Raw genomic sequence first — 288,358 nt, forward strand, 5'->3', positions numbered from 1 at the left:
AGGAGGAAGAGGCAAGAAGTTGGGTCACAGTTAGAAAACGAGGTAGAGGGAAGAGTGTGAGGGAGGCCAGTCCTGATCTGGCACACCCCAACAAGTTTGCCAAATTGGCGGATGAGGGGGATGTTGATTCAGGGGTGGCATTGCTGCAGCAGGACACTGCCTCTGAAAGCCAGGGGGGTGTCTGCTCCAGTAAGGTGGGAAACAGGAGTTCAGGGCAGGCCAGGCAGGTACTGGTAGTGGGGGACTCAATTATTAGGGGGACAGACAGCGCAATCTGTCACAAAGACCGGGATCGTCGAACGGTGTGTTGCCTTCCTGGCGATCGAGTTCGTCACATCGCGGATCAGGCTGACAGATTACTGGGAGGGGCTGGCAATGACCCAGCAGTCATGGTGCACATTGGCACCAATGATAAAGTTAGAGGTAGGTGGCGGGTCCTTAAAAACGATTTCAGGGACTTAGGCAGGAAGCTTAAAACTAGGACCTCCAAGGTGATATTCTCCGAAATATTACCTGTACCACGAGCCACACCTGAGAGACAGCGGGAGATTAGGGAGGTAAATAAGTGGCTCAAGAGCTGGTGTAGGATAGAGGGGTTTGAGTTCATGGAGAACTGGGCCGACTTCTCGGTCGGTTACAGGCTCTACGGTAGGAACGGGCTGCATCTCAATAGGAAGGGTGCAGCCGTGCTGGGGGAGAAGATGGCTAAGAGGTTGGAGGAGTGTTTAAACTAGGGACCGGGGGGGAGGGCAACTACAATATAGTAAGTGAAGACAGAGTAGATGGAGAGCTGGGCCTAGATTATGGAACTGGGGGTGGAGCGGCGGGAGGGGTTAGAACAGTTACTAGTGACAAGAGGAAAGGGAATATGGACAAACATATTACATGTATGTATACTAATGCTCGAAGCCTCACTAATAAAGCTGAGGAATTAGAACTCATAATGGTTGAAGAGAAATATGATATAGTGGGGATAAGCGAGACATGGCTGGATGAGAGTTATGACTGGGCTGTTAATATCCAGGGTTATAGTCTATTCAGAAATGACCGTAAAAATAAGAAAGGGGGAGGGGTCTGTCTATATGTTAAATCCTGCCTTAAGCCCATTCTGCGGGAGGATATAAGTGATGATAATGTAGAATCTCTTTGGGTAGAAATAAGAGGAGGGACGAAAAATAATAAAATTCTTTTAGGAGTGAGTTATAAACCTCCAAGTATAGTGGAAGAGTCAGAAAATCTTCTTATAAGACAAATAGATGCGGCAGCGAAGCAGGGGGAAGTCATTATTATGGGGGACTTTAACTACCCAAATATAAACTGGAAAGCAGAAACCTGCAGCTCCAGGAAGGGAAGCGTGTTTTTGGAAATAGTAAAAGATAATTAACTTTCCCAACTAGTACAGGAACCAACAAGAGGGGGGGGGGCCCTTCTGGACCTGATCTTAACCAATAGGCCAGGCAGAATATCAAAAATAGAGGTGGGGGGGGTCACCTAGGTAATAGTGACCATAATATAGTAAGTTTTCAATTATCCTTCAATAAAATAATTAGCAGAGGGGCTACAAAAACATTAAATTTCAGGAAGGCTAATTTCCAAAAACTAAGAGAGGACCTTGGGAACATAGACTGGGACAATGCCTTCAGAAATAAAAGTACACAAGAGAAATGGGACATATTTAAGAGCATCCTGGGTAAATCATGTGAACGGCACATACCATATGGGAATAAAAGTAGTAGAAATAAGAGAAATCCAATGTGGTTAACTTCAGCTGTAAGGGGTGCAATAAATGATAAGAAATAAGCATTCAGACTACTAAAACAAGAAGGTAGTGGGGAAGCATCGAGCAACTATAGACTATCTATAGTTGACTAACTATAGAAGAATAGAATGTGTAAAAAGCAAATAAAAGAAGCAAAAATAGCAACAGAAAGAAGGATAGCCACAGAAAGTAAAACAAATCCCAAAATGTTCTTCACTTATATAAACAACAAAAGACTTAAAACTGAAAATGTTGGTCCCCTCAAAAATAAACTGGGTGTAATGGTGGAGGGGGAAGAGGAAAAGGCCAATCTACTAAATACATTCTTCTCTACTGTATTCATAGAGGAGAATACCATAACAGACGACATGACTAGGGATAATATAAATCCTCCCATAAATCTCACCTGTCTAACACAACAAGAAGTGGGGAGACGCCTTAAAAACATTAAAATCCATAAGTCACCGGGCCCAGAAGGTATCCATCCTAGAGTTTTGCAAGAATTAAATACTGTGTTAGACAGACCGTTATTCCTAATATTTAAAGATTCTATTATGACAGGGATTGTTCCACAGGACTGGCGCATAGCTAATGTGGTACCAGTATTCAAGAAGGGGTCAAAGAGCGATCCTGGAAACTACAGGCCCGTAAGTCTAACATCTATAGTAGGTAAAGTATTTGAGGGGTTTGTAAGAGATTCTATACTGGAGTATCTTAATGAAAACAATCTTGTGACGCAGCATCAGCATGGATTTATGAGGGATCGATCCTGTCAGACTAATCTGATCGGCTTCTATGAAGAGGTAAGTTATAGACTGGACCTGGGGGAGGCTGTGGATGTTGTGTATCTGGACTTTTCAAAGGCATTTGATACTGTGCCGCATGAAAGGTTGGTCTACAAAATGAGGATGCTGGGACTTGGGGAAAACGTATGCAAATGGGTAAGTAACTGGTTGTGTGATAGAAAACAGAGGGTGGTCATTGATGGAACATATTCAGATTGGGTTTTAGTTACTAGTGGGGTACCACAGGGGTCAGTGTTGGGTCCACTTCTTTTTAATATTTTTATTATTTTTATTAATGATCTTGTTGTGGGGCTACAGAGCAGAATCTCCATTTTTGCAGATGATACTAAACTGGGTAAAGTAATCAGTACAGAGGAGGATAATATCATATTACAGAGGGATTTGGAGAAGCTAGAGGCTTGGGCGGTGAAATGGCAAATGAAGTTTAATGTGGATAAATGTAAGGTTATGCACTTGGGCCATAGAAATAATAAATACAGTTATGTGCTAAATAATAATACACTGGGTAAAACTACTTCCGAAAAGGACCTGGGGGTATTGGTGGACAGTAAACTCAACTTTAGTGATCAGTGCCAGGCAGCAGCTGCCAAGGCTAATAAAATAATGGGATGCATCAAAAGAGGTTTAGATGCTAAAGATGAGAACATAGTTTTGCCTATTTATAAATGACTGGTCACAGACCACATATGGAATACTGTGTACAGTTTTGGGCACCGGTATATAAGAAGGACACAGCTGAACTAGAGCGGGTGCAGAGGAGGGCAACAAAGGTCATTAAGGGAATGGGTGGGTTACAGTACCAGGACAGGTTATCAAGCTTGGGGTTATTTACGCTAGAAAAAAGACGTCTTAGGGGCGATCTGATCACAATGTACAAATATATAAATGGACAGTACAGAGATTTTTGTAGTGATCTTTTTACTCCTAGGTCTGTAACCATAACAAGGGGGCATCCTCTACGCTTAGAGGGAAGAAGATTTCATCATCAGCATCGACGCGGGTTCTTTACTGTACGAGCGGTAAGACTGTGGAACTCTCTGCCACATGATGTTGTCATGGCCGATTCATTAAATAAGTTCAAGGGAGGCCTGGATGCTTTTCTTGAACAATATAATATTACAAGTTATGGGCATTAGATTTCCGGTGATACATTGATCCAGGGATTGTTCTGGTTGCCATTGGAGTCGGGGGGGGGGGGGGGTTGGGGGGAGTTTTCTCCCTGTGGTGGGGTGGTTGTCGTCTGCCTCGTGGGGCGTTTTGCCTTCCCTGGATCAACACAGTAGGGTTTCCCTAGGTTGAACCTGATGGACTCTTGTCTTCTTTCAACCTTATTTACTATGTTACTATGTTACTATGTATACAGTGTATGTATATTTAATTTTTTTACATTGTAATATTTATTGAATTTTTCAAAAGGGTAAGACAAGAAGCAAAATTGTGCATTAACAATACAAGCCAATGTCATAGAGCAATAATGGCATAAGAAGGTGTTGAGTAGCCAGAGTATATCTTAAGTACAAGTACAACAACATAACTGTGCAATTTATACTATATGGATATAATCGCTCCATGAAGAGTGACAATGAACAGTGGAAAAACTCAACCTCAACTTAAGAAGCACATATATTTTAAACACAAGATGAAGACAAAGAAACAAATACAAGTGTAAAGTAGGGGTTAGGGAGGGGGAGAGTGCTGGAGCCATAGGTGTGATTTAATCAGCACGTGTAGCTAGATCTAGTGTAGTACGCATCCCAAGATGCCCATACTGAGCCAAATAGGGGGAGTTTGTTGTTGAGCTACGCAGGTAGGTGGTTAGGTTTTCTAGTGATCTCATCTCCTTATTCTGGACATAAGATCCTATTGGGAAGGTGGCAAGGTCTTTTTCCAGTAGCGAACAATCAAGGTTTTGGCTTCTGTGAGGATCTGGAGCATCACAGACCTTCTCCACAGTCAAAGTATTATTTCATATTGAATTTTAAAGTTTCAAAATGCACTTGCCTATGGGAAATGACTATAATCTCATAGTGCGGTGCGCGGCCAGCCTTCTGGTAGCACCAACTGCGTCCCTGGCAACCTGCCCTGGCCCAGCCAGTTGTTATGGGCACGCTGTTGTTGCGGCTGGTGCTTCACCACCCGCAGCCAAACAGCTAAGGTGTTTTCTATTAGCATAATACTGACTGGCAAGTGTAGCTGCCAGTCAGCTTTAGTTTCTGCAGGAGGTTGAAGTTCCAGGCCCCAATCAGGCCTGGGGCTTGGACTTCAGCTCCCATACTGTATAGTCTGTCCATTCCCCTCCATTCTTGCCTGCGATAGAGCCTCATACCCCCAGTTTCCTCTTGACCTAGCGTTTGTTCCTGTATTGTATTACTGGTATCTTGACTTCCTGTCTTTTGGCTCTTGACTACTCTTTTGGATTATGTGTTTGTGCCCGCTAGTTACTGACCCAGGCCCCTGACCCTGATTTTTTCTGTTTTGTATTGTCTTGTCTTCGTTCTGTGTCACACCTGCATAGGCTAGGGATGGTCGACCGGTTGTCCGCTGCCACCTAGGGCAGTAAAGGCAATTAGACATAGACAGCGCAGAGGGTGTCAGTGCCAGGGCATCACCTGTCGAGGTGTCCCCCAGTTCCCTAGTCCTAACACAAAGTTTCTGTTTACTACTGTTTTCTTCTGTCTACTTTTGTTATCTACAATACTGTGCATAGGCAAAGATTTAGGACTTTTGCTTTTCTCTTGCAATTTACAGTCTTGTTTCTGAGCTGCACAGAACCTGAGTATATAGCACTCCTAACTCTTGTGTATACATGCAAAGAAAGTGTTGTTTTTCACTTTTTCAATTCTTCTACCTCTTCAGGGCATTATGCAATGTACTGTTCTCTGAAAGTAAAGTGTGACATCCATAGAATTGTGTGCTATATAATGCATATGCATTCAGAATAACACAAATGCCTCTTTGAGAGCTGAGATTACTTATGACACTTGTCCTGTCTGTGTCATATATCACTGTGCTATAGCAAATAGCCTGAAAATTGTCCTTGACTATAAAACGACCTTCATGCTCTCTTCCAGCAGGTGTTTATTCAGTAGCTAGAGTGGGGTAAAAAAACAACAGCTTTTTCACCTGATATTTTTGCCTTCATTTTAATATTCCAATGTTGCAATGTTTTTTTTTTTTGTTTTTTTTTAGTTTTAGCATATGTATAGCTGGCTGATTTCACAATACATAAGGGGGAATTTAGCAACATTTTACGTATGGTTCTTGACATAGAAAAATTTATTTTTGTTGCACTTTATTCACATCTGCTCTCAGATTAGTTCTATTAATATGTACATTTTCAGTAACTTAATAAATGTAACTTTTTAAAATGGTGCAAAAACAGCACAAAATGGCACAAAATTATTCCAGTCCAGACCACACTTACACTCCCATGTCAGATCATGCTGAATTCGAAAGGCAGTCGTCAGAAAGACATTGTGGGAACATAACCCCAAGATACATTCATGCTGATGTTACATTAACTGCATTCCACCAAATTCCACCAAAAATAGTTTTCATTTCATTTTTTTTCCTTACATTTTTGCTATGGGTGTGACACATTCCCAGCTGTCAAGTGATCAGATGTGGCATCTTCTTCATAATCTAAAATGTCGCTATTTCTGTCTGGGACATTGGGTATGTCCTCATTTTTAGATGTACTTGGTATGGCAGAAGTTATTTCATGCAATGTGCTGCTTAAAAGTCTTCTGCCAAGTTTTTATTGAATAAAATTGTAAAACTGTTGAACATTTTGTTTATATAATCTGGAGAAACAGACAAAGGTGGAGATTTATTAAGGATGCGCCCCTGGCATACACCAGGGAGAAGGCGTAGATTCTTGCCTTCTCCCTGTCGTATGCCAGCCTTAACCCCTGTTTGCTTGAAGGGCAGGCAAGGAGGCATGGCAAGGTGGGGGAGAAGGTTCGGCCTCCTTCCTAGCCTAATTTATCAAAGTTTACGTCTGGAAACAGGCAAAAACCAAGCAAAAATCTAAACCTGCTCCAGAGTTATGTCTGGTTATGCTGGTTTGTAATGACAACTACTGTACAGTATATAATAAATGTTTATTTTTTTTCTTTTTCTTTTTTGTTCAACAATTAGTCTGAGTTCTTCATGGAAAAATAAGACATCCCCTGAAAATAAGACATAGCATCTTTGGGAGCAAAAATTTACGTAAGAAAAAGTCTTATTTTCAAAGAAACACGGTATATATATATATATATATATATATATATATATATATATATATTAGGGATTGGCCGAACTGCCTGGAAAGCTGGGATATAGCCATAGGCTGTATCCCAGTTTTCCAGGCGGACCTCCCGCTGTATCCACCCTCTCCACGGACCGGCCAGCCAGCGGGAATCTGATGCCGAGCGTTCGGGTTCATATGAACCCGAACCTCGGCAGATTCGGACCATCCTTAATATATATATATATATATATATATATATATATATATATATATATATATATTATTGACCAAAGAGAGAGAGCCTGATCAACTTCACTATACACGGTATTATTTACACTGAGGGGTAATTCCTTGACACACCCTTAATACTTCTGGGATCTGAAACTTGGTGCTTGTGTAGCTAAATAATATCTGACATTGATGACACTTATGATGTAATAATTGAACTGATGACACTGTCGACAACATCACTGATGACATCATAAATCTATTTACATCATTTGTGGCATCACTGCTGACGTCATCTGGTTGAGGACATCATTGATGACACTGACAATGTCATCATTGATCTGAAGGCATTATTGACATCACTGATGACATCATCGATCTGATGACATCGTCAATAATATTACTAATGAAATAATCAATTTGATTACATTAGTGACATCACTGATTTCATCAGCATTTTTATGACATTAAAGGGGTAGTGCGGCGGTAAAAAATTATTCACAGAACAACACACATTACAAAGTTATACAACTTTGTAATGTATGTTATGTCTGTGAATGGCCCCCTTCCCCGTGTCCCACCACCCCCACCCGTGTACCCGGAAGTGTGGTGCGCTATACTCACCTGTCACGTGCCGACACCCGTCTCCGATCTTCAGCGAGTGACGTCTTCTTCGGGCGGACGGCGAACAGCTCCGCCTGTTCCGAATGCCGGCCGCCCTCTGCCGCGTAATCAGCCGCGATTGGCTGAGCATAACTGTGCTCAGCCAATCGCGGCTGAGCACAGTTGTGACACGGCGGAGGGGGGGCGGGCAGCAGCGACTCGTCCATCCGTCCGAAGATGACGTTTGGCACAAGATGGAGGACGGCCCTCGACACGGATCAGGTAATGTATAATGCACCACACTTCCGGGTACACGGGTGGGGGTGGTGGAACACGGGGAACGGGGCGATTCACAGACATAACATACATTACAAAGTTGTATAACTTTGTAATGTATGTTATTCTGTGAATAATTTCTGAGCGCCGCACTACCCCTTTAATGAGATTGATAATGTCATCATTGACCTGAAAACATCATCATCAACAACATCACCACCAATGACATTATTGATCTGATCACACTATCGATGACATTATCTATGACATCACTGATCAGATCATTGAGCTAATGACATCAATAAAATCACTGAAAACATTATCAATCTCATAACATCATAAATAACTTCACTGATGACATAATCAATTTGATATGGAAAAATACTGCGGAGACACCTTCATGTGTTTCTTAACATCAGTGAGCTAGCCAGACTTTCCTCTGGGACGGAACAACTAAGCCAAGGAAGGTCTCCAGTCAAGGAAACAACCCAAGCAAGGTATCCATGCACAGATAGCTGTTTCAGAGCATCAAGACTTCACTTCCTGGATAAAATGATGATGTCACGACTCGACTCCCAGAGCTGTGCGGGCTGTGGTTGCTGGAGAGGATGATGGCAGAGGGATGCTCACTGTCCCTCCAGTGCCCTGTGTCCCGCAGTGTCCTCCTGCCATCATCCTCTCCAGCAGCCACAGCCCGCACAGCTCTGGGAGTCGGGTCGTGACATCACCATGTTATCCAGAAAGTGAAGCCTTGATGCAGTAGTAAGTGCAGGGAAAAAAGAACTTTAAAAGCATTTCCCGTAATAGATGTATATTGGGGATTTTTATAACTTTTGGGGGGCAATACAATACTTTTCGATGGACTTCTTTAAAGGCATCACCAATTCTAATGATTAGATTAGATTACATAATCGACAACACTAATATTCATCGATCTGATGACATGATTGATCTAAAATATTTTCAATTACATCATCAATTTAATAACATTACTGCTGATGTCATCTATTTGACATCATCTATGGCATTAATTGATTAATTGATCTGATGACATCACTGATCACATCACATCACTGATGAATCCCTGCTGATATAATTTATTTGATGACCTCGTCAATGACAATGATGATTTGTCATCAGTCTGATGACACCATGAATGGCATCACTGATTACATTATCGGTTGAATGATATTATGAGTGACATAGATAATGACATTATCCATCTGATGACATCATCAATTACATTACTGATGACAACAATAGTTTTGCAACACTGATGACATTATAGTTGACATCACTGAATACATCATTGATCTGATACCATCATTGATGACATCACTGATCGGTCACATTATCAATCTGATGACCCTGCCCATGACATCACTGGTGACATCATTGGTTTAATGAGATCATCTATGACATAAATAATAAACATCACTGTTAGCATCAGTGATAACAAAAAATATAGTTATTATTGATCTGATGACAGTATTGACGACATCGCTGATAACATCAGCCATCTGATGGCATCATTAATTACATCATTAATATGATGATCTCATTGATGACTTCATCAATCTGACAACATTTTTGAGGACATCTCTGCGGACACCATTGGTTTGACAACATCGATGACAAAACTGCAGATACGAGTGGGTGACCTCCATCATACTCAGTACAAGATGCTGGAAAAGCTGAGTGACCTCCATGATACTGAGTGCAAGATGCTGGGAAAGCTGGGTGACCTCCATCATACTGAGTACAAGATGCTGGGAAAGCTAGGTGACCTCAGTCATACTAAGGACAACATGTAGGAAAGCTGGGTGATCCCCATCATACTCAGTACAAGATGCTGGGAAAGCTGGGTGACCTCCACCATACTATGTATAAGATGCTGGGAAAGTTGTGTGACCACCATCAAACTAAGTACAATACAAAATGCTTGGAAAGCTGGGTTACCTCCATCATACTGAGTACAAGATGATGAAAAGCTGTGTAACCATATCATACTGGCTACAGGATACTGGGAAAGCTGGGTTGAGGGGAGGAGGTGGAGTCTCGGCTGTACCACTCAGCCTCCAGGACCATCCAGGACCATAGCTCTATCTCTGACATCTGTGACCCTGCGTCACGATCACCCGTGACCCTGCCCCCAGGTCACATGTGACTCTGCCGATAGTCCCCACACAGTGCCCCCAGCTGAGAGGAAATCACCTGCCACTGCATAGAGAATACTTCATGTGGCAATCGTGAATTCCGTGGGCCTTCCTGTAGTGGCCAGGCTGTGTTATATGGAAGACCCCACACAAATCCTCAGAAAAAAAGGGACAGACTAAACAGACTCCCAGCTCCTTAGGTGCTTAGTGTACAGCTGGTGCTAGGCGGAGGGATATTTATACAGCACATACAGTGGGGAGAATGAAGTATGGATGCTCGGTCAGAAAGTCTCTAACATGGATAGACAGAGGATCCTTTACTAGAACAGCAGGGGGGGGGCATCCTTGCTATCAAAGGTTCCTATCTTTCCAAGGGGAGATAATTATAATGGAGTGTACACTGTATTTGTAAATACCTGTTCTCCAGTAATGTATATTTAGATGAGGTGGCAGAACCCCTTTAAGTACCCTATTTCTCCATATAGTAATAATATCCCCTTGTGCCATTATATATCAATAATGTCCTTAGTGTCTCCATATAGTAATATTACCATCTGTGCCTCTTTATAAAAGTTAGGTCCCCTCTGTGTCTCCATATGGTAGTTAGGTCCCCTCTATGTCTCCATATAGTAGTTAGGTCCCCTATGTGCCTTTATATAGTAGTTAGGTCCCTTCTGTGCATCCATATAGTATTTTGGACCACATTGTGTATCCATATAATAGTTAGGCCTCTCTGTGTATCTATATTGTAGTTAGATAGTATCCCCCATGTAGGCATAAGCCTTGTAGACAGTCTCCTCTTAGTTAACCCCCTGAGTACTTTTTATCTCCCATGTACAGTAGGTAATTCCCTATTTAGTAAGCCTCCCCCAGTTATTCCCCTTGTAGGTAATCTGCCTGCAGTAAGCCACCCCATTTAGCATCCCCTTGTAGGTAATCCTCTCTTGCAATAAACCTCCCAATGTAGGCAATGCCCCAGTAGGTAACCCCCTCCCTCAGTAATATTAATAATTCTAGAAGACACAGATGCAGAAAGGGATGCAGGGAGATGGAGGGCACTATGTTAAAGACCATGTAGAAAATAGTGATGAGTGAACATCCTGATGTTTGGTTCTGATCCCAAACACAAACATAAAAAAAATGATTGTGATCGGTTTGTGTTCGCCGCACATTCACAAGCAAATAACAAGTGTACAGTAGAAGCGTATGTTTCAGTCTAAACACATGCGTACAGATTATCAGGTGCAAAGCATAAACTATGCATATGCAGTTGCGTACAGATTGCGTACGTTTTGGTCTAGAGTTGGTGCCGCACGCTGGCACCCCTCACCACTCCTTCCTCCTGCATCTTCTTCATGAATAATCAATTCTGCCCGGCCTCCTGCTCACTCAGCTGTCAGCCAGTATCTGCCAACAGAGGACTGATCTGCAATCAGATATAGTTGAATCATTTAACCTGTGTTGGAGCTGTGGATTGGTTTGGTGCTTTGGTTCGAGTCTCCTGATGGAAATTAAATATAGTTATTTATTTTTTTTCATTATTGTATAATTTTTTAAAATGCAAAGAATTCCCAATTGGGTCCAAATTAGTTTTAAATTTTTTAAAAAAATACAATGAGAAAAAAACCCCAAAAACTATATTTAATTTCCATCAGGGAAATCGAACCAAAGAAAACCTGCTGCAGGTCTCTGGACAAGTGACAAGTGACTCCTAGACCACAGCTTCATTACAGTAGGAGACCTGAGATTGCGCATGATCCACTCCAAAAGATAACATGCTCACTAGGGGACTGCCACCTACAACACACTGTCAGCACCTTAGGTAAGGCCAGATTCCCTGTCAGTCTGGGATAAACATATATCTATGCTAAGATAATAAAAAAGGAGTTACTAAAAGGGCAGACTAGATGTTCCAGGTGGCCTTTTTCTGCCAACAGTCTTTTATGTTTCTATGTTATAAGGGATAGTCAATGCTATGCCAGGATCCTCCATGTATTTCTTTTGGATTGGGGTCATTGGTTAGTGTAGCCTTATAACCCAGCTGTAGTGGCAGTGTAGAAGGACCTGTTCCAATTATAGCTAGAAAGATTTATATTTACCTGATGTTACTTACTGACACATGCCAATCACAGCTGTGTTTGTAGGCCAGGCAAGATGAATTTTTGATCTTTTTATTAAATTTGGGTCAGACAAGTTCTCCATACTAATAGTATAGCTGTGGCAGACTCCACCTTTACCTGCACATTTGTTTCTGTTTGTTTATTGCATTACGCTATTTAGTTTGATTAGAGGTGCAGTCTGGAGTAACAAACTCTTGTCTTCAGTTTGGTGTGGTATGCAGGCAGGTCAGTATTAGTTCTATTAGTTCGGAATTGTAATACAACACACAACCTGAGGATAGTAGTGATACTGTTATCTTTTTAGAAAGAAAGTAGCTTTTGTGTTTTTTCTTACCCTGGCTAACCCCTGTAATGGTGGTTTTACACAGAACGATTTATTGTTCGAATTTGCACGATAACGATCGAATTCGAACGATAATCGTATGATCAACAAGTTCTTAAATCGTCGTTGATCGTTCGCAAAAAATTTGCAGATCGTTCCGTGTAAACATTCTTTCAACGATTTCACCTATGTGTGAGATAGGCTTAAGTGATCGCAAAACGATCGCATAATAATTTTTCCGTACGATGTATCGTTACGTCTGAACGCTGATCGTTGACCGCTGATCGATGATAAAAAAAAAAACATTGTTCATTCAAAATCGTTAATCATGCGATTGGGCGAATTATCGCTCCATGTAAAACCACTATAAGGGTCCTATTACACTGAGCGATTTTTACGATTAACAACTAACGATAAACGTTCACAAACTAAATTGTTTATCGTTAACCTGAAATCGCTCACCATATTACACAGAACGATAATCGTTAGTTACGACCGGTACTATGATCGTTATTGCGATCGTTTCTATGATCGTTTATTCCTTCTGATCCCAGAAAAACAATGAACAATGTGCAATTACACTGAACGATTAGTGAAAAAATGCCGAACTTAAGCGAACAAATGTGGAATTACAGCGAACGATTAGCAAACGATTAACAATAATTTTAGATTCAGATCTATATCAATGATCAACAACATACAACCAATTTACGATCGTTGCCTGCAATTACACAGAACGATTATCGTTTGAGCGATATAACAATTTTTCGCACGATAATCGTCCCGTGTAATAGGGCCCTAAGTCTTGTAATGTGAAAATACAGTACATTGCAATCACACCCCTTCCTTCTAGATGATAGCGCACCATCCAAAGCTCTAGATCTAATCCAGGTCTAGATGCAGATTCATAAGAAGGGTCTGCTTTTCTGACAACAGTTGCCTGATTTCTAGCCGCAAGTAGTTAATGTTCAGTTCCACGATAATAAAATCACTGTTATTAATGCTCATTAAAAGCTATTCACCTAAATGACTGGTATTGTGACATAACAGATCCCCCAATGAGCCAGTGAACAGTGTTGCAGCATCTCAGCGTGGCACAGAAACAAATAACAGAACATCTAGCATTTACCACTGTGTGACTTGAACTTAAGCAGTACACTATTGCAAACTAGAGTAATTAACACACATTGCTTCCCAAACACCTTGTGTAGTGGTTAAACAAGAACTGAAATGTATAGTGCATATTGCCTCAAAAAATGAAATACCTACAGGTCCAACTCTTTACATCTGGGCTTAATCTGGCTTGGCACTACTTAAACATTTTCAAAAATCACCAACAAAAACGCCAGCAGTGAGATGTTAGCTGGAGGTCAATAGAGGTTTATGATCTAACATCAAAAAATCTTCTGCCACTTCTGTAGCATAGTAAAAATCGTATTCTTTTATTTCATCTTTTTAAAAACACAGCAGGTATAGACGCCAGTGGGACATTGCCGGTAATAGCTGTTTCGCGTTAACCAAACTCTTCTGCAGACACATTTAGGGAGCTGGGCCTAGAGGGTTAGGTGCTTTATTGGGGGGGGAGGGGTTACACTTACCCTCCCAGTATCTGGCCGTTGTTTACAGAATCTGAAACTGCTGATTGGCTGAGCAGAGACTCGTGCAGTTTCAGCTCTGCCAATCAAGAGCTGCAGTGGGGTTCCGCCTCAGCCTCTGATTGGCAAGTTCACATTTGAAGAGCCAGAGCCCGGTACACTTTAAGCTCAGTGTGCTGCATATGGTGAAGAAAGAGGATGTCACCTAACCCCCTTCCTTGCTGACAGGGGTGCAGTGCCAGATCAGTCTGGATGCAATGCATCCTCACTTAACCCCTTGGGTGCCAGACTGTTCAGTATGGCATCCAAAGGGTTAAGTGGGGATGCAATGCATATTGTAAGTGGCTATCTGTACAGATGCTGCATACTGTAAGGAGCAGAACACCTGTTAAAATGATGCGCTGGACACTGGGAGGGTAAGTTTAACTCCCCTCCACTAACAGAGCACAGTATGGCCCACAGGGGGTAACCTAACCCCCCCGGGGAAAAGACTTTCACTTATGCCCCCTTCCTTCCCTGCCAAGGTGCGTTCGGGTCGACAATCGGATGTGAACACAGACTTCTGCAATGACCACATTACACACATAAACACAAAAAACCCCAGAAAAAATGGCAAATTACATTGGCACTTTTTTTTTCATGTGTTTGTGTTTTTATTGGCATTTTCACATTGGTGTTTTTTCAGGGGTTTTTGTGGTGGCAATAAAAACACCACAAAAAGCTGTGTCTGTGGATTTAATTATAGTATGAGGTGACAAGTAGTAATGAGCGAATACTGTTCGATCGAATAGATATTTTTACCTCCAAGTGGTCGAATAGAAGTTTTTTAATAATCGAGTACTTGTTCCCATAGACTTTAATGGGATTGAATATTTGTACGAATATCGAGATATTCGTACGAATATCGAATATTCTAATATTTCACTATACGCTCATCACTAGTGACAAGGGATCTTGTCACCTTAAATTGCAGACATTATCCCCACAGATGTTTGCATATTTTAGTTGGTATATAGTTGCCTCCTTATAAATAAGAAAGTACTATATAATTTATTGTTCTGCATTATTTCTTAAGGTATATGGTAAGGCATACTTCATGTATTTGACAAAGGTGACTTCCCAACCTGACAGAACATGACAGCATCATCCACATAGACAGTTTCATAGACATGACAGCCTGCAGCATTTCAGAGGCTTGGGAAAAAATAAAACTGGAGAATAAAAGCACTTTTCTAAGTTATGAAAATGCAGAATGTATCAAAGTTACCATGTATCTTCTTGACCTAACAGCTAATGGGGAGCTCTCTATCAGAGACCCGGCCTTTGTTTTCCGAGCCGCGGGTCTATGGATCTGCCAGAAAGAGCCGAGTACATACTTGCCCCCTATCCTGCCTGTAGATACTGGACAAGTATTTTTAAATCGGAAACCCCTTTTATTTATTGCCAGATCCTTAAATTTGACCTCCCGTTTTCATACATGAAATAATGCATGGCTTACTGAGGTGTAAAAATCCCCCCAGAGAGTTGCTTCTCCCTCCTATTATAATCAGTAGAAGCAGTGATAATCTATTTTGCCCTGCTGGAGTCTTGGGTTTAAATCTGACCAAGGACAAATTTGCATGATTTTTTATGTTTCCCTGTGTTTGCGTGGGCTCCCTCTGGGTACTCATGTGTCCTCCCACGCACAACAAAAAACATATTGGAAGGTTAATTTCAAAATTAGATTCTGAAGCCCCATTGGGGGCTGAATATAAATTAAATAAAAGAGTCAGTAGGAGTTACTTTGCAACCTCTGCAATTCTTCACAGTGTGATCCAATTGCCAACACGTACCTATGTGATCCTAGCCATGTAAAAGTAATTAATTTAAACAGTCTGTTCTCATTCTCTTAGTAAAATGACATAAATATCCATGACAACAGCCTCAGCTTGTAATATGTCCATGCTTTTCTTTTGAGTGAAATGCTAAGGAGTATATCAGTAATAGATTATTGCCAATGGTTCATTACAAGGTACAAGTATCAGTACAAAATGAGAAATAATGAATAAGCAGTTGGGCTGTGCAAGACTATTATTTAGTTTTTTATCAAAATCCAACCCATTAGCAGTGAAGATGTTTGGATAAAACAGCTGGACGACCATAGGAATTCAAGTTATAGCGGCCGCAGCACCACACACTACAGGCGCCTGTAAATTTGTTATATACCTATGCCTTTATAATAAACTATAGGAACTTTAAACAAACGCATTGTACTTATTTAAATAGATTTGTTTAGTAACAGTGGTAAATTTAAAGTTTAGATTTTACCAATTGTAATATCCTCATTCAAGCAAGATTCAGTACCACTAGTGAATTGTAGAGTGGCTCATATTCAGAAAGCAGTATGGTCTCCACAACTTAAATCTACTATAGAAAAGACCGGTTATTTGGTACTTCACTACTAGATATTGAGTGCACAAAATGTGGATTAGGCTCTGTATTAACTGGACTCAAGCAAGCAAGCAGGAGCGCAAACTGATAAATTATTTGCAGGGCTGCGGCGGGTTAAAGGGGGGGGCGGCGTTTACATACTCGCTGTAGGATGAGAATTCTACTGCGAGTATGTAAACCTATTGACACTAACAGTACGGGAATCGCAGCGGATTTCGATGTGAACTCGCAGTGTGAAATCTGCGATTCCGCCATGTGTGAACCCACCCTTAATAGAGCCAGTGACCTGCTTCTTTAGCCTATTCAGCTAGTTTTCTTCTGCAGCCTCTGACCTACAGCATATTGCAGGGGTTACAGCAAGCGTGACACCAAATAGTCCATTCTATTCTTCACTACAACTCCACCCCCTCCCAGGTTTGCTTACCTATGCCAGGCACAGGTGGTCCGTCTTCCATCTTTAGTGCAAAGCTGGCAGTCCGGCAGGAGGAGGGGATGGGCCGTCTCCTCAATCACAGCTACCCGCTTTATTGGTGGAGCACCTTCAGCACCGATAACCTTGTTGCCAGTTTACTAGTTGTCCTTCTGAGAACCACTTTTGGTAGGTGCTAACCACTGTATACCGCAACACCCCACAAGACCTGCTTTTGTGAAAAAGCTTTGACCCAGTCATCTAGGTCAAAATATGGACCTTGTAAAAGTTTCTCAGATCCCATTGCCCATTTTGCCTGTTGAACTTCAAGAACACATATGAGAATTTATTAGTGTTTTACATATGTCTTTTAACGTAGAAAAGTAGTACATTTTTGCCCCATTGCTTCATTGCTTAAAAATTTGTGACTTTTCTAAAGTTTACACCACTGACGTCTGTTCTCAGAATAGTTCTATTTGTACAAATTTTAATGGGAGAAATGAAGTGCTTCAAACTGAAGGTGCGTGCGCCATGTTGATAAATGTGATGCTGGAAAAAAACAGTCTAAAGGCAAAAGGCATAATACAGACCACTTTCCATTTAGAAGAATGTTAATAAATTCCCCCCAACTGTTCATTTGCTGCCTAATATATCCCAGCGCGTGACCGTTTCCACTGAGACAACATATCTATGTTATTTACTTCACCTGTCTGTGGTTTTATTGTTACAGTAGATCTGTACATTATCAAACTATGTCTCTATTTAGAAACGGAAACAGTTTTAACCAAATCTTCAGCAACCTCTGCTGGTGTTTTGTAGAATTACATCCCATTCTACAACTGGTCTGCTGTCACCTATATAGTAAGAAAAAGGGAGATCATTATCCGATCATTTTACAAGTTCAGTATGGCAGTATATTTGAACAGTACATGGCACTATTATTAACACCCTTAGAAAAGCTAAGGAAAAGCTATGTAATAGCCACTGTACATCTTGGTTATTTGCATATTGCATACAAATTGATGCAGTACCTAAACTACAAAACCTTTAGGGTACATTGACATAATGGTACATAATCTGCTGCCGATTTCCCACTGTGGAAAATTGGTGTGGACCCAGTGAAGTCAGTGGATAGCCATTCTGCATTGGATTATTTATGTATGAATGTACCACCAGAATTCTTTGTATTGGAGTGGGGAAAGGTACTAAATAGCTGTATAATGGTTCCCAAGGCTTGTTTAAACATTTAGTGGTGAAATGAGGTACAAAATATTTAAAAGAAACCTACAAAATGTCTAAATACACTATGGATGATAGAAAGAGGAATAACTAGTGGGTCTGCGGTGAATTATCTGAAGGAGTTGTACATATGTCTAGATACTTTACAAGAGTAGACCAGAAGTATAATAATACAGCGAAATATAATGAAAGAAGTTAGGAGGATGCATGTGGCTAGCTAGGGTGGACCGATCAAATTTTCCCATAAAGCATCATTTTGTTCGTACTGTATATGATAGCACTGACATGGAGGAACAATAGTCCCTAGATTTTCATCTAGCAAAAAGATTCAATGGTTAAAAGGTATGATCAGTGGTGCTAAAGAGTAACGCCACCAATACCATGCACCTCCAATAGCTCATGGGCGAACAACTATCTCTCCCACTCCTTCCATTCCCAAGAAGGTTTGTTCCAGCCAAACATTCATGTGCTGTGAATGATGAGAGGGGAAGCTGCTGCCACACAGCTCTGAGGACAGCTTAGCTTCCAACTCCATTGTGTGAACTGACAGGGTTTTCTGTGGCCGCAATTCAATGAATAGTGGCCGCAGAAAACTAACATGTCAGTTTCTTGCGGCGCCGCTAGGGATCCTGGCCGGAGTGTATACTATGGGGGACATTTATCAAAGGGTGTAAAATTTAGACTGGTGTAAACTGCCCACAGCAACCAATCACAGCTCAGCTTCCAGCTCTGGTGAAAGGAAAGAGGAGCTGTAATTGGTTGCTGTGGCCAGTTTGCACCAGTCTAAATTTTACACCCCTTTGATAAATCTCCCCTTTGTGTATACGCTCTGTCCAGGATTCCATCAGCAGCAGCACTACGTAAGTACCGTAGTAATCACGGCTGTGATCAACAACGGCTGTGATCACTACTGTACTTATGTAGTGTGAACATAGCCTATGGCTGCATCCAATTTCTTCAGCCACCGGTAGTCAAATGCAGAACATTTGGACGAACACGAACTTAAAGGGCAACTCCAGCAATTTTTTTCTTTCAAATCAACTGTTGTCAGAAAGTGTCAAAGATTAGTAATTTCATTCTGTTAAAAAATCTCAAGTCTTCCAGTACTTATCAGATGCTGTATGCACTGCATATCTATGCTTATGTCTAGGGCATACTACCAAAATATGCTGGAGTTGCCCTTTAAGGTTCGCATTATGATGTCCCTTTCCAGCCACTTTAACTTACCTACAGTGCAGTATGTCCTTATGTTGATGATAACTTTATAACCTATCATGTTGTATTAATACAGGAAACATTTCTTTCAGTCACCTTAGCCTTAGCTGTGATACAGAAAGTTTGTAGCGATGACATTAATAACTAATATATAACAGTACAGTCAATCAAAATATTATTGTCATTTCCAAATTAAGACAAGAACATGTAACTATTGAGTGCTTTACTAGAGTCATTGTATCATTCATCTTGCTGACATATTTGTAAGGTGCTTATTATTATTTGTAAGGTGCTTATTATTATTATTATAATTAGCCGTATCTGTAATTACTGGGACTGCTTTCAAGTCTGCAAAAAATACCAATCACCAAATTCAATGTTGTTATCCACAGTCCTGTCACTGAAATCAGTCCCATGGTAACAGATGTTTGGGGTCTTGATATTAAAGGGGGTGTCCTGTCTATTCATTTACTAATTAAAACTATTCCCACACACCTCATGAATGCATGCAGCTTTAAACACAACTCAATGGGGGACATTTATCATTTGCACCTTTTTTGGGGAATATTTTTATCACTGTGCACTGGCTTATATGTTTGCAGCCTAGTAAGGTATTTATGAACATTCACATGTTGGTTCATAAATCACCTGCCAAAGCTTCCCTGGCGCTGTTTAGAAAAGTTCCGCTATCCTGGGACTGGAGTACAGATGCGAACGAAAATGCGAAAATTTCAAAATTCTCACATGATAAATCGCGGCTGAGAATATTCTTACGAGTAACCACACCCACAAGAGTCAAGAAGGCAAAAAACAGGCACAAGCTGTCATATTCACACATACACTGAGCTACACTGTTTAGTAAATCTGACGAAGGGCTGTGCACATCACATATACGCCAAAAAATGCTAAGGAGCACAAGGTACACTGCTTGATACATGTCCCCCAATGTGTTCGCTAGTAGTTGTACAATGTTGCCAGGATTGATTGTCAACATTTCTTTGCCATTGGTGACGATGGACCCCTTGTCTATGTGGGAAGATGTGCTGCCAGCAAGTAATGATTGCTCAGTTGATACAATCAGACAGTGAATGTGTGTTTGCTCATTAATCGGCTGATCACTGGGCATCACAAGCCTCACAACATGGAACTGAACTACAACTTAAGAACCCTTCCTCCATGTTTTTTTTTTTTTTCAATTGAGCATGCAGACCGTAGAGATGTAAATATGGCCCTGCCCAGCAGTAGGTAGAGCAATGACAAAGTGAAAAAACTTGACAGGACGTAGGAGCTCTAAGAAATACTTTTGTTCTTAAAGGGAATCTGTCAGTTGTAATTCATACATGTATCCCACCTGTGCAGCCACATACAGTACATGTCTCTTACCTGTGCAGCCACATAGAGCACATGTATCCCACCTGTGCAGCCACATACAGTACATATATCCCACCTGTGCAGCCACATACAGTACATGTCTCCTACCTGTGCAGCCACATACAGTACATGTCTCCTACCTGTGCAGCCACATACAGTACATGTCTCCTACCTGTGCAGCCAAATACAGTACATGTCTCCTACCTGTGAAGCCACATACAGTACATGTATCCCACCTGTGCAGCCACATACAGTACATGTATCCCACCTGTGCAGCCACATACAGTACATGTATCCCACCTGTGCAGCCACATACAGTACATGTATCCCACCTGTGCTGCCACATACAGTACATGTTTCCTACCTGTGAAGCCACATACAGTACATTTATCCCACCTGTACAGCCAAATACAGTAAATGTATCCCACCTGTGCAGCCACACACAGTACATGTATCCCACATGTGCAGCCACACACAGTACATGTCTCTCCCCTGTGCAGCCACATACAGTACATGTACTCCACCTGTGCAGCCACATACAGTACATGTATCCCACCTGTGCAGCCACATACAGTACATGTCTCCTACCTGTGCAGCCACATACAGTACATGTCTCCTACCTTTGCAGCCACATACAGTAAATGTATCCCACTTGTCTATGTGGGAAGATTTGCTGCCAGCAAGTAATGATTGCTCAGTTGATACAATCAGACATGAAAGGGTATTCCAGCAAACTTTTTATACAATGCAGTCTTTCTATAAAACATCTTATCCTTGCTTCTCCATGCTCATCCTGTGATGCCTCTGGGTCCCCTGCTAAACACGACTGCCACTTCCCGAACGTACTCATCTCAGCAGTGAGAGCCTGCTCATCCAATCACTGGCTGTGGTGCCATCCTGTCTCAGTCAGTGAGTGGCTGAGCGAGCTGTAACAGTTCAGACCAGCTTGTCCAGGAAGTGGAGGTGAGGATAAGATGTTTATTTTGTTTTATATGAGAGCAGCACTATATCAAACAAGATCCGGACTGCAAGTGGGACTCTGTTCCCTCCAATACCAGGGCTGAATTTCAGTCCTAATCCGGTCCTGAATAAATGTATCGAAATACATTAAAGGGGTAGTACGTTGTTTAATATTTATTCACTAAATAACACACATTAAAAAGTTACACAACTTTGCAATGTGTGTTATTTAAGTGAATGGCCTCCTTCACCGTGTTCCCCCACCCCAGAAGTGTAGTGCGGTATACTTACCCTCCTGGACCATACTTATGTATTCACTGTCGACCCCGGCTGCCATCTTGGGTCAACAACGTCATCTTCAGGAGGCCAGTCAGACCGCTCAAGCCATCCCTCATGCCAGCCCCCCCTCTGCTGCGTCGCCAAGATGGCGGCCGGGGTCGACAGCGAATACGTAAGTATACCGCACCACACTTCCAGGGTTGGGGGAACACGAGGAAGGGGGCCATTCACTTAAATAACACACATTACAAAGTTGTATAACTTTGTAATGTGTGTTATTTAGTGAATGTTAAATACCGCACTACCCCTTTAATTTGTTTTGGTGCAGTAACACTACACATTTTCTGCAATGTATAACTATACTTTTAGGCCCAGTTCACACTGAGCAAAAATGGGGGAGTCCCGCCATGCTTAGTGTCCTGCAATGACCACCCATTCACTCACTGCAGGACACTGAGCACAGCGGAATTCCACCTTTTCTGCTCAGTGTGAACTTGGCCTCATGCTTACGGTATATGCTGCAGATTGTATGCTGTGTAAATAAATATAGGTAAAAAGATTGGACTGGTCAGAGGTGGTGACATCAGGGGGTAGAGCTTAAAGGGGTTATCCAGCGAAAATCTTTTTCTTTCAAATCAACTGAAATCAGAAAGTTATATAGATTTGTAATTTGCGTATATTAAAAAATCTCATCTTCCCATAATTATCAGCTGCTATCTGTTATCCAGGAAATGTTTTATTTTCAGTCTGACACAGTGCTCTCTGCTGATATCTCTGACCCAGACAGGAACTCTGTCTCGGTTTTCTATGAATCCCCATAAAAATCTCTCCTGCTCTGGACAGTTCCTGTCTCGGCCAGAGATGTCAGCAGAGAGCACTGTGTCAGACTTAAAGCGCAACTATAAAATATTTTGACCATTCAGTTTTAGTTAGCTTAGGTCATGATAAGACTTTTTGCAATATACATTAATAACCTAAAATTAACAGTTTTTTAAATACATAAGGCTGACTATGCCCCTACAGCCCTCTCTGGCTGTGACTTACTTCTGCATTCCTGCTGGACACGCCCCCTCCCTGCAGATCCATCCTGAGTGTACAGACTCTGACAGGAGGATCAGATAACAGTCCTGACACAGACATAAACAAAACCTCCTCCCCCACCTCCTAGCAGCACGTTCTCCCCCTCCCCTCACAGAGGTGACTAAGCAGAGTTGAGGGTGTTGTGTGTGAGGAGCAGCGCAGGGCAGGAGATGGATGGAGGCACAAGTGTATCCAGTGCCCCCATGACTCCAATGTACTGCATGAGGGAGAGTGGGTGAGTCACTGAGGGGAGGACTACAAGTCCCAGCACAACACAGCTGTAGTCCTTCCATAGTACATATAACATTCACTATCAGATGTCTGCAGCAGGTGCCCCCACCTCCATGGCTGACATTATCCTACAGTGTAATGAGAGCAGATGACTGTATCTAATCCCAATGTGTGTGATACCATCTGCTAAAGCTCTGTATCTAATCTTACATTGTGATACAACTGGTGATATCTCAGCGAGTGTACACACTATCAACACAGTTTAGGGCTCTTTTTAAAGGGTAACACGAGGGCTTTTCATTTGAGGAATTTAATTTTTTGGCTACTGAAATTATAGTTGCGCTTTAAAATAAAACAACATTTCCTGCATGACATATAGCAGCTGATTTTTTTAATAGAAGTGAATTACAAATATATATAACTTTCTGATATCAGTTAATTTGAAAGAAAAAAAAATCGCTGGACAACCCCTTTAGGCTGAGAGACAGGGCCAGCCAAGCCTCCTGAGACAGCAGAGGATGATATTTTATCTTGGGAAGGTAGGGGCAATTTGGGGAGGCTGGTGACACAACTGCTGAGTCCCTAGCAGCTGGCCTGGTTCCTGGGGGTGCAGTGGCATTCATTCCCTCTGCCACAGCCGTGGCTGCCTGCCCTTGGCTGAGCGGCATAGTTGATCTGCTTGAATAATTGGCGGCCGGCACCCTCAGTGGATCTGCAGCATATGTCCTGGGGCTGGAGTCTCGGCCCCAATCATACCTGGGGCCGGGACTCCAAGCCCTGTAAGTATCCTTCCCATTATGTGTTCCTTGCCTGCAATAGGGCCTAGTTTACTAGTGTATCTTGACCTAGCATTATCTGACTTCTGTCTTTCAACTTTTTGACTCATTTCTAATTGACCCGGACCTCTGACTTTGCCTTATTGTGTGTGTTTGTCTTGTTTTGTTCTGTGTTGCACTTAGATAAGATCAGAGTTTTACCGACCAGTTGTCTCTTGCCGCCAAGGGTTCCCGAGGCAAGTAGGCAGGGACAGCGGGGCGGGTGCCAGCTGCTAACCTGTCCTTGTGTTATCCTGTCCCTGATTCCTAACAGGTATCTCTGTAAGCTATACCTGCTACTGTGTATTCTTCAAACTCTTGGCCATAAAACTGATTTAGCCATTTTTTTTATATTGCAGCAAATATATAAATCACAGACATGATGAAAACAATGTTTAACAACTGAAAGGGGTTATCCAGAATTAGAAAAAGCACATGTGTCCCACCACTAGTGCAGTCCTATGCATCTAAGTAGGTCATTTTTTCAGGTTAACAAAGTGGGAGATGTAGTACCTTATTTTCCCCACAGGTTTTTTGTCTTTTATGCACAGCTGAAGTCAAGGGTTAACTGTTTTGTATTACCTGCTTTATGCTGACCAGTCACAGGTGCTCTTTCTTTTCTAACCTATCCTATCCTTTTTCTCTCTCACCCACACTCACCTCTAACAGTCACAGGTGGGTTTAGATTTACCTCTGTAGGAGGAGTTAACCTGGTGGAGAAAGTGAGTCAGATCTTAGTGAGTTTCTAGAGTGAGAGGACCCAAACAAACTTAGTTCCTGCAGAAGTTAAGCCAGGACACCTAACAGGGACCAGAGATCACCAACAACAGACTTTCTTTAATGCAAACAACTACTTTCACTATGCAGTGCTAAGTTCACCTTAGGGGAAAGAAGCCACCTAGGATAACGCTTGCCCACACCAGGAATCCTGTTAAAATCTGCAGAGCAGTCTCCTGATACTAGAGGAATGGACCCCAGTAGGACAAAACTACCAGAGTAAAGGTCTGCGTACCCTACTGCACAGCTCAGGATGACTAGGAAGTCTCAGGAACCTGCTACACCCAGATAACCGATGACTGGGGCTTATGCTACCCGCCTAGGACGGGTTCTATGCAACTAGCGGCCAGAAGGCGGTCAGATAATTGTCTATACGTGAGTACAAGTATCACTTATCTCTTCTTCTCTACACTCCTGTTCCATGCAGAGCACATATACTACATTGGGCAGGGCTCCTCTGGCAACTCCTCTTCCTTCTCTTTACAAAGCACCTACCTTTACAAAGCACCTACTCCTACAAAGTACTGGTTCTACCTTACTGTCAGCATCTACGTTTCAGTATCAAGATTTGCACTAACTGTATTAAGTGTACTGTTCACCTCAAGCCTTGTTCAGTAAAGCACAGGACTCTGTCTTATCTAACTGCACCTGCACCAACACACACCACTGTTTACGTTGGGTTATTTTTTCCCTTTCTGTGGCTGGTGGTACCGACATCTCAGGTGGGTCTACTACCACTTTAGGTTACTGTGACAAGTGCCCAAGGGACCCTCAACACTCACACACACACACAATAGGAAATTGGCCACAGAACTGGCTTCACCAGTTATCAGAGAAGCGGCACACAGCGGAGTCACCACACACAGCTACTTTCTTACAAAAAAAAAAAACCCAGCACCATCCCAGTCCCCAGTTTATGTGTAATATTGATATTCAGATCCATTCACTTCAGCACCCCACTTAACCCCCTGGGGGCCAGACAATAAGTAGCATAGATCGCCATTTACTGTCCCTCCTAGGCGAGGAGTTCTGTTCCTAACAGTGATAACCCCTCATCCCTCAGTAACATGCAGGATTACTTCTGTGAAGGCTATATCTTATTAGTAGTCTGTCAATTATGTTTCATTGTTAGAATCTTGCTTGTACCTTTATGGTATACCACGTTTTAATCATTGCCTTTTTCCCTTTTAAATAGAATTCTATTGAATCATTCCTGAAACATGCATTATGTAAGCTTTTTTTAATGAGTTCATTGAAACTGAGTATACACATATTATTTGGAAATCACATCTCATAAATATAAGATAATTGCCTTTAATAGGTTGATTTAGGCTCCCAATGAATACTGTGCATGATTTGAATATTTAGAGGTAATTGTGTTTTCTTTGCAATTACAACACGCTATTATGGCCAAGTTGAAAGAAAAAGGTTTCTCTCCCTTTCAGATACACAGTTTATATCTTTTTTTTTTTTAACATTTTGTGCAGGCATTTAGCATTTACAGGTAGACATGAGGCAACTGTGATTTTTTTTTTTTACGATTCATACGAAGCAGCTATGGCTGTACCCATGTTTTCCAGGCGATCCTCTGTTGTTTCCACCTTCTCTATGGAGCACCTATATATTGGGATTCAAAAACCGAGCATGCTGCTAAATACTAATCTTAACAAAGCACAGTTTTTTTTTTTTTTTCTAGTTTTCCTATGTTTTACATATTGTTTCCTTTTTACAATATGATGTTATTGTTATAGGAATTTACTATTATGTATAGTTCCTACCCCACACTGAGCAACTGTCTTCTCTAGCAGTTATCTGCACAAAATTTGTTAAAAAATATATATGACCCATAGAGCTTGTTATTATGCCTTTTTCACTTGCAAGGTCCTGCGAGACCTTTATGTTTCAACTCGCTCTTTGTTGTTCTATGTTTCATCTTCTTCAATAAAAATTTGATTGGAAAAAAAAACAAAAAAAAAAAAAAAAAAACAAAGCACACCACTCATATTTATTTACAGGTATAACAACCAGCCATAAGACTGGGCCATATCAATGAGAACCCATATACAGAAGGACCTTGACTTCATTGTAGCCTCTGCATCCCCCAGTGTGTGCTACTCTGGTGTCAGGAGATGATGGTAGTTGCTGTCTCAAAACAAAACCATAAGTTGTAGTCTCACTACAACAGACACCCAGTCATCTGTACTTCAACATTGTAACATTAAAGCGTAACTGTAATTTTTTTAATTGCAAAAATCGGTAGTATAAGCGATTTTAAGAAACTCTGTAATAGGTTTCATCAGCCAAAAAAGCCTCCTTCTGTACTTTGCAATTTCCCAGCCTCCCCCCCCGACTTCTTATCTGTGCATTATCAGGCAAACACGTCTTCATTACAGAGAAGTCAGTGAAGATGGGCTCTGCTCTCTCCATTGTAAGCCTATGAACGGGGGAGGGGCTGAGGGAGATGAGGGAGCAGGAAGAGGTGACATGAAGGTCAGCTGTTTGTAGACTCTCTGGGCAGAAAGGTCAGAAAGGTCAGTGCTTATCTATGAACTTACTGAGAGAACATTGCAGGGTGTTGTGCTGTGCAGGACTGCTCCGTGCTCAGTCACTCCTAACAGCCCCTCCCCTCTCCATAGCCACATAATGGAGACAGAAATCCTGCTGCTTCTGCAGTGAGGGGGGAGGCTGGGAGATTGCTTTTTCAGTAAAGAAGGAAACTCTTTTGGTTTATAAAACCTATTACAAAGTTTCTTAAAATCGCTTGAACTGTTGATATTTAATGTTTTTTAAAAAATGACCCTGAAATGACAGTTACGCTTTAAATACATGGTACTTTGTTTACACAGTAGGCACCATTTTGCCTGCATAGCTAATAATCACTGACTGAGATGGCTCACTGCTGTGCTCAGTGATTGGCTACCTCATGTGTCAGGATGGACACAGAAAAAAAAGCAGATTAGGAACCCCCTATCTAATTCAACTGCATGAAACACAGCAGAGTGGTTAAGTAATATAAACATGACAAACAGGTAAAGAGATATTTTACCTGTTTTACATTGTGGTAAAAAGCCCTGCCAGATAAATCACAGGTTTCAGCCCAGGTACAGATGAAATACAGAATGCAAGTAGGAACCCCAGCCATACCGATGTATGTTTTGCAAGTAATGGTTTTTAGGGTCACATAATGGCTTCTTACGGGGTTCATTTGGAGCATACTTTGTTACTTGGTTTATTGTGCATTTTGGCATTAAATGGGTATTCCCCCCTTCTGGAGGCTAACAATTATTATATGTTATAACTTTTCAGTCTCCTTCCCCAGTTCTGAGCCTGCTGCTTTCTGCTGAAGACACAGAAAACTGTGTCTGAGCTGTTCACTCCAACTCCCCCTCCCTTCTGAGATGGCTCATGTAAACAGTATCCCTGGTTGGCTGTTTTTGCACTATTTGATGTTGGGAGGGTTAATCTGAGGTCAAGTTGCTCAGGACTTCACTGTGAATTATTCTTTCTGCATTACACATTGCAGATACAGCCGGCCAGGGAGCTGTTTACATGTGCCGTCTCAGAAGGGAGTGGGGAGGAGGGGGAGACTGAATAAACAGTTCACATACAGTTTTATGTGTGCACCAAGCAGCAGACTTGAAACTGGGGGAAGGAGACTGAAAAAAACTATATGAAATCTGAAACGAATTGCTAGTCTCCAGAAGGAGGGATGATTCAGCATGTATTTTACCTGTGGGGAATACCTCTTTAACCCCTTCAAGACAGAGCCCTTTGATGCACAAAAGTCCGGGTCAAATTAATGCAATGTTCCTCCTCGCCTTCTAAGAGCCATAGCGCTTTTATTTTTCCACCTACAGGGCTGGTTGGGGTGTCATTTTTGCGCCATGATCTCTAGGTTTTATCAATATCATATTGGTGTAACAGAAGCATTTTGATCGCTTTTTATAAAAAAAATTCAGATACATAATTTTTAAAAATCAGCAATTCTGGTGTGTTTTCTTTTTTTTTTGTTTACGCCGTTCACTGTGCGGGAACAATAATGTAATATCTTAATAGATCGGACAATTCTGCACATTACAATATAAAATATGTTTATTTAATGTTTTTAATTATTTTTATTTTTATAATGGGCAAGGGGGTATATTAAACTTTTTTTGAGGGGGTATAAGGGGTTTTTAAATACTTTTAAAAACTTTTTTTACTACACTTTTTTGTTAACCTTTTTTTCACAGTCACACATGCAATCATTAGATTGCATGTACTGATCTATGCTATGTTATAGCATAACACAGATCAGTGTTATTGGCCTGAGAGCAGACTCTATGCATAAATCGCCAAACAGACAGGAGACAGGACAAAGGTAAGAGGCTTACCCCTGCCCATCGGCACATGCCGATCACTCAGTGACAGATGCTTGTTCTGTCACTGAGTACCTTAAACTCTGTGATCGCTATAGATTGCGGTGTTTAAGGGGTTAATACGACGCAGCTGCCTCTCATTACTCTCAGCTCCCCGGACACTGATGTGTGTGGGACCGCTCTCACCGCAGCGGTCCCGCAAACATCAAACCCCTTCAGTGTCAGGAACATGCATATACGTTACTGCTGCACTTGATATGTGCAGCAGGAACGTATATCTACGTATTCTGGGGTTAATATATTTTGCGCAGTGTGCATATATACTATAGGTATCTCTTTACCTGTTTGTCCACCAACTTTGGACTCCATTACTCATCCACTCTGCAGTGCTTTTCTATAGATAGGGGGTTCCCCACCTGTTTTTTTTCTGTTCTCACTAGGCTCTATACTATTTCTGTCTGGTTGTCATTTTTATCAGTGTGTAAGCTATGATAAAACATACGATTTCTATACATCCTTTTTTTCTTTGGTTCTATGCTTGTTAGGATGTAGACATTTCCTTTTTGTAACGGTTTCAGTGGCGTCCTATGCTCCGCCACACGCGCATCTGGGGGTTCCCCGACCCCTATGAGTGCCTCACCAAACCGCCTCCTAGTGCTCGCATGTGCTGGCTCTCTGTGATTTAAAGGGACAGTACATCCCTAATTAGTTAATGTGCACAAACACTTTCCTATAAATTTTTGCCCTGCCCTGACCCTAGTGTTGGCGTCTCTGTATGCTCCCATTATTCCTGCCTGTGATTTCTGCCAAGGGTTACTGCTGCCTGTCTGTGGTTCCAGCCCATGACTGCTGTTCTGGTACCTTGTCATGATCGCAATACTCGCACCTTGAGTTAGACCTTAACAAAAAGGGGCCACCCTGTTGTTTCCCTACTTATGTTCCAGTACTCGTAACCGAGTGGGACTTAAGGGGCTACCTATCAAGGTGGTGTGGTGCTCTCCCCATCATGGAGGCACCCTATGGCAAGAGGCTAGAGATATCTGGCTATCCTGTGTTTTGAGACTTACAACTGAGGCTCTACGGACTCTGGTTTTGCATATTTAAATTTTGGGGGGCATCAGTGGAGACTCTTGATTGAGTACTTCATTGGAATTTTTTTACTGATCTCCTTGAGCTCAGTGATTACTGTGTTTTGTTGGTTGATTTGTCATTGCCCCAACTAGCCAGAATCCTGCTCCATACTGACGAGGGGCAAATACCCCAAAACGGCTGTCTGTGGATGGAAGCCTGCCTTGGCAAGCCCTTGTCATGATTGCAATACTCGCACCTTGAGTTAGACATTGACAAAAAGGGGCCACTCTGTTGTTTCCCTATTTATGTTGCAATACTCGCAACCGAGTGGGACTTAAGGGACTACCTATCAGGGTGGTGTGGTGCTCTCCCCATCATGGAGGCACCCGTTGCAACAGGCTAGAGATATCTGGCTATCCTGTGTTTTGAGACTCGCAACTGAGGCTCCATGGACTCTTGTTTTGCATGTTCTGGTACCAGCCCTGAGTCCTGCTACATCCCAGCCTGCCTGCCTACGTGTCTCCAGCTGCACCTTGGCTGCCACTGCTAGCAAACCAAGCCAGGGGTAGCAACCTGGGGGTCGCCTCCTGCAGAAATTCTATTCCGCCTTGCGGTGGGGGCTGGTGATGTCCAAAAGCCCCTTAGACTCCGCTCCCTGCGGCTTATGGCATTGCTAGCAATGGTACAGCGGATCCACAACGCTAAACGAATACAAACAAAAAACTGCCACACTAATTGGAAAATGACAAAAAATGTCAATCATTCAATTTCTGCCATGGACAGCAGTGGACCTTGGTGAATCAGCGGCATTAAAATCAGAAAGCTTTCTAATAAAACTTTTAATTGAATTTTTTTTTTATTTAATCCGCTGTTTCTCTCCCCCATCCCCATGTTTCTTTTCCCCCTGCTTCTCTCCCCTGTTTCTCCTCCATCCCCAGGTTTCTCTCCCCCATTGTTTTCTCCTGTTTCAAAGTGGCATCATAGTTTGGGGAACTTTCCCTGCGGCACACCCGACCATGTGTCGCGGCACACTGGTTGAAAATCACTGTGCTAGAGCACTTGCTGACTTCTCTGCTGATCACACAAGGAGATATCTGCATCCTTGACACCACTGGCAATAGCACCTACTGCTGTATGCTCTGGGTTGTACAATAGAATTGCCAAAAAAAGACACTTCTGTCACTTACGGCAGCTATTGGCTAAAACTGCTCCACCATACCTTCTCCTGCTTTCTGATTAAGTCTCACATTACTAATACAATACTTTCCGCCTGCTACAAGCCACGGGCTGCTCAGAAGCTGCATATAGCAGTTTAGGTAACCATATCAGACCGATTGGGCTGATTGGTTCCCTTTAAGGAAAATTGGTACCCCTTTGATCCACCTGGATAGACCTCTCACTAGCAAGCCAATACCTGCTCTGCACTGAAGAGGGGCAACAATCCTCAATCCTGAAACAGCTGTCTGCAGCTTCTCGGCCTTTTGGCTCAAGATCAAGTTTAGTATCTTCTTATGGAGCAGAAAACCCCACGGAGGGAATAAGGGTTGAGCAGGGGCTGGCGCATTAAGAGGGGGTTGAGAGTCAAGGTGCAGAAGTGCCCTGGGAGTGGTGCCTAAACTCACTGGGGATGGAATCCCGATGAGAGACAGCACTGAGCAACCACTTCATATTCACACCCTTTGAGCACACACCTCTAGTTTTCTGGCTTCTGGCTATGTGAGAACATTGAGGAATTTTTATAGATCTGGACAGATTTCCGGGCTGTATTTACGGCGCACATCTGATTTCTTTCTTTCTTTTTGTCACTGTGTGTTCTCTTTTCCATTTTTTTTGTCACAAGGATTCTTCGGGTTACGGTCGCCCTTTTAGGGACTCCCCGAAGGTCTAGGGGAGGCATGTGTGGCCATCTGTGTTCCTTGCCTCCCTGCACCCCTGGTTCTCCTTCAGGAGTTACCACCTTTTTTTATTGGAATGGCGAATGCTGAGCGCCTGGACTGATGCCTGGGTGTGATTCGTAGACGTTTCTTGTCTTTTCTTGGCTTCGGCTGAGAGAGGACATCTGTCCTGTAACTTTTCAGTTGCTTTCTGGCTCAGAAGGGAATGGAAAATTGGTGTGTTGGGGGCCCATCTATTTTCAGAGTGGGCTTGCGATAGACTGCATCCTTGTGCACTTTTATTGTGTGGTACGCTACACTTTTTTAGCGCACTCGGGTGAGAGAGCACGCACTTTGACTCTCAAAGAAAAAGCTGTCTGCAGATGGGAAGTCTTTCCTTTTGGCAAGATTGTTTGGCTTGGCTTACATTCCCCAGCCAATGTTTAAAGACACCTAGATTGAGTGAGACTTGACTTGAAGGGACATCTCTTTGCTCAAGAGGTGTGAGAACTATTTTGCATATCCTTTTTCCTGTATATGCATTACTGGGGCCAATAGAAGTAGTTTTGTGGCTGTCTGCACTTAATACATCTATTGTGTCTGTCACACTATTTCATTTAGATAAACTTGTTAATGACACAAAATTATATAATCTGCATATCACATTTGTTAAGAAGCAAGTGTCCGCTTTACTGCTTCATAGTAATACCTACAACCAATATTATAACAAATAATAATATGATAGTTGCTGTTGAGGATATTACTGCAATTGCATTTTTTTTTTATAATCTCCACACCATCACATCAGAACTAGCTCATTTCTATTAGCTTGATGTTCTCTTGCTCTATTTGCATTATGGTAGTCATTATGGGGCCCTACTCTGTTTTTCTAAATAATTGAAATTGTATCTGTTTTTGCAGATATGAGGCAATCATGTTATAGGAGATGTTTGTTTTAGTTAGCATTTTTCTAATCTCCAATTAAAAGGGGAACTCCAGGTAGAGGTAAAAAAATAAACCTGCTGCAGAAGCATATAGCATTGCTGACCTGTATAACCCAGTTAGGAAACCACCAAATATTCATTTGTTTTGGGAGTTTTGTTCTGTATTTTGTGATTGTACTTCCTGGTTGAGCAGTTGTACACAGTACTACAGGTTCCAGAATGCATTGCTTTCCCTCAGCTGTTCATTACAGTCCCCCACCCTGCCCATTCCCCACCCAAATCTGTTGCAGAACATCTAGGCTGTGTTCACACATTGCAGTTTTTTATTGTGTTATTAAATTAATTGCAGTACTTTTATTGTGGTCCCACCCACACAGCACACTGTTACTACCTGTAAGGCCCAGTTCCCACTGAGCAAAGCTAGCGGAATTCCGCGACGGAATTGTCCGCCGCGGAATGCCGTTAGCCTCCCGCTCATAATGGGAGTCTATGGGAGGCGCGCGCTGCTGCTCTGTCCGCGCTGAAGAATGAACATGTTCATTCTTCAGCGCGGACAGGGCAGGAGCGCGCGCCTCCCATAGAGTCCCATTATGAGCGGGAGGCTAACGGCATTCCGCGGCGGACAATTCCGTCGCGGAATTTCGCTACCTTTGCTCAGTGGGAACGGAGCCTAACACAGATATTGGAATAAAGTAAAGAACTTCTTGAATTTCAGTTAATCTTTTTTTCTTCTCATAATCTCCACGTACGTATTGTGATCGAGCATCTTTTATCTTTGAAGTTGAGCCCCACAATAAGGGCTTTATCTGATATTAACTTACAAGTTGCAGAAACTGCTTCTGTGACTTCTTGTCTGCTGAGCTACTGTATATGCCAAAAGGGGGTGGTCAGAGATGGTGAATCACTCGGGGGTGGGAGACAAGATCCAGCTAAGCCTCCTGTGACATCACAGAGCAGAGGGAGCAGGAGACAAAGTGGATTGGCACAGGGGCCATTTTTCTTCACTTCCTGGATGTCAATCAACTACTAGTGTGGCAGAACCGCACAGATATGGTAATACATTGTATATAACTGTACATAATTGTATATAATTGTACATCTATATAACTTTCAATAGAATTTTTTTCAATCTAGATTGCCCTGATTTTCTTCATCACCTGCCAGACTCTCTGCATCTGAGCAGATGCACTGACAAAGATGAAAGTATTGGGATCCCTGTGCCATGTCATTCTCCTCACTGGCCCCACATAGAATTCATACATCATCAGTGATGTTACAGAGGCCTGAAGGTAACAACTACTACATTATCTGTTCAGAGTTTTCACTGTGTGTTATCTGTGGTGTTAAATAGCTAGAGCTAACACCTATGAAATTTTGTCTACTTAGAGTTAATAATCTGTGTCGAGGTTTTACATAGTACCACATGTAACACCTTTTACATTGCCTGTACTCAAAAAATTTGTGTGTTAACTATTGTATTAAATAGTAGACAGTAGGTAAGATTGGCCTTGTACCCGATAGATGCAACAATTTAGTAGATCATTCAAAGGGGTACTCTGCCAAAAATGTTTTCTTTTAAATCAACTGGTGTCAGAAAGTTATATAGATTTGTAATTTACTTCTATTTATAAATCTCCAGTCTTCCAGTACTTATGTTTTGCAGGAAGGGGTGTATTCTTTCTCGTGGTGTTGATCCCAAGATGTGCTGGGGTTTCGTCTCTCAGTGTACTTTGTACATCGAGCTCATGTCCTACCAATTTACCACAGAGCGTTCCAAAGAGGCATTTGTCAACACCACTGTGGGATCGGGATACTAAACGTTCACTGCTAACCTCCAAGTCCTCCTATCAGTGTGTATTCGAGGAGCCAGCTTGAGCATCTGCCGCAGAGACCACCCTCCACACCTTGCGACAGGGGAACTCTTCTGTTGGTGACTACGCAATACAGTTCCACACACTGGCTACCGAACTGGAATGGAATAATGCTGCCCTAGTCGCCATCTTCAAGAAGGGGCTTTCCAGTCGACTAAAGGATGTACTTTCCAGCCAGGACCTCCTATCTACCTTGAATGACTTGATCCTTATAGCCACTCTGATGGACGTTCGTTTCTCCAAAAGGGAGAAAGCCTGTCAATGATGTGAGTTGGTTCCTCCTCACCACACGATCTGCCTGGTGTCAGCATTCCAGAAGCCCTCCTTCCTTCATTGCCGCCAGCATCTAAGGCGCACATGCAGGTGGAGAGAGTTTGGCTCCAGAGAAAAGAAATCACCATCTGGAGCAGAACTTGTATTTCTACTGTGCCATCCCCACACCCACTTCTGCCTAAATTGCCCTCAGCATTCACAGTGGTTTGGAAACTCCCACACCTAGGCCGTGTAGGAGAGGGCCCATAGGTTTGTACACATCTTCTCCGCATCTGTCTCTATCTATAGTGATCTCTACACCCTCAGGACAGTAACATCATTCCACTGCCTTCCTTAACTCTGGACTCACAGGCAGCTAAATCAATACCTCCTGGCTCAGAAGTGGCAAAAACATTGACCATCTCCTTCATTATGGGTCAATCCTTGGGGCGCGCTACACAAAATCACAAGATCACATATTGCTTCACACCTCTTCAGCAATCCTATTGGGTCTCCCTTGCCTGAAACTCCTTGCTTTTAACCTGGACTGGAAGACCGGGGAGATCTTGTGCTGGGGTCTAGATTGCTTCGACCACTGTCTGCAGACCTCTTACAGCCAGTCTCCTTCACCACTGTTGGACTCTTCCAAGCCATTGCCTGGTCTCCCAGCCCAGTACCAGGATTTTCCAGATGTGTTCTCTGACAAGCAGGCTGACACACTACCACCACATTGGCAATAGAATTGCCCCATTGTTCAGACACCATATTCCCTCAAGGAAGAGTGTATCCTCTCTTGGTTCCAATGATGGAGGCCAGGTCTGCTAACATCAAGGAGAATCCTGTCTAGCCAGCGCCGGGTTCTTTGTCCAGAAAAAGGATGGGTTCCTTCTTCCATGTATCCACTACCGGGGTCTCAACAAGGTGATGATGAAGAAACTGTATCCCCTGCCCTTGATCTCGGAGTTATTTGATCGTCTTAATGGAGCCCAGATCTTCACAAAACTGGACCTCAGGGGGCATGTACAACCTGATCCGAAAAGGCAACAAATGGAAGACCACCTTCAACACCAGAGATGGGCACTTCAACTACCTGGTCATGCCCCTTTGGTAAGGCCAAGCCCTGGTAGTCTTCCAGGAGCTCATTAATGACATCTTCCAAGACCTTCTTTACTCGTGTGTCATCATATATCTGGATAGCATCCTGATTTATTCACAAGATCTGCAAACCCATGTGGGACACGTCCGTCAAGTACTGAGGCGCCTAAGAGCCAATCACCTCTACACCAAGCTGGAGAAATGAATGTTCCACCAATACAGCCTTCCCTTTCTTGGGTACATTGTTTCCAAATGTAGTCTGTAGATGGTTCCAGCAAAGATTACGGCGGTTCTTCAGTGGCCACGCCCCGATGGACACAACAGTTCCTGGGGTTTGCCAATGATTGTCTGTTTATTCCACATTTTTCTACCCTGGTCACGCTGATTGTGGCCCTTACAAAGAAAAACACTAAGCTCAAGCAGTGGCCAGTCAAAGCTGATTGAGGTCCACCTTTGCTTTAGCTCCAGTTCTGTCTCATCCTGACCCCCCAGTAAATTCTCATTGGAGATGGATGCCTCCACTAAGGGAGCTGGAGCCGTTCTCACCTAGAGGGATTCTTCACGGAGAACTAAGATATGTGGCTTCTTCTCCAAGATCTTTTCATTGGCCAAGAGGAAATACACCATAACAGATTGTAAGCTACTGGCTATTAAGTTAGCTCTGGATAAGTGGCTTCATCTCCTGGAAGTGGTGAGCATCCAATTAAATGGATCATGAAAATCTAGTTTATCTTCAAGCGGCTCAACATCCCCCTGTGCTGCTTGGTTTATACCTAGCTGGTTATGGAATAGAGTTTTACAAAAAGGAATGTAGAGTCCCCCTTTAATCTGGCATAACCTACTGCATGTGTACAGCTGCCAGCTTTAAGATGGCTCCTCCAATGAGCTGTTATCATGATAGTTTCCTTACAATATGACAGAATTTACATTTAATTTTCATGTTTAGTTATATGTACTTACTCCCTACGGTAAAATGTCAGGTACCTGCCACTGACTGATTGTCCTAATTGTTTTCCCTGACTGTGGAGGTATACTTAAACAGTATATGCAGTCTGTTGATTGCTTATAATAGTCTCCTAGAGGTGCCGTATTTTCCAGCGTATAAGACCCCCAACTTTTCCAGTTAAAATATAGAGTTTGGGATATACTCGCCGTATGAGACCACTCCTCTTCCAATGCACACCAAATAAAAATTAATTTTAAAAAATCAGACAGCAGCAGGATCTGGTACAGTAGGTACAGTAAAACTGGTAGGATACAAGGTCATGCCAGACAGGTGAAAGAGGTGTGTTTTTCTGGGGACTGCGCCACTCTACCGTATCTCTTTTTTCCATACCCTGGACGCCTGCAGCTTGTTCTGCCCTGCCCTTTATACGATCGCTGCAGCAACCGTAGATTATCCAGTCCAGTTCCAAAGTTTTTCGGCACCTGCCCTATAAGAAGACACCTGGCTTATAAGACGACCCCTGACTTTTGAGAAGATTTTTCTAGGTTAAAAATTAGTCTTAGCCTGGGTTCACACTTTGTTTTTGCAACCAGTTTTTTTCATCCGTTTTTGCAATCCGTTTTTTTAATGAACAAAATGAGGTCAGCTACGTTTTTGTGTATGTTAAAAAAACTGAACCGTTGTGATCCGTTTTTTTAAATAATGGAATTCCATGGAAAAACGGATGAACACATGCATCCGTTTATTCCATCCATTTTTCTTCCGTTTTTTGCAAAAAAATGAATGGAAAAAAATGGATTTCTAAAACGTAGTGTGAACGCAGGAAAATACAGTACTTAAAAAGTGAAAAAAGCTAAAGTGTTTTTTTTTTAAAAAAAAAATATATATACTAGGTATATATTAGATTTACAGATACTCCAGCGGATGATAAAGAGCATTACCAAGTGATAATGTCACACAATTCACCACCATCCAACTTGGTAACTACGGAGATCCCTTACAATATACAGTGGTTTGCAATAAATTAGAATATCAACAAAAAGTTTTTTTTTTTCAGTAATTCAATTCAAAAAGTGACCTCATATATTCTATAGAGTCATTACAAACAGAGTGAACATTTTCAAGCATTTATTTCTGTTAATTATGGATTACAGCCAAGAAAAACACAAAAGTCAGTATTTCAGAAAATTAGAATAATTAACCCAAAACATCTGCAGTGACTTTCTAAGTGTTATAAAAGGTCCCTTAGTCTGGTTCAGTATGCAACACAATCACGGGGAAGACTGCTGACTGCCACAAAAGTTCATTGCTAAAGAAGCCGGCTTGTCTCAGAGTGCTGTATCAAAGCATACTAATGGAAAGTTGAGTGGAAGGAAAAAGTGTGGTAGAAAAAGGTGCACAAGCAACCGGGAGAACCTCAGTCTTAACAGGATTGTAATGAAAAAGCCAATCAAAAATTTGGGAGAGATTCACAAAGAGTGGACTGCCGCTGGAGTCATTACTTCAAATGCCACCACATACAGACGTCTGTAGGACGTGGGCTACAAGTGTTGCATTCCATGTGTCAAGCCACTCCTGACCAATAAACAACGCCAGAAGCGTCTAATCTGGGCCAAGGAAAAGAAGAACTGGACTGTTGATCAGTGGTCCAAGGTGCTGTTTTCAAATTAAAGTAAATTTTGCATTTCATTTGGAAATCAAGGCTCCAGAGTCTGGAGGAAGAGTGGAGAGGCTGCACACAATCCAAGCTGCTTGAGGTCTAGTGTGAAGTTTCCACTGTTGATGGTTTGGGGAGCCATGTCATCTGCTGGTGTAGGTTCACTGTGTTTCATCAACACCAAAGTCAACGCTGCAGTCTACCAGCAATTTTAGAGCACTTCATGCTTCCCTGTGCTGAAAATATTTTTGGAGATGGAATTTTCATCTTCCAGCAGGATTTGGCACTTGTCCACACTGCCAAAAGTACCAATACCTGGTTTACTAACCACAGCATCACTGTGCTTGAGTGGCCAGCAAACTCGCCAGACCTTAACCCCATAAAGAATTTATGGGGTATTGTCAAGAGGAAGATGGAAGACACCAGACCAACAATGCAGACGAGCTGAAGGCCGCTATCAAAGCAACCTGGGCTTCAATAAAACCTTTGCAGTGCCATCAGCTGATTGCCTCCATGCCACGCCACGCCACAATGATGCCATCATTTCTGTGATAAAAATACGCTGTGATAGCGTGCAGTGGGGAGTTCTGATGCGGGCGCGCATCAGAACTCTGCGGGCCGAAAGATCATCAGGCTGGTACTGCAGTACTGGCCCGGATGATCTTACGGAACGGCCAGACTCTTACGCCATGTGAACATGGCCTTATATTGTATGTTTAGTGTTATTAATAAAGATATTAATTTCTATACGGGTGATCCAATTTCTGTGGATATATAGGTATATATTAGGTATTGCTGTGTGCCTAATCCATTCAAATATATTACTTATCCTGCACGGTGAACAAAAAAAGTGAAACATTGATAAAAATGACAGAATTGCAGATTTTTTGGTTACATTATACATGAGAAAAATATTGTAAAAATTATTAAAAAGTCCCATCTACACCAATAAGGTACCATTTAAAATTGTGGGTCATGCAAATACAGATCCCTTAAATAGGCCAATTTTAGGGTTATCATTAAGGGAAATTAAGGGTGTCATTAGAAAGTACAAGGCAAGGGAGGAAAAAACAAAATGCAAAAATGAAAATTGGCCATGTCCACAAGGCCAAAATAGGCTGTGCCATTAAGGGGTTAAGATGGCATTTGCCGTTTCCAAGCTTTAACTATTTACTTTAGTATGCTTAAGATTTGCAAGTTACTATGGAATCTTCCAGAAACTCTAGAGTCTCAAAATAACAGGTTATGATTTGTATGTTATTTGTGGATTCTGCCTGCTGACCATAAAAAAAGTGTTATAAGAAAAGAAAAAGATATGGAAGTATATCTTCAATAGGAAAACAGTTGAATCTGCTTTTGTTTTATGGAAAAGCAAGAAACAAAAGGCAAATAATTCAGTGATAGAAATGCTAAAAAAAAACTAATTGAGGAAAGAAAACAGTATGGCATCATAATAGCAATAATAATAATCATACACATACATGTTTTAAACTAGAAAAAAACAACAACGTGTGTAGGTGTGAAGAGTTTAGCATCAAGACAGTGTTAGAATATTACCATGGAAAGAATGTTCATACTCACGGTATGCAGGAATGTATATATATTTGGAGTTCACACCGCCCTAAACACTTTGGGACACATTTATCAATGTGCACCTGGCATATGCCACAACAAAGGTGCAGTTTTTTGCAGGGGTGGGGGGTTTGGTCACAGCAAATGCCTAATTTATCATTTATCATTTTAAGATCTCTTAAAGGGGTTGTCCGGCGCTAAAAAATTATTCACAGAATAACACACATTACAAAGTTATACAACTTTGTAATGTATGTTATGTCTGTGAATGGCCCCCTTCCCCGTGTCCCACCACCCCCACCCGTGTACCCGGAAGTGTGGTGCGCTATACATACCTGTCACGTGCCGACCACGGTCTCCGATCTTCAGTCAGTGACGTCTTCTTCGGGAGGCCGGCGGATCTTCCCGAGTGCCGGCCGCCCTCTGCAGCGTCATCCGAAGCTCAGCCGCGATTGACTGAGCATAACTGTGTTCAGCCAATCGCGGCTGAGCGGCTGATGACGCGGCCACAGCTGGTCGGCACGTGACAGGTATGTATAGCGCACCACACTTCCGGGTACACGGGTGGGTGGTGGGACACGGGGAAGGGGGCCATTCACAGACATAACATACATTACAAAGTTGTATAACTTTGTAATGTGTGTTATTCTGTGAATAATTTTTTAGCGCCGGACAACCCCTTTAAGCCTATCTCACACATAGGGTGAATCGCTGAAAGATTGTTTACACAAAGCGATCTGCAAATTTTTAGCGAATGACCATCGATGATTTAAGAACATGTTGAAAGATCAAAATGAACGATTTCTCGCTCGTTGCTTGATCGTTCGCTGTGTTTACACGAGCCAATTATCGCTCAAATGCGAATAATAATAATTGGAAATACGAACGATAATTGTTCCGTGTAAATGCACCATAAGTACTAACAATAACATACTAGTGAGCAGCCGAGCAGTGGACATTTAAATGTAATTATCTCTTCCTATACATATATCAGTAGAATAGCAGCGGCCGAATCTAGGTTTTCTGCTGCCTGAGGAACCATCAACCCCCCCCCATCCTATTGACAAATCATAAGTAAGTAAGGCATGTGTCCAGAAAACCCTTTGCATATAGAAAAAAGAAGTTGCACTCACCCGAGAAGTCTTCATAAACTCTTGTCTTTATTTATAGCAAGCGGACATAGTGCGGACAAAAATAAAGAGCAGACGCCCTGTGAATGGAGTGGTCCAGAAAAACATGTGTCCAGAAAACGTTAGCTTATAATAATAGGTGCACACACAATCCAGCTCCACCATAAATCACCCTGTTCCAGCACTATATACGCATCCTTAGTGGCATCAAGACAGAAAAAGTTCCTATGTTGCCAATTCCACAAGTATGTACAATGCTTCAATCTTTATTGTTTCTCCCAAAAATGAAAGTACCTGACATATCTGACATATACAAGAGTCAGTGCATTGGGACTATTCCTGATGACCTTATTCATGGTCATACTACCATCACACCTTGTGCTCCATTTAAAAGGGCAGTGATCACTTGTAGTGTAGTGATGTCTGAAGCATATAACAATACCTGCAAAGTGTTTGCAGTCCTGACTTCCTTCTTTTCTACTTCGGTGTCCAGCTATCATCTGCAGGTCATCCGGTCAATGAAGTCAGTGGTGTGTAGCAGATAGTATAATTTATTGCCACTCTATAAAATCTGCTGCCATTCAGAGGCTCTACAAAGCTAAACAATAAACTAATTTTGCCTCATGGCATTAGCGGCCCTGCGGCCAATTTATGGGAACACTCTACAGGGGTGTAGCTTGGTTCAGGGAGGCATGCAATCCTGCAGCTGCCTGCACCCCACACACAGTACACTTCTGTCAGGTAAATAGAACCGCACCCTGTGTGTCAGGACCCAGCTACTGCAGCAAGTGGAGGGGATAGCTCACTGTGTAGAAGGGATCTGCTCCTGGGGAGTGGAGGGGGTGATGTCACAGAAAAGGGTGGGCCTCCCAGGCTATAGTACACTGCTGAAACAATTAGGAAGTAGGAGCAGAATAGGCAAGCCAGAGGCATAAGCAGTTTGCTGGTGTTCCAGTATATGCTAGGGAGCAGAGCAGGGGCGTTGCTATGGTCATAAAAACCCCGGGCCCTCTGAGTGCCGCCATAAGCGGTTAGTGAAGGAGCCCAGTGCAGAGGCTAGTAACCCCAATGACCGCTCTATTAGCCCAGCTCTATTGGCGCCACTCATAATAACTGCGGCTGAGCAGAAACAGGCAGCCATCCACCCTCGGTAGTGGTGCACACCCCTGCCCAGGCAGCTCCTTCACAGCTCCACCTGTACACACAGCCTCTGGTCTGCCCTAACTCCTATCCTCTAGGCCAGTGTATCCCAACCTTTTCTACCTCGGGAAACTCCTACCAGATAAAGTTCTACAAAATGCAAAAACCTCATTCAGTGACTCACAGGTAACGTCTTCTTTGCCCAGCACAGGCCACCATGATGATTTCTTCTAGCTGCAATTCATCTCTTTAGAACCTGCCAGACAAACATATTAGGTTCTGCACCTTTCCTTCAACTTCCTACCCTTTTCCCACCTATAGGCTCCCAAACTGTAGTAATTCTACTGCTTGGTGTCAGTGAGTAGGTAGATAAGTGTGTTGCCCCCTGTATGTAGGATTTTCTGCTGTGCCCCCATAAAGTAATAATGTCCAGTGTTGTGCCCCAAAGTAATAATGCCTCCTGCTGTGTTACCCCACATTGTAAAATGTCCCCCTGATGTGTACCCTCATATAGTAATAATGTCTCCTGCTGTGTACCCTCATATAGTAATAATGCTCCTGCTGTGCCCCATATAGTAATAATGCCCCTGCTGTGCACCTATATAGTAATAATGCCTCCTACTGTCCCCTCCATATAGTAATAATGCCCCCAGTGTGCCCTCCATATAGTAATAATGTCTCCTGCTGTGCCCTCCATATAGTAATAATGTCCCCTGCTGTGCCTCCATATAATAATGCCCCTGCTTTGCCCTCCGTATAGTAATAATCCCCTCTGCTGTGCCCCCATAGAGTAAATAATCCCCCTGCTGTGCACCCCCATAGTAATAATGTCCCCTTCTGTGCCCCCATGTAGTAATAATGTCCCTGCTGTGCCCCATATAGTAATAATGCCCCCTGTGTGTCCACATATAGTAAAAATGCCCCCTGATGTGCGCCCATACAGTAATACCCCCTCCTGTGCCCCTTTATAGTAATAATGCCTGCTGCTGTGCCCTAATATAGTAATAATGCATCCTGCTGTGCCCCTATATAGTAATAATGCCTCCTGCTGTTCCCTCCATATAGTAATAATGCCCCTGCTGTGCCTCCTATATAGTAATAATGCCCCCTGCTGTACCTCCTATATAGTAATAATGCCCCTGCTGCACCCACCATAGTAATTAAGTTCCCCTCCTGCCTGCAATTAACCTGACCGCTATCCCCACACACACTACCCCATATGCCCCCCCCGACACACACACACACACACACTACCCCACCTGATCCTCATCTCCCCACACACTACTCCACAAACACACCCACCTGGACCCCATCTTAACCCCGCCAACACATGCACAACCTCACCTGACCCCCTTCACATACATCCTACACCACTTGACCCCTCCCACCTCCACACATATACATATTACCCCACCTGGGCCTTATCTTAGCCCCCCTCACCTGACCCCCTCCATACACACATACTACACAACCTGACAGCGCCCCCCCCCGACATACACTCCACCACACCTGACCCCCCCCTCCACTCACACATACTACACCACCTGACACCCCCTCTCCGGTTACAATACTCACCAACTTGCACCAACAGCCAGGTAATCCAGGTCGCCGTGAAGAAGCGTGGCAGGGCAGGAGCTTGCCGGGTGACTTCCTGGAACGTCTGTCAGTGGCAGGAGAGAGGCTGGGCAGGAGCGTGGCGCCACTGCGGCCAGCCGCGGAGCACGCATCTTCTGCATAAGTGATGTGTGACGTCACTGAACATTTGTCTGAGCGGTCTGAATCTGAGGCGTCTGAGTGCAGCCAAACAGAGGTTTGGGTACTGCCAGGGGTCAGCGGCTGGCAGCAGCAAATAACTTTCGGGGCTAGGCTCAATTCATTCGGGGCCTAGCGACGCCACTGGAGCAGAAAGACCAAAGGCACAGCAGCACTTACATGGGACTGCAAGTTAGAAGGGGCTAAATGGAGAGGAAAGTGATGTATTTTACATGGGACTTGAAGGGGCTGAGGAGAGGGAAGTGATGCATTTTTTTATATTGTATTGTAGGTTAAAAGAAGGTTGAGGAGATGGGAAGTGGTGTTATTTACACAGAATTGTAGATTGGGGGGCTGAGGATATGGGAGTGATGCTATTTATAGGGGGACTATATGTTTGAGGACGCAGATAAGAAAGGCAGGATGTTATGTACATGAGGCTGTGTGTTGAAGAAGGCTAAGGAGAGATATGTTAGGCTAATATCACATGCAGTATGGCACGAGTATGCCTACAATGCAGTATGGCACGAAGGTTTCTGTACTAGCACCTTGTATTAGAATAATAGTGCTGCTATGGCCATGTTTTCATTATAAGCAACCTAAGAAGATTTCTTTAAATTCCTTGAACAATTGAAGAAATGATCTATCGGTGACATCCCTGATCCAGCAGTGAATGCACCAAATTCCACAATCTTCCCATTTATTCCCAGAAAAGGATTTGGTTTTAGTTTTACTCTCTTCATAGATTTTAACTCTCTCTCAAATGGCTTATACAAACTTGACTGTAAAATAAATAGTCCATAATAAGCCTAATTTTACATACACAATCCCAACAAGTAATTCCTGGGTGGACACTAAAAACGGACACTGTAGGAATCTAAGGGTTACCTCAAAACATTTCGTGGATATGGATCTGTAGAACAATTGAATATGATGTAGTGCACAAATCCAAGATGGAAGTAGCAACACCCCCCCCACACACACACAAACAAACAGACAAACATACACAGGTAACACAGACAAACAAAAACCCATCCTACCCCATGGGTAATTTAAGCAGAGATTAGCTGGATACTGCATGCCCACTGTATATTAGTATTAGCCCATGATGCTAGTGTACAGTGAAGGGTCTGTTCTTCTGAGGTCACCTTGACGTGGTGCGATGGTATATATACTATTTGAATAAATGGTATGCTAAGAACCTCATTTCCTCATTTCATTTTTTATAGCAGTTTTGCCATTCTAAATATCTATATTAACCACATATCTCAGCATTTGCACTCTCCTGTTTGTGTGTATGGCAGTGTGCACCTGCATAGTTAAATATTTGTAATGGGTGTGCTGGGCAATTTTTTAATTTATTATAAAATGTATCTATCTCTGCTGCATCTATCACACCTATGGGGTTTAGCACAAATAGAGGTGGGGTTTGCAGCATTTGATCAGGGGTACCACAGAATCAATGAAATCATCAGAAAAAAAGAACTTTCTTTTGCATGACATATTGTACTTTAGGTTAGTGGAAATTTTTGAATGAACCTGTTCATTCTTCAGCGCGTACAGAGCAGGAGCGTGCACCTCCCATAGACTCCCATTATGAGCGGGAGGCTAACGGCATTCCGCGGCGGACAATTCCGTCGCGGAATTCCGCTACCTTTGCTCAGTGGGAACGGGGCCTTACATTAGAAGACCATTTTTACCGGATTTCCTAGGTAAGTTGCAACAAGATATCCTAATCAAAATCCCCTTACATGACTCACAAAATATGGTACAGTGACTCTCCATACTAAACCACTGTAGATAATGTGAGCACAATCATGGAAATAAGGTCCCATTATGCAGCTACGCTATGTGACATCATTCATGACATTCAAATTTATTAAAGTTATCTTCACACTACAAATCCCTAAGTATCCACTGTATAAAAGCTCACTTCACAAGATATACAAGCAAATTAAGATAAGACTAGGGATAAGCAAACTTATAGTAAGTTTAGGTTTGCATGAACCCCAACTGACTGTAGGTTTGCTCATCTTCAGATAAAATATAAATATATACATATACACTACCGTTCAAAAGTTTGGGGTCACATTGAAATGTCCTTATTTTCGAAAAGCACTGTACTTTTCAATGAAGATAACTTTAAACTAGTCCTAACTTTAAACAAACACACTCTATACATTGCTAATGTGGTAAATGACTATTCTAGCTGCAAATGTCTGTTTTTGGTGCAATATCTACATAGGTGTATAGAGGCCCATTTCCAGCAACTATCACTCCAGTGTTCTAATGGTACAATGTGTTTGCTCATTGGCTCAGAAGGCTAATTGATGATTAGAAAACCCTTGTGCAATCATGTTAACACATCTGAAAACAGTCTAGCTCGTTACAGAAGCTACAAAACTGACCTTCCTTTGAGCAGATTGAGTTTCTGGAGCATCACATTTGTGGGGTCAATTAAACACTCAAAATGGCCAGAAAAAAAAAAAACTTTGATCTGAAACTCAACAGTCTATTCTTGGTTCTTAGAAATGAAGGCTATTCCATGCGAGACATTGCTAAGAAATTGAAGATTTCCTACAACGGTGTGTACTACTCCCTTCAGAGGACAGCACAAACAGGCTCTAACCAGAGTAGAAAAAGAAGTGGGAGGCCGCGTTGCACAACTAAGCAAGAAGATAAGCACATTAGAGTCTCTAGTTTGAGAAACAGACCTCACAGGTCCCCAACTGGCATCTTCATTAAATAGTACCTGCAAAACACTAGTGTCAACATTTACATTGAAGAGGCGGCTGCTAGATTTTGGCCTTCAGGGCAGAGTGGCAAAGAAAAAGCCATATCTGAGACTGGCCAATAAAAGAAAAAGATTAAGATGGGCAAAAGAACACAGACATTGGACAGAGGAAGACTGGAAAAAAGTATTGTGGATGGATGAATCCAAGTTTGAGGTGTTTGGATCACAAAGAAGAACGTTTATGAGACGCAGAACAAATGAAAAGATGCTGGAAGAATGCCTGACGCCATCTGTTAAGCATGGTGGAGGTAATGTGATGGTCTGGGGTTGCTTTGGTGCTGGTAAGGTGGAAGATTTGTACAAGGTAAAAGGGATTCTATATAAGGAAGGCTATCACTCAATTTTGCAACGCCATGCCATACCCAGTGGACAGCGCTTGATTGGAGCCAATTTCATCCTACAACAGGACAATGACCCTAAACACACCTCCAAATTGTGCAAGAACTATTTACAGCAGTCACCAGATCCGAACCCCATTGAGCTGTTGTGGGAGCAGCTTGACCGTATGGTACGCCAGAAGTGCCCATCCAACCAATCCAACTTGTGGGAGCTGCTTCTAGAAGCGTGGGGTGCAATTTCTCCAGCTTACCTCAACAGATTAATAGCTAGAATGCCAAAGGTGTGCAATGCTGTAATTGCTGCAAAAGGAGGATTCTTTGACGAAAGCAAAGTTTGATGTAAAAACAATGTTATTTCAAATACAAATCATTATTTTTAACCTTGTAAATGTCTTGACTCTATTTTCTATTCATTTCACAACGTATGGTGGTGAATAAGTGTGACTTTTCATGGAAAACACAAAATTGTTTGGGTGACCCCAAACTTTTGAACGGTAGTGTATATATTTATATATATACAGGGACATAACTACCACTGTAGCAGTCATAGCGGCTTCCATGGGTCTCACCGTATCAGGGGGCTTCTGTTGCCCACACCTGCAATACACTGGGCCCTCTGAGCTGGCATCATTTGCAGTACCAGGTGGCCAAGCACACCTGCAAGAACTCCAGAAATGTGCTTGCAAATATTAGACTGGACGTTTAAGTGGTCAGTCTGGAAGGTGGGGGGGGACCCAATCAAACAAAGTTTTGCTATGGGGCCCACTCACTTCTAGTTACGCTGATTGATATATATATATATATCAATGTATCCATGGAGACTCTTGAGTACTTCATTGAATTTTTTTCACTGATCTCCCTGAGCTCAGTGATTGCTGTGTTTTGTTCACCTCTAGATGGGTAGTTTGTGAATGATTAGTTCAAAATGAACTAATCTTCAAAGTGAACTAAGTTATTTAGTTCAATTTCCTTGCAAAGATTAGTTCAAAATGAACCAAAGCCAGGCGGTAACAGAGTCCAGAACAGCAGCTTCAGCTCTATAACTGTCACACAGCCATTTGCTTTTTACCCATACTGGAAAAATGAAAGTAATAAAACAGCATACTCTAGAAATTACGAATTAAGAAAATAAAAACTATGAAACTACACTGCCTAGACACAGCCCATGTGTGAGAGAGGCTGTGTGTGTGTGTATGTGTATGTGTGACAGAGTATATATGTGAAAGAGAATGGTCATCCAGCTCACCTGTAGTGTAGCCATAATGCTAGCCCAGAGCTCCAGTCTTGTTTCCAGCACTTGCTCCTGTATCCTCTCTCTGTGCTGTACATGGCACTTGCAGCTTTACTGCTTTTCTGCTCCCTTCCACATTTACTAAAGTCAGTACCTCTAACCACCAGATGTCACTGCTGAGCACAGTCATATGCATGTGAATGAACTAGACTGTCCTGATTGGTTTTCCTGGCATATAGTTTAGTAGGTCACAGATCAGCTGCCTCATACATTCACCATGAGTCAGTACCTCTAACCACCATAGGTGTCCCTGCTGAGCTTAGTCATATGCATGTGAGGGAACTATATTCTCCTTATTCCTTCTTCTGCCATTTAGTTTAGTAGCTTACTGATCAGCTCCCACATACATTCACTTTGGGGGAGATTTATCAAAGGGTGTTAAATTTAGACTGGTGCAAACTACCCACAGCAACCAATCACAGCTCAGCTCTAGGCAGTGCTGAAAGGAAAGCTGAGCTGTGATTGGTTGCTATGGGCAGTTTGCACCAGTCTAAATTTTACACCCTTTGATAAATCTCCCCCTATGGGTTGGTACCTGTAACTACCACATGTGTCACTGCTGGGCTCAGTTGTATACATCTAATTGAACTAGACTCTCCTGATTTGTTCTTCTGGCTCATATAGTTCTGGAGGTCACTAAGTAAACTACATTCTCCTGATTTGTTCTCCTGTAGCTCAGTAGTTCACAGGTCATATGATGATCCATCACCTTTTAGACTCCTCAGTACACAGAGCAGTAAGCTGCAGCGAGGATGGAGCCTGTACAGTACACCTGTTTACTCCACCATCATTGAGCTAAAAGATACCAAAAATAAAAATACTGTCGGTATGAATGTGGGTATGACATCTCATATTACTCTATTGACTCCCAGCTGATTTATAGCTGCAGTGTTTTGGGGAAAATATAATAACAATAAAGTTTTAAAGCAAAAAAACATTTGTATATTACATAAATGATAATTTTGCAGAATTCGGTATGGCACTATGAGCTTGTTGTATAAGGGGTCGCATTTACAAAAGTAACAACTAATGAAATGTGATTTTACCAAAATAATATCTCATCCAAGCAGGCTGCACTAAATGCCCTGTGTGTAACAGAGAAGATCGGCTTCTAGTGATTTCTTTTCAGTATCCCAGAGTCATTGATATAATGAACTATAAATTAACTAGATTTCCCATCACTTGTAGACTCATTCGTCTGCTACTTCTGAAGGTAGTTCAACAGGAGTAGCAAGTAAATGAACAGCTCCATCATGTAGAGTTTTTAAACACATGACATTACCAACATAACCAAGATCCATGTTTACCACTTTCTATTTTTATATTATTCAATTATTTACTGCTCAGTCATTCTGTAGATTATCTATTGGAATATCTTGAAGTAATGTACAGATGGACAGAGGTCAGGTTTTAGACTTACCTGATTCTTGCTTTTTACCCTTTTCAAATAATGGCACCACACCTAATGACAATTTAGCAGAAATTAGTTAAATGGGAATCTTTTAAGAGAATACAGGGTATAATAATAACTCTACTACACATGGATAGTAGAGTACACACAACCAGGGGCATAGCTAGGATTCATGGGTCCCCATAGCAAAAAACTGTATGGGGCACCCCTCCCCTATATATATATATATATATATATATATATATATATATATATATATATATATACACATACACTCACCGGCCACTTTATTAGGTACACCTGTCCAACTGCACGTTACCACTTAATTTCTAATCAGCCAATCACATGGCGGCAGCTCAGTGCATTTAGGCATGTAGACATGGTCAAGACAATCTCCTGCAGTTCAAACCGAGCATCAGTATGGGGAAGAAAGATGATTTGAGTGCCTTTGAACGTGGCATGGTTGTTGGTGCCCGAAGGGCTGGTCTGAGTATTTCAGAAATTGCTGATCTACTGGGATTTTCACGTACAACCATCTCTAGGGTTTACAGAGAATGGTCCGAAAAAGAAAAAACATCCAGTGAGCGGCAGTTCTGTGGGCGGAAATGCCTTGTTGATGGCAGAGGTCAGAGGAGAATGGGCAGACTGGTTCGAGCTGATAGAAAGGCAACAGTGATTCAAATAGCCAACCGTTACAACCAAGGTAGGCAGAAGAGCATCTCTGAATGCACAGTACCTCCAACTTTGAGGCAGATGGGCTACAGCAGCAGAAGACCACACCGGGTGCCACTCCTTTCAGCTAAGAACAGGAAACTGAGGCTACAACTTGCACAAGCTCATCGAAATTGGACAGTAGAAGATTGGAAAAACGTTGCCTGGTCTGATGAGTCTCGATTTCTGCTGCAACATTCGGATGGTAGGGTCAGAATTTGGCGTCAACAACATGAAAGCATGGATCCATCCTGCCTTGTATCAACGGTTCAGGCTGGTGGTGGTGGTGGTGTCATGGTGTGGGGAATATTTTCTTGGCACTCTTTGGGCCCCTTGGTACCAATTGAGCATCGTTGCAACGCCACAGCCTACCTGAGTATTGTTGCTGACCATGTCCATCCCTTTATGACCACAATGTACCCAACATCTGATGGCTACTTTCAGCAGGATAATGCGCCATGTCATAAAGCTAGAATCATCTCAGACTGGTTTCTTGAACATGACAATGAGTTCACTGTACTCAAATGGCCTCCACAGTCACCAGATCTCAATCCAATAGAGCATCTTTGGGATGTGGTGGAACGGGAGATTCGCATCATGGATGTGCAGCCGACAAATCTGCGGCAACTGTGTAATGCCGTCATGTCAATATGGACCAAAATCTCTGAGGAATGCTTCCAGCACCTTGTTGAATCTATGCCACGAAGAATTGAGGCAGTTCTGAAGGCAAAAGGGGGTCCAACCAGTTACTAGCATGGTGTACCTAATAAAGTGGCCGATGAGTGTATATATATATATATATATATATATATATATATATATATATATATATATACGGTGAAGTGGGCAAAAAAAAAATCTTTTGTGGTTATATACATAGGTGCAGGAGCAGACTACCTTTTGCTTAACCCTTTATTTGCTGCAGTGTGTAAGTGACCCAGTGTTCTTTTACATGCTGCAACACAAAAAAGGGTTAATACAGAAGATAATTAGCTCTGTCCTTCTACTCCTGCACTGATAACCCCTGACCTCTGCAGGAACTCAGAGAACAGAGGTCAGAGGTTTTCAGAGTAGTCAGGCAGAGAGCTAATTGTCTTCTGCATTAACCCTTTCTTTGTTTTGCAGTGTGTTAAAGAACACTGGGTCACTTACTGCAGTAAATAAGGGGTTAAGCAAAAGGACACAGGAGGCTCTTATCTTCCCTGGGCCCCCTCCCTCCACAGGCCCCATAGCAACCGCCTTCCCTGCCACTGCACACAACCTTGCCTTTATTATAGCAAAGGTGATTAAAAGAGACGCTGTCACAAATTTATTTATTTATTTTTTACTAAATCAACAGGGATCGTGATCTCACTCAGTTTTGCAATATACTGTCTTTTTTCATGTTTCCTCTGTTTAAATCAACATTATACATATGGCCACTAAGTGTATCCATTCTCTGCACATGTGTGCAGCTGCTGCGCGTCCACATTCAGTAGCGGACAATCCTGAGGTTGCCCGCACTGTATGGTCAGCTGTCACACAGCACCAAAACTTCTGTTACCTCACAGTGACATTATACTGACTGAATTGTTGCCTAACCAAGAGCACTATCTCCTGGTGAGCATGCTTAGATGATAATATAATTAAGAAAATTTAATAATATAGTTAGCCTGAATTCATTTCCCTCTTCATTTTCATTTCTTTTTTTGAACAGAGAAGTTTAGCCATACTGTATGTATAGTGTTGATTTAAAAACATAAAAGAAAATAAAGTATATTCCAAAACTGCTTGTGATTACAACCCCTGTTGATTTCCCTGAAAAATTGCGACCGGTGTGATTTAAGTAGACATTTCCCATACTAATCAGATTATTCACAAATACATATTTGAGTATACGTATAAATATATTGTTTCAATAAAAGCTTAAAACATTCCCAAAAACAATGGCATTCAAAAGGATGTATCAGGATCAAACATTACAGGGGTTTCACCTTACTGTTACTGCAATAGGCAATTTCTGCAGCTGGTCTGTCGCAAATCCAAAACAAGATCCACATGTAAAACAAGAGGATTTGATTTTGCCGCAAGCTTTACTGTGGCATAAAATTATGCCACAAGTGAATTCACACATCTCCAGTCCGAGACAATGACTTTAGGGCCAACGACTCTCTTGAATTTCATTTTCATGAATAAGCAGTCAGGAGGAATGAAATCATGACTCACACTTGTAACAAGAAAACAAATTTATTAATTTTTAAAAGACAAGACACAATTTTGTTTTGAAAAACATCACAAGAAAGCTAGCCTGAGTTCAAGTCTGAAATATTCAGAAAAATCCTACTAATATCTTTAGTATGTTCCAGTCATTTTTAAACAACACACTAAAAGTTAATATATATATTTTATAGTTATAAAAGTTCCCCAGTTATTGTACAGTACACAATACAAATTGCCCACAAACTATCATTTAGCTCCTGCCAATCTGGAGAGGACATGATATACTAAAAGATTTAGCATTTCTCACAAAAATCACATCAGGAAATACGTATTTACAAAATCCAATACATTATACAAAAAATGCATCACGTGGTATTTTCCAAATAGGTTTTAAATAAAAAGTATATTCAACTGTAATCCAAAAACTGGAAAAGAACATTACATTATCACACACATACAATCTCTATTAAGGAAATAAAAAGCTGCCTACCTTACTTTTATGCAACATATTCATTTTATATAAAAACTGAAATGAAAGGGAAAAAAAGCCTATAATTCTTACTACTATTAAGCCTCTGTGCTTGTGGACTGAATTCACATCCTCTGCCACTTACCAAGTGAAACAGAATACAATGGCACTTAAATAAAAAAAAATAATAATAAAAAAATAAAACCACACAACACAGTTTAAAAGAAAGAAATGGTGTGTTTAAGCTTGGTGGGGTAAGAAAGCCCTGAGTAGTTTCTTATTAATGGCGTAGGTAGGTCTGTCCTGGACCCATTTACTAATATGTTTAGCTATGGAAGGTACCAACCTTCTGCAATTTTAGAATTTATTATCTTGGTTCAATTTTATCATAAAGGCACTCTGTTTCAATCCCCAGCTCCAAAGCTTTATCTTATCGATTCGCTGTCTGCTGCACTCAATAATCCTTTAGTCATTGGGAGCAAATTTTGAAACAGATGTGTTCTAATTTAAGGCATACAAGTTGTTGAAGACACATTTCGTATGTTTTTAGTTGCTTTCCAGCTTTGAATTGCATTTGCAAACCCACATGCACCATTTCAAATAATAACAATATCCTAAAAAAGGCTTGAGATTAAAAAAGAAAAAAGAAAAAAAAAATCCCATGGTCATGATTTTGTTGACATGTTGTGGATTTATCAGTAAAAACTAGAAACTCAGGGCTTTCATTCCCCGAAGTTTAGAAGCCAGTGTAAAAACATAAGGCATGTAAATAAATCATTAACAACCCAAACAGAACACAAATAAATCAGGCAGTCACTTTGTAAGTGGCTTTCGTTAAACAAAATAGGTAAACTCTATTTATTTCTACTGGCACGTACAACCACTAGCAGCAATGATCAAGGCATGCAAACTGAGAAGCATATACAGGAAATAATTATAAAGATCAACAAAATAATTGTCAAACTACAACCCTTTGAGTATTGTACAGCTGTATGTATAGAAGAAGTGAGTAGCCATGTAGATCTAACAATGTAGTGTCCCATCCAGGGTTTAATGTTACTTGGAGATCAATACTGAAGTATGGGTAACATAAGCTACCATTTTATCACAGATACCAAGTTGTAGCTCACTGTAACCAAACTGTGACATTACAACTTTGATATAACCGTACGAGTAGACTGACTGTATAATTATTATCTATGAGATACCGTTCTTGCCTATCCTTTCTTTTTCTCATTGATCCGGTGTTTTTGAACACAGATTTAACACATTCACAGAGAAGATTTACAATTCAATGCAGTAAGCATCCAGAGAACTAGGACAACTTATCCTCAACTAGAAGTTGAAGAATAATAATTAAAAAAAATTGTAGCAATGTTATAGGAGAATTCACACTTTTTGACAACAGGGACAAAAGAAAGCACATATCAGTACCATACTGGCTAGAGTAGTGATGCGATCCTTAGGGCGCAAGTCTTCCTAACAATGCAGATTACAGAAGAGATACACCATATGTAAAAAAGGGTGTTACTGATAAAATAACAGCACAACTGGTCAAAAAGGATAATATAAAAACTCTCACATTTTAGAATTTCAGAACCCCTATTTTGTGTGAATTCATCAAAAAATTTTAGATTACTTTATGTGTTTCAGTATATAATCACAATTATACCTTGTGATATATACATTTACTTGGGGGTTTAAACACGAAAACAGTAAATCTCTTACAGTGAAATGCTGAGGAAAAGCACTGGACATACATAATTACAAACTAATAAGAAGCATATAAAGAAAACAATAAGATGTCTTAATTAGTACCTCGATTAACAACCGTCAAGTTAATATATGACCATAGTACCTGATACGGTGGTTAATAACTAACACAATATGTTCTGTGGTGATAGCACTAGTATACAGTAAAACCATAAAACCATAGAGGTTACATCTTCGCGATAAGGGAAAACCATGAATCTGCCTCAATTTATAGTATAGTGTACATTTTATGAACAAATTACATTAGCCTGAAAAATATTAAAAAATCTATGTCGATTTTCCACTACAAACTATATATTTTACATCTCTGGTCAAAAAAATATTGTGGCTAAGGCAGCGTTTCTTTTTATTTTTCAACCCTGATACAATATAGAAGTGGAACGCCTACTAATCAACCTAGGGGTAATTTATGAAAAATGAGAGCAAATTGGAAATGGATGTTTTCCCTATAGCAACCAATGACATCACTGCTGGCTGCAGTCATAAAAGCAGTACTGACTGGCTACTCTTTCAGTATTACACTGGTTTTCATAAACGTGCTCCTTTGTATAGAGCTAAGTATCCTGCATTTTATTACAATGCTCAAAGGGTTAAGCACAGATTTACAGTAAACATTTTAATAATATAAAGTATTATGTTTCTATTCCAGTTTTTTTTGTATTTTTTTTTAGTATTTTTCTTCCAAATAAGTAGTGCATATCATTTTGTTTTTGTTTTAAATAACTTGCCACAGGTTGTAGACAAGACTATTGGTTATACAGACAGAATAGGTTTTTTTCAACCCTTACGACACTGAAAGGCCAATTCATGAAAAGTGATGCATAACTAGCACTGAAAGGGTTGATGCTACTTTCTGTATAATATGCCTGAAGCTACAATATGGCGGAAACAGGCAGGTATAAGGATCTGATGTGGATAAATAAAACGTAAGTGTTGTTTAGGGGAGCACTATGTCACAAGTGTGTCAGAATCCATGTGCATAACTTCAAAAATGTAGATTATGTCAATATGGGTTTATTTCACTGTACTGTATTCAACTTAGTCCTCTCGTTTTCTATACATATTTGGTTAAATGTACTCTGTCCACCAAAAGCCACAGAAAAATAACACTACCACATCCTATTCTAACATGTGAGTCCTTCAGTAATAATGCATAAAGAGAGTCGTAAGACCAATAAACAGGTTGGGAGTGACAATGGTACCCAAAGAGAAATAAAGACCTACTGCAAAATTAACTTAAAATAAAAGATCAGTCAAGCTCAAACTAGCTGGATGCAGGGGTGTAGCAAGGGCGGTGAGAGCTGAAAGACCTTGTCCAGACCGTGTCCTGAATACCTGGAAGGCGTCTGTGCCAGCAGTTTAGATACAAGGCAAGGTGAAAGAGCTTATCAGTGAGGGAAAGCCTAGCTACAACTCTCTCTGGATAAATAAATCACACTGGCCTCTGCTATTTTATTTATGTGCGACAACCAATTTTTTTTATTGGCTTAATGCATCTGAAATGTAAAATGTAGCAGGTTCAATCTCTAGGTGTCAGTTTGCCCTGAGCTCCGATCCAGACAGGATGAACACTAGCTTGTATAATGGCTCCCATGCACTACATACACACAGCAAATAGAGGATCCTGATCGTCTACCTCTCTGTAGCAGCAGCGTGGAGGACACCATAAAGCAGTACTGTGCAGTGTAAACTGTACATCCAGCACGGGGTTGAAACAGCAAGATGTAAAAAAAGTGGCAAAATTCCGTAGTGGAGAATGCCGCCAGCCGCCCTGTCATAATGACAGTGTATGGGAGGCTCGCGCGGCTCCTCTCTCCGCGCTAAAGAATGAACATGTTCATTCTTCAGCGCTGAGAGAGGAGGCGTGCGAGTCTTTCATAGACTCTCACTATGACAGGGAGGCTGGAATTCCGCCACTTTTGCTACGTGCAGCTGGCTAAGGGTACTATTACACGAAACGATTTTTCAACAATCAACGATAAACGATCTCAAACGACCGCTATTGTGAACGACCTGAAATCGTTCACCCAATTAGATGAAACGATCATCATTACTTATGATCGTTCTTGCGGTCGTCTTGTCGTAGCTATTGCGTTCATAGTTACTACAAACGACCGAACGTCTTATTCCATGCGAACGATCAACAATAAAAATAGGTCAAAATTCTATGAAATGACCAACTATTTCTCGTTGGTCGTTTAATCGTCTGCTATTACACTAAACGATTATCGTTCATATCCAAACGGTTTAATGGTTTTTCGAACGATAATCGTCCTGTGTAATAAGGCCCTAAGCCTACAGAATCTCAGTCTATCTTTTTCCCTGCACATTCTTTTTGACAACACTGCTGAAAGTATACAGTAAAACAGTAAAAGTAAAAACTGTTGTTGTATTACAAAATTTCCTATATTCACTTGTAGTATTGATTTTATGCAAAGTTGTTTGTAATGACACTAAGGGAGTAGTCATTATGAAGGGCGATGGGGCCACATTACTTTTTTATATAGTAGAATAGTAATGTATATACTTAAGACCTATTGCAATATTGCTTTATTTGCACATTTTAGATACACTGAGAAAAAATGGCAGCAACGGTGGAAATAGACCTTAAGACAATGTTCACACATGGTCAAAATAAAGGCCGTTTTATTGGACGGCCATTATTTTATCCTATAATATAGTGTGTGGTGTGTGAGCATAGCCTAAAGGGAATGTGTCATCAAAATGACTTGGTGTTTTAATTCTTTTTATGTTAAACATTTTTTATTTTTACTTTTGGTGCTATTTTTCTATTTCCTAATTGAGTATAGAAAGGTTTTTTTAGCAGTCTCCTTATTATCACAAACAGGATTACAGTTACAGATGACACCAGTCCATAAGATGGGAGAAGGCCAATTTACCATAAGTAATGGTCATAGCTTTCTTTCTGCCCCTCCCTGCACAATGACCTCTGTACAGGTCCCAGAGTATGCCAAGAAAACAAGGAAATTTGTCCCTTCCAATGTTTTGTTTTCTAGGTCCACGTGGCTGCTGAAAAGCATCTCTCCAAATGTTGTTAATAGTTGGACCCATAATAATATAAAACAAATTACATAAAAATAAAATGAGAAAATAGAAACAGATAAGAAAAAGAACATCTATATCTAATCTGTAAAGAAAAATAGGTGACATATTCCATTTAAAAAAAAATAATTACCAAGAGCAATGGGGCCACTTACTCATATAACACGGGATGCTGGCATCATTGTTTCTTGCACTGAAACAGCATGGACTGTAATAACAATAATATGCATTCTGCCAAAAACATGATAATCTTAATAATGCAGATAAGTCTTACTAGAATTTTCAAGGGTGTCTGCAAATGCAAGGAAACATTTCATCCTTTAGTGTTTTCAATTGGTTTGTTAAAGCAGTTTCTCTAATCAAGTCAGCCATTCATTATTAATAAACTAAATGTCAGCAGCACCAAAGCCACTCGAATCATCCCATGTACTCCTGAGAGCAAACAAGTGGATTGTTTAGAAGTATTAAAAAGGGGCGGCTGCTGCTACATGAAATCTTTTATATATTGAGGCTGAAAATGGAACAAATTTCAAGAAGTAGAACCCGTTATCACTAGTCATTATTGTTTGTATGTAGCACCAACAAGTTCCACTATACTGTAAACGTGGCATTATATGGACAGATCTGCCTGTCTTGGAAGCCATATGGTTTGCCAGGTATAGCTGATAGATCTTGCATAGGTGGCATTGCACAATGGTCTTTCAACATGCCATTTCCCTTACACACAGCCTGATTTTTGCCCTTTGGTTTGTTAGGCTCTAAATGAATGGTGTAAACTTCTAGGTTACCTATCGACAATAGTGTAAGAACTGAGCTGTGTGTAATGTCAGGAATTTAAAATGGGACACAATGGTGGCGATATACAAAAACTGTTTAGTTCTTAGACAGTTTTACCTTACACCAGACAGTCTAAGAATGCACCAGATAACAGTGACTTAGGCTGCTAGAAAATCTGGCACATGTTTACTCTGGCACTCCAGTCCATGCTGTGCGCGGATCCACACTCAGTGCAAACGCAGGTCAAAAGCTATAAACGAAGCCAATGACCCAGTAGAAATGATGATTTATTGAAAATAATAAAACAGAAATGTGAAAAAATCCATGGGTAGTCCCCTAGAAAAAATACCAATTCACCCTTACTCATGGCTGTTTTGTCATTTTCAATACATCGTTTCCACCAGGTCGCTGGAATTGACCTGGTTTTAGACTACGTTTAAATTGGCTCACCTTTTGGGCTTGTTTAAACTATACCCCTTTTTAAGAACATCCACACCAACTTATCACTACGCCCTGCCCCCTTGTCAACCATACAAAACTTAATTTTGTGGGCTTGTTTGTTACAAAAATCCACATACCACGTGACAGTTTTTTTTGGTGCACTTTTGTTTACGTCGCCATGTCTTTTGATTTTATCCTAGAAAAGGGAAGAACAGCATAGACTGCTTATTGTGTTGGTGGCACAAATGGTTCCCAGGATGGGCAGATGTCATACAAATTGTTGGCAAAGATTATAAAATGAAACTGTTAATATCTCTTAAAGCTAATATAACTTTGGTGTGACCCAAAAAATGACATCCTTGCATTATCGTATTGTAAGACAGCTAATCCTTAACCTCGCTGAGCGCAATCTTAAGAAAGGTAACAAAATCGTATCCTCTTATATGCTTACTTGGCATAGTAAAAAAATAGTAAAAGGAATTTCTAATGGAAAGAAAAAGATAATGGATAAGTGGTCTTTAGTAGTGAAAGCTCTGTACTGTACATTAATGGCTGGTGGATGGAAATTACCACCGTCAGAAGTAGCTCAAAAGAAATGTGTGAGCTTGTGCCCATTTCCCACATAATTGCCCTTTTTTATCAGTTGTGTCATTGCCATAGAAGTTTTACTGATAGCACAATTAAATGATATATTTGCCTGACTGTGAAATAAAAAGTAATAGTCATTGTGAGAGTCATTTGTGAGAGTTTCTTTGTCTACAATGTGACATAAAGCGAATGTGTTAAGAATTTTACCTCGAATAGACTGGTCCTTTTTTTTTAACCGCAGCCCAGTTCCTGCACACGGTGCCTATCTATTCTTGGGCACCAGCCCAGCCTGAAGCACTGGAGGCGGGTCCAACCGCCCACAGTTTGAGGAAATCCCCTCCCCACTGTGACACGGCTCCATTGGTTTTAATGAAGCCTTGTCACAGAGGGAAGGAGATTTCTAAGAAAAATCTTAAGGCAACGTACCTGATCGTAAATTCGCTTTAATTTGAAGGAAATGCTACATTGAAGTCCGGATATATCATTCTACGAATATCCCTAGATGTAGATGTTAGAATTTCCCTTGGGTTTTATCAATAAAATAATGGAATTGTGCTTCTAATACACGGTGAGGACAACCAGATTAATCCTTATCAATTTCCAATAAGCACAGGTTATATATACATATTTATACATAAATAAAAAAATTACATGTCCCCCATACTAGTCTGGTAAGGTATTCTTGGGATTTTTTCCATCTAAAGTATAATAGTCTATTTTCTAACCATATATTTATCCCTGGCCTTTTCACATTTATAGGAATTAATTAATTTTTATTTTCTAGTTAATTTTTTTTGCATTGTTCAGAACATGGGTAAACCATGCATCAAATTGACTTCAGTGCATAAAGGACATTATATGCGGGGGTTTTCACTGGATTGCACACCCTGCTGTCCCGGAAGGGCTAACCATAATTGCAGCCATGCTGACCCTTCTGGCAAGGAAGATGTTCCTCTAATTAGCATGCCTGCTGACGTGTCTTGCTCCTATTAGCAATAAGTCCTTACAGCCTGAGGAGCCTCAGATATTTTAGCTGACTATAGAGACAATTCCCACAATCCCAATACGATGCTACTTGCACTAAAGCAAAATATATTTAGTTACAAAATGGGGGAACAGAAGACACATGACCTATCTGTAAAGTCTTATCCTAGAAGAGCCAAAAGCATTTACTAATTTATTACAAAATTAGGACTTTCCCCACGTAACTATGTGGGCTTTAAAAGCAACAGGCACACCTTGCTGAAAAATGATTAACAAGAAATAAAGAAAAAAAACTACTACTACTACACCTTAGCTTCAGTTCTGTTTAAGGCACCATGAAATAGGCGAGGTACTGTGATCCCTGATGTACATTCTTAAATGGCAATGGTGTGTCTAGCCACCTGTTCAAACCTTACACGGATGGGGAGAAGTTCCAATGAGGTGTGCCAGGTACACTGCCTAAAATGTATTATACAAGCATTATTTTTTTTTTTCCTTACATTTTACTCTACTCACATTAATACAGCAGCCTCTGATGCCGGAGTTAAAATATATACAAGCTCCTTCAGAAGAAGCTTCCTTTAAAGGCACCTTGACCATTTTGGGGTTTTTGTTGACTTTATCTGCCTATCGAGTCTGTTGCTGGAATAATATTTCTGTGTGGGGCAGATACATTAAATAAGATATGGTTAGGTGATAGGAGTGACTACGTTTGGATGATGAATAGTGAAACCAGTTCACTTGGACCTAAAGTTTCGCAGGATTCTCGAAACGGCCCGGAACTGAGCTGTAGAAACAGGTGCAAAAATGATAGTTGGTCTAATGTCCTTTTGAAAATTTGCTATAACTTCATTTATAGATTTACAACTTCACAAGACAGGAAGCTAACCTGGGGTGGTTATTATACCTATTTCTTGTACATTAAGATAAATAGCATTTCTGAGATAAGGATCACTTTAAAGTGGATGTATTACTGACCTGTTTCATAGTAAACATTTGCATTATTAATTTTCAGTCTTTGGTGTCCTTACCAAATGCAGTTGGAGAAAACTTTCGGTACAGTGTTATCTATAGAAGAAAAGCTTGTAGACATCTGAGCCAAAATGTGGGTTTCTGCCACTTGTCTACTAAACATAAAATTAATTTACTGCATTACACTATCTACTGGGATAAGATAAAGTGGATGAAATCTTGGGATACATTTACAAAGTGCCATGTAAGTACTAGCCTCTTCCACCAAAACAACCCAAGGAACAGTATATTTTAACACCGGTATCAAAAACAGCTAAGAACCTGGTTATCAGTTTCCACTCTTAAATACTATGCAGATTGCTACATTCCTTGCATTCTATAAATTATATTCTTCACATATATATGTGTATATATATGAATCTATATATATACAGCGTAATAGCAGCAGAATGAACTACTGTTATGAAATAGAGAGTTTCTGGGACAGAAGGAACACAAACCTCTGACATTGGTCCTCATCACCTTAGCACAACTGTTTCTTTAACCCCGTCTTCCCTGAGTTTTTTTTTTTTTTAATCCAGTTTTTAAATTGTGAAGATCAGCTACAAACAGACAATATTTCATACTTTACATCCTCTTTAAGTCTCTCTATCTTGATTATCTTAATTCTTTGCACAAATGATTTCAGGGGTGAAGAGGTTAAAGAATTATGTCACTGTTTGTCCTTTCTGTTATTTTTCATACCGAATATTATCAGATATGATCAAAGGCATATTGCATTTGTGCGGTGGAACCCAATGCAAAAATCAGTAGTATCCCAACAGAGGAGTTGAGTGTGCACTTCAAAATCCTCCAAAATGTTGATGTTTCAAAGCATCTAAGAATGCACTTCTGCTAAGTGACACTCCGAGTTTACAAACATCATTATAAACAAGATGGATACGATTAACGGAACTTGTTTGCGTTGTTTACTGTTAGACAAAAGCCTACTTTTCACTCATATTGCAACTTTAGCGTACCACACTGGCTCATGCAGGTCATGATACTGACTTGTAGGACGCAAAAGATGAAGCTTGAATTCTCCTTTGTACAACAGAACAACAGCCAAAACATTTACCTTCATACATATAAATATCTTATCTTACAAATATACAGGGTCTTCCCCATATATATGTCTTGTGTATACTGCTGCATCTTCTTTCTCCAGTGTAAGTGATCAACATTTTTTAAAGAAGTGCAACTATTAAGTACAATAAACCCAGCAATATATATAAAAACAAGAAGAAGAAAAAAAGAAACAATTCCAGTGACATAAGGGTCATGGCATAATGACCTTAAAAACAAACAGAAGAAAAAGATCATGAAATGCAAGATTAAAAACAAACAATAAAAAAATCATAATGCACACTGTGAGGGAAATGAAGCTGTGCTTGGGTTAAAGGTGACAAAACAGTTAAGGTCACAACGAAAATTTGACAACAGTCGACCTTTAGGCATATTCTGTTCTACTTCCGTAATTTCAACCCAACATCCATATATTTATACAATTCTGTTTTGAAAGCTTTTATTTTATATTCACTAGACTGCAGTGTAGGTATTCCCGGTGGCACTGCACTGCCTGATGGTTTGAGTGCTTGTGACAATGTGCTCGCTGTGTATTTGGTTCAAAACCAGGCTTTGCTGAACGCTACCCTCCAGCGATGGCTGCATGCAGCCCACCTGGAACGCTTGACCCAACTCTGTCTTCTCCCTTTTGGCTGGGGGCTCTCCAGAATCGTCAAGTTCCTCATCCATTTCACTCTCCACATCGCTGCCCTCATCTGCACAAACAAACAACCATGAAACTAGCACAAAGAGAAAGGAGGAAAGTGTAAGGAAGAGAGAAGACTAATTGTCTGCACAGGTAATAAATGCAATCTTCAAATAAATAACCATACAATTACATTCACTTCACATGCACAAAGTCAAGAAGAAACTTCATGAAATTAAGATGAAATTTGTAGAGAAAGGAAAGAACATACACTATTTGGTCATAACATGTACTCACCTGTCCTGATCCCCTGTCGCTGCTTCAATGACACAAGGAAGTGCCTGATTACCAATCAGTGGCCACAGCAGTGACCTGTCCTAGTCAGCGACTGGCTGAGGAGGAACTTCCTTGTGTTAAGAGTGAGACAGGGCACCATTAGAGTAGGACAGGTGAGTGCAGGGTTTTTACACAAATTCGGTCATATTTAACTCAAGAAAGAATTCCCTAAACAGGTGAGATGAATAATGTTGTTTATCTCCTGACAAAGGCACCTGTCAATGTGTGATATATAAATCAGCAAGTAAGCAGTGCGTTCTGGAAGTTCTTGCACCCCAAGTACCCCTCTTCATGGCAACGGTATTGCCTATTGTTTGTTGAACATGATAAATAGTTCATGGTTGCAACCTGGAAAGTGAAGTGCACAGCCAGGCACTTCTCCCAGCTATCCAACTAATCAAAACATTTGACTTTTTCTGTGTGACATATCAATAGTTTTTTAAGTGAAGATAATGCTGTAACCCCTTAATGCACCATGATGTATCTGTGTGGCATGTGCCATTAAAAGTGTATGGAGCAGGCTAAAGAGCAGCAAACAGCCACTGCCAATAACCAAATATGTAGCAATCTCTATTGTTGGTTATTAGCTATTTAAATGCTACCATCAAAGCTGACAGCAGCTCTTAAACAATGTAAATGCCCATTGTTGGTGGTATATGAATCAGCAACTTGAGAAGCTACTGAGGGGAGCCAATTTGTCATCACGGCAGCCTGGGCCCTCTACTAGGCGTCTAAGGGCCTTATTCCACCAGACGATTATCGTTCAGATTATCGTTAAATAGTTCGAATCTAAACGATAATCGTTCGGTTGAAATGCAGTTAACGATTAACGACCGAATGAGAAATCGTTGATCGCTTTATAAGACCTGGACCTATTTTTATCGTTGCTCGTTCGCAAATCGTTCGCATTGAATAAGACATCGTTCGGTCGTTTGCAATAGATACGAACGCAATAGCGAATAAATAGCGAAGAAAAAACAATCGCAATTACGATCATAAGTAACGATTATCGTTCCATGGAAATGAGTGAACTTTTTCAGGTCTTTCGCAATAGCGGTCGTTTGAGATCGTTAATAGTTAATGATTATGCAAACGATAATCGTCCGGTGGAATAGGGCCCTTAGGATGACTTCTCTGATCTGCTTTTGCACTGTACTGGCAGATCACAGATTGTGCTGATCAGTTTTATAATACTACAGTATTACATTGATCAGTATGACCAATGAACCTAAATCTGATCAATAAACATATCTGGTACTACCATGTGAAGAACTGTCCAAGTTGGTTAGGCAGTATAGTGATCCGAATGCCAGAATTGCAAATTTTTTGGGTGACATGAAAAGTGGTTGAAAAGTTTGTTGGTAACAATTGTTAACAATAAAAATAACAGATCACAGGATCCAAAGGATGAAGCCTCACACAGCTCCTTAGGCAGAACATCTAAAAACTGGTGATGTACAGTATGGTGATTGAGGATTTTCTTAAGTTTTTATTTACTGAAAACTAGTAGAACATGAACAGTTATTTTATTATAATATTTTATGAAAAAAACTGATACAATCATTCTGCAAAAATAGAATTGGTCCTGCAAACAATAAGCTCTTGGTGTGTTGTCCTATGTATTGTTTGCCAAAGGATTTTTAGTATAATGGCTGATCAGTGTATATAAGTAATGTAATGGATTAATGGAAGGAAGGCCAGGGTTTATAGAGAAGCAATAAGAGCAGATAACAAATACAGCAAGCATCATATTTATTAAGCATCTTAAACATAGTTGCTATCACTGCAGAGTTACGTCTCATCAAGAAGGTAAAATCTGTCCCCACCTCAATCATGGATAAATGTGGAGTGATATGAATCATTAATAATAATGATAATGAAACATAGGAAAAAATAGTAACCGTACAAATTTAATAGAGATCAGTTTATCCCCATTTTTTAATCAAACATTGTAATATACTGACTAGAGATGAGCGAATTTAGGGTACAAACACATATACCAGATCTGCAGCGGATTTTTCTATGTGAATTTGTAGCAAAATTCACTGCGGATCCCTTGCCTGTCAGTTTCTATGAGAATACATACTCACAGCAGGATTGATATCCCGCTGCAAGTATGTACTGTAAGTGACAGCTCTGTAAACCCCCCCGCCAGCCGGAGCATACTGTACCTGTTCCAGCTCCAGCTTGCTTCGGGGCTCCCGGCATCTGGATGTCCCGCTCAGCCAAGCAGGGCACTGCGGTGGGGCAGCGGAATGACTGGCTGACTGGGGCATCCAGCCAGGAATTCGCTGCGGATCCGGTACGTGTGTTTGTACTCAGTAAGAGTATACACGGTTTCCTTTTAACGCACTGCCTCTCCTCCCCAGGTGCTGGGAAAAGCTGGATCCAGTCCTGGGAAACTTCTCGCAGTCTCCCAACCTTTTCCAACACCTGGGAAGGAGCGTCAGTAAGTTAAAAGGCAGCCGGGTGATAAGCAGATTGCAGAGATAACAAAGTGCTTTGCTATTACTGTAAATTCGCACATCTCTAATACTGACCATACAACTCAAGCACAATCACGCAAGCAAAGTTAGTGAATGGTAAATCATGGAGGTCACTGATGCATTAGACATTGCAATGAGGAATGGGTAATTTTATCCTACAAGTGCTTAGCAGGGCTCCTGTCTGGGTTTTCTCTGTTGATATAGCGACAGCTTAATAAGTCAAGTGTTGTGGTCTCAAAGGACATTAGTATTTCTTTCTTCATTATGAAGGTAATTTTATTACAAAAAAAATGAATGATAGCTCAGTATATTTTATGTCAGAAACATGCAGCTGACAAGCGCTACACATGCAGTGTGTTACAGAGCAGCAGCAAGAGCTCAGCATAAAGAAGAGAAGGCTGCTAAGAGACAGACAGAAGACATGTTACAAGTGTGAAAGCCGATTACCTTTCTCCATATTTCCAGGGGATGTGTCATTTATGTCACCAAACTGTAAGAATTGAAGACAAACAGTTTTGTAAGATGAATCACAATCAATCATCTTGAGAATGAACTGATATTCAAATTCAAGCTTTTCATAGTATTCTCTGGACTGGAGAGCAGAGACATCACACAATGAAGGCAAAACTGTTCCTGCAATATGTCAGTGGGGATGACTGGTGCTTTGAATTCCCTTAATCATGCACTACCCCTTCAGGTTTTTGTACTAAGAGGTATACTGTCTATAGGGCTTTTAACATGGGCCGATTATTGGCCAAACATTTGTAGGTTCCTGATAACTGATTGACTGGTCAGCTGATGGACAAGAAAACTCTCTTACATTAACTAATCGTATAATTTTTTTAGCATGCCAAAAATAATCATCAGTTGGCCACACATCACCTTATTTAAATTAAAAGGCTGCACAAACGATCAATGGATCATTTGTGTAGCCATAATAACCCCTACAAAAGCCTCAAGAAATGATTGCTCCAATGGGCCATTGGGTGTGATATGTAAGTGTTCTGGGGTGTGCAATATTGGTGATGGTCTCATGTGGCCAGTATAAAGGAGAGCACAGGGCATAGTGCAATGGATATAGGGAAGTGCAATATCTGTATAGGCAGTAGGTATTGGGTATGAGGCATATACACTACCGTTCAAATGTTTGGGGTCACCCAAACAATTTTGTGTTTTCCATAAAAAGTCACACTTATTCACCACCATACGTTGTGAAATGAATAGAAAATAGAGTCAAGACATTGACAAGGTTAAAAATAATGATTTGTATTTGAAATAACATTGTTTTTACATTAAACTTTGCTTTCGTCAAAGAATCCTCCTTTTGCAGCAATTACAGCATTGCACACCTTTAGCATTCTAGCTATTAATCTGTTGAGGTAAGCTGGAGAAATTGCACCCCATGCTTCTAGAAGCAGCTCCCACAAGTTGGATTGGTTGGATGGGCACTTCTGGCCTACCATACGGTCAAGCTGCTCCCACAACAGCTCAATGGGGTTCAGATCTGGTGACTGCGCTGGCCACTCCATTACCGATAGAAGGTAATGTTTAGGGTCATTGTCCTGTTGTAGGATGAAATTGGCTCCAATCAAGCGCTGTCCACTGGGTATGGCATGGCGTTGCAAAATTGAGTGATAGACTTTCTTATTCAGAATCCCTTTTACCCTGTACAAATCTCCCACCTTACCAGCACCAAAGCAACCCCAGACCATCACATTACCTCCACCATGCTTAACAGATGGCGTCAGGCATTCTTCCAGCATCTTTTCATTTGTTCTGCGTCTCACAAACGTTCTTCTTTGTGATCCAAACACCTCAAACTTGCATTTATCCGTCCACAACACTTTTTTCCAGTCTTCCTCTGTCCAATGTCTGTGTTCTTTTGCCCATCTTAATCTTTTTCTTTTATTGGCCAGTCTCAGATATGGCTTTTTCTTTGCCACTCTGCCCTGAAGCCCAAAATCCCGCAGCCGCCTCTTTACTGTAGATGTTGATGGTGTTTTGCGGGTACTATTTAAGGCTGGGTTCAGACTACGTATATTTCAGTCAGTATTGTGGTCCTCATATTGCAACCAAAACCAGGAGTGGATTAAAAACACAGAAGGGAAATGTTGACACAATGTTGAAATTGAGTGGATGGCCGCCATTTAATGGCAAATATTTGCTGTTCTTTTAAAACAACGGCTGTTGTATTGAAATAATGGCAGTTATTTACTGTTATATGGCGGCCATCCACTCAATTTCAACATTGTGTCAACAGATCCTTTCTGTGTTTTTAATCCACTCCTGGTTTTGGTTGCAATATGAGGACCACAATACTGACTGAAATATACGTAGTGTGAACCCAGCCTAATGAAGATGCCAGTTGGGGACCTGTGAGGCGTCTCTTTCTCAAACTAGAGACTCTAATGTGCTTATCTTCTTGCTTAGTTGTGCAACGCGGCCTCCCACTTCTTTTTCTACTCTGGTTAAAGCCTGTTTGTGCTGTCCTCTGAAGGGAGTAGTACACACCGTTCTAGGAAATCTTCAATTTCTTAGCAATTTCTCGCATGGAATAGCCTTAATTTCTAAGAACAAGAATAGACTGTCGAGTTTCAGATGAAAGTTCTCCTTTTCTGGCCATTTTGAGCGTTTAATTGACCCCACAAATGTGATGCTCCAGAAACACAATCTGCTCAAAGGAAGGTCAGTTTTGTAGCTTCTGTAACGAGCTAGACTGTTTTCAGATGTGTGAACATGATTGCACCAGGGTTTTCTAATCATCAATTAGCCTTCTGAGCCAATGAGCAAACACATTGTACCATTAGAACACTGGAGTGATAGTTGCTGGAAATGGGCCTCTATACACCTATGTAGATATTGCACCAAAAACCAGACATTTGCAGCTAGAATAGTCATTAACCACATTAGCAATGTATAGAGTGTATTTCTTTAAAGTTAGGACTAGTTTAAAGTTATCTTCATTGAAAGGTACAGTGTTTTTCCTTCACAAATAAGGACATTTCAATGTGACCCCTAACTTTTGAACGGTAGTGTACATTTATACATCTGTTGCAATAGCACTTTCATTGTTTGGCAGCCCAACAATTTTTGTTACAGCCTTTTTTTTGGAGGATTCTGTGACTGTACCAGTCACACAGATCAATACTTTTGGTACCATTATGCACACAATATGTAGCCCATGATTTTAATATTGAAGTGTATTAATTCCTTGCACATTCTGGCCATGTGATCACACATTTTTTATTTAATACCTGGTCCCTATGGTGTTTTTTTTAATTGTCTGATGTGATGTATTGTGTATATGTGTTTTATGGGAAATTAATTTGTGTCTAAAATAAACTTTGTGATTTTTTAAATTATTTTGGAGCAATCATTTGTTGAGGTTTTTGTAGGGGTTATTGTGTTGGAGTGGCCTCAGTGATCAATATAATTGATGCACATGTGATGTTCTTATGTAGGAAATATTTGTGTAGCCATGCCTACACAATAATTGAGTCATGTGGGGCACCAATCTAGTAGATCAGCTTCCGTATTATGAATAGAGCTGCGGGTACGGCATGTGATCTGCATCTCCATTCATTGCTATGAAGTGACAAAAAGCCAAGTACACCGAAAAAGTGCTGTACTTGGCTCTTTCCGTTGGCTCCATTGAAATGAATAGAGCCATGGGTCACGTGCTTTACAAGCGGCTCTATTCAGAAGCCGGGGACCTGATACTGAAATCAGCAGAGGGTCCAGAAGTCAGACCCCCGCAAAAAGTTGATTTTCTTGAAATACCTCTTTAAGGTTATATTCCCACTATGAGAATAGGCCGCCATTTAACAACAAAAGGCAGCCATCTATTAATATCAATAGATGGGTGCAAATAAAGATCATGATCAATATTTACGTCCATCATTAACACTAGGTGGCCAACTTTTCCTGAAATCCTGTAATGGGAACATAGCCTTAGGCTATGTGCACACAACGTAAAAACAACAGCCCTTATTTGGCACTCAAAACAAAGGCCGTTGTGAGCATCAAACAACGGCCAGTGTTTTTAATAAAAATCGAAATGAAGTCTTTGGACAATGGCTGGAAATAATTGACATTGGCTGGAAATAATTGACATTGGCTGGAAATAATTGACATAATTGACAATGACGTCATTATTTCGACAGCTGCTGTTCAATACATTGTATGAAAAAAAAGGCTGTTGTTTGCATAGACTTCAATGCAAATCATTGCAATATGAAAAGAACGGCTGTTGTTTTAATTGAAAACAAATTCAGTTTTTTCATAATAAGTACGTTGTGTGAATATAGCCTTAAGTTGTATTCCAGCCCTATGAAAGGGTATAGACTAACAATGTGATGCTCAATTTAGAAAAAGCTTTTCTTCACTGCTTTAGACAATACTGGAAAATTATTTTCGGTGTATATAGAATGTCATTTGATAAAATACAAATTCCTTTTTTTTTCACCTCGACTACCCTGACGCTCTATTCTAATGATTTCATTTTCTAGCACTAATAAAACTAAAGTAAGAGAGAAATGTTGAGACTGCAATTACACATTTATAATAGATCCTGTATACAAAGGATAGGACTTTAAACATGTTACATTCTATTCAGCAATATTAATAAAGGAAGCAGAGCTATGCAAAACTTCCATCAATGTATTCATGGTGCAGGCTAAGTGTTCAGTCTGAACAATGCTCTATTGAGATGTATTGTGGGTAGGCTTAAAGCAAAAATAGGTGTACATTTATAAAAAAAAAAAAAATTGTAGTTAAGTATAGTCTAGTGCTGATTGCATTTCCTTCGTACAGCATAGCTAAGTGAGAGAAGGACATGAAAGCAAAGGTGTGCAGAACATGGAACAAACCCCTTTAACCTTCCATGGGTCATTTGTAGACACTGCTTTTTGTGCGGCAGAGTAGCCTTTGGGCCCCATAAGTTATGATGCCCAGATGGCACTGCTACCCATGCACCCCTTATAGCAACTGTATTTAACAAGAGATCACTACCAGCAGCACAACAAATGTAATGAATGTATTGTTTATAAGCAAAATATCAACTATGTGACGCTTGATGACCTGAAATTCTATAGGTGTCCTAAAAATTAACATGAAAAATCTATCTCTCTATATAACTATAACTCATAAATTTATCATGATTTATAGAAGGTTGGGGTAACCCCATGATTTCATAAACTTTCTCTTTTTAAGTTTCCCTTTTCCCTCATATAGATTACTGTTATTTTTGCCTGGGGCCACCAGTAAAGTGCTGAAAGCTGGTTACCATGTGTGGTATGTTTTATACTGCATAATGAGTAATCCATTATAAAACATATGTTGACAAACTCACCTCTCCCATGACGGCTATCGGGGATTCACCAGTTGCCTGGGCAACCCTGTGTTCAACTAAATAAAACATGTATTCATCGTAGAGAAGGCGAATCAGATGGAAAGAGCCAAAGCTAGCAGCACTGCGCAGGGTTAAGTCACGAATAACCATGGAACTGTTTGAGAAAGAAATGCCCATTAGGTGACTGGGAAATGTACAAAATAATAAAATATGTACACTGATCAACCATAGTATTAACCCTTATACTGTGTAGATCCTCTTTGTGCTGCCATAACAGCTTTAACCAAGGTGGTATATACTCCACAAGAACTTTTGTGCCTTAGGCAGACAGGAACAGTAGATTAGAGAACCAACAGTGGTCTGCAGTTTATTATTTTCTCTTACCCCCTCCCTGCCTGCCGATTTTAGTGTTCATGGGACTTCCTCTTTAAAAGTACAACTTGTCCCCCCAAAAATAATTCCTTATGGCTGGGTTCACACATAACGTATCCACAGCGGATTTCATGCTGCGAGTTTGCAGCGAAGTCTGCTGCAGATACCATCCCATTCACTTTAGTGGGATGACATACTTGCACCAGGCAGCGCACTGATTGGCTGAGCCCAGGAGCCCACAAACAATGTATGTACCCGGGCTGCATGGGGTTAAGGGCACTGACTTTGACATTGTCGTCCCTCTGCGAGTATGTCCCCGAATTGAAGTGAATGGGAAGGTATCCGCAGTGGATTTCGCTACAGACTTGCAGCATGAAATCCGCTGTGGATACGGTACGTGTGAACCCGGCCTATATGGCTCTTTCGATAAAAATATAAATGTTATGAATCTTAGATGCTGAAGGGAAAATATAACTGGAAAAAAATTGCAAAAAGGAGTTAAACAGATAGCCCACTAATTTGATTTGCCATTATGTAATGCATCAGTTTTTTGCTGTGAAGCAGCAGAGAATTTGAACTCTTCATGTCAGCTGACTGTTGGGGTCAATTAAGGGGAACATTGTAATTATGTGACAAAAAAGTGGCCATTTTTATAAAAGCATTACTGTCACTTTGAAAAACTTTGACACAGATATCTCAAAAGTATTGATCAGTGAGGTTCTAATTGACAGAGCTGGGAGAAGTGCGTGGCTGAGTGCTCCTTGTAAGAGTCAGGCCCAATAGACTTAACACAGAATCTGTCATCTGCAGGAAAAGAGAGGAGGAGTAAGCTAGGAAGTGACGTCTGAAAACCTAGACCCAGATCAAAGCTTCTGACATGTCTATGTGACATTTCAAAAAAGTTTTTAAAGTTACAGTGATATTTTAATTTAATAAGGAATATGCAATACAAACATATACAAGAATTCTTTCTAAAAATGATAAATCTTATAATGGGACTCATAACTCATTTTTATTGTGTTATAACATATAACAAAGGGGAAACATTAATTTCAAGAGGAGAGGCATTTTAGCCTTAGTCTCTATGTGGTACCCATTCCAAATTTCTAATGGAATGTTAGTAAGCCGAAAAGTCACATCTGTGGTGTGAATAAAGGTCATGGTCTCGTCCTTATGGCATGATTTTATGCAGAATTGGGGTCTAATCCACTGAGGTGTGCACTTGACCATTTTGTATATGACCATTGGGTATATCCCTGTGATTCTCTTACAATTCATTCCAAATAGGTTGTCACAAGGGTAAACTTCTGCTAAAAATTGTACATTTGAATAAGCACTAAAATGTACCTGTAAAATGACCATTTAAGCAGAAATTGTCGAGCTGCCTTAGGAAAGCTGGGCCTCCCTTCATAAGGTTTCAGTGCTTGCGTCACCACATTATCGAGCCAGGCAGCCCACTGCTCCAAAGTGCTTTGCTGCTGAAGAGTCATTTTGAAGTCTGTTTCTAGTCTCTGCACCATGTTGTCATCACACTGGCACACCCAGGAAGCCTGCTCCTATCACAAACCAAGACACAGTTACATTTCACGTCATGATCGCAGTGCTTTAGCCAAAAGCAGAGGATTTTGTTACACAAAATACTTTCTAATAGAGTAGTTTGTTTGTTTTTTTTACATTTATTTGGTAAAAATTTCTCTTTCTAGTGATTTCAATAAATGTACTAAAGCAAAGACAGACCTAAAAGAAAAGATTTTTTTTTCAGTCAGGAAAAACATTTGCTATGTAGAGATGGCTTTGAGGTCTTTCTAAATTTCTAACGCTCACTGCTTAAAAGTCTATCCAGCGTTAGGAAATTTTTATATAAAGCTGCCCTGCCGGAGACTTCCCGGTGTCCTGCTATGGTGTCTCCAGAGCCCCCCGTTGATTGCAGTCCCTACCCCTTCTGAGACAAACTTGTCTCTGGAGTGACACCCCGCTCAGCTAATCAGTGACTGAGACGGGACAGCGCAGAGGCCAGTGATTGGCTCAGCGGGCTGTCACTCCCGAGACAAGTTCATCTCAGACATGGCAGTCCCTCCAATTAACAAGGGGCAGCAGAGACGCCATAACGGGACACCAGAGGAGCGTGGAAAGGTAAGCATAACATGTTTATTATGTTTTCTAGCAGTGCAGCATTATATAAAAAAAATTCCTTACGCTTTTATCCCATAACCCTTTTAAAAACAATGATATGTAGCAGTAACTTCTGGCCAGTTTGTAATACCTGGACATTGGCAAAGTCCACACGGTTGAGGTCATTAAGCATCTGGTTAATCTGAGATGTGTTCTGGAGCACAGCACGCGCTGCCTGAGCCAAGTGATTGAGAGATGTGTATCTTCGCAGAGTTTGAGCAAAGGCACTTACAGCAGCAACCTGTTAAAACCAAAAAGCCATTAAGACCAAAGCTTGAGTAGTAACTTGCATTCTTACAATTTTTTGGTGCAAAAAATCTCACTCACCTTGGTTTGTACCATTCTTTGTGGAATATTACTCATGGCACTAGAGAGCCAACCTTCAAGGCTTTTTGCAAAGTTTCGAACGGCTTGGGTCAAGGCACCTGAAGTATAGTGAAATTCAGGACAGGTAAGTTAATAGAAAACATTTAGATTTATGAGCAAATTGTTGTCTCCATTTTCGTAATGACAAAATGAGCCCATATAGGATTCATTCATTTGATATTTAACTTACATACAATGCAACATCTGGGCAGAGAACGGTACTGCTGATGTATAATGGGGGGAAGAGGGGGGATTTATTCAACCAAATATACCAGTTTTGGGGTAGAAAAGTTAAAAAAAAATTTGCTCCATTCATACTTTGACTGAGTTGGAAGTTCCTGCTGAGATAACACACACAAATAATTGTCATGATCATTATTTTGATGTCCGTGCAGACAACGTCCGTGCTTTAATTCCTTGTACGCATTGGACGTCCATCATTTCATTGACTTCACTGCATTGCATTGAAGTCAATTAAATTGCGACTAAAACTGACACCTTTTTAAATAGAAAAGGGTGATGCCTTTTCTGTTTTTTTAAAGCGTCATGTGAACACAGCCATTCTGTGATTGTAATGTAACTATGGCATGTTACATTTAGTTTGCAGGTCATTTTTATTATGCTAATAACCGATTTATCTGTTTTCCAATTTCGCAAAATAAAATCAATTGAAAAAGTAAAAGATAACTTTTATTGCATCGCTATATTCTGAAAGCCATAAAGTTTTTGGCAAACGGAATTGTGTGTTTTTTGAGGTACGGGCTGTAGTTGCCATTTGTGTGGTAGATGCAATCTTTTGTTTATTTCTGTTCCACCTTTTTGGAGGCAAGATGACCCAAAGCAGCAATTGTGATATTTTTTTTTTTTTTTTTTTTAACAGTGTACACCATTCGGGACTAATAACATAGTACTCTAATAGTACAGGTTGTTACCAATGCGGCAATATCAATTATATTTCTTTTAAAAAACGGCTTTTTTTACTTTTTTGGAAATAATGAAGGGATTAGTTAGAAATAGAGATGAGCAAACCTCGAGCATGCTCGAGTCCATTTGATTAGCTGGGGCTGCTGAAGTTGGATAAAGCTCTAAGGTTGTCTGGAAAACATGGATACAGTCAATGACTATATCCATGTTTTCCACATAGCCTTAGGGCTTTATCCAACTTCAGCAGCCCCCGCTAATCAAATGCTGAACAATCGGGTTCGGATGGACTCGAGCATGCTCCAGGTTGACTCATCTCTAGTTACAAAAGATAATTTTTTTTATAAAAAAAATGTCGTCGTCCCCCATCCCCTTTTCAAGCTGCGGTCTCTAATCACTGTAAGGGCCCTATTCCACCGGACGATTATCGTTCAGATTATCGTTAAATCGTTTGAATCTAAACGATAATCGTTCGGTTGAAATGCAGTTAACGATTAACGACAGAACAAGAAATCGTTGATCGCTTTATAAGACGTGGACCTATTTTTATCGTTGCTCGTTCGCAAAACGTTCGCAAATCGTTCGCATTGAATAAGACATCGTTTGGTTGTTCGCAATAGATACGAACGCAATAGCGAATAAATAGCGAAGAAAAACTATCGCAATTACGATCATAAGTAACGATTATCGTTCCATGGAAATGAGTGAACGTTTTCAGGTCTTTCACAATAGCGGTCGTTTGAGAGCGTTAATCGTTAACGATTATGTAAACGATAATCGTCCGGTGGAATAGGGCCCTAAGGGCCCTATTCCACCGGACGATTATCGTTCAGATTATCGTTAAATCGTTCGAATCTGAACGATAATCGTTCGGTTGAAATGCAGTTAACGATTAACGACCGAACGAGAAATCGTTGATCGCTTTATAAGACCTGGACCTATTTTTATCGTTGCTCGTTCGCAAATCGTTCGCATTGAATAAGACATCGTTCGGTCGTTCGCAATAGATACGAACGCAATAGCGAATAAATAGCGAATAAATAAAGAGAAACGATCGCAATTACGATCATAAGTAACGATTATCGTTCCATGGAAATGACCGAACGTTTTCAGGTCTTTCGCAATAGCGGTCGTTTGAGATCGTTAATCGTTAACGATTATGCAAACGATAATCGTCCGGTGGAATAGGGCCCTTAGGGTAGGTTCACATGTACCATAACGCTGCGTATTTATCGCTCCGTTTTTATCTCTGCGTGTTTGGTGCGATTTTTACATGCGAGTTTTGATTTTCACATGAAAATCATGTGAAAATCAAAACTCGCATGTAAAAATTGCACCAAACATGCAGCGATAAAAACACAGCGATAAATACTCAGTGTTAAATACGCAGCGATACGGTACGTGTGAAGGCACCCTTATGCTGCATTACAGTACTTCTGTACTGCAGTGTAGTATAACTGTCAGTAGTACAGTCATAGTTTTTGCCTGTGAGACAAAGTTTATGGCTGGAAAAAAGCTCACTGCCTGGGGAATATACTAAAACTTAACGTTTATTTTGGTTTTAAAAACTGATCACCCAAAAGTAAATATGACAAAAAGCCAACCTAACACCAAATCAGGAAAAACAACACAAGAAAAACACAGTTTGGTAAAAACTATCCACCTGTGGTGTTGCCAAAGGCTTCTTCTATATGCCGATATTATGACCGGACTTATGTTCCTTCAAGTGCTGGTATGGTAACCGGACTTACACCTCTGAAAGACAGTGACAACACCAGACTATAGATGTAAAAAAATAATGTACCCCTATAAGGATGAAAAGACAGATGATGCGGAGAGGATAGGAAATCAGAGATGTACAGTAAAAATTAGTAACAATATACTTATTGGAGGGTGATCTTTGCGCATCAGCTTGACTTGTTGTAGCAATATGTGTACATCTGTATGGTTTATACATCTTTAAACACAGTACGTTGGAATGGGAGGGACCAGATTACCATAACTTGGACCACACTATGAATGACATGATCACCCACTAATAGGTATATTGTAGCTAATTTTTACTGTACATCTCTGATTTCCTATCCCCTCCGCCTCATCTGTCTTTTCATCTTTATAGGGGTACATTTTATTTTTACATCTATAGTCTGGTGTTGTCACTAGTAACACTAGCTAGTTCAGGGCTCCCCAGTAAGACAGTTAGTAAACACTAGTATTGGGGTAAAATCAGGAGAGTAAGGGATAGGATCCAGTGCGGGGACGTCAACTCTACCTAGGGCAGGTTACACCAGGGCCCTAAGGCGAGGATTGGATAGACACACCCACATTAGACGCCCCACACGTCCATCAATTGTTTACCCTGAGTCACCGGGTATAGCGTCACCTGTAGGGATAGGGACCTCCATCCATAGTTTCCCTTTTCCTTCCCAATATACAGGTTTCAGAGGTGTAAGTCCGGTTACCATACCGGCACTTGTGGGAACATAAGTCCAGTCATAATATCGGCATATAGAAGAAGCCTGTGGCAACACCACAAGTGGATGGTTTTTACCAAACTGTGTTTTTCTTGTGTTGTTTTTTTCTGATTTGGTGTTAGGTTGGCTTTTTGTCATATTTACTTTTGGGTGATCAGTTTTTTAAACCAAAATAAATGTTAAGTTTTAGTATATTCCCCAGGTAGTGAGCTTTTTTCCAGTGATTGGGAACATACGATTACAAGTGGCAGTGATAAAGTTTGTGGCTGGGCTTCACAGGAATCCAATCATGGAAGACCGGGAGACCAGGATCTGAATTCCAGCTGCCATGGCAACCATTGGTAATCATGCAATCACATTCCAGGGTTGCCGGTGCACTACAGGGGAGTCCCCTTTCCACTGTCCACCCTCTGAGTGCCGTGATCACTACTGACCATGGCATTTACAGGGTTAAAATCCAGAGATTGGCACCTGTCAAGTCTCTGCAGTTGCAGTGGTAGTCCAGTTGTGTTTGACAGCCAGCTCTTGCCATTATTGGGGTTGGCTCCGCTTTTGAGCATACCCAATTGCCAGAATGTAAATGTACACCACAGAGCCCCAACAGCATTGCTCCCAGGATGTAGATGTCACATCAATGCCCGATGAAATAGCAATGCTGAAGCACCCTGTTATTCCTTCTGAAAATGTATGAATATGTTGACAACTGGACGTTACAATTCCCATTGTCAAAGGGGCTTTTACCTACACACTCATAAGACCTGCATAGAATTTCAGCCTTAGGGTATGTTCCCACTACGAAATATGCGGTGGAATTCCAAGCTGTGGAAGACGACAGATTTGAGTCTATGGGACAGGCGGAATTTCAAGTGGAGTCAGCCGTTTGGCCTCAACATTAAAATTCCACTGCATAGTCTGTAGTGGGAAAATAACCTTACAGTGGCAGATTGTGTAGGGACCTGCCCCCTTGATAAGAGGTATGGTAAGACCTAGTTATTCGTGAACTTAACAGAGCGATAAGAGCAATGGCAGAGTTCTAGATGCTCCAGAATTGTTATATTATGGTAAATCAAGCAGCTACTAAAACAGAGGAGCTATAAGTCCTCTTTAATTCTTCCGCTCTTGTCATTTACAGCACCAGTACAAACACTACTTTCTGCATTATCATAAAGTGCATCATACCATACTGACATAAAATGTAAAGGGTGTAAAAAAGAAAAGGTGAGCATTAAACCAATACCACTTCTCTTTTTGAGGTAGCAGGCGAAGGTCATAAGTCTGTTCATGTAGTGGAAAGCTGTAGGCGTTAAATTGTTCTGTGCTATATAGCATGTAATAAGTCCTGCGCTACACAGACATGCACATCAATTGAAAGCTTGCTTTGTTTGCCACAAGGTTCTTTGGGATTACTGCTCTTCAGAAAATCACATTGACTTTCAAATTCCTGCTGCTTGGCTCATGGGCAGAATACAGACACACAGGCTGCAGCAAAATAATGACTGGAAGGACAGAATATTGTAACCAGTAAGCGCAAATACTACATTCATGGAAAGAAAAAGCAGATTATCTGTAATCCCCATTAGTATGATTACCTGCATTTGACATGGATGGTGTACATGGTTTTAGAGCAAAAAGTGTTTTAGCAACACAAAGTGCGTAATTAGAGCACGCTGACCAAGTATTATGTAGGAGTATTGGCTAGTGCAGCCGTGTGAGCCACAGTGCCAGCTCTGCCAGACACTGAATATGGGATTTTATACCTGCACGTCAGATATAAGAAGTACACATATTATAAAACGTTCAAGGTCCAGAGTGTCATGATGTACTGTAATAAATCAATACACAAATCATTCTGACTACAAATGCACAAACCGATTGTACATTAACATGCTAGTCTCATGGAAGGCAGTGGTTATAGTACAGAATATGTGCATGAATGTTGTTGTTAGTTCATTTTGATGTTAGACTTAAAGGGGTAGTCCAAAGAAATATTTGTACTTTCATATTGCTCATGTTTCAGATAATTATAAATACATTTTACATACCTTTCGCCAATCCCCCACGAGTGACATAGGTTGTGGTGTCTCTGTTCTCCATCCCAACACATAGGAATTGCCCACTCAGCTAATCACTGGCCACAGCCATTGATTTGAAGAGTGGTCATTCCTATGCGTCAGTAAGGAGAACAGAATGCAGACAGCAAGGGCCGGTAACATTAGATTAGACAAACTAAACCAAATTTAGTTAAAATATTTCTCCAGAAATTCGTGTTAACATAATTGCAGGATACTTACAGAATAATCACAAAAAGAATCACCTGCTACTGACCAGGCATAGGCCTGCAGCTGTTTGTGCTTTTTTTTTTAATTGCGCAAATGATAAATTACCTGCAAATCTTGGATTATGCAAATTTTTGAGTGACTATTCAAAACAGGTAGATTTAAAAAATATTGGCCCGTCGAATACTGGTTCATACATGGAACTCAGTCTAAAAAAGGAACATATATTCACCAAAAAAGGTAAATGTCCCTCAATAGTCTAAAAAGGCTAATCATATGAATGATGTTTTTGTCCAAAATACTGTCATAGAGATGTACATGATGTCTACCAATGATCTATAGGAAGAGCATTCTTGGCTTGATCCTATATATAATACAACTAATACATTACAGGTCAAAGTCAACTACACACAATCCATAAAACTTACTAGGAATTGGTCTTAGGACATCAGGAATTAGGATCTCCACCAAAGCTTGATACATCACGTGGTCACAGTTGCACATCCACTTCAGAATGGATTCATTTTTGCAGAGCAAAATCAACTTTGACTTTGGCAGTCTGCTTTCCATTTCACTCAGGTTGCTGCCATAAAAAGAGATAACATAAGAACGAAATCTATTACAGCAAGTACACTATGAGATACAGAGAAACATAATGGACAGCAGCATGTAGCGTCACTTCAAACCAATATAAGCACAATATGGAGGAAGATACTTATGGGATAATTCAATGAAAAGTAAGCTACTCCCTTTACCCGTGGAGGGCTTTTTGCTTCCTTTCATCTTCCCATCATCCTACGCTTATTTAATATATAGACAGTACTTGACTTGTAAAAATAATTTTACATTTTCTATTAATATGGATATATGCTTATTTGAGTCTGTGGGATCTGCTTTTACCCTATACAGTTTGCCTTACTAAGACAAAACATTACTGAACATTATTGAATTGGGGGAAGTCTTTTTTGGAGTCAACAGTTCTTTACTTACCCAGTTTCTGTAATGGTAGTCCCATCAGCTGTCGTGGTTGGAGAGTAACGCCAAAAGGTTTGCCACAGTTTCTCAATCAGACTAAACTGCAGATTCACCACAACATCCAATATTGCCTAAGTCATTAAGAACAACCACATTAGCTTAATGTATATTAGATATTGCTGTAAAATACATTTTTTGTGGCAGTTGTTTGATATTTAAAACAACAGCCATTGTTTTGAGTATCAAATAACGTCCATGGTTCAGCATGTTTCAGTAGCCGGCAGTGCAGTGAGGGCCAATGAAACAATATTCTAGTACAGGTGGATTAATTGGCCTATTTATTAAAAAGTCCATTGAATTTAATAGTAAAGATGGTGAAAGGACGGTGAAAAAGAAAAAGTGTGTGTAAACAACTGAAAAATAACCTCCGTTTGCAAAAGATGTCCGCAAATAACTGTCATGATCATTATTTTGACGCGCAAACAAGATGGACGCTTTCTCTCTTTTTATTTTTTTTTACTTAATGTAAACATAACCATAGGGTACTGTTTATTAAGTCTTAGGGGGAGATTTATGAAACTGGTGTAAAGCAGAATTGTCTTAGTTGCCCCTAGCAACCAATCAGATTCCACCTTTCATTTTTCAAAGAATCTGTGAGGAATGAAAGGTGGAATCTGATTGGTTGCTAGGGGCAACTAAGACAATTCTACTTTACACCAGTTTGATAAATCTCCCCCTTAGTGCCTTGGGTAGCATAAGGTCCTTGTGGTCATAAATATGTTGAAGCCATGGAAAATTTGGTAAAAAAGAACATATCCACCAGATGCAATGTGGAGATCAATTTTTACACTCCTAAAAATGATATATTTTGAGAAGCAAAATAGAATAGAATGTAATAGAAGAATCTTGGTAAAAAAATAACTGGTGTCAAAGTAAGGAGGTTACCAATGGCAAAGTGTCAAACACTGAAGCTACAACTGTCCCTTGTGGAAAAATAGAAATAAACCATATAAATCACCCATGAATTAGCAAGCAAGGGGAGATGTCCTAAAGGTCACCTCAGAACAGATGGCTACAATAACTTGGGCACATGGGATTTAAAGCAGCATCTACAATTTAGAAGGTGTTCTGAGCATTCTAAAGAGAAGTATAGCTCACTTAAATATTTGACTTTACTTAACCCTTTAGTGAAGGTCAACATGTCCACCAGTAGTAAAACATCGAGAACAATTTAGAAAACACAGAGTAATGAGGGAGTAGTAATTCTCACAAAGACATAGCGGCCTTACCTCACAGTGCTCCCGATAAAGAGTCTGCAATGACTTGATGTCTTCAAAGGTTGTACCATCTGGCAGAGAAGATATTTCAACTTCTGCAAACTCTGGAAGTGCTCTAGACGCATCTGTTGCCATAACAACATAATGGAAGAAAGATATTGTGGATGGTGCCAATTACAGCTTCATTAGGAAAATATTTAAGAAGCATAGCAAGACAGACATTGTAAAAGGTCACATTACTTAATGAGCAGAGGCTGGCAAGATTTTATTTTTATTCTTTTATTAATGTTGTTATAAAAAAAACAGATAATATTTTTAAACAAATGCTGGTAAGAGATATGTGTACCGCATTAAAACGGCTTCAAATACATCTATCTTCTGTATAGAGCTAATTGTACAAAGTACAAGGCTACAATATCTGGAATATACAAGACTAATCTATATAAATAACTGATGCTGGTTAAGTGGATGACGAAATTCATTCAAAATAATACAACCAGCGACATACAAGAGAATTAGCACTCTCTATTGAGTCTGCCATCTGCATCAATGAATGTACTGTAGCACCAAAGGCCATGGATAAGATAATAAGGTGCAGCAATACAACTTTTACTAGACTTATCTATATATACGTGAAAGAAAGGTTTTTTCCTCGAGAATAAAAATTCCAAATTTATCTATAGAAGCAAATCCATATGGTGGTAAATACTTCCGGTCAAAGTATTTTAGGACTAATACTTTTTTTTTCTATAGTAGTAAATGAATGCAAAGCTTGTACTAAAACATTAATATTAAGTTCACCTGTGCTCTAATGCAGTGGGAGACCCAGACTGATCAGAATTGTTCACAGGTCCTTGTGACATGTCAAAGTTTTTTTGTAATTGACAGGGACATTCTAACCACAGTAAGGTCTGCACGATATTGAGCCTCAAGGAGTGCCAAGGTACCACTGTAACTCAGGTTCAGCCTAAACGGGTTCTCCAGGATTAAAAAAAAAGAACAGCTTCCTTTTTTTGCAAAAACAGCACCACCCCTGTCCCCAGGTGTTGTGTGGCACCCCTTTTTCATGTCTTGCATTGTCTTTTGTATAAACAAACACATGCACTGATGCCTTCTGCGTTATGCTGAAAAGTCCTTTAAACATGTTTGCAATTTACATTCATTATTTGTTTAGTTATCATGCTTTAAAATACAGCTATACTTACTTGTTTACAGGTCCAGTCTCCTGGAGGCAGCTTTTTAGTCTTCTGCTGGTTGAAAAAAAGAGAATAAATGCAGGAAGTCCCGGGCATCTGAGCGCTCACTGAGACGGCAGTCATGTGATTGATGGACACATTGAGCGGTGACTCTGTACTGGCCGGGACTTTACGTATTTAGTTTTATTTTTTCACCCAGCACAGGACTAAAAAGCTGCCAACAGGAGACTGGACCTGGACTGTTGGTAAGTATAGCTTTCTTTTACAGCATAGTAACAAAAAAAAAGTAAACGGCAATCTTGCTTTATTTCACATATCCTGTTGATTTGGATTTTCAAATTTATAACACCAGTGGCACTTTAATCTGAATGAGAACTCTGTAATTCACAATTTTCCTTTTGGTGGCATTTTATGAAACTGAAGACTTGCTGTCGAGTTCACCAACAGCTGTGATTAGTTTATAAGGTCGTTCTTTAAGGCTTATTCCCACATAATAATACATCATGCCGCGCGATGAAAGACTCCACAACAGGGCTTTCCCGTCTGTGCTGTCCATGTTTCATAAAACGTGGGAATAAGCCCTAAGAATTAGTCAAGCAGGATGCAGACAACTCCCTTAAAGGGGTAGTCCACCAAAAAAAAATTTCTTTCAAATCAACTGGTGCCATAAAGTGCCAGAGATTTGTAAGTCACTTCTATTAAAAAATCTTAAGTCTTCCAGTACTTATCAGCTGCTGTGTGTCCAGCAGGAAGTGGTGTTTTCTTTCCAGTCTGACACAGTGCTCTCTGCTGCCACCTCTGTCCATGTCAGGAAATGTCCAGAGCAGTAGCAAATCCCCATAGAAAACCTCTCCTGCTCTCTAGACTGGAAATAATACAACTTCCTGTTGGGCATACAGCAGCTGATAAGTACTGGAAGGCTTGAGATTTTTTAATAAAAGTAAATTACAAATCTCTGGCACTTCATGGCAGCAGTTGATTTGAAAGAAATTTTTTTTTGGTGGACTACCCCTTTAAAGGACCCTAAGTGTCCTTCGTGTCTGTTTCAATGCTCCTCGATCCAATCTGTGTGGTGCTTCTAGCTTTTATATTGAAATACAAGAAGCTCCTGCTCAGCCAATTACTGGCTGGGGTAAGTTAGCCGTACAGCCAGTAACTGGCTGAGAGGGTGCTTCCTCTGCGTCAATAGAAAAGTTAAAAGTGGCGCTTAGATGAGATCTACATACACACATAATCAAGGCTAGGGGCAGGTGAGTATAAAAATGTTTATAGTTTTTTCTCAGACGGAGTTCATATATAACAATTTAGTAGTTTTGGACAAACACTTTAATCCCACATTTATTAATGTTGTACCCCTTGTGTGCGCTACAGGAAAGGTCAGATTTATACTTTTTCCACGGCATACGCCAGTCATAACTCTTGGCCGAGCAGGGGCTGGTGGGCATAAAGGTGGGGAGGAGGCGTGGCCTCCTCCCGTCCTTAGTTAATATGGTTTACAGGCATAAACAATGCAGAAATCTACATCTGCACCAGAGCAGATGACGTATGATAAAAAATAAGGTATAAAACTGTATAATTTAACCTTCACACCTGTGTAGAGAAGTCATAATACAAAAAAGGAGGGGGGGGGGCAGTTTCACTTTAACCGGGTAAATGGGAAGGGAGGGGTTATTTAAGACTGGTGTACAAGTACGCCAGTATTGATAAATGCCCCCCTTAATGTCTAATATATTGGAGTTTGGTTGTTTAACCCCTTAAGGTCAAAGACAATTTTCGTTTTTGCACTTTTGCTTTTTCTACTTTATGTTTAAAAGTCCATAGTGCGTTAGCATTTTTTCACCGAGAGACCCATATGAGCCCCTATTTTTGCGAAACCAATTGTACTTTGTAATGACAGGCATTATTTTTCCATAAAGTATGTTGCAAAATCGGAAAAAAAATCATTTGCGCTGTCAAATTGAAAAAAACCCCCTGGAATTTGTTTGGATTTCGGGGAGTTTTGCATTTACGCCGTTCGCCCTGGGGTAAAACTGACTCATTATGCATGTTTCTCAAGTCGTTACGACTACAACGATATGTAACATGTATAACTTTATTTTATCTGATGGCTTTTAAAAAATTCAAACCATTGTTAACAAATATATGTTCCTTAAAATCGCTCTATTCCCAGGCTTATAGCGCTTTTATGCTTTAGTCCAGGGGTCCTCAACTGGCGGACCGCGGTCCGAACCCGGACCGCGGAGGCCAGCTGTCCGGACCCCTGGTCAGACCTCCTAACCGCCCCGGATCCGGTCCGTCCCGGGGCGGTTAGGAGGTCCCGCTCCCCACCGCACTGCCTCCCGCCCCATAGGCGTACTGTCCTTAGATGTCAGTACGCCTGTGGGGCTGGGGGCAGTGTCGGTCCGGCCCCCGGCTGATTCGCGCTCTCTGGGGATGTCCCGGGGATTCCCCAGCAGAGCGCGCACCACAGACCTCAGTGTACGCTGCCGGCCTGTCCTTCCCGGAAGTGCAGGCCGGCGGCGTACGCTGAGGTCACTGATGCGCGCTCTGCTGGGGAATCCCCGGGACATCCCTACAGAGCGCGTATCAGCCGGGGGCCGGACCGACGGGAAGAGAAGACGACAGCCGCAGCGGGGAACGAGGTGCTAGGTGAGTTGTTTTTGTTATTTTTTTTTTTCTGTCTGGGGGGCATCTACAATGGGAGAGCGCACAGGTGGACTATATACTACAGGGGGGACCTCACAGGGGGCTATATACTACTGAGGGGGCTATATACTACTGGGGGGAGCGCACAGGGGGCTATATACTACAGGGGGGACCTCACAGGGGGCTATATACTACTGAGGGGGCTATATACTAAAGGGGGGAGCGCACAGGGGGCTATATACTACAGGGGGGACCTCACAGGGGGCTATATACTACTGAGGGGGCTATATACTACTGGGGGGAGCGCACAGGGGGTTATATACTACAGGGGGGACCTTACAGGGGCTATATACTACAGGGGGAAAGCACAAGGGGGGCTATATACTACTGGGGGGAGAGCACAGGGGTGCTATATACTACTGGGGGGAGCTCACAGGGGGCTATATACTACAGGGGGACAGCGCACGGGGGGGCTATATACTACAGGGGGAGCTCACAGGGGGCTATATACTACAGGGGGGAGCTCACAGGGGGGCTATATACTACTTGGGGGGAGCTCACGGTGGCTATATACTACTGGGGGGAGCTCACAGGGGGCTATATACTACTGGGGGGAGCTCACAGGGGGCTATATACTACTGGGGGACAGCGCACAGGGGGCTATATACTACAGGGGGAGAGCGCACAGGGGGGCTATATACTACTGGGGGGAGCTCACAGGGGGCTATATTCTACAGGGGGAGAGCGCACGGGGAGGCTATATACTACTGGGGGGAGCTCACAGGGGGCTATATACTACAGGGGGAGAGCGCACAGGGGGGCTATATACTACTGGGGGAGCAACAGGGGGCTATATACTACTGAGGGAGAGCGCACAGGGGGGGCTATACACTACTGGGGGAGCAACAGGGGGGCTATATACTACCAGGGCAGTCACCCCCTTTGTACCTAATATCAAAGGCCTGGTGAGAGAGAAAAAAATGCCAATTTTCCCGCTAATAAGCAGCAATTCTGTATATAAATAGTTGAACGTTTGTGACAAAGTAACAAAACACGTTTCCTACTGATGTTCAGCTCGGACCTTCACCTGACAATAGACCCCGGTAAGTGGACCTTCACTAAAAGTTGTTGAGTACCCCTGCTTTAGTCTATGGGGCTGTGTGAGGTGTCATTTTTTGTGCCATGATCTTTACTTTCAATCGGTACCTTGTTTGCGCATATGCAACTTTTTGATCCGTTTTTATAAAATTTTTCTGGATTTGATGCGACCAAAAATGCGCAATTTTGCACTTATTGCATTTATTTGTTTATTTTTTTATATTTATAAAATGGGAAAAGGGGGTGATTTGGACTTTTATTAGGGGGAAGGGATTTTTTATTAATAAAAACAGTTTTGTACTTTTTTTTTTTACATTAACTAGAAGTCCCCCTGGGGGACTTGTAGATACACAGCACTGATCTCTCATAGAGATCAATGCTGTGTATATACACAGCAAAGATCGATTAGATCGGTGATACATTGCACTGGCGTGCTGCAGGCCAATGCAATGTATTGCCGAGGCGGGATCAGCGTCATTGCGACGCTGAGGCCCGGCACTGGCAGAAGAACGGATCTCCCCCCCGCAATCACATCGCGATCACAGCCAGGAGCGGCGCCGTACAAAGCGGGGTCCCGGCAGGACTCCTCTCTGAACTCCCCCCGCGGCACCATGACGTACCAGGTAGGTCATGGGTTGCTAAGGGGTTAAATCAACTCACTTTTTTTTTAAAGAGAAGAGGGAACTGGGTAGTTGGTTGATTCCAAGACTGTATCTATTAAACATGCAATAAGGACACTGATTATAACCAATGGTCCGGATAATCTCATGCTGTATAGCATATCCATAGTTCTGATCTCCCTTATACATTATTCTTCTCTGTAAAATAGTTCCCAAACTTTGACAGGTAAAGCCAAATGTTGCATTATTAAGAAAACATACTTCTGCTGACTTTTAGACTAGAAATGATAAAAAAAATCCTGCCTGTTAGAGAACTGTAATAGAATGTTTCAACAGCGTCTCAGTTGTCACATTTACAGCTGGGGATAAACACTAGGATTCCCTCTCTCATTGTTCTAGCTCCCTGCAGGCCTACACAAATGTAAGACTCAGGGTTCAGCAAGGATGGAGAACTAAACAAGGTAAGAAGAGAACCAAAGAAAGACACAGTAGGTGGTAAGTGAAGACAGCCACAAGAAAGTCAATGGCTATAGGAAGATAAAAGTGCAAAAGGAGACTTTCATGGACTAGACTGTGCTTCTATAAAGAGAAAGACGCAGAAAAATGCACATAATATAAAAGGACAACAGAGGGTGCTTGGATATAGATAGAAGAAAGCTTAGAATAGGAAACCTAGTGACATATGATTCCAGATGCCAAGCTCCTTAGTAACTACAAGGTTACTTGCAACCTCCTCTTCAATCATATTGATAAGAGCATACACTACCCTGACGCATTGTCATATACTTTGTTAAATGTAACTATATGGCTGCTGTGATCCAGCAGCATACACTTGCACACCACAGATGAATTAGAAAGGACACATACTTTTCCCCTCCTTACTCGGCCTTCTATCTTTGTTCTATTAGCATATATATGGACATTATATTGCATTTGGGAGGGGGTAGGTCCATCCCAATGAGGCAGACCTGAAAGCTCCTGTAATACACTTTAATCAGACAAGCAGCAGTGTCTATGTATACAGTAAACAGGCGAGACTGCCTAAGGATAGGCCATAATTAAACCTATATACCAATTAGCCTTATGTTTAAACACTAAAAAAAAAATAGCTATTCATAGTAAGCAAACTGAAACCATAAAAAATAAATTCTGACATAAAGCAAGCTCCTGGGTTATATTCAAATGAGTGTAAATTTAGTAATGTATGTATAGAGTAAGCTAAAATCTTTTATATTACCATGTGGTTCTGCAGCCCAGGTTCTTACCTAAGAACTGTTGGTGGTGTTGACTTTGAGCAATGACTGTTTGCTCTACTGATGCACCAGTCTGAGCTCCACTCCCAGCAAATCCATCCCCCACTCCATCCACCTTCTGCATAGGCTTGTACCTGTAAAAGAGAAGGGAAAAATGTTCTGATCAACAGCCGCTTTAAGATATACAGGGGGACATTTATCAAGACTGATATGCCTTAAATAGAGATGAGCGAACCGGGTTCGTGTTCGAGTCGATCCGAACTCGAACGTTCGGTATTTGATTAGCGGGGGCTGCTGAACTTGGATAAAGCTCTAAGGTTGTCTGGAAAACATGGATACAGCCAATGACTATATCCATGATTTCCACATAGCCTTAGGGCTTTATCCAAGTTCAGCAGCCACCGCTAATCAAATGCCGAAAGTTCGGGTTCGGATCGACTCGAGCATGCTCGAGGTTCGCTCATCTCTAGCCTTAAATAAAGCCCTGGCCCCATTTACCTGGCAGGATTTACTAAGATGCACACACCTCTTATTAAAGCCAGCGGGACATCCTGTCGCCTATCCTGCTCAGGGGCAGGTGTAGATTTCTGCATGGTCTCTGCAGGTGTAAACCATGATAACTTGGGTGTGGCAGGAGGCTACGCCTCCTTCCTGCCTTGCTGCAACCCCCCCCCCCCTACCCGACCATCAGGTAAACAGTGCTTACCCCTGGCATACGCCACTGAAAAGACCAAAATCTGCGCCTTTTCCGTGGCATACACCAGAGGTCTATGTTTAATAAATGTACTCCACAGAGAAGATGGATTTAAATTTATGTAGATGTTGTTGGCTTTTTTCATATTTTTCATAATTTTTCATAATTTAGTCTCTGTACATCACCACAATGAAACAAACCCATCAAAATGTGAATGGAATGTAGACATTTAGCATTATTTCAAGGGGTTTAAAAAAAAGATTGCAGCAATCCTTTAAAAAATACAGCCACGGTTTACACAGATCCTCAAAATTATTAGATAAATGACTGATAAATAGTTTTATGGCCTGGTGTGACCCATTACATTATAACATATATCTGACATTGGTTCTAAGTGGTGAATCTGCATTTGGTAGCTGTTCACAGAAACTCTCAATATGTGGTGTCATAACATGCGGCCTGCCAGCTGTTTCAAAAACTACAATTCTCATCATGCCTAGTGAAAAGGTGTCCAGGCAAGATGGGAATTGTAGTTGTGCAACAGCTGGAGGGCCCCAAGTTATACCCCCTGCTTTATATGGACCAATTATCCCCCGTTCCCAATAACTAGCTTTTGTAAAAGGTCCAGTAATAAGCCAATGAACTCAAGAAAACTCTTATTCATTGACTGTTCAAATCTTTTGTGGAGTCATTTAACTCAAAATTATCTTCTGCACATTTCCCTGTAAAAATTAGTAATGTTGACTGACAATGATGAAATGAAAGGGCTGCATGAATAACCCAGCGATTGTACATGCAGCCTGCAACAGACTGACCAAGCAAATGCTTCCTAAACCAGTGCTGACTATTGAGCAGGAATCACATAAATACCTTAGTATACAATCCTATAAAGGTCTGTGATGCAAACAGACTAGTTCCTTAACAGAAAAAAAAAACTTTCTATATATTTCTTTGGAAAAAAAGGAAATTGAAACAGTATACACAAGATTTCCTTCAGACATCGTCCTCTGCTCTGGCAACAGCACAGAACCACTCACCATGTTGGGTAAACCCCCCACAAAGTTAGTAAAGGGAATGGAATGTATATATATATTATACATAGAGCACTGCCACCACTCACCTCTGTTTCTGCTGCATGGGTTGCTGTCGCATAGCCATATATTGCATGTCCTCTTGTAACCTATTAAGAGGGGAATCTGGCTTGACACGAATTCCATAGTAGTGGTATTTTGAGTTACCCCTTTGGGAAAAAAAAATATAGAAAACAATTGTATAAACTAATACCAGAGGTATAGTAAGAGAACACTACTCATTTCTCTATTCTATATTGTTTTAGCACTTTAAAAATGGAATGGTCAGTAGGAAGTATTGTGCATTTACTGTTTATGTGCCACAAGGAAATGGAAATGTTCCATAATGTTTGTAAGCTGATGCACACTGATTTTGCAGTACATGGCTATGTCCACATAATGTTTTTTTCCTCTCTGTTTATTATGTTTTAAAAATACATCCGTCATTTTGCGGTTTGGACCCCCGTCATTACAATGAGGGCTGCTGGTACATTATTCTAGTTCAGCTGGACTGATTATCCTTTGGGTGTGTCTTTAATTATAAAGTCCAATGAATTCCAATGAGTTCCATCATTTCATACACTGTGTACATTGCGTGGCTGCCATTCCATTGACTTCAGTGCATTCCATTGACATCAATTTAAAGCCACTCTGTACCCACAATCTGTTCCCCTCTCGCCCAAACCACTTGTACCTTTCGATAGCTGCTTTTAATCCAAGATCTGTCCTGGGGGCCGTTCGGCAGGTGATGCAGTTATTGTCCTAAAAAACAACTTTTAAACTTGCAGCCCTGTGTCATATTGGTGTGGCCTAGAGTGTCTATGCCCTAGGCTTGCACCGCCCTCCGTCCCTCCTCTCCCCTGCCCCTGGGCAGCATTTCTCCTATTCCTCACCTGTCTGAGCACTGCACAGATGCCTTAACAATCCAACACATGTGCAGTGTTAACACAGGTGATAAATATGAGAAATCCTGTCAGGGGCATTCCTTATGGTGAAAAGGGCGGGGAGGAGGGAGGGAGAGGCGGTGCAAGCTTAGGGCATAGTCACTCTAGGACACACCAATTTGACACAGGGCTGCAAGTTTAAAAGTTGTTTTTCAGGACAATAACTACATCACCTGCCGAACGGACCCCAGGACAGATCTTGGATTAAAAGCAGGTATCCAAAGGTACAAGTGGTTTTGGGGGGGGCAGACTGTGGGTACAGGGTCGCTTTAAATGCGGCAATAACGGATGTTATTTTAAAAAGAAAAAGCTGATGCATTTTCTCTCTTTTTTTTTTACTTAGTATGAACAAAGCCCACTGCAGCAGCTCAAACTTAATGTATCATCTACTAGAGGCAACAACCTATATTTCCTCTTTGAGAAGATTTTCTATTTGTGCATCTACCTCTGAAGGAATTGTCCAATTAGATGTCCTGACAAAACAAACTCTAACAACAACTACTTTCCTCATAGTGAATACTTAAAAAGTACAAGTGGATGTAAGAAGCTTTATAATGTATCTTATGAGAGAAAAGTTCTTCTTCCTCCTCTTATGAGGCTACTTTGAACCCATTCCTCCACTAAATTTTCAGTCTTTTTTTAAAAAAAAAAAACAACTCCCCCCCCCCCCCCCAGCTCGATTCTGTCCTTTGTGTACAAGATGGTCTAGCAGATTGGTTTCCATGATGCTTATACAGGTGTATGGAAGGGCATCTGGGAGTTTGATAAGTAAACAAATGCTGCAGGCACTATAAAATATCACACATACAAAGTTGAGTACTAAATGTTATGAAAATTTTTGAAGCATTTTATGAAAAAAAAGCCATATAAAATTACATAATGGCCACAAACAGCACTATTCTTCATGTACACATTTAATATCCTGAAAGTTACCTAAAATAGCAGATACACTTCAATGCCCCTGTACGTAGAGTTCCCTCCAACATGAACATTTTATTTCAAATACTACAATAATCAACTCCTGATGTTGCTATGTGGACCTCACTAGTTATGTTAGCAAAAAACAGCATACTACCTATATAGATTTATATATACATGAAGAAAGAAGTGTGACATAAACTGCGAGATAATGTTTCACACATAATTCTAATTATACAGAGCATGGGAAGGAACAGCTCTCACAATCTTCTGACAAATACTGACATAAAAGCCTACTAAATAGTCAACTTAATTATAATTACCTGACCTTCGCATTATACTTGCGTAATAAGAATACATATAGAATATCACTATGAAATATGCCATCGCTGATTGATTTTATACAAGGAATTTGTAGGCGTTTTATTGTAGTTTAGAGAAGTGTTTAATTCTTTTTTATGATGCTAGTATTCTGTCATTTATATAAATTAAATTATACCTTTTAGACATCTTAGCCACTTTACTCCTCAGCCAATTTTCTTTATAAAATTTTTATTTTTTTCCTCCTCACATTATAAAAGACATCATTTTTTTTGTTTGTTTTTCTATCTACAGAGCCATAAGAGTTTTTTTTTTTTTGTGGGACCAATTGTATTTTCTATTTACTTTTTTCATTTTAACCCTAAAGGGAAACTGTAATACGGCCGTTGTATTACAGTGCTGCATCGGCTGTTGTTCACAGACAAGTCAATTATTTCCATGGCTGTAGAGAAACAGCGGCTGTTGTGCAATACGTTGTGTGCATAGTGGTCGCTGTTCCCCATAGGTTTCTACAGAGTGTGTTCTTTTTTCACAAGAATGGTCGTTTTTACAAGAATTGGCAACAATGGCCATTCTTGTCAAAAAAGAATACTCACTGTGAACATAGCCTAAAAGTGTCCTCTCTGGATTATAATTCAAACTGTAAATTTTTGCATATATTATACACAAGCTACTTTTATTAGAGCTCAACAAAAGTGAAACAGTCACACATTTCCCCATTTCAAAATGAGAATGCTATGCCAGCCATGTTGGGTGTCCGTGTTCCCTTTATAAATACAGTGGTACCTTGATTTAAGAGTAACTTGGATTGATAGCGTTTTGCAAGAAGAGCTCACAGTTTTTAAAATTGTAACTTGGTTTAAGAGCATTGCTTTGGTTTTGGAGTGAGAGGGGGAGTGTAATATCTCTGTAGCTGTTACCCCTCTCTCTCCGGACAGAGAGTGCTGCTATACTGTGCCCACATTTGCCCTGCTCATTCCTTCATGCTCCCTGCAGTCTCTGTCAGCTGTTGTGTTTCCCATTCTCACCATTCCTACTATAATGTACCTGCACTCACACTCAGTTATACACACGGCTGCTATAATGTGCCTGCACTTACACTCAGCTATACACACTGCTGTTATAATGTGCCTGCACTTACACTCAGCCATTCACACTGCTTTGTAGAAAAATTTCTGTCACTGTCCTCCTGCACAGCTCAGTGCTTCTCACTTCCTGATTGGTCCATGCTGAACACACCCCTTCCCCGTTACTGTCATGTTACCATAAAAGCCTCTGACAGCAGCCCTGCTTCTCTATTCTAGCCTGTTGTACTACACTACTGCATTATGGGGATCTGTAGTTCCACCCTGTATCTACAAACTGCTGCTGTTTTTTCATTCTTATGCACTTTCTATACATTATACATTACATGCTGCTTGGCTATACTCTACAGTAACTTATACTATGACATATCAAGCTTTTAAATGTTTGTTTTAACTGTTACACTCAGCCATTCACACTGCTTTGTAGAAAAATTTCTGTCACTGTCCTCCTGCACAGCTCAGTGATTCTCACTTCCTGATTGGTCCATGCTGAACACACCCCTTCCCCATTACTGTCATGTAACCATAAAAGCCTCTGACAGCAGCCCTGCTTCTCTATTCTAGCCTGTTGTACTACACTACTGCATTATGGGGATCTGTAGTTCCATCCTGTATCTACAAACTGCTGCTGTTTTTTCATTCTTATGCACTTCCTATACATTATACAATACACGCTGCTTGGCTATACTCTACAGTAACTTATACTATGCCATATCAAGCTTTTAAATGTTTGTTTTAACTCTTATTTAGAATAAAAAAAATCATTATTTGGGGTGTGTGGAACCAATTGTCTTCATTTCAGTGATTTCTTATGGGAAAATTTGCTTTGGATTACAAGACGGTCCCAGAACGAATTATGCTCGTAACCCAAGGCACCACTGTATGATGTACCACTGCCTAAGATACAGCTTATTTTGTCTCACTGAAAATGTAGTCCAGTGTGCACGCAACATGCTTATATATACATACTTGTGGGAAAAGTTCCAGGATAACTTGTTATTTATAGAGATGATCGAACACCGGAAAAAAGTTAGGTTCTATCATACTCGAACTTTGTCGAACCTCCCACATTTGATTCCCGATGCCTTCGCGGTCCGTGGGGAAGGAGGAGACAAGGTTCGAGTTCGATAGAACCTAAGATTTTCCGATGTTTGATCATCTCTAGTTATTTATCTATGCAAACCTCTGTTCAAGTAGTCAGGTGGGCGGTGCATCACTCGTCTTTACATTTTGTACATTTCTGTAACCCATCTGTAATATGCAGTGCTTATCAATTTAGAATAATAATAATTTTCTTTAATCGTACAAACCTGGTCCCCAGTCTTCTTGTTCGGAGTCCCATAAATATGGAGCGGATAAGTTTTCCAAAGGATGCAGCATTGACTGGATCTAGTTTGTGCTCCTGACAGTGTCTAAGGTAATGATTGTATAGGGTACTTCTGGGGAGACTTACTCCTTCTGCAGTCTCATAGTTATCCAACAGCCATTGGAGCTAGAAGAGAACAAAGGCATCCTTATCCTTAATTCACAGTTTTACCTGAGAGTAGGTATTAATGCATCAAACACATTATACGGAAATCGTGTCTACTCAATTATAAAGTTACTTATATTTCAAGATATATATAAACAATGCAAACCAATCTCCTAAAAAGGTACAATGAAGCTACTCAATAAAACTACCACAGTAATAATATGAGTAATAAAATGGATAATAGTAACATTTGATCTTTTTCCCTATTATACAAGTCCAGCCTTCGAATTAAAATGACACTAGAAAGTACAATTGCATTCATTGAAAAACAGCTGGAGATTGGCAATTTAATCTTTTTGCTCCAGTTATCAGGCAGTGCTTCCAATTTCCCCTAGTAGGCATTAGTTTTATAATTATACCCACTAGAGATCTTTTGTATTGGTAACATTTTAATGATTTTTTTAGTGTCCCTATAATGCCTTAAGAATTGGTGAAAAAATCCAAAGAAACTGAATTTATTCTATAAAATACTGTTACCAAAAAAATGTGTATTGCCATCTCATACAAAAGTTGTTTTCTATTGGTTAAAGAAAACCTGTTAGCTTGCCTGAAATGTATATTTTTTATAAAAAAAAATTGCTGTGATTTTATTGACTTAAACTCAAAGCATTAAAGTCAATGAAATGCCGCAAGTCCAGTGCACACAGTGTATAAAATGACGGACGATGTCTGTGCAGACTTCAAAATAATGATCATGACAATTATTTTCGGATGTCTTTTGCAAACAGCGGACATTATTTTTTAGTTGTTTACACACAGTTTTTCTTTTTTCACCGTTCCTTCTCTACTATTAAATTCAATGGACTTTTCAATTAAAGACACACCCAAAGGCCAATTAGTAACCCCAAACTACAATAATGTAATAGCAGCTGCTATTGCACTGACGGGCGGCCAAACAGTAAAATAACGGACCCCATTTTGGACTCAAAATGACGGACGTCATTTAAAAAAATATAAAAAGACAAGAAAAAACGTTGTAAGAACATAGCTGTAGACTAATTGCTGGGACTTTTACATGGGGCGATTATAGGCTAATTGAATGTTCCTAGGAACACTTGTTGCTGATAAAAGGCCTCTGTAAAGAGAATCAACAAACATTGTATCTCCCAAGTAAACAAATGAATGGATAGGTTAAACTGCAACTTACTATTTCTGGCAGCAGTTTACCTCCAACCTCTGGGACCCCCAAAAATTGTGAGAACTGGGAAAGGACTCTCCCACTGCACTCGGCTATCTCTCACAGCTCCATAGAGAATGAATAGAACATGTGCTGACCGCTGCTCTATTTAGCAGGAGCAGTCAGATCCCCATTCTTATGAATGCGGAGAGTGTAAAAGGTTGGACTCTCAGCGATCAGATACTTATCAGTCATCTTGTGAACAGAGTATATGTTTGTATTGTCAAAATACCCTGTTAAGGACAAAAGAATTGAAATCTTAAAAACCAACATACCCAATCCTGTTTTCCACAATATGTAGTCTCTGGGGGTAGTTGACCGATCCCACTAACAATGACCTGATGTGTGGCAGATATCTTATTATATAGTACAGAATAATACAAAATGATGATATTTTTGTAGATTCTTGAATAGAACAGTGCTTCTCGTTACTACTGAAGATGTGAAGAGTCGGATCTGAAATCAATCTGTCTACTGTATTATAGTCATAAAAATAAACATCAATACTGCTTTAAGAAGTGTAGCCTACTAACTAAGAAAGTAACAAATATATATTAATGTTTTCCAACGACTTTCAACTAGACGCCTACACACAACGTAAAAAACTCCTACTCTACTAAATATACACTTTTCTTATACATTTGCCATCATTTTTATTTACACTGACCCAATGTTCCAAGGAGAGGGCGCTTCATAAGAAGCTGTGGGTGGATGATATCAAGTGATAAGCAACTGATAATTTGCACATTTGATTTTTAAAGATATTTTTGGATATTTGGTAAATAAAATTTTAATCAAAGGAAAATGAAAAATTCAATTTAGGTTTAGAGTAAAAACAGTAACAATAAATACGCAATGGTTTGTGGCATTGGTTGAATTAGAACTGAATATTGAAAGGGCTTTATACACGCTGTGTATGTTTTCTTACATTTAGTGTACATATGTACCGTATATAAAGATACATCATACATTACATATTACACTCTATTGCGGTGAAATAAATATCTTTTCTCCAGAGGAGATAGTTGTGCTTCCTAGATACATGTTAGGGTGTATGTTTTAGGACATAACAGCTAAACTTGCACTAACCTGTTCACCCACTACATATACATAATGGTGAATTTGAAAGAGATTTGGCCTCTCAAACTATTTGGTTTCCTAACGATCGTGCAAACAAACTGAGTATAATTACTGGACAGAGAGATCATTTTAAAGTGAAAGCACACACTTAACCCCATTCTTAACCCCATTTTCTACTTATAATAAATATAAAATTCTATTCTGTCTACTTGTATATACATCTTTATAGGGATTAAAGATTTGCATTGACATACTTTATTGTAAAAAAATAAATAAAGCTCTTAATAAAGTATTTGCAGCAGCATAAATCTAAGCTTTAGATAGCATATAGGAATAGGTCCACGCCTCACCACGCTATGGCTATTTTCACACTATGTAAAAGTACTTTGTGCGCCTGTGAACACTGCCCTATCTGCTATGGGATCCCAGCCGGAGCGTATACACATCGTATACGCTCCAGCCGGGATCCCATGTGGACCCGCAAATAACTGACATGTCAATTCAGTGAATTGCGGCCTGCAGTACCGGCTGAGATGATCTGTGCAGAGACCGGCTGGGGTCTCGGAACGGCCAGTCTCTTACAGAGTGTGAACATAGCCTACAGTTGTCCCAATATAAAGATCTGTGTTTTATTCTAGCGGATGCAATGTTCTACAGTCTGTGAATGCAGAGCTATGGAACAGAAAAAACACTGACCACTATTAAGAAATATTTTGAAATGAATCCATTCACAATTATGTTAAAATGTTGACCCATAAAATTTACTTTACGGATAATTACAAAATAAGTTAATGTTTCCTATAGGCTATGTTCACCAAAGGTTCAAAAAAGAGAAAAGGTGGTCGTTCTTACTATTTAAAAAGACGTCCGTTATTGCCGCAATTTGACTGAAATGCAATTAAGTCAATGGGATGATGGACGTCCAATGCACACAGTGTATAAAATGACGGACGTTGTCTGCGTGGCCATCAAAATATTGATCATGACAATTATTTTTGGACATCTTTTGCAAACAGCAGACGTTATTTTTTTAGTTATTCACACACAGTTTTTCTTTTTTCACCGTCCTTTAACCGTTTTTACTATTACATTCAATGGACTTTTTAATTAAAGACACATCCAAAGGCCAATTAGTCCACCTGAACTAGAATAAGGAACCAACAGCCATAATTGCAGTGACAGGTGGCCAAACTGCGACATGGCAGATGTAAATTTTTCTTTTTTTTTTTTCAAAGACGGAGAGCAAAAAACATTGTGTAAACATAGCCAAAGGGTTACGTCCATTTGCATAGTGATGGCAAATTGCTAGGCTACGCCATCACTTTATGATGGGGTCTGTTCCCAGTGTAAGTTTACCCTGCACAGCAGCACTTCTGTCTACCTTGCTGTGGGTAGAACTGCAGCACCTTTACATATAAGCAGCAGTAAGACTAGGTTTACACCACGTTTTGGCATCCCATTGAAAGGTTCTGTTTTTGTTGGGCCAATTAACCATTAAAACAGGATGTAATAGTACACCCAAATGATGCGGGTTCCTTTTTTCTGTCGATCTAGATAAGGGGTGTCAAACCCAGACCCTTCAGCTGTTGCAAAACTACAATTCCCATATACAGTAAGTCAATTGCAAAATAGCCATCCTGCAGCATACTGTTTTAAAAATAAAAAAAATGTTAAAAAAATACCTTTAAACAGGATGCTAATGCCTGACGTGGTGAATAGGGTCTTAGTGCTGCATCCCCCTTATTCTCAGAATTGAGGAGGTCCTAAAGTTTGGACCTTAAAGCGACTCTATACCTACAATCTGACCTCCCCATACCGCTTGTACCATCAGATAGCTGCTTTTAATCCAAGATCTGTCCTGGGGTCCGTTCGGCAGGTGATGCAGATATTGTGCTAAAGAACAACTTTTAAACTTGCAGCCCTGTGTCAAATTGTCGTGGCCTAGAGTGTGTGTCCGCCCTAGGCTTGCAACACCTCCCCGCTCTCCTCATCACTAGGAATGCCCCTGGGCAGGATTTTTCCTATTCCCCAAGAAATTGTTCTTGGGGCACTCCTAATGATGAGGAGGGCGGGGAGGAGGGACGGAGAGGTGTTGCAAGCCTAGGGCATAGACACTCCAGGTCATGCCAATTTGGCACAGGGCTGCAAGTTTCAAAGTTGTTTTTTTAAGACAATAACTTCATCACCTGCCGAATAAATCTCAGGACAGAGCTTGGATTAAAAGCAGCTATCCAATGGTACAAGCGGTTTGGGGGGGTCAGATTGTGGGTACAGAGTCACTTTAAGCAATTATAAAATGATGGCTTTCCCTGTTATATACAATCACTTATGAGATGAGAATGGCCTTTCATTTTCTATTGAATTAAAAAAAAGAGATTCAATGAAAGCAATTGCAAAGACAAATACAGTAGTGATAGGAATGCACATATACTAGTAAGGGGGCATTAACATATTCTGTGATTATGGTCGCTGCATGGAAAACAAGATAAAGGCTATGTTCACACAATGTCAAAAATGTATTAAACTGACTGCAATGCAATGTATTGAAGTCAACGGAAAGAAGGATGTTCAATGCACACAGTGTACTGAATAACGGACATTATCACCACGGATGTCAAAATAATGATCGAGATAATTATTTTCGGACGTCTTTTGCAAACAGCGGACATTTTTTATTAGTTGTTCACACACAGTTTATCACTGTTCTTTCTCCATGTTTACTATTAAATTTAATGAACTTTTCAATTAAGACACACCTAAAGGCCAGTTAGTAACCCGAACTAGAATAATGCACCAACAGCCATCATTGCAAGGGGAGGCCAGACAGCTAAATGACGTCCGTTATTTTAGGCTATGTTCACACTATGTATATTTCAGTCAGTATATTTCAGTCAGTATTGCAACCAAAACCAGGAGTGGATTAAAAACACAGAAAGGATCTGGTCACACAATGTTGAAATTGAGTGGATGGCCGTCATATAACGGTAAATAACGGCCATTATTTCAATATAACAGCCGTTGTTCTAAAATAACAGCAAATATTTGCCATTAAATGGCAGCCATCCACTCAATTTCAACATTGTATAAACAGATCCTTTCTGTGTTTTTAATCCACTCCTCGTTTTGGTTGCAATACTGACTGAAATATACTGACTGAAATATACATATACTGACTGAAATATACGTAGTGTGAACATAGCCTTAGACTGTAAATTACGGATGTCATTTTAAACGGAGCTGAAAAAACATTGTGTGAACATAACGTTAAACTGGAATCATGGAACTCCGGCATCAAATATCATTATGATGCCAGGAGCTCCATACCATACTGATATAACCATGCGTATCACTCTCTCACTTCATATGTATGTTACATTATATAACTATGGTGTTAATGATTTCTATAATTATACTAGGCTAATTTTAGAATGTATTCTTTTATTTCTTCAGTCTGAATTTTAATTTAATTGTTCTGGTAAATCTTAAAAGCCCTTAAAAGACTCTCGAAAGGCATATGAAATCCAATTGCATATGATAGACGTATAAGGAAAAAGAGGGCCTCTCAAGAAAGGTAGTTCAGTCACAAAATCCTGTGTGAATGCTGATGGCAAATCAATTATAAATATACAAGAAATAATACAGTCACTCGGAGTTCTTCAGCTACTGAACAGCCCTGGTCCCAGGTGTACTGAACTGGAGCACAAAAGAATAGAACATCAAGATCAAAGAGTCTTGGCTCCTGCATTTAGACTTTCTGTTGTTTTCCACAAAAAACACAATGCAGGTTAGGCTTGATATGAATATGCCAAAGAGCTTCACTAGAGTGAAGGACAGAAAATAGCGTGTTTTTCACAGGAACATGGGGGATGAATTTTTCTAAAAGGTTGACAACATGGCTTTTTTTTTAGAATAGAAAATGAAAATGACTAAATATAACAGGCATTTAGGAACCTGTACAACAGTATTGTTACATTATTTTAATTGGTAATAGATGGAAACAGCTGGTAATTGTATTTGGCAGTATACAGGGAAATTAATTTAAAGGGAAAATTAAACTTAAAGGGAAAGTAACATGTTAAACACACAGTATGACTGAAGTTATATATGTTATTGAACAGGAGATGCTGAGCAGACCAATAAAAAGTTTGGCGGGATGTCAAATGTATAATTTATTTATTTTTTATAACTCTGTTCATTCTGGGCTTAGGACCCCAGGGGGCAGACCTACTCAGTGATTAACTCCGCAAGCACACTCATACAAGGAAGCCTGTCAAGCCTGCCCCTGGAGTCCTGAGCCCACAGTAGGGAGAGCTTTTTTCACCAAACTATCTATCTATCTATCTATCTATCTATCTATCTATCTATCTATCTATCTATCTATCTATCTATAGTTTCATTCTCCTTCTCTAGAACATGTTAGCCACATTTATGACAGCATGTTCAATGTGATGATTGCATAAAAACGTATGAATAAAGTCACACAAAATGATTGGTGATGCCTTCGTTGCCTTTAAGACACATTTCACATTTCTAGGGCTCTAAAATGGAAAGGCTTTCCAGATAAAGCCAAATGGTTGCACTGCAGTAATGACCTGGTAAGTAGCAACACACACAAACATCTGCCTAAGGCTATGTTCACACGCCATCATTTTGAGTCCAAATAAACGTCCGTTATTTTGAGGATAGGCCGGCCGTCAGTGCAGGGACGGCTAGTGGTACATGATTCTAGTTCAGGTGGAATAATTGGCCTTTGGGTGTGTCTTTAATTGAAAAGTCCATATAATTTAATAGTAAAAACAGAGAAAGGACGGTGAAAAAAGAAAAACTGGGCATGAACAACAAAGAATAACGTTCGCTGTTTACAAAAGACGTCTGAAAATAATTGACATGATCGTTATTTTGACGTCCACTTAGATAACATCTGTCATTTTATACACTGTGTGCATAGGACGTCCATCATTCCATTGACTTCAATTCATTCCATTGCAGTTAAATCTCAGCAATAATGGACATCTTTTTAAATAGAAAAAGCGGACGCCTTTTCTCTTCTTTTGACAATTTGGGAACATAGCCTAAAGGGGCAAACAAAGCAGCAGGATCCTAACAATTTTGGAAACAACTCTTGGTGTGCCTGGTAACCCCTACAGGTCTTCAGAAGTCGCCGTGGCCTTTACAAACATACCACCAAATGGTTGTACCAATTTATTACCATGAATCACTGACATGAAAAGATACTATACATGAACCCAGCTAAGGACTAGAAGAAACCCCTATAAGAATCCTAACAAGAAATACTTACATGAGAATAACACATCCTATAATTATATTCGTATGTGCATTTATTCGTATAGCTTCTTAAGGGTCAATCATGGTTTTTGTGCATTCCATTGATCTTGTCTAATAGTTCTATAGACCCTTTAAACCCCAGGCACAATCCTAAGCTTAAAAATTGCTTTGAGAATGAGAATGCTTCACACAGAGAAAAAGATGATGTAAATTGTAATTAAAATAATAAAGTAATATAAATTATAATCCTAATGGCAAAATATTTTTCATGCATGAGAATGAATGATTACAAAAACAGAAATGTTTCTGTCACCTCCGAGTGCTTTAGAAATGACACATAATAACATTTCTCAAGGCTTGTTGGAAATATATGAGCATTTCAATTCATTTTTCAGCAAATGTATTGTTCTTCCGGCATACAATGAAAACAAAATATCAACCATTTGAACTATTAACCTGTGTCTAAGGTTTACAGACTATTATCTATCATGTACCGTGAAAGCAGATGTATGATGGTGAGATTAAAGACAATTATATTCTCTGACCTTTGTATATTGTCCATTTTAATTAGATATCCATTTAAAGTGCAGGATGCCTTGACTACCCTCAAATGCAGGTCTGAAAGGCAACGATTCCCTATACAAAGAATGGATTTACTGCATGGATTTGTACTATTCCTTATTAGCCACTATTAGGAGAGTATAGTATGCCCGTGACATGTTCTACTCTTGTTGACATTCTTGATATGAAGGATAACATATTATATAGAACAAATAAGTCTAATGAAAATCTGGAATATTAAGTATTACAATATATACAACCAGTTTTTCAAATGTCAAGTAGCTTGTATAGCAACAAAATGTCATTTATATATTTTAAGATACCACTGACAAAAAGTTGCCCATGGGAACCAATCAAATTCTATCTTTCAAAAAGAATACCACTTTTTTTTTTTGGGGGGGGAGGGGGGGGGCTCGACTCTAGGCTCACCCAATGTAATTCCGGTGCTTCGATGACATTCAAATAATCCCACTGACCTCTTCTCTGGCAGTCCGGACTCTAAAGTGGCCAGAAGTCTTTGTCTTCTATGCATCTCTCTGAGAGTGCTCTCAATTTAAATTAATTTCAGTCACTTCCTATGAACAAACTTTTTTCAGTTGTTTTTTCCATATTTTTAATCAACTAATGCTTTTACTAATTACCATCATAAAAATCATTTCGAGTGTTGTCAACTAGATTGCTTTGAACTTGTTTCTTGCACATATATTCTGACATCTAGACCATCTAAATATAGCATAACACCAGAAAAATATTCAGATGCTTAAGAAAAACAAAAAGAAATAAGCTTTATATGATTTGATGTTAACAATAATAATACTAATAAGAATAATAATATAAACTGACATTACGCTGAAATTTATCAGTAGCTATAATAAAGTAACCTAAAAATAAACCTATAAGGTTACACAAAGGACAGTAATAGTGAATTAGAAAACCACAACTCCACTGTATAAAACGTGTATTTATACAAATTGTTGCAATTGCGCAGCAACTGTAGGGATCTTGTGTTATTTATTTATGTTATTTATTTGGATCAACAAATATTATACAGAGGGCACTTTCCAAAAAAACACAGTAGACGGTTCTGAAGTTATCACTTGTTGTGATACAATCCAATAAACAGGCTTGAGTGTTACATTCGGAATGGAGCTGGTGTTCTTCTGTCTGAGTAAGTGGGTCCTGTGAGTCTACTCTGTTTTTTTGCTAAGTGCTCTGTGTATAATATTTAATGCTCTGGATGAACTATATAGACATGATGTTATAATACAGTTGATGGAACCCATTTATTGTCCGTGGATAGAGTCAGACATTGAGTGGAGACTATTTTCCGCACACTACGTAATTGTTATATAGTGATGAACTGCAGGGATCCTCCTGATTGTATGTCTGCATCTTGATATTAAGAAATAGAAGCCTAAAACAATCTGATGAGTGACGTTACTTCTTCATATTGTCAAAGTTCTTTCTGTAAACTGAGCACCATCATTGGCTAAGAACATAGGGAGATCAAAAAAGATAGTTGTCGGCCAAACTAATGTTCAGCTAACAGCTATTGAAAGCCATCAAAACAGTCCCGGGTAGCTTCTATCTGCCCCACTGGCCTTAATTGATAGCTTTCTTCCTATACCCAAACCAAAGGAAATCTATCAAACAAAGCTGGTGGGGCAGGAGGAAGCTGGCAGGGTCCACCTCAATGACTCATGAAAGTGAGGACATTTACACTGTCTGACTATCAGTAAACCCCCCTCACAATTCTAGAAAACGATAGATGATAATACAGATATGGTACAGAGCATTAGAAATTAGTGAATATAGTTAAACCATTTCCAGCCCTTCTATCCCATGGTGTTAATGTAAAAGACGACATTTGAAAACAATCAGTAGGTTTGTATTAATGAATAAATGATATTGCTCAAGAAAGTGTCAATCTATACTAAGTACTACCCCCTCCAACTTGTATTTCGCCTCATGTTTTCTTGCTTTTTGTTGATACTACATGTATAATCAGCTCATTTTGGTAAGGTATAAATAAAAAAATGAAGGATATGGACCTGAATCTTTCTTACAAAAAGTGTATATGACCCTGCGTGACCACAACAGATAGGTAGGTATGTTCAGGCAGTCATCTCCAGATGGCTGACTGCCATGGAGTTCTATGTGTAAAGAAATCACAGGCTCTGAAAACAGAACCAGTGGAAAGCTGATCATTCCTTCTGTTATTTTACTGTGAAATGATCAGTTTGCATACAGCAATGTACAGAAAACACATACTTTGTTTGAAAGTCATGGAATATGAAATCTGTACTGCATAGTAAGTGGCCAAAATCGACAAGTTTGTGTAGGTTGCAAGCCACTTTAAAATATGACAAATGGTGGAGAGCCATACTAAATGCTAACAGGAAAAGCCTATTAAAGCATTACTATAATTTGCAGGAACTTTTGACACATAACCTAAGTCAAGTCAAAAGATACTGATCGTACCAAGTCTTACCGGCAGAACATCTGACTCACTTTCTCCAAAGACTATAGTAAACTAAATGCATTTGATTGAAAGTAAAGGCCCTATTACACAAAGCGATAATCAGCCGTATTCGGACGATTATCGGCCATTACGGACAATAATTGCTTTGTGTAATAAAAGGCAATGATCAGCCGACATAAACGATGTTGGCTGATCGTTGTCTTTCATTATCATTCAACATGTTGAAAGACAAACAACGTGGAAAGCAATGATCTACTGCCGATCTAAAGGTTTTCCCCCGCAGCTCCCTGTTGCCCCCCAGCACTAACCCAATCGCTGTTTGCGCGCGTAATAGCGCCGGCAGCGAACTGGGAATGGAGATCGCCCTGTGCACAAGGGGCTTAAGGGAGAGTCACTGACTGCAGCCCCACTCCCTCATGGCTGTATCTTGGGATCACATTGGGTCTAAGAAGTGAGACCCGATGCGATCAGTTATTTTTGACTGAGGCCATGTAAATAATTACAGCAAATAACAGTAACACTTTAGGCTTATGCAATAAGGTTTTTAGCATTAACAGCAAGTTTTCATAATCCAAATCTCACACTATCATTGCTAAGACTTTGCTCATGCTTCCCCAGCTCTCTAGAATGTATTACCCCAGAGAATAAGGTTGAGTCTTAAACTGACAGTACATATTAGTCGTGTACTAAAAACACAGGATTTTTTTTATGTAGATAGGCCTTTCACATTACTCCTGCTCTTTTCTGCTTTATGTGTACTTACGTGTTTTTCTTTAATAAAACATGGCTGGACCATTGTATAAACAAACACATTTTTCAGGGGGGGATTTAGAAATGTCACACAACAGCTCACCAATAATAATATATACAATAATATAACACAATAATAATGTATACTGCAAGAAATCAAATGAAGTGAGGACTTTCAGCCAAAAGAATGACTTGCTTTCTGCTAATGATGGATATAATCACTGCATCTTATTAAATTCTGTATCACTGTAGTGTGACATCATATGGAGTCTCAGAAGTTACATTGCCTTAGCCCATTATATCAAACAGTGCTCATTTATCCAGTGTATAATGACAGGCGCCCAAGATTTACATCAGTGGACCTGTGATAATTGGAAAGCCCAGATAGTGGCATGACATCGGCAAATGTGTCATCACAGAATTTATCAGACTGCATATTTGTTGTATGGGAAAACCTGAAACATTAACTTCAATAACTCTGTGTTTTCTGGTCTTCTCTTAGCAATGAATTTGTGCCAATGCAGAGCAATGGTGTACAGTTTGTGGTTAGTATCAAATGTGCAGTGTAAATTTTACCAAGTAAAGCCAGCATGAACTGTAACCTGATATACACAAAATAATAATAGAAAATAAGTGGTACTTAGTGATGATTTTAGAAGAGGTCGTGAATGCACAGGTCCCATGAAAAACTGCTGAGTCCCAGAGATGGATATCAAGTGGCTGCAGATGGCCATGGTCATTTTTAGTCGAAACATCAATTAGAAAGGAACCTGTGCTTTCACAACAAAGAGGACATGAAGGACTGGAAAAAAAGCGAGCAAAAGACATGCAGAAAAGAAAGGATATTAAAAGAAGGGACTTACATGGCTGTTGAGAAGAGAGCTTCTGTGACTTGAAAGGCCGTCAGACTTTTGCAGTGTCTCAATCGCCATTTCAATCTGATAATAGATGTCATTGAAAAGAGGCTCAAGACAAAATAGCATTGAAAAGCAAAAGCATCATTGACCGACATTTACATTTTATGTAAAACATTAATGAATTGCAAATACAAAGAAACAAAAGGAAGATAACATGCATTTCATTATCCCAGCACCCACCACCAAATCAAAGAAAGGAGAAGCCTCCAATAACAGAAATAAAACCATAACCAGGTTACATAAACAGGAAAGGGAATCAACAAGGCACCTCTAGTGAAGTTCACTTTAACATAAGGTTCACTTAGTGATTTACCAGCGTAAAAGTGTATGAACAGATTACCCACAATGCCGCTACTACAGGTAAACATGACATGCCTGGGAAATTGGCTCCTATTTATTTCTATTTACTCTTTCTTTTTCTTTTTTTTTTTTTTTTTTCTTAAAGGAACATTATACCATGAAATAAATGATAAAAGTAAACCGTAGATAACCATGGGCACACAATTTCAGTCAGCTGGATTGTCTGCATGTTCCTGCCCACTCACAGCAGTGTCCCATCTTAGTCACTGGCTTTGCAGGCAGGTCCTGCTGAGATGACTGGTCTCAGAATCGGGGACAAACAGTGACAAGCATGGAACCAGAAGGCCCAGAAATGGGAAGGTGAGTATTACTTATTTTTTTTATCTGTACTATGCTCCCATAACAGCATAAACAATAATGATACCAGAATACCCCTTTTAGTGATCCTGTTGATCTGTTCCAGCCATTGAATAGCTGAGGGCTGGGACTTTGTGAAGGGGCAGGGTTTAACAATCTTTAAAGGGGTTGGCCACTTTGTAGTAAAATTGTTGTGTGTGTAGTATAAGTAAGTGTACTCACATTACTTACTGACAGCAGCTCCCTGTGTATCTCATAGAGATAAAATCAGACTCCCCTCCTCCAGGCTGTGCTGTCCTGCTCTATAGTGAGTCTGCCCATAAGACGTCTGACACGAAGGAGCATGTGACCATGTCCCGCCCCCAGTGGGCATATACAGGCTCAGTGGTGGACACAGGGGGTGAGGCATGGTCACATGCTCCTCCATGTCAGCCATTTTATGGGCAGACTCACCACAGAGCAGGACAGCACAGCCTGCAGGAGGGGAGTCTGATTTTAGCTCTATGAGGTACACAGGGAGCTGCTGTCAGTATATACAGTGAGTACACTTACTAATACTGTATACTGAGCAATTATACTATAAAGTGGCCAACCCCTTTAACTCCTACTGCAGACGGAAAAGAGAAGGGAGGAATCTGCTCTGGGGAGTTGTTTTGGAGGGAGAAACAAGATGTAGATGGGCAGAAAAAGGAATACATGACAAATCTCTTTATATTTCTTTATGTAAGTCTCAGTGTAACTACAATATAAAAATAAATAGGATTAGAGAAAATGAAACAGAGATAGGCATATTCTTAAGGAATTGATATGTTATAATGTTCCCTTTAAAAGGGAAAGGAAAATCATTATCTTCCCATTACTGCCAGTATTAATACAGCTGAAGTTGAGCTATCATAAAATGTGAGGTAGATTCATCAGCAAAAGTTATATAACAAAAATCTAGCAAAGAATACAGCTGACTCTATTATTTCATAGCTCCAATTCAATTGAATCAGACTGAGCCCCATACTGGACACAGCAGATGGACAGGAGTGGTGTTGGGTCTGAAACAAATAAGCACTTCCACTAGAGGATGCATCTGTTTCCTATATATATAATCTTGAACATCTTTTTAAATGCCTAAAACAATATTTAAATGTTCAATGTAAATGTTCAATGTAACTGAAAAGGTGCAGTTTAAAAAGTTATAAAAATCAAAGAAAGCCAGTACAATCATTGGAGAAAATATAATACTGTGGGAAGTATGCAGAGCAGCTGTCTGACACAAACGTTTGGAGGTAGCTTTCCAGTCCAGTCAATGTTTGGCTCCTTTAAGAACTTGACTGAATATTTAATCGGCCAGGCCAAAAGCTCCCCCAGAAGGGGAAGTTACCCATATGACGATAACTATTTCAGGATTGCTGTCTCTTGTCAGTATAGAGCAGCTACCAAGAGGCCTATTGTTGTGGGGCTAAAAGAGTAATGTTTCTACTTGAGGAGAGAACCATAAAGGTGTGGAGACTTACCATGAATTCTGGTAAGATGGATATGCAAAGCAGCTCTCTGACACCCCCTTTTAGAGGTAATATGTACACTGAGTGTTGGTTCTGACCCAATCTAATATATCCACATGGACACCTCACACTACCACATTTTTAGGGTATGTTCACACACTGTATATTTTTTAAAGAACGGCTGATGCTTCCTGAATGGACTGCAATGGCTAATTGGATTGCAGGCACACCCAAATGTGCACGCAATCCAAATAAAATAAAATGATGTTCCTGCGGCCGATATGGTAATATTGGCAAACAATGTCTGTGCCAAACAACGGCCGTTGTTTTTACATTGTGTGAACATAGCCTTAAAATGGAATAGCTAAACATATCTATAGCCTACCACATTTTGTTCCCGGAGTAGCTGGTGCACATGCTTTCACACTACTGAGCTCCATTTAGAAATAATTGCTGAATTAGAAAGACTATATATAATAAACCCAGCTAAGCCATAATTCTGTAAGGTTAATTTGACAAAAGGTGACCTGTACATGGTAACTCCTTAGTTCTATTACAAAATCCAACAATAACTTTACCAAGGTAATGCTTGAGGCTAGACTATTAAGGGGGAATATGACAATGAGGTACTTTGTTCTATGAAACGTAAGTACAGCAATTTTTCGCTCCTTTGTGCCCAACACATCCAATATTTATCTGAATTATATCAACACAATTGACATAAAAAGCAGTTATAATGTTGAGCTGACTTTAAGCAAGTGGGAAGTGATGAAAGGGCTGAGCGGTGTCTGTGAAGCATTACTAGAAGATGCTCGATGTCACCTCACCTCAGCTTACACTACTTGTGTTTTGACAGAAAAGACATGGAAGAGAAGAGGAGAGTGGGCTCGAGTAATAGGTTTTCAGACAGGTAACTCACTGAGAGTGAAAGGAAAGGGAAATAGGACAGTGTTACTGAGCATTTTTTGCAAGCTTGACAAGGCTTTGCAATGCTTACCAGCTTGACACTAAAATGCTGCCAGTGAGGCCTTGCTCTCAACACTTTCTACTATTTTTAGCCTGGCAGAAATAATCACTTCTACACTAGACAGTGATCATGAAACATGCAGAAATTAGAAAGGTGCTGTCAATCTGGGCTTTTTAGGTCTTGCATAAATGTATATGTATTAGAAATCATCATTCTTATAGTAAGGTCTGACAGAATGATGTGTAGTTGCTTCATGGAGCCATATTTAGGATACATTTTATTTGTGCTATAGGGAAAAGGACACAACACACATACGGATGTGGAAACTTCCTTTGGCCAATGCTTATGGAGGAATAACATAAATTTAAACAAGTTGCAGTAATTCTTTTGAGCACCTGTAATGCTGGCACCTCATAACAAATCATCTCTCAAATATGGCTCCCGAGCATGACTCTCACTACTGACAATATTCTGTAGGGGAGGGGATGAAGTTCTAGCATGTAAATCTGGTCACTTAAAAAAATATATATTTTTTTTACAAGGTGCAAGGCTGGTGTTACAAAGAGTTTTTTGGGTATATACTCTTCATGTCTCATTCTTTTGGGAGTCACAGTCTACATGAATTTCCATATGTAAAATAATACAATCCTCAATCTGAGTATTGTATTCATAGTTTTGTGTTAGTAAAGACTTCATAAGAGAAGGATTTAGGGTTAGTTATTTCTGACAGCCTTTTAAGTCACCAGTGCAACCAGGCAGTAGTGAAAGCTAATTGTATGATGGGTTGTATGTCTAGGGCTATGTTCACTTTACGTGAACACCCGGCCATTCTGTGACCCCGGGCGGGTGATCCGCCGCCGGATGATCTTTCCGGCCGCGGAGCTCTGATGTGGGCGCATCAGCGTGCACCCGCATCAGAGCTTTTCACAGCCCCCAGTGAAGCAAGCGACCGGAGCCGCTTGCTTCACTGTGTGAACTGACAGGTCTTTCTGCGGCCGGAATTCACTGAATTCCGGCCGCAGAAAACTGCGGAGCGCATACGATGTGTGTACGCTCCGGCAGGGATCCCATTGAAAATAAGGCTATGTTCCATCCCTCAAAACTACGGCCGTAGTTCTGTGGCGAGAACAACGGCTGTAGTTTTACGTAGTGTGAACATAGCCTTAAGGTATAACCAGTAGGAAGATGGAGATTGTGATCCTGCTGTATAGAGCTCTAATGAGACCACATCTGGAATACTGTGTCCAGCTCTGGAGACCTCACAAAAGATATTGATAAAATAGAACAGGTGCAACGTTGGGCTTTAACCTCTTAAGGACATATGACGTACCCGTACGTCATATGTCCCAAGGAGGTGTTCAGAGCGGGGCTGCATTAGAAAAACTGCATGGCCTTGATAGAAGGCATATTGCTGATGGGTGTCACCCTGATCCAAAAATGCACCAGAATTCTGGTTTAGCTTAAAGGGGAAATCCCCACTCACTTAATTATCCTTCACTTAAATATGGAGATAACAAGCTGATCAGTGGGGGACATAATTGTCCCCAGAATGCATATAGTGGATGTGGCCACTTTTCTGTTCATTCTCTATGGGGCTGCCATGGGGTTAGGTTAACTAATATTTGGTCTAGTTAGACCAAAGAATCTAGAGATGTACCAGATTTATCAAGCAGCCTGAGCCACTGTCTGGTACATTCTTAGATGGCATTGCCTAAAGGTCTCCATACACCTTAGACTTTGATCAGCCTTCAATCTAAGGTGTATGGGGCTCTCCTGGCCATCCACTGACAGAGAATCACGTATCAGTCCAACAGCACGGTAACAGCATCTCACATAGGCGGTAGTATGGAAAAAGGAAAACTTTATTCCAGAATGGCACACATAGCGACGTTTCAACCTTAATGGTCTTTTTCAAGCATGACCTTGGTCTTTTTCAGACCATTAAAGGGGTAGTGCGGCGCTAAGAAATTATAAAAAAATTAGATACATAACATACATTACAAAGTTGTATAACTTTGTAATGTGCGTTATTTTGTGAATAATTTCTTAGCGCCGCACTACACCTTTAAGGTTGAAACGTTGCTATGTGTGCCATGCTGGAATAAAGTTTTCCTTTTTCCATACTACCGCCTATGTGAGATGCTGTTACTGTACTGTTGGACTGATATTATTTTGTCCCATTCGGACACTGGGACGGGTAACTATTGCATCTAATTTTTTCTTTTTTTTTTTTGTATATCATCCTTAGACCGGAGGGTCTTTGTGGGGAAGTGCTATAGTGTTCTCTTTTTTACACACAGACTCACGTATGACTGCTTTGTTTTGGGAAAGATAAGTGACAGTAGGAGCTCACTGGCTGCAGCTTACCCCTCCCGATAGAGAACACCCTCATTTACACTTGCAAGCAGCCTCACATTCACCTGAGTTATTGAGAGGTGTAGTGGGACTGTCGTGGGGCATAGTAGAAGGGTTTTTAGTTAAATACCTCTCTGAATATCCAACCACTGCTGTATATCCAACCACTGTGATGGTTGGAAACCTAGATAACCTGCTGTCATCTATGAGAGGGAAAGAGTGAGCAGAAGAAGGGGGGAAATTAGCTAAATTAATGTATTTGAGGACATATTTAACTTAATAAGTCCTACAAGTGAAAATCTTTTTTTTTTTCAAATCAACTGGTTTTAGAAAGTTATATAGATTTGTACTTTAAAAAAAAAAACTCAAGTCATCCCATACTAATCAGCTGCTGTATGTCCTGCAGGAAATGTTATTTTCTTTTCAGTCTGACACAGTGCTCTCTGCTGCCACCTCTGTCCGAGACCGGAACTGTCCACAGAGGGAGAGATTTTCTATGGGAATTTGCTACTGCTCTGTACAGTTCCTGTCTCGAACAGATGTGGCAGCAGAGAGCACTGTGTCAGACTGAAAAGAAAACAACATTTCCTGCAAGACATAGAAGTAAATTACAATAACTTTCTGAAAACAGTCGATTGGAAAGAATTTTTTTTTTGCTAGATAACCCCTTTAATTATATTAGCTAAGATGGGAATACCCCTTTAACTTTTATGTAAATGTTAACTATATATTAATTGTAAAATGGTGTTTGATGAGCACATCTCTTTCAGATCTTGCTAGGTGAAAATCTCTTGCTTTTTGTAAGATAATACTGTGGCAACTAACAGGTGGCAAATGTTCCTGCCTGAGTGAATGTAAGCTTCATAATAACTTTGAAGAGCAGTCATCCTAACCTTAGATGCTAAAATAATAACAGGTAAAAAAAGATGCAAGAACATTTTGAGCTAAACCTTGGCATAATTAGGTTCCAGGGTAATAAGTCTGAATATTTATTCAGTGATACATTCGTCTATAAAGATTCTTTTTCATTATCCCAACAACATGATTCATTTCATTTCACTATCAATTGGGAATGTGACCTTTTACATTCAATAATCCTTTATTTAACCTTCTTCTGTATAGGGAAAAAAATGAAATGCAGTATCACAGCGTGCTGGGTTGCAAGTTATCTAGATCATTTGGAGATTTCTATATAATTTAATAGTATGTAGAAAATGTTCCTCAGTCTTAAGAAGCTTAAATAAAAAGTGATGTAAAAGAAAGTGATTAAGAAAGCGGAGAAGACAGAGCTGTAATTGTACAATTCATGGTCAGAGGAATCATTTTATTGCTCATTTAATACAATTAGGGCTAAACAGGTAAGAACAAAAGATCTATAGTTAACCCATATATATATAAGTGGTTGTTAATGGAACATTACACAAAGGATCAGTATAAAATATGCAAGTACAGAACTATATGTAGCAGAGGGTGTCTAGAATATGAAGTCGGAGCCACATGGGTCATCAGGCCTTTATTGTGTGACTTCTGACCACCTAGGCCCAGCCACCATTTACGTGTGTGATTCTTTCTAAAAGACTTTGCCTTTCCAGTGCAAACATCGGCACAAGAAGAGAACCTGCCGAATGGCTACACCATGTATCCTGTTACAGCATAGTAGAGGGCAGTCAAAGCCAATATAGCTGACACTCTGTATGTCAAGCGGAACGGTGTGTGGTACATGGATAGTACATGGATAGTATAGGACATGTGTCTGGGCAACTCTCTGACTGGCACATTGGTATGAAAACTGCTATGTGTCCTCAATCAAGTGACTATGATATGTGGTTGGCACAAGTTTATGGGTAATTTTTGTTGTCTGCTAAATTCAAACAGTGCTTCTATATGACCAGCTACAAGCTGATGTGAGCAATATAGAGGCATTATTTGCATCCCTAGTTGTAGGCACAATCTGTGAATAAAGGACGGTTTCTGTTTAGTTTTTTATTGCAGACGACCTGCGCCATATTTAATACACAGACATATTTTAATCAGCTAACAGTGGTGCACATGTGGAAGACTAGCATCACTGAGTGTCATTTGTTTTTTTTAAATTTTTATACCACTCCCAGCTAAATATAAAAAAAATACACCAAAATCACTTTAATAAAATAACGATCAGCAAACCACTCTTTAAAGAGAACCTGCCATCACTTTCTTGCTACCTGAACCACGAGTTACTGGGGTGGTCTTGTGGCTTTTGCCTGCCCCTCCACCCTTGATAGATAGATTGTTTACTAGACCCAAACAAGAAGAGATCAAGACTGGTGGGGTGGGATGGGGAGATACTGCTGGGGACCACCCTGGTGACTTCATGGCAGCATGAAAATGATGACCGGTTCCCTTTAAGAGAAACCTTCCGTTCTCTAATACCCACTCTCTCATGTTTTAACTTTTCCATCTCCCCATTTTCTGCCGTAAACTTTCACACTAATGATCACACATCTATCTATTTGCACTATAATCAGTAGTGGGCCTCTGACTCTTCAGTTACTTCTACACGTGCTTCCATATGCTCCTAATTTATCAAAGTCATGAAGAATATGAAAGTCTCATTAAAAATGAGCACAATAGGAACAGTAAATTGGAAGAGAGAAAGCGGCATCTCATCTATTTGTACCATCTCTATCAGTGTTTATTTCTATACGTAGTGAAACGTGGTTCAATCAGTGACAAGCAGCTCCGCGGTGACAGGCATCTGATAACAATTACCGAGGAAAAGTGATGTGTGCTCATTAGCTATCAGAAGGAAATGCAGTAAGAACCAGTTACTGCCTACACTGACACTTGCCGTTGCTAAGGAGAAGGTCAATGGTCTGTTCACATCTGTATCTTTTGTAAAAAGAAGTTGTAGACAGAACTTACTGTTGCTGGAGAGGCACGGGTTGTGTGACTCACAGAGTGGCCTGAGTTTTCCATGGAGTTGCCAATCAGATAGGTTCCGCCAGTGCTGCTTATGATTTGGCCTCCAGAGACCCCCATCTGAATTGCTCCAGTGCCGACCATGTTGTGAGATGAGACTACTGTTGTCACCTGTGCAGATCCGCCTTGGGTGTCAAAGTAACTACCCCCGGTGTTTTGGCTGTACATCTGAGTTTCTGTGTAAGGGTATGTTGTTGTCCGGCTTTAGGAAAGAATTGGAGAGGTAATAAATTATTTGGGGCATTTTATGTATTTCTGTATACACAAATACAAAGGAAGCAGTATCATATTATTTGCATATTTTAGAAGAATTGCTGATCTCTGGGAGAAACTAATGTATTATTCTGTGCAACTTTCTAAGAGAAGAGAACTAACAGTCAAGGATGTAAAGAGTCACAAATTTAAAGGGAATCTGTCGCCATGAAACTCCTATCTAATCTACCGGTCTTATGTTATACAGCAGGATACGCTAAACAGTATGATACATAGAATATATTTAGTATATCTTGATATATTGATTAAATTCCCTGCTCATTTTTGGGAGTTTAATGGGTGGTTTTGTTCATTGACTGACTGCATGTACTCTATGACCACAACTGCAGAAAGAGTTCTTAGTTACTTTGACTGCCCACTGGACTCCTAAGCCCAGTGTATAAGCCCAGAGATGAATAAATAATATACTGAATCTTTCTTTACAACATTATATATGAATTGGCTCAGCTTCATTTGCTTTATAGCCTGATTCTGGCAGATCAGACTGATTGTTCGGTGTAATGGTTTCCCCTTTCAGATCTCCTAACCCAGACCCTAGCAGAATAAAAAGAGGAGCCAAAACTAGACACCACACAAATCACAGAAAGGATAATAAATATTCTCCTAAAGGAACATTATCACTATATTATTATTATTATTATTATTATTATTATTAATAATAATAATAATAATAATAATACATTCTGAAAAATATAAAGAAATCATCTATATCTTACCCCAGATATCAGCTATTTCTACATTTTACCGTCACAAACCTCAGATTAGACTAGTCAATGGCTGTAAGGCAACTGGCCATGGCAGGAGCCCTCCCTATCTGTTCTGACCTGTAGTAGATCAGGCTTGTTAATCCCCACCCACATGGCAGCCATTAATAGAAGACACCAGTGGAAAATAAACCAATGTCTTTTGTTTAAGACTTTAATAAATTGAAAAAAAAAAATGCTGATTATTTACAACCTATTTACTTGAAAGTGTTACTATTTATTTATACTGTTGTGTAAAAAAAACAACTCATGACATATCACACGCAGACATGCAAAAAGTTTAGAATGCTCAGGGTCCCAGTGCTTAGACCCCCTGTAATCAGCTGGGAGATTTTAGCTGGGAGAAGCAAATGTCTGTGCACTAATCCAACTCACTGCAGGAGTCTGGCTCCATAAACTTACAATAGAACCTGTCGCTTGCAATGAGTCTGATTGTGCAATGGGCCAGAAAGAGAAGCACACAGGGCTTAGCTAGTGCTTGCAGGTAGTCTCAGCACCGAAACCCTGACCAATCAAAACTTTTCACATGTCTGTTTGATGTGTCAATTTCTAAATTTCTAAATTTTAAATGACAATAATAATTTAAAGTATATAGGTGATAAACAATCTATAAAATTTTTTGCATGTTTCTTATACAGACGTTTAGAAATCTTAAACAGAAGACAACAGGTAGTTTGCCTCTGACGACCTATTGTATGTATGTGTGGGGGTGAGGGGGTGGGGGTAGTTGGAACAGGGACAAGTGGCCCAGGCACAAAATTGTTATGGGTGCAGAATGTATGCTTCACTGCATCGTAGTGTAGTGCAAAGGGCCCGACTAAAGACAGGAGTCCATGATCCTGTACATAGATTGTGTGGTGTTCTGCCCCAATCACATGGCTGAGCATGTCACCAATGTTACATCTGTAATCAATTAGAGAGTAAGGGGGCCTTACTAGCCTTGCCTTGTCCTACCCACTGATAACCAACGCTATACCATTGGCTTTATCTTTGAAGAACTTAGATGTAAATAAAATTACAGTGCAGTCTTTGGATTGATCAGAACATAAGACAGATGAAGGCCTTTGTATATCCAAGGCTGTGCATGTATAGCGTGGAACATCTAAGCATTAATATATGCCTACTCCCTCACACAGGTTCCATCACGCTGAATGCTGTGCATTTGAACATCTACAGATGGAGACAGTAATAAGAAAAGGTTTATTTTATCCTATGAATGAGGGAAATGGAAGTCCCTGAACCATCATTAACTCCTCTTTTGAATGATAATTGAAACCCATAAATAAGTTCTTCTCTGTTTCATTAATACATTACAAATGACATCCCCTGTTAATTTCCATGACCTCAAGCACAATGATTAGATGTGCTTCGCAATATGATAGAAAGCGTGTCAGCCTCAACTACCGACAAAAGATTTCTATACAGAATAAAGAGGGGGATAACCTCTTGCTATGTTTAATGCAGAGCTTAAAACGTATCTTAAATGCACAGAGCTCAATTATGAAATGCTTGACCCTTATCCTTACGGTGGCTACATGTAGGCGTATATTGAGCAGCGTGTACAGCAGCTGTACTTCATTCATGTGCATCATGTATCTGACCAGCTCCTTGTTCATTACTAAATTACCTGAACATCTGCCACCTGAAAGCCTGATTTACCAAGCCTTGCTTTGTCACACGTCTGCGAGATGCACGGAACTAACACTGGAAGACCTTGCTTCCCGGCCATAATTAAAGATTTAAAGTAATCTGGTTTTGTAAAAACGCATTTTACAAAAAAAAAAAAAAAGTAATTTATTTTATTTTAAATTCCACTTCGTTTTCTTCCAAATACAAAAAGTAGCATATTATTTAGAGCTCAGGGAACGGTATGCATTCTCCAGGGTTTTCTAGAGACTCACAACATATCTGAATGCAGTGAAAATGTTACGGTAAGGTTTCCTGTATATGAGATATTTTTAATGTACCACCTGATCAAAGAGTAAAGCTTTTGTATAGGTGCAGAACACATAAACTGTAGACTTCCATGAGAGATAATGCAGCTAAGGATATATTAAAAGAAATAGATTTTTTTCACATATTTGTCTGTATATGCTGCCCCAGAGAACTGAGTGCATTTCCTATACCACTAGAAGGCACTGTGGCTGTGAGATGATGACAATCTTATTACATGATGTCGTCACCATTACCTACTATTTTTAGCAGATTCCTTGTGGAATTGCTATTCTCTGATGTCTCATTAAAGATTATTTTTCCATGTGGACCCCCAACCAATATTTCAACGACAGTCAAAAGCTTTCCAGCTAGGCCTGACTTACATCATAGGGCACAACCCTGGGGATGTATGGAGGACTGGTCTACAAAGTCAATATCAAAATAACTTTTTTTTTTATAAATTTATATATATAAAAAAAACAACACTCACATTGCTCCATTTGTGTAGACGGCATCACTTCCTTCAACATATTGCACCTGTGCTGGGTAAACATGCTGCACCTGTTGTACGGTCTGTACCTGTTGCACCTAAAATGTATAAATATACGGTTACTGGTTTATTCCAAATTAAAAAAAAAAAAAAGAAAGAAAGAAAACAAACACACCGGATGCTTGTTTTATTATGTACAGTGACTTCAGTGTTAACATTTTAAAAGAGAATGCTACAAAATGGAATTATATTACCCAGTGAACTGTGCATACTTATCATTACCACGAATATTCCAAGGTACGAAATAACAGGCTGCCATCTGCATCTGGCTGTCCTGTCTATGGAAATTAAAGAGCAAAACATCCGCTCTCTTTATAGAAGCATTTACAGGGAGAATTTGAATACGCAAGAAAATGATCTTCACAAATTTGAAGTGTTAAGTAAAATGTTGGGAGCTACATAACATGGTCAATATGTCTCCGGCTTTATATCCTGTCACTTGAAATCTGGTGACATAGACTTTCATCTTACAGTATCAGAGACATTTCTTACTTTCCATTTTAGCTGCAAATGTGGCATTTTTATTATGACATTCACGTTGGCTCTCTATGGAAGCCTTTTATTACCTTGCCTTTTAGGTATGATCTGTTCAGAGCTGACTCCATGTCAGGAGGCATACATGCAATTCGCAATATGTTACTCTGCCTCTTCGCTCTACATATTTATGTTTAAAACTTTTTGAGCAACTTAATTTAACAGTTTAATACTCATGGATGTAAAACCCCCAGCGACAAGTGTTCAGTTTACCTACAACGTCTTGTCAAGTAAAATGATGCAGTATACAGTACCAAGAGAAATCTCTGGGCTGTCCTTGTAATAGAGAGATGTGCTGGGTCCTCCAGAGAATGGAGGATTGGAATGAAGGGGTCCCCTCACTTAGAATGTCCTTATCTGATATATGACATTAAGTGTTCTGGACCAGACAACACCATTAGGTTGGTACTGATCACTGTATATTTAGTGGTACAGATCACTGTATATTTGGTCCAATAATAAGCAAAGAGTTGCATTTTCATATGACAGTAGGACAAAAAAACCTGATCTGCAGAAGTGGTCTTGGGAGTAACATGGGTTGGCAGTGGCCAAATATCAAAATCTATCCTAGGTAGATTACCGGTACTTTTAGGTCTCGAAGTAACCCCATTCTGTTGTATTAGCTGCAATGTGGCACAATTTAGGAAAGCAGGACAGCCATCTTTGACCACACAACCTATGTTGCCTTAATTTTAGCTGTGTTCAACGTTTACAGTATTTTGGATGCAGAAAGATTTACTGTATACTTTTCCCCACTTTTCAATATGCAACTGCTATTGGTTATAAAAACAAAAAAACCTATACAAGTAAAAATTCAGCAAATAAATAAAAGAAAACCAACATTCTTCATGAAAATAAAAAGTGATGTTGGGATGTGGCATGTAATCAATTAAAAAAATTTGAATCTTGTACATTTGATACATTCACTAAGAATCTTCACTATTTCAATGCATCGGAAATACACACAGCACAATCTAATAGAGTGGTCCTCGCCTTTGACTGAATGTAAACACAGGATGATTAAACCCTGAGCGAGTGTCAAATGCTGAAAATATTGTAACTGTCATGAAGCGTGACCTAGCTCGATTCTCTGAATCTAGAGCTACACCATGTTTAATTCATAGGCATAATCTGCAAAACAACTGATGAGAAGCTCTCGCTGTAGGGAACAACATAGAGGACGCAAATCTATAGAATTATATGACTGTGTATCATGATCATGATAATCAATTACCACTGGTTTTATCAATGTTTTGTGAAATACACTCTCACCAGTGCCACCATCCATTTTATAACCTAAAATTACATTGAAGTCAAAGGAATGATGATGGGAAAAACTATTTGAAATTTACTCTGTTGTTCCTGACTGTTCAATACACTGGTGTAAACTGTCGACAGCAACCAATCACAGCTCAGCTTACAGCACTGGTAAAATGAAAGCTGAGCTGTAATTGGTAGCTGTAGGCAGTTTGCACCAGTTTCTGTTTTACACACTTAATACCAATCTTGTCTGCCTCAAAGCTAAGTGTAAAAAGAACTTAAAACCACAACTGGAGCACAACTAAAATAACATATCCAAAGCAGGGCCAATGGGGTCATACCTGACACAGGGATTTAGGGAACACCAAAGAGAAAATCATTAAGTCATGCACTGCCCTGTCCGTCTCTGCAGTAGGCATGATATAGTGTATTTGGGTTGTTTGTAGTGGTCCTCTAAGAAACTGAATCTTTATAGTCTGGACAGAAAGAGCAATAATTGAAAAACAATCCCTATAATAGGTGATATTGTCACCCCTTTCCATATAAGAAGTTCCCAGCACCCTTCTTTGGCTTGTATCTGGACATTTTATATTTTATCGTATAAAGGATTTCTTGCCGGTCTCTCCCCTTACTCCCTTGTTAATGTTGGGGGATAGTGCCATATGGGCAGGGCTTCACAGCCGTCATGCCCCATATCCGGGCCACATCGGTGCAGTAGGCCCCGTCCCTCTGCAACGTCATCACAACTTAGGACCCGCCATCTCAGCAACATCATGGAAATGGGCTGACCTAGAGGCATAGGCCCTGCCCCCTCTGTGACAGAGGGCCATTCCAATGATGTTGTGGAGGGGACTGGTAATAATGTCACAGGAGGTGCAGGGCCTACTGAGCCAATGTAGGTGGGGATATGGGGCACAGCAGCAGTGACGCCCCACTCACTGATAACAAGGCTGCTGAGTACTTCTATATGCACACTACTGAACAAACTCACAGAAATGTCAACCGGAGGTCACACAGAGGATGTTCCACCTGTCTCATTGACTTGATAATATTCTGAAACGCAATCTGCCGTCCGCCCAAAGAATTGAAATGTCAATTCTTCGGGCAACGGCGGATTGAGCTTCAGAATATCATTGAGTCCATGGGACAGGCGGACTCCGCTAGAAATTTCCGCTCTAATTCCGTAGTTTGCACATACCCTCATATAGAAATGAGATGACAATTTAACTTTAAAGGGAACCAATCAGCCCAACTGGGCTGATTTTGCTCCCTGGAGCACAGTTTAAAGCTTCTGTGCAGCACATATCGGCTGTGGCTGCAGCAGAAGCTTTATACCAAAGAAAATTTAGTTTTAACTCGCCGGCATGCGGCAGAGAGTGGCGGGCAGGTAGTGATCTGGGCGGCTCCCCGCCTGTGTGTAGTCACCGCTCTCAGCCTGTCAGCGTGCTCGGAGGGGATGAGTGACAGACATAGAGGCCAGTAACGGGCTTCTCTGCCTGTCACTCATCCCCTTCGGTCCTCTCTGCCTGTCATTCATCCCCTTTGGGTCTCTCTGCCTGTCACTCGGTGACTAGACATGGGTGGGAAGCCACCCAGGTGACTAACTGCCCGACTCTGCCTGCCACTCACCGGTGGATTAAAACTTTATTTTCTCTGGTATAAAGCTTCTGCTGCAGCTGTGGTCGGTACGTGCCGTGTGATGCACAGGAGCTTTATACGGTGCACCAGGGAACCAAATCAGCCGAATTGGGCTAATTGATTCCCTTTAAGGCTTATTCATTTTTGATATGCACTTCATAACAGGACACCTACATTATGATAGGTTGCAGAGGGCAATATCTCCACTTCTCCTAAATGAGGCTTATAGTGATCTGCATTGTGGAGTATGTTTCTGTCATATAAATAAGAAGAGTAATGGACTGTTACAACATCACTAGATACAAATGATTTGACAAGTGAAATTATTAATGAAAGTGAAAAAGCTTGAACATGATAGAACAAGTCTCAACACGCACTTGGAATGTTGTTGCTCTCCCCAAGTATTTTTCTTATCATGTGACATATTTGCTTGGTTTCGGAGGCGGCTTATATGTTTCTACTACCACAGAGATAACGCTAATTACTTCTCAGCCATTCGAACTATGGTCCAAAACTATCTCTTTACAAGAGGATTATAAGAAATTACACTTTTCTATCCCCAGTGTACAAGTTGTTCCTATAGAGTTTCGGCAATCTAAACTTTATGTTATAACTAGTGAATTTTAGACACAGATTTTAAAAATTGAGGTAGATTTTTGGGTGTGATTCTGTGAAAACACCACGTAAAAAAAAATACCATTTCAATATGTGAGGTGGATTTAAAATATTCGACTAAAATCCTAGATTTTTCAACCTGACCCCAATGTGCTGCATTTATACAGCGGCGTGCGCCTTCTGATAACACCATTTAAATGCCCTCCTGTGGTGCTGCACAGGCATGCCAAAAGTTAAGATTGGTTGGGGTCTTAGTATTAAAGGACCCCATAAATTTTAGATTTTGATAGTCCGAACCCACCGTCAATATAAGGTGTATGGGGCCGTCTAAAACCACAACTGGCAGATGATGCTGATAGGGGACAACCAAAGATGGAAAATGTGTTTAATTTGTTAAAGGGGTAATCCGGGTACCAAAAACAAGGCTCAGGGACTGTGCATTAGAAATGACAGCAATGGGCAGGAAAGAAAGCTAAGGGGGCGAGTACGCAAAAAGACCAATCAGGGAGATGCATGATGGGAAATGTAGTTTCCTGGCCGGCACCATCGTGGATATAGATCAGCTTTTAGAAAAACTTGTAACTCAGGAATGGCAGCAGCTAGAAAGACAGGAGACATGAAAATACTCAGGGGGCTTGGTGAGTAAGAGCAGCTAGCATTTTTTTTTTTAGCTCTTAGGTAGATAACCCCTTTAAGTTAGAGATAAGCCACAGCAAGAGCTGCCTCCCTATAGAGAACACAGGAACATTTGGTAGTTATTGAAGGTATATAGGAGCTCTAAGACCTCCTCTGATTTTTAGTAGCCACGTGCTTTATGAGGCAGGATCCAATAAAAGTCTATGACTGGCTGAGTGGGCAATACACATGCCAACCTCAAACACAAGAACCGATGTACAAGGGAATCAGGTCCTGGACAATGGCAGTAGTGGGGGAGTGAGGAGGGTAAGTATATGGTTTTTGCACCAAGAAAAACAATAGAAAAAAAATTAGAAAACAATAAAACCATCAATTAAAATGTGTTCTAAAACAATTGCTTTTAACTCAAGGGGAAAATTTACTAAGTTAATAATATAAAAATGTCAGTCTAAAAGTGTCAGAAGGGACAAACACAACCAGACAGTGGGCCCTGAACTGAACCCGCCCACTGTCACCTGCCTACTTGCCTCAGTCGACCCTAGACGGTCGCGGACAACCACGGAGACGTTCCCTACACTGCGTACGTGACACACTAAACAGTACAGACAGACAAACACAATAAGAAGTAACGGAACAAGCCAGGTCAAACCACACGGACAACGCAGTACAAAGTCAGGAACCCAAGGATAGTCAAAAAGTCAGGCGGAGGTCAGAACACGAGTAAATCAGGCAGAAGGAATCAGGAAGGGGTGCGCAGGAATAGGACGGGGGGAGCTGGGATCAGATGAACTATAGACAGCGATTACCTACTGGCACTGCTTGAACTTTATACTGGACCAGGAGCCCGGACCAAAGGCTAATTGGCCCGGCCCCCTGAGTCCAGTCCAACTGCAGCTGGTGCACTGCAGGCTGAGTGGCCGGGCGACCTGTCACTCAGCCTGAGTGCAAGACACAGCAGCTGCGTGCCGGCCGGGACGGCTGACAGTCACGTGAGACCACGGCGTCCCCGGTTGCTAGGGACGCCGTCGGGTCTCCGTGACGTCACTCGGCTCCGGCGGGCGGAGCGATGGCGCGCTCCCGAGCCGACCGCTGGAGCCGAGCTAGACTGAGACGCCGCTGGAGCCAGGTAAGGTAAGTTCCTGACAAAAAGAGGACCTAGTGTGAGTCACAAATGTGTTATTTTATAGACTCAGGTGTCTAATAATGTTTTTACTTTCTTGCTTACTGTCTCCAAGACAGTCTTACTAGCTGGTTGACTATCTGTAGTGAATGCTATGGTCATGAGATGTGATTAAGACCTTCATGATTCCGTGAAAAGTAATGTGACCACCCAATCAGCGGCTGCATCGACGTTGCATCTCAGCTGCTGTTTAGCTGAGCGGACAGGTCCTTCTGCAGACACTGACTCATGAATGTGCAGCACAGCGACAACTAATACAGTGACAATTGAGGCTGCAGGGGAGCAAAAGAGGTACACATATATTTTCCTATTTTTGTTACAGGAGTACCCTAAGTGTGAATGTTTAAAAAAAAAAAAAACCTCCAAGCAAACCCATGGATTGTGTTATACTGTTTCTCATTCATTTCTAGGTTTAGTGTTCTTTAAGCAATACCATAAAATAATCAGTCGAAGTGCATAAGTGCATTGCTGGTGTGGGCTGCAAAGAATAGCAACAAGAGCCACATGCAGCCTCTGGGCCATATATTGTGCATGTGTGCTTCAAGGTAACCATAACTCTAATTACTATTATTATTATTATTACTAATAATATATGCAAGGATGTGTAGCCTGTATGTCAATATACATTATGCTACTCAATAGGCCTGTAAATATAATCATTGGTGCAAGGTTCACTTGGTTCCAGAAAGGATTTTAACAGATAATCCCATTGTTTTAGTCACTCATCATGAAGTATTTCATAGAGAAGGTCACTTCATAATTCAGTGGACTTGAAATGGAGATCTAAAAATATCCCCAATGCTTGTGATGGACGCTTACACTTCTGGATTAATTCAGCTTGACATGCTTTTTGTCTTGCTGGATTTCTGCAGTGGCTTACATTCTGGATTGCGCTGGCACAGTACATGATTTCTCACATTTCAGCATGCTAATTATATTGTTCTACTCATTTTTAATGTATCATTGTTCGCTAGTAAGTTATGCTCCATAATTACTCCAGCAGTGAGGAAGAACTAGCCCTAGCACTTTTCAAACATTAGAGGAGGAAAAAACAAAAATAATGCTTTCACGGCTTCTTAAGTGTAGGCGGCAAAATTAATAGTAATTATGCACATAATGTAAAACTATACAACAAATATGACAAGACTTCCTGTTGGGAAAATGATCTGAGATAAATAATGAATTGTTTGGGAAACCAATTACATTTTTAGGAATTAGGTTTAATCAAATCATGTGCGGAAAGGGGCCTTTTTATTTTCTCTTGGGAAACAGACGTCTACTTATCCCAATAAATATGGAGATTTGACAGGACATATACGGTAGAAACATAGAAACATAGAAGATTGTCGGCAGAAGAAGACCACTGGGTCTATCTAGTCTGCCCTTTTATTATTTCCTTTCTTATTATCTTAGGATAAGTCCAAATACTTGATAATATTCATGATAATACTTTGATTAGTGACACTACCTTTCTGCACAGCTGTATACATACAGTGCATCAGAAAAGTCTTCAAATGGTTGAAAATTTCAGAAGGTCATGTAGGCTTGATGGTAGAGTGGCCTGAAATAAGTCTTTACTCAGTAAAAGACACATTACAGTCTCTGGAGTTTATAAAAAAGTACCTAAAGGACACTCAGACTGTGAGAAACAAAATTCTCTGGTCTAACAAAACCAAACAATTAACTTTTTGGCCTCTATTCTATGCATCACATCTGGAAGAAAACAGGCACTGCTCATCACCTCCCTAATTCCAGTGAAACATGGTGGTCGTGGCAGCATAATGCTGTGGGGGGACTGCAGCTGGAACGGGAGGACTGGTCAGGGTTGAGGGAAATATAAATTGTACAAAGTTGTGACATATGAATCCGATCAAGAGTGCTCTAGACCCCACCTGGGCTGAAGGTTCACCTTTCAACAAGACAATGACCCTAAGCACACAGCGAAGACTTCACAGGAGTGACTTAGGGACAACTCTGTGAATGTTCTTGAGTGGCTCAGGTGTGGACCCATAGGAACAACCTTGGAGAGAACTGAAAATGGCTGTTTACCAAACAGACCCCAGACAGCCTGAGAGAGCTTAAAAGGATCAGAAGAAAAAAATGGCAGAAAATACCCAAATCTAGGTGTGCAAACCTTGGGGTATCATAACCAAGGAGGCTGAAGGTGTAAGCAATTATATAGGTGTAAGTACTAAGTACTGAGTTAAGGGTTTATATACTGTACTTATGTCGATTCAATATTTATTTTTATACTTTTTAGGAAAGATGCATACTTCTGAGGCGGCAACACTTCCAGTAGTGTAATACTAGTTATTACATTTGAAGCCTACAGTTACACAGTACACAGTACACAGATAATACAGTAACTTGGAGCAATGGAAGGAAAAGCACAACCCTCTAGAATATGGTGGAAACTGTGGGAGCTACACGTTCATGGCAGTGAACAATCCTTGCTACAGGTTGCCTCTCTGGACCGTCCGGAGTCTTTAAGCTCTCATATAACCAATGCTCCCAACACCTCATAACAGCTTAGTCAGAATGGACTAGAAGGGGGGAATTTCGTCAAAGCAACCAGTTTCACTTTACACCATGTTTGATAAATCTCCCCCTATATTTGATAAATCTCCCCCAGTATCTGCACGCTGACATATGTATCCACACAACTTGAAAAAGAGTATCTAGAACTGATTAATGTTCTTAAAACTTGTATCTTTTATTCATATGCAAAATCAGTCCCTTGTAGCAGATCAATCAGAAAACACTGACGCATTTCAGGGAGAATCAACCTTAATCGAAACCTTTCTTTGTTAAATGAGTGTATATAGGCGAAGAAGATCCCTTTCCCTACACATGAATGATGTCCCCCTGTTCAGTTCACATTACATGGCCCTGCATATAATTCAGCATATTAAAATGGTTATCCGATTGGAAAGCCCCATTATGCAGGAATTTATATTCCTGGGAATGGAAATGATTTATGGCTAACAGCAATTATTTTTTGTTTTAGGTAGATTATTCCTACCAATGCAACCTTTACCAAGGCCCGTCTTCTGAGCCTCCTCCTCCCATCTTCACAATGTATCTTCATTACAGCTCACTAGTGTTGAAGAGTACAATCTGTACGCCGCATACACTCATAATATTGGACTTTACTATCATAAAGATTCACAATTATTATTTCACTTACTAAGATAGGAGGAAGCACAGATATTTGCGGTGGGCATCTTGATAAAGTTCCCAGTGCAATTTTAGAAAATACAGATACTGTGGAAATGAGAAAATTAATATATGCTGTACCTGTCTCTGCATCTGATGTATCTACAGGGAACTTTAATAAAATGCAATTTCCTATATGCCGATTTTATTTAAATATCACATTTGCATGTTCTGTAAAGCTGTATATGATATCATGTCTATCCCGACGCAACAATCACATGACCAATTCATGTAGAGGAAGCCAATAACCTGCTTGTCAGTTCTGTGTACTTCTAGTAACGTCCACTAGCTTGGCTGAATAAACAGTGGTGTTTTGCACACACATATAGGGCCATATTACAGAGCCAATCTCTAAACAAGCGCCACTTATTGGCTGGCTGATTGTTAGCACTATTACTTGTAATGTAATGGTCCATTTATACAGATGGATTATCATTCGAATTTTCGCAATAACGATCGCATTTGAGCGACAATCGGCTCATGTAAACACAGAAAACGATCAAGCGACGAGCGAGAAATCGTTCATTGTGGTCTTTCAACATGTTCATGTTATCAAATCGTTGTTGGTTGTTCGCTAAAAACTGGCAGATCGCTTAGTCTGAACAGTCTTTCACACATTCAACCTAGGTGTGAGATGGGCTTAAGCGATCTTAAAACGATTGCAAAAACGATTTTATCAAACAATTTATCTCTTTGTCTAAATGCTGATCATTATAAAAATCTAATTGTTGCTTCAAAATCGATAAACGATCGATTGGGCGAATTATCGCTCAGTCATAATGGGCCCTTATATATGTATAATGATCTATCTATCTAATCAGCAGAAAACAACATTTATCTCCTCAGCATGAGAGAGCTCGATCCTGACATGCTCTTTCAGAGGCACAGTGGAGACTCAATGAAGGCAGCAGAGCCAGGTAAGTGCACTTTAGGAGCAATCTGACAATTAGTTATATCCAACCCTCTGTCAAATACTTAACCACAGTGGCATTCTGTCACATTTTCTAGCATAATAGAGAGTTTATACTCTAGTATTTCAGAAAAGTTTTCCGACATTTACCTGTAAGTACTTTATGTCCACTGAATGTCATTTGATGACAAATGATCTTTGTGCTCAAACATTTAAAGCTTTTAAAACCTGAGAAGCAGACCTTGCATCACTGTCAGGAAGGTGTAATATTCAGGAGAGTACTAGCAATAACAATACTGATATATAAAATGTGGACAATGAATGAGGCATCTTACCTGCTGCTGCACCGGTACCTGTTGTACAACCTGGGTGGGCACTGCTGCTTGACCTGCCACAGATGTCTGTAATGTCACCGTCGAACCCGTGTCCGACACCGTTTCGGATGTCTGCATGGTGGTTTCTGCAAATAAATGGAGACTTTTATTTAAATTCAAGTAATATATAAAGTAATAAATAAAGTATGTCAACATAAAAACATAGGTTTGCTAACAAAATTTCCGCGATAGCAACATTCACACTCATTAGAACTCCCACCATTAAGAGAATACAAGAAACTGCATTCAAAGACAAGAGTGAAGACTTCAGAAATGATAGGTTTAGGGGTAGTGACTTCTAAAGGCCTCAAAATGATAACCAGTGCAGCCAGGCAGTAGTGAATGCTGGGTTATCTGACTAGAAGTATAACTGGTAGATAGAGGAAGATTGTGATCCTGCTCTAGAGAGCTTTAGTGAGACCACATCTGGAATACTGTGTCCAGTTCTGGAGACTTCACAAAATGGTAAAATAGAAAACTTGCAAATATAGTTTATCCACAGTAATTCAATTTTTAGGGATAAACCTAGATGGACTTGATGGACCAGGTGGTGTTTTTCTGCTAATAATATTTCATGTTTCTATTAGAGATGAGCGAACCGGGTTCGGGTTCGAGTCGATCCGAACCCGAACGATTTGATTAGCTGGGGCTGCTGAACTTGGATAAAGCTTCAAGGTTGTCTGGAAAACATGGATACAGCCGATGACTATATCCATGTTTTCCACATAGCCTTAGGGCTTTATCCAACTTCAGCAGCCACCGCTAATCAAATGCCGAACGTTCGGGTTCGGATGGACTCGAGCATGCTCAAGGTTCCGTTATCTCTAGTTTCTATGCATCTATTCCTGAAAACAAAGGGAGGCAATTGTCCAAATCATACTATAAAACGCATATTAAAAGAAACAAAACCTCCCATTAAAAAAAAAATCAAACCTGACATTCTGTAGTATGAAACTGATAATACATGGTAAGGCCTTCTACTGAGAATTATGCAGACAATCACAATTCCTTTAGAAATATTATTAGTGGTATCTATATTGAATTGATTGACATACATTGTAGGATAATAAAGGCAGCCCATGACCACCAACGCATTACTCTGAAATCAAGGACCTTCCTTATGCAAATTTCTTACATAAATGAAAAAGCCTGCTCAATGTAGCATAAATATAAACCTGGATATATATATATATATATATATATATATATATATATATATATATAGTGAATGAGATAGCCTTTCAGTTGCCTAAGGTCCACTTCAGATGGCAGTAAAATGGCCACATTTTTAAGGCCACATTTTGGCTATGTTCACACTAAGTAAAAACAGGAAAAATGCGCCAGCTATTGAATTATTTTAATTAAATTTAATGAATTGCATTGAAGTCTAGGAAATAACGGACGTCATTTGCACTCAGTATATTAAACAACGGACCTCATTTGAACTCAGTATATTAAACAACGGACCTCATTTGCACAACAGTGTATTAAAGAAGGGATGTTGTTTGAGGCGGACGTCAAATAATGTTCACGCCAATTATCTTCAAACGTCATTTTAGTTGTTCACACACAGTTCTTCTTTTTTCACCATCCTTACTATTAAATTTAATGGACCTTTCCATTAAAGACACATCCAAAGGGCAATCAGTCCACCTGAACTAGAATAATGTACCAACAGCCATTATTGCACTGATAGGCGGCCAAACCGCAGGAGTCAAATTATATACAGAGAAGTAAAACACTGTTGTGTGAACATAGCCTATGGCTGTAAAACCTTGACATACCATGTTTTTTCTGATCAAACTTTTGAGAGGATAGCTTCTCCATGAAATACTCTAGTTGCCACTTCTAAAGCCTCTCTTATATACTGGCACAACTGTCAATATTCACTTTGCAAGCCTCAAAGAATTTCCCTAATATTGCCAACCTTGTAATAAGGAGCAACACACTGATCTGATCCACACTCTTCCCATAGTCACTGTCAGCAGACTGGACGTTACATAGAGGCAGCCTACCAATTGGTGACATCTAACTTCCTCTTATGTCTATATTACTAGTAACTGGCACCGAAGGTTGTAGGTTTGGTAAAATAGAGTGGGAAAAGCCATGTCTACCATAAAATAGATGCCCCCTACAAAAAGTTAAGCAGAGAGTAATGAAAACTGCACAAGGTAAAATGAGAAAACTGCTTGCATTTAAGCTACCTGTGTCTCTTCTTAGAATGGGAACACATCCGAGAGAACGGCAACATAACTAACCAGCTCTTGGTCAGCGTTTTCAGGAAAGCTGTCGTCCGGTTTAGTTAAATATTCTCCTGAAGATTTTTTTATAAATGATCTGTTCTGCGGACAGCCATCACCCAGGATCTATTAGGATGCTAAAGCATGTTTGGGGAGTACAAACCATTCGCCAGCTTTCTAAAGCAAATCTTTCAGACCTAATGGGCATGCTTGAGCATACTCAAAACCTATTGTGGTCAAATTCCCAGATTTCGGGGCTGCCAATCTGAAACTGAAGTTCTACTTAACAATGGTCATGTAGTGTTCACAACCCTGGCACGGCTACAACTTTTCCGAGTACTTATGTTGTACTCCATTAGCCCGTGCAATCTTTTTTTTTTGCAGATACACTAATCCAGTGTGATAAGATGATACATTTGCAGACTGTCTCCGATGCCCCTGGTATGTAAATGAATGGCACGTTTATTGTTGGAAATATGTGCAAAATTTCAATCTAGTCATCCTTGCCTAATGTGACTGTCAGGTGTGTCACGAACAACAGATGCTGGTATGACAAAAGACCTTTTTATTCTGGCTAATTAAGCAGTTGGACACACCCGCCTGTTAATGGTTCCGCTTTTGTACCGCCAGCCCTGGCTGAATCATGCAAGATCTACAGCTAAATAGGCCACAGTTTAAAAGAAGGCTAATTAACCCCTAGAAGAAGAGGAGAAAGAGTTCTGCAAAAACCCAGCTGCTCAATGAGACAAGATTAGCATTTTTTTCAAGTTGACAAGCAAAACCTTAGAGAAGCAAACTGTGTTTAGAACAAACACGTGTTCTTGTAGGTTTTGTGTGCGTCTTTGTTAAACATTCTGAAGATTATTTAATACACTTAAACTCGCAGCGGGGATCCTGCTGACATCTATAATTTGCATGCTAGACAAATTGGTTTAATTGTTTGACCTAATCAATTATTTTATCAAACACAACTACACACATGCGCTCACTTGAAAGAGACATCCACATTTCACTTCTGTTCAGGCTTCTTAATACTGAGGCTTGCAAAGTTTCCTTCCAAGACGTATGTTTCATTGTCAGCTTACAATGCAAAGAATGCCATGGATTTAAATACGGAGTAACAGAAAATACTATAATTCTTTGTCAAGTGCACTGGGGAATTCTTTTTTTCTTTCCTCGAGCCTCTAGTCTTGCAAGAGGGGAGGAAATCAACTACTAATCACGTTTTATAATAGAAGTCTATTTGTTGTTCACTTGTGCCACAACGTAAAATTTACAAAATCTAAAAAGATATTATATACATATTGTACCTCCAGGGCCTCCTGTAAAAAAATTTCGGTTCTTTGTGCATTTTTAATGCAGATTTTGCGGCATGAATCAAAAGAATGTAAAACAAACAAACAAACAAAAAACTCAAAAAAGGCACCAAAAACACAACACCTATTTACGTATGGATTTTTTTTTAGAATAGTATGGAAGAAAAAGCTGCAAACTGCCAGAAAATGCTGATTTCTGGGAAGACTTTCACTGACTCCAAACTTTATAGGGGTATTCCATCGAGAAATGATTCTTTCCAAATCAACTGGTATCACAAAGTTATATAAATTTGCAATTTACTTCTCAAGTCTTCCAGTACTTATCAGCTGCTGTATGTCCTATAGGAAGTGGTGTATTTCCAGTCGTACAGAGTGCTCTCTGCTGCCAGCTGTGTCTGTCACAGAAATTGTCCTGTCAGTGCTGCAGGTGCCTAAGCTGCAAGCGATCCTGACTGGTTGGCTGCAGCAGATTTCATTTAAATAACTGAACACAGCATCAAATCTGCACCATCAAATCTGCTGCATATCTGCTGTGGATCCTGTAGGTGTGAACGCACCCTTAGGGTACAAACACACACACCGTATATGCAGTGTATTTACTGCTGCGATACGCAGCAAATACGCAGCAAATATGCAGCAGATACGCAGCAGTGACGCAGCAGATTAGATCTAAATAACTGAACACAGCATAAAATCTGCACCATCAAATCTGTTGCAGATCTGCTGCGTATTTGCTGCGTATATGCTGCGTATATGGTGTGTTTGTACCCTTAAAGCATAACTGTAATATTTTTTTTTTGTTTATTGCAGAAATCAGTAGTATAAGCGATTTTAAGAAACTCTGTAATAGGTTTTATCAGCCAAACAAGCCTCCTTCTGTACTCAAGAAGCAATCTCCCAGCCTTCCCCCCCCCCCCCTGACTTCTTATCTGTGCATTATCAGGCAAACACATCTTCATTACAGAGAAGCCAGTGAAGACGGGTTCTGCTCTCTCCATTCTATCTTTATGGAGGGGGGAGGGGCCGAGGGAGATGAGGGAGCAGGAAGAGGTGACATGAAGGTCAGCTGTTTGTAGACTCTCTGGGCACCTAAAACGCTGGATTCTGGGGTCAGAGAGGTCAGTGCTTATCTATGAACTTACTGAGAGAAGATTGCAGGGTTTTGTGCTGTGCAAGACTGCTCAGTGCTCAGTCACTCCTAACAGCCCCTCCCTTCTCCATAGCCACATAATGGAGACAGAAATCCTGCTGCTTCTGAAGTGAGGGGGGAGGCTGGGAGATTGCTTTTTCAGTCCAGAAGGAAACTCTTTTGGTTTATCAAACCTATTACAAAGTTTCTTAAAATTGCTTGTACTGTTGATATTTAATGTTTTCAAAAAAATTACCCTGAAATAACAGTTACGCTTTAAGAGGAGTTGAGCAGGCTATGTGAGCCGGTCACATAGGCAGGAGCAGGGGATTGGCTAGCTCACTCACTCAAATTATACTTTTATAAATAAAAAAGCTGTGTCCTATCCCTACGCATCCAAAGAAAGTGAGTCATGGTTTTATTTATAGGTATTTATAGTTTGTCTAAGCACTTTGTTATCACTTTAAGGCCAAACAGCCATTCAGTACCACCAGTCAGGGCAGTGGAGGATTTCTAGGGGATTTGCTACTGCTCTGAATACTTTCTGACATGGACAGAGGTGGCGGCAGAGAGCACTATATCAGACTGGAGAGAATACACCACATCCTGCAGGACATACAGCAGCTGATTAGTACAGGAAGGCTTAAGATTTTTAAAAAGAAGTACCTCTATATAAAGTTCTGACACTATTTGAAGAGAGAAACATTTCACTGGAGTATCCCTTTAATGTGACAGGTGTGAACATACTCCTACTCTGATGACTTTTTGTTTTATTTGTATAGTTTTTCATGTTTCTCTGTTTAATTGTTCATTTTCATTGTCTTACACATTAAGGCTGGGTTCACACTACGTATATTCCAGTCAGTATTGTGGTCCTCATATTGCAACCAAAACCAGGAGTGGATTAAAAACACAGAAAGGCTCTGTTCACACAATGTTGAAATTGAGTGGATGGCCGCCATATAACAGTAAATAACGGCCATTATTTCAATATAACAACCGTTGTTTTAAAATAACAGCAAATATTTGGCATTAAATGGCGGCCATCCACTCAATTTCAACATTGCGTGAACAGATCCTTTCTGTGTTTTTATTCCACTCCTGGTTTTGGTTGCAATATTAGGACCACAATACTGACTGAAATATACGTAGTGTGAACCCAGCCTTGAAAGTAAAAGACTAGTAAATTATTACCACATGAATGCAAAATAAATGCCATGTGTGAACACAGCCAAATAGTTGCCAATGCACACTAAAATTAGCAAATAGGGACATGAATTAATGGTGAGCTTTGCAACCATCTCTACCTCCCCCTTCTGTGGTTAAATCTCTAAAAAATTTAAATAAATACATTTTCTTCCCACATGTATAGCAAACACCTAGACACACCTGCTAGACCCGACACTAGTGCAGCGATCATAGGTTAACTAGGAACCAGAAGATAACCTACATAACCTCCTAGTCAGCAGGGAACAAGTAAGTGACACCTGGAGAGGGGTGTCTGAAATCTGGCCAAAGGTCTAAACTGACTTTACTATGAGATTAACTAAAATGTCAAAGGAACAAGTCAGGCTGCAACTTTCTCATACGTTTTACTGCAATTAAATCAGTGTCTGCATCTATGGAAAAGATCTGAATCCACCTTTTTTTTTTTTATTCTTTTTGACCAAATATTTAATAACTAAATAATGAATTCCTGCAGTGTAAGATGATTGTCAGTGCATTCTAATTCCCCTTAAGGGTGCGTTCACATGTACAGGATCCGCAGTAGATTTCATGGTATGGATTTGATGCTGTGTTTAGTTATTTAGACCAAATCTGCTACGGATCCTCACCATCAAATCAGCTGTGATACGGTACGGGTGAAGCTACCCTAAGGTTGAGTTCCATCTCCAGGTAAAAGACTTGGAGAAGGGAAAGACTGTCGGACAGGGGGGTCGGAACGGGGGGTGGGGGGTGGACTCAGAGTCCGCGCGATTTATAATTTTTTAAACTAAAAGATACGCCGAAAACCTACTCCACCTTTCAGCTGGCGTAGGTTTTCGGCTGTGCGCACCGACGCGCACGGGATTTATGTAGAGGCAGTCCGCCTCTACATAAATCTCCATAGCGCCGGAGATGCGGGGACATTTATAAGTGCGGCGTAAAAAACGTCGGACTTAATAAATGTCCCCCCATAGTATACACTCCTGCCAGGACTGCAATTGGCCGCAACGAAAACTGACATTTCAGTTTTTTGCGGTTGCACTGTCAGGGTGCCGCACAACCCTGACAGTGCACACAACGGAATACATGCAATAGTGAATTGGAATGCAGGCGCACACGGATGCGTCCGTGTCCCAGTTCAATAGAAATTAAGTTTATTCGGCTGGTACACAGTACCGGCCAGGATAAACTTCACTGACAACGGCCGTTTTGTGACACAGTCGGGTCACAGAATGGCCGGTGTTGTACGTTGTTTGAACGCGTCCTAAGACAGATGATGTGGGATAGTTATTTGATAGCTTCATATCACAGTCAGATATAGTAGGTTAACAAACAAATATCAATCGACAAGATTTTTTAAAAGGTAACACATATTATATTTTTTTAGAAGCTGGGCAAGCCCAATTCTTAATTCAGGTCCTTGCATTAGACAGCTCCATGGGCACATTTTGTACACTGTACTTCTTCCAATTTTTATATAAAATGCAAAGAGTAATCTTACTCACCATAAATGTTAGCGAGAAATCTCTATCAATGACACGGTTACAGGTGTTAGAGATGTCTCAGATACTAATGCTCAAGAAACAATATTAAAAGGGATCATATCATAGCAACTAAGCACTTTTATCTCTGTTGTAAACGCAGATGTCTCACTATCACTCTCTATAGGGAATACGTCTGTTGCAGATTTTTCAGATTTGCATAAATGTGGAGGCAAATTTTCATTGTGACAGGATTTTTGCCTTATCAATGCACTTTGTACTGAGAAGTATTCTGTCTAATACAAGCACTGTACATGCGAGGACAACGCGCTAGACCTCTTAGCACAAATGTCTGCATATGTCTATGTTTCATATATTTTACCGCATGTATGCGTGTTACATAAATTTACTTAATCTTTACATATTCTTTTATTGCCATTAACAAAATTGTTAAATCTCAAAAATACCCTTGCATACCTGAGCTGTCATGTCTTCAGAGCTTTCGTACATGGTCATAACATGGCCACAACCACATGCCTTTATTTGGCTGTTTGACCTTTATTTGGCAAAGAGGGACATAGACACGCCCCAACCACACCCGCAACAGCGCAATTGCGATGTTCAAAGGGTTAACGGCGGGCGGCCCGTCATTAACGGTGGGGACCAGGCTGCTGACTGCAGCCGTTCCCCACCTGCTAGAAAGTGAACTCAGCTCCTGAGCTTGCTTAATAGCGTGGACCCCCCAGCAGGGCGTACATTTACGCCCCTTTGTGTTAAGGCCCAGCCTGCAGGGGCGTAAATGTAGGGGCGCCCCTGGTCATTAAGGGGTTAACAACAGCATTGTGGCATAAGACGTTAATTAACACAGGGCAGCAGTGAAGGGGGGTATTGCGGGTCATTGTGGGTGCTGTTCCCAGGACGACGGGACAGCACTCCAAATTCGGAACTGTCCCGTCGGATCCGGGATGGTTGGGACCTATACGCTAGAGTACAACACTGTTATTCAGTTATATATACTAAAGCATTGTCCAGCCTCATAATCACAATACATGTGGAAACGTAGAATAAACATCATAATTAACACAAAATAAGTAAAGAAAAATATACTTTTTAATTTCTCAATGTGGAAATAAGTGGTGTTTTCTCTCCCGAATGGTAAGATATTAAAGCAATATTCCACATAGGATACAAGCTTTAAGGAAAGTAGGAGAGAGGAGAATAACTGCATCTAACACAAGGAGCCATTATACTGTAGCCCACACACCTAGAATGCCTTATCTTTTGTCACATACACCATGATCTGTATAAATAACAGCTCTGCAATAGGACAATTGTTTTCCCATTCCTTATGAAATAAAACAATGCTGATGCCCGCAAGGTTCTGTGAAATTGAACTATCGAGACTTGTAATTAAAATGTCTTAACTTCAACAATAAAATTAAAAGTTAGCTTCTCAGCTATTTTACCATTTGACTCTAAGCTTTGCCAGGGATTAGCAAACATTCTTGAAGTAATTAGATTCCAGCTAGAGACCCATTATTTCATTCAGATTGAAGGAGGATGGGGGAAACCAACAAACCAACTGGTTCCCAGTGTCAAAGACACAGGCATCAATGTGAGAGGCATCTGTTTTGGCTTCAGTATCTAGAGATTACTACTGGGAGGACCCTACAGCCAAAACCACTTGCCAAAAAAAAAAAAGGAAAATGGAAGATACACTCTAACATTATTATTAATTTTAACCTGATTATCCATTCAACAGGGGTAACAGGGGCAGTTACACGGGGAATACAGCCCCCTAAGGCTAGGGCCACACTGCATTCTTGCTGTTTACCATACCATTTGAAGGAAATTAACGAATAGTAAAGACTGATGGAGTTTTATACCACCCTGCAGCATACGTTTTCCATTGACTTACATTATTGGGGGGGGGAGATGTAAATTGATCCATATTTTTCTTTTATAACAAACACTAAGATGTAGTTGACCACATTTTTTTCTGTATGTTATAATTAGACGTTCTAAACTGACTGGGAAATCGGGAACATCTCACCATCTCACCTATCTAGCAGATACATGATATCTGTGGTATAGTGGTCAAATATTTTGTGACCTACAGATATGCTAAACATATTCATTGACCTCAGTAGAACATTTAGTCATAGAAAGTAATTTGTGAAATTTAAGCTTAACTACAATTTATAGGGAACACAATATCACATGAATGCCTGTTCCTACCTACATAAACACATACCTTTTGCCAATACTGTTCACAGTTTCTTGTTGTATCTTTTCAAGTGACTATGTAGTGCAAGGATTTAATGGACATTGATGGAGAACTAAAGAGAAAAAGGATGTCTGAGTTGTGTGAAGGTCATGGAGATGCTCTGCTGACATCATCGAGAGGAATCCAAAAGGGAAGCCACTCATACTCTGCAGGCTGTAAAATCGTTCCAATTCTTTCCCTGCAGAGCACTTAATGAATTGTGTGTTTTATAAATGCAATGATTGTGTTTTTAATTGAAAACCCACAGTACGAATCCACTCAAGTCAAAAAGCAAGTCACTTAAATTTTAACAATCTAAGATTTATTGATTTCTTTCTTTCATTTGGAACATGAATATGCTTTAACCATTTAGAACCAATCACAAAAGAAATTCACATTGATTGGTATTGAGCTTGGAGTCAGTTGTAGCTTATGTACATAGGCTACTCATTCCATGTCTTCTGAATAGTATTTTCCTGGTTGGGGACAGGTAACATATTAAAAGGAATCAAACTGCTGATACTGTTAGGTAGCTGATAGGGCAAGGAGACACATGGTATCTTAGACACATCCCTCTATGCCTCTATAATGTATAAAAATACATTCAGGGTAGCTTCATATGTAACAGATCCGCAGCGGATTTCAGGCTGCGAGTTTGCAGAGAAATCCGCTGCAGATCCTGGTAGTGTGAAGGTCTATGGGGTTACATATCCGCAGCAGAATTTTCATTCCACTGTGGATATGTCACCCGGCCCCTTTAGGCCCCCGCGGCCCAGAGCATACATCACCTGTTCAGCACCACGGCTGTGTGTGTGGCTCCAGGCTCCCCTCGCGGGGAGTGAGGGGAGCCAAGAGCCACACACACAGCCGCGGCGCCATGCACTAATTGGCTGATGGGGAGCAAGGGAAACCAGGAGCCTCACACACAGCCACGGCGCCGAGCAGGTAATGTATGCTCCAGGCCGGGGGCTGCGGGGGGTTAAAGGGGCATGAAAGTTCCGCTGCGGATATGTAACCCCATAGACCTTCACACTACCAGGATCCACAGCGAATTTCGCTGCAAACTCGCAGCGTTAAATCTGCTGCGGATTCTGTACGTGTGAAGCTACCCTTATTCTCTAGGGCAAAGAGTCAAAGAGGCTTTCCCAAGCCCCTGAAGTGCTGTAAAGCCTCCTCACGCCCCCTCCCATCCCTGTCACTGTTTGTTTGACAGTTATGGTGCGTTTACACAGAGATATTTATCTGACATTATTAGAGACAAAGTCAGAAACAGTTTATAAATAGGGAACAGGTCATAAAGCAAAGGCTGAGATTTCTCCTCTTTTTAAATCCATTCCTCGCTTTGGCTTCAAAAATCTGTCAGATAAATCTCTCTGTGTAAACGCAGCTTTAGTTTCCAGTCCATTTTCCCAATCTTGCACCTGTTCATAATTTTTATGCATAACACAGATGTGAGACATTTGGAACCAGGGCTCGGCCTTCAGCTGACTGCTAATAAAGCAGGGTCAGGTATGGCAGGCGGAGTTAGGAGGCGTTCCAGCCAGCAGCAGTTCAGGAGCTTGGAAAAGCCTCTTTGACACTTTGCACCAGAGAATAAAAGCTTTTTTCTATTTCATGAAAGCCCAACTGGATATATGAAAGGTGCCATGTGTCTCCTTGACCTAACAGCTATCTATCACTGCCGGCAGTTCAGAACTGCAGCTGACAGATTCACATTAGGGGGGCATTCACACTACTGCATTCACATCAGGTTTCACACTGCAAGCTCTGCAGTGAAATCTGCTGCGATACTCGGTTTAATTACAGTCTATGGCTATGTTCACACTACGTATATGTCCCACCAGGGTGAAACTCCGGCCAGGGATTTACGCAAGTTACGTACGGTCCGCAAACTTACGCCCGTAGTCTACTTACGCTTCCAGAGCGCCGTACGTAGCGATCTGACAGCGGTCTTTTACTTGGATATCTTCGGCTAGCCCCGGACACCCCACAGAACCTTTTGGATCGGCAAATCAAAGTGCAGCCGTAGATCGTATACTTTCCATTGTACGCAATCTACGTAAATCTCCGGCCGTTTATTCACGGAACGCGATATGGCCGGAAACTTACGTAGTGTGAACGTAGCTCATGGCCAGGCATTCTCGCATCGAATTTTCATTCCGCTCAGAAAATGTAGTGAAAGCCATAGACTGTAATTCTACCAAGTATTGCAGTGTGAAATCTTATGGTACGCGTGAAAGCACGCTTAGACAGAAAAAACAACTTGCATATGCTAAGTGTATAATTTTAATAAAAAAGTGACATAAGTTAACGTAAGGGGTAATCTTGTCTTTTAGAGAATGGTTTGGCCTGTTGAAATGCAACATGCACATGCATTTTTAAATAGAGTGGGTCTCACTGCTGAGACCCATTGCAATGCTTAGATACAGCCAGGGGATAGCAAGATATTGTGTCTCTCCCTGGCTCTCAATCAAATCTTACTCTTTTGCTTTATTACAGTCTATGAAGCAAAAGAGTTGAAACTTTGGGTGGCTGTCTCCCCTGCTGTATCTCTGCATTGTAGCAGGTCTTGTCAGTGAGACCCACTGCAATCAATAACGTTTGACATATCTGATAAAATGTCAAAAATTATTTTAAATGACAGTATCGCTTTTAAGTGTACTTGTATAATTTCCCCAGTGTGGCAGGATACATGATCAAAAGGCCGGCGTTTATGCTGTTCTCTTCTGAAGCGATGGAGTTTTGCCCTCTTCTCCAGCTCACTTCAGAAGAGGATAGTGAAATGATAGGTACGCCTTAATGAGAAATAAATAAAGTGCACATACAGTGGAGCACAAAACTTATGGTTGTGACCATTATGGACCAGGTAACTATTTCTAGCAGGACCTTCCAATCTACACATAGCATGAATGTTTGGCATAGGCAGACGTTCATGTCTACTTAATGGGGGCAGGAGGGTAAGCTGCTGTCAGATAGCTTGGGTTTGACTAATCTGTATATGGACTTTAAAGGGGTTTTCAAACAAAATCTATTTTCAACTAATCAATGAACTTACTGGTAAATACAATAGTTTTACTACCTTTTTGTAATTGTTCGTATTTTCCTTCTGCTTATAACGCAAGCTATCTACTGTGTTCACTCCATTGCTTCCCTTCCTATCTAGTGTACTACCTCTAATAGACCTCCTGTTCCTGCTTAAGGCCGGGTTCACACTATGTATGACACTGGCCGCTCTGTGACACAGCCGTATCACAGAGTGGCCGATGTCAGTGAAGTTCATCCCAGCTGGTTCTGCAGGGTATACACTCCAGCCGGGATTCCTGTAAAATGCAATGTATTTATTCAATTTATAACTGCTGGTGTTGCAATCTGCAAAAACGGCTGTTATTAATTGAAAAAATATGTTGTGTGAACTTAGCTGTAGGTGGGATTTAAGAAATTACTTTATCCCTTTCACTATGTGGGAGAAGTAGGTGGGGTTAGAGTCAAAATGTTGTTGTAGTACTAGAGCTCTAGAATCAAGGGCGCTTTAAAAATAAATTATAATAAACATTTAAATTAGAAGAAAAAGGAAAGCATGAAAGACCACAGGAAGGTTGTAAATTAGGCTTATTTACCAATATATGTTGAGTTATTAACACATTAAAACAAGGATTCCTCATCATAGAATCCCTCTAAGGCACAGTGTTTGCTGTGAGGGTGAGACTGCACTCTGCTATTTCAGACAGGGCTTCACTGTAAAGTGGAGCTAAGTTGACCAAATGGTAATAGAGCTAACTTAAAGGGGTACGCCAGCAAAAAGCTTTTTCCCCAGTTATTGAAACACATTACAAAATTCTATAACTTTATAATATGCTTCAATCACCTATCTGTCCCCCTTCTCTATCCCCCCCTCAATCCCCCACCAGGAAGTGAAGTAACCTTCTTACCTAATGACTGTTGACCCCAGGCTTTTCTGTGGCAGCCATTTTGTGACAATGACATCATCATTGTCACGAAAAAGAGGCGGGTCTAAGCCAGCTTCCCTTTGTCAGATGACACAGGTTGCTCAGCTCTGATTGGCTGAACAAGCTGTAAGCCATCTAACAGTTTTACAGAGTCAGTTAGACATCACAGGAGACAAAGTGCATCATGGGAAAGCCCAAACCAGGAAGTGAAGAAAAAATGAAGACTCCAACTGGAGGTTCAGGGACCTGCAAACAGTAGGAAATTATTTTATTAGCACCGGAGTTCCCCTTTTAGCCACGGGAAACAGCCTGGGGCAGATATAGTGACAACAGTAGAATACTCAGATCTAAACAGTTGTTTAGATCTGCAGGTTTGTTTCTATGTAATAGTTTGTGTCTGTTTTGTGACTGATGTGTCTGGTAAATTCATTTTTTTAAAAGCTACAAGGAAAAGCTGTGACATTGACCATCCTGGGACAGTTTTTACTAGCTTTCCCTTTAAGAATACCAGCAGTACAGCAGTCTGATCCTATATACATAACCCATTAAAACTGCCACAATTTACCAAAAGCAACACAAGGAGAATAAAAAAAGACAAAATGTTCTTTGATAAATGACAAATCTTTTATACACAAAACACTGGAAATGATATATAATTGTTCTATGGTAAGCGCGGTGCTTTAGGTTTATTTGTAAGTTATTTCAACGTGTACTGTAATAGTGATGTGGTGTGGATCTGCAGTTTCGTAGGATTATACCTGCAGAACAAAGGGAAATGATTGGCTTAGTAGAAAATAAAGCGCAGGCTAATAACGGATAGTTGTTATGTACAATCACAGCTGATTTGGATGCACAGTGCATGAACACATGCCCAGAATAAGGCTTAGGGTATGAATATTAACTGTACTGAGAAACTGGCATGAATCTAGTGATTTTTGTGAATGGACAATGCTGTCAAGGTTTTATAGTGCTGTCACAATACGGTTATGGAAAAGACAATGTGTTTCACCTCTGAACCCAGAACACTGAGCTAAATAAAACCAAGTCACTTATAGTGTACATGTGTATTGCATAGCAAATAGGGTATACAGATCCTGCAGGTTACTGTGAAGGTTGCCTGAAAAGAGATATCAGGACTGGATTGGGTGATGTCTATCGGGCAATATAGAAATTAGAAAGTCAATATTGAAGTAATGAGTCATGCATGACAGCAGTATGGGAGTATGGGAATAGCTTAGAGCATTACAATAATGTGAGTATACTATTAGGGAACACATCATACAAAACACAAGTCACACAGCTCTTTCCGTTCTCAAAGTCCACATTTAACATTTGCTTGAATCAGTATGCACATAAATTTATGTCTAGCAACACAAAGGAAAATAACTGCAGCCGTCATTTCATTCAAGTGCTATGAAATCACTGAGATTACCCCAGTGGAGTCACTCAAAGACGCCAGGCTCGCACAACAGGGACGCTCTTTTTACCTGCAAAATGTGCTGCTAAGCTCTTCTGAAAATGCATTTATAAGAGGAAAGGAGAGAGATTTCAACAGACTACCAGAGGTCTAAACTACAACCTTTCAGTCCAACATTTTTTAAACCACACAAAAAACCCCATTGCCCATCACCACCAGGAGGAGATTGCTCGCAGCTCAGCAGGTCTTCATCTATTCTTGTATACAGGTCAGTCTCTGGTCACATCAGCATTTTACTCTCCATGTTTTTTTTTCAGAATGCAAAATAAAACACAGTTCCATTGACTTTTTTCAAACTTTTTTTCTAGACTAATTTGTTACCCTGCTCAGTTCCTGTGGTGCATCTCTAAGGGTGACCCCCTCTTGGAATGATGTGCGATTACCTTCACCGTATGTAAGGGCCCTATTACATGGGGTGATAATAGTGCGGAAAATCATTATATCGGTTGAATTTAAACATTAATTGTCCTGTGTAATTGCAGGCAATGATCGAAAATCACTTATGTGTCATTGATCCTTGATTTAGATCTGACCCTAAAATCATTGTTAAAGGGGTAGTGCGGCACTAAGAAATTATTCACAAAATAACACACATTACAAATTTATACAACTTTGTAATGTATGTTGTGTATGTTAATGACCCCCTTCCCCGTGTTCCCCGACCCCCACACGTGGACCCGGAAGTGTAGTGCATTATACATACCTGATTCGTGTTGACCCCCGTCCGCTTTTCTTCTGACAGTGATGTAATCTTTGGGAGGGCGACCGACCCGCTCCTGCCGTCCCTCATGCCGGCCCCCCTCTGCAGCGTCATAACTGTGCTCAGCCGCGATTGGCTGAGCATAACTGTGCTCAGCCAATCGCGGCTGAGCAGCTCATGACGTGGGCCGCGTCCTCCTTCGCCTAACAACTAACAGTGTCAGCTTTCTGAAACAAGAATTGCAGCTGAAAAGTTCCCTTAAAGGACTCTCCTCTTGTCGCCTCTAAAATATACAGATAACTATTAAAGTGTCACTATCGTTATAACTTTCAAAACCTATATCAACAGTAGATGTAATATAAAGCAAGTTTGCAAATTATTATTATTTTTTTATCTTGAAAAACACAGCACTTCCTGTGTTCTGAAAATCTGACTTCTGGAGACTGGACCTGGATTTCTGGTAAGTTCAGCTTTGTTTCACAGCATGATAACAAAAAAAAAATAATTGCAAACTTGCTTTATATCACATCTACTGTTGATGTAGATTTTGAAAGTTTAGATTTTGAAAGTTATAACAACAGTGACACTTTAAGGACTTTTACCATTTTATAAAGTGAAGGCATATTGCTAAGATGTGCCTTTAATTTATGAACAGTAGGAGCCTGCCCGCTGGGACCTCAACCAGTCTTGAAAATAAAGGGGGTGCACAGTATTCACTGCACTGTAACATCAGAAAGCAACAAGTAAAGCACAGGTAAAAGGGAGTGTGACTGCAGAATTAGACTACGCAGAGTTTGTTGTCTGTTTCCATGGAGACATGCAAAACTATATAGGAGATATAGAAACAAAATTGTATTATATGCTTAATTTTGACCTTATCATTATTTGTTCAAGATGCATTAAAGTGTCACTGTCATTTTAACTTTTAAAGTCTAAGTCAACAGTAGATGTCATATAAAGCAAGTTTGCAATTTACATTCTTTTTTTTTCTTTTAGTTATCATGCTGTAAAACAAAGGCTATACTTGAAATCCAGGTCGAGTCTCCTGAAGGCAGATTTTTTTAGTCTTGAGCTGGTTGAAAAAGAGGAAGTCATAGCAGTACAGAATGTCACAAATGCGTCCATCAATCCAATGACTGCCTTCTCTGTGAGTGTTCAGATGACTTTCTGTGTTTAGTCTCTTTTCTTTCAAAGAGACTGAACACAGGAAGTGCCAAGTTTTCCATGATAACTAAAAAAAAAATGTATGTAAATAGGAAACTTGCTTTATATCACTTCTACTGTTAATTTAAATTTTGAAAGTTATAAGGACAGGGACAGTTTCAGACAAGAAAAAATAGTTGCAAAGTTGAATATAGTAAAACAGGTCACGGACAATTAGGGGATCCGTAATCCCAGAAATCAGTATGGTCCTGCAGTAACTATAACGAATTCACCGACTACTCCAACTACAGTAGACCTAGTAAAACTTAACATTTAATGATAATCTTTAAAAAGGTACCTAAAACCAGAACCCATCCAACAAAGTAATAAAGCAAACAAAATTAGTGCAGAACTAATAACTCCATGGACAACAGGATAATGCTGACAATAGGGGGGCAGGGGGGTATAGTGCATGCTGCTCTCAATGTACTGGTATCTCTCCCTGCCTTTTGGGGAACCCACCTCCTTAACAGGGTGGCCCCAACCACGATGTCGATCCCTTACCTGATATAAGTGCCCAGGAGAAAATAACAAACTGGTGACATGCATACAGTGTAGGTGCTTAACCAAAACTATACATATATACAAATGCAAATGCAGCAATCAAGAGTATTAGGTATTACTTGTTCAAAGAATATATACCGATATTATTGTCATATAGATTGTTTCCAACGCGTTTCACCCATCGGTTCATCACGGGATCATCAGGGAATTAATGCACTGATTCGTGTATGTCCAATAATATCAAGTAAACCAACAAGCTGCAAACCAACATATGGATGGGGTTGGATAAAAATATGATCAATAAGAACAGACGATAATAGTTGAATATAGGTTTTAAATACAGATAGTTTGCTGCAATATGTTACCTATAAACATACACTAAACCTTCCACCCCTTTATAGGCCTCCCTATGTGTCCCGAGACTCCTCTGTCAATACTAGAAATCTGTATCTTAGAGCGGTAACTTTCTTAGAATTCAGACTGACCAGTGAACCAGAATTAACACGATTAGTGGGAACATGATCCTGTCACAATTTTCCTGCTGCTGGCACAACTAAAGAATAATAGAATCATTATGAAGTTTCATATTGTCATGTGTCTAGATCTGACTCCTAAATGATCAAAATCCTACCCTAAAGACATAGGAAAAATGTAATTGTGCTTTATGTAATTGTGTTAAGAACAAGGAAACTGTAAAAACCATCATAATGTTAGAAACACAATTACATTTAAAGTGAATGTTAATCAGCATCTGAGATTGTAGTTGGCTCATTCAGATACATCCCACTCTTTTACATAAAAAAATAATAATAATAATAAGACTTTTATCAGACTCGATGAGGACCCTCATAGCCCTTACTGGCCAGGATGAGCAGTCATTTTTCTACAGCCAAGGTAATGATAAGTCAGATCCTATCAGCTTTGCGTATGGACTAGAACAATTTTAAGTACCATTCACTGTCTAAACTAGAACGGACTTTAGGGTTGATGGAAGATTCACACTAGAGAAATACAACACATACTCCATACTCCAGAGACAAAAAATATATATTTCTAATACATTGCTTTAATACAGGAAAACTACTTTTAATATAAATTACTTACAAAAATGTATTATTTTTTATTGACATTTATACTTCTGTTGACTGGCAGAAGTAAGGGGCTGCATGGCCCCCTCTGCTGCCACCAATGGTTGCTTTAGGAACTGTAGGCTTATGTAAGCCCTGTACTTCCCGATCCCCTACTCTTATCTAGCAGTGCCAAACACCGCTGTACAGAGCACCCCCCACTGTACATTGCTGTGTCCAGCAGTCTCTGAACAGCCAGCAGTGATTGCTATCACCACTCGTGCTGTTTCTGGCTATTAGCACAGTGAACAATGATAGCAATCATCACTGTGCAGAAGCTGACGGACCCTAATCTGTATAGTGCTATGCAGCAGGGCTAGATCAGGGGGTCGGGAACTGTTCCTTACACAAATGTTGGTGTCATCAGAGGGGGCTGTCTCACCCCTTACAGCGGCCAGTCAACAGAAATGTACATGTAAATAAAAAGTTTTTTTATAATAAAGTTTTATTACAAATTGATAAAACCTTATTAGAGATTGCATTATAAATATATTTTTAGTGTCTGGAGTACCCCCTTAGAGCGACTCTGTACCCACAATCTGACCTCCCCAAACCACTTGTACCTTCGGATAGCTGCTTTTAATCCAAGATCTGTCCTGGGGTCTATTCGGCAAGTGATGCAGTTATTGTCTTAAAAAACAACTTTTAAACTGACAGCCCCGTGCCACGGCCGGGGCCTAGATTGTGTATGCATTAGGCTGGCACAACCTCTCTGTCCCTCCTCCCCGCCCTCCTCATCATTAGGAATGCTCCAGGCAGATTGTCTCCTATTCCTCAGCTGTGTGAATACTGAACATGGGCTGGATCGTTAAGGCACCTGTGCAATGTTCAGACAGGAGAAAATGTTTCAGTGGCATTCCTAATGATGAAGAGGGTGGGGAGGAGGAATGGAGGGGTGGTGCAAAGTTAGGGCACAGATACTCTAAGCCCAGGCCATTGGGCACGGGGCTGCAAGTTTAAAAGTTATTTTTTAGGACAATAACTGCATCTGCAACTGCAACGAACACAAGGGCAGATCTTGGATTAAAAGCAGCTATCTGAAGGTACAAGTGGCCTGTGGGCTTATCTGAAGCATGTGCTCTGATTCGGGTACTTTTTTCATAACCCCCCCATCCCATAAGAAACCTGTGCCATTAGTTTCTAATAAGGGCTTAGACTCTCAACAAAGCAAAAAAACCAAACCTGACAACTGACAGTCTTGACTCTCAGTAGCATATCAGACACCAAAAGCTAATGGCACCTATTGCTAGGAAGTAGAAAAATTCTAGTTTTTTTTTTTAAGCGTTCATGGCTTCAAAATAAAAATTAAAAAAATCTGAAGCAGACAGACCCCTCTAACTCTAAGGGAAATCTTCCTCACATGCCTAATAAATGTGACACAACATACTGAAATGAACCTGTTTATGTCTTCCCCTGTCATCAGATACAGCCGTAATCATAGCCTTCTAATGTGACACCGTTATATATGTATATGACTGTGTATGACTACATCTTGTCTAATCACAACTACCTAGGAATCCAGGAACAACATAAAAGCTATACATAAGGCAACAACAATCTCATAACAAAGAAGATAAATCACAGTACTACAGCCTGTGCTGTCTGTCACGCGTTAAATCCTAGTTACTGGAGCAGTCAGATAATCGATGAGAAAAGTCTGTCAGACTCTGCTTCAAGGGTTAGGTCCTTCCATGAGCTCATAATATTCCGGATGAATCAGGGGTTAGTCCTGGTCATCATTTCTCGTTCACAGATTCATCTCTATCTTTCCGGCTGACATTAAGCTGACAAGGGGTGAAGAACTGTTTAGGAATCATATTTGCTGAGCTTTGTGTGCTGAAGGATGTGTACAAGTCCGTGGCTGGGATAAATTCTTGGCATGCCCTCTTCATAGCATGGATTTCTTTACAAAACTAGTTTTGCATTTTTTAATCATTTTATTCTTAATTTCATTTTAATTATTTTCCTGAGAGGAGGAAGGATCAGAAAACAATTTCCAGTCAATTTAAATATATTTTATAGTTTATTTTTATTGGAGCTTTTACCTTATTAGGAAAAAAAACAGACACCAATTCTTGTTACCAATTATAAGACAAATATAGTTAGAGTATGATTTGCATAATAAGATCTCGGTGGAGAATGACTGCACTAAAGAGCGGACATGTCTTTACTAAGAGACAATGCTGGCATAGCTAGAGGGGTGCAGAGGTGGCATCCTGCACTAGATGCCTGGGGGCCCAAGGGCTCCTCTGCACAAAGCAGCATCAGGTTAGAAAAGGGGAAGGGACCTTGGCATCAGTTTAGGGCAGGGGAAGGGAACCTTGGCATCAGTTTAGGGCAGGGGAAGGGAACCTTGGCATCAGTTTAGGGCAGGGGAAGGGAACCTTGGCATCCATTTAGGGCAGGGGAAGGGAACATTTAGCATCAGTTTAGGGCAGGGGAAGGGAACCTTCGCATCAGTTTAGGGCAGGGGAAGGGAACCTTCGCATCCATTTAGGGCAGGGGAAAGGAACCTTCGCATCAGTTTAGGGCAGGGGAAGGGAACCTTCGCATCAATTTAGGGCAGGGGAAAGGAACCTTGGCATCAGTTTAGGGCAGGGGAAGGGAACCTTCGCATCAGTTTAGGGCAGGGGAAGGGAACCTTCGCATGCATTTAGGGCAGGGGAAGGGAACCTTGGCATCAGTTTACGGCAGGGGAAGGGAACCTTGGCATCAGTTTAGGGCAGGGGAAGGGAACCTTGGCATCAGATTAGGGCAGGGGAAGGGAACATTTAGCATCAGTTTAGGGCAGGGGAAGGGGATCTTGGCACCCGTTTAGGGCAGAGGAAGGCAGCCTTGGCATCAGTTTGGGGCAGGGGAAGGGAACCTTGGCATCAGTTTACAGCAGGGAAAGGGAACCTTGGCATCCGTTTAGGGCAGGAAAAGGGAACCTTGCCATCTGTTTAGGGCAGGGGAAGGGAACCATGGCATCAGTTTACGGCAGGGAAAGGGAACCTTGGCACCCGTTTAGGGCAGAGGAAGGGAACCTTGGCATCAGTTTACGGCAGGAAAAGGGAACCTTGGCATCATTTTAGGGCAGGAAAAGGGAACCTTGCCATCTGTTTAGGGCAGGGGAAGGGAACCATGGCATCAGTTTAGGCCAGGAGAAGGGAACCTTGGCATCCGTTTAGGGCAGGAAAAGGGAACCTTGCCATCAGTTTAGGGCAGGGGAAGGGAACCATGGCATCAGTTTAGGGCAGGGGAAGGGAACCTTGGCATCAGTTTAGGGCAGGGGAAGGGAACCTTGGCTCTCCAGCTGTTGCAACACTACAACCCCCATCATGCCTGGATAACTAAAGCCTTAGCATTAGGGTAGTTGTAGTTTTGCAACAGTTGGAGAGCCAAGGTTCTCTACTGCTGGGTTAGGGTTTCTGGGTGATATCTTTGGGTGGGCAAATCTTGACGCAAACAATATGGCCCAAGGGTCAGATAGAAACAAAGACAATACTGCAAATTCTCATGGAAAAGGAAGGTATGGGATAAATGTTTGGTTTCTTCCAATCATATAGAAAGGGTTTCAGTATTAATGCCACTATAAAATAGAGCTATCACCATCTGCTTATTTATGCATTAGATGCACAGTATCTGAAGGACAGTCAGCATACACAGCTTGTATTTTGTGTAGCACTGGTCTCCATATTAGATAAACCACATGACTGGAATACGTACTGTGGCATTCAAATGATATTAAATACATAGCTCCAAATGACATCTTCCTGTCAAGTTTTCTCATTAACAGTATGGGAAAATAGAAATTGAAACAAAAGAGAGAAGAAAAGCAGAGCTGGACAACGTACAAGACAAAAATAAAAATAATTAAAAAAAAATCTAAAGGACAGAAATGAAAAACATTGGCATTTAGGATGTGGCTTTATGCTGAAGTTTTGTGTTTGAAAAAGTCACAAATGATAAGGGAATAAAAAGCCAGATATATTTCACTTTATTTTTAGAAATAATAACAGAGGATGGTAAAGAAGATAGGAAACAAAAGATTCACTACAGGGGGCCTCTTATTGTGCACTAAAAAGCATGCAGAGCACAGTAACTCCATGCCCATCAGCATTTATTTAAGAGATACAGTAACTCAGAAAATCTGCAAATTCAAATGGCTAGAAATCTTTATCCACATGCTTATGGCAAAATGGGCAAATATACCAATATGTGTGTACTCAATATTATATACATCAAATGCCTCTGTGCCTACATCCTTATGCCTGAATGACTGCGGCTAAAGCTAGCCATACACTCATCGTTCGGCCATCAGTTTATCTCTCCCGTCTGCTGTTTGTCCTCCAAACACACAAGAAAGTTTAGCATGTCCGAGCGTTCCTGTGTTCTCTATGGTGAGATGAAGGGTAAGCTGCAGCCTCACTACGGCTTATCTCTCCTGAAACAAAGGAGTTGGGTGTGATTTTCAATCACGCAAGACCCCTATCCTATGGTAGAAATATATGGCTCCATTAGATAGCTGGGGATCAGATACTGACTTGGTACTGAGCACTCTATTAGTCAATGCATAGTTCTATACACTATATTACCAGGTACCACAGTTTTTTTTTTTACCTTCCACAGAACAGCAGGTGATAAGTGTCCTTATCGTGACAATTTATCAACAAAGGAACACATAAAGCCCTATATTTCCCAACCACCGAGAATTATTAAAACTTTACTTTTTATTATAAATGTACTTAATAAACACTGTGATGAAAACTAAAAAGGGTAAAGATATAATCTGAATTTGTTCTGGCACCTTATGGCTACATTGCTAGTATCTGTGGACAAGGGGCAGACCCCCTGCAGTAGGGTCTCTTTTCTGTTACTGTACACACCGCTATACACTGTTACTTGAAAATACAGTATATGCTCTACTCCCTCAACATGTTTCGGTGCAGCATGTGCCTTTGTCAGGAGACCAGCAGGCAGTGAGCTTAGGGCAGGGTATAAAACCTCTCCTATCATGTCATCAAGGTGCTGCAATCCATTGAAAGTTTCTGTAAAAAAAAAAATTAATTTACCTCAGCTAATCCTGTAACGGCTAAGTCCCATCCAATGAACATGTGTGTAAAGTATAATGTAGTATTTGGTGCTAGTTCGCGGCCTTAGGATGAAGCGCGAATAATCCTTGGTGGCTGGAAAATACAGAGCTTTATTTGTTCCTTTGTTGGTACAATTTGTAATCAATTTAAGTCAAGACCTCCAACCATCGGTCCACACAAAAATATGTATTGCTCTTTTTGAAAGTTAGCCCATAAGTAAAAACACAGTTTAAACACCACCATAGAATGAGAGAAATCAGTGAGTATAATGCAAGAGTTGGAAGTTTGTTAAAGTGAGAGTTTTTTAAAGGGTTGTCCAGGATTGGAAAAAGGGGCCTTATTTTTTCTCTCTCGGAAATAAATCCACTCTTGTTCATAGGCTGTGTCTGGTACAGCAGCCCATCAAACTTCAATCAGCTTGAGCCCTAATAGCAGACACAAGACCAGTTCTGTTTCTGGAAGGATAAAAAAGCCTAACTGTTGCCAAGTATTCTTAAACCTAAAATCATGCTTTATAGTTTATCCATTTTTGTTATTGTGTAAATGGCTGAGGACCCAACAATACAATTACAAGATCTCATTTAGCCCAGCATGTACCAAAATGATGACTCAGGTTAGGCAGCTATTTATAATATGAGCCTTAAAGAAATACAAGTGGAAGATTACATGGAAGAGTAATTCACAAAAAATGTGAGAACATGAAATTTAATACTAACATTCCTCTTAGTATTCTGGAAATGGGGAGGTCTTCCAGACTCCTGAAACATGAAACAAATCCTGGGCGCGAAGCACACTAATTATACTCACCTCACCCTATATCTGCACTCCTCCTTACTCTCAGGCACATTGAACCAAGAAGCAGAACATTTTAAGGGGCCCTTAGGAGTGAATGAATGAAGGAGCTATACCTATATGTCTGGTATCTAAAATGTAGGGACAGTCTGGTATGGGGTCTATATAATGAAGAGTGTGGTTTGGGGTTTGTATAAAGAAAAAAAGAGTCTGGTTTGCAGTCTGTATTAAGAAGGAGTCTGGTCTGGATTCTGTATTATGGAGAAGTCTGGTCTGATGTTTCTATTAAGAAGGAGTGTAGTCTCAGGTGTGTATTAAGGTTGAGTATGTGCAGGGTTTTGTATAAAGTGGGAGTCTGCTCTAAGATCTGTATAAAGGTGAAGTCTTGTCTGTAATCTGTATAAAAAGGGAGTTTAGTTTAGGGTTTGTATGGGAGTCTGCTCTAAGATCTGTATAAAGGTGGAGTCTTGTCTGTAATCTGTATAAAAAGGGAGTTTAGTTTAGGGTTTGTACTAAGAGGTCTGGGCTCTGTATTAAAAGTAAGTCTGGTCTAGGTCTACATGTAGGGAGAGTCTGGTCTGCAGTTGATATAAGTGGTCTGAGGCTTTATTAGGCAGAACTCTGGTCTAGGATGTGTAATAGGAATGAGTCTAGTCTGAGATCTGTATAAAAAGGAAGTCTGGTCTAGGGTCTTTATTAAATAGAAGCCTAGCACGGGGTCTGGTTGTGCTGGTTTGTGATGACAACTACTAATATATATATATATATATATGTATCAATCCAAGGAATTGCGTCACTTTCATTCAGTGGAAAAAACTTGTGGTGTTTATTTCATTTAAAAATTCAGCCAATTATTTCAGAAATGAAATAAACACTACGAGTTTTTTCACCGCATGGAAGTGCTGCAATTTCTTGGATTTATTTAACCCCTTCGGGACCAGGCTAATTTTGGTTTTTGCATTTTCGTTTTTTCCTCCTTGTGCTTAAAAGGCCATAGCACTTGCATTTTTACACCTACAAACCCACATGAGCCGTTAATTTTTGCGTCACTAATTGTACTTTGCAATGACAGGCCGAATTTTTGCATAAAGTATACTACAAAACTAGAAAAAAATTCAAAGTGTGGTGAAATTGAAAAAAGAAAACGCATTTCTTTTATTTGGGGGGAATGTGTTTTTACGCCATTCGCCCTGGGGTAAAACTGACTTGTTCTGCATGTTCCTCAAGTCGTTACGATTAAAACAATATATAACATGTATAACTTATATTGTATCTGATGGCCTATAAAAAATTCAAACCATTGTTAACAAATATACGTTCCCCTAAAATCGCTCTATTCCCAGGCTTATAGCGCTTTTATCCTTTGGTCTATGGGGCTGTATGAGGTATCATTTTTTGCACCATGTTTACTTTCTATGGCTACCTTGATTGCGCGTGAACGACTTTTTGAACGCTTTTTATTACATTTTTTCTGGATTTGATGCGACCAAAAATGCACAATTTTGCACTTTGGGATTTTTTTGCGCTGACGCCGTTTACCGTGCGAGATCGGGAATGTGATTAATTAATAGTTTGGGCGATTACGCACGCGGCGATAGCAAACATGTTTATTTATTTATTTGTTTACTTTTATTTATAACCTGGGAAAAGGGGGGTGATTCAGACTTTTATTGTGGGAGGGGGCTTTTTACTTATAACAATCCTTTTTTTTTTTTTTTTTTACACATATATTAGAAGCCCCCCTGGGGGACTTCTAGTATATATACTTTGATCTCTCATTGAGATCTTCGCTGTATAGATATACAGCAAAGATCAATGAGATCGGCACTCGTTTGCTTTCAGCTGCTGCAGCCGGAAATAAACGAGTGCCGAGACTTGGTTGAGTCCCCGGCTGGCATCAGACAAGGAGATCGCTCCTCCGGGACAACGTCCCGGAGGAGCGATCTCCGCCACTAGACACCAGGGAAGTGCTGCAGCCGGTAATCGGATGCAGCTGTCATGTTTGACAGCTGCATCTGATTACTGTATTAGCGGGCACGGCGATCGGACCCGCTAATACCGGCGGTCCCGGGCTACAAGCGGCTCTGAACGCCCGCACCCGCGCGAGGACGTACAGTTACGTCCTCGTGCGGGAAAGGGTTAAAGAGGAGACGTGAATCCAATCTCTGTTGCTGGCCCTCTGAGTGCACTCCATTGTGAAGATTATATATTTATCTACATATAATAAATGTTTATTTTTTCTTCTTCAACATCAAGGGTGAATTCTTCTTCATGGAAAAATAAAGCATCCTCTGAAAATAAGACGTAGTGCATCTTTGGGAGCAAAAATTAATATAAGACACTGTCTTACTTTCGGGGAAACACGGTAGTAGAATTGCAGGGTCCCCCATTTAGCTAATACCCTTAGGATTAGGATACCCATAGGATTTATTTTATTAGTAAACCAATTCACTTGTTACACTGTAAACTCTCACAGCTCACGGAAATGAAGAAGATTTTCATGCTTGTGTTTATTTTACTAATTTTCAACCATATTCGCTGAGATTTTAGCATTTTTCCCTTCTGGTTTACAAGCTATTTTGGAGCTTGACAGAATCCTGGCAAACACCAAGGAGAACATTTTTTTCATAATTTGAATACGACAACACAAATATGCCATATGTTCTTTAAGGCACCAAGATATAAATGAAGAGCTTATTCATTTACTTGAGATTGGTTAGTGAAGAATCAGAGTATCTACTGTAGCACGGCAAATGTATTAAGCAGGTAAGTCGCTATAGAATAGAACCCTTGAAAGTAGTCCTGATAGGTGGGAATTTATACAGGCCACCTATATAAAATATCCTTTCAACTACAATTTTCATACACCACTCACCAATGATGATATAAAATCAAATTACAAGACAGAAAAAAATAAATATAAAACAAGAAACCACCTGCTAACAACTTAAGGAATTGTTCCTGTGACGACCTATCCTTAGGATAATCCGTCAGATCAGTGGGGATCCAACAGTGGAACTTCCACTGAGCTAACTGAAAAGGCTACGTATACCATTTATTGTACCTATTGCGCAATTTGTAGTGGCTGTCTTTGGTATTGCAGCTCACTTGAATGAACTGTGGCAGGGAGATTCAATACCAGGCACAAAAAAATTGGACAGCACCACCATGATCCCTGTCCTGACTCCGGCCAACTATATGTAGTGCTCATGAAATAACACTTCTGGAACATCTTTTCTTATGTATCGGTGATGCTTAATTCCTCTGCAATTCTAACTAGAAATCTATGGCATGTACTGCAATGTAATGACATAACAAAGAGCTATAAAAATAGGTGAGCCAGAATTATATCATGGGCACTGCATGTATTTGCTAAAACAGACAGTCTAAGAGTGGTGACAGGTCCTCTTTAGGGTAGATAAATCTTGGTTCTCACACCAATCTCAGCATAATCTAAGTAGATTGTACAACCTGTATTTCAGCTGCAATACATGGATCTCCTATAGCTCAACTAAAGTGAACTTAGATCATGTAGAGCCCTAAAAAGCAAATATTACAGCCTTAGGCCATATTCACACAACATATGTTTTGCATAAATCAAGGCCGTTGTTGCAATTTGCAACAATGGCCGTGATTTATACAAAACATATGTTGTATGTGAATGAATGGAATCCCGGCCGGAGTGTATACACATAGTATACCCTCAGGCCAGGATTCCATCCGGCCGCACAAAAAATTGACATGTCAGTTTTCTGTGGCCGTTATTCATTGAATAGCGGCCGCACACAACATGTGTGCAGCGGTCAATTGGGATGCCGACAAACATGGACGCGCCCGTATCCGAATTCACCAGAATTAAGATCATCCAGCAGGTACTGCAGTACCACCCTGGATGATCTTCAGTAACACTGGCCGTTCTGTGACCCGACCGGGTCACAGAATGGCCAGTGTTATACGTAGTGTGAACCCATTCTTAGGCTATGTTCATACAGTCTATCTCGAGGCTCCAAATTGGCTTAAACTAATGCAAAATAATCCTTTTCATTTTCAGTCTTTTTTGTTGCCTTTTGATGTATTTTTAAGCACAATTTAGTTTTACGAAGCATTTATGGAGTTTTTTTTTCCAATGCTTTCCAGGTATTTATTCTGGTCTTTGCCAGCACGTTTTTTAGTATTTTGAAGCATTTGTGCACTGAATATGCACCAAAACAAGTACTATGCACTTATTGTTATGGCTGCTACAATTATGCTGGTACAATTAAAGTACATGTGACATTTCAGGCATTTTCTTACTAAATTCTCAATGAGTAAAAAAAAAACATGGAAAATGCTTTTTGAGGTAAAAAACTACACTCCAACAGCTATGTGTGAAAATAGCCTAAGGCCGCTTTCACACATCGGTATTATACTGTCTACAATTTTGGATCCACAATTACGGGCAGTACAGTACCCACCCACTCTTTTACACATACGTGGTTGCTACGGATCTGTAAAAGGATTGTGTCCCAAGGTGCAAAGAAAACCTAGCAAGCCATTATACGGCCTGTATTTGCAGCATGGATAACCCATACTTGGTCTGTGCAATTGTGGACGGCTACAGATGTGTGAACATAGCCGAAACTCTTTTAAAGGGTATTCTGCAATCTAAAATAAGGCTTAGAAAACCATCAAGACCTGAAAAATGTCATTGAACAAGATCCAGTTCCCTATGATTACTGCGAACGTCTTCTTAATTACTGCAAACCTTTAACCAATTACAAACTCCAGATTTGGACGGTAAACAAAAGAAGGTAAGAACAAAATCGAGAGACGGATCAGAATAAACAGAGAAACGGGCGCAAATTTAACTGAAGTAAATAATGGTAATTTTAGTATATGGTGGAAACCTTTTAAACGTAATGGCTTCTATAAAAGCCTTTTTCCCGCGTGCACTTTCCTCTGTCAAACAGCTTGAGATGGCAGCAACTGTAAAACACTTTAGATGACAGGTTTACAAGCTAGCTGCAGCTTTAGATTTTATGTCTAATTTGTGTTAAAATGTTGCAGCAATTATCTATCTTGTTAGCTATAATTTACTGCAATATGGCTGATTATATTTGCTTTCTTGATTTGGAAGATTTGTATATCTTAAAGTATTATGCAAAATATAATAAACCAAAACACTGCACCTTTAACCGTGCTTCCATTTTTTTTTTCTTCTGTGTGATACAATAACTCGAACACTTGTAGACAGCTGAAGAGCTGATACTAGTGGGAGGAAATACTACAGAAGGGGAATGGCATTTGGCTTTATGCTAATGTTGCTACTTGAGTGTTTAGTCAATGCCAACCCAACTAACTGTGACATAAGGAGGTGCCGACGGGGATTAAGCAAATAATTCAGGATTTCTATGACATGTAATAGGTGAACCTCAATAAAGACACAACACAGTAGAAGAATTATTATGTAGATCAAAGAGGTTATATAAGGTTAAAAAAGAAAAAGGTTTGCTCCCCCCCCCCGAACAGAACTCCCCAGAACTCCTGTTAATGGGTTGTGTGTTATTTACTGGAATGGGATGAACTGTAATACCACACACAAGCCATAAACAGGAGTGACACTGTTTTTTCGGAAAAGCAGTTAATCAGTTATCTAATACTAATACTAATATTACTCATGAGTATATGCATGCAATTCTCATGTGCTGCCCCACTCACACAAGAGGACAAGGGACCCCGTTCTTGTGACAGTACTCAGATCCCTACTGAACAGATACGTAGCACCTATCTTGTGAAAGGAGATATGTTTTACTCTTATGCTACGTTTACATGGAACGATAATTCGTCCGATCGTACGATTACGATCGTACGATTAACGTTTTTTTTCATAAAGATCAGCGTTCAGATGGTACGATATATCGTACAGAAATTCGTTCTGCGATCGCTTAAAGCCTATCGCACAAATTGGTTAAATCAGCGAACAACTGTTCACATGGAACGATCTGCAAATTTTTTGCGAACGATCAACCACGATTTGAGAACCTGTTGAAAGATCAATCGTTGATCGTTCGCTGCGTTTACACGTACAATTATCGTTCGAATTCGACCGCTATCGTGCGAATTCGCACGATAATCGTTATGTGTAAACGCAGCATTAGGGTAACCCCTTTAACAACTCTGCATAATAAGTACATTTACCCAAATCCTCTATTTTCTAGTTATTGTGTCTAAAGATTCATTTTATACACTGCAGTCTACATAGACACATTATCCGATTTGTCTTCTCAGTGTTGGTCTATAATGTTCTCCAGGCTGTGCTGCTTCTTAGTGTGTACTGTAGGAAGACATGAGAAGAGGATGCCCTTTTCTGTGTATAAACAGTGTATGGGAGACATCATAGCAGCTCTTCCACACCCAGTAGCTCAGGGACAATATAAAATTACAGCCTGCATATGGAAAACTGGTGAAAAATACCATATACACTATAGGATGGGCAATTTAAAGAATATTCTTTGCAGAAAAATTGGTTATGGTAAATGACACTCTACTATATGGTGAACAATACCATATAAACTATAGGATGGGCAATTTAAAGAATACTCTTTGCAGAAAAATTGATTATGGTAAATGACACTATACTATAAACTTCAACAGATGCCAAAATTCCTGTACTGATTACCGATCCCTTAAAACACCAACTGGCACCATGTTAGAGTGTACTCACGAATGATGGATTTGCTGGAGATTTATGTAACTAAAAGTCTACTCCTTACATTTGAATAAAGTGGGTTTTGCTGCATGTAAGAAGGAAGTTATTACATGTTTTGTCAATTCCTCACTGTTATAATGACATCTGCTTGTAGTCAATTAATAGAAATGTTCATGTTCAAGTGGAAAAAAAATCTGATTCTAGTCATCTGATGGACTTAAAAGTACAGGAATGATGTAGCTACAGTAAATTCAGCAGAGCTTTGTCTTGAAAAGTAGGGTCCTGTTCAAAAAGATAGAACTTGTTCTACAGTGTAATATGCGGTAGGTTGCTTCCCTTCAAATTAACACTGTACCCTAAAAGAGCCTTAAAACGTGATCAGAGATTATACACCAAGTCAGAATGTCTCCCAGAAGGAAGAGTTACAAATCAGTATTTAGCTCTTTTGGGGTTCTTGCCCTGTCATCTGTATGATTGGCTAGTGATAGGGATTCAATGGGACTGAGGGAGGAGTGTGTTACCTTTAGGAGTCTGCCAAACTGCAAGAGTAAACAATAAAAGTTCTTGATAAATGACATTAATTAGATATGTTGGGATCAATAAGGATTACTGCAAAGAATAATATATGTTTGTATCCTAAGTTAGTATGTTGGGCATCTGAACTGTAAGTCTAGTGAGACTCAAAATCTTACTGTTACAGTGTACCTGTCATTATAACTTTCAAAATCTAAATAAACAGTAAATGTGATATAAAGCAAGTTTGCAATTTACAGTGTTTTATTTTAGCTATCATGCTGTAAAACAAAGCTATACTGTACTTACCAGGAATCCAGGCCCAGTCTAGTAAAGGCAGATTTTTAGTCTTGAGCTGGTTGAAAAAGAGGAAGTCACAGCAGTACAGAATGTTACAAATGTGTCCATCAATTACATGACTGCTTTCTCTGTGAGTGTTCAGATGAGCATGACCTTCTGTGTTTAGTCTTTTCTTTCAAAGAGACTGAACACAAGAAATGCCAGGTTTTTCAAAATAACTAAAAAAGTCCCATTCAGAGAAGGCATTAATTTGATAGACGGACACATTGAGCCGTGACATTCTGTACAGGTTGGACTTCATGTGTTTAGTCTCTTTTTTTCAAGAAGCATAAGACCAAAAAGTTACCTTCAGGAGACTGGACCTGGATTTTCTATCTTTGTTTGAAAGCCCCATAAATAAAAAAAAAAAAAATTATTCATTTAAATAGCAAAAATGTTATATTTAGATTTTTAAAGTTATAACAACAGTTTAAGTTATAAGAAACCTTTAACCCTTTCTGGACCGAGCTAATTTTCGTTTTTGCATTTTCGTTTTTTCCTCCTTTTGCTTTAAAGGCCATAGCAGTTGCATTTTTACACCTACAGACCCACGTGAGCCCTTATTTTTTGCATTACTAATTGTACTTTGCAATGACAGGCTGAATTTTTGCATATAATATGCTGCGAAACTAGAAAAAAATTATATGTGCAGTGAAAAAAAACTTTTTCTTTGGGGGGATTCGTTTTTACGCTGTGTGTCCTATGGAAAATAACTGATATGTTATATATGTTCCTCAAGTCGGTACGATTAAAACGATATGTAACATGCATAACTTTTATTTAATTTGATGGCTAGTAAAAAATTCAAACCATTGTTAACAAATATATGTTCCTTAAAATCGCTCCATTCACAGGCTTATAGCGCTTTTATCCTTTGGTCTATGGGGCTGTGTGAGGTGTCATTTTTTGTGACATGAGGACATCACGCTGTTTGTTGTTGAAATCAGCCAAGCATTTCTATACCTGAACAATTCCTTTAATAAGTGAATTAGCAGATCATGTATAGGTAAAACTGCAATACAAATGCACAAACCTACAGTATACACACACTGATGAGCTACGATATATATTTCTCACTCCTTTTAAATCAACTTTTCATTGTGTCACCAAAACCGCAGTGTCGCATTAAAAAAACAAAACAAAAACATCCTATGAGTGATGGCAGCCTTAGATCCCAAATTTACAATCCAAAAATATGCCACAATTATGTCTGTCATCGTTGAAAAAAATAAAAGGTCAATAGGTGAATGAGCCGCCATTTCTGTACAATGCCCCATGTATGTAAAGAGGCGTTACACTACTAAGTTTGCTATGCACGTTTTATGAAGGTCTTGGTGAGAGCCGAAATGCGTCATAAAGAGATCTATCTATGGATTCGCTGTCAGTCTGAACGATAACTTAAAGTGACACTGTCACCCCCTTTGTGCATTCTGACATCTCTACACAGGTGTAAAGGGTAAATTTAGCGGTTTTCATACCTTATTTCATATCATACGTCATGGTGCTTGTTCAAGTAAAAAGTGTCCTTTTATCAACTGCAGATTGTATTAAGTGGGCGTGGCCTCACAGCATTAGCTCCACTTAGCCCCGCCCACAACAACACTGTTGGCCCCGCCTCATTGACGCCAATTGGTTGGGGGTGGGGTATAGACCTTTCGGCCAGCCTGTTTCAATGGCCGGCGAGGGGGCAGGGCCAACTGTGGCGTTGTGGGCATGGCTAAGTGGCGCTAATGCCGCGATGCCCTGCCCACTTAACACAATCTGCAGTTGATAAAAGAACACTTTTTACTGGAACAAGTACCATGACGTATGATATAAAATAAAGTATGAAAACCGCAAAATTTAACCTTTACACCTGTGTAGAGATGTCAGAATGCAAAAAGGAGGTGACAGTGTCACTTTAAGGATCTGGTACAAAAAATGACTTCTAATAGAGTAAATTAACCAGAACGAGCTCTGATACAGCTAATAAGCCTGCAAAGAATGCTGGGAGATTTTAGCACTGAAGCAGAAATTGGTAATGCAATTATAATACATAATGTAATGGGCAGGGTACTGTATAATATAAGCAATGCAACGTATCAACCACATTTTCTGAACCTTTTCTGTAAATTTATTCTATATTTCAAATGTAAAGCGATGTTTTAACCCTGTTACTTTAAGTTACCCAACACAACCTCAAGGTGATATGTTCATGAGTGCTGAAGCTAAATATCTTAAGCCTTTTAAAATTTGCTGACTTCCTAAGGCAAGGAGGAAAGTACATGGTAAAACTACACGGCACTAGATGCCTCCACAAAAAAAACTAAAATCTCTAAATGCACATTTTGTTTTAGAGCTTTTATGAAATAAAAAATAAAATCCGAGAAGCAATTTTCTAAGAAGGACCTCACTGCAGGGGTGCGTTCACTTAGAGGTGAGTATAAAATGACAGCTAACATGCAGTGCAGGTTCAAAGATAGCAATTATTGTATGAGCAACTTGCAGGATTTCTAAATAAATAGACCAGTGGGTCCTGATGGCGTGTATCCTAAAATGGCAAGGACGAAAAGAGACTTTGCATAAAAGCCACTTTCCATTTGTGCTAATTCTCCCACTGCGATGCTACACATCTGTTCAGAAGAAGTGCAAAGCCAAAAATAAGTTTGCAAGAAAGCAGTTACAGATATCTTCTCATCTTGGCATACATTAAAATGTATCTAAAGGATCTTTAGCGTCTTTAAATTTATTCATTTGGAGTGAGTCCCATCTACATGATGTGAGCCCAGGCGGCTAGGATTTTTCCAATTTTCACACATTTGATTTGTCAAGAAGTAAGGGCTGTACATTATTAAAGGTCATGGCTGCTGTCCCTCAGATACAACACCAGACCCATCCACAGACCCCCTGTACATTGGCTGATTACCGGATGAATGAGCATTCATGGGTATGCTGGTCCCTGATAATGGGCCAACGAAAAAGGACCAGTGATCAGCCAATGAATGAGAAAATGATTGCTCATCGGATGATTGAATTTTCTAAACAATCATTTAAATTGTGGTTATTGGCCACCCCGCCCTGTATAAATGATGAAATTCAAAGGCAGGATGAACAATCCACTGTTCACCCAACCTGGTCCTGCTAAACTGGCACTCATTATTGTGCAGCCACATTGACCCTTGTAAAGGGCCTGCCTGGATACTACAGCTCTGTCCCGATCACTGAGGCAGCTACAATGCCTGGCACAAGCTATGGACAGGTGTGATGCTGTTTGTTGATTAAATCATTTCTATACCTGAACAATTCCTTTAATTAGTGAATTAGCAGATCATGTATAGGTAAAACTGCAATACAAATGCACAAACCTACAGTATACACACCCTGATGAGCTACGAACTACTTTCTTAACAGAGGAACAGGGTGCAAGTTATGAGATGAACTTATATAACACCTTCATAGTGTCAAGAATGGCAAGTATGTCAGATATGTCCAGGGAAGGAGAAAGCATAAAAATCTTAGGTCACGTCTGATGACAATAGATAACCTTTGGCATATAGGCCATTTTTGTCAATATTTTATATATCCTTCTACAGAGCTATATGGGAAGTAATAAATGTACCTGCTAATGTTTCTTCCAATTCCAGACTTTTCCTTCCTAGGAGTGTGGCCACATCAGCAATGCTTTCATTGGGTATCCCTTCATTCAGATGTAGCCTGTGGTCAGATTTAAACCTACAGTATGACCCCATGCAGTAACAAAACATCACTAACCACAAAGCCACTATCCTGTCTACTTTGTTTAGTATGTGACTATCATAGCGGGAGTCGGACACAGCCATGCCGTCATAGAGGGTAGCAAGACTAAGTAAAGCAGAATCATCAACATCTACTTGTAGTACAGTGGTAGCGGTGATGCTTTGGTTACACTCACAGAACTACAAACTTGGTAACGTAAACATGATAAACTATGAAATGCCATTTTAGAGGTCCACATAAAAAATTATTAAAGTACAACATATAGAGGCTTATTTACTAAAAAAAACTACTTGCCCTTAGTAAATTTGTCAGGTTTTTCCCATGAAAAAAAAAAAAATACAACCCAACCATCCCGCCAAACCAGAGATGGCTAGTTTTTAGAATAGAAAAGTTGTCAAACAAATTTATGTTTGTTTAATAATTATGTCAGTTATAGCTGGTTTTAAAGGACACCCTTACTTTTTGGGTTTAAACCACAAAATAACAGTTGTTATTTTCATAGCATGTTAATAAATCAGCCCCATAGTGCACTAAAGTGTTCAGTATTGTATTTTAGTAGAATGACTTCTCGAACGTGTGATCTTAATTTAAAAAAAGTGCCTCTCCTTCCATACCATCCTTGTTTTAGGAGTCCAGGATGAGGTTGTATGTGGCTTGTATAAAAAGTGAATAACAAGTGACTGAAGTGCCTTGTGTTTCATTCTGCATTCTTGGTGTCCTTTCTCCATGGAACGCCATGCAGAACTATATACGGTAATTAGAGGAACATGTAATAATTAGTTTGACTACAAACCCCCATGTGATGCCAATTTGCCCTAAATTACAATACAGAAAGGTGCCCTGTAGCAGGTAGAGAAGTACTGGACAGCTACACCTTCATTATTTACAGCATTTTGACAGCCGCGATGCTGCAAAAGAAAGGGTTTCACTATAATATTCCATTTGTCTCTCAGAAATCACACCAAGGCTTAAAATAATTAAAGACATTCAAAACAAGCAATAAGTATCGAATGGACCTGCTGCTGACAAAGGGAATATCCCGCTGACTCTAAACATATACTCACAAAGGAGCTGATTATTAAATATGTCACCAAACCAAAGCAGTCTTGCAATGAAAACACAAACTTGATAGGAAAACAATGGAGCACACAGACACTTGGCGAGTTCTTGGAAAATGTACCATAATTACTTTGGAATCAATAAACATTTTTCAACCCTGGGCGTTTGGGCTAAAACGATCCCATTGACCCGGTTGCTCTGTGGCTTGTAAAAGGCCCTCATGCTTTTGGGATCTATGTTATTTTGTCCATGTAACTGGTAACACCAATCTGGGATTTCTGTCTGCGAGATGGAAATCTGAGAAAAGCTTTTGTTCAGACTTTACACATTCTGCTGGAGAATCAATAGCATTGCAAGACCGAAAATTGATTTCGCTTTAAAGAAAATATTGGAAGAGGATCACAATGGAATATTGCAGGCTTTAAATCACATAGTTTACACTAACTAAAGAAATTACAAATCTTCAGAAGATGAAGCGGCGTAAACACTGACAGTACAAACAGGCTGAGGGCGTCATTAGGTGAACGCGAAAAACAAGAAAGCATGGCTGCAGACTATATAACCTGATTTGTAAATCAGCCATATGAACCCTCAGATATTGGATCAAGTCAGTGTGACTGTGCGATGGCTCCTGTTCGCTGATGTACCAATTAGGCTAGGTTCACACTGTGTTTTGTTTCTCTTTCACAGGTATCAGTCAACATTCCACTGAGAATGGGATGCCAACATACACTGTGGCGGAGAATTGGGGGTGCCATTCATTTTATTGGCATACACCATAAATGCAAATTTAACTAGGTGACTTCTTTAGGACCACTAAAATAAATAGCACCAATTGCTTTCTGCCACATTATATGTCGGCATCAGGATAAAAGTGATGGGGGGATGCAATGTAAATCTAGCCTTATTGGCACTTGTAAACCGAGATCCCTACAAGCATAGGGCTAGATGTCAGCACTGTTCAACGTTGTGTTTTGCAGAAATTGGGAGAGCAACGATAAACGGAAATGACAGTGAGAGGCGCACAAAGGCGAACTTCTGCATGGATGGACGTTTAGAAGAATAGCACATAGTGACCTATTCTGCACTGCAAGTAAACTTGAATGTTCCAGACCAAACCTTGGGCATCAAACAGTGTCTAGACAAACTAGAGAGAAAGAGAAGTGGCTGCAAATCACACCCATCGCTTGCAATAATGCCTCTCGGCTACATTTAAAAACCAACACCAGAATGTTGGTATATAATTTGATTAAACTATATTGCCTCATGTACCATGTGCAGGTCTTCTGGCCCAAATCAGTCCGTAAACTCAAACAAAATGTCTAAACAAACCCTCCAAAGGTGCTAGCACACAACATTGGGCAACAGAGCAGATGTACAGATACCGGTGTTCCACTGACTTCAACCCATCACTCTCAAAGGCTATCATGGTGCAGAAGAAGATGGTAATGGAGGCTGCAGTAGAGGTCCATTCTCCTCAGAGAGTTCCGCTTTTTGGATGCACTGATAGTCAGAGATTGGTCTGTTGGGCAATGTCATTAAGAGGCCTTCATGAAGGAACGTCACACTGGTCCTACATCTAGGATTATGATTTCAGGAGTCATAATGTAAAGTAGCCAAGTAGCTAGACCCCCCTACAGTCTAGGTACACTAAAAGCTCAGGGTTAAACTGATTTGGTCCCACAACCAGGGGTACGACCATTTCCCCATCTCAGGACTTCCATTGACCACACCTGGGACATCATAAGTTGGCAATTGTAAATGGAACTGCCAGCAGTGGCTCCTGATGATCTGCCTGTCCAAGTGCATTCAGCGCGGCAGAAGATTCCTCATACAACCGTTAATAAAATCACTTACAGCATGCCAAGAGTACACGTAAGATAAGAATACTGTAGGCACCTAGAATACACACTTGAAAGCTAATTGTTTATGTTGGTCTTTTACTAACACAGTTAGGCACACACAACGTAAAAGTACGGCCGTTGTTGCAATCGGCAACAACGGCCATACTTTTTTGCAGAAAGCTATGTTGCATAGTTTTGTATGGGATCCCAGACGGGATCTCTCCCGGCGCCGCAAATAACTGACATGTCAGTTTTCTGCGGCTGCTATTCATTGAATAGTGGCCGTAGAAAAGCATGTCAATGCACACTATGAAGCGAGCGGCTCCGGACGCTTGCTTCATAGTGTGCTATGAGGTGTTCTGATTCGGGCGCGCACGGATGCGCCCGCATCAGAACTCCACGGCCAGAATGATCATCCGACCGGTACTGCAGTACCGGCCGGGATGATCTTTGCAGAGACCGCAGAGAAGGACCTGGGTGTAGACTACAAAGCAACATGCAATATCAAGCAGCTGCTTCTAAGGCAGGCCACCACTTTGAATATTAAATCTAGTACATGCTGCATCTCTAGCCATGAATTCAGATGATATTCCTCAATCTAACATGCTCTTTATCATCTCTCTGCCCTTTAACAATATCTACATTTTATCACCTTTGTTCCCATTACTATGTACAATACCCGCTTATCATTATCTTGCAGATGAATCAATGGCTCCGGGAGAATACTTACATTAGTTTATAAATTCTACAAATGCTGGAGATTTTACAAACTGATTTTCAGCGTTACCCACAGGAAATCGGAAAGTCTACTTCAACCTTTAGGAATATAGAATTATGGATCTGTAAAAATAAATAATCTGAAAACAGTGGGATTTAGTTCTTAGCTTCAGACCCCCTTAGAGGCTTGTTAATGGACCTAATAAATAGGCATTCTCTTAATGCTGACTTAACACGCTGAAAAGAGGAAAGAGAAGCAGTTGCAGCCATACAGCCCTCACATTCTATCACTTTTGCCATTGGATTTTAATTACAATGAAAATCCAGCATCTTTACCACACAGCAACAATCAATAGGATTCATCGGAAACTACAGGGATATCAAATGGCACAGGAGCTGGCAGATCAGATAAATCACATTTAGGCTTAACAAATGTGACATTTCACAACAGGACAGTGATGGCTAAAGGTCCAAGAGCAGGCGTGCTGATAAAGACCAAAGGCCAGGCAATACAAAGGCCTAGAAGACATAGTCAGTCTTTTACATTTTACACAATCCAGAACTGAGGCTTTTTACTGAAGTTCACTGGTTTGTCCTCTCCAGACTTCTATTCAGATTGATAGACCAGGTGTTCCAGAGCACTCTACATAATAAAGAAGGATGAGAACCCAAGGAGAAGCCACTCTATGATGTCTATATGATAGATAGGACATCTTTTTAAAGGGGTTTTCCCAATTTGCACAAATATCCCTTATCCACAGAATGGGAGATAAAAAGCTAGTCAAAAGGCTGTATTACACGGCCCGACTCACGCTATCACTTACCGAGCCTATTAGACACCTCAGTAATCATGCAACTGGTATCCCTAGTGGTATCCCTAGTGATGTTTGTGCAGCCCTGTCCTTTAATCAGCTGTCAGCTGTACATTGCCTAGTTACATGACTGATTTTTTTTAACATGTTGAAAGACAGTGATCAGCTGATAATCAACTGATTGCTGGCTCTGTTATAAGACCCTATGTATGCCTGATCTGGCAGATAATCGGTCAGTGTAATAGAGCCTTGACTGCTGGGATCCCCAATGATGATGAAAATGGAGGAAAAACATACTCTAAATAAATGCACCACACCGCGCATGTTTAGCTCGCACTCCATTCCCCATGCCCTTCATTCCTTATGGGGTTTCTGAACATTACCAAACACTATGCTGTATCTTACAGTCATGGATGAGTGGGGATCATATGTCTGTCCTTGTGTTCATCACAGAAATATTTTTCAAAGTACCTGAAAAACATACATAACTAAATTGTACCTAAACCGACTATGGGTTTAGGTACAATTTGGGTCTGATTTTATTTATTTCCATGGCTTCCTATAAAAAGCAACTGATATGGATATAGGACGTTCAACTGGATACAAAGGCTATTGTTGGCAATACATTTGCCAAGGGGCATACAGCCATGGAACGGCTCATGCTTTTTTGAGAGACCAATGGGGCTGCCTGTTTCTTTTCTTAACAAAGTGAGAGCACATCATGTCACATACGCTTTAGGTGCTAATATGCAACTTTTTATTTATGACCATGCTAGCAATAAAACCATGTGAAATAACATGGGGGGCAGGGTGCAGCCATTATGTGCCAGATGACAGCTGCTAATTCATTGCCAATGTGACTAGTGCTGCAAAGCACATGCTAAGGTAAATTGGAGGGTTATGCTTATGTAGTCTTATTAGTCGTGTAACAGGCCTGGGCAATGATAGTGCATGAACCATTGTACTACAAGGTGTGTGCTATATGTGCTATATTCATACTCTACAGCCTTACAGCAGTCATTTATACTTGCACATATCCAATGCTTTGCTATACGATATGTTACTACGATGTTACCTATTATGTTAAATAAAAAAAATATTCATGTTTAAATCGAGCCAGATTGAAAATAATCTTATTTAGACTTTAAAGCCTGGATTTCGTCAAAGGGAGGCGACCCCTTCTACAATATATCTGCAATGTTGAAAATATTTTAAAAGAAATTATTGTCATGGAAACCACTTTCCTTCAGATTACAGAAAATGCAAATAAAATTAAAAAAAAATATATAATTTTCCTTTTCAAATGAAACATAATATCAGCAAAAAATCTGAAATAGACATTTCATTTGCATGTATGTTTGATGCCAATTATTAAAAATAGAAGTGTATTAATTATAGAGTGTAAGGCAAGAGAAGAAGACTGGGAACCAGAAATGACGTCTTCACACAAATCTTTTCTACCATGCTAAAGCCAGGAGATTAAAGGTGGACTAATAATATACATCTCCATCTCTACTATGCGCTTGGGTTATTGGCTGTGATGTGAACTTCTTAATCAACCTTTAATTGAATGACATCTAATTCTGAGAGGCCCCCTGTACTGTCTATTGGGGCTTACAATGAAGGTTAAAAACTATGCACGAGCAGACATGACCAAACCGCATTGGAAATACAGAATTCCGTATTTTAGGAATACTCCTAGCATATACATAAAGGAAATATCTGCATATGTTTTCACACTGTAATAAAATGTGTAGTCAACGCTTTTCAACACAAGGAATCATGCTAAAACATTATCTATTGCACAGAAGTCAGGTCATATGTTCAGTTTAAGGCTATGTTCACGCAATGTCAAAAAAAGAGAAAAGGCGGCCGCCTTTTCTATTTAAAAAGACGTCCGTTATTGCTGTGATTTATTTGATTTCAATGCAATGCATTTAAGTCAATGGGATGACAGACGTCCAATGCACACAATATATAGAATGACGGACATTGTGCGGACGTCAAAATAATAATCATATTAATTATTTTCGGATGTCTATTGCAAACAGCGGACGTTATGTTTTTTGTTGTTCACACAGTTTCACTGTCCTTTCACTGTTTTTACTATTACATTCAATGGACTTTTCTATTACAGACTCAGGCAAGCCAGGCAGCCAAACAGTGAAATGACGTCCGTCTTTTTAAACTTCAAATGACAGATGTCATTTTAAATGGAGAGGAAAAAAACGGTGTTAATTTTTGGATCCCAACTGATCAAAACTTTTCACATGTCTTTAGGACATATCTAAAATTTATTATGGTGTCAGGTACACTTAAAAGGATTAATACTATCAGGGACATTTGTGGCATATCTATGGGAGAATGCTTTATATGTCTGAAAGATGTCATCCCATCTCTGGAACCCAGAAATATATAGAGAACAAAGGTTCTCCAACATGACTGGTGCAGTGGCAAGTAGGCACCACTTTCCGACAGAGAATGAGAAAACTGAGGCGACTACTCATGTGCATGGTTCCGGACATTCCCTTCTCTGAAAATAAGGGAAATATCTGAGTACGGCAGCCTAACTCCCATAAGAGTGAATACATAACTCTGCACAAGCTCAGCTATGTCTCTTTCCATTCTCCCCCTGCATGTGGCAGGTGACACGAGGTGGGTTTAGGGATCCAAGGGTAAGAGATGTGTTTAGAAGATATTTATGGCCCACTAAGTGGTAATAATATCCCTTTAAGACCATGTTTACACAACATCGAAATAATGGCTATTTTTTTGGAGGACCATCATTTAGCGCCTTTTTTATAATTACGGCTGCGAATAATGTTTATGATCATTATTTGCAGCCGTACATTTTAAAAGATGGCCGCCTTTTGCTGTTTAATGGCGACTGTCCCAAAAAATGTCCTTCGTTTCAACGTTTGGTGAAAACAGCCTAAAGGGGGTATACTGGCCCTAGAATAAAATTAAAAAGTGACTCAGGGTGACCCTGAGCTACTTCTTTGAAAAAAATTCTGGGGCTGAAATACTTCTTTAGACTATTTTCACACAGCCATATTTTCAATAGAATAATGTGCTCCATTAAAGGGGTAGTGCGGCGTTAGAAAATTATTCACTAAATAACACACATTACAAAGTTATACAACTTTGTAATGTATGTTATGTTAGTGAATGGCCCCCTTCCCCGTGTCCCCCCCACCCCCGGAAGTGTAGTGCACTAATACTATACATTCGTGTCGACCCCGGCCGCCATCTTGGGGACAATGACGTTGTCTTCGGGAGGCCGGCTGGACCGCACCAGCCCTCCCTCATGCCGGCCCCCCACTGCCACGTCATCAGCTGCTCAGCTGTGAATGGCTGAGCTTAGTTATGCTCAGCCAATCGTGGCTGAGCAGCTAATGACGCGGCAGAGGGGGGCCGGCATGAGGGACGGATGGAGCGGTTCGGCCGGCCTCCCGAAGATTACACCATTGTCACAAGATGGCGGCCGGGGGTCGACACAAATCAGGTGAGTATTATGCACCACACTTCCGGGTTTAGCGTGGGTGGGGGGAACACGGGAAGGGGGCCATTCACATACATAACATACATTACAAAGTTGTATAACTTTGTAATGTGTGTTATTTTGTAAATAATTGCTTAGCCACTACCCCTTTAAAGTCAATGGGAAATTGGCTGGCAGTGAACACACCTTATAGAATGAGAGCCGTAATTTTTTACAACCATCCAATTAATGAACAATTATTTACCACTTGCTTTTGCATAATATGGCCATTTTTTTCATCTGGTCACAATATTTTATTTTCACTCAAAATGTATTTGACTGTGTGAGAACATAGCCGTAAGGTTGCTAAGGTTGTGATGGAAATCTCAAACAGTGTCAGAATCCCTGCTTCAGTTTTTAAAACAGAAATAAAATCCATAACTACACGATTAACCTTATATATTATCCTTTTGTATAATTTATGAGCCAACACAGGGATTGTGCCTACTTACCCTTTCTATACCCCTTTTAACACAGATAGTCTCCAATAGACCAGATCCCTGTCACAGTGACATATATTCTGACACCAACATATAACCTCTGGCTAAGGTATTGGTAAGGGGATTATTCAATCAAAACGCTGCATTGTAAGAAAACATTCTCTACTCTTCTCAGAAAAGAGTGGAAAGGAGACAAAGGGATACAAACAGAATCAAGGAAATATAATAAATTCTGGTTTTTGTAGGCAAATAGAACTGACACTTATTGACATTCCTAGTTCTACTTCTCCCTTATGCAATATAATAAAATCACTAATTATATATTTATTAAAGGGGCTGGCCACTTTATAGTGAATTGCTCAGTGTACAGTATTAGTAAGTGTGCTCACTGTATATACTGACAGCAGCTCCCTGTGTACCTTATAGAGCTAATATCAGACTCCCCTCCTCCAGGCCGTGCTGTCCTGCTCTGTGGTGAGTATGTCCATAAAATAGCTGACATTGAGGAGCATGTGACCATGCCCCGCCCCCTGTGTCCACCGCCTGTATATGCCTATGGAGAACACTGCAGACGGGCATGGTCACATGCTCCTCCAGGTTAGCCATCTTATTGATAGACTCACCACAGAGCAGGACAGCCTGGAGGAGGGGAGCCTGATTTTAGCTCTATGAGGTACACAGGGAACTGCTGTCAGTAAGTACAGTGAATACACTTACTAATACTGTTCACTTCATAATTTTACTAAAGAGTGGCAACTCCTTTAAGTCATTTAAAGAGGTATTGTGCACCAATGTTTTTATCACCTGACCTGAATAGATTTGTATCCACACTTTGACTAGCTGCCGTTTACCTTCTGTCTCCCTCCCCTTACCTTGTAGATTGTAAATCATCATGGGCAGAATCCTCTGTCCCTATGTACCATTCTGCCATTTACATTATTTATCTACCATGTTTTGATCTTGTAATTTTCTGTTTGTCACCCACTATCGCTTGTATAGTGCCCGGGAATTCAGGGCTTTTTACGCATAAATAATAACAAAATAATAATAATAATAATAATAAAAAATGAGGGTTCTAATGTAATGACTGCAAGTAAAGATCTTTAAAAGTTTGAGGAACTTGAGTATACTGGAAAACCATATAAATTTGTATTATGTAAAGATTTTGTTTTATTTGCATAAACTAGAATACACTTGTAGTAGTGACTGGTAAGCAAAGTGGAATCGACACAGCTTTGTAAACTTACATTCCTGAGTCCACAGAGGTATGAGTGGCAATAGTACTATTGAGTACTGTTTTGTGTATAGATTGCTTTCATTGCTTCATTTTATGTCTAACCATCAGGCATTAACATTTAGACATGCTGCACATCCAATTTATAGCAGCATATGGCAATGGCTGTGAAGATAATAAAGATTTCAGAGCGTCTGACTACATCTCCTCATAGACAATTATATAAGCAGTGTATTACACTAAAGAGGTTATTATGGCAGCCGCTCTTGGATAGTTAAATGCATGTAAATTATTACTTATAAGAATAATGAATATAAAATATATACCTTTTACATAACTACAATAATCTGGAATCTATTTCTTTGTCAATAACTACCTAATCATGCTTCTATAGCTCTTAGTACAGGGCTGAAAAAAAATACCAATGGTAGAATATAACCAGCAAACCACTTACTCCCCACTTCACATCCTTCCAACCCCTTCCTCAAAATGAACATGTCACCTCCATGCTGCATCCAGTTTCTGTGTGTCTCAATGGCATGGTCTTGGCATGTTCCTGCTGCTGTAACTTCATCTAGATTGTTTTTCAGCCGCATCTAAAAGTGCCAGAGTTGTTATGTGAGAGGAGTCACTAACAGTATCACGCAAACACACACACAAAAAATATATCAATTATTGATCTATGAATACAACAACAATAAGTAAGGTACAGCCAAGTCCTTCATATACTTACACTGCTTGGACTATGGGACTAACCACTAGGACTATACCTGGAGCTTTTTATGACAACCCATGTGCTTTTTTATCTACGCTGGTAATACAAATCAATTCAGACAGGTCAGGTCAATGGAGAATAAAATCGCTCCTGCTGCCTATATTTTTGGGTTGCATACGTTTTGTATTAATGCCATGAGTTATTGCTGGCTATTACAAAATACAAGCTGCCTCCTAGAATGGGTCAGCTGGTTCCTCAAGTCTACAGAATTTTATCATTCCCGATCTAACATTGCACCTCATAGATATATCTACCCCAATATAACATATTATTATATCACTTATATGGGTAGCTGTATGTGAGTCTTCAAAGCCAGGAAGGTTTCTATGTCCATGGCCGGCAGTAGGTGTATTAAGCTGTGATAACGGATGTTATCTAGGATTGGAAACACATAGACACAGCACCAATCTTGTCCTAAAATCTATGATGGCTGTGGTTTGTTATAGTCCGCCATGATCTTTTATCATTCATGTTATCCCCACTGACTCATGATGTGCCTATCAATTTGGGTTTGGTATTTTTTTTACTGGATACAAGGGCACAACATGGTATGCTGTTCTTACACAGAATCTTAGCCATATAAAGCCAACAAAAAACAATAAAAACATTTTTAAACTAAGAAAAAAATATTGAATTGACCTTTATAATGACCCTTTATTGTTCCATTTAGGAACAATTTTCTGAGCCTTGGAGGCTGTGACTCAACCCGCTCATAAACACTCTGTACTCAGGCTAGGAATATAACATATCACTAGAATTGGAGGAGAGATGGACAGTACAGTGCACAGATGGTTAGTTTTACCACTTAACTCATGGACTTACCTGTCAAATACATTGTACTATACAGCAAACTATAATTTACTGCACAAATACATAGCTTCAGCATCACACAATGCCTACAGACACAGCCAAACACATTTAAAGCGTACAGTAAGTCACACACTTTAGACTTTTCTTCACATTTTGCATAATAGACTTCTATAACCTAAAATGAACTATTTCCACTCAAGAGACCGAAGAAAAATAATCAGTCAGGATAGCCATAGAAGACTAAGAAGTAAGACTATTCATAGAAGGTAAAGAAGAAAGGATAAGCATAGAAAGTTAAGAAGAAAGGATAGCCATATAAGGAAAAGAAGAAAGGATAGGCATAGATGGCCAAGAAGAAAGGATAGCCATAGAAGACTAAGAAGTAAGACTATACATAGAAGGCAAAGAAGAAAGGATAGCCATAGAAGGAAATGAAGAAAGGATAGTCATAGAAGGCAAAGAAGTGAGACTATCCATAGAAGCAAAGAAGAAAGGATAGCCATAGAGGGCAAAGAAGAAAGGATAGACATAGAAGGCAAAGAAGAAAGGATAGCCATAGATGGCCAAGAAGAAAGGATAGCCATAGAAGACTAAGAAGACTATACATAGAAGGCAAAGAAGAAAGGATAGCCATAGAAGGAAAAGAAGAAATGATAGTCATAGAAGGCAAAGAAGTAAGACTACCCATAGAAGCAAAGAAGAAAGGATAGCCATAGACAGCAAAGAAGAAAGGATAGACGTAGAAGGCAAAGAAGAAAGGATAGCCATAGATGACCAAGAAGAAAGGATAGCCATAGAAAGCAAAGGAGAAAGGATAGCCATAGACGGCAAAGAAGAAAGGATATCCATTGAAGGCTAAGGACACTGCACACACAAATAGAGAAGGGGATCCTGCACTTCTATGTCTCTATATACACCCTAAGAAACAGAAGCAGCAAGGAGTGTATTAAAAAACAGTAGTGGACAGTCTGAACTGTGAATCAAACCCTGGATAACGGTTGGGGGGGGAGGGGGGAGAGGAAAAAGTAGCCTTTTTCACTGATAAGATATATTACAAGGTTTCTTATATTAACTTGCACTACTGATACTATTGATGTATTTTGGAGATTTTATTGAAAGTGAAAAAAAACTTCCACATTTGTTTGATAAAAATCCAATGTTTAGTATTTATGCACGTGCAGTCATGTCCTTGGCTGACAGCTATACTTATAGCTACTCATCTCTGACTGATCATCTGTCTGATGTCCTCATCTAAACTTCCCATTATTCCTTGCTTTTTTTTAGCTTGATAAAACTAGGGTTAAGAAAACTAGAGTTAAGACTGTGAACTGTTGGACATATTCCTTATGAAAAATGAAAAATTGATTAGGGACCTCAGCTCACATTTCACAGAAAAAGAAGCATGTCAGTCAAGCATGTCTGACACAATGAGGTGGGGGGATGGCTCTCACTGTTAAGGGCAGCTACCTCTTGAAACCAAAAACACCTGGACCCCAAAATGGAAATCCAAAGGCAATGGGGACACTTGGGGACACTTCCATAGCCAGAATTTTCTGCACCATGAGGATATCCTTGTTGCTTTTGGATTTCCAGTTAATGGGAACCAGATTCCTATTTAAAACATTAAATAGGTTAAAAGTGATATATATGTGAGAGTATGCTATAAAATAAAAAAAGGCACGCTCACCTACTTTTGTGCCTTGCAGCTTGCGCTATGACGTCATATGGTCCCCCCATTAGTCGTTCTGCTTCCTACTTCTTATACAGATGTGTCCTGGCAGTGATGGCCATCTAAGAAGTAGGAAGCAGAACGATAAGCGGCAGGACTGGAGGATGTTGCTGTGGGAGCTGGGAGGGATTTGAGCAGGCATTTTTTTATGTATTTATTATTTTTACACTGGCCCAAACAAGACTTTGTGCACGGTTGCAGAAGGAAGGACACCAGCTTCAACCTTTTACTCTGTGATATAACGGTGCTGTGCTAATTTCGGCAGGATAAAGGGGACCTCCTTAATTTATCTCTCATTTAAAATGAATTACATCAGACATACTTTACACAACAAGAACCCTATTACTGTCTTCTTCTTTTCATTTGTTTTCATTTTTGTTTTTCTATGCCAACTATCTATACAAACCAAAGGCAAGAAAACATGGGCCACAGCTTTTTTAAGTGACTAGTTACTCGAAATAGGCAAAATGGTCATACTTGATGTTGGTATGCTTTGAAGGTGAACACCAGCCCCTTTTCTCTTACTGAACAATGATATTAAAAAGCAGTTTTTAGACCAATAATCCAAATATCGGTTAAAACACTTCCATGACAACAGTTTCCTGGTCTCCTGTAGGTCTCTATTTACCTTCCTGTACCAGTAACATGTCACCTTGACACCTGACCACTTCATCCCCCGAAACGCAGAATTAACAAAGACTGGAGGTGGAGGGGAACAAGCAAAATGGTGGTATGGGAGTGCTAGGAAATTTAAAGGGAACCTGTCATCACTTTAAAGCTGCATGGACTGTGAATTACTGGAGTGGTCCCTGGTGGTCTCTATCTGTCAGCAAACCATGATTTTAGATCTCTCCCTACACCTAAACAGGGAGACATCTATCAATCGAGAATGGTGGAGCAGGGACAAGGCTTGATCGCCCCAATGACTTGTGATTTGGGCGGGATCTTATTTAAACCCATACTAGTTTATTTAAACCCTTATAAAATCATGGCTCAGAATACACATTATAAGTGAGATTATTTGAGGCTGCGTTCCTTTGATTCAACATAAATCTGCATTGTTACCTACTGTTGCTAAGCAGTACGGGAAAAAATAATTATTTATAAAAGTATGCCCGTCACTATCAAGTCTGTACTGCGTAGTTAATTTACTACTTTTGGAATACTGTATTTCTATACCGCCGATCAAAGTTAAATGATAATACATTGAAAAGCTTCAATGATATAAACCACAGACACAAAAATCACAAATTAAAAAAAAAATCTTATCACTGGAAGCTCGAATGGCACTTGTATTTGTTTGCCATACACGGCTACCTTGCACATCCATATTCAATATAAACAATAGCAAGAATAAGGCTTTATTCTTCCGCGCCCCAGTAAATCACACAAATAATTAGCTCATTGCTCCTGACAACAAGAGACTCACTTACTCTCCATCATCCAAGGAAAGGTAAGAGGTCAGCTTGCTAAAAGCAGCTAGATAGATTTACACATATTAGCCAACTTACCATCATTACTTGCCATCTTTTTGCTTGGAATAATTAAAAAATTGGTTCTACAATTCAGGGTGAGCATGTTAGCACAGATCCATTTATTGAGTGTCACAACCAGAAATTCTATGCTTACATTAACACAATTTTAGCCTTCATTTTATCTACTACCTAATCATTACAGACACATTATTTGAGAATAAAAGTCCTTTCTTTAATGTTAAAGTCCAAATTTATAAGCATTTTCGTATTAGCTTTGCTAAACTGTAATTACCAGTAATCACATTTTTCCCTTATTGAAAAGAATGAAGAAGATGTTCTGTCTGCCCTGGCAGGAAGTGCTTCATTCTCACACAGCACTACCACAGGGAAAATGAAAAATTACACCGCTCTAATAAAAATCTATGAACTATCGGTGTAATGCAGAGACGTGTTGGGTCCTCCAGTAGAAGATGCTGTTATCCTGTTTAATAGATGAAGGTTCTGAGCGTAGGGCTCATATATTTACCAAAAAAACATCCCTAAGGGTATGTTCACACAAGGTGTGTTTTTTGTTCTTTTCTTTAAGCCAAAATATGGCTGTATTTTGATAGTTATGGCAGTAAATAAAGAGTATGATCATTATTTACAGCCTTAGGCCACGTTCACACAATGTATTTGTGCACTGACTAACCGCTGTTGTTGCAGGATTGAAACAACGGCCACTATTTAGTGAAAAATCAAATAGTTTTCTATGGAATTCTGTCCGGGGTTGGCCACACTCAAAACTGACATGTCAATTTTGTGCGACCGCTATTCATTGAATAGCAGCAGCACGTAATTGATAGCGCAGACAATGTAAAGTGCGGCTCCGGACGCACTTTACATTGTCTGCTATGGTTAATTGGAACGCGGGCACACCTGAATGTGCCCGCATTCTAATTCAAAAGAAAAGAAGTTCATCCGGCTGGGTTGAACTTTACAGACAGTGGCCATTCTGTTACACGGCCGTGTCGCAGAACAGCTGCTGTCTTACAGCATGTGAATGTGGCCCTAATAGTGTACTTCAAAACTGTTTTTCCAAACTAGGAAATCCCATGTTTGTATCTGTTTGTATCATCATGATACAAACATTTAAGCTAGGGCTATCTGAAATAACAGGTCATGAATGCCATTTTAGATTATTTTCTAGCTGGTCAACATGGTGGCTCACTGTATAGCATGCTTGTCAAAAATGTGATCATGGTTTCAGAATGTGAAGGTCATCTGGGTTACTTTTTGGCCTGAAAAGCAGCTCTTTTTACAGCAGAGACATTATTATGCTTAGCTGTTTAACCCCATTAACCTAAATGATTTTTACATCTCTTTTCTCTTGTTCATATAGGAGTTGGAATGCCCCGTTTAAAGGTCTGCTGTTGTTCTCGACTGTGTGAAGGTAAACTAATAGCAAGTTTGATGTGTCTAACCTGCTAGTATGTTCCCAGAGCGTATGGGGTGCAGAGAATGAGGGTACATTTCTTACCTTAATCCTCAACATCGTTTTTTGGGAAATTTTGACTTTGCAAATTTGGTGCAATAGGCTTCTCAGCACCGCTCTCTCTGTGTTCCGCTCTGTCTCTAAAGCTCCTGTCCCCAGTAAAAAAAAAACAGTGCCATAGACCTACATGCCGCTGGGTTTTGCTCAGAAGTATTTTTGAGCAAACCTGCCAAACTGTTTAGGGTTCGGCAAAATTCTCTGAACCTGAACACTTGGCAGCCTATGGGTGTATCCATGTTTTTCAGGACTCCCTAGGGCGGCATGCAACTTGTCCAGCCACTGAGAGTCAAATGCTGAGCGCTCGGGTTTGGAGAACGTTGCCAAACCAGAACAGTTTGGCAAGTCTGCTCAACACTGCCCAGAAGCCTATTTTGGCGCAAAATTTAAAATAAATGTGCCTTACTGAAATGACTATCATGCTCAGTGATGCACGATAGTAATTTTTGAAAAAAAAACACTGGATGTAGACTATGTAACACCCAGGACTGCTTAGAAACACTACAAAAAAGATCATTTCAGCATGTATAACAGACTGAAATAAATTTGATAGCCCCATAAAGATACGCGCATACACATTCTTGAGTACATCATTATGTAGTATCTCTATTTATAGATACGTAATAACTTAATATTTACTGAAGGTCACTCATTGGAAATACAGGATAAGGGCTGCATTTATTTCTACAAAATCTGAACAAAACAACCTCTTAGACATCTTCTATAGAAATCTGCTATGTGCATTAATGGATGGCTACATATTGGCAAGGCTAATAATATAGAGGCTTTTCATTCTTTTTCCAAAATTCTTTAGACTACATGTTTTTTTTCCGAACGGAGAATGATGACATTTCTGGATAACCATGTGCAGCGCAGTTAGCCTTCTAATTCCTGTGTTTAGAGGCAATATGTAATGTCCCACTGACTCATGGGGAGGGAGGTTATATGTGTGCCACATCTGTTCCTCTTAGCCATGTAATACACATCCAGTATAATTACTAATGTCACTTTACACAGAAGAGTGTAGTGGTGGATGGGACATGAGAAGGATTCCTCAGACCCCTGTCAGATAAAATACAAATAAAAACTTAATTAGTCCAAACCACCTGTACCAAAGTTCTAGCTAATTGACCTAATAGTAGCGGTAGAAGTGTAGGTGCTAATTACACTGCGCCACCAATGACAGGAAACGTGTTAATTAGTCAGTGGAGAAGTTTTAATTAGACAACTACTAAATGAGGAATAGAGGGTTATACACAGGTAATATACAGTGGATTGGACTTCCTAATTGAATAACACATAATACTAATTTAAAATCTATTAACTGTAACCATTCATGTAGCATGTTTATACCGCCATCTCTCATAGTCTATGTAATGTGTGTACATGCAGTGGCATCATTATAGAGAATGTGCTAGCACACCCGCAAGGAATGTCTTGTAAAAAGAGGCAAGTATTATTTAGGATGACAACTAAGCAGCCTGAACCTCATGCACACAAGCTTATTTCGGCATTCACAGTCTTCTAAGGGGACCTACTGTACCTCCATGGATCTCAAATTTAAAAGGAAGCATATGGAAGTTTATTCCATTGGTTGCAGCACAGACAGAATCATGGCATGCTCCATCCTGTAACACAGGGTCATACTGCAGCATACATAATGCCTCAAAGACTTTGAATCTGTAGGGTTTTAAGATGGTCATACATTTTACTAATCTGACAGCTATCTCTTATGATTTTCCATAGGAAAGAATGCTCCACTTGGGGGGGATATGCTACTGCCATACTCCTATGGTTGCGGCTTATCTCACCCCTAACATATGGCATCAGGGGAGAGGTGGAAGGCCTTCATAAACATTAGATGGCCGGCCAGCCAGCCCTACAAGAATCCCATGTATTATGTGTATGGAAGCACATAGGCAGATAGATAGAGTCTAGTGATCAGACTGTTAAAATAGCACATCATGATCTGTTCTAATGATCCAAGCATTTTGTCAATTTACATACAGTGACAGACAGTATACTCACTCAGACACCATAGAAGCACTATGGTAAACATGTTTATAATACAGCAGATTATATAATGAGTATATCCACAGAAAAACACAAGGTAAACGTTAATTTCTTTTGTCTTTTTCAACCAAAGGCTATGTTCACAAAACGTTATTGCAATGGAATCGTCATCGTCCGTTCTTTACTCCAGGGGCGACATTGCATTGAAGTCAATGCGATGCCGTCCGCTGTATGCACACATCGTTATTTTAACGGGCGTTAAAATAATGTACATGCCTATTATTTCCGGGCACTGTCCACCAAACAGCATCTGAAAATAATAGCTGTTCACACAATGTAAAGTTGGCCAGTGGCCGTACTTTACATTTAAGTGAATGGTTAATTGATTTGCAGGCACACCCAACGGTGCCCACAAGTCAATTGTAAAAAAAAAAAAAAAAGGTTCCTGCGAATGCAGCCCGGCAGTTTAACAGCGTCCGTTACTATGCAGCGGATGCTGTTAAACGTAGTGTACACATTGCCAAAAGATGCACTTTTCACTCTAAAAAGTAGCCTCTGTGAAGTTACTCATGTGTGCTGCTTTATACAGGTGGGCTCTGGTTGTCCCATCTCTACTCCAAGGCTACAAAGTAACTAATATGGCAGATCTGTAGAAAGCATTATTGTACGCTTGTCTATTTATTTCATTTGTAATTTGCTAAAATGTCCCAGTGCATTATGGTGAATTCCGGGAGCACAATCATGTGGTATTAAAGGCAAGAGTGCTGTCATTACCATGTAAACCGAGAGAAGGTAAAATAGTGTTCCTCAGGATTTCCAGCAGGCTCAATCGGTGCTAGATTAATAACACTGGAAACATACAATCATTTACCATTAAGGGGATGTCCAGAAATGGATGAAAAGTGGGCACCTGCCATTGACTTCCATTAAATCCAGTGATATTTAGCTAGTTTATGTGAAAAGAAATGAAAGCGTAAAATCCTACAATTAAATGTACACAAAGCTTAGAGGTTCAGAAGACACCAGTGGGCTACAATGCACATATATGTCACATATGGAATTTCATTGTATATATATATATATATATATATATCCCATACCAGTTTGTCAAATAAAATAAATTAGTGGATTTTTTGCTATAGATCACTAAACGTCTGCTCACAGTGTAACTGTCAAACTGTTAAAGTTTACTCTATATTAATAAATAGAATATCAGCAATTCTAAGCAATTCTTCAATGACTTCCTATAATTATTGTAAATCTGGCCCCTTCTGTGAGAAAACCCACCCTAAAATGCCCCATCTCTATTAATGTAGTTCTGTTGCTATGTGCTGTCCATACACAGCTACTGGTCCACCCCCTGCTAATGTCTGTACTGAATTAGCTGTTTATGGGCAGCGGCAGGGGATGAAATAGCTGCAACGAGTGCCCAATGTGCCCGATGCTCTCTCTTTCCCTAAACAAGTTTACCGCTTTCTATACCCAATGCTCTCTATCATCGGGTTAACCTGTTCATATAGAGAAAAATGTAGAGCCGGGAGTGTATGGCCGCTATGTCATCCCCTGCTGCAGTCCATACACAACTGAGTATAGGAAACAGAAGGGAATGTTTTACACTCAGTTAGCTGTGTACAGATAGCATAGCAACAAACGCTAAATAGGGTGGAGTAGGGACGTTGGTGTTTGAACATACATTTTTTCATTTAGCTGACATTTTTTTTTAATATGCTAAAGAGTTAAACGGCAGGGTTTTCTACCCTGAGTTTTTTGAAAAATGGCTTTAAAGTAGTTGATGAAGGGGAAGTCATACTCACCTTCCTTGCTCCCCTGTCGCATGTCTATAACGGATCCCCCACACTTCTGTAACAGATCCCCGCCAAGCACACATGGTTTGCATGAGATATGCCTGTCAGCTAATTAGTAGCTGTGGCAAGACACCACTGCAGATGCTGATTGGCTAACAGCCATTTCTTGTTCCAACCACTAACTAGAATATGGTGTGCGCAGCTCCATTACTGAGGCACAACAGGGAAGCGGGAAAGGTGAGTATTTATTCCCCTACCGTCTACCCATCTGTATTAGCAGCATTTTTAAAACATACTCAGGGTGGAAAACCCTTTTTAATAACAGCTATTGTAACAAAGGTTTAACCCCTTAAGGTCAAAGCCAATTTTCGTTTTTGCACTTTTGCTTTTTCCATTTTATGTTTAAAAGTCCATAGCACTTGCATTTTTTCACCGAGAGACTTATATGAGCGCTTATTTTTTGCGAAACCAATTGAACTTTGCAATGACCGGCATTAGTTTTCCATAAAATATGCTGTGAAACCGGAAAAAAATAATTTGCGCTGTCAAATTGAAAACAAAAACGAATTTGTTTTGATTTCGGGGAGTTTTGCATTTACGCCGTTCGCCCTATGGTAAAACTGACTTGTTATGCATGTTCCTCAAGTCGTTACGATTACAACGATATATAACATGTATAACTTTTATTGTATCTGATGGCTTTTAAAAAAATCAAAACATTGTTAACAAATACACGTTCCTTAAAACCGCTCCATTCCCAGGCTTATAGCGCTTTTATCCTTTGGTCTATGGGGCTGTGTCAGGTGTCATTTTTTGCGCCATGATGTGTTCTTTCTATCGGTACCTTGATTGCGCATATACGACTTTTTGATCACTTTTTATTACATTTTTTCTGGATTTGATGCGACCAAAAATGCGCAATTTTGCACTTTGGAATTTTTTGGCGCTGACGCCGTTTACCGTGCGAGATCAGGAATGTGATTAATTAATAGTTCGGGCGATTACGTGTGCGGCGATACTAAATATGTTTATTTATTTGTTTATTTATTAATTTATATTTATAAAATGGGAAAAGGGGGGTGATTTGGACTTTTATTAGGGGAGGGGATTTTTTTATTAATAAAAACACTTTTTTACTTTTTTTTTTTACATGGACTAGAAGCCCCCCTGGGGGGCTTGTATATACATAGCACTGATCTCTCATAGAGATCAATGCTGTGTATATACACAGCAAAGATCGATTAGATTGGTCATAGATTGCTATGGCCTGCTGCAGGCCATAGCAATCTATTGCCGAGCCGGGATCAGCGTCATTCCGACGCTGAGGCCCGGCACGGGCAGAAGAACGGATCTCCCCCCCGCGATCGCATCGCGGGGGGGAGATCCGACCCACTAGACACCAGGGATAGTGTGCATAAAGCACTTCAATGCAGCTGTCAGGTTTGACAGCTGCATTGAAGTGCTTAATTAGCCGGCGCGGCAACGGGACCCGCGCCGGCTAACAGAGGCACTGCCCGACTGCACGTGTCAGCCGGGATCAGCGCCGTTCAGAGCGGGGTCCCGGCGGGACCCCGCTCTGAACACCCCCCGAGGCACCATGACGTATCAGATACGTCATGGGTTGCTAAGGGGTTAAAGGCTTTTTTTTCTGTTGGACTTTTTACTGGAACAATACATAGGACCAATGTTGGGATTACTACTGACTATTCTTTTTACTTTCTGAGTGATATGCTACTGTATATCGATATTTGTACTGCTGAACTTCTGACTTCTGTCATGTCCACCATGACTGTGTTCCCTGGATTTTAATTCCCCCCCCTCCCCCCGGCAAACAACTGTTACTATTGGTGCCCAATATCCTAAATAATTAATAAATTGACTACATTAGTACTAAAGGCCATCTGTGAGATAGTATTAGGCTGGGCTCACACTGTACATTTCTGTGGTTTTATCATGTTGCCAGTTGTCTCAGAGAAGCTCAGGTTAAATCCCCTTTCACATTGGACAGAGGAGGCCACCCAGTTGTCAATGTATTCATTAATAAGCATACCAGGTATCAAAAGTAAAAGAACAAATTGTCGAGGATCAGGGACCAACAGGAATAAACTATGATCCACAACCAGAATAAAGCTATGCTGTCAGATTTTCTTTTGGGGGACACGAGAGCAGTTGAGACACTACTGATGCTTTCCACTAGTGCTAACATACTGTGCTGCATTAATACTCTGGTCTATACAAATATGTTTTGTACAAAGGTGAATACAATCACAAGAAACACCTTCTTAGTTCACTCTCAGTAGCCCTTTTGTATCTACGCAAAAAAATAAAAAATAAAAATTAGATGGTAAATCCTCAAACATGGTGGTTGGCTTTGTGCTTAAAACTGCCTTACCCATCGTCATAATTTTTCACCATTATTTGACCATTATCAAAAACCCATTGTAGTGGCAACTCCTCGTTCCTGACGCGTATGGATTATGTTCATATATAAAAGAGCAAGGTTATAATCTTTTGACTGGTGCCATTTCTTGACCTAAACTGTTTACCTTTTCATGGGATAGAGAAAGCATCAATGATCTTCAACCCAGAATTCTATGTTGCTTGTGCATAGAAGTGTGGTACTAGACACACAGCAACTATTGCAAGTGGAAAGTTTACACCAATGTAAACTACAAAAGTATCTTACCTATTAAAAAAAAAATCCAACAGTCACTGCCTCCTTTTCTACCATCTTTAGGATAGTAACAAGCAAGAGGTCAGAGGCAGTAAAGTGAAGGACAATTTATAGGTCACCAGAAATCATGGTCATTTCCATTATAGAACTTCACAAGCTATAACAATTATTATTTTTTGGGATCAATCACCTTAAATGATGAATGATTGCTTCGGAGCAATATGAAAAGAGCGAAAGTGAACATCAACTTTAAAAATAAAATTTTGCTACATAGTAATTTTAAGTATTATCCATTGTGTAGTAAGAACACATAATTCCATGGTATAGTTTATAATTTTTAGGCCTAGCATTGTACTTTACAAAGCATGCAATATATCCTATGGAACATACAATATTGAGCATGAAAAGAAAAAAATCAGGAAAATTACACGTGCAGCTCTTTAAAAGCAACAGGTTTTAGGCAAGAGTTTTGCAGCCAGGAGACGGACAAAAAGCCCCTAAAGGGTAATTATATTCTACGCTGACGCAGCTTCTTTTATTCTCACCACAAGAAGCCGTGTCAAATGCAACTTAATGACCTCCCCATAGAACGTGAGGGAAAGACGCTTTCTGACGACGGTAATTGAATGACTTTCACTTGATTTAAAAGAAATTCAGGTGCCAACTTAGCAAATGGCATTACTGGAAGAGATTTGATGCATGGCCGAATATCTAACGCTAGAAATCAAACTTGTTTTATTTTCGCTACTCTCGGAGATTTTCCAAATATAAAACAAAGGTCCAACTGTACTTAGCATGTAGTAGCCTTTTAAAGGTAGAATACATCTGTATATTTACAAACTAAATAAAATACCAGAAAGATGTAGTAAATAAAAAAATGAAAATAAAACTTGTGTCCCGTGGCCTTGTCTTATGAGCAGACCCAAGTGATGTATTGTCCAGAGTAACAAGCTGTCCTAGCGGAACCATTGGATGTTAGAGTCATATGACCACAGGATGTTGTATCCCTAAAGATAAACTTCACTGAAGCCTTGTCATAGCTCAGAACCACAGAGGACATACTCTAATAACAGTACGATGATTATATGGTTCAACACAAGACCAGGTCAAAGGGTCCTCCCAGCAAATAAATAGTCTAAAACTTGTATGGAAGTGCCCTTTTAAAACAGGACCTTATTTTTAAGTCAAAAATACACCAAATTAAAACATATGCAATAATCCAGATCACGTCCTATTTTATTATGAGATAAATACCAAACATTCATGTCCAGCTATACAAGGTGCATATTTGTGGTAAATGTCCATATGTAGAAATTTTTGGACATACAGTATATTAAGCCCTCTTTCTCCCAACATGTTTCTATCACCTGTTAGGGCAGTGTTATCAGGGAGCATAGGTGGGGAGGCAATAGTGGTGAAAAATTAGAGATAAGCTATCTAGTAACGTCCAAGCAATTAGCTATAGGCAGTCTGTGATGGGAATCAGGAATCATTAGCCAATGAGCATCTTAGTGTATGTAGATTACTACTACCTGGAAACAGAGATATTTGAAATACAAACGGGATCAAAGAATATCAGACACCATGTACTGACGATCGCTTTAAAGAAATGAAATACACATGTTTTTAAGTCCCCCCCTCCAAACATAAATAAATAAATATTATTGTAGTACAATACCCATATGAAAACAGCAGCCAAGAAGTGATCAGTGGACAAGAACTGTTATTTCCCAAAGAGACACTCAGACCTGACATTATATGAAAATATGGAGACCAGGATGCTCATCTATCTGCCACTGCCTCTTGGTTTCCAGCAATGCTTATGGTTGTAACAGTAACATGAGCAGTACAGGCAACAAACCAACCTCTTGTGATGCTGATTGGTCAGAGTTGTATTAATTGTGAATTACTGGCGTTTATGCCTGATGGCTAGCAATGAATTAATTTGCATATCAGGTGTGGGGGCCTGATCTCAGGCTGAGGCTGCAACAGTTAGGTGAGACCCTTGGTTTCCTTACTGACAAGTCCTCTTTAAATGGACTCTATCATTAGATTTATGATACCCTATGTACTGACAGAGACATATTACTTACCAGCTATTTTTCTGATATGGAAAAGGAGTGCTGTGCCATGCCGCTCCCCACCAGCCACATTGTATAGGCAGACCGCTACCTATTAGAGGCTGATGGATGGAGGGAGCGGGTCCTCATAAATATCAAGGACTGCTGAGCATGCATACATAAAGGAGAACACTAGCGCTCGGCGTGCTCGATATTCATAAGGATATCAGGAAAACAGCTGCACAAAACAATCTAAGTAATATATCATTCTGCTCAGTGTCTCTGTCCCCTCACATAGGGCAGCATAAACCTAGAGTCTCTTTAAGCTAAAGTACATTAGATTAAAATGCATCATATTTATTATTATTATATATTTATTATTGTACTATATGCCTCACTCTTTTCTGCTAAACTACAACTACTTTTCTCAACCTTTTTTTAAACACGATAAGAGGCATTAAAAAACTTGCAAATTATAGCAAAAATATGCCATGTGCCATAATTTCCCACTTTTAACACCAAAAAACTGGCAGAAATGCCTTGATAAACTCTCTGCACAGTACCGTAATCGACTGCTGTGAAAAGACATATGTTCATTTGTATCACACCGTATCTTATAAATAGATGTAATTACCTACACTGTGTACTTTCTTATGTCAATAGTAACACAATTCTTTTCTCAGTTTTATTTACTGTTAAAAACAACTTAGAGGGGGAAATTTACTAAGACCGTTGTTTTACATGAATTGAGAATTGCGCCAAATGTTTTAAAAGATGCTTGCCTTTGCTATTCAAGCACCTTTAGGCTATGTTCACATAGGGTATGTACAACGGACATTGTTTGGCACTTAAAAAAAAAAAAATCCCACAGTCCACAATAATGTGGATTATACATAACAAAGAAAATCTAGTCTTAAAATATGAAAATGACATTGGCTTACTGGCAGACCCTTGTGCACAGTGAAGTCTATAATACAAAACATCATGTGACAGTAGCTACAATGACGGTTCAACATTATAGAGACTATTTTAAGTAAAGTATGTGAAAGGGCTATGTGATGTGCTGAACAGGACAGAAGCCTCATGATGAAGGCCAATGTTAGAAATAGTATAGGGAAGGCCAGGGCTAGGTACAGTATGAGGAAGGCCAGTGCTAGGTGTATTATGGGGAAGGCCAGTGCTAGGTGTACTATGAGGAAAGTCAGTGCTAGGTACAGTATGAGGAAGGCCAGGGCTAGGTGTACTATGGGGAAGGCCAGTGCTAGGTGTACTATGGGGAAGGCCAGTACTACATGTACTATGGGGAAGGCCAGTGCTAGGTGTACTATGAGGAAAGTCAGTGCTAGGTACAGTATGAGGAAGGCCAGGGCTAGGTACAGTATGAGGAAGGCCAGTGGTAGGTGTACTATGGGGAAGGCCAGTACTACATGTACTATGGGGAAGGCCAGCACTACGTGTACTATGGGGAAGGCCAGTGCTAGGTGTACTGTACTATGAGGAAGGTCTGTGCTAGGTACAGTATGAGGAAGGCCAGTGCTAGGTGTACTATGGGGAAGGCCAGTGCTAGGTGTACTGTACTATGAGGAAGGTCTGTGCTAGGTACAGTATGAGGAAGGCCAGTGCTAGGTGTACTATGGGGAAGGCCAGTGCTAGGTGTACTATGGGGAAGGCCAAAGCTAGGTACAGTACGGGAAAGGCCAGTGGTAGGTGCCATATGGGGAAGGCCAGTGTGTTGCACGATGTAGCCCTGCTGGACGCATGCAGCTGAACATTCTGTCTGCCTCTCTGCTCATCTTTTTCACTCCTCCAGTGCATCAATCAGCACAGAACCACCGCCATCCTGCTCTTATACTACTTATGTACCTCTACTTTATAGTAGACTCCACATCCTTCGGTCCACTCCCACACTGCACAGACTTCTTGACAAAAGTTCACACCAAAACTTTGGGATTTATGGTCTGTGATTGTACTTTTCTATTGAATAGATATGCACAAGAGCACTTACAGTTAAAACAAGAGTCTACTATCTTTAGTCAGAACATCCGATTGTGGATAATCACACACACTACGGATATTCTTTCCAGAGAGCGATTCTCTATCATTTTTATTATATAGATACAGATACTGAAACATTTCTTTTCCGATGCGTTTCTATTTTCTGATTTTGAACTTGTATATGTTTTTGTATGTGTATGTGTAGTGTGCTATCATGGGTCGGCCATACTGCCTAGGATTCTGTTCTGCTTTGTTAACGGTAGTGATAAGCGAATGTACCGGACGTTCTGGTTATATGATATTTCTGTGTATTTAGCTACATTACATTATAGAGTGGTAAGCTCTGTGGTAACCTAAACTTATGCACCTTTTAAAATACACAACGCTACAGGAAGACAAAGAGAATTTTAAAGGTACGGTATGCGGATATACTAATAAAATCAGACGTTTGTAGCTATTGTGTGTTCGTTTGCTGCAATGTTATGAATCCTACCGTTCTGATAGCTATATAATAGTTCACCAGCTATGCTATACTGTAACTCAGAAATGTTAAGGACTTCATTACATTCAGCGTGGTCACTTTCAGATAGTCAGCCTATTATGGTTGCTATGAGTTGGTTGCTGCGCAACAGAAAAAGTATACAAAGCTTGCAAAACAATTACACTTTATTTAACCTGTACAGACCTTCCCCACCAGCAAGTAGAAAAGTCTTGTGTTTTCCAACTCTATTACTTTAACAAAAATAATTTTTAAAAATCCTTGTGCTCATGTGCATAACGCAGAAAGCTTGAGAATGAATATGTATGAGCATCTGCTACAAGGAAAGTAGCAAAATAAGTAGACTCCAACCATGCCAGCCAGCTCAATAAATATATTTAAAGACTGTCAAAACTTTCATTTTGGAAAGATTCATCTTTTTAATGTGCTTGAGTACATTGTTAAAATGTATAATACTTAGAAACAACCATAAATTAAAAATACCCCCAAAGGGTACTACATGTACAAATAATACACCTTCCTGGTGGGGATACAAATATAAAAGATGGTAGTGCTTACGGGGCATGAAGAAGAGGCCTAATGCATTGCCACCTGAGGCACTGAGCCACTAGGAGGCATAGTAATGAATGGCTGACAACTCTCAGCTCAGTGTATTTTATACAACAGCTTATTTTCCACCAATAATAATAATAATAATGCCAGATGCAAGGTGCTTTATATCACAGGATTAAGGCCTTTATAAGTTTTTACGATTCCACATATTGTTGGCCTATTCTTAGGATAGGCCATCAATATCTTATGGTCGGGGTGGTGACACCTGGCACCCTCATCAATTGGGTGTTTTTTCACTGCTGGATCTATACTGTAAATGGGGCCGGAAGCAGTTGGCACTGCTCCTGCGTGCTGCATAGTGGCTCCATTTCCACTATAGAACTGGCTGTACCCCATCGAATAGATACTGATGGCCTATCCTGAGGACAGGTTGTCAATGTGTGGAACGGAAACTTCCTTTAAAGTTAATCTGTCACTAGTTTCACACTATGTAAAGCAAAGGAAGCATGAAACTAGGGTGGACTTTTTAATTACAACCCTAAATTATTTGCTCCGAAACACTTCAGCATTTCAGAGAAATCATACAGTAGTTTAAAAGAAGTCGCAAAGGGTCTAAAAGTTAGTTGAGTGGTCCCAGCCAGCTCCTCCCTGTTGGACTGGATTGATACATCCCCAGTGATTTGCCGCCCTATTCCCAACTTATTATTAAACTGTGATTCCACATTTCAGAGTGAATCATACCTGGCAGTAATAAGGTAGCCCGGCCATGCTGCCTGTGCCTGCTATATACTGGAGGAATCTAGGTAAGCACATTGCACCATATGCATATAATGCATTAGATAGTAGTTAAACAATGCTATACATTGAAGGTATATCTGCAACACTAATGGAAAAATGGCACCACTTCTGGAAAGAATCAATTGTTATTCTTATTTACTCAGTAATAATGCAATGTTTCAACCCAATCTGGAGTAAATAAAGATTTCAATTGGGGTTGAAACACTGTATCACAACTTGAGTAAATAAAGGAGGCATCTTAAATGGGTATTCCCATCTCAGCTAATATAGTTATACTTGTAGGACTTGAAAAGTTAAAGAGTAACTATAATTTCAGTAGCCAAAAAATGAAATTCCTCAAATAAAAAGCCCATGTGTTACCCTTTAAAAAGAGCCCTAAACTGCGTTGATAGCATGTGCGCTTGCTGAGATATCACCAGTTGTTTGGCTCAGAAGAATAAATGAATTTCTCTTCTGGCTGCATGAAAGTGGGCGTGGCCTGTCCCTCATCTCCCTGGCTGAGTCCCTCCATTCACTGACCAGCACCTTAGCAGATGTATCACACATAGCAGGATTAGATAGAGCCCCAGCATACAGTATCACAATGTAAGATTAGATATAGAGCACCAGCCGATGGTATCACACACAGTGGGATTAGATACAGTCATCTGCTTTCATTACACTGTAGGATAATGTCAGCCATGGAGGTGGCGGCACCTGCTGCAGACCTCTGATAGTGAATGTTATATGTACTATGGAAGGACTACAGCTGTGTTGTGCTGGGACTTGTAGTCCTTCCCTCAGTGACTCACCCACTCTCCCTCATGCAGCCCATTGGAGTCATGGTGGCATGACTTGTTGAAGCACTGAGTACTTGTCCCTCCATCCATCTCCTCCCCTGCGCTGCTCCTCACACACAACACCCTCAGCACTGCTTAGTCACCTCTGTGAGGGGAGGGGGGAGAACATGCTGCTAGGAGGTGGGGAGGAGGTTTTGTTTATGTTTCTCTCTGTGTCAGGGCTGTTATCTGATGCTGCTGTCAAAATCTGACACGCCCCCTCTGCAGGGAGGGGGCGTGTCCAGCAGGAATGCAGAAATAAGTCAGAGCCAGACAGAGCTGGCATAATCAGCCTTATGTATTTAAAAAACTGTTCATTTTAGGTTATTATTGTATATTGCAAAAATTGTTATCATGCCCTAAGCTAACTAAAACTGAAAGGTCAAAATATTTTATAGTTACGCTTTAAAAATGTTTGCAAATACATTCATTTAGCAAACTTGTCTCCTTGTCCTGAGCAGCTTTTCCCCTCCCATTGTTAAAAGCTTGTTGTCTAGGTTACAGACCACCACTCTGCTCTAAAAGCATTGGTCTTCTTTCCTCAGCTGGTCCCACCGTTTTCGACAATTTTAATCAAACAGGAATATGTAAACTAGTGTGTTAGGGGCACTGGGGGCATTCCTTGGCGCCCCAGTGCACTAACCCTGGCTGCAGTGGGTTTGGAGGAGTGCCTCCTCAGGGTAAGTAAGCAAGTAGAACCAAGAAAATGGGAATCTGAGTCTCCTGTTAGAATAGAGCAATGGGCTGGGTGTGCATGCCACTGTTCCACTTTTTCTCTATTGGAGATGTGGAAATAGACAAACTCCCAATAGCTAGCTCCCATAGAGAATGAATAATGAGATTTGCGAATGCATTATCAAGATGTCAGGGAGTTACAGCGGTCAGATTGGGGAGTCATTGTATCATAGCAATTTAAAACATAACTTTTATTTTATTTTATTTATTTTTTTTGTATCTAAAAGATATAGAAGATCCCAAAAACAAAGAAGCCATAAATCAGATAATTAGACTATGGTGTAGTGATTAGTGATGAGCGAATAGTGAGATATTCGAATATTCGATATTCGTACGAATATCCCGCAAATATTCGAATATTCGATCGAATATTCGATCCCATTAAAGTCTATGGGAACAAGTATTTGATTAGTGAAAAACATCTATTTGACCATTTGGAGGGTGAAACCGGAAGCTGGGGGATTTGAACGCTTATCGAATATTTATCGAATATTCGTACGAATATCGAATATCTCACTATTCGATCGAATATCTATTCGATAGCAGTGATCTAGTTCAAAACCACAGCTCCCATCACAAGGCTGTCATAGTTCAGTGTTAAGACAAATGCGGGCATACACATATCTCGCAAAATCACACCTTGCCTTATCCGGTGCTCATCCCATATACAGTGGATAAGGGATAACTCTGCAAGAAGCAAAACCGTTTAGGCATTATATAATAGCTGTAGGGTATACAGCATTATTCATTTAGTAGGAAGGGTGATCGTGTTTTTAGTATCAGTCACTAAAGCGTCATGACTAAAGTTAGTTTATGACCACTTTCACACAGCAGTATTTAGGTCAGCAATTTGGTTTAGTATTTGTAAGCCAAAACCAGGACTGAGTGCTCACTAGTCATTGGGCTCTAGAGTATACAAATATAGGGGGCTGTCATTTAGTTCATTGTATTTTCAGGATGTGTTGTCTGGAAATCTCTAGGAAATTCCCCAGGCTATTCACCAACATAAACTTTTTTTTGCAATCCATCCATCCATCTATCCATGCCCAATAACCAACCATTATTATTAACCCTTTCATGCCACATTTATTTTCGGTAATCGTTTGCAAATTTTTTTAAACTCCTGGTCACCTTTTATTATTCTTTTGAGGGCTTTTTTTTGTGAATGAATGGTTGTGTTTTATTTTCCATCGTCTTCTGTTTATTATATATTGTAAAAAAAAAAAAAATAAAAAAAAAAATTATGCAATATTTTGTGGGAGTTTTATTGGCTTTCATTTGTGGTTTTAACTACTTTAAACTACTAAAAATCTTTTTAAAAATTATCATTTGGAGATTGTTTGACATTTCATTTAATGTTTTTTTGGGGAAACTAGATGACCAAACCACAGCAGTTCTGATAAAAATTGTGATTTTTCTTTTTATTTTATTCAGAACTTGAACAAGAGATTATTTGTAGAATACACTGCAATACTACTATATTGCAGTCTATAAGCTCTCCTAGTATGCAATACTAAGATGATAGGTGGCCTGGCTATCACCTTACCGGCTTGACACCCCATAATCCTTGCATGGCAGCATTGGATAACGGGGATACACCACTCACTGTCTAGCCGTCTAGATACCAAGGTAACTAATGACCTCAGCATCTAGAGAGTTAAAGGGCTGAGATGAAAAGCTGGTGGGGGTCAGCTGTAATACACAGCTGGCACCAGTTGTCTTTGGTGCAGGCATGGCTTCTAAGCCCTCTTCATGCTCCCTTCCCAACATTATGACATAAATATATAAAATTTTAAATGATGCAAAGGAAGAATTTCGATAACTCTCTAATCTGCTATAGCCATATACTATTACAAGAACACAAACTGGTGATAAAGATTGTTAAGTATACGCTCACATATTCTTGCCGCTGCAGTATTTTACCTTCCATTATGTCAGTGTCTTTCAGATGCACATATTTCTATTAAATCCTCTGCAGAACGCTCATTTCTTAAGTCCCATAATGAGTATATGAAAAAATCAGGAAAGTATGAAGGAAAAGTATTGTTATTTAAAACACATAAATACACATGTAGTAGGCAAAGAAGGAGGTCTGGGATAATTTAGCTGTCCATGTGCCTTCAAAAGTGACAACGGAAACAAAGTGGTCACAGGTGAATTTCTTTCCCTAACCAACAAAACGGTGGCGGAGCCATGTCAAAGAGAAATCAATGTGGTGTTCATTAGCCCTGCAAAGGCACTACGCCATCAGTCAGGGAAACACGCTTATCAGCCACTAGGTTTTCTTTTTACACTCACATCGGAAGACACAGGGACAACTAGAATGTTCACCTTTGTGTACACATATCTATCTTCTGAGAAGCCATGGAGATAGGTCTGAAGAGACCTCACAGAGGGTCTGGGCAACTAAAGCCGTTCACTGTCACAAAGGAGTTGTGGTACCAGACCAGTACCAGTACCAGATCAGTCCAGTACTGGGCCATAAACTATGTATACTTCCTGATTAAAGCTTAAAGGACAATTCTGGGCAGGGGGATTTTTTGCGGAACTGCCCGGGAGGTCGAGAATTAAAAAAATAACATGCGCTTACCTCCCTGGCTCCAGCGCTGGTGTTCATGTATCGCAGCACTAGCCCCAGGACATTTCCAGGCTTGAAAGGGGACCTGGTACGTGATGTTCCAGGCCCGCTAAGCCTGTCAGCGACCGCAGAAGGGTCCTGCCTTGGCCGCTGGCTGGCTAAGCGGGCCTGGAACATTATATACCAGACCCCTTCTCAAACAAGGAAGTGGCCGGGGATGGGGGGTCCGGAGCTGTGGTATACAAGCACCAGTGCTAGAGCAGAGGAGGTAAAAGCTTGTTATTATTTTAATCCTCCCCCTTCCTGGCAGTTCTGCAAAAAGTCCCTCTGCCCGGAATTGTCCTTTAAAGAGAGCCCTTTTATTCTGGAGAACAGTTAATTTTCTATTCAATTTTCTAAATGCCACAAAAAATATTCTGATGGGCTTTCACATTCTAGAAAATGTTTGTGCACAACAGCATATGTCCTCGTTTTGTGATATTTGATTGACAACTCTCTCCTTATACATAAAAAGAGAGACTTGTCAATCAATCTGGAGGGAACAAGTTGGGGAGTCCACCTCCCAGACTCTTTTTTTCAACATCAGCACTTATACAGAACTATAGGAGGAATATATTGAGGCTTGTATATCTTTGGGTTTATAACAATTTTGGCCAACAATGTCTGGCCCCCCAGGCTGTTCAGGGGAGCCTCTCTACAGGCTTTTACTGAATCGCATTGGGAGCTATTCTGCACCACTACTACACAATAGATCATCTCTTTTAAACCCAGAAAACCCCTTTGAGACTAGCATCTGAACCGCTCTATTAGTAAATTTCATTAGCTACACTGTAAATAACTTTTTAACCCCTTGCCTCTAAAGCCTCTTTTGGCCTTAATGACCAGGCTCATTTTTCAAAATCTGACCTGTCACACTTTATGCGCTTATAGCTCAGTGATGCTTTAACGTATGCTAGCGATTCTGAGATTGTTTTTTCGTCACATATGGCACTTTATATTAGTGGCAAAATTTAGTCACTACTTTGTGTGTTTTTTGTGAAAAACATCAAAATATCATGAAAAATTTGAAAAATTTGCATTTTATGAACTTCTGAAATTCTCTGTTTTTAAACAAGGAAGTCATAGCACATAAATTAGTTACTTACTCACATAACCAATATGTCTTCTTTATTCTGGCATAATTTGGTAAACATATTTTACTTTTTTAGGGTGTTATGGGGCATAGAAACGTATCAGCAAATTATCAAATTTTCATGACATTTCCAAAACGGATTTTTTTTAGGGACCAGTTCTTTGTTTAAATGGATTTAAAAGGCTTGTATACTGGAAACCCTCATAAATGACCCCATTTTGGAAACTAGACACCTTAAAGAATTAATCTAGGGGTATAATGAGTATTTTAACCCTACAGGGGCTGGAGGAAAGTATTCACAATTAGGCCGCAAAAAAATCGAAAATTTAAATTTTCCAATAATATATATGTTTAGATTAAAGTTTCTCCTTTTCAAAAGGAACATGAGAAAAAAAGTATGCCAAAATTTGTAACGCAGGTTCTCCTGAGTACAACGGTACCCCATATGTGGGAATAAACCACTGCATGGGCACACAGCAGGGCTCAGAAGGAAGGGAGCGACAATTGGCTTTTTTAATGCAGATTTTGCTGAAGAAGTTTCTGAGCGTCAGGTGCGTTTGCAGAGCCCCTGTAGTGTCAGCAGAATAGAATCCCCCCAAAAGTCACCACATTTTGGAAAGTACACCCCTCAAAAAATTCATCTTTGGGTAGGATGAGCATTTTGACCACACAGGTATTAGAGGAAAGTATTCAAAAGAAGACAGTAAAAATGAAAAACCAAAATTTTTCAAATAATATGTTCGTTTAGTTTGAAATCTCTCAATTTCACGAGGAACAGGAGAAAAAAAAGTACCACAAAATTTGTAACGCAGTTTCTCCTGAATACAACAGTTCCCCATATGTGGGCATAAACCACTGTATGGGCACACAGCAGGGCTCAGAAGGGAAGAAACGCCAATTAGCATTTTTAATGCAGATTTTGCTGGAGAAGTTTCTGAGCGCCAGGTGCATTTGCAATGCCCCTGTAGTGTCCGCAGAAGAGAACCCCCCCAAAAGTCACCCCATTTTGGAAAGTACACCCCTCAAAGAATTCATCTTGGTGTAAGGTGACCATTTTGACCCCACATGTATTAGAGGAAAGTATTTAAAATTAGACAGTAAAAATGAAAAACTTGAATTTTTCCAATAATATGTTCGTTTAGTTTAAAATTTCTCAATTTCATGGAGGAACATGAGAGAATCCGCACCCTAAAATTTGTAACGCAGGTTCTCCTGAGTAGAATAGTACCCCATATGTGGGCATAAACCCCTGTATGGGCACACAGCAGGGCTCAGAAGGAAGGGAGTGCCAATTAGCATTTTCAGTGCAGATTTTTCTGAAGAAGTTCCTGAGCACCAGGTGCGTTTGCAGAGCCCCTGTAGTGCCAGCAGAAGAGAACCCCCCCAAAAGTCACCCCATTTTGGAAAGTACACCCCTCAAAGAATTGATTTAGAGGTACATTGGGCATTTTGACCCCAAAGGTGTTTGAGGAGAATATTCCCCATTAGGCCGTACGAATAAAAAATCACATTTTTTTCAAATAATATGTTTGTTTAGTTCAAAGTTTCTCCTTTTCAAAAGGTACTTAAGGAAAAATGAACTCCAACATTTGTAACACAAGTTCTCCCGAGTACAAGGGTACCCCATATGTTGGCATAAACCATTCTTTTGGCACATGGCAGGGCTTAGAAGGAAAGGAGCGCATTTTTGCATTTTCAGTGCAGATTTTGATTGAAAAGTTTCTGGGTGACATCTGCGCTTGCAGTGCTCCTGTAGTACCAGCACAGTGGACCCCAACCACAAGTGACCCCATTTTGGAAACTACACCCCTCAAAGAATTGATTTGGAGGTACAGTGGGCATTTTGACCCCAAAGGGGTTTGAGGAGAATATTCCCCATTAGGCCGTACGAATAAAAAATCACATTTTTTCAAATAATATGTTTGTTTAGTTCAAAGTTTCTCCTTTTCAAAAGGTACTCAAGGAAAAATGCACCCCAACATTTGTAACACAAGTTCTCCCGAGTACAAGGGTACCCCATATGTTGGCATAAACCGTTCTTTCGGCACATGGCAGGGCTCAGAAGGAAAGGAGCGCATTTTTGCATTTTCAGTGCAGATTTTGATTTAAAAGTTTCTGGGTGACATGTGCGCTTGCAGTGCTCCTGTAGTACCAGCACAGTGGACCCCAACCACTAGTGACCCCATTTTGGAAACTACACCCCTCAAATAATTGAGTTGGAGGTACAGTGGGCATTTTGACCCCAAAGGGATTTGAGGAGAATATTCCCCATTAGGCCGTACGAATAAAAAAATCACATTTTTTCAAATAATATGTTCGTTTAGTTCAAAGTTTTTCCTTTTTAAAAGGTACTTAAGGAAAAATGCACCCCAACATTTATAACACAAGTTCACTTGAGTACAACGGTACCCCACATGTGGGCATAAACCGTTCTTTGGGCACACAGCAGGGCTCAGAAGGGAAGGAGTGCCATTTTTCAGTGCAGAATTTTATGGAATAGTTTTCAGGTACCATGTCAAATTACATGAGTTTTGTGGTATCAATTGACTAAAAGTCCCCCATAAGTGACCCCATTTTTGAAACTGTACCCCTCAAAGAATTGATTTAAAGGTATAGTGGGCATTTTGACCCCAAAGGGGTTTTAGGAGAATATTCCCCATTAGGCCGTATGAATAAAAATCAATTTTTTTCAAATAATATGTTCGTTTAGTTCAAAGTTTCTCCTTTTCAAAAGGTACTGAAGGAAAAATGCACCCCAACATTTATAACACAAGTTCTCTTGAGTACAACGGTACCCCACATGTGGGCATAATCCGTTCTTTGGGCACACAGCAGGGTTTAGAAGGGAAGGAGTGCCATTTTTCAGTGCAGAATTTTATGGAATAGTTTTCAGGTACCATGTCAAATTACATGAGTTTTGTGGTATCAATTGACTAAAAATACGGTCCATCCAGCAAAACATAAACTGTTTCAGCCGTAGTATTCATCTAGGGGTATATTGAGAATTTTTTAATGCCAATTAGTATGTGGGCTGTATAATAATGGGGCATAAGGGGGACTAAAATAAGGTTGTGAAATTTTCAGCAGTTTTCAGAAATGTATAAAAAAAATAAAAATGGGGTTTTAGGAAAAATCTACAGATGTGTGGTAAATTTTAAAACAATCTTTGATACATAATCCTGGGTTGCCAGGGCAGGTCTCACAACAGTAAAATGTATCCTTTCGGATCCCTCGCTTAAAGCATACCCTACACCTTTTTTGAGGTCTGAGTTTTCTCTCTGTAGGGGGAATTTCTGCTGGAAAATGCTGCCCAGGGACAATGCGGCACACTGCAGTTGGTGGGCCACTGCTGCTGCCCGCCCCATCGTGTTGCACAAATAGAAGGGACTTAATGACTGCTTCCTGGAATTCGAGATATCTCCCTCCATGGCCAGCTTTTTTGTACAACACAAAAGAATTATATAGGGCAGTCTGTATCAGGTGCAGAACAATCTTTTTATACCACGCCCTTGATTTCCGGAGGGCGTTGTAAGGTTGCAGAACCTGGTCAGACAGATCCACCCCGCCCATATACTTGTTATAGTCCTGGATAGCCACAGGTTTGATGGCAGGTACTGTGGATCCACGGACTGCAACGGGGCTGGATCTGTCCGGATGTATGCTGGAAAGTACAAAGACATCCCGCTTGTCTTTGTATTTGATGAGCAACAAGTTGTTGGAGCACACTGCCCGACTCTCCCCCTTCCTTACTGGATGCTCCACAAAGGTTTTGGGCAACTGCTTTTGGTTCCGCCTGATTGTACCGCAGGCCACAGTGCCCCTGGACAATAGGCAATTAAATAATGCCACACTGGTGTAAAAATTGTCCAGGTACAAATGGTAACCTTTGTCCAGGAATGGATGGAGCAGCTCCCACACAATCTTTCCAGTGAGGGTGAGGGTAGGAGGACACTCAGGGGGGTTAATTATAGAATCTCTGCCCTCATAGATTCTAAATTTCTGTGTATAGCCTGTGCCACTATCGCACAGCTTGTACAGCTTCACCCCATATCTGGCCCTTTTGCTGGGCAAGTACTGTTTGAAATGTAATCTGCCTTTAAAATGAACCAAAGATTCATCGATGGACAATTCTTTGTCAGGTGTGAACAACTGACTGAATCTTTGGTTCAGGTGGGAGACAACAGGGCGCAGTTTGTAAAGTCGGTCGTAATCAGCACTGCCAGCAGGAGGACACAGGGAATTGTTGTTAAAATGTAAAAATTTTAACAACACTTCGAACCGTGTCCTGGACATGATGGTTGCATACATTGGGGTGGCATATAGGATGTCGCTCACCCAGTATGACCTAATTGTGGGTTTTTTGACAAGGCCCATGCTTAGTAAGATGCCCCAAAATTTTTTTAATTCACAGGGGTTGGTGGGGGTCCATATTTGGGGCCTGGCATAGTAAGAATTGGGATGGGTTTCAATAAATTGGCCAGCATATAGATTAGTCTGTTCCACCATGCTGGCCACCAATTCCTCACTAAAAAAGAGGGTAAAGAAATTAATTTCTTGGAACCCGACAGTAGGTATTTGAATGCCAGGGCTGGCCGTAAATGCTGGAATCTGGGGTTCATAGGAGCTTACAGGAATCCAGCTGGGGTCACTGGTGCTGGGGTCCCTGGTGCTGGGGTCTCTGGTGCTGGGGTCTCTGGTGCTGGGGTCACTGGCGCTGGGGTCACTGGCGCTGGGGTCACTGGCGCTGGCCACTGCAGACCTTCTAGCACGTCTACGGGGGGGCTCATATGAGGACTCACTTGAGTAGGATGAGGTTAGCTCAAATTCCTCCTCACTAGATGACTCTGTGTCTGACATCATGTAAGCAAGTGCCTCCTCAGCACTGTAACGCTGTTGTGACTGTTGTGACATTGTGTTGGTCACAAAAAATATTGTAGTAATAGTGTATGAATGCTAACTGAAAGCGGACAAGGGGTTAATTTTTTTTTTAGAGGGTAGACGATCACGGTTCACAGGATATAACAGACGATGATAATGGACAAGGGGTTAATTCTTTTTTTTCTTTTTCACAATTTTTTATCACAGGAACACAGAGGAAAGGGAAATTGGGCGACAATCACAGCTCACAGCAGACTGGGGGATGACGATCACAGTTTACAGGGGACCAGGGGCGATGATAACGGACAAGGGGTTTATTTTTTTTTTAGATTTTTTACAATTTTTTTTCACACAGGAACACAGGAAAGGGAAATTGGGCGACGATCACAGCTCACAGCAGACTGGGGGATGACAATCACAGTTTACAGGGGACCAGGGGCGATGATAACAGGTTACTTTTTTTTATATATATATATTTTTTAACACAGGAACACAGAAAGGTAAATTGGGCGACGATCACAGCAGATGGCAGGGGGGGGGCGACAATCACAGTTCTCAGTAGACAGGGGGGACGTTCACAGCTCACAATGACAAGGGGGGGCGACGATCACAGCTCACAGGGATAGAGGGGTGATGATGACAGCTCACAGGGAATAGGGGGGCTACGATCAAGGGATTATAATGAGTTTTTTTTGCTTTCTTCACTCCACCAAAGTTATGCACGTCTCTCTCTGTTCTCCTCAGTCACAGAACTGAGGAGAAACGAGGAAGAGAAGTGAGAAGACAAGATAGTGAGCTGTCATTGGTCCACCTCTGCAGAGATGGACCAATGATAGCATCACTGTCCAAGCTGCAAGGGGATTGGTCGCCTGGCTGTCACTAGGCGACCATGGTATCCACCAGCAGACAGATCTTTCTCTCTCAACTCCCCCATTACACAATGGAGGAGATCAGAGCAGAAGAGGCTGCAGGGGTATCGGGGGGTATGTACAGGGATCCCTGGCAGGTGACCCACAGATCGCCCCCCTGGCTGTTGGCAGGAGACCCTGAGAGGCACCCACCAGGTAATGTAAGCATCACTGTGCTTTTGCACAGTGATGCTTACACTATTACTATGGCCTCTATTCACATAGCTGTCATTGGTCCATACGGACCAATGACAGCGATCGCCGCCCAATCCGCCGCCCGATCGGTCTCCTGGCTGTTGTCAGCCATTGCCAGGAGACCCCAGGGACCCGCCAGTGGTGAACAGCAGTAAGCATCACCGCGAGATTTCGCGCGGTGGATGCTTTAACTGCTTCATTCATTCTTAGCTGTCATTGGTCCATATGGACCAATGACAGCGATCGCTGTCCGGTCTGCCCCCGGATTGGTCTCCTGGTTGTTGCCAGGAGACCCCGGGACCCGCTGGCGGCCAGATCCGGTGTGTGTCACTGCGCGATTGAGCGCAGTGACAGTTTACATCCATGACGTTCCCGGAACGTCATGTTGCGCTAAGTACTTGAAAGCCATGACGTTCCGGGAACGTCATTTAGCGGCAAGGGGTTAAAGGGGTTCTCTGATTAAAACTCCGAATGGTCCCCGGTAATAAGTGGTGTACCCCAAGGGTCAGTACTGGGCCCTCTTCTGTTTAACTTGTTTATTAATGATATTGAGAAAGGAATTGACAGCAATGTTTCTATCTTTGCAGATGACACCAAGCTTTGTAGTACAGTACAGTCTATGGAGGATGTGCAGATGTTACAGGATGGCTTAGACACACTGAGTGTTTGGGCGTCCACTTGGCAAATGAGGTTCAATATGGATAAATGTAAAGTTATGCACCTGGGTACTAATAACCCGCATGCATCTTATGTCCTGGGGGGAGTTACTCTGAGAGAGTCGCTGATGGAGAAGGATCTGGGTGTACTTGTAGATAATAGACTACAGAACAGCACACAATGTCAGTCAGCTGCTTCTAAGGCCAACAGGATATTGTCATGCATTAAAACAGGCATGGACTCTCGGGACAGGGATATAATATTACCGCTTTATAAAGCTTTGGTGCGGCCCCATCTGGAGTATGCCGTCCAGTTTTGGAACCCGATTCATAAAAAGGATGTTCTAGAGCTGGAGAGGGTACAAAGACGGGCAACTAAACTAATAAGGGGAATGGAGCATCTTAGTTATGAGGAGAGATTAAAAGAATTACATTTGTTTAGTCTGGAGAAGAGACGTTTAAGGGGAGATATGATTAACTTATTTAAATATATAAATGGCCCCTACAAGAAATATGGGGAAAAGATGTTCCAGGTAAAACCCCTTCAAAGGACAAGGGGGCACTGCCTCCGCCTGGAGAAAAAAAGGTTCAACCTCCGGAGGCGACAAGACTTCTTTACCATGAGAACTGTGAATCTGTGGAACAGTCTACCCCAGGATCTGGTCACAGCACAAACAGTAGAGGGCTTCAAAACAGGGCTAGACAAGTTCTTAGACCAAAATAATATGAATGCATATGTATAGAACCTATCACCCCTCCCCCTTCCCTGTATCCATCCCCTCCTTGGTTGAACTTGATGGACATGTGTCTTTTTGCAACCGTATTAACTATGTAACTATTGTGGTGGGTGTAACTTCCATACTCCCCACCAATCTCCAGATTGGACCCCGGCTCCTTGGTTTTTAATACAGCCGTGGTTCAGCATGTGACCGCGTCTCTGTTCATTCTCTATGGGGCCGCTGGAAAGAGCAGAGTGCTGTACTCTGCTCTCTTCGGCAGCTCCATAGAGAATAAATAGAGCCGTGGGTCACATTTAGACACGCAGATGTATTCTAAACAAAGGGGCCAGGAGCCGTTCTAGAGATCGCCATAGAGCACGGAAGTCGATCTCTTACTTGTCTCCTATCCTGTAGAGGACAAGTAAGTTTTAATGGGAATCTGTCACCCCCCTGTGCTGGGGTGACAGGCTCCCGACCCCCCGCTACAGCCCCCTATAAACACATTTAGTTTGTTTTATATAAAAGTCGCCAACCGCTTTAAGTAGGCATTTTATGCTAGATGCCTTGATCTCAATTGGCCTCCCATATTTATTGAAAGTCTTAAATATCGGACAAGAAAAATTTGATGTCTATCATAAGGTAGGCTCCAGCAGAACCGTGGCCAGTGAAATGGTTCCTGAAATGGTTCCTGAAAAGCAAGCATTGTATTCCATCTTTTTGTGAGCACATAAAGCTGTAACTGCTCCGACACTACAAACTTCTGGTTTGGCATGACATATAAGCTGTTAACATTTGTCCTAAACAGACAGTAATTTCGAGCACAAAGCAGCGGACATAGTTTTTTAGGACTCTGCCAGTGTGGCAGCAGTTTTGGGATCATCATCATCATCAGGCTTATATTACAGGAACATTGAATCTGTTACAATAGGGAAAAGCTGCAAATACTGAATTTGGTATTATCTTTCTTCATTCTTATATTCATGTAGGGAGCAGTGCACATTAGGAGGTTTGATCATGGTGTGCCTCCTGATTTCATTAGACTATTGCTGGGGCTCCCTCTATCACTCATTTGTCTGCCAGCATAGCCCATATAATGAATGCTCCCTCCCACCTGCATTAGTGACTGAACAATGCTGTCAGCCATAAGAATGACTCCAGAAACATTCTGCATGCAATTCTAGCCAAAACAGACCACAATGACTGCAGAATTAACCCTGAATAAGCTCAAACTCTACCAACAACTTGAAAATTCAGGTTTGGTATATTTTCTTCTTCCCACAGCACATAGCACATAGGGATTATCAGCTCAACCGGTCGATGTTGTCCCAGGTACCGTAGCAGGCCCAATGTATCGCGGTGTATTGTGTCGCTCAGACTTAGGGTCCTATTAGACAAAGTTATTAACAATAAACTATTGCAAACTAGCACTTTTGCAAATGACCTGAAATCATTCACCATAATACATGTAACGATAGCCCTTATGTACAACTGCAATTCTCTAGAATACGAATTATCGTAATAACAAACAATGTGTACATACCAGTCAGCTCAAAAGATGCGATCAACAACATACAAGCAAATTTTCGTTAGTCGTTTGATCGTTGCCTGCGTACATACAGAAAGATTTTTTGCACAATAATCTATACGTGTAATAGGCCCTTTTCACACTGAGCAAGAACAGCGGAATCCCGCCGTGCTCAGTGTCTCACTGTGAGTGAAGGAGAGGGCGCTGCTTCACTCACAGTGAGACACTGAGCATGGCGGGATTCCACGGCGGAAAGGTGTGAATGGGGCCATAGGGCCCTTACCCTATAATGATCTGTCTGTGGCAAGGCTTAAAGTGAATGTACCTTCTGATACATTCCCTTTAAGTTTTGCATATCAATAGAATGGTGCCGAAACCCCTGCCCTTCTGTGACGCAGCTCCATTGATTCTAATGAAGCCGAGTCACAAGGAGAGTGGGGGTTTTCTTCCACTGGGGGCGGACTGGCCCACCTCCAGTGCTTCAGCCTCGGCCGGTGCCCGGTAATAGACTGGTGCTGCAGTTCAAAAAAGGACGGCGGCACCGGCTTCTCCGCGATGGTGCCTTCTATTGACATGCAAAACTTTGAGCAAATGTACCTAATGGTAATGTTTGCTTTAAAGTAAATCTATCAGCTGCAAATCATGCTTCAAACCGGGGCTGTGGAGTCAGTAAGCTGCAGCTCCGACTCCAACTCCGACTCCTGAATTTTATCAGGACCGACTCCGACTCCTGCTCCTTCATAAATGGCCGGTCATATACCAGGGGAGTTAGTTATCACACTGGCTCAGCAGCTTCTCCCTAATGTCCTACATGATCCTGGGGCGACTTCTGAGGGAATAAAGGAATACTGTATATAAAGCAGATTCTCCTGTGTGTACAGTGGATGCAGCCAGTCTCCAGCCTCAATGTCCTGAACTACTCACAACTAGACCAGATGGAGCAGGTGATCTTTTCCTGCTGACAGTCTTCTATGTTTCTAACTAAATATTCACCATACTTAAAGAAACACTGCTAACAATGTAATATACCTGTAATATAGAGGTCAGCCATAGTGATATAGAGAGGGGTCTCACATAGTGATATAGAGAGGGGTCACACATAGTGATATAGAGAGGGGTCACACATAGTGATATAGAGAGGGGTCACACATAGTGATAACACCACACTGACGACAAAGGTTACTGCTACACCACTTAAGTCTTCTCCTCCTTCTCTATATTACACAGGATATCTTCATATTACCCTGCTGCTCATATATAGTCATCCAGCATCCAGGAAGAGAACAGCACAGATCTCCCCTCACACAATGGACTCTTCCAGCTCAGAAACAAACTGCCAAATAGTGACCGACAACTTTTCCATGACCCACCTTTATGTATTAGGGAGAGTGTCCTATTAGAATGTTGCTCATAATATATATTTATGAGCAAAACTTGTAAAATTCACATTGAAATTCAATTCTACATTTTTTAAAGATTTTTTTAGTCGGAACATTTTTTTCCTGACTCCAGCCAAAACTAGCTCCGACTCCGACTCCAGCCAAAACTAGCTCCGACTCCAGCCAAAACTAGCTCCGACTCCACGACTCCGACTCCACAACCCTGCTTCAAACTGCTGACACTGTTAGATAGCTGTTAGGTCAAGGAGACACATTGTACCTTTCATATATCCAGCTGAGCTTCCAGAAAGAAGAATAATGCTTTTATTTTGTTGCACAAAGTGTTAAAGAAGCTTTTCCGAGCTCCTGAAGTGCACCAAGCTTACCATGTATCTTCTTGTGTTATAGTTGACCATTTGCAATGGGTGATCAATGGTGTGTAAGGTTGTTTTGTTAGCAGCTTTGGCTAACAGAGAGGATGTGCCCTTTTATACTATTGATATGCCTTTATTTTACAACCACTTTGTTTTAGATGAACAGTATGAGTCAGCTAGGAGGAGAGATCAGCAGCTGCCAGAAAATGCCAGTGTTGCCTACACAGACTTAATTCCAACTTCTCATAAAAAAACAAAAAAAAAAAACCAAACAAACACATTTTGGCAATTTTCATCCACCATACTTCTGCACTCTCTAGTTTGTACTCCAGTACTCTAGTTTGCCTCTGGCATAGTCACTGTGTAATGCACCCTGCTACTTCATATTTTCCAAGAAATTGGAAACAGAAGTAAAAAAAAAAAAGTTTAAAAAAAGGTCACTGCAGTAAACAAAAGCAACAAGGTTTTACTTTTTCTTTTTTTTCCAATGACTTGCTTTTTCTACTTGTAGAAAGCAGCACATTTCTTAACTTGTAAAATATATGTACATAATAGTAGGAAAAGCTGTATTTTGTCTTTAGAAAACACAAGTACACAGAGTCCTGTGGCAGAATGTAGAATGTGCAATTTTTGTTTGAGCAGATGTCAGTTCAGTCTCTTATAAAATAAAGAATACATGTATTCTGAAGAAAAAAAACCTATCGTATTTGCAGCCTATAAATCCCAATGCCAGCAAGCAACATGTCTCTGATACTACATTAACCCATAAAGTACTGTACGTGGAGGTAGAGAAATGCTGACATTTCTTTATTCACGCTGCATTACCAGTCACTGCAATTTATACATGCCTTGGAGATGCAAAGTCAAAGAGCCCTATTACATGAAGCAATAATCTGCCGAATCAGGACAATTCGGTAGATCATAGCTCGGTGTAGAAAAGACAACGATCAGCTGGTGACAATAGTCATCGGCTGATCGTGTCTTTAGGTCTTGACCTATGATCATCGGCCGCTGGGTGCGCATTGCTATGTGTAATAGCAATGCGTGGACGACGGCTGATGATTGTGTAACAAAATAATAAAGTTCAAACATAGCTGACCACGCTCCCCTATGCCTCTGCTTAGCTAAGCAGTCTGTCACTTCAGAGACCAACTTTGCAGTACTCATAGCGGCTGTTGGACTAGGCAGAAGACAGGAAAGTATCGAGGGAGCGATTGAAGCATCGTGAAGCAAGGTCAGGTATGTTTGAACTTTATTATTTTACGCTAGGCAAGGGCTGCACAGACATTGTTAACGATGTCTGTGCAGCCCTTGCTGCATGATGGTTGAGCCGTGTAATAGGCTCAGTAAACGAGTGCCGATTTAGCAGATCGGCACTCATCTACATTAGTGATTGGGCCGTGTCAAAGCTTCGCTTTGGCTGTCCAGGCATGATGGGAATTGTAGTTTGCCCATACTCTTTTATTCATGTGCAACCAATCCTTTTTCTTAAAGTGATAAGACATACATAAAGAATAGATCATTCTATTTCCCACATCTCTTTATCATTATCAGACTTTTGGCCTAATTCTCAAAAAAGGTGTAAGAGAAAGGTAACCCTCACATGTCCTCCTTACACCAAAGATTACTGTTAACATAATTCTCCAGACTAAATAAAACTGTCTGGTCTATTTGAAGGCTGTCTAGTCTTAGAGCAACTTGTATTGGGTTTTCTTTCAACCAAAATTGTCCGTCAAAATGTTGGTGAATTCTTTTGGTCTATTTAGGCTACGTTCTTTTTAAGTCATGTAAGACATTTTTTGTGGTACATTTGCAATAGTTTATGTAGGCTAATGTGTGCCATGTTGTGTTGTGTCCTACATGTTTGTGCATATCGAACCTTGTGATGTAAAGAGCTGGTGGGCTGTAAAACCTTCTCAGTATTTCTTAGCACAAGGAAACACGGTTTCCTGCACCATACTAGAGTGAGGGTCCAAGCAAATAAAAACTTATGTGGTAAGCTGGACTTTTTTTTCATTTTTCATGCTGGTTTTCTGGTTATCAGCTAGCAGAAGGAGGAGCTGTCAATGCATAGCACAATGCTGACATGGTGGGGAGACTGGTGGCATAATAGGAAACGGTACAATGTAGCTGTGTGTAGTGCCAAAGTGCTGTGGGTGAAATGAGCAAGTAGGCAAAAGTGCGGTCATCTTCAGATGTATCAGTGTACCAAAAGCATAGGAAAACAGATGTGGGGGCTTGTAGCTGTGCAACAAAAACAGAGTAGAGATACCATGAGACAAGCCGGTAGGAGTCTGAGAGCTGTGCAGTACGGCCAGGGAGCAGCTAAGTCGAGTGAGTGAACTGGACATGTCACAAAGACTAGCTAGTGGGTCAAGCTCCTTCCTCCTCGGGCTGTCTGCAAATCCTGGTGAGGACAGATCTCAATGTGTCCATATGTGACAGCACAATACGGGCTCCTTATATTGGATATTGGGGTAGTTTATTAATCTTGACATGCTTCCGTGGTTACTACTGCTTGTACAACATTATTTTTGGTTTTCGATTTTCATTCAGTTTTTATAAGTTTCCTGACAGCACTGGTATCATCCATTTGATTAAATTTGATTCGACAGTGATACAGTATATGTACTGTATATATATGACCATAGGCACATTCTTGATGTATGCTTCACAAAAACCAGAATGGGTCGAAATGTAACTCACGTACTTGGGAACTCAAAAAGGTTTTGAAGTTTTGCTTACTAGCCTGGATGCTGTTGGACTCTTTCACCATTTGTCACAGGGACATGTCAAAAGTTTTTATTAATGGGAATGTTTGCTGCCCAGCTGTCAATAACCTCCATCCAGTCAGCCCCACTGTCTTATAATGGAGCTGCATGGACAGGCAGGAAATGGATTGTTCTACTGCTCGCTTTTCCTCACTCGTTCACCCGATCAGTGGGGGTCTTAGCAGTGAGACCCCGGCTGATAAAAAACCTTTGGCACATCCCTGTGATATGTCAAATGTTTTTATTTTTTTTTATTTTATATAACAGTATTTCCATTTAAGCCTGTATAAGCAGACGCACAAATAAAGCACCACTGAGAGATTCCACTATATTAAACAAGAGAATTCCTGAGCAGTCAATAAGAAGCCAAGCATATGGACAACCTACCTCTTTCTAATGAGAACCTTTGCTCTGATCCACACAGATTAGATGTGTGAATTTCAAAGGGAATCCTAGCACAATGCACAGATGTGATGTTACTTCCTTTCAGGAATGACACTTCTGATTAGGCTTAAAAAAAACAACCCAGATGGCTATAAAAAAGAAACGGCATCCTTACAGAAGGTAGTGATACGAGATAATACACCATTCTGGGATCAACATAACAGCCAAGTGCTGGGTCATTGTTAAATTCCCATGTCACAGTTGTATATTAGGATATTGGTTGCTAATTGTAGGAATCTATAGACTAAAATCTGTGCAAAACTTGGCTGAAATAAGCACTATAGTGAGTGACCGATCATAAACCTATAGAAAAGAAAAAAAAACAGAGCCCTACTGCTTCCTATGTCACATTTGTCTGATTTACCCTAAACTGTCAATATTGTAAATCAGCAATAGGCTATGTTCACACAACGTTTTTTCAGCTCTGTTTAAAATGACGTCTGTTATTTTGAGTCTAATATAACGGACGTCATTTTGCAGCCTGGCCTCCCCTTAGTGTTTGCACATTATTCTAGTTTGGGAATACTAATTGGAATTGGTTGTGGCTTAATTGAAAAGTACATTGAATTTAATAGGAAAAACAGAGAAAGAACGGTGCAAAAAGTAAAACTGTGTGTGAACAACTAATAAAAATCGTCCGCTGTTTGCAAAAGACGTCTGAAAATAATGATCATGTTCATTATTTTGACGTCCGCGCCAAAAACGTCCGTTATTCAATGCATTGTGTGCATTGGACGTCCTTCTTCCCATTGACCTCAATGCATTGCCATTGCAGTCCGCCGCCTTTTCAATATTTTTGACACTGTGTGAATATAGGGAGATGTATTTAAAGTGATTTGTTTCCCTATAGCCATAGATATGCCCTGTTCTTAGTTTGTAGTTCCATGTTGTCTGGTGGGGGTCCCCCTCTGTCAGCGCTGTTTTATGTAGCATTTCTCTACTCTCACTTTCCTTACTGGCTATGGATATAGCCACAAAGAAGTGTATGTGTAATAATTGATAGCATTGCCATTTACAGCAAGTGAAAGGCCTGTATAAAATACACTAACATGATCACAATATACATGAATGTAGATTCAAGAAGGTATTGAGGAATTGTAAAGCAAGCAGTCATAAGACAAGGGATGTTCCTTGAGAAATCAAGAACTGACTTACTTGTAACTGCAGAGATCCTGTGGCTTGGAGCCCACCAACAGGGGGTGAACAGCAAAGTCTGTGGTCAGAATTGGGGGTAAGAATGCAAAATAATAAATCTACTAGAGTGTGTTTAAAGTGAATGTACCACTAGGTACATCCCGTTTTCTTGTCTTTTACATGAACAGACCGGCACTGGGGCGGGGATGCCGATGCTGCGGTCCTTTTTTGAACCACCGCCTGGTTTCCAACGGTTTGTTCATGTAAAAAACAAGAAAGCAATGTACCTAGTGATACACACAATTCCGGCGTAATGTGTATCTTCAGGATAGGTCTTCAATCGCTGATCAGTACGATGCCAACACTTGGCACCCTTGCCAATCAGATGTTCATTCGAGCTGCGGCTTTAGTATATACAGTTGGCTTTGTTCATTGCATTGTGGGTTTTTTTTGGAATACAGCAGTGCAACTCCCATTCATTTTAATAGGATATCAATTATTTTTTCTTAGAAACCCCTTTAAGGCTATGTTCACACGCTGTGAACATCCGGCCGTTCCGTGACCCCGGATCCTGGTGTCTGCCCGGATCATCCCGGCCACTACTTAAGTACCGGACGGATGATCTGTCCGGCCGCAGAGCTCTGATGCGGGCGCATCAGCGCACGCCCGCATCAGAGCTTCCTATAGCACACAGTGAACCGAGCGGCCGGAGCCGCTCGCTTCACTGTGTGAACTGACAGGGTTTCCTACAGCCGCAATTCATTGAATTGCGGCCGCAGAAAACTGACATGTCAGTTATTTGCAGCCTGTGCGGGATCCCGGTCGGAGCACATACGATGTGTATACGCTCCGGCCGGGATCCCATAGCTAAATAGGCTATGTTGCACTCCGCACCAAGTACAGCCTAAGTGTGGGTTCACACATAACGTATCTCTGCAGCGGATTTTACGCTGAAAATGCGCAGTAAAATCCACTGAGGATCACTTCACTGTCACTTCCAATGACATTACATACTTGCAGCGGAATTGTCATCCCTCTTCAAGTATGTAAAAGGCAGCCCCCTTACCTCCCCCCCCAGCCAGCCTGGTACATACACTACAGGTCCACACTCGCTGGTTCTCGGTGTCTGGACGTCCCACTTACCAAAACGCTGCCTCGTTGCAGCCCTGTGCTGGCCATGGTAACATCTATGATCACTTCATACATGAATGCTAATCATTTGACAGCTTTTCTTGAATGTATTTAGCAGTTATTTGCTACTTTTGGTACACACTAAATATGTGAAGAATTCGATTTTAACTCTATATATATAACTATGGAGAAGGCTTAGGAAAATGATAAACCTGTACATTGCCAATATTAACATAAAAAAGCCTAAAAATATCACAAAGCTCATAATAGAGAAAAATTCAATAGAGATCCTAAGGCTATGTTCGCATCATGCTTCTGGTATATGTCAAAAGTATACATACAGAGTATTCCCTGAGGTATACCATCATATATTCATACATTAGTAATTGGCCGCTTTGTTAAAAAAACAATATACTGTGTGTTATTTTTTTTTGTGGAAACACATTACTACACACTCTGCTGTGCTATCATATACAGTAATAAAAAATGTTACACCAATGAATATCACTATGAGGGAGACCAAAAGGATGCTACTTTGGCCTCGGCCAGGTTACTGACGGCCTATGGGGGCACAAAGAACCAGGATTTCCCTTTGTTTTAACTGGCTGTTCCCAATCACATGACCTTAATTGGCTGACCTTACTGTAAATGATCAGGTCTAAGCTCATAGAAGTCCTGGACATCATAATATATTTATTACATAGGGGAAATCTACTCATTGGATTCAGTGGTAAATGGCCGGTGGCTGAAAATCAAAGCAAACTTAAACCTATGGAAATCACTTTGAACATATGCAATGCATAGATACAACATGGGTCATGCGTCTTTTCATGTCAATAAATCTGTGTTATGTTCTCTTGATCATAAATATTGAGGCTAGATTTTTGCACCCTCCTTTTTGAGTCACCCTGTATAAATATGTTATATAGATTTCTGCTGCAATAACAAGGGGCAGAATGAAATACCGACAAGCTCCCTTATAACAAAGAAATATTTTTTTAATCTGCAATGTGTTTTGGAGAAAACGTCATCTTAAAAAGTGCTGGGCACAGGGAAAAGTACCCACTGGGCGGCTTCCCTCCGGCTTCTCCCCGCCTGGATCGATTTGATTGACAGGTTTTGCATCTATGTGAATAGTAATGAGAGCGCCTCATGCTGTTTCATGCTGCCCATGGTTCGGGCAACATGAATCTGCTGACAATTTCCCTTTGTAAACTGGAAGCTGCTCCAATTCACTTGTTAACTCCATATATACATAGACAAGTGCGAAGCTGTAATAACAATATGAATAATCATTGGCCAGGTACAGATATCTTCTAGCTCAAAGACTCTTTCAAGTGTCTATACAAGTGCTGATAGCATCAACTGGTCTCCTATGTAGCCTGCCTCTCCGCAATCCACACTCCTCATCCCGTAACTGCTTCATACACAAAATGACACGGCAAAGATTACGCCTTATAAATGAAACCCTTATGAAACATGAGCATAGTACGGAGAAGGATATGCCATAATGGTAATATAATGGTTAATACATAATCTTTATTATACTATCTGACAACTAGTATGTGCCCATTGCTTATATATTATTCTCTGGTGCCAATGCAATATAACGAAACACACTCTGTCAGCATAACAGCAGTCAGGAGCTGCCCTCCCTGTCATGTTCTGCAAGTCAATACCATGCTTAAAACGTTAATTATCTATGGAGGAATGCCAAGGAAAAAGACAGAAAAACGTCAATTCAAGAATGTGTCATGAAATCAAGAACATGATAGCAAATAACTGCAACAGATGTGTCGTGTTTCATCATTGATGTGTTGTGTTTACTAGCGTTGGAGCTATCCATAGAGACCATAGGGATGAGGAGGAGAAGAGCACTGCTCGTAGGGGAATAGAACAATAAATGAGAGTTCACAGCTCCACCACACCAGGACTTTGTATAGAACATGCCAATGCTAAACGCATTAAATAAACATGTCTGCTGGTGAACCAAGAAAATAATGATTCTCTCTCCTTTCAGGAGGAAAACACAGGCTGCTGATCTCCAGGTCATGAGGAGCCTCACATTGTCTCATTAACGGATAGCTGCAAATAATTAAGACACTTAAGGTAAAGATTGACACTAGGCCATTCATTATTTCGGAGCAAGCTCAGAATCAATCCACTGGCTTTACTGCCAAACAAATCTAAATTTTCAGTACTCAGTAAAGGAGGGCATAATTCCCATTCATTTTTGGCACTAAAATTGAAAAGTAAACATAATACTATAAATAAAAAAAGCGCTAAAATCATCAAACTGGAGAAATCAGCCTTCGAGGACATAGCGGGAAAAGGTGATCATCTTCTAATACAGACAGTCACTAATAATGATCCTGATCATTATTAGCGGCCATCTATACTACGAGATGGCTGCCTTTTCCTGCAGCTGTCTCTTATTCTAAACATATTTCTTTTTCCATTTTACTATCCATATTATGAAATAGTTGTGAATTCTTGCTGTTTTCATTCATAACACTAAACCTATTAATAAGTGGTCACTTTTGGTTCTTTCTAGTAGTTTAATCCTCATCATCATAGACAGCATTATAGGTGACACCAATAAATCCATAACACAAGATCTACCACCATCCACAATGGCTGATGGTCAGAGCTCTGCACCCCCCCCCCCCAGCCGCCTTCCCGCTGAGGAATGACCACTAAACTGGTCACAGAGTATGCATAGAAGACTCTCCATTACACATCAATTACAGCTTCAGACAACCGTGCCTATGGGACATTCTGCACAGCTGAACAGAAAAACCAAACCTGTTTCAGTATCTGGCTCTGATCAGTGAAGAAAACAATCGAGGACAAACAAATCTATTGGAAGGTTTGAGCCCTCAAAACTGCTGAAAATTTCATATAGATGGCGGGAACAAAAACATAGTTAAAGTTCATTCAGTTACCTCCAGCACCATGCAATATACATTGTTGGACTGCAATGGAACAAATACGTACATATACATAATCATTGACTAGGAATCATTTACCTTGTTAGGAGCCAAGACTAATGATAAAAGCCACTACTACAGTCTATTCACAATGTATAAGCAGTGTCTGTTGGGCAGAGACCCCATTCACACAGAGAAATAATAAGAGTGTCCCTTCAGTACCTGCTGGGCTAGCACATGTATGATGTAGTGGTTATACTATTCTATGTAGTGACATCAAGAGAAAAAACATATACCACACTGTAAATGTTTTATTCTACAATGGCATACATTGGTTTTTGTCATAGCTATATACATGAAATCCTGCTGACATTTACTGCAACTGCTAAGAGAGTAGATCTTACTTTGTAGATTACATTTTCTCACAATATATACATACATATCACTTCCCCTAGATGCTCCCATTGACTTTTAAAGACCAATAAAGGGGGATTCTCCTGTTCTCTAGGTAATCTGTTAACCTTGTGTATTTGCCTGAGACCTGGCCTCGGGACTTTAGGCAGTCCTGTAGCTGCTTCTGCATTCCGGTTGTGTTCCAGTTAAATGTTAGAACGCTTCACTGTATAGGAGTTAATACACGTATGTAAATATGAAATTGTTATCTTTTACATAGTAACATAGTTAATAGGGTTGAAAGAAGACAAGAGTCCATCAGGTTCAACCTAGGGAAACCCTACTGTGTTAATCCAGGGGAAGGCAAAAACCCCTATGAGGCAGATGACAACCGCCCCACCACAGGGAGAAAATTCCTTCCCGACTCCAATGGTAATCAGAATAATCCCTGGATCAACGTATCACTGCAAATCTAATGCCCATAGCATGTAATATTATATTTTTCAAGAAAAGCATCCAGGCCTCCCTTGAACTTATTTAATGAATCGGCCAAAACAACATCATGTGGCAGAGAGTTCCACAGTCTTACCGCTCGTACAATAAAGAATCCGCGTCTGTGCGGGTGCTAAAACCTTCTTTCCTCTAGACGTAGAGGATGCCCCCTTGTCATGGTTACAGACCTAGGAGTAAAAAGATCACTACAAAGACCTCTGTACTGTCCTTTCATATATTTGTACAGATCGCCCCTAAGACGTCTTTTTTCTAGCGTAAATAACCCCAAGCTTGACAACCTGTCCTGGTACTGTAACCCACCCATTCCCTTAATGACCTTTGTCGCCCTCCTCTGCACCCGCTGCAGTTCAGCTGTGTCCTTCTTATATACCGGTGCCCAAAACTGTACACAGTATTCCATATGTGGTCTGACCAGTCATTTATAAAGAGGCAAACCTAGGTTTTAATGATCTGTACAATAAATATATTACTAGAGAAAAGAGCCAGTATAACAATTGTGGGGTTAAATCATTACAATACAATACATGAAGCCTGCAGTTTGCATGTAATATGACTGTTACATTTGCTGGAATGAATAAAACCAATAAATGTATCCAGTGCAGGAAGAGAAGCCAAGAATAGGATTATAAAACAAAAGAAATCCAACATTTCCAGTAACAAGTGGAGACTTTTTTAGGGTAGATATTTCAAAAGCAACCACTGGGAGTGGTGAGGTCTGTCTCCAGTCAGATGATTATGTTGGTATTAATCCTCCAAATAAGACCTTAGGCTACAATGTTTATCTCAAAGTGAACAGAAAGGAAGGAGTGTGTCTTCACCGCCTTCATGTTTCTTTTCAGCACAACAAAAACACAGTTTTCTAAGCTACTTTGCAGTATTATTTGTACTTAAAATATTTTTATAGATTGTTCAATTTCATATTATTTTCTCGAAACACCAAAATCCATAGTAATATAGTAAGGATAAAACTCAATAGGCGCATTTTCTACAGAAATATAATCGATGGTTATATATAAAATGTACAATAATGGATAAGTGAAAAGACAGAAAAACTAGATTTAAAAGAAATGGTTTGTGCATAAAAAACAACAGAGAAAACATTACACAATAGTGATCAAGACAATGCTATACCATAAGCCTAAGTTTGGCCATAACTTAGTTTAGGATATGTTCACACCAATATATATGTTCAAAAAAGAGTGGCCTTTTTGCACGTCAGTTCACTATAAGGGCATCCTGTGGGCCCCAACAGTATGCAGTATGCTACACTACAAGCCATTTCAGGAATCCAGCATACATGTCTTCCTGGGCAAGTGTAGCTTGTAACTATGTGTGAGTCTTTAAGATGCACACACACTTGAAACAATTCAGAACAAAAGCTGACAGGGACTTCTGGTGCAGGCTGTGTCTCTGTGCTATGTTGACTGCTCTGGAAGCTCAGAGAGCAGAATAGATGGGGAGCAGTATGACAGGTGTGTTTTTTCATGGAGACACAAAGGGCCTAATACTGTATGGAGTTTGCATACTGGAGGCCTATTGCTGTATGGGGCTGTGCAGAGGGACCTAATACTGTATGGGCGCATAAAGGGGGCCAAGTACTGTATAGGGACTGCACAGAAGAAAATAATACGTTATGAGGTCACAAAGGGGACCAATACTGCCTGATTATAAGCTTTTGCTAGCAGGACCCTCTTTCCTCTTGTTTTAGCAATTAGTTTGTAATTCTGTAATGTTTATTTACTCTTTATGGGGGCACAAAGGGGTCTAACACTACATGGGGCACAGACAGGCCTAAAGGCCCTATTACACTAAAAGATGTCTGACAGATTATCTTACAGATTTTTTTAGCCAAAGCCAGGAATGGATTTGAAAAGATGAGAAATCTCATCTCAAGTCTTATGTTATCTAGACCTGTTCTCTGTTTCTAGTCCGTTGGCTGAAAGAATCTGTCAGATAATCTGTCAGACATCTTTTGGTTTAATAGGGCCCTAACATTGGGGGAACACAGAGGGGGGCTATTACTGTATGAGGGCTGTACAGTATAGTGGCCACACATTGGAATCTAATACTGTATTAGTTCAAACAAATATTCCTGCCGCAGCACAGATAACAATAGTAATGGCCTATAGCTAAAGGCAAATCTGTCCAGGTAGTCTAAAGTGTATGCATGTGTATATTAATGTTCCTGAAGATTCTTGGAAATCAAGATAAATTATAATGTAGTTCATGAAAGTTTTTTTTCTGTATATTTTATGTTTGCCTTTTTTTTTTACAATTGATGGTGACAGCTTCTTCTCTGCCTGAAGTGACTGATAACAGGGAACAATTGATTTTATTCTACTGCACAGCTAATGGCGATAAGACTTTAGGTTTAGGTGTCACACTGATAAACAAAATGGCTCTCAGTACAATATAAATCAACTGAGCAGGGTAGATCCCACACAGAGAAGGCAGGGTTCAAAACTATGAAACATCAAGTCAGGTATATACTGGAGATTTGAACACTTTTCACACTGCGTTTTGGCAGCATCTGGGGGGACTCCCTAATGCCTCCAACATATGCCTCAGAATTATGTTACAAAAAATGTATACTGTGAAGCAACTTTATTTTGTTACTGTACCTAGCTCTATGGGATAGCTTCTGTGCTATGTTACCCACCAAGAAAATCCACAGTGGACCTCAAAGGGGTGTACTAACTTGTATTGTAGGTCTGGTCCAGGCTGGAATACCATGAGTGGACATCCACTTATTAAAAAAAAATCTAGAAAAGGCCGAACTACAAGGGCTACTAAACTGCTTATATAAGTAGACACTTATTGTACTTCAATCTAAAACTAAGAATTAGTTTTCTTCAGATACAATTTTTGCTTGTCTTTCATAGTTTCAAGCTTCTTATTTCCTTCAAACTATTCCTATTGTGGCACACAGGATGGAAACTGTCCATTTTCTTCAGTTTTTTGAACGGCTGTCATTCCGCATCCAAATAATGGCCGTTATTTCACAACGACGAATGTTTTCTCATAACAATGGCTCTCAATCCAAAACATAACAAACCCCTCACATCCCTTATTTGGCCGCAAAATGACAGCCGTGAAAAGAAAAAGCCATCAAATGGGTTGTGACCTTAAAGGGGTTTTCCCACAATTACACATATTTCCAACTGTCTAAATTAACACATACTAGTAAATACAATTATTTTAGTACCTTTCTGTGGTCTCTAATGCTTTCCTTCAGCTTTTTATGCTAACTGCCCGATGACTTGTGGTTCAGACATTATTAGGCTATGTTCCCACTACGGAAAAATTCTATTGATAATGACAGCCACAAATAATGATCATTATCAATAGACGGAAACGTTTTTTCCAATAATAAATGATAGTAAGAACAGATAATAAATAATAGTGGGAACAAAGACTGAAAGATGACAGGTTCCCTTTGCCTTATGTAGCGAACATGTGTGCCGTTTATGCAAATTTGTAATGCTGAAAACACACACAGCAATTTTTTTTTTTTTACTGCCCCTGCAGTTGTTATGCCAAAACTAGAAGTGGATCCAACAGAAAAGAGAAGTACAAGTCCTCCCTTTATATGTATGTCTAGGGGTGTAAGCAAAATGTAACAACACAAAAGTCATGCATGTTCCTTTTTCTGTCATTTGGCAACAGGTTGCTAACATTGCCTTCTCTCCAATCTGGAAGAAAAAAAACTATACTTTTTAATAGGATGCAAAAATGTGGTGGGAATGGGGCAAAACCGATGAAAAATGCTCAAAGTACAAGCCTAGTTTGAGGCTAACCACTGAAATGTTCGTTAATGTCCAATGTAACAGCTACCATCTACTGTTCACAAAAATCTTTATTCCTACTGATGGAAATCTGTTTTATTATAAAAGTACATGATGGACAAGTCAAATGTAAAAATATTAAACAAAGGCTATGTTCCCACAACATCATTTTGTTGCCATTTGAGTCCAAATAACATATTTCAAAATGACAGCTGTTATTGTACAAATGACGGCCGTTTATGAAATAACGCCCGTTATTTGGACTCAAACGGCTAAAAAAAAACATTGTGGCAACATAGCCTTAGGTTGTATTAGCCATGTTTTCCCAGACTCCATAGGGCTGTATACAATTTTTCAGTCACCGTTATTCAAATGCCGAACGATCGGACTTGAGCATGCTCGAGTTGTACTTATCTCTAAAAAATATCTCTTACACCTGGAAAAAGATGCTACCGACATAAAAACAACCAACGTGTGGTGCAAACATGCTCATAACTAAATAAATAAAATTTTTGGAAAACAAACAGTCATTTTTCTCTGGCTGGATTCAGCCTGCAGATGTTTTGACAGGAGAGATTTTTTTTTTTTTTTTTATGAATGTCACCAACTGAGTTACAACTAGATATGTTGTGTTGTTTACTCTGCACGGAGAAGGCGCTACACCTGGTGTTATTAGTTAATGATTAATTTATTCTGAAATCTCTGCTGTTTGTAAAGCTCACTCAGCATGGAGACTGGATCAGGCACAAAATGACAAAAACAATATCACGTTGTTCACAGAATAAGGAAAAATCGCAATTAATTGGCAGTTTTTTTATAGTTTGCTTCCTTGTTAATGTTAAAAAAGTATAATCACAATAAACTACAGAAAATGTTTTGATAATGATTTGAAATTGTAATTGTTGCTTGCATTTCATATATTGATACGTTGTACATAAAGTAAATAATAAAAAAAAATACATCCCATTATGGAGCAAGAAGAACATAAAAACACAAATCAATAAAAAAATAATAAATCTAATTGAATTCAACCATAATAGAGGTGGCTGAATAAAACATAGAACATGAACTAAAAAGTATTCAAACCTGATAGATTTCCCCTGGCATTACAAGCTTTGATTCCATGAATTGAAATTTAGTGCAGCCCCATGTAGGCCATTTAGTATTCAGAAATCCGGTTTTCTGAAGCAAAATACATTTGTCAAATGTACCCTTCATGTCAATGGAAAGAGCTTTTCCATTACAACTACCCTATCAAGGCACTGCATGTAGCAGAAAGTCAAGGGGCTTTACAGAGTTTGTCCAAAGTTTGAAAAAAAGGTCTCTCTCTCTCTCTATATATATATATTTTTTAAATTAAAAACTGTGCAATATTGCAGCTTACTAACCAGATACCAACTATGGAGTGCCATTGTTTCTCAAAGGAAACAGACCTTTTCTACTCATCTGAAGTAAGTTTTTCCTTAAAATCCGAGGCAACCGCAGATTTGTGCCCTACATGTGCACTTTAAACTGCCATGGATCCATCCAATGACTACTCCTACTGTATTGTAATTTGTAGTGTGCTATTTATTTTATATTTAAGTAAATTTATCCACAAAATTTTAATGGAGGACAAAAAAAAACAGAAAAAAAGGACTAAACACTTAGTAGAAGCCTGTTATCAGTTTTATTCTGCCTGAACCACAAGTCACTGGAGTAGTTACTGCTAGCTTCTGCCCACCCGCCAGCCTTCACTGAAATAGCGAGAGATCTATCAATCAAGTGGCGCAGGAAGAAGCTGATGTCAACTGCCCTGATGCATTGTGGTATAGGCAGCATAAACATGATGACAGACTCCTTTAAGGGTTGGATTTTCTATATTTTACCTGCCTTATAACAGTTGTCCACGGAGCTGGAGACAATTCAAACTGGAGCAATCTTCTGCTCCCCAGCACTCACTTTCTACAGTATATTTCCACGTCTTAGACTTATACTTTCCAAGACATGAAGGGGTGGTGTGAAACCCTCCATGTGATGTCCAATAGCTGCAAAATGTATCCACAACATCATGCAGCTACTGGTCATCGCTTGCTGGCATGGATTTGTATGCACATGATGATCCGGATACGCACCCACCTCCTCACATCTTGAAAGGTATGTATCTAAGACGTGCAAACACAGGAAGTGAGCGTTAAGGAGCCAACGGCTTGAGCCGTCTTCTCCACCCCGGACACACTGTTTGCCAATTAAGGCCTTACAATTATTATATATGAACAGAGGGCTGTTGGAATTAATGTACAGCCCAAAAAACTGGCAAAAAAAATCTAAGCACATGGGGGGAATTTACTAAGACCAGCGTAAAATGATGCTGCCTTACCATTCACCTGAATCAGGCACTGCAGTATATTTCAGTTTTAATATATGTTAGCTCTTTAGCATATATTGTATGAAATCAAGAGGTGCTTAGACCATGTCCAATTCACACCAAGCTCTGCCAAGTTTTTCAGACTTGGCAGGTCCAGCATAAACCATCAAAAATAAAATTTTCACGCATTCTCTTGAATTCACCTTTTCATACATAAAACATCATTTTAATCTAGGCTTTTATGTAAAAAAAAAAAGTTCCCCCCAAAAGAATATCATACATAGACATCCTCTCAGGTCATTCCACTGGTTCCATATGTCACACCAAAACTCTGAACTTCCTTAACTTAAGCTATTTCATAAAGGACATGGATGTGTACTTAGAATCCATATCATGTTGGAACGTGGAATTTGTCGTAAGCTTCTGTAAAGGTTAGCAGATTGTGAGCCAAAATGTCTCTGAACTATTCACTATTGTCTGTATCTTAAGGATAAGTCCTATGCCAGGTGAAGAGAAGAGGTGCCAACATATAAAGCTGACATCTCAATGCAGTTGTTTTTATGCCAAACAGAGCTTTAGGAATTAAAGGGGTATTTTGGTTTCAGCAAATAATTTTTTTTTTTATGAAAATGTATACAGTTTACTAATACATGAATTCCTTCTCCGCTGTGGATAACATGACCAGGGCTGGTTTCTATCCATTGGAAATGAGATGACGAAGTCCATGATGTGTTGTCACATGGTATGTCAGTACCCGGACCCCATTGATAAAAACCTATGACATTTCACGATGAAAGTGTCAGATGTTTGTCTGAATGATTGGTAATGTAAAGGACAAATGTTGGGCTTACACTAGATTAATATGGACACATTTTGATAGCTGTCAGCTCAGGTCATCAAACTGTATTTGTATTATGCTAGCCAAACTTTTCAGAATACCCATCAAATGATTAGGGGGGATTTCTCAAGACTGTCCTATCCGATCCCCATGCAACCTGCCAGATAAAATAAGGGGTGCATGCCTCTTAAATCCAGCGGACGTGCAGGTGTAGATGTTTGCCACAAATCTTGCCTCGCCACCCTGCCCGTCCATCAGGCGAGTGCAGCAGACGTATGGAAAAAGGTGCCGATATTTGCGCAAAACGAGTGGCTTGCACATAAATCTGCAAATGGCATAGACAAAAAGCGTTAACGATAACTGCCCCCATCGAGTGCACTTTAGATGGGTCTAAATATTTGTTTTCTTGGGAATGCCCTCCATCTTGCCTTCTTCTTATCCAAGAAATCTGCAGAATATGGCTGACCTTTTTTTCCACATTACATCACATTGTCATTTTTCTCAGAGAGATGGTGATGCAGCGCTTGCATGCCCACTGCAGCCTCAGTCAATTCATATGTTAAAGTACACGGCATCTATAAATTAACTTCTTCCAGATCTTAAGATTAACAATAATAGCGACGCGTTTCAATATTGTAACCTTAGTATCTCATTTATGCATATGTAGTTGTCTAAGCGTTTGGTTGTATAGAGAGAACACAACATCTCATTATAACGTACAGGGTCATGCAGTATGCGTCCTCTTGTTAAAGTCAGGTGATAAAAGCAAGCCAGTGGTAATGTGAATTAAATGTGAAGATAAGACATCCTGCATTTGCTGTCTACATGTGTCCTCGGTGCCTGGGAAAATAATTAGCTGCGTCCAGAGAACTCGATAATGACAAAAGCCTAGCATGCCACCTGCTTTGGACAACCCCTTTGTGAGCCTCTTCAAGTCCCAACACAATGTATTAGAAATGAAAGTGACACCTGTTTAAAGCCACCATCTGTCCTTACCGGAAAAAAAAGGATTCTTACGAGGGTTTACATTCACCTGATATTAACAATTGCCTCAAATCCTGAAAGCCACAGATAAAATTTACAAAAAAGATAGATTGTAGTAGTTAAGTGGAAGAACAAAAGTATGCAAAAGGCATGAAAGGAGCGGCTAGTGCTCAAACTAATCCGCCTATGTGTAGGTAATTCACTATGGATGAACCCATCAGGCAGTGTTGGTGACATTTACGGGATCGACAGAAGTATTTAAATGGAAACCTGGCTCTGGACCCTTGTTACACTCATTCTCTATAGGGCGTCTGCAGGACATCTGAACTCTGGGATAAATTATGATCTGCTTTAATGGATAATTTTACAAAATCTATACTTTATTATTTTATAATCCATGTTATGGCTTATCTAACATACATATGTGTATTGTACATATATATATATATATATATATATATATATATATATATATATACACTCAGTGGTACCTCAGTTCTCAAACTGCTCAGAACTCACACTGTATTTTCAAGGAAAGTTTGCTTTGGTTTTTGCGAGCGTGGATTGCGGGTTGTACCTGGTGAGTTTAGCACTAGTGAGACTTCACATACAGTACAGTACAGTATAAGACTGCTGGAGTGCATATACAACACAGTAGTAGTACAGTCAGTGCACCACATCTCCCATCCGTTACAGTGGTGGGGTGGGGGGGGGCTCTAAAGGATGAGTGAGGAGTTAGTGACTACTGTACTATAATTGCTGGTTATGTTGAATGTTTCTTGTGTATAATGTCCTGTACAGTATATTGCTGCTCTGTACTGTAGTAATTACACTGGGCACTATACAATGTAATATATGGGTACTGCAGGTAATTATTGGTGGGTGCTGAAACCAATAAACACATTTACATTATTTCCTATGGGAAAACACTGCTCGGTTCTCAAACTGCCTTCCTGAACCAATTAAAGGGGTTATCCAGCGCTACAAAAACATGGCCACTTTTCCCCCTACTGTTGTCTCCAGTTCAGGTGCAGTTTGCAATTAAGCTCCATTTACTTCAATGGAACTGAGTTTCAAAACCCCACCCAAACTGGAGACAACAGTAGGGGGAAAGTGGCCATGTTTTTGTAGCGCTGGATAACCCCTTTAAGTTTGAGAACTGAGGTACCACTGTATATATTCTTATAGTTAATGACTATTACATTAAAAGCAGTGGTATGGGACTATAAATCAAGGCTAAATTTTTTATTTCACAAACCTTGTCACACTAGTTTATAGATTGTGTCATTTACTGCATGCCTGCTCTAATTGATTTATATGGACTTGAATTGCAATACCACACTCAACCTGAGGGCATGTGTGGCACTGTTTTTCAAGGAAAGCATGCATATTGGTTCTCATCTAGAAGGAAGAAAACTGGCTTTCTTGCTTCTGGGGGAGAGCTGACTGCATCCTTTTCCCCCCAGGAGCATTACCTGGTCTAGTCCTTAGGCCAGCTGGCAGTCTCCACAAGAAGCAACACTACCCCCGCAGACCCACATGACAGAAAACAGGCATGTATTACTAATAATGTACAAGCCCTCTGAATATGAAAAGAGCCATTTACTGTGGCCTCACACTTGTTTCTTCACTGGAGAAAATACATACGGATGAGACGGTCGTTTAACTCATTCTCATTCTTATTTACACAAACTGTGTGAACAGATGGTTTTCCCTCGGAGAGACTGGGCAGCTACTTTTCCATCCATATAAAGAGGAATCCATGGAGTTTCCAGCAGACTCGGTAGTAAATCTAGAATTATTATTAACGCTGTCTCCTTGAGTTCCATGGCACACAAATTACAGGGCAACATCCAGTAACTCCGCGCATCTGCTCCCTATCATCAGCTATTGGGGGAAGATAGAGAAGATTTGCTCTTTGATCTCCCGCCCTTATCGCTGACTATTGTTCTGTATACTTCATGCACACACAGGGGGAGCACAGCCTATTAGTATAACAGCTAGTACTGTCCATGGTAACTAACCACAGCTCACCTCCTGTACCGTAATGAGCTATAGGAAAGTGAAAGCTCAGCCGATTGGTTGCTATGGGAAACACAGTTTAGGCTTCAATCAGAGATGAGGTGAGGTGTGGAAGCTGAGCTGTCATTAGTTGCTATGGGTTACAAAGACAGTTCAAATATTAAACAGTTTTTTAATAACCAATGGTGTGATGGTTAGGACAACAGCTTTTCATCATCTTTCCATCCATCAGAACCTTCCGGAATAATCCCGACCACCTCCCCCACCCTCCTCCTCACACCTACTATCCTCGTCTCTGCTCCTTCTTACTGCGGCTGACATTTCTCCCATTATCCCTAACCAGATCTCCATCCCATCTCCCTCCTATCATTATGCAGCCTCATCAATAACACAAAGCCCCCCTAATGTCATACCTATCAACCCCCTTCACTCTCTGTCTACAATAAACTTTCCTATATCCACAAACTCTTGACGACAACCTATGCTTTCTAGGCCAAAAAAAAAAACATGGCTGACGTCTTCTGGGACAGTCTCCCATTTTGCACTATCCTACAGTGGCCTCTGCCCTGGCACCATGGTGGTGGCATTGGCCAGCTGCTATTAGATAACTGCTCCTTCTCCCCACCTTCGCTCCTCTGCAACCACCGTCTTTGGCCAGTTCAGTACTTGGCTAATACATTTTCATACATCATGGGTGGCTTTAACATCCCCATCGATACATCCCAGTCAGCCATCTCTAAACCCCTAATACTAGCCTACTCCTTCAGCCTTATTTTGTCTCAGCACTAACTCATCTCTTCAACCTATCACTGACCACTGGTGTCTTTCCTTTTTAATTTAAACATGCAACCATCACATCTACTCTCAGAAATCCATCCCTTGACCCATTCTGGTTGCCAGCTACTAGCCCATCTCACTCCCTCGCTTTGCCTTAAAACTTCTGGAACAACAAGTGTACCTTGAACTGTCCTATCACTACATTGCGAAATGTAAGGAGTTAATGGTAGGCATCAGCGTGATTACTGGTGTCCGTCATTGACTGTGAATACTGGTCTGCAACAATACATAGATAGGTGGTTGATAATAAAGTACATCCACATGAGGGCCAGGAGCCAAGGCACACACAAGGCACACACAAGGCACAAAAACACACCACAAAGCAGCACACTGCTTTCCTCAGCATGCCTCCTTCCCATAGTGCATCTTTGTGCCATCTCTTCCCCAGGTAAGTGATGCAAATGTACCTGGCCATCTCCACGATATAAAAGAAAACACGATTTATCAGGACACCCTCTTCCACTGTTGCAGGTCTGCTGCTCTCATGCCCATTGCAGGCCATATCATTGATGAACATAGGTCCGCATGGGCGCTCTGACTGATCAGTGGATACACAGTAGGCCACAATGCATTCTGTGCTCTGTCCCCTTCTTATCACAACTACCAGTCCCTTTTTAAGCCATGTGTGCTCCAGTAGACCCTAGTACCAGTTCACCAGTTGTCCTTCCTTGGATCCTTCCTTATTGGTAGGTGCTAACCACTACATATTGGGTACACCCCACAAGACCTGTTGTTTGGTCCTTGTCATGCTTTCTTAGATTCTTACTAAAAATTTGCAAACTTTCTGAAAGTTCGTGTTTGCACGATCAGCATTTGAATCCTGCTGGAGAAGGTCAATCCCGCTTGAGGACTGCCTGAAAAACATGGATACAGCCAATGTTCTGCAGAACCTAAGCTCTAACCTAGGCACCCAACATTACCTTTTATATCCCAGTTCAATCTTGCATGATGTAGCAGCCTGGACATACAGTGATCTAGGGTAAATATATAGTAAGTGTAATGTAATGAAACTAAAGACTGCTACACAACCATCTACAATACAGGACCTTAAAGGGGTTATCCAGTGCTACAAAAACATGGCCACTTTCCTCCAGAGACAGCCCCACTCTCGTCTCAAGCTTGGGTGGGGTTTTGCTGCTCAGTTCTACTGAAGTGAATGGAGTTTAATTGCAAACCGCACCTGAACTGGAGATAAGAGTCTCTGAAAGAAAGTGGACATGTTTTTGTAGCAATGGATAACCCCTTTAAACTAAATAAAACCTGAGCACTTTACAAATACTTTGCTTTCCTTTTTACTTTTCCAATAAAAGTTATGTAAATTTAGTTCCCCATTTATATTTATAGCTGTTTCCAATATGCTGCAGGTTACCCTTAGAAACAGACAGCAGTGTACCTCCATCTTGCTGTCACACATGATCTACTGGCTTAGCTCTAAGCTGTGTAAATGTCATCTAAGCTCCCACAGCGCACTCTCCTCCAAAGAAAGAAACCAGCAGAACAATGAATTTAACTTTAGACATGAACCAAGAAGAGATCATCATGCGGCAAGACAGGAAAATCACTTTCATAGGAGCCATATATCAATGCAGATGTTTAGGGAAAACGTACCAGAGGAATATAAAAAGCATACAAATAAATTGGTGTTTTTTATTTTTATATAAATGTTATCTTTATCTGGGGTTATGATTGCTTAAAATTGTTGGCCCAAAGGCTGCAAACATTTTTTGGTTACCTTTTTGATTCCGACAAGCAATATTTACATAGTAGCTGACTTATCTGAAGGCTGCCTATTCTAAGCTAAACAAAAAAAAGCAAAAATAAGTGACTAATCCATACAGGTTAGAGCTGCCCAAAAGATTTCGGCAATTGGAAACAATACGTATAATTTTATTAAAAAGCGGCCGTAGTTGCAGATTTGCAACCACGGACGTTATTTAATGAAATTGCTGATCACATTGTTTTCAATGGAGACCCAGCCGGGGTGTATACACTCTGTATACACTCTGACCGGGATTCCTTGCGACCGCAGAAAAAACTGACATGTCAGTTTTGTGCAGCCGCTATTCAACGAATAGTGGCCGCACAAGACTGACAGAGCAGACAATGTAAAGTGCGGCGCTGCGGTTTGCATTGTCTGCTTTACTTAAAGGGAATGCGGGCAAACTCGTTTGAGCCCGTATTCCAATTAAAAAGAGAAAAAGTTCTCTGCGGTACTGCAGTAGTGGCTGAGATTAACTTCACTTACACCGGCCATTCTGTGATATATTAAAAAGCCCAATAAATTTCAAGGATCAAATCCTCTTCATCAGAATAGTAATGCCTACTAGGATGGTCCAGTTTTAGTTCTGTCCTGTGAAAACCCTTCCAGATTTACTGAGGGCATGCACCACATTAATGAATTTGACATGAAAAGAAACAGACACAAAGACAGGATAATAGCTTTAAATTTACGCACTGTTAGTAAATGAGGCCCAATAGGACTACCGTCCTAAATGACGAACGTCAAATGACCAAAATAAGAAAGTGTTGAAACATTGCCTAAAAATTACTTCAAAAAGGAGAGGCCAAAATTCACTCTTCGGAATCCTGCTTTACATAAATGTCGCTAGCCTATAACCTATTATAAGCTTTCTGAGCAGTGAAAGCAAGGAGTCTAAATTTACCTAAGAAGGACGGCTGACATCATCAAATGCCCCTTGTGACTACTTTAATTAACAACTATTGCATCATGGCGTCTACTGTGTAATGGGAAGGCTTCCAACTCCCCGAAGACACAGCCACCAACACAAGCGTGACAGCAAAAGAAAGACACATGCACACAAGCAGCACATACATAACATGCAAAGAAGCTGAATCAAAAATCCATGTAAATAAAAAAGCAAAGTAAGGTATACCATTAATTTCTATGGATACAAACAGATTCCTCAATGCATCACGCTGCAACAGTTCTTTCTCATGTTTCTTTCTTTTTCATGACCGAAAAACATAAAAAAAAAAAATCATACTGCATCTCTGGATGCTATAATAAAAAATTATCACAATCTGTTTTATCGCTGAAGTTAACAAGTGATATGCTGGACAGCCGATGAACATACGGTGATCGAAATTTCAGTTTTTCTTCTATCTGATTTTATTATTATCAAAAGAATAATCAGGATTGTCGGTTACAGATCAGCCTTTATTGCACGTTCACAAAAGAAAGAAAGAAATCAGCGGCTGCAGTAGTGCCCGCCTCTGATGCTGATTGGCTGGGTGGGCCTGCAACGCCACGGCCCCAGGACCCAGAAGTAACCAAACAGCGGGATGGAGCGATAGGATAGTGGTAGCGGCGTGGGAGCTAGAAAGGTAAGTGTGTTTTATTATTTTCACACAACTCACCCCCGGGCTTCTCTAAAAAGAAGTCCCTTACCAGGAGTACTACTTTAGTGGCGGTGGAGTAACTCCACATCATGGGACATATATGAAAGAACGCCTAAAGCAGTAGTATGGAAGCTGTGGACCTCCAGCTCTTGCTACAATTACCAAACTACAATTACGATTAAGCCTGGACAGCCAGAGCTTTACTTGTCCAGACACAATTGGCATTGTAGATTTCCAACAGCTAGAGGGCTGCAGGTTCCCCACCACTGCTTTCATATATGTCCCATGATGAGGAGTTACTCCAGATGGGAACACTTTAAACTTTGTACGCAATGTCCCCTCAAAAACTCCATATCTAAAGTCAGCCTCTGCGAGCACCTCTATTGTTTAAGAGCAAAAGACCTACAAAATTTTAAGGCAAACTGGTATAGTCATTTTCTATGAATCAGGTTCTGGTTCTGAACATATACCTGCTTAACAGAGTCATATAGCCATATTATCGGGAATCTGTCAGCTGCAATTAAGGTTCCAAACTGCTGACACTGTTAGATAGCTGTTAGGATATGGAGTCACATGATACCTTTTATATATCCAGCTGTGCTTCCAACCAATAAAAAACACTTCTATTCTCCAGGGTAAAGAGTCAGAGGCTTTCCCAACCCAAGCTCTGGAACTGCTTAGGGCTGTAACACCTTCTCATTCTTCAGCTTCCAGCTGACTGTCAAACAAGCAGGGCTAGGGATGGGAGGTGGAGCAAGGAGGCATTCCAGCTTGCTGCACTTCAGGAGCCTGGGGACACCTCTGCACCAGAAAATAAAAGCATTTTTGAATGTTATGGAGGCACAGACAGACATCTGAAAGGAACCATGTGTCTTCTTGATCTACCAGCTAGTGTCACAGTGTCAGCAGTTTGGAATTTGAATTGCAGCTGATAGAATCCCTTTAAATGATGGAGGGTAACATTGCACTAAACAGCTCCAACAAGAGAAACTCGGCACTTAACCCCACAACCGCACTTGGGCAACGTCTTGTTGTGTGAACACTCACTGCTCAGTACTAGTGGTGGTGCTCTACTTTGCATAGTCCCACATGGAATCAGCTTTTAAAAGATAAAAGACGTGGCACTCACCATGTAGTAAATAATCTTTAACTTTATTCCATCACCAATACAGGTAACACACAGTGGATGAACTACATGGTGAGTAGAAGCTAACATTGCACTAAAACCATTGAGTCTTCATGCACATAACCAACATATGGTATTGTGTACTACAGATCAGTGGTTAGGGCTCATAGTTAAAGGAGAAGTGTGGCCAAAATTAAAAATCGGCTGCTGGCAGGGGGGCCCAAGAACATAATAAAGAACCTATACTAAGAATCAATACCCATCCCCGTGCCACATCACAGGATCACTGACCACAGCGAGAGTACCTGCAACGTCATGGCCCAGCTCAGGAATGCCCACATAGCCATTCAGTGACTGGAGTGGGACAACGCTGCAGTCAGTGACTGGGGTGGGACAACACTGCAGTCAGTGACTGTGGTGGGACAACGCTGCAGTCAGTGACTGGGGTAAGACAACACTGCAGTCAGTGACTGGGGTGGGACAACGCTGCAGTCAGTGACTGGGGTGGGACAACGCTGCAGTCAGTGACTGGGGTAAGACAACGCTGCAGTCAGTGACTGGGGTAAGACAACGCTGCAGTCACTGACTGGGGTGGGACAACGCTGCAGTCACTGACTGGGGTGGGACAACGCTGCAGTCACTGACTGGATGAGCGGTTTCTTCCTGCTGGGTCATGACGACACTGGAACTCGAGAGAAGCTGGAGCTGCAGTGACACAGCGCTGCACTGGCACAGATATGTAGAGATGTTAGCACCGGCCATCAAATTATTTTCTTGCCATTAATTTGCGTCTATTATTTAGCGAACAACAGACGTTATTTTAAGATGTTCACACACAGATTTTTTTCCACTCTTTTATTTCTACAGACCCACACCCAAAAGAGTGTTTAAAAGTGTCCACCTCGAGCCTGAACATCAAAGAATGTACCAACGGCCGTCATTGCAATGATGGCCGCCAGAGTATGTTAAACAACAGTGGTTATTTGATACTCAAAATAATGACCATTATTTTCAAATAACGGCCACTGAAAATCCTTGTGTGAACATAGCCTTATTCTGCAAATATACAGAATAGAAGAGCATTGTTTGCTCACAGGTCTGCCATAGAGACTGCTATCTGTATGCATGGCCCCTAAAATGAGGATTTATTTCTAGATATACAATTTGCAACACTACGTAAATGAACATGTAATATTAAACAACTAAGAATAAAACTGATGCTAGAATAATGCTGATAATACTAATAAATGTCAAAACATTGACAATAATACTGGGAATAATTCTATGCTAATAATAACAATGATTTTAGGCTTGTTACCTTTCCCTTATCCAGCTACATAGGGTGATGGTGCCCTAATGGATAAGAAACCAAATCTGTACAACTGCACCATCCTTCCTTCTGTGATGCTTCACACACTATTAGGCCATGTTTACATGGCGTATAACACCGGCCGTTCTGTGACCCGGCCGGGACACAGAACGGCCAGTGTCAGAGAAGATCATCCCGGTTGGTACTGCATTGTAAGAGAAGATAATCCGGTTAGTACTGAAGTACCGGCCGGATGACCTTCATTTATGTTTAATTGGGATGCGGGCACACCTGTGCCAGAGCCGCACGCTCCATTGTGTGACCTGACATGTCTCTGCGACCACTATTTAATGAATAGCAGTCGCAAAAAATTGACATGTGTATACACTCCAGCCGATATTCCATTCATTCAAATAGAACGTGTGTTTTGTATAAATCATGGCTGTTGTTGAAAATTGCAAAAAAGGCTGTGATTTATGCAGAACATACATTGTGTGAACATGGCCTTAGCCTAGATGGCTTCTGCAAACATTTAGTCCTGTGAAATGACACAACAAAACTAAATCTCAGATGCTGGACATTGTTAGCGGTGGAACGGAAACGGACGCTTTTTTAAAGTATGTTACCAATTCACACTATGACTATGTTGACACAAAGTAAAATAAAAGCAAATAATGACAGAAAATTAGGTATTAAACTCATCCATATATTAGATCTAATAATGTGCTATATTTAAGTCTATAAAAAAGCAATCATCTGTTCACACAGTAAAAAAAATACAGTTTTTTTACTTTTGACAATATGTACACAGACTGACATTTTTCCATAGACCTTAAGGTGGCACGTTATTAGTTTCAAAACACTGTCATGGTTTACACCTATTATACTTATTAACGTACTTTCCTTTTATTTTACTGTGTGTGGACATATCCTGTAATACGTATGTATGTAAAATAACACTGTTAGCACTGTTAGACCAGAACCAAGTCTTTTCTTGCCCGTTTAATGACGGTTTTTTGGACGGCCAACGTTTTGTGGCCAAAAAACAATTGTTATTTGTGGAATAACAGCCGTTCGTGTTTGTGGCATGAATATATAATCGAAAGAGATACCTGTGCTTTAGAGGGAAGTAATTCACGCTTCGAGTTCTGCAGGGAAATCTGCTGTGATTCCTGGTACTGTCATTCTCTATGGGTTTACATATTCGCAGTGGATTTTTCATTCTGCTGTGCGTATGTAAAGCCCCGTCCCCCCTAACCCACCGCTGCCTGGTTAATACATTACCCGTCCGTGCTCCGGCCTGCTTCTGTGGCTCCCGGCTCCCTGACGTCCCACTTAGCCAATCAGTGCGCTGTCCCGCTGCAGCTACCGATTACCTGAGCGGGATGTCAGGGAGCCGGGAGCCACAGAAGCAGGCCGGAGCATGGGCGGGTAATGTATTACCCGGGCAGCGGTGGGTTAAGGGGGACGGGGCTTTACATACTCACAGCAGAATGAAAAATCCACTGCGAATATGTAAACCCATAGAGAATGACAGTACCCAGAATCGCAGTGGATTTTGCTGTGGAAATCGCAGAGTGAAATCCGCTGCGATCCGGTACGTGTGAAGGCACCTAAGTCCAGTTTTAGATGACTGTAATATACTGCATTATAGATACCTGGACCACGACTGCAAGAAATTGGCCTAAGGCCTCCTTCATATGATAGTACTACAAGCATGTCATTGGACATGGTAAACAATGGCTCTGTACATATGGTAGTGTTGTACACAGGCTACATACACACTTTTATCACATGACCCCAGTTCCATCCGTCTTGTGTCAATATCACATAAAGTCCTTTAATGGTTATGCGACTGGCCCATGAAGGATACACATACACAAGACTTAGGCTAGGTTCACACTGCGTTTCTGCATCTGATTCACGGTATGCGTTTCAGCCCATTTAATTTTAACGTACAGAAAAACGTGGTTAACAGATTCGTTTTTATTTATAATGTAGGTCGATGGAAAACTGATGCTGCTGGATGGCATACAATTGCAACCCTTTTTACTATCCATTTTTGCATCAGATTTTTTCCATAAAACAGATACGTTAAACCAAGAGCAAATATGCAGTGTGACCCTAGCCTTAAAGCGAACCTGTAATGGACATGGCACCTGAGCTGTAGGCGTCATGCTATAAAGTCAAATGCGCTGAGCCGATTGTTACATGGCTTTGCAGAAAAATATTCAGTGTAGTGTGTATCTTCAACATTTACATCCCTACTAAGTTTCTGCTTAGAAGTCAAGTGGGTGGTCTTAATCAGGGACTGGCAGCCCTTCCTATATGGCAGCTGTCAATCACTGTGTATAAATATAGAAGAGATGGATATACACAAAGCTATGTATCAATCTATCTCGTCCTTCTCTATAGCATGAGGACTACAGGAACATGGTGAGAGGTTCCCTTTAATGGCCTGCACCTGTCATGATACAGAAAGTCCCCATGTAAGCCCAGCAGTATCCAGTCGGCTACTTTAGTAACAATATATAAGCAATAAATACTGAATGTAACACAACTGTGGCAGCAGCTGATTCCAGGTCTTCACCAGAACAATGTGAACAGGCCACACATCATCCCTTACTAGCCCATCAGGGCTCTAGGTGGTCAGTCACAGTCATCTAGGCCTCCATCTACCCATACGCCGATCCAGGGGCCATCATGTCTCTGGAGGTCTCCCTACTGTAGCCTTTGTGTGTGTTCCAGGAAAGAAGTTGTAAGTGCAGAGACTGAAGGAGGTTTATAGAGAGTAATCTGCGTGTGAAAGAGGAAAAACTGCGACACAGACAAGTCCCCGGGATCTACAGAGCGGGTGGGGGGGTTCGGGGGGTTAATATGTGGGGCCAAAATCTGGATTTTGAAGGCGAGATAAAGAGGGGTTATATAAAGACAAATATTACACATAATAATTATATTGTATACATTAAAGTCAACATCATACGCATGAAAATTCACAATGTATGCAATACATCTACAAATGCCTAAAGATCAGCTATAAAGTGACATCATCACCAATGTCCAGAGAAAGAGTCTTGCGACTTTCTACAGAAGTCTGTGCAATGGTCCCTCTGTGGTTGGGTTAAAGTGACAGTCCTTGCAGCCTTCCATCAGTCAGCTGACACATCCAGCATATACATTATATATGACATATCCCAATACATATGGAATGTGACATCACATGACCAAAGTCGCCGCCTGGCTCCAGCTTTACACACAATGGCAGATAGGTCAGTATCTTTTACGTCCACAAGCTTCTAGATCCAGCGACATCTCAATAACCCAATGTATCTCATAGACAAGTGGAGAATCTACAGACCAAAAGATCAATACAGGGAGAATTCTCCCCACCAGCCCAGCTGGTCTCGCTGCCAACATGTACAGAGCGTCATAAGACATCCAGACGTTTCAAGTTCACATGGTTCATGCATTCTTTATGATCAACCTGTCTTCAATTACAGCGTGCAGTAAAGGAAACCCCAAATCCACATCTGAGGGCTATGGAGCAGATGAGCTATTCCAGCAAGTGACTGGCAAGAGTGGGAGCTGCATGTAGGCCCTCACAGGCTGCCAAGTCTCCCGGCCCCCCAGCCTGATGAGGATCTCCTCCATACACTACATAGATCAGCATCTCATTCATGTGTCACATGGTGCTCACAAAGCCTTCATCATCCAGGCATTGTGTGATGCCGAGGGGTTAATAAGGGACCTAGGGACGGACAATGTGCACCTGGAAAACTCACTAGGGATCTCCTCCCTACCCCCTTCCCAGTCAGTAAATAATGTCCTAGGGGTGCAGATCCTGAATGGAGTCTCGAAGCACAAAGGAAGACTTGGTTAACTCCTTCAGTACACGGGTGGCGATGATGTGCATGCCCTTCTGACGCCGCAAGGGTTACAACAAAGAGAAGCCAAAAATCCTCTAGCCATGGCCATCCCATCAGCAGTGCCAGCCTCCTCATCCTCCTCATCCCTGTCTTCCTTCTTCCTGCAGCTTACAGCATGAAAGGCAATGGAGAGCCCTCCTCTGCCATCAGCAGCAGCAGCAGCAGCAGCATCCCAGTCCCCATTCCTCCCCTCCGAGCACAACAAGATCTGCAGCTACACAGGCTGCTTAACCCCATAGATGCCCCAGTGCAGCAGCCAGCCTGCTCTCCTCCCCCTCCAGTGCCAGACACTAGCCCAGGCACACACAACACAGCCAGAGACAAAAAGAGGAGGATGATGCCAGGCTGTGCACCTGCTGCTGGAATAATACCCTCCTCATCCTCAGCAGCAGAGCAGCACATCATCCTCCTCCATGGGGGACAGCCACGGGACACACACAGAGCAGCAGCAGCAGCTAAACCACATAGACACAAGAAGAAGAAAATATAGTCATATTCACCTTGGCTGTGGAGTACAATGTTGTTGTTGTTGGTGCTGGTTGTTGTGGGTGATGGGGAGGATGGTGATGATGAGGTTGGAGAGGTGGTGGTGGTGGTGGTGGTGATGGTGGTGGAGGAGGAGGATGAGGAGGAGAGGAGTAGTTGTTGTTGATGGGTAACAGTCGCCAGGACTACGGTGGCTATGGCGCTGGATTCACAAGGCAACAGTTGCTATAACTCACAAAAGAGGGAGGCAACCTAACCTGAGAGGAGGAAGAGGCGGGGCCGCCTGACACACACACAGCCTGACAGCGCGCCGGCCGGGGGGCGGGGACTGGGCGGAGTCTCGCTGGACGCTGCTGATTCAATCCCCGTGTAGCTTTATTGTGCTTTATCCGCGGGCAGCGTGTACCATACAGGCGAGGATCGGAGAATGAGCACACCGGGGATTGCTCTCCGTTACCTCGGTGCAGCTCCGTGCGGCCTCGTTCTATTATTCTTTATTGGTCGGGATGTATTGCTCCGCCTCCTCCTGGACTGGTCACCCGCTTCTCAGCTAATCGGTGCCTACATACGAGGCGGTAGCTGACCCCTAGATCAGTACGGCGGACTGACGGGCGGAATACTGTACGGTGGATGGGTCTCCCGCCCATCACTTTCACCACAGCATAGGTCAGAGCCGTGGGGGCCCCCATTGTGGTTCCTCAGGCTCAGGCAGCCCCCTAAGGAGTGCTGGGAAAGAGGTGGATTGGGCGCCCCATACTACTACTGGTGTGATCGGCTGCTGGAGCCTCTGATCTCCTCTGATCCCAACCTGTACTGGGAATACTGGTGTGATCGGCTGCTGGAGCCTCTGATCCCAACCTGTGCTGGGAATACTGGTGTGATCAGCTGCTGGAGCCTCTGATCTCCACTGATCCCAACCTGTACTGGGAATACTGGTGTGATCGGCTGCTGGAGCCTCTGATCTCCACTGATCCCAACCTGTGCTGGGAATACTGGTGTGATCGGCTGCTGGAGCCTCTGATCCCCAACCTGTACTGGGAATACTGGTGTGATCGGCTGCTGGAGCCTCTGATCCCCAACCTGTACTGGGAATACTGGTGTGATCGGCTGCTGGAGCCTCTGATCTCCACTGATCCCAACCTGTACTGGGAATACTGGTGTGATCGGCTGCTGGAGCCTCTGATCCCCAACCTGTGCTAGGAATACTGGTGTGATCGGCTGCTGGAGCCTCTGATCTCCACTGATCCCAACCTGTACTGGGAATACTGGTGTGATCGGCTGCTGGAGCCTCTGATCTCCACTGATCCCAACCTGTGCTGGGAATACTGGTGTGATCGGCTGCTGGAGCCTCTGATCTCCACTGATCCCAACCTGTGCTGGGAATACTGGTGTGATCGGCTGCTGGAGCCTCTGATCCCCAACCTGTGCTGGGAATACTGGTGTGATCAGCTGCTGGAGCCTCTGATCTCCACTGATCCCAACCTGTACTGGGAATACTGGTGTGATCGGCTGCTGGAGCCTCTGATCCCCAACCTGTGCTAGGAATACTGGTGTGATCGGCTGCTGGAGCCTCTGATCTCCACTGATCCCAACCTGTACTGGGAATACTGGTGTGATCGGCTGCTGGAGCCTCTGATCCACAACCTGTGCTGGGAATACTGGTGTGATCGGCTGCTGGAGCCTCTGATCTCCACTGATCCCAACCTGTACTGGGAATACTGGTGTGATCGGCTGCTGGAGCCTCTGATCTCCACTGATCCCAACCTGTGCTGGGAATACTGGTGTGATCGGCTGCTGGAGCCTCTGATCTCCACTGATCCACAACCTGTGCTAGGAATACTGGTGCGATCGGCTGCTGGAGCCTCTGATCTCCACTGATCCCAACCTGTACTGGGAATACTGGTGTGATCGGCTGCTGGAGCCTCTGATCCCCAACCTGTGCTAGGAATACTGGTGTGATCGGCTGCTGGAGCCTCTGATCTCCACTGATCCCAACCTGTACTGGGAATACTGGTGTGATCGGCTGCTGGAGCCTCTGATCTCCACTGATCCCAACCTGTACTGGGAATACTGGTGTGATCGGCTGCTGGAGCCTCTGATCTCCACTGATCCCAACCTGTGCTGGGAATACTGGTGTGATCGGCTGCTGGAGCCTCTGATCCCCAACCTGTGCTGGGAATACTGGTGTGATCGGCTGCTGGAGCCTCTGATCTCCACTGATCCCAACCTGTACTGGGAATACTGGTGTGATCGGCTGCTGGAGCCTCTGATCTCCACTGATCCCCAACCTGTACTGGGAATACTGGTGTGATCGGCTGCTGGAGCCTCTGATCTCCACTGATCCCCAACCTGTACTGGGAATACTGGTGTGATCGGCTGCTGGAGCCTCTGATCTCCAACCTGTACTGGGAATACTGGTGTGATCGGCTGCTGGAGCCTCTGATCTCCACTGATCCCAACCTGTACTGGGAATACTGGTGTGATCGGCTGCTGGAGCCTCTGATCCCCAACCTGTGCTAGGAATACTGGTGTGATCGGCTGCTGGAGCCTCTGATCTCCACTGATCCCAACCTGTACTGGGAATACTGGTGTGATCGGCTGCTGGAGCCTCTGATCTCCACTGATCCCCAACCTGTACTGGGAATACTGGTGTGATCGGCTGCTGGAGCCTCTGATCTCCACTGATCCCCAACCTGTACTGGGAATACTGGTGTGATCGGCTGCTGGAGCCTCTGATCTCCAACCTGTACTGGGAATACTGGTGTGATCGGCTGCTGGAGCCTCTGATCTCCACTGATCCCAACCTGTACTGGGAATACTGGTGTGATCGGCTGCTGGAGCCTCTGATCCCCAACCTGTGCTAGGAATACTGGTGTGATCGGCTGCTGGAGCCTCTGATCTCCACTGATCCCAACCTGTACTGGGAATACTGGTGTGATCGGCTGCTGGAGCCTCTGATCTCCACTGATCCCCAACCTGTACTGGGAATACTGGTGTGATCGGCTGCTGGAGCCTCTGATCTCCACTAATCCCCAACCTGTACTGGGAATACTGGTGTGATCGGCTGCTGGAGCCTCTGATCTCCACTGATCCCCAAACTGTACTGGGAATACTGGTGTGATCGGCTGCTGGAGCCTCTGATCCCCAACCTGTGCTGGGAATACTGGTGTGATCGGCTGCTGGAGCCTCTGATCTCCACTGATCCACAACCTGTGCTGGGAATACTGGTGTGATCGGCTGCTGGAGCCTCTGATCTCCACTGATCCCCAACCTGTGCTGGGAATACTGGTGTGATCGGCTGCTGGAGCCTCTGATCTCCACTGATCCCCAACCTGTGCTGGGAATACTGGTGTGATCGGCTGCTGGAGCCTCTGATCTCCACTGATCCCCAACCTGTACTGGGAATACTGGTGTGATCGGCTGCTGGAGCCTCTGATCTCCCCTGATCCCCAACCTGTGCTGGGAATACTGGTGTGATCGGCTGCTGGAGCCTCTGATCTCCACTGATCCCCAACCTGTGCTAGGAATACTGGTGTGATCGGCTGCTGGAGCCTCTGATCTCCACTGATCCCCAACCTGTGCTGGGAATACTGGTGTGATCGGCTGCTGGAGCCTCTGATCTCCACTGATCCCCAACCTGTGCTAGGAATACTGGTGCAATTGGCTGCTGGAGCCTCTGATCTCCACTGATCCCCAACCTGTGCTAGGAATACTGGTGTGATCGGCTGCTGGAGCCTCTGATCTCCACTGATCCCCAACCTTTGCTGGGAATACTGGTGTGATCGTCTGCTGGATCTCCCCTGATCCCCAACCTGTGATCCTCCATACTGGGACTTGTATCTTTGGGGTTAGACCCAGTATGATGCATTATACCTCAGTAGTTCTGTCTTCAGCCATAGTGACAGCTCAGGGGGCTCTAAAGGAGGTCTTCAAAACCCCAGGGGGGAGGGGGGGCTATATATTAAGACCACAAGCCCATTACAGCAAATAACCTAGGACTGAATTGCTGTTATATACCATCTACATAAGGCTAGCCTTCCATCTACAGATACTACCTGGAATAAAGAGTCAGGGTGTAATGGTGCCCGGGAATGGTAGATGACATGGTGGCTTCACCCACAGTGTAACAGTGGCCGCTTATGTGCCCAGTGCCATGGGATTACCATCTTTCTCTTACTGATGAACCATAGGCAGGGTTTAGGTGCCAGGTACTGGGGCTATTGGCAGTACTAGTATATGATTTAGGGCTCTGGTCTGTGGCCCTTTTAAATAAGCTACACAATTTATATAGACCCCCTTCCCTTCCCCCATTTTCCTATCTAAGCCGCTGCTTGATTATTGCCTGGTGAAGTGTTCTCCCAGGTTGATGCCTTTATGTATTCCTGATAATAGGAAGACGTGAAGTAGCATGTGTTTTTCAGTGGACAATACCTGGTCCTTGTCTCTCTAGGCCACTTGTGAGGATGCTGGAGGATGGGGAGTGAATACACTGTGTGCTTCCATTCTATTGTCTGCTCCTTATTATACTGGGTGGATGGAAGAAACAGCATCTGCCTGCTAAAAGGGGGTAAAGACAGAAACAATGATCCACAAAAGGTCTCGGGTGACTTCAGAGAATAAATGTGCTGCACAGCTCTGCTGTACTGTCATATCAAGAATTTACATAAAGATAGTGGCAGGTTCATAGTCCCAATTTAGGTGCCATGGACAGAGTATTGGTGCTGCTTGTGGAAGCATGAGTCTGTCTGTGGTGTCAGGGCTAGTTCAGACAAAGTGTGATACAAAATTCAGAGTGCTGAAATACTGTACCAACAACCCAGTCACATTCAGCCAGTAAATAATATATATGCTTCCCAGGGTACTCTGGTTATCGCTCACTTTTCATAAATATAAAAAGAAACTTCTCTAACACACATGTCTATCTGAAATACAATGGTTAAAAATTGTGGTAACACTTAGGCCGTGGACACCACATTGCTAAGCAACATCGCACAGCTATTGGGGACTGCAGGGGGGAACAGTTTTGACCACATGCAGAGACCATAATGCCGGCATGCCAACTTTTGCTGCTCATACACAGTGCAGTTTGGCTTAGTTTTTAGTGCAGTTTCTGCAGCAGCTTTAAAGCCAAAATCAGGTATGGATCATAGTAAGTTTGATATTATTTAGAAAAGATTCTACTTATACTCACACTCCTGGTGTGGAATGGAATCAAAAAGCAAAGAAAAGTAGCATCTGTTCTTTATCTAATTCATTATGATCCACTTCTTGTTTTGGCTTCAAAGCTGTTAATATAACCAAGCAAAACTGCACTGTGTAATCCTGCGTTGACACGGAACGATTATCGTCCAAATGTTTGTAATAACGATCGCATTTGAGTGATAATCGTACTGTCACGACCAGTCACACCAAACACACAGACAGTGAGCCCTGAGCTCAGCCCCGCCCACTGTCCCTACCTAATTGCCGCAATCTGCTCTAAAATGGCAGCGGACAACTTGACTGCGATCCCTGGCCTGGATACGTGAAACAATAGACAAGACAAAACGAACAAACACAATAAGAATGGTCAGCAATCCGGGTCACAACGGTCTGGCAGCAAAGGTACAAAATCAGGATCCAAAAGAGTAGTCAAATAACAGGCAATACGGTCGGGGGCAGGCAGCAAGCAAGGGAGGTCAGAGATACAAAGCAGGAATCAGGAGAAGCAAAGAAACAGAACCACAAGCAGGCAGAGACTAAGTCAAATGACAGATTTAATCCAAGAGCCTTCGAAAATGTCACCATCTACACAGGCAGGGACGCTGCTTGGTCTATTGAAGGCTCTTTTGCCAATGGAAATGTTATGGCTTCACCTAATGTCTAGCTGGTTACTTTAGTAAAATGTAATCTAAAAAAAACTATTGACTGAAAGAACCTTCAAAGAAAAAGACACGGTTCAGACTGGCAAAAACAAAGGCAACCAAAACACAGAATAAATGGAAGATTATGGCCAAAATCGCAGTCCTTGGCGCAGAGGTCTAATCTTCGCAGCAGAGGGTGACACTGATGCCTTTTCAGGCGCGATCATGACATTACCCCCCCTTTTATGAGGGGCCTCTGGACCCTCACCAGACCTAGGAGGGAAAGGACCTCTTACAATGCATGTCTCGATGTCACTGGAAATGTCATCGTCCGTCTCCCACTCATCAGAATCAGACTCCAAGAGATAGGTAACCGGTCTGACAGATCTCCCATAACTGCTCAAATCAATACCTGACACAGATCCAAATTCTGCCTTACATGAGGACACAGACCTAGTACCATCACCAGGACATACAGAGCCAATTTCCACCTTACACAAATTAGCAGACATGGTATCCTCGGCGGGACACACAGAGCCAACTTCCACATTACATGAAGTCACAGATATAGCTTTGGTAGGTTCATCAACAGGATAATGCACATCAAGACCACCCACAAGTACCTGGGCGCCCAGATGACTATCCTGGTTGTCATCTGGACGCTGATGATCTGGCTTCGGGGGACGCTTGGTACAATAGCTGATGAAATGTCCACTTTCTCCGCAGTAAAAACAGAGTCCATTCCTTCTTCTGAGTTCCTTACGGGCCAGAGATCTTTTAATTTTGCCCAGTTCCGGAGGTTCCTCCATGGTGACCAGAGGACGAGACATAGTAGGCAGAGGTTTGGAGGGGACAGAAGTAGGAACATTAATGACACAGGGGTGGTCTAGGCGTGGTCTTAGCATACGATCAATGGTAATCGCCAGGGAAATGGCCTCTTCAAGGGAGCTAGGGGTGGGGTGACTGACCCAAGCATCTCTGAACGTCACATATGTGTTCAGGTCCCCAGAACACTTGTCAGGCTCCTTGAGTGTGACTACTGGGGTGGCAGGAGTGGTAGCTGCTGGGCCAATAGCTGGACCTGTTTGGCTAGCTCAAAAACGAGGTTAGCAAGACCCTCAAAACTGACAGATAACTCCTGTGCCGAGTCCATTACTGGCCACAGTTAAGGAGTTAAAAAAAAATATTGTAGGGCCGGTTATTATGTCACGACCAGTCACACCAAACACACAGACAGTGAGCTCTGAGCTCAGCCCCGCCCACTGTCCCTACCTAATTGCCGCAATCTGCCCTAAAATGGCAGCGGACAACTTGACGGCGATCCCTGGCCTGGATACGTGAAACAATAGACAAGACAAAACGAACAAACACAATAAGAATGGTCAGCAATCCGGGTCACAACGGTCTGGCAGCAAAGGTACAAAATCAGGATCCAAAAGAGTAGTCAAATAACAGGCAATATGGTCGGGGGCAGGCAGCAAGCAAGCGAGGTCAAAAGATACAAGGCAGAAATCAGGAGAAGCAAAGAAACAGAACCACAAGCAGGCAGAGACTAAGTCAAATGACAGATTTAATCCAAGAGCCTTCGAAAATGTCACCATCTACACAGGCAGGGACGCTGCTTGGTCTATTGAAGGCTCTTTTGCCAATGGAAATGTTATGGCTTCACCTAATGTCTAGCTGGTTACTTTAGTAAAATGTAATCTAAAAAAAACTATTGACTGAAAGAACCTTCAAAGAAAAAGACACGGTTCAGACTGGCAAAAACAAAGGCAACCAAAACACAGAATAAATGGAAGATTATGGCCAAAATCGCAGTCTTTGGCACAGAGGTCTAATCTTCGCAGAAGAGGGTGGCACTGATGCCTTTTCAGGCGCGATCATGACACGTACTGTGTAAACACAGCAAACGATCAAGCTACGAGCGAGAAATCGTTCATTTAGATTTTTTAACATATTCTCAAATCCTCGTTCGCTAAAAATTCGCAGATCGCTTAGGGTAAACAGTCTTTCAAAGATTCACCATATGTGAAAGATGGGCTTAAGCGATCTTTACGATCGCAGTAACAATTTTTCTTATGAATTTTATAACAATTTTATAAAAACCAAATTGTTGCTTCAAAATCGTTAAACGATCTATTGGGCAAATTATCGCTCCGTGTAAACGCAGCATAAGAGCGGCCTGGAGCATCCTAGAATAACACCAAGTCAATAAACATCAGGGACATCAGTCTGTCCATAGTAAGTGATTGTCAACAGGTGCACTGCAGAAGCAGCAAAATAACCTCCAAAAGGGAATGGTTTTGCAGGTGGTGACAACACGATTACTGTCTCCTTATCTTTCCAAGTTCTCTAGTTTTGCCTTTAGCTAGTGTCCTTACCACTACTGGAAGCATGAGTAAGGGAGCCCTGCCTCGGCAGGAATACTAGCCACCTCCAGAACTTGTTACACACAGCCAGAAAACGACATTACTGCTAAGAAATAAAAGTCTATGTTAAAGACGAATTTCTATACTCACGTGCAGTCCATTCAGGTTGCACAGGTATTCCAGGATAACACAACCATACCTGCCACTGTAACAATGTTTTCTGCATCTAATGAGGAAAAACACCACCAAACTCCAACAACGGGGATCCAGGCGCAGGTCCGACTAATGGTGACCAGATGAATAATGTAAAACTATAAAAGTTTATTAAAAAGACCCAACACCTTTCGGAACCATACCGGTTTCTTTTTCAAGAGTCATATATAACTGCATCTAATAGCACAGTCTAGATCCTTGAGCGGATACCAAGATAAGGGTCATTACACAAGGAGAAATGACCACAATATGGACCAGTATCTACTTTGCAGAGAGGAACAGAATGAGCACTGCCACAGCCATAAAGAATAACATACAGACTCCATAAGGTGGTATAGGATCCCAATGTTGTCTAGTGATCCACATAGGTGTGGGGAAGTGCAGCTTTATTTGCAGGTCCACTGTCGGTGCACTGTTCTCATCACAGATCACACTAAGCCATTAGCAGTGTTCTGTACTCTCGATGCTGCCCTTTTAACAATGAAACATATCAGGGAGATTTGTAAATTGGTTTTAAATTTTTGGCCACTAATATATACACAGTATAATTGTTGGAATAATAATTACATACTGTGGAGAAAATAAGTGTTTTTTATACACTGCCGATTTTGCAAGTTTTCCCATCTGCAAAGAATAGAGGGGTCTGTAATTTTTAGCAAAGGTACATTTTAGACTGTGAAAGACAAAAAAGTCCATAACATTTTTAAATAGTTAATTAGCATTTTATTGCATGAAATATGTATTTAATCACCTACCAACCAGCAAGAATTCTGGCCTGTTAGTTTTTCTTTAATAAGCCCCCCCTACTCTGCACTCATTACCTGTATTAACTGTACCTGTTTGACCTTGTTACCTATCTAAAATAAACACCTGTCCACACAATCTCACTCCAACCTCTCCACCAAGGCCAAGAGCCAGGGATACAATTGTAGACCTACCCAAGGCTGTGATGGGCTATAGGACAATAAGCAAGCAGCTTGGCAAGAAGGCAACATTTGTTGGTACAGTTATTAAAAGATGGAAGAAACACAAGATGACTGTCAATCTTCTGTCTGGGGCTCCATGAAAGCTCTTGCCTTGTGAGGTAGGGAGGATTCTGAAAAAGGACAGGAATCAGCCCAGAACTACATAGGAGGACCTGGTCAATGACCTGAAGAGAGTCGTGACCACAGTGTCAAAGATTACTGTTAGTAACACACTATGCCGTCATGTACACAGGCCCCCATGCTTACAGCAGCACATGCCCAGGCCTGTTTAAAGTTTGTCAATTATCTGGATGATCCAGAGGAGGCATGAAAGAAGATAATATGGGCAGATGAGACCAAAATAGAACCTTTCGGTATTAACTCCACATGTCATGATGAAGGAAAAAGAAGGATAAGTACAACCCCAAGAACACAGTCCCAACTGTGAAGCATGGGGGCGGGGGTAACATAATACTTTGAAGCTGCTTTTCTGCAAATGGGACAGGACGAATGCACCATATTGAAAGGAGGCTGGATGGGGCCATGTTGTTAGGACTTGGGACGTGCGTTCGGCTCCTGGCGTCGCCGATGCATGCGGCCAAAGAATGCATAACAACCGCTTGCTAGGGGCGCAACGACGGCGTCCATAGCAGCCAGATTACTCATGTTTTTCTCTGCCCTGCTTTCCCTTTTTGTAGCAGTGGCCAGGGTTTCACTCCCCTGGCCGATCAGCATAAGGTGTAGTGTGTTTACTGATTGTTGATTGACAGCTGACACACCAGTCATCTGTCACTATCTGGGCAGGACCCGGAGCCTCAGCTCCAATCTCCATCTGGGGCTGGGACTACAGGTTCCATAAGTACCTTCCTCTATTTTCCATCCCTTGCCTGCGATAGACCCTAGTTACCTAACGTTTCTTGACCTAGCAATTTATACTGTTTGGAACTTCTTACTACCCGACCTTTGGTGTGTACCCCAACTATTCCTTGGATTTCGATTTTGTACCTTGTTTAACCGGCTGTTACCGACTAGGACATCGGACTATCCCTTTTTGTGTGTACGTCTTGTCTTTGTTCTGTGTTTTCACTTGCATCAGGTTAGGGAACATCACCCAGTTGTCCACTGCCAATTAGGGCTGTCGAGGCAATAGGCAGGGACAGCTGGGGCGGCTGTCAGTGCCAGGGCTGCACTCTTTTGTCATCCCAGAACCCCCTTCCTGACACATGTATTGCGAGATTTTGGTCAATAGCCTCCTTCCCTCAGTAAGAGCATTGAAGATGGGCCATGGCTTGGTCATCCAGCATGACAATGACCTGAAACACAGCCAGGGCAACTAAGGAGTGACTGTAAGAAGCAGGTCCTGTAGTGGCCTAGCCATTCTCCAGAATTGAACCCAATAGAATATCTTTAGGGAAATCCTCTGATTTCAGAATGTATAAATCTTTCACCTTTTCCTAAAGATTTCTGTAAAGAGGAGTGAAACTGAATTTTCTTGCAATCCAGCTTCACTGGAGCTTAAAAGAAAAAATGTTAATCTATGTGGAGAGCTGAAACTTTCCACCTATCCTTTGGAAAACTTGTAAAATCTGCAGTGTATCAAATACTTACAGTATTTCCCCATGGCATATGGGTAATATACGAGATAGCATAAGAAAGTGGGAGCCACAGATCCACACACATTTTGTCCCCCTCATTTCACTTATGTGAAATGAAAAACATATAATATATATGATAAGATATAATATATATGATAATATATGGCGTGTTAATATGGGTGCTACATTGACACTGCATTCATAGTGTTACTAAATTAGGTAAGTAATGGGAGTGATACCTTTATTTCCACCTAAGAATAGCAAATTTTGGGTGTATACTCATGTGTTGCATGAAAGTTACATAGTGCAGTACTGCATCAAAAACATTAATTTTTAGTTAATACAGCTAACAGCTAATTCAATATTATGGACAAAAGACAATTCACCTGAAACTTTAAAACCAAGAGCAAAAAAGAGAAGAAGCTTCTGTTTTTTTTATTCCAATTCATCTTGATCCACACCTAAACACTGCACAATATAAGAGTGCATTGTATTTTGTCAGTAATTCTAGCATGTATTGAATGCATGCACTTGTTATGCAGTTCTGCATTTGTTAAGAGCTGCCTCATGTCTGATGTTCACAATGCGGGTTTGTGGAAGAGTAATCATGGCACAAGAAAAAGAGTGGGCTGACAGCATCAGAAAAATTGTTAATGCTCATCAAGCTGGAAAAAATTACAAAACCATCTATTGGTGGATCCTACCAATCCACAGACAGATTGTGTCGGAAATTCAAGATCATTATTACCCTCTACCAACAAATATTATGTCAAGAGCAAGGCGTATAATAGTCGACAAGGTCACAAAGGAACCCAATGTAACCTCTAAGCAGCCTTATGTATTCTGTCCCCTTTCTTTGTGGCTTGTACTCCTCCTTTGTAAGACCCATGTAATCCAAATTAGCAGGAAGCACCTGTGTATATATGGTAAGTACCTCCTCTTTTCTCCCATTCTACCTGCTGGTGCATTGGTAAGAGGTAACAGCTTGTTTACACTTGTGTTGCTTGGTGACAGCCTTCTCCGCCGCCAGCACCTGTGGGGTTTGGGGGGGCCTTTGGGGTTTGGTCCTGATGTTGCAGGGCCATTCTATGGCCCCCCTTCCCTGCTTGCGCACGCTTTGCGGGGTTGGCGTTCGCTGACCGGCACAGTGTTGTTTAGTTAGGGACTCGTGTATTAGAAGACCTGCGCGTGGTACATGAGGCAATATGGTTTGATCAAATTATATACTAACTTCTGATGTTGGTTTTCAATGTAGCTGAACAAGCTTTAGTATCAACCATGGGCGCGATGTGCAGCCATTTCTGTTTCCCCAGGCTTGTGCATTTTATGTATTCTGTCACCTTTCTTTGTGGCTAGCACTCCTCCTTTGTAAAACCCATGTGATCCAAATTAGCAGGAGGCACCTGTATACATATGCTACCTCCTCTTTTCTCCCATTCTACCTGTTGGTGCATTGGTGAGAGGTAACAGCTTGTTCACACTTGTGTTGTTTGGTGACGCCTTCTCCGCCTGTGGGGTTTGGGGGGCCTTTGGGGTTTAGTCCTCTGACAGTAGGGTTGCAGGGCCATGGAATGGCCCCTCTTCCCTGCTTGCGCATGCTTCGCGGGGTTGACGTTCGCTGACCGGCACAGTGTTGTTTAGTTAGGGACTCGTGTATTAGAAGACCTGCATGTGGTACATGAGGCAATATGGTTTTATCATATTATGTACTAACTTCTGATGTTGGTTTTTAATGTAGCTGAACAAGCTTTATTATCAACCATGGGTGCGATGTGCAGCCATTTCTGTTTTTTCAGGCTTGAGCTCTAAGCAACCTTAGGCCCCTCTTGCATTAGCTATCATCAGGAGTACATGGAACAACAATGATGCATGACAGTATTGCAAGAAGAATTCTGCTGCTTACCAAAAAGAACATTGCTGCCCATCTGCAATTTACTAAAGATCCCCTGGACAAGCCAGAAGGCTGTAGGAACAATGTTTTGTAGTTAGATTAGACCAAAATAGACCTTTTTGATTAAGAAAAGAAGCATTATGTTTGGAGAAAGAAAAGCACTACATTCCTGCAAAAAAAGCATGTGCCATCTGTGAATTTCCAGGACTTCTGTCCATGAGTTGAATTTGTACGGAACATGAGCAATGCAGGAAGACAACGACCCTAAGCGCATATGTTATTATACCAAAGAATAGTTTAGGACGAAAAAAGTTATGGCCAAGACAAAGTCCTGAACTTAAAAGGAATCTGTCAGGTCTATGTCATGTTTAGAGCTGGAGTGTCAGGGAGGTGATGGTGAGCTGCAACTTTCCAAAACAGAAGAAAGACATGTATGCTGCATGAATAAACATAACAATATGAAGATTAGATTAGATCTTGTTTAGGAAGTTCTCAATTACTTTCACAATACAAAGTGATTGTCCCCATGTATGGAAAGTGTAATCCACAAAGTTCCATAAAAAGTAGAAAGTTTAAGAAACAAAGTTTAAGGTAAAAAAATTGGACCCATAAGGTTCTATGGGGCATGGATACCATTCCGGATTTCTCCTGAAGGGTGTCTGTACCATGAAGAGCTCAGGAAAATAGCCCCCTCTGGACAGCTCTGGATTTACAGCCGCATACAGGTAAATGTGGTGCTGTGATTGTCTGGGCTGGGAGCAATTGGCTTACGACCCTGTCAATCACTCTTGTGGCTGCAGTCAGCAATATATCTCTGTGAACTAGGGAAGGAACAACCAAGCCAAAGGCATTCTCCAGTCAAGGAAACCACCTCAGCAAGGTATCCATCCACAGACAGCTGTTTCGGGGGTTTTGCCCCTCATCAGTGTGGAGTAGGTTTCTGGCTAGTGGGAGCAATGACTAGTAAGTGCATGCAAAAGGACGCTGGTTGACCTCAGGGAGGTCAACCAAAACACCGCAGAGACACCATCACGTGTCTCAACGTCAGTGTATTCTAGAACATTGCCCCCTGGGAAATCAAATATGCAAAAGAACACTGCAGAGACACCATCACATGTCTCAACGTCAGTGAACTAGCCAGACCTTCCCTCCGGGAAGGAACAACCAAGCCAAAGGCGTTCTCCAGTCAAGGAAACCACCTCAGCAAGGTATCCATCCACAGACAGCTGTTTCGGGGTTACCAGAAAAAAATAAAAAGCTATAAAAAAATTTTCTGTGACACCAATATGATATTAATAAAAACTAGCGATCATAGCGCAAAAAATGACACCCCAACCAGCCCTGTAGGTGGGAAAAAAGCGCTGGGGCTCTTAGAAGGCGGTGAGGAACATTGCATTAATTTGACCCGGACATTTGTGCATCAATGGGCTCGGTCTTGAAGGGGTTAATAATGATAGCCAACATGCAGACTTATCTTCCAAATGTGTGTTTGCTGATTTATTTTCATACAAAAACATCTTTTAATATGCCATTGACCATATCAAAGAGGTTTGACCTAGGGTTCCCATGCCCTAGACCTGCTACGCCTCACTGCACAGGAGCCCTAGGCCCAGATTTTTTTGCCTGGTCAGGATTAAAAAGCGTTTTTTATTAAAATAAAGCCACAAACACAAGTTTGGAAGGTATTTCTGCACGTTGTTTATTAAAAGCTACAGGACAGTACCAGAAGCTTTGTGTTGGTTAGGGGTTACAGATCTGCTTTAGGGTAAATTCACACGGGCGGATCTGCCGCGAGTTTGATTGCGTTAAATCCGCAGATTAAAGCGCTGCGAGAATGTTTGTCATGTAAGTCAATGGCAAACTCAACTCCCAGCGTGTTTGTAACGTTTGGTTTGGTCATTGCGGATTAGATGCGATTTTTTGCAGGAAACTCGCAGTGGATCCACCTGTGTGAATTTACCATTAAAGGACAAGTGCCATGAAAAACTTTTTTCCCAGTAATTGAAGCACATTACAAATTTATATAACTCTGTAATATGCTTCAATCACCTATCTGCCTCCCTTCCCTGTCTTTTCCCCCCTCCACCCCCCACCAGGAAGTGTCCTAACTCACACAGACCTAATGACTGTCGTCACTGTCACCAAGCTCTTCTCTCAGCTCCTTCTCCTGTTACAGCAGCCCCCCCCTTCCCTGCCTTGTCAGGTGACTCAGCTTGCTCAGCTCCCATTGGCTGAACAACTGCAAGCCATCACTTGGACTGGGGAGGGGGGGCTGATGTAACAGGACCTAGAGCAGCCCTCCTGCTGATGACTCATCCTCACAAGAAGGAGCTGCCTGGTGACGGCGACGACAGTCATTAGGTCTGTGTGGGGGGTGGAGGGTGGAAAAGGCAGGGAAGGGAGGCAGATAGGTGACTGAAGCATATTACAGAGTTATATAACTTTGTAATGTGCTTCAATTACTGGGAAAAAAGTTTTTCATGGCACTTGTCCTTTAACATAAAAAAACCTAAATACACACACTTAGGGTGCCTTTACACAGAAAGATTTATCTGACAAATTTTCGAAGCCAAAGCCAGTAATGGAAAAAACTTAGGGGGAGATTTAACATACTGATATAAAGCAGAATTGTCTTAGTTGCCCCTAGCTACCAATCAGATTCCACCTTTCATTTTTCAAAGAGTCTTTGAGAAAAGAAAAGTGGAATCTGATTAGTTGCTAGGGGCAACTAAGACAATTCTGCTTTACACCAGTTTAATAAATCTCCCCCTTAGTCTTTCCTTCATGACCCGTTCCCTGTTTATAGTCTATTCCTGGCTTTGGCTTAAAAAATCTGTCAGATAAATTGTATCAGGACATGATGACCTCTCAATGATTCTGTATCCAAGTTTTTAGCTGTTAAGAATAAAGTTTTGTTTAATTTAAATCTGAAGTGCTGGACATCTGGTCTAATTCTGTAAGCTGGTGTGGGAAGAAGGTCTTCACCAGGGCAAATGGTGAGCGACTCATAGTGTTCTTGGACTGGAGTTCCGTTAAGGTCAGATATCATGGGCATCAAAGAGCTATTTAATCAATCAGTCGTGCCGTTGGGGAAAATGAGGGTTACTTTGACCCTGTGGAAAAATAAAAAAAAATTCATAATAGGAGGTATTTGTACATCTGGAAAGATAATTAAATTTTTTTTCCTTACCTCCTTCAGGCTCAGCTCACCTTATCAATGGTCTATTTGTGTTTCTTGATGTCAAAAAGTTTGAAATTTTTTGCAATCATTTCATTACTCTAAATCTTTTGGGTTCTGGTTCACATTCCAAGTGAAAAACGGGTGTGGCAGCATTAGGTCTTTATGGCTTATATTTATGGCTCATGTTATAGGTAAAGTTTCATTAATTACGTAAGGCTTTGTACTTTTTTGTGTACATCTTTGTACATATCTACACAACTCTTAGCTGTCTTAAGTTTTCACCATGACTTTGTCTAGAATTGTATGGTCCAGAACTTCAGCAAGAAACGTTTGTGTAGCTTTGCACAGATTTATCACGCTGAATGTGACTTTTTGTAAATGATGCATACACTATGCAAAAACTTACATAGATAAAGCTGACGGTACATATGTGCAATTGATAAATGCCCCCTTATGTTTTTTTTAATAGGTGGGGGTAGATTTGCAAAGTAAGAGTGGTAATAAATCCCAGGGGCGGCTAGGACAGACTCCTTTGCATAGTTACAGTAGTGACATGTTTTTGTAGCTATGTCATTGCTGGCAAGCCATACCCATCCTTAGAAAAAAATTACTTTCTCTATTTTTGTTAGATACACAAGCTAGAGATGTACAATTGCATTTGCCTTACCGTATGTATTTTGAGAACATTAAATATAACTGCATGATATTTTAATGTTCCAGAAGTAACTCTGAGGGGGACCGTTTGTAGTAGCTACAGCTAAGCATATATAACAGGATTTTCAGAAGGTGGCATCGCCTTCCGCAGACATATTGGAAGACATTTCCATTTTGTTAATTCATTGTTTATTTTCCTGAATAAAGAAGAATAGTTCAGGAAGTAAATAGATTCCAGGGTTCTCCTTAGCATAATACCCTGGTATGTGATGCTCGAGGGGCACTGCACAAGGGGCCCAGGCATCTGTTTTCTCTATTTTAAGTATGATGAAATAAAGATTAGAATTTTACATTAACAGTAAAGGGAGAGGCCTTAGTTGGACCTCTAGTGTTGTATTGCATTAGTTTTTTGCAATTTACATCAGAAAGATTTACAATCACCCATTTAACAAGATTGAAATTGTAATTTTCGCTTTTTTTTTTTTTTTTTTTTTTTTTTAGAAATGTAGGTTGCTAGCCTTATTTAGGGCAGGACTGATGTTGAGGAGGTTTGTTTAGATTCTGGAACTTCTTTTTTTTGGTGGGAAAAATAATGTATTAGCTTTTTTTGGTATTAGCACTATAGATGGGTTTTACTGTGTGTTATACCTTGATAGTCTAGATTAGTCCCAAAAAGTGACTTTGACATGCAATTGCTTATATAATGAACTGAAGTGTGTTATGTTTGTAAGTAGAGATGAGCAAATTTACAGTATAAACTAAGCAAAGTGCTTCATTAGCTTAGCAGTCGGCTTATTAGCTGGCTGCCTTTAAACTCTATGCTGCTGTGTTCCAGGTATGAGACGTCTTCCAGTTTCCCAGGACTGCATTCAGCCTTTCCAGGCACCCCGAAGAGAAACTGGAAGAAATTTCCCAGGATAGGATCCAGCTTTTTCCGGCATCCTGGGAGGAGTGGCAAGGAGTGGAGCAGTGCTGAAAGGCCAGCGGCTTGATGAGTGGAGCACAGATCAAACAAAGTCACAATAATAAACCTTTGAAATGAATGAGGAGATGGACGGATCTGCTAGGTACCGTTTATCTGTTATCAAAATAGAAATTAGAAAGGGAATTGTGCCGGAGGTCAAACGCTGGTGTGAACCTAGCCTAACAGCTCAAACACTGTTTTTATGTATTTAGCAGAAAGCTGCATGCTCAAAGGTAAGGGAAGGAGAAAGAAAAGGAAAAGATAGGAGGGTGATGATTCAACATTTATTTTACCTAACCGGATAACCCCTTTTTAACATCTTTTTCATCTTTTCAACAATTTTTTTTTTTATTTCACTCACAAACTTAAATGTATTTTATTTGGATTTAATCTGATAGAATAAAACAAAGTAGGCAGTAATTTTGAAGTGTTAAGAAAATGATACATGGCTTTCAAAAATGTTTAAAAATAAAAATCTTGTGGCGTGCATTTGTATTCAGTTTCCCCCTAAGGGTTCTCTTACACAGGCCGATTATTATTAGCCAGGAGTGTCGCTAGAAAAACTGCTCAAAAATGTATCTTTTTCAGGAGCACATTTCCCTGTATAAACGGGTTTGTGCGGCCGAGAAAGATAAAAAGAGACAGCATAGAGAAGTATATATCTGTGCTGTCAGTTTCCAGATCACAAGCAGCAGTCTATACATACCAGCCACGTTGCCTGTGATCCAGGATCTGTCCCTCCGATCCTTGTGTCGGCTGTATCTTCAGACCCCACTTCCTCCAGCTGTCAAATACTCTGAAAGAGGCGACAACGGCCTGAAGATACAACCGGCACGAGGATTGGGGGGACAGATGCGAGCGGGGGTTATGGCTGGCGTACTCCAGGGAGAAAGCAAGAATCTGTGGCTTTCCCCTGTGGTATGCCAGGGGCACATTCTTAATAAATCTCCCACTTAGGGGGACATTTATCAAGACTGGCCTACAAGTATGCCAGTCTTAATTAAATCCTTGCCCCCTTTCCCCAGCCTTGTTTACTAAGAGGCCTTTTAGGAAAGCTGTCTGGCCCTGCGCCTGGTGAAGGCATTGTAGAACAAATCTACACCGGCTTGGGAGGTGAATGGGGGAATGGGTGTAAATTATAAATCTGCCGCGGGAGGAGGCATGGCCTGCTTTTCCGTGCCCCTTCTGCCCGCCCATCAGGCTAACGGAATACGGCAGGTATAAGCCATGGAAAAGGTGCAATTTTCCCCTTTTCCGTAGCATACCACAGGGGTGCATCTTGATAAATCTCCCCCATAATGTTTATATCAGAGCAGTTTTTGTAGTTAAACACCAGATTTACAGAAACGCAATATAATCATATTTATACCATATACTTGTACCTAAAAAAAGGGGAGAGAATCCCTGTGTGCCAGTATTATGGGACATGGGGAGTTGACCTCCCATCATACCAGGTGGCCCTCTGTTACTACATGTCATTAGATCCCATTTTCAAGTCTCTAAGGGTCTTTAATCGTGTCACCTGATGGCAAAACTTTCCCAGGCGCCCAATCATCTGTGGATTCCGCAGGCCTCACACATCTATATGTGGGCTGTCCAGCACGATCGACTAATAGAGGATTCTTCTGCAGCCTCTATGAGTTGATCGCTGAGAACTCTGATTATAGCTTTCTCATAAGAAAGCTATGATCAGTATAAGGAATTAAAGGATTCTTTATAATATTCTCCTATGGGGACTAAAAATGTGTGTTAAAAAAGAACAATAAAGTTGTGTTAAAAGAAAAACACCATAAAAGTTTAAATCACCACCCTTCTTTTCCTAAATAAAAGTGTGAATAAATAATTAAATAAACAAATGTTATATTGCCACATGTGTAAATGCCTCAACTATTCAGATAACATTAATGATCGCATATGGTGAACGGCGTAGATGAAACAAAAAAATCCAAAAATTGTGAATACTAAAATTGTGAATTTTTGCTAAAATTAACAATACTGATGTAAAGTACAGACCATGAAGCAAAAAAAAAAAAACCCTCATAGCTGTAAAAATAAAAAATAAAAGCAAAAAGGCTCTGGATAGAACACTTAGGCCCATTGACTTTCTGGAAAATGTTTTAAATTTTTTTAGATTGAAAAATAAAATAAAACCTGTCTAAATTGGCTATTGTTGTAATTGTTGAAATAATTATAAAAAATGGATATTGTTGTAATCATAATCATTGCAATCATTTCAAACCCAGAGAATGAATATAACGAGTGGTTTAATTGTATATTGCATTGCATAAAAAGAAAGCACCCAAAATGACCATAAATTCACTTTTTTTTTTTCAATTTAACTTTACTAAGAATTCTCTTTTCCGTCTCGCCATGCATTTTATGGTAAAGCAAAAGGTGTCATTATGGAGTAAATTTATTTCTGCAAAAAATGAGCCATATGACTTTTTCGATGGAAATTAGAAAGCAAATGCGAAAATTTTTTTAAAAAAATTAAAAAAACATTTCCCCTGAAGGTTAATATAAAGGTGTGTCTAGAACAATCACACTCACCTCCGGAACCTGTGCAAAGGGCAACTCCCCTCAATGCTTTGAATCACAAGCTGGTCTTCAATGTCTGGTGAAATGATAGGAGCAGTAGTAAAAGAAAATCTGGACCTCTTGCTGGCACAAGCAGAAACTCCAGTGAAGGCTAGTGTTGAAAGTATTCTGTTAAATTGGTTCTGTATATTATATTGGTTATATTATTAGCCTTCATTGGTGTCTCTTGTTGCATCAGCAAGAGGTCTAGTTTTTCTTTTGCTACTACTCCCGCCATATACTGTACTTGTGTCATTCTCCTGGTCTGAATAAGTTTAGACAACCAATCCCAGCTCCAAGCTACACCTTCCTGGTTTGATGAAACAAACAAGTCAAATTGTAACTCCCCAGTGAAAATGAGAAAATTGGTCAGTGCACTTAACTAGTATTAGACTTGCAGAGGCCCAGAAGGCTCTTTAAGAAAGCTAGGAGATAATTAGGGAGAAGAGGCCTGCCACTGGTGATCAGCTGTCTGCTTACCAGTAATGAGAATTACAGCCTCATTATACTCAAGTGACACCTGGGAGTCCTTCCGGATCTGTGCTGACAAAAATGACAAATTTTGCAAATAGTTGATCTGTTGTTACATAAAAATATGTTATTAGTGATCAGACATTTTTTTTATATCCTGCTTACTTAAGAAAATAACCATATAGTTAAAGTTTTCAAAAAATAATTTGTAGCAATTTATATTTTGAAATTAATGTTGCCTTATCTGAAAGTACCATGTAAGAACACAAGCACCAACTAGTAACAGTACGGCCTAGGAGTCCGGTGTATTCATGAGCTATGGGCTTTTTTGCCCAACCACAGCTGATTGAACTTTTTCCCCATGCAAAAAAATGGGGAAAAGCCCACCCAGAATAATGGGGAAACCCCCATCCAGTGAGGGAGACCACAACTCATCACTATGCTGGATTCCTAGGACAAAGTGCTCACAGCACACTGCAGCTATTACCATTTGTTTCCACATATGTGTTTGAATTGTGTTGGGGAATCCCCCTACACCCCTCCCCCCTCATCCTCCCCCAATGGCCATGCAGTGTTGCTGGGATTATCAGCTTGCATACTTCTCTCTTATAACTTTGTGCAATTTTACCTATTCTACCAGAATACAGATGCTATGAATATAATGTGCCTATAAGCTACTCACTATAGAGGGCAGCTATGAAGGTTTGCGTAATCTACTAAAAAAATTACTGAAGACTTATAACAGGTCTCAATGTTTAAAGCATACCTGTACGTCAAATTATTTTGAAAAACCTTCACAATTTTGTCAGATTAACCCTTAAAAATGGTGGCAAAATTATTTTAGTGCTCTCATTGCTGTTACTGAGGCCATGAGAGTCACCTCCAGTGTGCAGAGTTTTTTCCTATTCTTTCCAGAGTCGGGGGGGGGTTACATTCAGGAGGCAGAACTGTGTACATACAGTAGTGGGAACTTCAGTATTTACACTGGCTCTTAGATTGCAGGTACATAGCCTAGACTTTCTGCCTTTCTGCTCTGCCCCATCTTTACTTCTCTGTGTTCCGTCTTGGTCAGTCTGTAACTAGAAATGGATTGAGCCTAACAACAGACAGTGGGCAGCAGATTACGGGAAAGTGAGACAACCAGTGGCCAAGACTTTAAGGCTTTTTTTCTGGGGTAAGAAATACTTTGTCATTTACAGATATGTAAGAAATCACAAGGGGGATGTTTCACATGACATGGACCATTTAAGGATTAACATTGCTTATTAAATGAAGCTATATAATATGTATATATCTTGCTAGAAAGACTAGAATTTGTGTGCCCTCCCTTGTTAACTTTCATTATTTGTAAATGATTCTGGTTGTTAGCTAAAAATACATGTTCTGCAAAAAGTAAAGTCTTCTGTTTTGTTTTTTGTTAAGAAAAAATGTTTTAATTACGAGAACGCTGTGTACTAAGCTTCGTTCAAGAATATTTTTCCAAGAATTTTACATCTATTAGTCATGAAGGACACACAATGCTTAAGGATATTAGCATCTCATTCAGACCTCTCCAAGCTCTTGTTTCCTAGACATTACTCACTGCCCGCCTATGGTCATGTAAATCTGTAACTCTCAGTTGATGTTTTTTTGTGGTATTAATAAATGTTTTTTGTAGTATAGCTTAAAGCGACTCTGTACCACCCATCTGACCCCCCAAACCACTTGTACCTTTGGATAGCTGCTTTTAATCCAAGATTTGTCTGGGGTCCGTTCGACAGGTGATGCAGTTATTGTCCAAAAAAACAACTTTTAAACTTGCAGCCCTGTGCCAAAAGGGAGTATCTGTGCCCTAACTTTGCACCACCCCTTTGTCCCTCCTCCACACCCTCTTCATCATTAGGAAGGCCACTGGAACATTTTCTCCATGCTGAACATTGCACAGGTCCTTAACGATCCAGGCCGGGCTGACACAGGTGGGGAATAGGAGGCAATCTGCCTGGAGCATTCCTAATGATGAGGAGGGTGGGGAGGAGGGACAGAGAGGTGGTGCAAAGTTAGGGCACAGATACTCCCGTTTGGCACGGTCTGCAAGTTTAAAAGTTGTTTTTTAGGACAATAACTGCATCACCTGCCGAACGGACTGCAGTACAGATCTTGCATTAAAAGCAGCTGAAGGTACAAGTGGTTTGGCGGGGTCAGATTGTGGGTACAGAGTCTCTTTAATAAAGTGGTATTGGGAGCTAATGGTATATTTTGGTTGATGCTCATTAGTTGTTTCTAATTATGTGGAACAGTGCGCACCTGAACAGATATACCAGTGGCAGGATTTTAACAGCGTATCCTGTGGCCAGAATAAAATGATAGTTCCACCTTAAAGTGACTCTGTACCCACAATCTGACCCCCCCCCCCCCCCCAACTGCTTGTACCTTCAGATAGCTACTTTTAATCCAAGATCTGTCCTGTGGTCAGTTTGGCAGGTGATGCAGTTATTGTCATAAAAAACAACTTCTTAACAGGCAGCCCCGTGCCCTTTGGCCTTGGCTTACATTGTGTATGCATTAGGCTGGCACAACCTCTCTGTCCCTCCTCCCCACCCTCCTCATCATTAGGAATGCTCCAGGCAGATTGTCTCCTATTCATCAGCTGTGTGAGCCTGACACATGGGCCGGATAATTAAGGCACCTGTGTAGTTTTCACTGCAGAGGAATAGGAAAAATGGTGAAGAGGGTGGGTAGGAGGGATGGAGAGGTTGTGCCAGCCTAATGCATACACAAACTAAGCCACGGCCAAAGGGCACAGGGCTGCCAGTTTAATTAAAAGTTGTTTTTTAGGACAATAACTGCATCACCTGCCGAACGGACCCCAGGACAGATCTTGGATTAAAAGCAGCTATCCGAAGGTACAAGTGGTTTGGGAGGGTCAGATTGTGGGTACAGAGTCGATAAGCTGCTGATAGATTCTAATAAGGCAGGGGATAGGGAAGCAGAGTGTTTCTTTAATATGTCTGTGCGCTGCAGTGTTATTGAGTAAATTCACCTGATGTAAAAGAAAGCATTTAGGACACTTTTCTTTTGCCCTCAGTACAGCGATCTGCCCCTGCACCATCTCCTGCAGAATTCCTACTAATGAATATTTAGCCTGTGCTCTGCAGTGAGCAGTGGCCCAGAGCACCTGATGAATATTTTGCAGGAGTTGTCGAGCAGGTGGATCAGTGCACTGAGGCCTAATGCTATAAACTTTCCTCAGATACCTGTGCGGTCTAAATACTCACTATACCCCTAGATTATTTCTTAGAGGGGTTGAGTTTACAAATTAAAGTAGCTTTTTAGGGGTTTCCACTCTGCCGGTGCCTCAGGGGCAGTGCATATCTAACATGGCACCCTAAAACTATTTCAGCAAAATCAGCCCTAAAAAATGGCACTCCTTCCCTCCTGAGCTCTTCTCTGTGCACTGACTGGAGTATTTAGTACTTACAAAAAAAAAATCGGGGTGCTTATAGCAAAATCTTGAGCTAAATTTACATGTAAATGTATAGTTTCCAAAATGGGATCCCTCATGGGGGGTTTCCACTGTACTAGTACAACCAGGAGCACTGCAAATGTGCATGGTGCTCAAAAACAGTTCAACTAAAAATTTTGATAAATATGCAAAATTACGCTCAGGTTTTTCTGAACCAATTAAATGTTGCACGCTCAGGTTCAGACAAAACCTATTCAGAGATGACAATAACCCTTTACCTATAGTCTATGCACCCCCAGGGGGAATGTGAAATAAAAAAGAAATGATTGTAAGACCTGAGATGTGCTGCAAAAAGAGGGAAGAGAGAATTCTCACTTTAAATTTTATTTATTTTATAATTTATTGTATGTGATTTTGTTGATATAACCCCTTAGGGTCCCATGACGTACCTCGTATGTCATGGTGGCACAAGGAAGTTCAGAGAGGGGTCCCACTGGGACCCCGCTCTGAACTGTGCCGCTCCGGGCTGCAGATAGCAGCCTCTATTAGCCGACGCAGGTCCTTTTGCCACGCCAGCTAATTAAGCATTTCAATGCAGCTGTCAAACATGACAGCTGCATTAAAATGCTTTATAACTCATCTACCTGGTGTCTCGTGGGATCCGATCTTCTGGCCGGGCCTCAGCGTAGCAATGACGCTGATCCCAGCTCGGCAATACATTGCTCTGGCCTGCAGCAGGCCACAGCAATGTATCACTGATCTAATGGATCATTGCTGTGTATATAGAAGTCACCCAGGGGGACTTCTAGTTAATGTAAAAAAAAGTGTTTTTATTAATTAAAAAAAAACCTCCCCTAATAAAAGTCCAAATCACCCCCCTTTTCTCATTTTATAAATATAAATAAATAAACAAATAAACTAACATATTTGGTATCGCCGGGTGCGTAATCGCCTGAACTATTAAATTATCATATTCCTGATCTTGCACGGTAAACGGCGTAAGTGCCCACAAATTCCAAAGTGCATTATTGTGCATTTTTGGTCGCATCAAATCCAGAAAAAATGTAATATAAAGTGATCAAAAAGTCGCATATATGCAAACAAGGTACCAATAGAAATTACACATCATGGCAAGAAAAATTACACCATCACACAGCCCCACAGACCAAAAAATTAAAGCATTATAAGGATGGAAATAGAGCAAATTTAAACACATTTAGTTTTTTTAAAAGGTTTTAATTTTTTAAAAGCTGTCAAATAATATAAAAGTTATGCAAGTTACATATCGTAATCGTACTGATGTGAGGAACATTGATAACACGTCAGTTTTACCATAAGGTGAATGGCGCTAACGCGAAACTCCCTGAAATCAAAGCAGATTCCTTTTTTCAATTTGACAGCGCAAATGGTTTTTTACCGGTTTCGCAGCATATTTTATGAAAAAATAATGCCTGTCATTGCAAAGTACAATTGGTTTTGCAAAAAATACTGGCGCATATGGGTCTCTAGGTGAAAAAATGCAAGCGCTATGGTCTTTTTAAACATAAAGTGGAAAAAGCAAAAGTGCAAAAACGAAAATTGGCTTTGACCTTAAAGCACAACTATAATTTCAGTAGCCAAAAAATAAAATTTCTCAAATAAAAAGCCCACGTGTTACCCTTTAAAAAGAGCCCTAAACTGCGCTGATAGTGTCAGCGCGGACAAACACAACCAGACAGTGGGCCCTGATCTGATCCCACCCACTGTCCCTGCCTAATTGCCTCAGTCGACCCTAGGCGGTCGCGGACAACCACGAAGACGTTCCCTGTACTGAATACGTGGAACACAAAACACGACAGACGGACAAAACACAATAAAGAGTAGTAAACAAGCCAGGTCAAACCACACGGACAACGCAGTACAGAATCGGCAAGCAAAGAATAGTCACAGGTCAGGCGGAGGGTCAAGAACACGAGAAGGCAAGCAGAAAGGGATATAGGGCAGGGAACGCTGGGAAGGAGCAGGGGAGCTGGGACTAGACGAACTAATAGCCAGCAACTACCAGCTGGCTATCACTTTACTTTATACTGAACCAGGAGCCTGGACCAGACACTGATTGGTCCAGTCTCCTGATCCAGCAATCTCTGCAGCTGCGGTGCTGCAGACCAAGTGGCAGAGCGATCTGCCACTCAGCCTGCACGAGCCGCATCAGCTGCGCTGGCCGGCCAGCTGACTGACTGTCACGTGAGCCCGCGGCGTCCCCGGTTACTAGGGACGCCGTCGGGTCTCCGTGACGTCACTCTGCTCCGGCGGGCGGAGCTCCGGCGCGTACTCGAGCCGGCCGCCGGAGCAGAGGCCGGGGAAGACGCCGCAGGAGCCAGGTCAGGTGAGTTCCTGACATTACCCCCCCTCTTATGAGGGGCCTCAGGACCCTTATCCACTGGACCGGGTTTAGACGGATTCTGGGTATGATATCGTCGGATTAACTGAGGAGCGTGTATATCTCTAACTGCCACCCATGTACGCTCCTCTGGTCCAAAACCCTTCCAGTGGACTAAGTATTGTAACGAACCCTGCACCCACCGAGAGTTTAGAATTCTCTCTACCTCATACTCCAGTTCACCCTGGACGACTAGTGGAGCAGGAGGAGGTGACGGAAACACCGGTGGCACATATTTTTTCAGCAAGGCTTTATGAAAAACAGAATGAATCCTTAGGGACGATGGTAGTTTAAGCCTGAAAGTTACTGGGTTAATAACCTCCATGATCATGTATGGCCCAATGTATTTGGGTGCCAGTTTTCCTGATTGGACTCTCAATTTCAGGTTTTTTGTTGAGAGCCAGACTTTTTCACCTACAACGTATTGATGGCCAGATATGCGTCTTCTGTTAGCGAATTTTTGGTAGGACTCTTGGGCTTTAACCAAGCTCTGATGAGCTTGGGCCCAAACTGTGCACAGTTTAGAAAAGATTGTCTCAGCTGAGGGATTGACAGACTCTGCAGAGTGAACGGACGAATACCTGGGATTGAAACCATAATTACAAAAAAAAGGTGACATATTAGTAGAACGTTGTTCATGATTGTTGATAGCAAATTCAGCCAGAGGAATGAAATCTCGCCATTTATCCTGCGTATCAGCTATGAAACATCTCAGGAATTGTTCCAAAGACTGGTTGGTTCTCTCAGTTTGCCCATTCGTCTGAGGATGGAAAGCCGACGAGAAGGACAAAGAGATTCCCAGCTTCCCACAGAACTCCCTCCAGAATTTGGCCACAAACTGGACACCTCTGTCGGAAACAACATTCTCCGGGACACCATGCAACCGTAGAATATGACCGATAAACAACGTGGCCAACAAACGAGCACTAGGGAGTTTACGCAGTGGAATAAGGTGACACATTTTGGAGAATCGATCCACCACTACCCAAATGACAGTCTTACCCCTAGATACTGGTAAGTCGGTAATAAAGTCCATCGATATATGTGTCCAAGGTCTCGCAGGAACCGGCAAGGGATGTAACAATCCCTCCGGTGGCCTACGGGGAACCTTGGACCTAGCACAGACCTCACACGCTTCAACAAAAGATTTAACATCTCGGGCCCAAGTTGGCCACCAGAAATGGCGCGAGAGCAAGTATTTAGTGCCTGCTATCCCTGGATGTCCTGCCAAAACGGAACTATGGATTTCCTCCAGGACCCGGAGGCGAAGGTTCGGCGGCACAAATAGGAGGGAGTCAGGAGTGTTATGGGGGGCTAAATCCTGAGACTCAGCAACAAGAGTAACCAAGTCCGGTTGTAGGACGGATACCACAACCCCTGGTTTCAAGATCGTATCGACCTGTTTCTCAGGAATGTTCCCGGAATCAAAACTGCGAGAGAGGGCATCAGCCTTAATATTACGAGAGCCAGGTCGATATGTGATCTCAAAGTCAAACCTAGTAAAGAACAGGGCCCATCGGGCCTGACGTGGAGAGAGTCGTTTGGCGGTATCCAGATAAATGAGATTCTTATGATCCGTCAACACTGTGACTCTATGTTTGGCACCTTCCAAGAAATGCCTCCACTCATCAAATGCCATCTTAATAGCCAATAATTCTCTATTCCCAATATCGTAGTTGCGTTCCGCTTGGGAGAACTTCCTCGAGAAGTACGCAACTGGCCGAAGATGGGTAAGAGTGTCAGTTCCCTGGGATAAAACTGCTCCCACACCCACCTCGGATGCGTCCACCTCAACAATAAAAGGGCGCTCGAAGTCGGGCTGGGCCAGTACTGGAGCTTCTGAAAAACATTGCCGAAGGATGTCAAATGCCTGGATTGCCTCTGTGGACCAGTGTACCAGATTCGCCCCTTTCCTGGTAAGATCTGTGAGGGGTTTAGCTATAACTGAGAACCCCTTGATAAATTTCCGGTAATAATTAGCGAAACCCAAAAACCTTTGTAAGGCCTTCAGGTTACTGGGTCGTTCCCATTTTACAATAGCCGCTACTTTAAGGGGATCCATACCAAAAGAATTGGGGGTGATGTTATAACCCAAAAACGAGACCTCCTGGATACCGAATTGGCACTTTGACACCTTGGCGTAAAGATTATTTTGTCTCAGAAGCTCCATTACCGTGCGGACCTGCTTTACGTGGGAAGACCAATCTGAGGAGAAGATCAAAATGTCATCAAGGTAGACAACAAGAAAACGTCCAAGGTGCTCACGGAAGATATCATTAACAAAGTGTTGGAAGACCGCCGGGGCATTGCATAACCCAAAGGGCATAACGAGATATTCGAAATGGCCCTCTGGGGTATTGAATGCGGTCTTCCACTCGTCACCTTCCCTGATTCTGATTAAATTATAAGCCCCCCGTAAGTCAACCTTGGAAAACCATTTAGCGCCCACAATTTGATTAAACAAGTCTGGAATCAACGGTAGGGGGTGTTGGTTTTTAACAGTGATCTTGTTTAGTTCCCGGTAATCGATACAAGGCCGGAGACCCCCATCCTTTTTGCCTACAAAAAAGAAGCCAGCACCCATGGGAGAAGAAGAAGGACGTATGTGGCCTTTGCGTAAACTGTCCTTTATATATTCTCGCATGGCTTCTCTTTCAGGGCAGGACAAATTGAATATTCGACCTCGGGGGTATCTGGAACCGGGAACTAAATCAATGGCGCAATCATACCGTCTATGGGGTGGCAACCCGTCCACTGCTTTTTCATCAAATACATCTGAATAATCCAACAAGAATTCGGGAATCTCTCCCTCCGCCGGGGAACACCCTGCAAGGGAAACCGCAATACAATGTGATGCACACCCAGGCCCCCACCGCACAAGTTCCCTATTGGACCAATCGAAGACCGGGTTATGAGCCTCCAGCCAGGGTAACCCCAGGATAACATCAGATGACAGGTTATGCATAACAAGAAAATCCAGACTTTCAATATGGACAGACCCTACTTTAACCTCCATGGAGGGGGTCCTATACCGTACATCACCCTGGGAAAAGGGAGCAGAGTCTGCTCCAGTGACACCAACTGGACGCTGGAGCAGCAAGGGACATACCTCTAAACCTGAAAAAAACATGGGGTTAATGAAATTTGCTGAGGATCCAGAATCGATCTGGGCATACCCACTAATACATTTACCTCCCAACACCAAGGAAATGGGCAACAACAGCTTATTTTTGAAGGATACCTGAGCGCCTGAGAGACCCCCTCGATAATCTCTCAGGCGTTGAAGTTTTCCGTCGAAGACCTCGGCTTGTTGGGACACTGCCGAACCTGGTGTCCTGTCTTCCCACAGTAAAAGCACAGCCTATTCTGCAGGCGATGGGCTCGTCGGGCCTTGGCATCGGCGGAGTCTACCTGCATCGGCTCCTCGAAAGGGGGTGAGACAGGAAGGGGAGGTTTGGAGAACGGAATAGGAGAGATAGGGGTTTTGTGATGGTCAGGAGTACCCCTCTCCCTTTGTCGATCCCTTAATCTACGGTCAACTCTGATCGCTAGTGTCATGCTCTCTTCGAGCGAGTCGGGAGTGGGGTATGCTACCAGCATGTCCTTCAGTCGGTCACTAAGGCCCTCCCGAAACTGAAACCGGAGGGCTGGGTCGTTCCACGTGGAGAGACAGCTCCACTGCCGGAACTCAGAACAGTACTCTTCCACTGGACGGCGACCCTGTCTTAACCCAGTTAGCTGACGTTCGGCATTGGCTGCACAGTCCGGGTCATCATACAGCAATCCCAGTGAACAAAAGAACTGGTCGGTGGTCCTTAGGTTAGGAGAGTCAGGGGGTAGAGAAAAAGCCCATTCTTGCGGGGGTCCTTGGAGGAGGGACATGATAATACCCACTCTCTGGGTCTCATCTCCTGAGGAGCGTGGCCGTAACCTAAAAAACAACTTGCACCCCTCCCGAAAAGTACGGAATTTACTACGGTCCCCCGAAAACTTGTCAGGGAGCTGGACGGGTGGTTCGGGAGGTAATGGGGAGGTTACGGTGAGCTGTCGTGATGTCGTCTCCTGATCCTGGACTCTCATAGCAAGTTCCTGGACCATGGTGTTAAGTTGCTGCATTTGGTCCACGATATTTGACATGGCGGTCCTGTCGTCCATGGGGCAATGGGCAGTATAGGGCTGGCTATTCTGTCAGCGCGGACAAACACAACCAGACAGTGGGCCCTGATCTGATCCCACCCACTGTCCCTGCCTAATTGCCTCAGTCGACCCTAGGCGGTCGCGGACAACCACGAAGACGTTCCCTGTACTGAATACGTGGAACACAAAACACGACAGACGGACAAAACACAATAAAGAGTAGTAAACAAGCCAGGTCAAACCACACGGACAACGCAGTACAGAATCGGCAAGCAAAGAATAGTCACAGGTCAGGCGGAGGGTCAAGAACACGAGAAGGCAAGCAGAAAGGGATATAGGGCAGGGAACGCTGGGAAGGAGCAGGGGAGCTGGGACTAGACGAACTAATAGCCAGCAACTACCAGCTGGCTATCACTTTACTTTATACTGAACCAGGAGCCTGGACCAGACACTGATTGGTCCAGTCTCCTGATCCAGCAATCTCTGCAGCTGCGGTGCTGCAGACCAAGTGGCAGAGCGATCTGCCACTCAGCCTGCACGAGCCGCATCAGCTGCGCTGGCCGGCCAGCTGACTGACTGTCACGTGAGCCCGCGGCGTCCCCGGTTACTAGGGACGCCGTCGGGTCTCCGTGACGTCACTCTGCTCCGGCGGGCGGAGCTCCGGCGCGTACTCGAGCCGGCCGCCGGAGCAGAGGCCGGGGAAGACGCCGCAGGAGCCAGGTCAGGTGAGTTCCTGACAGATAGCATGTACGCTCGCTGAGATATCGCCAGTTGTTTGGCTCAGAAGAATAAATGAATTTTTCTTCTGGCTAAGAGAAAGTGGGCATGGCCTATCCCTCATCTCCCTGGCTGTGTCCCTTCATTCACTGACCAGCACCTTAGCAGATGTATCACACATAGCAGGATCAGATAGAGCCCCAGCATACAGTATCACAATGTAAGATTAGATACAGAGCCCCAGCAGATGGTATCACACACAGTGGGATTAGATACAGTCATCTGCTCTCATAACACTGTAGGATAATGTCAGCCATGGAGGTGGGGGCACCTGCTGCAGACATCAGATAGTGAATGTTATATGTACTATGGAAGGACTACTGCTGTGTTGTGCTGGGACTTGTAGTCCTCCCCTCAGTGACTCACCCACTCTCCCTCATGCAGTACATTGGAGTCATGGCTGGGATGTCCCTCCTTGTTGAAGCACTGAGTACTTGTCCCTCCATCCATCTCCTCCCCTGCGCTGCTCCTCACACACAACACCCTCAGCACTGCTATGTGATATCTGTGAGGGGAGGGGGAGAGCGTGCTGCTAGGAGGTGGGGGAGGAGGTTTTGTTTATGTCTGTGTCAGGGCTGTTATCTGATGCTGCTGTCAGAGTCTGTACTCTAAGTACGGATCTGCAGGGAGGGGGCGTGTCCAGCAGGAATGCAGAAATAAGTCAGAGCCAGACAGAGCTGTAAGGGCATAGTCAGCCTTATGTATTTAAAAAACTGTTCATTTTAGGTTATTAATGTATATTGCAAAAATTGTTATCATGCCCTAAGCTAACTAAGGCTGCGTTCACACTACGTATATTTCAGTCAGTATATTTCAGTCAGTATTGCAACCAAAACCAGGAGTGGATTAAAAACACAGAAAGGATCTGTTCACACAATGTTGAAATTGAGTGGATGGCCGCCATGTAACAGTAAATAACTGCTATTATTTCAATATAACAGCCGTTGTTCTAAAATAACATCAAATATTTGCCATTAAATGGCGGCCATCCACTCAATTTCAACATTGTGTGAACAGATCCTTTCTGTGTTTTTAATCCACTCCTGGTTTTGGTTGCAATACTGACTTAAATATACTGACTGAAATATACATATACTGACTGAAATATACGTTGTGTGAACGCAGCCTAAAACTGAAAGGTCAAAATATTTTATAGTTACGCTTTAAGGCTGGGTTCACACTACGTATATTTGAGGCTGTATGTTTGAGGCTGTATAGCAACCAAAACAAGGAGTGGATTGAAAACACAGAAAGGCTATGTTCACATAATGTTGTAATTGAGTGGATGGCCGTCATTTAATGGCAAATATTTGCTGTTATTTTAAAACAACGGCTGTTATATTGAAATAATGGAAGTTATTTACCGTTATATGGCGGCCATCCACTCAATTTCAACATTGTGTGAACAGATCCTTTCTGGGTTTTCAATCCACTCCTGGTTTTGGTTGCTATGAGGACCTTACATGAGGACCAAATACAGCCTGAAATATACATAGTGTGAACCCAGCCTAATTATAAGGCTGGGTTCACACTATGTATATTTCAGTCAGTATATGTATATTTCAGTCAGTATATTTCAGTCAGTATTGCAACTAAAACCAGGAGTGGATTAAAAACACAGAAAGGATCTGTTCACACAATGTTGTAATTGAGTGGATGGCCGCCATTTATTGGCAAATATTTGCTGTTATTTTAGAACAACGGCTGTTATATTGAAATAATGGCCGTTATTTACTGTTATATGGCGGTTATCCACTCAATTACATCATTGTGTGAACAGATCCTTTCTGTGTTTTTAATCCACTCCTGGTTTTAGTTGCAATACTAACTGAAATATAAGTAGTGTGAACGCAGCCTTAAAATGATACATGTCATTGAATGGATGTCTTACTCTGCACAATGATGTCTGCAGGAAGAAATGAAAGATAAATGTCATTTTAGAATAACAATTTATTAGTGTTTTTTTGCTATTTACTTTTTTATCCTTACTCAGTTGATTCTTGTGCATGTTAGGGACAAGGCCTGTGTTTCTAAGTATAGAGATCTCTGTTAGCATACAGCTACTTATGGTTGTCACTTAGGTCACTTTCAAGAATGATCCACAGAAATGGAATAGTTGGAGGGACTTTGCTCCCGCTACCCATGGAAATGGTGATAATCAGCAGTTGTCATAGCAATATATAGATGCTAACGTTATGTCGGTAGTGCCCATTTAATGGTCATGTCTTTAAACTGCTACAATAGGCTAAGCTCAAAATACAAGATTCAGACAGCAAATCCCACAGCAGCAGGCTAAAGAAGTTGAAGCTATACGGTATATGACACATCAGGCTTGTTCTGTGCGTACTTAAGATTTGTTTGTTCCATACACAGTATGTGGATGATTGTAGAAAGCATCGGCACCATGCAAAGTATCTTTTTGTCATTGTAAGGCTCTGCTCGCACCTCAGATATACAAGCATATACAAAGCCTAGACCTGAAATGCATATATAACACACAGTATACATTACCAGTTAGCCTGGTATTTGAGTGCATAATAAACTATGCTTTCCAATACAGTTGAAAAAAGGTATGTCAATACATACCAGCCAGGCAGCCTTTTACGCTATAGATGCTCAACATTTGTGTTGAATATACACCACAAAAGCAGTGTGAACAGAACCTAACTCATATACTCTATCTTGCTAGTTACATATGAAAGATTTAACAGAGAAGTCCGGCCATTTTTAAAATCTGGCAGGGGGGGATTTGATCAGGAGTGTGAACTTACCTCTCCCCTGCCTGCAGTGAGCAGCGGGACCGGCCTCGGCATTTTCCCCCGAGTTTTGATGATGTCATGACTCGGGGAAAAGGCCTGTCTTAGCTGATGGACTGGCCGCTCAGCCAATCAGTGACTGGAGTGGCATCCCGCCACAGTCACTGACTGGCTAAGCATCCAGTCCATCAGCGGGATTGTTACGCGTCAGCGCTGGAACTCCTGGAGCCCAACAGGGGTCCCGAGGCCGATCCAGCCGCTCACCGTGGGCACGGGGAGGGTAAGTTCATACTCCTGATCAAATTCCTCCCCGCCCCTACCAGCTGCCAGATTTTAAAAACGGTCGGACTTCTCCCTTAAGGCATCATGAAATCGTATGTAACAGTGGCAGAATCACAAAACTATATGGGTTAAGTCATAAGCCAGGTTTACAGTAGACTATTAAAAGATGAGTTCAAGGTTGTCGAGACAATTTTGGATAATGGAAGCACACATCACCGAAGGACACAAGATTTATACTGCTGCAAAGACAGGATTTTTAATGTGGTGAGCCTAAGTGACTTCAGTTCTCTCTTCACATAGAAATGACTGGAATGCAGCTTATCTGTAATTCAGTTGGAAAGCAAAGAGCTTGATGGACAAATGCTACACCGCTCAATGCAATACTTCAAAATATGTGCAATATAAAAGCAAAATCTATGTTTGTCCCTGGAAGTGTCAGCATACAGCTTTGGTATGAATAATGGAGGTTGCAACTATCTTGTACTAACAACTATCTATTGAAGTGGTGGATATTTGATTAAAAGGTTGGTTCTGCATTGTTATTTGTACTGTGTGGTGCTTTCCATTAAGGAAATTATGCAGTATCATTTTTTATTATTTAGTACAGGCAAATAACCTATTTTCTTGAATGTGATTCGCCATTCCAGTGTTAAACAAGTGGAAGAAAGTCATGTACTTTCTATGGCATCCTTAGGTTGTCATACACCTTAAATGACTCTCGGGTGAATGATCGTTCAGCCAAAAGTTATCTCTCCTGTGCTTCCCAAACACAGGAACATTCAGTATTGCCAAGCATCTCTGTTCCTCTATGGGAAGGGGTAAGCTGCAGCCAGTCTCTTTCTTGTAACCCAGTTGCTTTATCTTTTTGAACTCATGTTGTCTGTGGATAAAAATGTACAGTTACCTATACAGTATACCAGTTAGAGATGAGGAAATCTATTTGCAGATTTGTAGATTCAGCCCTGATCTTTGGAAATGGGAGACAGGTGGTAAAGGGGGACTTCTCCAGGTTAAGAGCCATGCCATGGTATGCCCATTTTCTCTCTTCGAGCCATCAGTGACAACACTGGAGGTGCTGTCTATAACTAGGGCTTATTTTTTAAGCCTACTTCAAAAACCCTGCACAATCAAACTAGGGCCATGTTAACACATTTTAATTGGAATGCGGGCACATTTGGGAGCACAATGTAAAGTATGGTTGGGAGCCATTTAATGAAAAGTGGCTGCACAAAATAGACCTGTCAATTATTTTGTGCGGCTGCAGAGAACCCCGGCTGTGGTGTATTCAGTGTTTATACACTTCGGCCGTGGTTTTATAGGCTGCAATGTAATCTGTCAGCCATTATTACAACCTGTTACAGCGGCCATTGTTTAATGATAAAATACGTAGTGTGAATGTGGCTAAGGGCTTAATTTCAGTGGAAGGCCTCTTGTCACAAATCAGGTCATAGAGAGATGCAGGAGAGACACGGACAGTGGACCCAGCGGCCACTGTCCCTGCCTACTTGCCGCTATCTGCCCTAAGCGCCAGCAGGCAACTGGGAAGCGATCCCTGGCCTGGATACGTGAAACAAAAGACAAGACGAACAAACCTAATAAGAATAGTCAGTAATCCAGGTCACAATGGTCGGGCAGCAAAACTACAAAACCAGGATCCTATAGGCGTAGTCAAAAACAGGCAATATGGTCAGAGGCAGGCAGCAAGCAAGGGAGATCAATAACCGGCAAGGTACCGGCAGAAACAGAGACCTTATATAGGAGACCAGGAACCCGGTCCAGAAGGCGGTTGGACCACAGACAGAACAGAAACACAAAGGGAATGCAGAAACCAAATGTCAATCAAAGCCAAAACAGAGGTTAACCATAAAGTGGCCAGAAGGGAACTCAGCAGAGCAAACACGGGTTGGGCAGGGAAAACAATTAGCAGAACAGAAGGGGTAAGACACAGTTCAGACACAGAATATACACAATTCATGGCCAAAAGCACAGTCTCGGTCATAACTTACAACCCAAGGACTGCACCAAGGTCCCAACAGGTAAATTCCTAACACTTATTTTTGTAGAAACAGGCTATCAGACATTTATGACACACTCCTTATCTGGTGTTAAAAAACTATATTTCTAAATACTCCCTGTCTTTCACATACCATGGATTGTGTATGCTATAACATTTTCAACAAAATATGCAATTTCAAAGGGATACACAATAACTTCCCTTTCACTTCTATAAATGTTTTTAATATAAAATGTGTTTAATATTTAAAATAATAATGCCTAATTAATGAAATGCCATTTTTAATTATTCAATTTGATATACCAAATGGCTAATGATGTTCAGGGTTATATAACCGGTTGGGTTTTGATGTTCCATTCTCTTTAATCAACTCTTTTAGGTCCCATTTTCCTACTTATCTGAACCTACCTCTGATATTATTTTAACAAGTATAATACATTTCATTTTGCATATTAGCGGCCTTGATAAATATGTGCTGCAATGTATCTCTTTGAAAATCTTAATTTGGTCATTTACAAGGTAACAATTGATATCAGCAGGGGTTTAAAGAGATGATAAGAGCAATTTCTATTTTAAAGCCTTAGTTACTGTATTATGAATATAGAGCAAAGAAGAATATTGTACAATTGTATGAACCTTAAGAAATAGAAAGATTGTGGGGCATTCGCAAGATTAAGAAAACAATTATCTTAATTGTGACAAGAGCTTTAATGCATTATTATTTGAAGACATTTGGCTGGGCATATCATGTTTGGTGCGCCTAATTAAAAAGAAATATTTCATGTCTTCAAGGTTTTTATGATTAGGAGCTTTTGTGAATTAAAATGTATTATTTCAACAAATCAAACACATCAGTTACATTGTTTTATCTCATTTACTTAAGGAAAATTCAGGGTAATTTGATCATTATGATAAACTTCTGTATAAACATGATTATCCGTCATTCCTTTTCAGCAATTATTTATACTTTAAACTCTTTAAACTTCCACATATTAATCTCTTACTTTATTCTTAAAGTTGGGTGATTAACCCCTTAAGGACAGAGCCTGAAATGGCCTTAATGACAGAGACAAATTTTATGAAAATGACCTGTGTCACTTTAGTCATTAATACCTTCGGGATGCTTTTACCTATCCGGCTGATTCTGAGACTGTTTTCTCGTGACATATTGTACTTTATATTTCTGGTAAATTGGAGTCGATATTTATTACGAATATTTATGGAAAAAAAAAACAAATAACGTGAAAAATTGTGAAAAAATGCATTTTTCCAACTTTGAACCTTTTTTGCTTTATACAGAAAGTGGTTATACCACATAAATTATATATTTAATAGCATTAGCAACATGTCTACTTTATGTTGGCGGCATTTATTAAACGATGTTTCATTTTTTTAGACAATAGAAAGCTTAAAACATAAGCAGCACATTTCCAAATTTTCAGTAAAATTTCAAAATTAGATATTTTTAGGGACCTGTTCAGGTTGAAAGTGTATTTGAGGGGCCTATATAATAGAAAGCCCCACAAAGCACCCCATTTCAGAAACTGCACCCCCCAAACTCTGCAAAAGCACATCCAGAAAGTGTTTTAACCCTTTAGGAGAGTCACAGAAATAAAAGCTAAGTGTGTAAGAAATTTGAAAATTTAAATTTTCTGTGCAGAGATTTTATTGTAATCCAATATTTTTCATATTTATAAACTTATTACCAGAGAAATTCACCCCAATATTGATTGCCCCGTTTCTGCAGTTTATAGAAATACCCCATATGTGGCCCTAGTGCATTGTTTGATGGAACCACAAGCCTCAAATACAAAGGAGCGCCTAGTGAATTTCAATGGCTCCGTTATATTTGGTCATTTCTGGCTGTACCACTTCAGGTTGGCAGAGGCTCTGGGGTGCCAAAACCTAAAAAACACCCCTAAAGGGACACCATTTAGAAAACTAGACCCCTCAAGGAATGTAACAAGGGGTGCGGTTAGCATCTGGACCCCACAGGTGCTTCACAGATTTTCAGAACATGGTGGCGTGAAAAAAGAAAAATCTATTTTTTACACTATAACGTTGTTCTAGCCTTCAATTTTTCATTTTCACAATGGGATAAAAGGAAATAAAAAACACAAAGCGTGTAGCGCAGTTTCTCCCGAGTACGGAAATACCCCACATGTGGACATAAAGTGCCAAGCGGGCGCAGGACGAGCCTCCAAAGGGAAGGAGCGCCAATTGGCCTTTGCAAGCTGGATTTTACTGGAATGGATTTCAAGGGCCATGTCGCATTTACAGAGCCCTCGTGCTGCCAAAACACTGGAAACCCCCCACAAGTGACCCCATTCTGGAAACTACACCCCTCAAGGAATCTAACAAGGGGTGCACTGAGGATATGGACCCCACTGGTGACGGGCACAAATGTGGAACAATGTTACGTGAAAGGGAAATTTTTCATTTTTTCACTTTCATATCCTCACTGCACCCCTTGTTAGATTCCTTGAGGGGTGTAGTTTCTAGAATGGGGTCACTTGTGGGGGATTTGCAGTGTTTTGGCAGCACGAGGGCTCTGTAAATGCGACATGGCGTTCATCATCCATTCTGGCCGAATCCAGCCTCCAAAATCCAAATGGCGCTCCTTACCTTCGGAGGCTTGCCCTGCACCCACATGGCGCTTTATGTCCACATGTTGGGTATTTATGGACTCGGGGGAAATTGCTCTACACATTTGTGGTTTTTTTCTCTTTTAACCCCTTGTGAAAATGAAAAATTTAAGGCTAAACCAACATTATAGTGTAAAAAATGTAATATTTCATTTTCACGCCACATTGTTCCACATTTGTGCCCGTCACCAGTGGGGTCCATATGCTCACTACACCCCTTGTTACATTCCCTTAGGTGTGTAGTTTCCATAATGGGTCACTTGTGGAGGGTTTCAACGGTCTTGGCAACACAGGGGCCTTTTAAATGCAACATGGCCCTCGAAATCCATTCCATTCCAAATCCAGCCTCCAAAAACCAAATGGCGCTCCTTCCCTTTGGAGGCTTACCCTGCACCCGCATGGCGCTTTATGTCCACATGTGGGGTATTTTCTTACTCAGGGGAAATTGCTCTGCACATTTTGTGTTTTTTTTTTATCTTTTAACCCCTTGTGAAAATGAAAAAATCAAGACAAGATCAATGATTTAGTGTAAAAATTAAGCATTTTTTACTCTAAATGTTGGTCTAGCCTTGATTTTTCCCATTTCCACAAGAGGTTAAAAAAGAAAATGAACACAAAATGTGTAGAGTAATGTGTACGAAAATACCCCACATGTGGACATAATGTGCCATATGGGCACAGGGCAAGCCACCAAAGGGACAGAGCGCCATTTAGAGGCTGGAATGGAGGATGGAGGCCATGTCGCAATTACAAAGCTCCTGTGCTGCCAGAACAGTAGAAACCCTCCACAAGTGACCCCATTATGGAAACTACACCCCATAAGGAATCTAACAAGGGGTGCAGTGAGCATATGGACCCCACTAGTGACGGGCAAATTTGTCGAACATGTGCCAGGAAAATAAAAAATACAATTTTTTTCATTTTCACGTCCCAAATGTGGCCGTCACCAGGGGGCCATATCCCTGCTGCCCCCCTTGTTAGATTCCTTATGGGGTGTAGTTTCCAGAATGGGGTCACTTGTGGGGGGGTTTCTACCGTCCTGGCCGCACAGAGGCTTTGTAATTGCATCATGGCATCCTCTAATGGGAATGGCGGCCATACCTATTTAGCTGGGGAAAAGGGACAATTTTAATTTATTTGGCGGTATTAGGCCAATTATTAGTTTATAAGGTTGAAAATGACAGGTGTCCATCAAATTCAACCTGTGTTGATCCAGAGGAAGGCAAAAAACCCTCGTGAGGTAGACAACAGTAGCCTCATCACTGGGAAAAAATTCCTTCCCGACTCCATAATGGCGATCAGAATAATCCCCGGATCAACATGACCCCTGAAATAGGAATAAGGGACAGAATTTAGATAATATGGAACGCCAGTGACGTGTGGTGCACCTTGAAGCGATCCATTATGTAGAGGTCGGGGTGATCAGGACAGGCGTCACACTGGAAAATGGTGTCCTTCCTGATCCCCCTGTTACGCCACACTCTGCACTTCCTCTGGGGTCTCCTGTTCTCCAGTGTGGGGGACGTCACCTGGAAAATGTTTTCCTTGTGCGATACGGGGTCCTTCATATCCAGAAGCGCTGGGTCCGCTCCATGGCTGCTAAATATTAGGGCTTTATTACTGCCTCTGATATTTTCGGATCGTGCCGCAAGCTACAGTAGCTCGGGCAGCGAGGGACCAGAAGAGGGGGTGCTGGTATAAAAGTCATCCCTGTACAGGTGGTAACCTTTATCCAGCAGTGGGTAGATCATTTCCCAAACGATCTTCCTACTAACTCCGAGGATGGGGGGGGGGTATGCAGGATTCGGGTGTCCCTTTCTTCATACACTCTAAGGGTACGTGCACACTGCGGAATTGCGACAGATATCCCTTCACGCATTCCGCAGCTGGCACCCACCGGCAGACTGATGCAGGTGTGCGTCTCCGTCCGTGTCATAGACTTCATTCTATGCACGGGCGGATTCCGCTCTCCGACCAATGTGTTCATTCTTTGGACGGACGATGGAATCCGCCCGTGCATAGCATGGAGTCTATAACATGGGTGGAGACACGCGCCTGCATCGGTCTGCCGGTGGGTGCCAGCTGTGGAATGCACAAAGGGTTATCCTTCGCCATTCTGCACCCTGAGGTACTCTCACAGAGTGTGTAGAATTTCACGCCATACCTTCATCTCTTTTATGGGGACGGAACTGGTGGAAAAGACGTGTCCGGGGGGCAGCGTACGCTACGCTACCCCCAAACACGTCACTGGATGATGAGGATGAATGGAGGAAAGAAGGATCCCCCCATTCATCCTCACTGGCTGTTTCGGTGTCGGAGGCAATAATAACGTATGCGTCCGACGCCGAAAACACCCTGGGGGCCATCTTTATACCGGGACTAGTATATGGGGTATGTAAATGTGTTCTGGTGTAGTGTAAAACTTTATTTTGTGTAGTGTGGTGTAATGTAGTGTTTTTTTGACAGTAAGAAAAAATATACCTATGCCAAGAAAGGAGCTGCTGATAAATGCTGCACTTATGTGCGGCACTTATCAGCAGACAGTGGCGGTAGGATATAGGGGGGAAAACCACCCCTACGCCAAAAAGGAGGAGTTGCTGATCAGCGGCGCACTTACGTGCAATGCTGATCAGCACTCAGCGGCGTTAGGGCGAATAAAAAGAAAAAAATTGGAAAAAAAACCCAAAAAACTTTTTACCCCAAAGCAAATGATCAGTGTATAATATACACTGATGAGCCGCTAGGAGGCAGTAGAATGGAGCTGGCGGAGATGGCCAAAGATGGGGGCGACGGAAAAGCCCGAAGAGCCGAAGATTCCTGACGAAGACCGAACGAGGACCGAATGAAGACTGAACGAACCTGGAAGTGGCGGCGACGAGGAGAAGTGGACGCGCGGGACTGCGAATCTTCGTTCCGGAGGCCAGGATCAGGTGAGTATGGTACACCTGCACCACACACACCTGTTCTGCACCCCTCAGCTACCTAGCTGAGGGGTGCAGAACCCGGCCGGACACTTTTTAACTGTTAGATCGTCGTTATGGGCCGGCCGGTTCTGGCCGGCCTATCACGGCGATCGTGGGGGTGGCACCGGCGCCATCTTTGTTGGGGACACTAATGGCGATTGGTGCTGTCCCGAACAGCACCAATCGCCATAGCTTTGCGGGTCACCGGGTCACTGATGACCCGGAAATCTGTATTCAGCTGCTATCGGCTGATATCGGTAGTTAATCGGCTGCTATCGGTAGTTAATCACCCCCCGTGCCGACGAGCAGAGATGGCCTGCTATACATTATAGCAGGCCATCTTCCCCGACCGCTGTGTGTGAACACACAGCGAGCGGGGAAACATCGGGCGTAAATTTACGCCCTGGTGCGTTAAGTACCAAGCTGCGAGGGCGTAAATTTACGCCCGATGTCGTTAAGGGGTTAAAGGAGAACTTTGTGCTCCATGTAAAAATCCAGTGCAGAGAGGGGATAGGGGAAAATAATAAAAATAACATTGTGCTAGTTTGAGAATTAAAGGAGAACTCGAGGCAGAGGTAGAAAAAAAACATGAAAAAAGACAATGAATGATACTTACCCATCCCAGTACCCCTGCATTGCAGCAGCACTACCACCCACTGTCACCCACTGGTCTCCTGTATCTCTAAGCCCTGTGATGTCATGGCCTCGCTTAGAAATATCTGCTAAGCCAGTCAGTGACTGAGGCAGGACACCTCTGCATTGAATTGCTGAGTAGGTAATTTCTTTGGTTTCGTGATGACATAGGAACTCAGGAGATTTAGGAGACAAGAAGCTGACAGTGCTTTGGCTGATGGCATTGGGTCAGGTAAGTATCACTTCATTATTATGTACCCACCCCCCGTTCCCCCGTCCTCACAATTTTTTTTTTTACCTTTGACCGGGGTACCCCTTTAATAGAATGGAAAGAAACACTACTCTTGCTCCTGTGATCCCCCAGAATCAGTAGACATATATATGTAAATAAAAATTGACACTGCTGCTTAGAAAAAGTATGTGCAAATGTGTACATGAGAGGTGAATTAATGACCACCACAAAAACAGCATTATGTGCAATGAAGGTAGAGTTGTACTTGAGTTTTTTTTATATGTTCTGAATAGGGGGTTAACAAGAGATGTGCCACTAAATACAGAGAGACCACAGATGTGTCCAGGAGAAGATTTTTGTAAAGGACCTGGTTCAAGAGATATTCAATATTCACAGGTTTCTGGACATGTTTGATTTTTGAAACACCTACCAGACAACTCCTTTATTTGCGCTAGATAGGAACTGGGCATGGGAGTGGGCAGTGTGCAGTTTGCTCTAAGGGCATTGTCTGCCCTGACTAACAAGCTTTGGCAAGTCTGTTAGTTAGGTCCATTTTGAGAGCGACCTATTTTTAAGGGGAATTGCCTAGTCCTAGTGGAAATTAGGTGCCCTGCAGGTCTGCATGTGTGGCTTCAATTGTGCGACCTAGACCTAGAAGGTCCAAATTAGGCAGTCCTGAAACAAGGGGGGTTCGGTCAGTTAACAGTGGAAAGGGTGGTCAAGTTGGGTCAATATATGCCATCCTTCAGCTCTGTTGGGAGAGAAGGTGACCTTGGCGGGGTACTAGTTTGAGGTAACCTTCTAGGGAAAAAGTCAGGGGACATTACATCTGGGCTAGTGCCCATAAGGTTAGGGTTTGATAGAAAGAGGTATTTGCTAGACAGTGAACAGGAACTGACAGGTGAGTGTGGTTTTGTGTGAAAATGGGATCCTGTGAAGAAACAGAATTCTGTCAATAATCTGAAGTACTGAATTCTGTTATACTTTAATTTACAGTGCATTATTTATTTATTTTCAAATCTAATTTCTATAAAATGTTTCCGTAATTAAAACAACAAAACATTTATCTCTGTACAGAGGTAAGCAAAATATCACATATCAAGATATTTACATCATCACACAAGGAATACACAAAATAAAGTAAAAAAAGTTTCAGTAATAATACAAAGAAACTGGGTTTTACCCAAACAATTTACATTCATGCACATAAAGAACCCTGTCTAATACAGTGAGTTGAGGTTTCCACTGACACTGCTTATCTGAAGATTGGTAGTAGATTGGGGGTGTTATGCAATTGGTTAGGAAGATGGCGAAGTAAACATTACCATACATGAAACGGAGAAGGTGTAGAGGGAAGTGTCCTGAAATCTGAGGAGGCCAGATAGTGAAGTAGGAAGCGTGTGACCTCTGTTTCCAACTCACCAGTTCCTCCATCTGACATAGATTGTCAACTTTAGAAAGCCATAAACTAAAAGTTGGGGGGTCTATAGACCTCCACAAGGTCGAGATCAACAATTTAGCTGCAGTGAGCATTTGCGTGACCAAGTCCTGTTCCTTTGGATAAAAAAAGTGGTGAGGGACCCATAGTAAGATAAGAGGTGCATAAAGGGGTATAGTATGATCTGAGACTTGTTTAATGGTGAAGAGTACCTTATCCCAGAAGGGTTTCAGTAATGGACATGTGACCCAAATGTGTGTAAGGGCGCCAGGATTGGCACCACATCTCTAACATACATTATGAGATATGAGGATGATTTTGTGAAGGCAATCGGGTGTTCTGTAAGAGCGTGTCAGCAGTTTGAATGTGTTTTCCTGCACCCTATACATCTGGAGAAACAGTGGGAATGGGTAAGTACAAAAGATTTCTCCTCCTCTGATGCCCAACTCTTTCTCCCAGGCAAAAATATAACTCAGTGAGAGTCGGATAATAGAAGACATTAAACCTTTGGGTTGTTTGGGTACCAAGAGTAGTTAATATAACCAGGTAAGGCTAGGTAATGCAGGTAAGACAATATGAGTTTTCTAAAGGCCTGACGGCAGTACAATGGTGTGAGGAAATGAAAGGGGTATTCCAGAAAAAATTTACTTTCCACAGGATAGGGGAAAAGAAGGAGATCGCGGGGGGTCTGACCCCTGAACCCCTTGGCGATCTTCGTTTTGGACCCTGCCGACTCTGTTATGACTAGAGCCCCAGGTCGGCACACGACCCGAGAGCCAAGGGGAAAAGTTATTTTTTTCCCAGAATACCTTTAAGCTTGTGTTGTGATGTTGTCGGGAACATGGAAGATATGTCCACTAAGTCTGTATTATATCCCTCTATTTAGATAAGATTCTGAAGGTCCAGCTACATGACCCTGGGCAAAATCAGTATGAAAGGGGAGTTTCTGTGCCTTCTGTGCCTCTTCTGAATATTGCAACCACTGTGTGTAAAAAATTCTGTTTACATATTTCTTTGGATTACATTGGTCTGCGCTTATCCTCTTTTAAAGGAAACTACTGTATGTGTGTGGAAAGAGATCAATCCCCATGCTACATGCCTATAGGTAAAGCCAATCCTGCTAGAAGGATGCTAGTTAGTTACATTGCCTACCCCATTAAAATAATATCTAAGACAAATTCTTTAAAGCTTATGGTAGTACAATCTAGAAAAAGGGCACTAACAAGTGTATTTCACTGCTCCTTCGCAGGTTTTGTGTGCGCGTTGTGTAGTCATATTCTGCCGATTCAGTATTAATTGATGCATCTTTATAGCATTATCATAGTTTAATGATTCTTATTAGAACTGTTAATCAACCAGAGAACATTCATAGAGACTGTGCCATGGTGTGCAGACACAAAACCTTCCTCAAATGTCCTTCATTACAATGGGTGAGAAAAGAAGCATATTACTCCAAGCCATTAATAATGCAAGATGTGATTCAGTCTAAATCACATTGATTATTTCTTCATCACAAACCCCACGTCTTAAAACCCATGAACTCGTGGTTTGGTTTTCTGTGTGGATTGCCACATCCTGCTATGAATTAGATTGTATAATCTTGTGGAAATGTAAAGACATAAGATGAATTGCTAAAGGTCGTGCAACTTATTGATTTTAAATGCATTTATACAGAATTAAAAGCAATTGTGGTTTCCTTCTTCTTCTTCATCTTCTTTACAAATACGCATACATTTTGCTTATGTCTCTCACTTTCTCTCTATTCATTTTCTTTTGTGTGCATTTTGTGAAATCAAACAAAAAACTGATATGGAAATAGGCATTGATGCAGGAGAGCCATTGTACTTTTACTTGGTAAAATATTTTTTACCAATAATTTTGACCCCTTTTACAAAGGATAATGACTTTTCTATAACATTGTTGTTATCTAGATATCACATTGTACCTGTAGGCTATGTTCACACAATGTCAAAATAGAGAAAAGGTGCCGCAATTTAATTGACTTCATTGCAGTGCATTGAAGTCAATAGGATGACGGACGTCAAATGCACATGATTTATTGAATAACGGACTTTATCACCGCGGATGTAAAAAAAATGATAATGACAATTATTTTCGGACATTTTTTGCAAACAATGGATGTTTTCTATTAGTTGTTCACACAGTTTTTCTTTTGTCATCGTCCTTTCTCCGTTTTTACTATTAAATTCATTGGACTTTTCAATTAAGACATACGCAAAGGCCAATTAGTATCCCCAAACTAGAATAATGTAGCAACAGCTGTCATTGCACTAAATGAAGGCTAGACAGCTAAATGACATCCATCATTTCAGACTTAAAATTACGAACATAATTTTAAACGGAGCTGAAAAAATGTTGTGTGAACATAGCCATAGGCTACGTTCAAACAACGTCAAAAGAAAAGGCCTCTGCCTTTTCTATTTAAAAAGACGTCCGTTATTGCCACGATGTGATCGACATTA

The 288,358-nt window shown here is 41.1% G+C and overlaps 2 protein-coding genes across 10 annotated transcripts; both read right to left on the minus strand.

Moving 5' to 3' along the window:
* Nucleotides 1-57,468: 57,468 nt before the first annotated feature.
* RFX3 (regulatory factor X3) lies at nucleotides 57,469-241,757 on the minus strand. 9 transcript variants are annotated; one of them, XM_069961908.1, is made up of 19 exons: nucleotides 241,429-241,756; nucleotides 176,920-177,061; nucleotides 131,042-131,166; nucleotides 120,658-120,755; nucleotides 117,139-117,397; nucleotides 108,709-108,783; nucleotides 96,289-96,470; nucleotides 91,761-91,880; nucleotides 89,959-90,080; nucleotides 83,146-83,258; nucleotides 81,872-81,987; nucleotides 81,310-81,464; nucleotides 75,172-75,269; nucleotides 74,936-75,085; nucleotides 74,020-74,228; nucleotides 72,301-72,454; nucleotides 67,398-67,440; nucleotides 64,098-64,222; nucleotides 57,469-61,865 (listed from the first exon to the last, which is right to left on the minus strand). In XM_069961908.1, the coding sequence occupies exons 2-19, from the start codon at nucleotides 177,059-177,061 to the stop codon at nucleotides 61,812-61,814; spliced, it is 2,340 nt and encodes a 779-aa protein (XP_069818009.1). In that variant the 5' UTR covers nucleotides 241,429-241,756; the 3' UTR covers nucleotides 57,469-61,811. The 9 variants fall into 9 exon arrangements, with proteins under 9 accessions (XP_069818009.1, XP_069818012.1, XP_069818007.1 ...); XM_069961911.1 differs by lacking the exons at nucleotides 57,469-61,865; nucleotides 176,920-177,061 and adding an exon at nucleotides 166,682-166,776 and having other exon boundaries at nucleotides 63,369-64,222; XM_069961906.1 differs by lacking the exon at nucleotides 57,469-61,865 and having other exon boundaries at nucleotides 63,369-64,222; nucleotides 176,968-177,061.
* On the minus strand, nucleotides 203,568-205,355 carry LOC138786500 (piggyBac transposable element-derived protein 4-like). The gene has a single exon (XM_069963485.1). It carries the CDS (start codon nucleotides 205,353-205,355, stop codon nucleotides 203,568-203,570), a length of 1,788 nt encoding a protein of 595 aa, XP_069819586.1.
* Nucleotides 241,758-288,358: the final 46,601 nt, after the last annotated feature.

This window comes from Dendropsophus ebraccatus, chromosome 3 (genome assembly GCF_027789765.1).
Source record: "Dendropsophus ebraccatus isolate aDenEbr1 chromosome 3, aDenEbr1.pat, whole genome shotgun sequence".
Classification (NCBI taxonomy): Eukaryota; Metazoa; Chordata; class Amphibia; order Anura; family Hylidae; genus Dendropsophus; species Dendropsophus ebraccatus.

Bases quoted from the DNA above. Each gene is read 5' to 3' on its own strand.
- LOC138786500 (XM_069963485.1), bottom strand. From the start codon at position 205,355: ATGTCACAACAGTCACAACAGCGTTACAGTGCTGAGGAGGCACTTGCT.
- RFX3 (XM_069961904.1), bottom strand. From the start codon at position 177,061: ATGCGGCTGAAAAACAATCTAGATGAAGTTACAGCAGCAGGAACATGC. The intron at 131,167-176,919 runs GTAAGTGGTTTG...ATTTATTTGCAG, and splicing joins GGAAGGATGTGAAGTGGGGA to AAACCACCATGCAGACATCC. The intron at 83,259-89,958 runs GTAAGAACCTGG...TTATGGCAACAG, and splicing joins ACACCACCAACAGTTCTTAG to ATGCGTCTAGAGCACTTCCA.